At 47.4% G+C, this 288,358-nt stretch overlaps 3 protein-coding genes and 2 long non-coding RNA genes across 12 annotated transcripts; 1 reads left to right on the top strand and 4 right to left on the bottom strand.

The window, feature by feature from the left end:
* Window positions 1-120,431: 120,431 nt before the first annotated feature.
* Window positions 120,432-176,082, bottom strand: LOC128312619 (uncharacterized). The gene is made up of 2 exons (XR_008292120.1): window positions 171,963-176,082; window positions 120,432-120,545 (listed from the first exon to the last, which is right to left on the bottom strand). It is a non-coding gene; the product is annotated as an uncharacterized LOC128312619 (long non-coding RNA).
* On the top strand, window positions 126,084-137,233 carry LOC128312618 (uncharacterized). Its single transcript, XR_008292119.1, has 3 exons — window positions 126,084-126,246; window positions 128,578-129,170; window positions 136,356-137,233. It is a non-coding gene; the product is annotated as an uncharacterized LOC128312618 (long non-coding RNA).
* A 12,298-nt stretch (window positions 176,083-188,380) lies between the features above and the next one.
* Window positions 188,381-262,886, bottom strand: BUB3 (BUB3 mitotic checkpoint protein). Of its 7 annotated transcripts, none has more exons than XM_053206789.1 (8): window positions 262,745-262,886; window positions 262,094-262,288; window positions 261,447-261,516; window positions 259,456-259,607; window positions 256,678-256,836; window positions 254,825-255,002; window positions 254,329-254,545; window positions 188,381-188,618 (listed from the first exon to the last, which is right to left on the bottom strand). In XM_053206789.1, exons 2-8 carry the CDS (start codon window positions 262,286-262,288, stop codon window positions 188,396-188,398), a joined length of 1,194 nt encoding a protein of 397 aa, XP_053062764.1. In that variant the 5' UTR covers window positions 262,745-262,886; the 3' UTR covers window positions 188,381-188,395. The 7 variants fall into 7 exon arrangements, with proteins under 7 accessions (XP_053062764.1, XP_053062761.1, XP_053062762.1 ...); XM_053206786.1 differs by having other exon boundaries at window positions 262,692-262,832; XM_053206787.1 differs by lacking the exon at window positions 188,381-188,618 and adding an exon at window positions 241,497-244,800 and having other exon boundaries at window positions 262,692-262,830.
* Window positions 262,887-266,543: 3,657 nt separating this feature from the next.
* On the bottom strand, window positions 266,544-274,915 carry HMX2 (H6 family homeobox 2). 2 transcript variants are annotated; one of them, XM_027063311.2, is made up of 3 exons: window positions 274,785-274,915; window positions 268,539-268,807; window positions 266,544-267,594 (listed from the first exon to the last, which is right to left on the bottom strand). In XM_027063311.2, exons 2-3 carry the CDS (start codon window positions 268,804-268,806, stop codon window positions 267,041-267,043), a joined length of 822 nt encoding a protein of 273 aa, XP_026919112.1. In that variant the 5' UTR covers window position 268,807; window positions 274,785-274,915; the 3' UTR covers window positions 266,544-267,040. The 2 variants fall into 2 exon arrangements, with proteins under 2 accessions (XP_026919112.1, XP_053062766.1); XM_053206791.1 differs by lacking the exon at window positions 274,785-274,915 and having other exon boundaries at window positions 268,539-271,992.
* A 2,770-nt stretch (window positions 274,916-277,685) lies between these two features.
* On the bottom strand, window positions 277,686-281,324 carry HMX3 (H6 family homeobox 3). The gene is made up of 2 exons (XM_027062026.2): window positions 280,581-281,324; window positions 277,686-279,953 (listed from the first exon to the last, which is right to left on the bottom strand). The coding sequence occupies exons 1-2, from the start codon at window positions 280,978-280,980 to the stop codon at window positions 279,280-279,282; spliced, it is 1,074 nt and encodes a 357-aa protein (XP_026917827.1). The 5' UTR covers window positions 280,981-281,324; the 3' UTR covers window positions 277,686-279,279.
* Between the last annotated feature and the right edge of the window lie 7,034 nt (window positions 281,325-288,358).

The raw sequence follows: 288,358 nt of genomic DNA, 5'->3' as shown, positions 1-288,358 counted from the left end.
AAACGGCCTCACGTGGGGAGGCAAGCTGGATGAGAAGAGTTCAGTGTGCGGAGAAGCCACGCAGGTGCTGTTCCCGGGCTGAGGAGGGCTTGGGCAGAGGGGTGGCTGCCGTTCCTAGGGCAGCACGACCTGCGCCAGTGCCCCAGGGTGACGGGCAACTCGCTGGAAGGGACCCAGGCCGGGGTTTGCAAAGTTGGTTCACCCAGGGTCTGGGGGCCCCCTTTCTCCTCGTAATGAGGGGGTCCCCTTACTGCGGTCAGGACACAGGGCCCAGTGGGACCTCCCCGACTGATGGGTCAGCAGGTGGGTGGGACTGGGACAGGGAGAGTTGGGGACAGAGAGAGACTGGAAAAAGTTGGGGGTCCTGGGAGTCCTGCACCCTTGTGGTGCCCAGCATGCTCCTGCCTGCCCAGCCCGTCCCCTCCCGGCCACCCACCCTACAAAGGAGACCTCGATTACTAGCCACACCCACGCCACCCGTGCCACCCGTGTTAGGGAGTCACAGAGTCAGAATGCCAACCTGGCTATTGTGTTCCCAACCTGCTCTGCCTGCTCCCTCACTGATGCGCAGCCTGAGGGTGGCAGTCCTCCCGGCCAAGGTCATAAGAGCCCAATCTTCAGTACCCCTTCCCATCTACCCTCATCCCTGCTCCTGGACATGGTGGGGCCTTGGGCCACTAGCCTGAACAGACCCAAAAACAGGACGGTCACACAGAAGTGCCCGCCCCCCGCCCAGCCCCCCCTTCCGCCTCCTCCTTGGGAAAAGAGGTGGGTCAAAGCCCGTGACTCCCAGCAGCAGTCAGTGCTGAAAGAGAGGGAAATACGTATTTCTTTCCACAATGTCATCGCTGGCCACCAGCTGAAGCCCTGAAGCTCAAGGCTGGATTTTAGTGTCCTTGTTTTTATGAGTCTCTGCCTGATCTGTGAATTAAAACACTGCTACTGATCAGAAGGCGGGCCCTGGAAAGGTAAGGAGGGCATGTGACAGTCAATGCTGCTTCCAGGTCACTGAACCCTGGGTGATTTTGGCCTCTGAAGGATCTGTGCCCAGCCTCACCACGTCCAGTCCAACTTGGGCACGGCGACAAGTGTACTTTTCCTAAGAGACATCCCCCCATTACCCAGCAGTGATCAAAAGTCCTTACCCTGGCTCTCCAGATGCCCACCCCCCCCCTCACTGGACACACACACACTCTGGCACAGAAATTTCCCTCCCTCCCCGTCACCTTCTCACGACGCCCCATCCTGCACCTGTGTCAGTCTCCGCCCCGATCAGTCTGGCCACCTTGCTCTCTCTTGGTCCTCCTCCCTCCCCCCACTCCAACTGGCCAGCCTCCCCGTTGCCTGTCTGAACCCCACACACTCTTCTCTGACCACTCCAGTCACGCCCCCGACTTCCTTAAACACACCGGTGACATCTGACCCTTCCCTTCCTCCCTCTGGCCCTGCAACCAGTCACAGGCTCATTCTGCAGGCACCTGCTATAGACGGCCTTCTTTGAGCCTCTCACCTGCCTCATCCATCAGACTTGTGTCCTTGATCTCTGAAGGCAGGGATTGCTTCACGTGTTGCTCTGTGACTGTCACAGGTGTTGTGGGCGATTGCAGCTTTCAGTTTTTCTGAATGCCCTCCAAGACAGAAAAGTCATCTTTCCCCTCTGAACTCACACAGTATTCTATGCCTCCCTTAGGGCACACGGTATGCTTTCAAGAATAAATGCATGTAAAGTGCTTGCTCGATAAGGTTTAGTTATTGTTATTATTCCTCTTCCCTTACTACAGCCAATCATAAAAATATTTCAGTTCCTCTACTCAACAGGCATTCATTCATTATTTTAAAAATATCTTTGCAGTACCTACTGCACAGGACTCAGAACTCCTGCAGGCGATATTGCTGTCCGAGCGATCTTTGCACATCTCGCAGCAGCAAGCACACCGGTGATAAGTAGCAAGTGTTTAATAATGGTCTGGGGGGCGTGTGAATCAATAGATACATCTGACTTCCCACCTACTGTATGCACGACGTGCACATGGTTTGTAACCCAAATAAATTTCGGAGATCCAAGTGGTTCAGTCTCAGAATTGTCACACCCGACAACCAGAAGCCATTCTAACCCTTATTTAAATTTCTCACCTAACATTAAAGGGAATCCACGTTATTATTCATAGCCATGCTTTTTCACAGGCACTGCCTTTCAGGCTCCCCAGATGTCCCCAAGCTTTGCATGCCCTTCCTCTTTGCCCCCGATTTCCACCCTGACCAAGCACTTCTTTTTCCTTCTCTCTTTATTTCCTTTGGATTGATTCTTTTTTCTTCCCCCCTGCCAAGCAGGTGCTGCTAAACTTGTCCTCGGAAAGGAAAAATTGATGGCCCGAGGATTCTGTTTTATTTCCTTTAGAATCATAAGGCTGTGAACATGGCAGGAGATCAAAATGTTGATGTTTGCAACCCCTGGTACTTGAAATCTCCAGCCAGCAAGGTTCGATCCTATTGAAGATCTCAACTTTTTTTTTTTTTTTAATGAAATGCAAGTTGTGGATATTTTTAAGTCTCTCTAAAGGAACGTGATGAGGGCCTGTGACCAAATAGATAGGATGACGTCATTTGTGAAAGTAAATCTTTTCTTTTTTTTTAACGTTTATTTATTTTTGAGACAGAGAGAGACAGAACATGAACAGGGGAGGGTCAGAGAGAGGGAGACACAGAATCTGAAACAGGCTCCAGGCTCTGAGCTGTCAGCACAGAGCCTGACGCGGGGCTTGAACTCATGAACCACAAGATCATGACCTGAGCCGAAGTCAGACGCTTAACTGACTGAGCCACCCAGGCGCCCGGAAAGTAAATCTTTTCAAAACAAAGAAACAAAATGATTTCTAATTAAAAAAAAACAGCAACGGCCTGTTTGGTCAATGCTGCTTGGTCAATGTATTTCCAGAATGCTGCTGATTGTGTCTCAGGGCGGCTTGATTAATTTGCACAGCCCAAGATGACCTGTACTGGGAAATTAGGGTGATGTCTCCGTGGGCCAGTGGTAGAGAAAGGTAGGGAGTGAAGAGTCCTGGGCATGAAAGGGAATGTATTCTATGGACGGTTTGGTTATCTGCAAGGTAATCTTATTTCACCCTTAGGTTTTGCTACTCGGGCATTCTACAAGAATTTCTTTTCTTTTTCTTTTAACTTTTTACCACTTGAAGAACCTTTAGGGGCACATGGGTGGCTCCGTTTGTTAAGCGTCCGACTTCAGCTCAGGTCATGATCTCACGGTTCGTGAGTCTGAGCCCCGCGTTGGGCTCTGTGCTGACAGCTCGGAGCCTGGAGCCTGCTTTCGATTCTGTGTCTCCCTCTTTCTCTGCCCCTGCCCTGCTCATGCTCTGTCTCTCTCTGTTTCTCAAAAAAAAAAAAAAAAAAAAATGAATAAACATTAAAAAATTTTTTTGAAAAACTTTAAAAATTGTAACATATTGAGTACTGTTGAGAGACAAAGAGATTGAAGCTCCTTGGAATCAGCGACTTTTGTCTGTCTTGTTTGCCACGAGTTCCCATCTACAACACACCCTGGCAAATGCGTACAGGCATGGAGAAAACTGGCTCCAGCTTAGCGAAATGTCTAAAGATTTACAAAGTCTTCAATTGAAGGCAAACGAACCAAAAAAAAAGTTAGAATTTTCCAATCATCAAATTCTGTAATAAATGAGAAGAAATAGGAAAGATAAGGAAGATTTTTCAAATTACATACATATATTTTTTAAACGCTTATTTATTTTTGAGAGAGAAAGAGAGAGAGAGACAGAGAGAAACAAAGAAGGGGAGGGGCAGAAAGAGGGGGACACAGGATCCAAAGTGGGCTCCACACTGAAAGCAGAGAGCCTGAAGCGGCATTCAAACTCACAAACCATGAGATCATGACCTGAGCCAAAGTCGGAGGCTCAACCGACTGAGCCGTCCAGTCACCCCCCAATTATATTTTTTAAAATTATGTTATTATTGATTCAAAACCATTGAAAGAAGAGGATGTAAGGAAAGGCTTAGTAATAGCAAATGCTGTCTAACATTTGTGGGCCGGGTACTGTTCTCAATGACGAACATGTATCAACTCAGTTAACCCTCCTCAGAACGCTATGAGCTGGGGACGGTTATTGCCATCACTTCAGTAGGTGGAGAAATGATGGCACACGGAGTTTCAGACACTGGGCCAAGATCGCACAGCCAATAAATGGGGGCGCTGGGATTCGCACTCAGGATCCGCTCCCCAGTCTGGACTCCCGACCGCTGACAGCGTGGGCTCCCTGAACCAAGATCAGCACCTCAACTCTACAGCTCGCTAAGTATTTGAGCAGAAATATTCCAGAGGAAATTCAGACGTTACGTGGGAGGAAAAGGTTCCAACCAAATTACTTTTCTGGTTTCTTTCAACCCTGAGATGCACGCCGCTAAGAAAGATGGTGTCTGATTTCTCTAGCACATTGTATCTAAATTCACTTTTCCCTTCACTGCACCCAATATGCTTGGGTTTACATGAGTGAGTGCATAAAACTGGCTAATACATTTGGGGTGGGGGAAAGGGTGATTCACCCAGACGAGTATCTGCGGATACTGAAATTGGCCAGGTAGCTGCCAAGCTTCCCAATTAACAGAGACCCCAGAAGTCAGCCCAGGAGGAGCCCCCGACGCCCCGAGAGAATGCCGCCCCGCACAACTAAGAGCAGGTCTGGTAAAGCAAAACAACACATGAAGGAAGCCCCCCAAAGTCCACACAAACTCACTTGGCCCGGTGACTTAGGAGGTCTAGGGGTTCCTAGATGTTTTTCCTTGGGTTCCTCGGCCCACCCCATAAAACTTTTCAAGCTGCGTTTGTGTTAAACCGTTCCTGATATGCCCCAATAAGTGTGCTTTCGACACATTGTTAACATAAGGCCAGATCTGTAATACAGCATGGACAATTAAGCGCACAATTTTTGTATAAATGCAAAATCCCTCACTGTGAATTATTTAATTAATGCTCTCCAGTTCATTTAATAGAGCTCTTTCAGAGACCATTTCACTCACAGAAAACTAATTTCATTCTCCGGGTTGATTTAATTAGATTGTATGATATATGGGATTGCTAATTCAGCGGCTCCGAACGCAGTGCCTGGGCCCGGTGCCCCTATTGTCGGCAATCTGTCAGCCCCATTTTTAACAGTATTGAAAAATTCAAGCTTTATTATTGCTCGCTCACTCTTTCTCTCCCATCAGGAGGAAAGTAATGAGCTTTTCTTCTTACGAGAGCCGGCAGAGAGCACGGGACCCTCAGCGCTCCAGGCAGGAGGCAGTATTAACAGGCCTGATTCATGAGTTAAGTTTCCAACTGCTCGTGGCTATTAGCACTCAGTCCTTTGGCTGTCATTTAGTTAAAAAGACTCTTCGGTTAATTCACTCTTTTAATGAGACTGTGCTATTCAACTAATGTATTTTACTGTATGAAAGGTCACACCAGGAACCAAAACAGATTGGAGGGAATGTAGCAAGAAGCCTGGCTGTCAAGAAACAATTCAAGCCTCCGAGGCATTTAGCAGCCCTGCGTCTGTAATAAGCTACGGAACGGATGGGCCAGCATTCACCTCCAGAGTGGAGCGCCATAAATCAAGGCTAAAGAGAAGGCAGATTAATCAGAGGCTCAGACAAAAAGAGCACGTGTTTCATTACCCATATAATCACTAACATGATTGCCAGACAAGCGAAGGAACTGGATGCGGGACTGGAAAAATATAGTTCGAGAGAGCGCTGGAACTCAGTTCTGTTTAGCTGCAAGCACTAAATCTTTTCATTAAGGCGCGTTGACTCCATTTCCCGCGTCGCGGCCGCCGGTGGGGCACAGGACAGGGGCATCGGGGGCGCCGAGGTTTGGATGGGCGCGCATGGTGGCCGAGGGAAGGCTGTGCCGGGAGGGTGGGGGTGCCCGGCAGCGGGGTGCCTCCGGGTCCGAGCGGGGCGGGGGTTGACAAAGGGGTCTGGCCCTGCGGGGCGGCGTCAGACCCGGGTGGGGGGAGGCTGTGGCCCCTCCTCCTGGAAGCTCGTGGATGAGGATAAAGGACCAGACTCATGGCCCTCGCGCAGCTCTCCCTTTCTGTCGGTTCGCCCATACGTGCACGCACACTCGCACACACTTACACGCTTTTGAGGTGGTGGGGTGTGTGGGGGGTGGTGATGCCTCTTCCCACCGCTGCGGTCTCCTCTCAGCCCACGGGGAAGGCTCCGCCCTGATGTCAGGCCCCGCCCCCGCCCCGCCCCCCCAAGGCCTCCAGACCATCTTAACTCGGGGCGGGGTGCAAATGAGGTGACTGGACACTGTGACCCATGGGGCTCCAGCAAAGGCACTTCTCGGCGACGGTCCGCAGATGGAGTGCACGGTTTGCAGAGTGGGCAGGCCACGGGGCAGCTGCCCTCCCTCGGCCCCAGGACCCCTTCCCTCCTGGGACCTCGCTTGTTCACCGAACTCCCGTCCTCGGGAAGCTGAGCGACCGACGCCTGGGCTGCGTGGGGAGCGGGGGCGAGAGAATTTTCTTTACAGCTCGACTCTTCCTGCAACCGAGCGCGTCGGGCCAACGCCAGAAAGCCCTGGCTCCCCGGGACAGGGAAACCGTATGCTTAATTACGAAGCATCTGTTGCCGAGAACACCCCCTCGCTTTGGCGGGGCCTACCTCGCCGTATGAATTTTAAAATCTGTCAGCAAGGGATCACAAAAGCTCTGGGAGCAAAGAGCTACTCATGTTAACCTCTGAACCAGATAATCTAACAGTAATCCATTCAGAACTAATCAAACATTTACAGAACCGCACCGGCATCCCGGCAAACAATTCGTCATCGTCACTCGCTCATTACCCCCTCCAACATCTCAATCTACCTATGCAAATGAGGCGAGGGAGCTGACATCGGGACCATGTACAGAAATTATAAACAAATATTCATCCATTATGCTGCTGAAATTTAACAGCTGAAGTACTAACAGTAGCTGAACTTCAAGCCCTGAGTATCAATTATTTATGGACCTAAGCCTGACAGGACTGTGTAGGTGAATTAGCTGCGTGTGTCAAGCTTCGTTATAAATCCCAACCTACTGTAAAACTCATTTTCATAGAATGTATGTACAAGGCTGACAATATATCAACAGCATGGCATTAATAATTTACAAGAATAGGACCGTAAGGGAACACCTTGGAAACTGCGCTCTGCTCCGTAGTTGGTATTACAAATAAAAAAGTCAAATAAAATGAATTTCCCATAAACAGAGAATCAAAGAAAGCATTTTCTCCATAATTTTATTTTCAATTTTCAAAACCCTACCGGTTGATACTTTCCTGCTTAGGTACCGTAAGGATCGCCGTGAGTTGTCTTAATTCTTTCCCCCCGCCCCCCACCTTCCTCCACCAAGGAAAGGGCAGGGAAATTTCCGATCTGGTGATGAACGGGAGGTTTTCTGCTCTTTCTTTTATTTTTATAATAGAATGAGTGCAAGACGGAAGGGGAGCTGGAGCACGCCTCATGTTTGCCGTCGTGAGATCGTGTGCTACGGTTTGCCAGTGAAAGCAGATAATAAAACGAAGTGCTACGCAGTGATAAAGATACTTAATTGAGACAGTGTTTCTCAGGAAAATGTTAGGATTTTCCTAACTGTCCCTCTCTATTCTGAAATGCAGATGTGCCACGAGTTGCGAAATCTCAGCAGCTAGCTCGATCTGCAGGGTGCAAATATTGTCCTGCGGGCTGCAGACGGGACTGCAGCAGATTCTCCTGGGTGGGGCTGGGTGTGCAGGCAGGGAGAGAGCGGTCTCGAACCTCTGCCCTCTTGACTGAAACATTCCAAGGCATGGCCCGTCCCCCACCCCACCTCGCTTTCCTCTCACTAATCCCCAGCCTTAACCTTCGCAATCATTTTTAGGCAAGTGATGCTGAACTACGGGGCCTCTTTGTCACTGCTAATGACTTCTCCCTGTCCGTCTTCTCGTGACTCAGGATATTTATGGCTCTGTTGCCACATTTGTCATTTCTGGCCGGTGAGAAGGCATCTCTCAGCACCAGGGGAACTTCAGAGCACATTCCGCATTCCTGGATCCCCTCCAGACGCCAAGCTCCAGCCTCCTTCGAAGGAGGGGACGGAAAGCATTTCCTTCCCTCCCGTGTCGTCCACTCTTCCAGGTCAGGTGCACCCTCTTGTCTCTCTGCTGGCAGAGCGGTCTGCTTTCCTTCCCAAGGTGGGGCCCCTGCTGAGGGTCAGATGGGTCACGGTGCTCAGGGCGAGCATTAGGCACCTGGCAGGGAGCCGATGCATCCCCTGCCTCACTCTCCCCATCCAGGGGCCAAACAGTCAAGACACAAGGGCCGGAGGCCCTGGAGCTCCTCTCATTCGCGCGAGGCCAAGTCAAAACTAAACACTTCTGCCAGTTCCCGGCCCAAAGAACAGGCCCCGCTCCGAAAGCTCCTGGCCACAGACTTGTCATCTGGGTGTCGACCTTGGAGTCCAGGCTCGTGCCATGACAGGTGGAACTTTCCGCAGGAGACAGACAAGCACCTCCCTGGCGGGGCCCGTCCTCTCTAACGCTTGCTGATGCCGATACTTTTCCTTCTCTGCAACCTTTCGGGGCCTCGTTAAGCTTTCCAAGTTCTTCCAAGTGGCCTTTAGTAGAGGGAGTCCTGGCAAGGAAGCACTTTTTTAAATGCTATGTGAAATTGCGCTCGGCAAAGTACCTGCTTAGACACCGTGCGTGGGCCGTGGCAATTCTCATTTGCGGACGCTCGTTCTGCTGTGCAGGAAGACAGCGACCACGTTCTTTCTTCTGAATCCTGATGCAGGACATGGAAGGAAAGCACTTTTTTTTTTTCCCCCATGGGTCCTGGATGGGCACAAGCTGCCCCGCTACCAGTCTGTCCCTCCCAAAAACAATTTACTGTGTCCAAGGCGAAAGAAGTCCCCCTGTCGCTTTACAACTGAACTTCCTGGGTCCAGAGAGGCAGAACCATGAGGAGGCAGTGGTGGGGCTGGGTTGGAGCTGGATCGTTCTGCCTCTTTGAACAATTACCGTAGAAAGCTAATAGATTAGGATGTGTGGGGAAGGCTGGCCGTTGTTCAGATGGTGCGGAGAGTAGCCTCGAATGCTGCCGGTGTTTATGAAATGCTAAAATATTTACACTCTTTTTACTTCAGTCAGGGGGAAATCATTGGGATCTCTTTACAAGGGGAAAGAATTAAGGGAGCTGACATTTCCAGAAGAAACACCGCCCGTGCACACAACTGGAATTTCAATGAGAACCTGCCGAAAGGTCTGACAACACGGGCTTTCACTCCGAGGTGTGGCTGACCCAGAAGTCGCACCAACCTCGGGGCGCACAGGAAAGACAAGAGCCCGGACTCTTTGGGGTCAGGGGAAGTTGGTTTTATTTGTGCTTTAGGGGCTTAAATGTTTTGAGAATTTAAAAAAGAGCATTTCTTTCTTTTCTGCTTATGACTCCCTTCGGATTGTACCTTTCTTCCCTTCCACGCTTCATGCAGCACAAGGGAAGGAGAGGTGTCGGCTTATTCTCAAGAACAGCTAAAATCATCACAGGACTTATGGACGCTGTGTTCTACGAAGGAGAAGAGTATATATTTTGGTCTTGAAAGTTATCGCTTCAATTACTTGGTAATTTCTTAAGCAACCTCAGGGTGGGCTTTTAAGAGGTGGGTTTGAGGGAGGCCTACAGAGACTCTCTCTCCGAATATTACCATTTAAACCCGTTAGGGTGGAAGCAGGATTAGGGTGGAATCCTTTCTATGTTTGCCCTGCCCAGGAGGCTCCGGGGACAAGCGTGGATATCAGGGCACCTGGCCCCAGGCTTGTCCCTCCCTGTTTCTCTAATTTCAAAAAAAACATCAGAAGGATGTTCAGAGGAGCACTATTCACCATAGTCAAAAGGTAGAAAGAGCCCAAATGTCCATCAACTGATGGATGGATAAAGAGAATGTGGCAAATCCACATGGTGGAATATTAGTTGGCCGTAGAAAGGGAAAGACACCTGTTACAATATGGGTGAGCCCTGAAAACATGATGCTGAGGGCAAGAGCCATCACGAAAGGTGAAACGTCCAGAAGGCAAATCCATAGACACAGAACACGGATTGGTGGTTTCCAGGGGTGGGAAGTGGGAACTGAATGGAAAGGGGGCTTCATGGGCATGGAGTTTTATTCAGAGGTGATGACAATATCTTATAACTAGACAGAGGGAGTGATTGCACAACACAGTGAAGGTACCACATACCGTTGAATCATTCACACTAAAATGGTTACCTTTGTTATGTGAATTTCGCCTCAAAAAGAAAAGACATTCAAGTATCGGCAGTTGTGTTCATTTCAAGTGGGTGGAGAGACCGTGGCGCACGGTCAGGTCCTCCCGGCGATCATTCAAAGGCTATCACTCCACAGATGAAACTTGTGCCATCAGCCTGGGCTGAATGTGAGCCACCAAACCGGGCGTGACTGCCCAGGGGACACGAGGGTTCCCTGGCTAAACATCTTTACCCAAAGGCTATATCTCTACGCACCCATTGGTAGCTTTGTGGGGCATTTTGACATGAGAATAGTGTTGCTCTGAATGGTCTTCTGATGTGCTCTGTGTGTTGGTTTAGCTCTTTAGGGGTCAAGGAACAGACACTCTCAGATGACCTTGAGGGATATGGATAAGGATACACCTGGCCTTGGGGACGATGAAAATAGGAAGGGCACTACCAGGCTTCATAGAGACGGTGTGCAGCTTGGGAACAGAAGGTGGTTCAGGACACATCTAAACTCGAGCCACTGGCAACCTGCTTTCCTCAAAGACAACATCGCTCCCTCCTGCCATGAGGGCAACTCAGCCCAGTGACACCCTCCTTTCCTGGCACCCTCTACCCCTTGAACAGTACTCCTCTCAACCGTGGGATTACTGCTTGCTGGGGGGCTTTGGCGTCTCGTGCCTTCCCGCCCTCCTGGCTCCTGCTGTCTGCCGTCCCTCTGTCTCTGTTCTCTAGAACGAACTAGTAGCCCGCCATTCTCTGTGAGTCTGGAATTCCGGTTCCCCAGGGTAGGCTCCGACGTGTTCATCAAGCACGACCGTCTTTATTGGGGAAAGTTGTCACGTCAGGGAACTAAGCAGGGCCCGCCCATATACTGCGTGCCCGGCGAGTTTAGCTGCAGTCATTGTGGCTGAAATCCTGTGCTCGGCTCACCAGATGACCCTCAAGAGGGCTGGCCCCTATTGGCCTTCCGTCTTCTGATGACTCCTCTCAGGCAGCCTCTCCCTCAGCCCTGCCTCAGTTTCACACTGCCTCGTTCAAATCCTGGCTTCCCCACCCATACAAGCTGTGTGACACTGGCCAGTTTCTCACCATCTCTGTGCCTCCAGCTCCTCATTCGTAAAATGGAGATGACAATGGAACCCGTGGCATAGGGTGATAGAGAGGATTAGTCATCATGCGTAAAGTGCTCTGAACAGTGCCTGGCCCCCGGTGAGAGCTCCGTGCTATCTATCATTATTTGGTCAACTGTAATCTCAGAAGGTAAGTTAGGCAAGTAAAGAATGGAGATAGTATTCCCAAGGGGATCAGGACACACAGAGCCAGGAGACAAGAGGGGCGATGTGGCAATGTGTGGACGGACAAGAGGTTTCCAGGAGTGCTCTCTGTGCCCACACAGTACCGGAAGGCCCCGGCCGGAAAGGGCAAAGAAAGAGTTGACCATAATTGTCGAATCATAACAGAGGCCTCAGCTAAGCCCATGAGCTCTCTGGGGTTGAGATGGCTCTGTGGACTTGTCCCAAATGCAGCTAAGGGACTTGGGCCCTTGAACCAGTCATGGGGGGGGGGGCACAAAACCTCAGGGCATGTAGGCCAACACTCTTTCTCAGGGGAGAACTCAGCAATGAGCTGTCAGGAGCTGGGGTGGGGGAGGCAGGAAATGAAAGCCTTGGCCGGAGAGGGGGATCTGGATGGTCCACCCCAGTGTCACTACACCTCTACCTAGATCAGGGCCCAGCAGGCGCTTTCTGAAAGGTGCTTGTATAACCACTTGAAGTCAGCTGGGGTGGTGGCTACAGCAGTGTGCTACTTAGCATCTAAATGCCTCAGTCTCCTCAACTGGGAAATGGGCATACTACCCCGTACCTTCTGGTGTGAGAACTCAGGGCACATCACCCAGCATCTGGAGCATACGTTCTAGGCCCCCACCCCGCGCCCAGCCATCCCGACCTCAAGTTCTCCTGTAACTAGCTCCGTGTCCTGCAGCCGGGGACTCTTTCTGCAGCAAACACACGAGTCCCCATTTTGTTACAGAGCGTGGAACTGAGTTTTGGCCGTCTGCAGGGAAGCCTTGCGTTCCAAGGGCAGCCCCAGGAACCAGCACGCTGCCACAGAGGCTCCGCTCTCCCCAGGAGCTCCGGGCCTCCTAGGGATGCCCAGCCTCTTCGGCGCTTGGCTCCTGCAGGGTCTCAAATGCCTTAGGGTGCACTCCGTCCCCAGTCACGGCCACCCAACATACTTAGCTAATAAACAGAGCTACTGATTCTACCCACGCGCTGATAACCTAAGCGTTCTGAACCCACACCATCTGCTGACAATGAAATTTACAAACCATGTCAAACTCACCTACAGTCGGCAGCCGAGACGAGGTGTGTGATGTTTGGACGGGTGCGTCCATATGGCTGATAAGCCTTACTTTCTCTCTCCCACCTCCCCCCTCTGACGGTGCAGACAATGTGTTAGAGGGAAGGAAATCTGCTTTCTGGAGCTTTGGATGGCAGATCCCCACCCCATCCCTACGGGGAGGAAGCTGGCATTCGGTGATGTCCAAAAGCATGTAGGGCAAAGGCACCCCTCCTTTATTCGGGGAACGTTGCGGGGTTCTGGACTAGGACTAGGAAACAGCTGGAGAAGAACGGGGAGCGAGCTTATTTTAATATTGTTGTTGTGAGCAATACCCATGAACTGAGCACCTACTTTGTGCCCTAAATCCTGGGCATACCTGCCATCGCTCGAAGAGGAGGAGACCGGCCTCTCCGCTTCCTCACGTAGTTGAGCAGCTGAAGGGCAGACACCCCCACTCCCAGCAGCTCAGTGGGCTTGGCTCACCAGCTCCTGTCAAGACATGGGAACATCTCATTATTCACCGGCCTGGCCTTTGTCTCCTCTAGCCCAGGTGAGATGGGCACTTCCCAGGTGAGAACACCAAGGCCGAGGGGGTGGGCAGCCTTCCCGAGGCCACGCACAAGCTACTTCGCAGAATCAGAATTTAAAGCCACAACTCCCTTATTTGAAGTCCAGGCCCTTTCCACTATACTTTGCTGCCTCAAGAAGGGAGTGTTAAGTCCCAAGGAAGGCTGGGAACTGGGTCAAGTTCACGGGATTTGAATAACGGGAAAGTGGCCTCAGTGCTGATACTAAGGGAGAAAATGCAGACGAGGTGGGGGACAGGATGACAAAGTCGAGGCTCCGGTTTCCACTAACCTTTGCCCTTGAAACCAAAGGCTCGTCCCCACCTTGCTTATCCCTACCTACACGACATCTTCCAAGAAAGTCCCGTGGAGAAGAATAGCGTTGGCCCTGCCACTGACCCGGTGGGTGTCCCAGTCTCTGCGTCCTCATGGTCAAATGAGGCATCAGGGAAGATTCTGTCCTCTGACACTGGGGAGCTCCATGATTACAAACTCCTGATCATATCATGACATCGTTTCTGAGAGTGTAAACCATTCTATGCAGTCAGTTATTCTCTTACTCGTTTAATAACCACTGATTACACAACTACTTGTGGCCGACGGTCTACTAGGCCCTGGAGATACAAAGAGAATTAAAGTAACGTTTTCCCCTCCTGGAACTCAAACTCCAAATGGAAATAGAGATATAGACATGGATGCTCCCATATTGGGGAAACAGAGATTTAAAAAATCCAATTTTCAATTCCCTTCAGAAATAAACAGATCAGGGGCACCTGGCTGGCTCAGTCAACAGAGCATGTGACTCTTGATCTCCAGGTTGTGAGTTCAAGCCCCATGTTGGGAGTGGAGCCTACTTAAAAAAAAAAAAAAAGGGATAGAAAGAAACAAACCAAAGAATTGACCACTGGTATCAGCCTTGGCAGAAGCAGTAGCATTCAAAAAATATTCCATCTGCTTCCACATTTCCAGCCACCTTTGCAGTTGGTGGGAGGAGTCAGGTGAGTGGTTCCAGCCAATGCGTCACCTCTGGGCTGAAGTCTAGAAGAGCCAAGAGGTGACTCTCTGTTTCCGCTTCCACAGCAACCACACATTGCTGATGACGGCGCCTTGGTCACCTCAGGTCCTTGAGTGACTGTGTGGAACAGAGGCCTTTGACGATCCACAAAAGACAGCGAAGACAGAAATAGAAATGAATCTCTGTCATGTTCAAGCGACAGGGATTTGGGGGTCATTTGCGATAGCACTTTGTCCAGTTCATGGTAATAGAGTTCGATTAGAAGCCTAACCACATCCTGGACAGGAACGGATTCTTTTCCATAAAAGGATACAACACGGTTTGACTGAACTGTTTTTCTATACCCTCTCTCCAGAATCTCACTTAGACTTCAAATGTTAACATTGGTCAGTGCCTAGGCCAATTTCCATTTCCTACGATTTGGAATTCACACCATTTTTCACGAATTTGTTTCCCAAATGCTAGAGAAGCACACTTCAGACAGAAAGCATTCTAGCATATAATTAAGAAGCTGAGAAAATCGTGGCTTAGAAACATCTACATTTAGGAAAGCAACAAAAGATCGTGGAAACACAGAGGCTGTGTGCTGGCCTGTTGCCATGGTGAACGCGAGGTCTGAAACGGTTCTAGGGGATGTGACGGCAGTGGCAGCCACGGCTAGTGAAGTGTCCGTCTGCTAGCTGGGTCCCACCGCTGACCAGGACGATCGAGAGCCTCACCCAGCGGGCGGGGGGGGGGGGGGGGGCGGAAATTACTGCAGGAATCTGAAATAAAGGAGTAGCGAACTAGTCCGCGTGAGTTACTAGCTAGAAGACCTGGATGAATAACCACTTCAGCTCTTCCAAGACCAGGATCCAGGATCCAGACGGGGTTGTTTCTCTGCAGCGTGGGGAAGATACTTCTATATCTCTGCTTCCTCATTAGTGAAAGACACCACCACACCCACCATCCCCACGGGCTTGGCTCACTGGCTCTGGTTAAGAGATCCAACCATTGTGTGATTCAGTGGTTGGGTAGGAGCAAGGGAAGCAGAAGCAGGGTGAGGAGCGATAGGAAACAAGGAATGCGCAGGTGGAATTCAGTCAAACGTAGTGGGTTTTGGTTTTTTTATCCCTCTCGCAAGTACTTGTAAGAATGAATCTAGCTCACCGGTTACGAAATAGCAGCTACCTGAATGCATTCAATCCCATTAGAACAATTTTACTAAATGCCTACTGTATGCTAGGAACAGGGCTAGACACTGGGGATGGAGAAACTGTCAAGAGACACTGATCCCGACCTTAGGGAACGTAAGGACTCATTTAGTAAGCACCGGCTGTATGCCTAGCCTCCCTACTAAACCAGAGGGGATTTAAATAGTAATAGCACTTCCTCTGACTCTCAGGGGAGTTACAATGCATGAGAACCTTCAGGAGGCAGCTAAAGAAGAGAAATACGCTGGGTTATTGACAACTCGTGTTGACGGTCACTCCAGTCTTGAGGCTCAGAGGCAGAGCCTAAAGCATAAGCACCGTGGTATCTGGCCTCTCCCCGTCATCCTTGTGGAGGATTCTAGCACTCCACCCAAACCTGGACAGTACTTGGTGGCTCGTTGACCCATCTTGTAGGGAGCGTTTTCCCTCCACGTCGCATTGTTAAGCTGCGTACGGATGACGCGGCCTCTTGGAAAACCCTGCCCTTTGATGTCCTTCAGCCTTCTTTTCCAGCAAAGAAATCCCCCTTCTTAGTTTCACGGCACTTCAGCCCCCACTCCACACCCAAAGGTGCCAACAGGGTCCTGTTCAGTCCTGATATAATTAACCCTGGAAATCGTCCTTTGGCTTAGTCTTTTGGATGACCCCTGGAGAAAGACCATCCATTGAACACATTGACTGAATTGCTATCGAGAGCCTCAAGAACATTCGCACTTTTGATCTAGAAATTTCACTTGTGGGAATAGCCCAAGGAAATGATTCCAAATACAGTGAAAAGTGGTCTGCACAAAGATGCTGATTGCAGCATTATTTATGCTAAGGAACGATTCAGAAACAGCTTAAATTCCCACAGTGAGGGGGATAGTTAAGTCAACTGTGGGTAGCCCATATATTAGGATATCATTTTAGCCATTAACATGGTGCTTGCAAAGAAAAAGTTTTAATAACCTGGTGAAATGTTTCTGTAATAATGCCTAGGAGGAAAAAAGTCAGGACACACTATGGTATATGGGGTTTTAGCTCAACAGGAAACTGAAGAGAAGGAAGGAAATAAACGAAAATGTTAAGTGTTATCTCTGAAAGGGAGGATGATGGGAGATTTTCATTCTCTTTGCGTTTCTTTCCTGTCCTTGATAAGTTTTCTATAATGAGCATGCATTGGCTTTAAAATCAGAAAGCTATCATTTTTAAAGGAAGTGATAAAACCAGCCCCCCAGTCCTGGGGAGCCAGGCGGGTGGGGTCTGGTGGGCCTAGCTCAGCTCTTCAAAGGTGGGAGAGACCCTAGCCTTTGCAAAATATCACCGAGATTCCTTCAGCCATTAAATACATTTCATAATTGCAATTGCTTGCTCTAAATTGCCTGTTTATTCTGTTAATGACTTTTTTTGTGTGAACCACAGTTTACAAATAAGGCATTTCCTAGAATCTGCTTGCAATTAGGGAATTGTTCTGGCCTCCTAATGAAAGGTAAACACCATTAATAACGCCTGTCCTAGCTTATACTCCTGTTGGTTTTGTGTCATTTACTTTGGGAACAGATAATAACAACCCTTTACAGAAAGCATTTAGCCCACAGATTGTTCCTATGCGTTGTTTGCCAATCTCGTGGCAGGGAGAAGGCACTAGTAAGACAAAACAAAGACAGAGAGTTTTCCCTCCTCCTTCAGATTGGTTTTCATAAAGAGTGGTCTCCTGATGATTGTCTCCGCTAATTTAGCTATTTGTATACTCACATCGACCTCCCAGCTCCCAAGTTAAAGCCCAGCTCCTCAGACCAGGACCCACTGGCCAGAGTTGTTTTCAATTGAGGTATACAAACACCTAGTCTGGCCAGAAGCAGGGAGAATGCTGCACGTTCTAGAGAGGAAAGATCTGATTAGGAACAAAGTAAAAGTTCAGATGATTAGATCAAATGATCCAAGAAAAATGAAAGCATCTGTCCATATAAAGGCTTGTACATGAATGCTTTCGGCAGCTTTATTTGTAATAGCCCCAAACTGGATACAAACCAAATGCCTACATGTAGGGGACTGGATACACAAATTGTGGAATACCCACACAATGGAATATTACTCAGCAAGAGGAAGAAATGAATTATTCACACACACTACCATCTGGATAAATCTCAAAACAGATTATGCTGAATGAAAGAAGCCAGACGGAAAAGAGTATGTATTGTATAGCTCCCTTTATTTAAAATTCTAGAAAACGCAAGCGACTCTGTAGTGACAGAAAGCAGAGGAGTAACTGGCGGTGGTGAGGTAGAAGGGGGAATAGTGATGTTCGTTATCTTGATGGCAGTGACGGATTTACAAGTGTGGGCATATGTCAAAACTTACACTTCAGACTTCCCCGTGTCCAAAACTTATACTTTTCTGGGATGTTTACTGCATGTTGATCAGACTTCAATAACACTCTTTAAAAAACCTAATAAACCACATATCAGTTTTCTTGTAAAATTAATAACAATTTTAATAATAGCAAAAATCTCCTGCCATTACTAAATAAATTTATTTTTTTATTTATTTTTATTTTTTAACGTTTCTTTATTGTTGAGAGAAGGAGAGGGCAACAGAGCATGAGCAGGGGAGGGGCAGAGAGAGAGAAGGAGACACAGAAGCCGAAGAAGGCTCCGGGCTCTGAGCTGTCAGCACAGAGCCCATCGTGGGGCTCAAACCCATGAACCGTGAGATCATGACCTGAGCCTAAGTCGGACGCTCAACCAACTGAGTCACCCAGGTGCCCCTAAATAAACTTTATTTTTTAATTTAAAAAGTAAATAAAATAGAAAGTGATGAGGAAAAAAACCCAAATGTTCTTGCATATAGGATGAGTCATTTAATTATTATTCTGGCCAGGTGGCAAGTTCACGTACCTTCTGTGTATACTATGTCAAGTTCCACATATGTCAAGAATTTCATCATGCAATATGTAAGGCAGAGATTCTGAGGGAAGAGAGGACATTGTGCGGTATGAGAAATGTTTAGAGCCTATAAAACGTCACCCGAAATAGCAGGAAATGATGACAAGAGATTAATAAAATGAAAACTTGAGGCCAGAGGATCAGAACGATGTTACAAGCATGTTCCCATGCCTATCGTAATGCTAATTCAGAAGTCTGGGAGATTGTTCCCGAAGCTGAACACTACATAGAACGAAAGGGTTGTTTCCAAACTCTATCATAAGACACAGGTAATTCCTCCCATTCGAGGTCCGCTCAGAGCTGTGCGACCTCACCATGAGAGCCAGCCCCCGCCCCCACCACCCTCAGTGTGGATCCAGGCACGGGGGTCTCCTCCCCTGCTCCAGCCCACCATGCCCTCCCTGGACATGCACTGACCGGAACCTGGAACATCGCCATACACCCAGCACACTCAGACTCGTCCTCAGGAAACCTTCTTCATTCCCAGCTTAGGCCAGTCCCCCAGGTCTACACCCCTCTAGCATCCTTGCTTCTCCTTCATTTCATGTGGCCGAATCCCCTGAAGATCTCTGTGTGACTCATGAGTCGCTTCCCCCTGGAACGGAGACACCGTGACAGCAGGGCTTCCTTCATTTGTGGCTCCTCAGTGCTAAGCGCAGTGCCTGGCACAGGAGGTGCACTCAAAAAACTATGGGATGAAAGGGAAAAGAACCTTCCCCTCAAGCCTCCCAGAAGGGCTGGTGAGGAAGACAGGGGCTTCAGAGGCATGACCTAACCTAGACATATAAAAAGGAACATCAGGAAAACTGGCGACCTGCTAAGGACCTATTGATGGGGGAAATTCTTAGGTCCCTTTGTGCAGAGACGGAGATGACTGTGCTAGAACATCCTAGCACCTCTGGAATTTCCCTTCTGGCCCCACCCAACAGAACACATTCACAGACGTGGATCACGAGGATGTGATACCACAACTGGTGATCTTGCAAACGAGCACCACCACTTGCTAAGCCACTGGTGGGCGACACGAACTCTCAAGAGCTAAAACAGCAACAACAATCGTAAGGAAGCCAATAGCATGGTGGTTGAGAGAGCCCAGGCTTTGGAGCCATACATTTGTGTCTGAATCCCACTCCACAGTTCACGAGTTGTGTGTCTGTATTTGTGACACGAACAGCTATAGGCACAGTAAAGGTTTATTTCCTTAATCCAACCGGTCCCCAGAAGAGAGGTCTCCACACCGCAACACCACAATCCTGCTTCTAGCACCTTATGGCACCGCCATCTGCCAGGGCCCCCTCCTCATCCACTGACGCACTGAATTCAGTCAACTGATATGTACAGAGAGCGTGTGAAGAGTGCACAGAGTTCCTAACGCTTTCTTAAACTTTAATTCCAGGAGAGTTAACCTACGGTGTTATGTTAGTTTCAGGCATACAGTGTGGCAATTCAACAATTCTATACCTTACTCAGTTCTCACGCCAAGTGCACTCTTAACCCCCTTCACCTATTTCACCCCTCCCCTCCCACCTCTGCTCTGCTAACCATCAGTTTATTCTCTGTAGTTAAGAGTCTGGTTTTTTGGTTTGTCTCTTTTTTGTTGTTGCTCATTTGTTTTGTTTCTTACATTTCACCTATTAGTGAAATCATGGTATTTGTCTTTCTCCGACTTATTTCTCTTAGCATTATACCCTCTAATTCCACCCATGTTGTTGAAATGGTAAGATTTCTTTCTTTTTTATGGCGAATAGTAGTCCAGTGTGTGTGTGTGTGTGTGTGTGTGTGTGTGTGTGTGTGTGTGTACTATATCGTCTTTAGCCATTCATCTATCGATGGACACTTGGGCTGCTTCCATAATTTGGCTATTTAAATAATGCCACATTACACATAGGCATACATATATCCCTTAAATTAGTGTTTTTGTAGTCTTTGGGTAACTACCCAGTAATGGAAATACTGGATCATATGGTAATTCTATTTTTAATTTTTTGAGGAACCTCCATACTGTTTTCCACAGTGGCTGAACAAGTTTCCATTCCCACCAACAGTGTTAAGAGGGTTCTCCTTTCTCCACATCCTTGCCAATGCTTCTCGTGTTTTTTATTTTAGCCATTCTGACTGGTAAGAGGTGGTATCTCATTGTGGTTTTGATTTGCATTTCCCTGGTGATGAGTGATGTTGTGCATCTTTTCAAGTGTCTGTTAGCCATCTGGATGTCTTCTTTGGAGAAGTTTCTGTTTGTGTCTTCTGTCCATATAAATTCTTTATATATTTTGGATACTAACCCATTATTGGATACATCATTTGCGAATATCTTCTTCCATTCGGTGGGTTGTCTTTCACTTTTGTTGATTGTTTCCTTTGTTGGGCAGAAGCTTTTGATTTTGATTGGTCCCAATGGCTTATTGTTGCTTTTTTGCTTTTGTTTCCCTTGCCTCAGGAGACATATCTAGAAAGATGTTGCTATGCCTCATATCAGAGAAGTTACTGCCTGTACTCTCTTTGGGGATTCTTATGGTTTAGGGTCTCACATTTAAGTCCTTAATCCGTTTTGAGTTTATTTTTGTGTATGGTGTAAGGAAGTGGTCCAGTTTCACTCTTTCACATTTAGCTGCCCCAATGCCATTTGTTGAAGAGACTGTCTTTTTCCCATTGCATATTCTTGTTGAAGATTAATTGACCATATAATTGTGGGTTTGGTTCTGGGTTCTCTAATCTGTTCTATTGATCTATGTGTCCATTTTTGTGCCAGTACCATGGTGTTTTGATTACTACGGATTTGTAGTGTCTCTTGAAATCTGGGCTCGTGATACCTCCAGTTTTGTTCTTTTCTTTCAAGATTTCTTTGGTTATTTGGGGTCTTTTATGGTTCCCTACAAATTTTAGGATTATTTGTTCTACTTCCTTGAAAAATGCTGTTGGTATTTAGATAGGGATTGCCTTAAATCTGTAGATTGCTTTGGGGTGTTATGGACATTTTAACGGTATTTGTTCTTCTCATCCATGTGCGTGGAATGTGCTTCCATTTTTTGTGTCTCGTCTTCAATTTCTTTTCATCAGTGTTTTATAGTTTTCAGAGTACAGGTCTTTCACCTTGGTTAAGTTTAATCCTGGGTATTTTATTATTTTTGGTGCAATTGTAAATGTTATTGTTTTCTTAATCTCTCTTTCTGCTGTTACCTTATTAGTGTATAGAAATGCAACAGATTTCTGTACATTGATTTTGTACCCTGCGATCTTACTAAATTTATTTATCAATTCTACTAGGTTGTATCTCTCTTATTTCGAATGATAGCCTTGCTGGGTAGAGTATTCTTGGCTGCAGGTTTCTTCTTTTCAGCACTTTAAATAGATCTACTCAGTAAAGATGTTCTAGTTATGACTACCAGTGGTCAGTTCAGAGGAAAGTATGAGGCACACACAGCACAGAAAAGGGATTAATCCACTTTGGCAATCGGCACTCTCCTATTGGCCTACAGAAGAATCTGACTCAGCATCCTGGGGCACATCCCAAAATGGAAAGAGAGGTTTGAGAACTTGCAGAGCCCTGAGCCCAGCTGTGAATCATTAGCAGTGTGCTGCTGAGAAGGTACATCGAAGCGTCACATCTTCGTCTGAAAAATGGGGCAAAAATAAATGCCCCCTACCTCGCTCAAGAGGATGTTTGGAGTCTGAAACGACATATAAAACTTTTACCCTGGGAGCACAGCCTGTGAGAAGCGAAGGACTCCGCTAGAAGATATTTTGCCCCAGGTCAGGTTGTAAAAGTCTGTGCCAGGCTGTGATCACCTAGAACCAAAGACTCGCTCTCAGAACTAAATAATAAACATTTAGATAATAACAAGTTTTCTTCAATTAAGCTGGACACTGAGTTGGCTTGCACCGAGGAGCTATGATGTTATGAATATCTTCAAACCACAGAATATCACCATGGTGAGATGCCCCTGCAGGGAGAAGCAGAAAGCTCAGCACAAGGGGAAGGGAATGGCGAGGGAACATTAGATTCGCTCGCCCAGCTCAGATGGGCTCCACGGCAAACCTACCCTCGAGATGGAGGCAGAATCAATCTACTTCTCTCTCTGTTTCCACCACCTTCCTCCCTCTTCCTCTAAATGGCAAAGAGTTGAAGTCACATAAATTAAAGTACAGTTACTCACCGTACTTAAATATTTATGGGAGTGGTTGTTTTATTTGGATTCCTTTTACAGGGAGGGAATTCATAAACAGATGTTTGTGCCATCCCGATGCAGAGGGATAATCCGTGAAATTCCCACACTTCCCCTGGCAGCGGGTTGAGAAACTCCCTACAGGTTGAATAACTAATCAAAGAAAACAGATTTTCATCTGCAAGGCAAAGGCATGTAGCAGCAGTAGATTAGGTAAATGCCAACTCTGGAAGCACCTGGACGACTCTGAAGACCTCCCGTGTCTGCTTATGCCATCCCTGAGTAGCATCCCAACATCTGGCTGCATCTGGTGCCTCTTTAGCCATGAGCTAAATTCTCAAAGGGTTTCCTTGGGCCGTAGCTAAACCCACTATCCCCACCATTTGCAATCTTTTTTTTTTCCCCAGGGCCTTTGAAGTGCATTCTTTCAGGCACCTTTGAATGGGATTAAAACCAGGCCGTTGGCAGTGCCCTTCAAACTCCACCTTGGCTTCTGCTCCGTGGTGAAGCCCACAGGTGAGGGCATCTCTATCATCTCAGCTGGCCGTTTCCCTTCAGCTAAAAGCAGTGCGGTGGTTTTCACGGTTGCAATCTTGACTTTGGGTGAAATGGACAGCTAGCACGTGTGTCCGCCGTTTCTGAGTGATCAGTTATGGATCTTATGATGAGAGATATTGAGGACTCAAGAATTCACGATGGGGGTGATCGGAAGGCGATGGGGCATCACCTCCTAGCTGCACCAGAAGTGGCTGGGATGGCACTGAGGTTAGTGCCCAGCTCCCTCCCTCCAACCACACTCTGCTGGTGACCTTGACTGCAGGTTCCACTGCTCCCCAGACCAGTGAGGCTCTCAGAGGCAGGCAGCGGGCACATCACCTTGCTACCATCGCAACAGTGATAGTAAAATCAGAAATGAGACAGAACTGTTTGTTAAGTGTGTTTTGTATCCAAGTTCAGTATTTTCCCTGAACGTGCTGCTGATCAATTTCTGAGGACTCGAGAACCCTTACGGCTCACAGGTCTAACAAGGCTATACATGGATTGAGTCAAATCAGGAAGACCCAGGGGTCCAGCGCATGACTCCAGCTGGCCAGAAATCGGAGGGCAAAGAGATGAGAGACGAGGGGACACCCGAGAAAATACAAGTCTCCTTCTGGTGACATTAGAGAGGGTGTGGACTACAGGTGAAAAATGGTCTAAAGCAGTAACAGACACTGTCAGAGAGGACACACTACCGGACAGAAGTCGGGACAGACGGCACCAAGGAAAGGCTGCTTAAGCGAGGCCCACCTGAGCAGGCACCTCTGACCGCCTCCAAACCCCCCAGCCATGGGCACCGGAGTCGTGAGCCACTGGAGATGAAAGGGAGGAGCAAATGTCTGCTCAGGAGGAAAAAAAAAAAAAATCAATGGCTACAGGCAAGAGAATCTATTTTGTAGGCTAAGGTCACCCTGAAACTCCAGAGGCTTAAATACCACACACGCACGTGAGCTCTGGCGTATGTATTTATCACGCATTTCTTGTTAACTGAAGACCTTAGAACTTTGAGGTGAAGAGTACTCTTCTGGTGTTTCCAGGAACGTTCCCAAGAATGCTGGAGAATGGGAAGCATCCCCAGGAATTACACAATGAAATAGATTCTCGGGGGGGGGGGGCGAGATTTTGAAAAACATGCGAGTGGGGGCCTGTCTTTGCAGCCAAAGGCAGAAGGGGGCAGAGGGAGGACCTAGAGCTTCCAGCCGGAAGCCAAGAACAGCCTGAGTGGAGCATGACACCTAATGATAAATTAGGCTGATGTGGGGGGACAGGGGATAAGCTATTTGGCTCTAGGAAACAGTAACGGACTACTTTGCGAAAACGAACGTAGAGTAAGATAAAATATGGAACTGTAAGAAGGAAAAACCCTGAGATGCCGTAGGATTCCGTAAGGGAGTGAAGAGGTTTCAAGACATGGCATTGCCCACCCTGCACCCCCTCTGCTGGCCCCTTCCGTCCCCACCCCTCCACCTCTTCGGAAGCTGGAGTCGCCGTAGGTGCGCAATAAGCCCCACTTCGTCCAGCCGAGGACTGAAAGGGCTGCGCCCCAAACCCAGCCACGGAGCCCCGGGCACTGATCTTTCCACTAATCACATTCACTTCCAGAGGCAAGCTTGCAGATAACAAGTGGACTCAATGCCTTACAGAAGGTTTCGCCTTGGGCCGCACAGGTGGCTCAGTGGGTTAAGTGTCCAACTTCGCCTCAGGTCTTGATCTCATGGGTTCGTGAGTTCAAGCCTGGCATTGGGCTCTGCACTGGAGGTGTGGAGCCTGCTTGGGATTCTCTCTCTCCCTCTCTCTCTGCGCCTCTCCACTTGTGCTCTCTCTCTCTAAATAAACTTGAGGGGCACCTGGGTGGTTCAGTCGATTGGGTATCCAACTTCAGCTCAGGTCATGATCTCTGCAGTTCGTGGGTTCAAGCCCCATGTCAGGCCCTGTGCTGACAGCTCAGAGCCTGGAACCTGCTTCAGATTCTGTGTCTCCCTCTCTCTCTACCCCTCTCCCGCTTGGGCTCTGTCTCTCTCTCTCTCTCTCTCAAAAATAAATAAACATTAAATAAATAAACAAAAAATTGTTTTTAAGTTTTGCCACAAGACTTGCTTTAAAAGTCAATTGTCCTAAGTATTTATAGCATGATTTAGCACCTTAAAAACTCATGAACACCCCTGTTCATGATAGGGTTGCCTGGGTGGCTCAGTCGGTTAAGTGGCCGACTTCATCTCAGGTCATGATCTCACGGTCCGTGAGTTCGAGCCCCGCGTCGGGCTCTGTGCTGACAGCTCGGAGCCTGGAGCCTGCTTCAGATTCTGTGTCTCCCTCTCTCTTTGCCCCTCCCCCGTTCATGCTCTGTCTCTCTCTGTCTCAAAAATAAATAAACGTTAAAAAAAAGTTTAACAACAATGATAGCAAAGTCAGAAATCAGACAGAACTGCTTTTTAAGTGTATGTTGTATCCAAGTTCAATATTTTTCCTGCACATGCTGCTGATCAATTTCTGAGGACTTGAGAACTCTTAAGAGATAGATAGATAGGTAGATAGATATAGATGATAGAGATATAGAGATATATAGATATAGATATAGATATAGATAGATATAGATATAGATATATCACGGTCCCTTTGCAGAAAACAAAGATCAGTTTCATCCAAAACTTGTCTAAGGCAAACTTAAAAATCACGCAGTAGAGCGTCTTGGTATTTCACCTCTATTTCCAATGTTAAGAGTCAGAGATTCCTGGATCCCAAGCCAGGCCAGCTGAATCAGAATCTGCAGGGATGGGACCCAGGAATATATACTCTTTCCCTGGATGATTCAGGTGCAGTCTGATGCTCACTCAGCGACCACTGTTTGTGCCTATACCATGGAGAGCTCCCGAGTGACAGCAGCTTCGTGTCGGTGGTGTTATATAGCAGGTTGCCCTGAGAGAGGAATACCCCACTGGCCCAACCATGCAGGCAGCAATAATTCGTTATGATGATGGCAGAGAGGGAGAGAAAAATCACCCCAGCTCCCCAGTGGCCAGTGTAGTGGGTGCCTGTGTACCTTATTCAAGAATGCTGCACCCCCTTGAAACAGCATTTATGCATCCAGGTTCTCTCTGAGAAGACCAAAGACCAAATGCGGGGCATAGACAGCGTCTGCTCCAGAGCTACGTCTTTGGTTTCAGAAGCCTTCTCCCCCACCCTCTCCCCAGGCACACGGACGGAGACCCCCTCCCAGAGCCCCCAGATTGCTGAGGTTATGGGGGGGCACGCCGCATTTTACTTTAGATCCTGATTGTCCTCTCTCCTCTCCTCAAATTAAAAATTGATCTCAAAGGAGCACAGGTATTGGCTTAACTTGTTCTGAATTACTCTAATCTCAAGTGACTCTTTGTCACTCATCCTTTTACAGGAAGCAAGTAAGATACCTATTATCCTGTTATCTCCTCCCAGAAAAGAACATTCTAACGGGAACTCACTGTTCTGGTTCTCCAGCACCCTCAGCAGCCGGGCCTCAGAGCCCCTGCTGGGGATGTGACGGGGACTGAAGGTTTCCTTCTTCCCTTCTCTTACAGAAACACAGAGAGAGCCGGGTTCCTCGCCATTAGCCACAGCAAGGTAGCCCTGTGCCTGCCTCTCGGAGTAGAGGACCCTGGCTGTAGGAGTCAGGCCCGACCTGGATTCAGATCCTAGAACTGCCACTAGGCCCACGTGGAGAAGTCAGTCATCCGTTAGGCCTCTGGTTCATGTCCAGTAAAATGAAAACTAGGTTTATAGGATGTATACGGACAGATGGTGGTTTTGAAAGTGGCATAGTTATGTATTAAAAGGCTTTGGCTTATATTTTGATTAGGGGAACCAGATTAAAAAAAAAACACAGTTGCCCCATAAAATCTGAGTTTCAAATAAATATGAATTTTTCATTATAAGTTTGTCTCATGTAATATTTGGGACATACTTACACTAAAAACCAAAGTATCCCTTGCTTATCAAATATTCAAATTTAGCTGGGCTTCTTGTATTTTTATTTGCTAAATCTAGCAACCCGAATTTTATTGGAACATTTTGGAAACATGATTTAATTAGATTTCTAAACAGAGGAAAGAATGTGCTCACTTAAAAAAAAAAACAAACACGGGGCGCCTGGGTGGCTCAGTCGGTTGAGCGTCCGACTTCAGCTCAGGTCACGATCTCACGGTCTGGGAGTTCGAGCCCCGCGTCGGGCTCTGGGCTGATGGCTCAGAGCCTGGAGCCTGCTTCCGATTCTGTGTCTCCCTCTCTCTCTGCCCCTCCCCCGTTCATGCTCTGTCTCTCTCTGTCTCAAAAATAAAATAAACGTTAAAAAATTTTTTTTTAATAAATAAATAAAAACAAACAAACAAACCAAAATCAGCTTTATCAGAATATAATTACCAAACCTAATAATTCACATAATTCACTCATTTTCAGTATAGAATTTGTAACCATCACCACAGTTTAACTTGAAAACTCTTTCATCATCCCCAAAGAAACTCCACACCCATTGCAAAGACCCTCCGTTACCCCCGTTACGCGGCACCCCTGCCCTGACACCAACCGGCTTCCTGTCTCTGGACCCAGGCGGGGCAGTTCGTATAAATGGAGTCACACAACGCGGTGGCTCTTTCATAATGTTTTCACAGTTCATCCAGGGTGGCAGGTGTCAGTGCTTCATTACCATTCATCCGCCAAATTCCATTCCCTTGTACGGACAGATCACATTTACCCATTCATTAGCTGATGGGTATTTGGGCTGTTTCTACTGTTTGGCTATTATGAATAGTGCTGCTATGGACATTGATGTGTGAGTTTTCGCGAGGACGTAGGTTTCCATTTCATGCGTATATACCTAGGAGTGGAATCACAGGGTCACGAGGCGACTCCGTGTTTAATTCCTCGAGAAACTTCCAAACTGCTCTCCAAAGTAACTGTACCGTCTGCATTCCCACCAGCCGTGCATAGGATTGTAACTTGAATACGGCCTCTTCAACTCTTATTAGTGTCTCCTTTTTGGCTCTATCCTTCCTGTGGGTACGAAGAGTTTTTCTTATGGTGGTTTTGTTTGGTTTTTCTTTAATGACTAATGATTTTTAGCCTTATTTCACGTGTTTCTTGGCTATTTGTCTATCTTCTTTGGAGAAATGTTTATTCAGATCCTTGTCCATTTTTAAATCGGGCTGTTTATCTTCTTATTATTGAGTTGTAAGAGGTTTTCATGTAGTCTGGATACAAGTCCCTTACCAGATACATGATTTGCAAATATTTTTTCCCATGCTGTGGGTTGGCCTTTCACATCCTTGCTGGTAGCATTTTCAGCACAAAAGTTTTTAGTGTCCGTGAGGCAATTTGTCTATTTTTCCCTTTTGTTGCTCGTGCTTTACCTAGGAAGTCGTCTAAGCCCAAAGTCACTAAGATTTACTCCTTCGTTTCTGATGCCGACAGGTTGTTAAGACCTTTACTTACACTGGATTTAGAAACATTTTTGTTCCTAAACGCAGGTCTATCAGGTCCTAAAACTTGAGATCTTTTTTTCTGGATCTCGCTGCCATACCCCAACCAGTTTTAAAGATTTTTGGGGGGAAGAAGAGTAAGGATTGGAATAGAGTGGGGAAAGGGAAGTGTGTGTGTGACTTACAGGTAAAAATAGACGTTGGCATATAAAACAAAATGCTCCTCCAACTTACCACCCTCAAAAAGACTTGAGTGTCATTTCCAAATCAACCGCCTACCATAGAAACTAACCACAAAAAGCAATACTGACATGTCACATTTCCATCCTCCTTATGTGAGACCTTGCCCTGGAATTGGCTACACCAGGCATTGACAGAGAGGAAGAGGTGGGCGCTGGCTTCCCCGGGGCGAGGCTCAGGTGGGGAGTTTCTGGCCAATATCCAAGAGGGGGACGGAAGCGTAGAGATTCGCTGCACCAGAAACTGGGAGACTTGCGGACCAAACACCGGCGTAAGAAAGGCTGCCTCACACAGTGAGGACACGTGGAGGGAAGGAAGCCAAGACAGAGGGAGACTCCAGAGCCACGAAGCCAAGAGCTGGGGCCCGTGGAGACAGCATCAAGTGGAAATAGGATACAACTGGTTGTGGGAAGGGGAGAGCGGTTTGAGGCTTCCTGGGATATGGCCCACCGGAAATCTCAGTAAGTAGCAGGCACGGGGCGAGCAGAATAGGCATCATCAAAGCCGCTGCCCCTTGCAAACAGAACTTCTTTCAGGTAAGTTGCTGTGTCTCCTAAATGGTCTCCCGAAAGATCCAGTGTCATCTCACCTGTTCTGTAGATAGATTTTCAGCTATGAAAAACTACAGATTCGGATTTCTGTTCCAGCAATGTGGAAGATGACAGTATCCAAAGGACTGGCCTGTTGCTTTGGTTCCCTTGATAGACTTACAAGAAGTAAGGCCACTGTCCGAGGATCTTCTCATCCCCTCTCAGCAAATCAATAAACCTGAGCTAAGTATCCCCTGCAGTAAACAAATAAGATGGGGTTGTACCGAACACGGATGCCAACAATACCCTGTAGCTGAGATACTAAGCCTCAGAGTGACCACGTCTGTACAGCCCTTCTTAGCAGCCAGAAAGGAAGCTAATACAACACCTTTGTGGAAAAAAGCATCTCCTATTTAGATCTGTAGGAGTCCTACCAGTTAAGAGCATGCAAGCAAGAGATCACCAAACACATAAGGAAACAAATCATCGTGATTCATAGTTATTAGACACACCGAACGATAAACTTAGATGGTCAATAATTCAGATGTGAGAATTATTCAATAGGTAATATGAAATAACTATTCCCTGGCTGTTTAAGGAAAATAATATTAGAATTACCAAAATCAACAAGTAACAAAAGGCCATCAAAATAACTAAGTATATCCGAGAAATAACCCAATAGGACCTGAGGAATGAAATTACTGTTGGAATTGGAAATACAACAGGTGGAATAAACAACAAATGAGACACAACATAGACAGATCAGTGAACTGGAAGAAAGAACTGGAAAAAAAAATTGCACAGAATGTGTCGCAGGAGGCAAGGAGACTGAAGAAGTGATGGAAAGGTTAAGATTTGTGAAGGCCACAATTACAAGTCCTAAATCACATCTAAGCAAAATCCCAGAAGGAAAGAATACAGAAAACAGAAAAGGGAATTTCTTCAGAAGAAATGGATGAGAAATTTTCCAAACTGATGAAAGATTTGAATCCATAGAGCCAGCAAGTATCAACCCAAGATTTAAAAGCTAGATAGACAGACATAGATACATGGTCTCAAAACTGCAGAGAATCAAAGACATGAGGACAACACTAACAGCAGCCAGAGACAAAAGACAGACCATCCACAGAGAGACAATTCGACTGACAGCAGAATTTTCCATGGGGCAGTAGAAACCAGGTTGACCACATGGAATCATCCCATTTCAGTGCTGTCAACCTAAAATTTGTACCCAACAAAGTTCTTTTTCAACAACATAGTTTGAAATAAAAAGCAACTTCATACAATTTTTTAAGTTTATTTATTTTGAGAGAGAGAGAGAGAGAGAGAGAGAGCGCGCGCACAGGTGGGGGGGGCAGAGAAAGAGAGGGAGAGAGAGAGAATCCCAAGCAGGCTCTGCACTCTCCACGTAGAGCTCCATGCGGGGCTCAAACTCACAATCGTGAGATCATGACCTGAGCCAAAGTCCAACGCTTAACCAACTGAGCCACCCAGGGGCCCCACACAACTTTATAAACAGAAATAGAAATTTCAAAAGAGACTTTGCCACCAACAAATCTAAAGGAACATCTTCCTTCACTAAGGAACACCTATGAGACACTCATGAGGATAAACAGAAGGTAAAGCTATGCTACAAGGAGGAATGGGGAGCCAATAAAATGGAAGAAAACACATGGGTAAATCCAAGCAAATTTCTGTTATAACAAAATACTGAACTAAAATACTGGAAAACCTCAGCACCTAAGTCAGAAGTGGGGTGAGTATGTGTATTTGGGCTAAAAAGTTTTCAAACGACTTGTATATTTCATTAAAGATTTAAAAAAAAAAACAACACAGTACATGGTAAACTAGGATTGTCCCAAGAAAATACCTGTTTTCCCACATAAATATTAATAGCAGCCTCTTCACCTCAAGTGTCCTGGTTTGATGAATAGCTTATATTATCCCATCAATGACCCAACAATCATACTCGTGTATACACTCCCTAGAGAAGCTCTCGTAAGCGCACAGAGAGACGTGCACGAAAACGTTCAACATTCTGTTGTCTAGCGGGACCTTGCAAACTGTTCGTTCTTCTTCCTACAAAAGGGGATGGTGGAAGCCAGCAAAAGATGGGAAGCCTTACCTGCCGTGAGCTGAAAAGTGACCCCACCTTGCTTTCGTCCCAGCTGCACCCCCTCCTGGCACTGAGCCCAGGGCCAAGTTACCGGCCCCCTCTAGATCTCAGTTTCCTGGAAGATTCGGGGAATGATAATTTCTACCAAACAGGGTTGTGGAAAGGCCCATCAGCCTTCATAACAGAAACGAACACTGACTGAACACTTACTATAGCCAGGCACTCTGCTAAGGGCTTTCTGTCTACGGCTCATTTAATCTTTACGATGACCTCTAAGGTGGGTATTATCATTCTTCCCATTTTACAGGTAAGATGCCTGAGGTTTCGCGACATTGAACAACTGGTACAAGGTCACCGAATTAGCAAATCACGGGGCCAACACTAAACACCTGACACTACCCCAGGACTCCTTACCACTGCTGCACCCTGTCGCTGACTCCCTGGAACCATCGCTATGTGCCCACTTCTCCACGTGGGCCCTCACGCACGGCCCGGCGCGCTGTGTGGCCCTGTTCTTGAGTGATGGTGACCATGGTGGTGTCATTGTTCTGTCAGATGGCCGGAGGCAGCAGATGACAAAGGGCCTGGAGAGCCTCTAGGGTGAAAGGTGCAGACCGCTATCGTGCACGGAGAAGACGGGTGAAGCAGGAGGGTGGCCTGTGGTCTGCTGTGTCACCCCACAGAGGCTGTCACACGAAAACACCAGTGTATCCCCTCCAGCCGGTTGCTGGTGACCATCCACATTTCAGTTGTGCCCGGAGACACCTCCAAAAGGTTTTGCTCATCTCGGCATAGCGCCAAGGTCACGGACAGGTTCCCTCATTTTGCAGAAATATGTACAAACCAGAAGGAAGAGACAAGAGACTTTCTTCAGTTTGTGTTTCCTCAGACGTGATTTCCTGCTCAACTTCAGACAGAGAAATAAACAAGAGAAGCAGGTGAGGGTCCAGGACAAAATTCTACGCTTTTGGCCAGAGCCACAGAGCAAATGTCTGAGGGCTCCCGAATTAATCTCCTAAACCTTTGTCCCTGCCTGCCCGGGGGCCTTATTTCTCTTTGGTTTCTTCCAGGTTGGCAAGCCAAAGTTACAAAAGAAATGGGCTGTTGTTTTCGCAGAGGAGAAAACGGTTTCCTCCTGAGGCAAAGGGGCCGTGTCTACCTGGTCCCCCGTAACACCCAAGGCACATACGCAAACTCCCAAGCTGGACCCAACTCAGTCGGTGTGGGTGTGCTAAGTGGCCACCACGCGCGAGGCGTGTGCTAGGAACTGAAGATCCACTGCTGAGCAAATCACACACGGGCCCTGCCCCCCCTGTGCTTCCCATCCAGAGAGGGAAAGCAGTGTTACTCAAATCCCAAAAAAACCACTCACCCCCAATTGTAATATATGATAAATAAGAAGGGAAAAGCACAGTCATGGGAGGAGGTGGCAGAGGGAAGTGATGGGCTCACGGAGGGCTGGACAGATTTCTCTGACCTTGGAGCTGAGAGAAGAAGGACAAGTGAAGGGGTAAAGGTTGCTGGGGGTGGATGTTGGGGCCAGAAGAGTGTTCCATTAACGGAAACTGCATGCGCAAAGGCCCTGAGGCAGGAGGGGACACGCATGCGCAAGGAGCAGACTGCCCAAGGAACTGTATCAGAAACAGAAGTTGGACAGGCCACAGCAGCCAGCCTGAGCACAGCACTGGTCTACGTCAGCCACTCTGCTCATGGTTCACTGTCTGCCCAGCACACCTGCTGCTTAGAACTCCATGCATATCCCTTCTTGTCCCTTCCACTCCTCTGGGTAAGTTCCCTGTTCTCTCATTTGCAAATGTTCTCTCCCTCCTCTGAGTCCCCACCAGGGAAAGGCCCAGCATAAGCCCACGGGCGTGCTGAGCTGCTCTCCCGTATGACCCTGTGTCGGGGACATGCCAAGACAAAGGAGCTTGGTGCCTGACCCTAGTGGAAGAGACCAACACGGAACAACTGTGGGCAGGATGATTTGTGCTGACTTAGAGGTAAGGTGTTCTGGGTCCACAGGGGAGGCACCAAATACTCCTCGAGCCCCCATTATATCCCAGACGCTGTTCTAGGTATGAAGGCAGCAGCAGACAAATGAATAAACGTGGCCCCTGACTTCATGGGGCTGGTGTTTACGGGGGGACAGAAATAAACGTGTAGAATGTCAGGTGTTAATAAGAGATTGAGAGGAAAACAAAGCAGGTTAGAGAAATTGGGGAGTGTCAGGGGAGTGTGGAGGAATGGGCTTATTAACAGAGTGCTTAGAGCAGTCCTCTGATAAAACATCAACAGAGCAAAAATCTGGTACAAGTGGAGGAGTAAATCCTGAGAACATCTGGGGAAAGCATAGTCTAGGCAGAGGGAAAAGCAAGTGCAAAGGCCCTGAGGCAGGCCCGTATTTGGCTTGATTGCAGAGCAGCAGGGCGGGCCAGTGCATCTGGAATGAAGTGACCAAGGGGGAGGGGGAGGACCTGAGGAGAGGTAATGTGGGGTGTTTCATGGTGGCACCCAGATTTAATTTGTGGAGGTGACTGAGTGATGACATGGAGAGATCAGTGCCACTGAAAGAAGGGTTTCTTCCCTGCAGCCCCTAGAGGAGGGGGCAGGCCACGCCCCACAGGGCCACGTGGGAAGGAGTGAAGGGAAAGCACAGACATAAATCTTTACCGTGGTTTCCAGGGGAAGGCAGGGCAGGGCAAGTGGCTTGGGACTGGCTAGTTTGACCCATTTCTGCTGGCTCCGGGCGACAGGGGTGGTCTCTACCTGCCTGTATCTGACCTTGGGGTGACTTAGGGCAGGGGAGACATTGGTGCCATGGGGTGGTATGTGAGTCAGTTACAGGAGATGGCTGGGATGGGAGTTTGGGATTGGTTGGTTCGCGTGTGAACGGTGAGCTGTTTGTTTGCTTTCTCTAGGGATTAGCTAACCCATGGGTTAGTCGCCAGCAACATCCTCGGGAGGTCAAAGCATCATCAAACACGGAAAACAAAAAAAATGACGAATACAAGGGGCCAGATCACACAGGACCTGGAAGGTCATTGGAAGGATTTGGGATTCCCTGCAAAGGATATGGGGCTTTAGGATGGATAGGTGTGCCTGGGAGTAACTGGGAAAGCGCCAGAGAGCAGCGGCCCTGGGGGCGGAGTCCAGAGAAGAGGGGTAGCAGGAGTTGTAGGTAGGGAGAACGATGAGCAAAGCCGCAAAGCCTCAGAGGTGCGACGCTTCAACAGGAAGAGGAGGGGCCGAGGTGATCAGGCTCAGAGTTTGCAGTTGGGGAAGAGGCCGGACGTGCAGGCAGGAGCCAGGTCATAGAGGACTGTGTTCAGGGCTGAACCAGGAGCTCTTAGGCCCCCAGATCAGCTATCGGAGGACCCGAGGCTCGCAAACACCTCATCAGAGCTCTCTATGTTATTAGGTTTCTTTTATACAGTGGATTTGGACGTGCACTATGTAGAGTCAGGATTCAAATGCACGGGTGAATGTTTAGCCAGTTCTCTGGGAGAAGAGATCCTGGATTATTAGTGTTTGCCACTCGCTGTGGCATAAATAGTCCCACCATGGCTGATTTCAAGCTACCAACCTGAGATCACTGAGGGTGGGGTTGGTAGGACATCATTATAGGACTGTTTCCACCAGGCACATAGGAAACACATTGATAACTTCAAGGGCATGAGTCGGGGTTAGTCCAGGCTGAGGGCCAAATCTAGGACCGCCTGGTTTGCAAATAAAGTTTTATTGAAATACAGATATGTCCATTCATCTATGTAGCCTCTAAGGCTGCTATTACCGTAATACAACAGAGCTGAGTAGTCGGGACAGAGACCATATAACCAGCAAGGCCTAAAATATTCACTATCTGGGTTTTTACCGAAACATATTGCTGGCCTCTGGCACAGATACTAATAAAATATAAAATAATTGGGCAATAGTGAGTTTTAAATTCTTTTTTAACATTTATTCATTTTTGGGAGGGAGAGAGACAGAGCATGAGCGGGGGAGGGGCAGAGAGCGAGGGAGACACAGAATCCGAGACAGGCTCCAGGCTCCCAGCTGTCAGCACAGGGCCCGACACGGGGCTCGAACTCATGGACTGCGAGATCGTGACCTGAGCTGAAGTCGGATGCTTAACCAACCGAGCTACCCACGCACCCGAGGCAATCATGAGTTTTAAACATTTATTATCTTTGTTTTTTATAGATTTATTTACTTGTAAGTCTCTCCCTTAATTTTTAAATACCGGTTGTGTCTAAAACTGGCTGAAAATTTTTCTGAAAATTTAAGTTAGCTTTGGCAAGTTGGTACAGTCAGTCCCCCTCCGACTTACCACTGAATTATGTCTGTTTCCAAACTGTACTCTTCTCTTGACAGATTGTGTCTGGGAAGGAAGGATGGTAGAAAAGAAGGAAGGAAGGAAGGAAGGAAGGAAGGAAGGAAGGAAGGAAGGAAGGAAGAGAAGGAAGGGAGAGAGGGAGGAAAGAAGGAAGGAAGGAAGGAAGGAAGGAAGGAAGGAAGGAAGGAAGGAAGGGAGAGAAGGGAGGGAGGGAGGAAAGAAGGAAGGAAGGGAGGATGGAAGGAAGGGAGGGAGGAAAGACTGGTCAAACTGGAGAGAAGGGCCTTGGGCTTGCCTGTTGGGAAAATGTTGCACATTGGTGTGAGGCCCCAAGTCCAGTAAAAGCAGAGCCTTCAAAAAAGGCCTAGGACAGGAAGAAGGAAGCCCGCAGACCTATTTAAGTGGCCGAAGGGAGAAAGGGAGTCATCAGATCTGAGAGAGCAGCTCAAGAGGGACCCTTCATGGCACAATCAGACCTAATTCACAAGAGCAGAGCTGAGATTGACACTCCACAAAAGGTCTGTGTCCACTTCAGTGGAAGGCCTGTGGGTCCCATTATCAATAGAAAGGAAAGTCTAATTAACAGACGCTGTTTTGCCCCTGGCCGAATGCAGAGAAGTCTAAGTCAGTTCCTTAAAAAGCCGAGGACGCGGAGGCGGACAGCGTCTCGTGTTTGGCACTTGGCAGATTTTCTTCAGGAGAATCCTTCACACCTAATGCGAAATCATTTGGAGTGAAAGCCACGTGGGCCAAAAGCATCAGATCTAAGAGGATGCAACTTGAACATGTCTTTAGCAAGAGATGCGTCGCAGATAAAGACACCCAGGCTCGGCTACACACACACGCTCACACACATATACACACACACACACGCACACACGCTCACACTGCAGGTTAAGCTGAGCCGGCCTTTTACCCCCAAGCTCCCGGAGCTGCTCACCCTCGGTCCCCCTAAAACTGCACCCACCACGGTGCAAGACACACAGGCCAGAAGTTTAACGCGTGCAAGTCTATGAAAGGGGAGATGGGGCCTAGAGGTGAAGGCAGGAGCGATTTGCAGACCGCGAGCGCTCCGGAAGGCCACGCTCAGAGCTCTTCTCCAAGATGGTTTCATGTGGCTTTTCTGGCCTGGCCCAGCCAAGCAGCTCCAACAAACAGGAGACCTTCGCCTTTTTTTTTTTTTTTTTTTTTTGGCCAGGATGCTTTCCCTTCACCCTTGCCCTGCTCTCTCCTGTTCTAGAAAGGCTGCTTTCTGGCCTCAAGGTTGAACGTGCACCGCCCTTTGGCTGAGACCCCCCGTGGCTGCTCAGGCCCAGAAGAAATGCGCATGGCCTTGCCTTCAGGAGACACCCCTGGAGCCCCCGAGGTGCCATCCTGTCAGCCCCGCCAGCCTAGCTCCAGGCACTAAGGACGTCACACCCGCTAAGCGCACGTGGCCGCCAGCTCCGGGCCGGAGCTCTTGTCCTCACGATCCTGTGGACGGAGCAGGTGTGGACCGTCCTGGCTTCTCCACGAGACACCGAGAGACAGGGAGACTGGCCCCAGGTCCCTTCATCGGGCACGAGTAAAACCGGGCCCAGAATCCAGGTCTCCTGTCCTGCAGGCCTTCCAGAAACCGAGCCCTGCCCCCCCCAGCTGCTACGAGGGAATCTAGGCTCTCCTGTTGCTCCTGGGATCCACTCACAACAGAAGTTACCAGCACAAACTTTCCAAACAACACAGACGGCAGAGGGATTGTTCTTTTGGGGGGGGGGGGGGGGCGGGGAGAGGAAAGAGAAACTTTATACATAATAATTTTTGATATCGAATGAGAAATGTAGGTGATGCACAGAGGCCAGAGCCGGGCACGTTTAATTTAAGCCGTGGCAGCAAGGGGCAGCTTCCGCGGCAGCCGTAATAAATTACATACAAGTGCCACAGAACAATAACAAAAACCGTGGGCCATCTATTTCAGTCCCATTTACAAGAAATCAATATCAATACTTAATGCAATACTGGAGAAAAATGAGCAGAGATACAGAAAGCATAATAAACCAGAAATGAGAGGCTCGCGTGTTGCACTTGGGAAGAAAAAACTAACTGTCTATATTTTCATGTTGAGGGATATTTCACTGCAACCATGTGCTGAAGGTATGAGGGTTTTCCAGGACTGAGTTTAAAATAACCTCTTTATTAAATTAAGAAAGTTCTTTAAAGTGCGGATTACCAGCTGGGTAAAACTCCTACATATGGAAAGAGGCATTTCATCTCTCCCAGTGCGCTGGGCATCTTTCGTCGAATTTTTTCCCTGTAATAGCCTGAGTTTTATGACGCTATTTTCTGCAGTGTTTATGCGGTAATTAACAGTCCAGCTTTGTGTTGGAGGCAGATCGGAAGAACTAATCCCTACTTGTTCTTGGCATGAAACCTGAGAGGTTCGGGCAGCCTGGTCAAGTGCGGGTGGAGAAGTCCCACAACAGGCTCAAGGAGCGCATGTGTGCACGCACAACACAGCCAAAACCTCTACCCGGAATATGGGACACCCATCCCTGTTCTCCGCCCCCCCCCCCCCACCTGTGACAAGGAGGCACCTGCCATCTCGCTTTGGACATCTGTGGCCGTTCAGCTTGACTGGAATTAAAGCCATCAGACCCCTGTGCACCCCAGCAGCAGGCCCAGATGGGGAAGCGTCTGTGTGCCCAGAGGTGGCCAGGAGCCAAAGCGTCCAAGCCAGCCCAAGGCAGAAGAGGACTGCCCAGCTATGAGCAACGGTTGACCAACCGGGGGCCACTGAGAGGGGTGTGAATACAAAAAGTGTTTTCCTTCTCCGGACACCACACCCAACAGGTGTGGAATGGCAAAGTCCCTTCCCTGGGAGCAGCGTATCCTATAAGGGCCTGCGGGGAAGATTCTCAAACTTTCAGGTTATGTCAGTTATTAGCGTTGCTCCAATTCCCATCTCATACCCAACTTGGAGCTACCTCCTTGCCCTTCACCGGCCAGGCTTATGGCTTAAGGGACTCAGGGAGGAACGGGTCTGTTCTGTTACTCCCTCCCTTCTCTCTTTGGAGAAGGGCATGTATCCTGTCCAGGGCATCTCCACCCCCTTCCCCAGTAGCTCTCCTCCAAGAGGCCATGCTGGGATGCAAACCCAGGGGTGCCCGGCTCCAAGGCCAATGCTCCTACACCCTGCTCTTCCTCCTCCATGCAGCCCCAACCCCAGGCAACTTAGTTAACCTCTCTGGGCCTGGGGTTACACAGCTAGTTAGTGTCAGAGCTCAGATCTGAATTCAGAATCCACTTTATGCATCATTATGCTCTAGCCCTGGGCCCTGAAGGATGCGGGGCGGTGGGGGGGGGGGGGGCAGGGGGCTCCGCAGGTGGGTGGGGGTTGTCAGGGAAGAGGCCATTAGGAGACAATCCGAGGCGTCATGTGTCTTACATGCCACTGGGTATTTTCCTACGCACAGTGGAGGTCACTGGAGAGCGACACAGGGAGGTTTGAACATGGGAAAGACATCCTGATGGCCGGTCTGGAGGATGGGGAGGAGGAGGGAAGGCTAGAAGTGGGGGATGGAGCAGGAGGCTGTCAGAAGGGTGCAGGTGAGGGAGAGCGTGTCCACAAGAGGCGCTCGGGGAGAGGGAGTGAGAGGGCTCGGTGCTCAAAGGAACATGGAGGGAGCGAGGGAGGGGCACCTGAGCCACACGTCTGTGTGTGTGATCGTCACTAACCAAGCTGGAGGGGCGGGGGGCAATCTTGACGAAAACGTGATGGGTGTCACTGAAAACATGACTTAAAAGAGCCTATGGGTGGCCCTGGTGGAAGTGTCCGGGATGGCTGGGCTAGAGATGCGACCTGAGGTCTCCCGTGTGGCACGCAGGCGGAAGTCCCCACGTGAATGGACCGGGACGCGGGCAGAAGGCCCACCTCACCACGAGTCTGCAAGGCCAGGGCCTTCTCCCCAGTGCCAGCTGATCTGCCACGCCGAGAAGGCTCTCCAAGCCCTCATTCTGTGCCTTGCGTGTGGACTCTGGGGGAGTCCCCAGGTTGGAAGAGGAGGGAGAGGTCGCGTGTGGGCCTCCTGACCCCCAGCCCGTGACCTCTGCCCTTCACAATGAGCCAGGCTTTGCTTGTTCATTTGATTTCATCTGCAATCCTCTGTGTACTTGGAGCACAAAGTAATTGTCTCAAGCAACTAAAAACACTGAAAATAGTACCATGAGCCAAAGAAACTGGGTACCCAGCCTCCCGTGCCTCCTTGTTCTGGCTTATGCTTCTTTCGGGGGCACCTGCTGCATTCATTCATTCATTCGTTCATTCACTCGGTCAGCAGCCCTTCCCAGCTGGAGGTATGGAAGGTGTGAAAAGATGCTGTTGCTTCCACTTGGAAACAGAAGCACAGCCCAGCCGGCACCTAGCCAAGCCTTGGAGAATGAGAAGAAAGAGTGTCCCTTACAGAGGGACCGAGGGAGCCAAGTCTGGGGGCAACCAACCAACGGCGGGCCTGACAATTGTGAGCGGTCATGATGGATTTGCACAAAATGAGATGACCATATCCATGACTGCCATTCACTCCGATACACTCCCTTAAAGGCCACTTCAGGCAACACCTCCTCCAGGATGTCTTCCTGCCAGGCAGAATCAAACGCTCCCTTCTCTCCGTCTTCGCAACCTTGTTCATGCAGGGATCTCTTCACATGTCTGGCAGGGGCAGGGAGATGGGCTTACCCCTGCTTCTTCAACCCCCAGCTCCTGTCGGGCACAGACCATGTCATTCTCTTTGGCATCCTTAGACCCTAACTCAGGCCTGAAACAGAGCAGTACACGGCCAGACATCACAGCCGTGACCTCGTGGGCTTGTCTGGAGGGTGACAGGAAGCCAGCTTTGTAAAGGGTTTAGCAGGGGGCCCAGCCGCAGGAAGTAGGCAATACATCCCAGTTAAACTTTTTTCTGAGTCACAAATAAATTATATGCGTATGTGTGCATATATATGTTTCTACCTCCCCTCTTACAGGCAGGGGTTTCAAAGCTGCGCTGGATAGAAAGGAGCAGTAGAACCAAAGATTATTCTCTGCTCCCCTTTACCCCCAAACCCAAGGAAAGGCTCACAAGAGTGACCAGGGAGAGGAAGATAATTTTCAAGTATTCCTCCTTTTGCACTTTTACTGTCAAATGACAATGCCACACCTTTTTGAAATGCCCTAAGCAAGTGCACAGTGCCCTTTCTGCAGAAGATAACGTTGGGGGCAAGGCGGGGGGATGTGCGTGCATGAGTGTGTGTGTCTGTTCTTAAAAAAATTAAGCGGCCAAAAGCAGGGGGCTTTGAAAGTGAACTAATTCTCTGCTAGAAAAACTGAGCTGTAAAAATCTAGTGATTAGGAAGCCTAGACTCTGCCGCAGCCCCAAGATGCTTCAGGCCCCAAAGCTAGGGGAGTAAGAAACGTAACGGGTGCTAATGTAAGCGAACCTAGTTTCTAGGTTGAGCTCCCATTTCCCTGAAACTTATTTTCAGCCAGTTCGGCACTGGTTTAGTTAGCTCCAGCTTGGGGCTGGGCTGGGCTTACGTGCGGCTGAGAATCTGTCGGGCCCCTGTCGTCTCCCCCATGAGGACAGCACTGTCCTCAGTCCATGCTGGTCTTGTTCCTGAACCACTCCCATTGGTCCTCGGAGGACCCTTCCTGCGCCCCGGCCTCTCACTTCATTACAGGTCTCTCCCCTGCTTCCCTGCTGAAGCTTCTCTTCAGCACCCAGAGCCAGCTGGTCGCTCCTGTGCTTCTGGGGCCACTCAAACTCCCTGGGCCTGGACACGCCATGCCCGGCCATTTCTGCCCCTCAGCTCTGGCACCAAGATAAGCAAAGGGCTGTTCTGGGGCCGGACCCCGGTGTGGGGGATGGGAGGTACTCTCAGGCACCAATTCTGGGGAGGGGTCCGCTTACCCTTCCCTCCCGACGAGTGCCAAAGCCCTCCCCCTCACTTTTCCACTCGATCCCCCCCAAAGGTCCAGCCACGGGGGAGGGAAAACTGGCTTTGGATGATCTTTCACAGACGCTCAGACCTAGGCTGCTGGAAATCCAGAGCTAATGATCTGACTGTGTGCTCCTGCTGCCTGTACTGGGGGATGGGATGAGGGAAGCAGAAGACGCCAGGGATGTGTGGTTATATCACAAAACACCACACCCCTCCAGGCGACATGATGAGCCGGATGGTGCCTCCCATCCTCCTGGTCTGTCTCCACCTGTCTTGTCTCCACCCAGCTAAAGCCAGGGCCTCCTGGAGAGTGGGCGAGGTTCTTTTCCCGAGGTTTGTGTCCCCACAGGCCACGGTCCCAGGACCACTCAGTCTTCCCGTATAGTCTCCACCAGAACTGAACCAGTTCTTCTCAGTGGATTTGACTTGCATCCGTATCTACCATCTTGTCCAGGAAGTTCCCGTGGGGGAGAACTAACGACAGCCCCCTCCCACCAGCATTGTCACCATCAGGGACTGGCTGCAGGCCTTCGTGTTACTCTGCATCAGCGGCAGACTGTGGCCGTGGAACGCCACAGTCAGGACACGAAGACGGGGTCGGGTGCTGCGGGGAGACATTGCCTGTCCTGAACATCTGCTACATCTGACACCGCGGAAAATCTCATTTTTTCTTATTCTTCTTTGTTACAAAGTCCAGGCAGTAGAAAGAATTTTCTTACACCCAAAAACCAAATAATCCAGTGAAGAAATGGGCAAAAGACATGAACAGACGCTTCTCCAAAGAAGACATCCAGATTGCCAACTGACACGTGAAAAATTGCCAACATCACTCATCAACAGGGAAACTCAAATCAAAACCACAATGAGATTCCACCTCACCCCTGTCAGAATGGCTAACATTAACAACTCAGGCAACAACAGATGTTGGCGAGGATGCAGAGAAAGAGGATCTCTTTGCACTGCTGGCGGGAATGCAAACTGGTGCAGCCACTCTGGAAAACAGTATGGAGGTTCCTTAAAAAGCTAAAAATAGAACCACCCTACAACCCAGCAGTTGCATTACTAGGCATTGATCCAAAGGATACAGGTGTGCTGTTTCGAAGGGACACGTGCACCCCCATGTTTTTAGCAGCACTATCGACAATAGCCAAAGGATGGAAAGAGCCCAAATGTCCATCGATGGATGAATGGATAAAGAAGATGTGGTATATATATGCAATGGAGTATTACTCGGCAATCAAAAAGAATGAAATCTTGCCATTTGCAACTACGTGGTTGGAACTGGAGGGTATTATGCTGAGTGAAATTAGTCAGAGAAAGACAAATATCATATGATTTCACTCATATGAGGACTTTAAGAGACAAAACACATGAACATAAGGGAAGGGAAGCAAAAATAAAAACAGGGAGGGGGACAAAATGTAAGAGACTCTTAAATATGGAGAACAAACAGAGGGTTACTGGAGGGGTTGTGGGGGGGGGGGATGGGCTCAATGGGTAAGGGGCATTAAGGAATCTACTTCTGGAATCATTATTGCAATATATGCTAACTAATTTGGATGTAAGTTTAAAAAATAAAGGTAAAAAAAAAAAAAGAATTTTCTTCCCTGGGCACCTGGGTGGCTTAGTTGAGTTAAGCATCTGCCTCTTGATTTCAGCTCAGGTCATGATCTCACGGTTCGTGGGATCGAGCCCCGTGACAGCCTCTGTGCTGACGGTGTGGAGCCTGCTTGGGATCATCACCCTCTCTCACTGCCCCTCTCCCCAATTGCTCGTGCATGCAATCTCTTTCTCAAAATAAACATTCAAAAAAAAAAAAAAAAAAGACTTTTCTTCCCTACGCCCACCTCCCCACCTCACTCCCAGGTGGGCCAGATTTAGTTAGGGTTTATTCTTTCCTTAGTGCCCACAGGATGTGCTGGGGTGTAGGTTTTAGGGTTTCAATCTCTGAAAAGAATAGAGCTTGTCAGGAAGTCCTCTGAGGCCACCCTAAACAAACCTTGTTTTTGAGTAGCCCAAGGGCACTTCTCTGGTCACCTCTGAGGGCCAGGGTACGAGAGACCCTGGGCCCCAGAGAGAGATGAGGATACAGAAGGAGCACAGCCACCCAGGAACCTTCCAGTAGAACCCAGGCACGGGGCTCACTGGGTGGTGACCAGAATGGCCTCATTTCCCTTTCCTTGGGTCTCTTCTTATGCCCTAGAATCTTGACACGATCCCCAGGAAGAGAAGGTGCCTGCGGTGACCAGTAGGGATATTCTTGCCAAGGGGGCAAGTTGAGACCAGGCAGGATTTGATGTAGAAACACAAAGAAATGAAACATTCCTTCCATCTCAAGTACTGGGGAGTGGTTTCTGTCTTACAAGTATTATCCGGTCTCTAGGATTTTTCCCCTGTTTACAAGAAATGAAGAAAAAGAAATCAAGGCTCAGGGAAGATCAGTAACATCCCAAGTTCACGGAGCCCGTGTATATCAGAGGCCAATGTCAGACGCAGGTTTGTCTGACTGCAGAGAACACACTCCCCCAGCTTCCTCGCAAAGCCAGGAGCCACTGACTAGCACAAGGCTGTTCAGAGGCAGAGCGTCTGGGCAGGTGTTGGGTCTAGAGACAGGCATCCGTCTCTCCAAGGAACACACTGATCTCAGGGATTCTTCCAGATCTGGGGGGGAGAGGCCTTGCCTGCCATTATAGCCACCACCTGTGACATGAGAATGGCAGGCAGGATCTGTCCCCTCCCAAAGGTTTGGAGAATGGCATGAAAAAATGTGTGTTACTCTACATGGAAAACCCGGCAGACTCCACCAAAAGTCTGCTAGAACTGATACATGAATTCAGCAAAGTTGCAGGAAACAAAATCAATGTACAGAAATCAGTTGCATTCTTATACACTAACAATGAAGCAACAGAAAGACAAATAAAGAAACTGATCCCATTCACAGTTGCACCAAGAAGCATCAAATACCTAGGAATAAACCTAACCAAAGATGTAAAAGATCTGTATGCTGAAAACTATAGAAAGCTTTTGAAGGAAATTAAAGAAGATACAAAGAAATGGAAAAACATTCCATGCTCATGGATTAGAAGAATAAATATTGTTAAAATGTCAATACTACCCAAAGCAATCTACACATTCCACACAATCCCAATCGAAATTGCATCAGCATTTTTCTCAAAGGCAGAACAAGCAATCCTAAGATTTTGGAGCCACAAAAGACCCCAAATAGCCAAAGTAATATGGAAGAAGAAAACCAACGCTGAAGGCATCACAACCCCAGACTTTAAGCTCTACTACAAAGCTGTAACCATCAAGACAATATGGAATTGGCACAAAAACAGACACATAGACCACAACAGACACATAGAATAGAGACCCCAGAATTGGACCCACAAATGTATGGCCAACTCATCTTTGACAAAGCAGATTAAGAGTATCCAATGGAAAAAAGACAGTCTCTTTAGCAAATGGTGCTGGGAGAAGTGGACCTCAACACGCAGAAGAATGAAACTAGACCACTTTCTTACACCATTCACAAAAATAAACTCAAAATGGATGAAGGACCTGAATGTAAGACAGGAAACCATCAAAAACGTAGAGGAGAAAGCAGGAAAAAACCTCTCTGACCTCAGCCACAGCAATTTCTTACTCGGCACATCTCCAAAGGCAAGGGAATTAAAAGCAAAAATGAACTATTGGGACCTCATCAAGATAAAAAGCTTCTGAGCTGCAAAGGAAACAATCAACAAAACTAAAAGGCAACCGACGGAATGGGAAAAGATATCTGCAAATGACATATCGGATAAAGGGCTAGTATACAAATCTATAAAGAACTCACCAAATTCCACACCCGAAAAACAAATAATCCAGTGAAGAAATGGGCAGAAGGCATGGATAGACACTTCTCTAAAGAAGACATCCAGGAGGCCAAAAGACACATGAAAAGATGCTCAACGTCGCTCCTCATCAGGGAAATACAAATCAAAACCTCACTGAGATACCACCTCACGCCAGTCAGAGTGGCTAAAATGAACAAATCAGAGGACTATAGATGCTGGAGAAAATGTGGAGAGACAGGAACCCTCTTGCTCTGTTGGTGGGAATGCAAACTGGTGCAGCCACTCTGGAAAACAGTGTGGGGGGTCCTCAAAAAATTAATAGATCTACCCTATGACCCAGCAATAGCACTGCTAGGAATCTATCCGAGGGATACAGGAGTGCTGATGCATAGGGGCACTTGAACCCCAATGTTTATAGCGGCACTTTCAACAACAGTCAAATCATGGAAAGAGCCTAAATGTCCATCAACTGATGAATGGATAAAGAAGATGTGTTTTATATATACAATGGAATACTACGTGGCAATGAGAAAGAATGAAATCTGGCCATTTGTAGCAATGTGGATGGAACTGGAGAGTGTTATGCTAACTGAAATAAGTCAGACAGAGAAAGAAGATACCGTATGTTTTCAGTCGTACGTGGATCCTGAGAAATTTAACAAAGAACCATGGGGGAGGGGAAGGGGGGAAAAAGTTACAGAGAGGGAGGGAGGCAAACCATAAGAGACTTAAATACTGAGGGTTGATGGGGGGTGGGGAAGAGGAGAAAGTGGGTGATAGGCATCGAGGAAGGCACCTGTTGGGATGAGCACTGGGTGTTGTATGGAAACCGATCTGACAATAAATTATATTTAATATAAAAAACACTTTTTAAATCTCAAGTGCTTGTGGTAGGCTGTATAAGCACCCCACCCCCCACCCCGCACTGCTCCCAGCAAAAATATCTTCATCCAGTCTCTGGAACATGTGAAAGCTGTCCTAGATGGACAAAAAAGACAGACAGAGAGAGAGAGAGAGAGAGAGAAGACAAGGAAAAGGATTTCTAGAGATGTGATTAAATTAAGGATATGGAGATGGGAGATCATCCCAGATTCTTCCGTGGTCCCCAAATGCAATCACACATAACCTTAGACGAAGGAGGTGCAGGAGGATCCTACACAGAGACTCACAGAGGACAAAGCCGTGTGACCACAGGGGCAGAGACCGGAGTGACGTGGCCACAAGCCAAGAGACACTGGCAGTCAGCAGAAGCTGGAAGGTGCACAAAGTAGATCCGTCCTGGGAACCTCCAGAGGGAGCCCAGCCGTGTCCACACCTTGATGTAGGTCCATGAGACCAGTTTGGGTATTCTGGCCTCCAAGACTGTGTGCGAATAAGTTCCTGTTGTTTTAAGTCACCAAGCTTGTGGTCCTTGGTTCCAGGGACCCAGGGACGCCGATATGGCACTACATGCCAAAAAAAGAAGTCACGTTCCCTGAAAAAAGGAAGTTCTGAGGTGGTCACACAGAAAAAAGCAAGCCGGTCAGCCCACACTGCACAAGGATTGTGTTGGGAAACTGAACATTCCCTGGCCACAGGATTTCAGGGGTCATTGGGTAATTGCTCGAACTTTTCATCTCCTCTTCCTAAACAGCCCCACCGAAACCAGGCCTGTGCTCACCCTCACACACAGCTCGTACAGGTACAAAATAGCACACCCTCTCAAGAGGGGAGTCTGGCAACAGCTACCATTTGCCTGTGTCTAGCCATGGCCCTTCTGACGTGTGCCCTGGTGATAGGACACGTATAGGCACCTCGGTGAATACGCTCTCGAACATCCGCACGACAGAGCACTCCACAGCCATCAAAAGGAATGGGGGAAATCTCCGTGGAAAATACGGCATGACTTCCAGAGTTTTTCTTAAAGAAAAGCAAGATGCAAAGCAATATTTTGCTATATATATTATACTTTTACATAGATGGCGTATTACCTTTTATATAAGATAGAAGGTAAAATTTAAACACATATACGGGTGCCTGCACATATGTGCTTATTTTTTAAGAAGGTACACGGGCATGAATAATCAAAAACTAATGAAAATGTCTACCTGTCATGGTTTGCCGTAAGAGACTCTTAAATACTGAGAACAAATTGAGGGTTGATGGGGGGTAGGGGAGAGGGGAAAGTGGGCACCTGTTGGGATGAGCACTGGGTGTTGAATGGAAACCAATTTGACAATAAACTATAGTTAATATTAAACAAACAAACAAATAAATAAGAAAATGCCTATCTATAGAACATCAGTGGGAATGAGTGGAAGGAAGGGGGTTGGGAGTGAGGTTTCTTTGAGTACTCCTCTTTTCTTTATATAGTTTTGACTTTTGAACCACGTTTATGTTTTACATATTTAAAAAATTAAGTCAAAAAGGATGAGCCTTAAAATATAAAACAAACACAACGAATGAACCTAAGTGACTATCAAACTGGTGACACAACCGCAGTCTTCAGCCCCCGATTGAACCCAGAATCAAGAATGATCTCAAGTAGTTTTTAAACTCACTTCTCTGATTCTACACTCTTGGCGTGATCCAGCCTCAGGCCCAGAAGAGCTATGAAGAAATCTTCCAGTTTAACTCGGTGAGTGTGTTAGTGGTGGTCCTTCTTGGAGTAATTCTGACAGTATTCTGGGTGCCTTGAGGGTAGAGCATATTTGCAACGAGACTGATGTTGGTGAAAAGCACAGCTGTCCCTGTGTGAAGGGAGGTGCAGATATGCGAAGAGGGACGGCGTCAGTATGTCCATTGATTGGCAAAAATACAGAATGCCATAAGGGCCCTGATTCTTGACTCTTCCGTGAGTCCATGCCCTTTGCCATGTGACTTTGCAATTCCTCCCAATAAAGAGGTAGAGGACACTTCCCTGACCTTGACTCTGGTTTGACCACGTACCTTGCTTTGGCCAATCAAGTGTTGGAGGCCATGATGTGGCCAAGGGCCGGACCAGTGTCTGTGTAATCGGGCTTGCCCTTTTATGCTCTGCCACCACCACGAGAAGAACATGCCCAGACTAGCCCACCGACCCTGGGAGGACGAGAGGCCCGTGAAGCAGAGCTGAACACCCAGCAGAGCCCAGCCCAGACAGTCTGATCCCCAGCAGGTCCCCAGATACATGCACGAGCCCGGCCGACATCAGCTGATCCCCTGCCCATCCAAAGATCCACGAGAATAAATGACTGTCCTCTTACGCCACTGAGTTTTGGGTGGTTTGTGAAGCAGCATTTGCAAGAGCAAAGTTGATGAATGCGGTCAGAGGGTTGGTGGGTGCGGCAGCAGGAATAAAGGGACAGGACGGGCACAGTGTGGGGCCATCCCCCTTCTCTCTGACAAACACACCTGAAAGACCAGCACCTGCTACTAATGCGTCCGTACAAGAATTACCTTCGTCAGTTGACCGCCAGGGCTAAGGCAGAACCCAGAGAACACTGTGAGCTCTGCAGCTGTGGATTCACAAGACGTAACTCAAATTTGTAAGGATTACACTCACTCTGAGTTAAAAAAAAAATAAATAAATAAATAAATAAATAAATAAAGGGGCACCTGGGTGGCTCAGTGTTAAGCCTCCGACTTCGGCTCAGATCATGATCTCAATGACTGGGTGTTCAAGCCCCCATCGGGCCCTGTGCTGACAGCTCGGAGCCTGGCTCCTGCTTCATGTTCTGTATCTCCCTCTCTCTCTGCCTCTCCCCTCTCACGCTCTCTCTCTCTCTCAAAAAATAAATAAACATTAAAAAAATAAATAAATAATAGGGGTGCCTGGGTGACTCCATCGGTTAAGCGTCCGACTTTGGCTCAGGTCATGATCTCGCGGTCCATGGGTTCGAGCCCCGCATCGGGCTCTGTGCTGACAGCTCGGAGCCTAAAGCCTGCTTCGGATTCTGTGTCTCCCTCTCTCTCTCTGCCCCTCCCCTGCTCCTGCTCTGTCTCTCTCCATCTCTCAAAAATGAATAAATGTTAAAAAAAATTTTTTTAATAAATAAGTCAATAAATAATTAAAAAAAGAATAAAATTAAGATCATCACATTTTAGAGTTGACCATACCCTTATGGGTTATTTAGTCCGATCCCTCATTTTAAATAGAAATTGAGGCCCCGAGAACACCAAAAAAGACAGCCAGCATGTAATGGACCAGGGCAGAATGTGAATCTCCTCACTGTCTCTTCCCACCCTGCTGGGCTGCCCCCAAAGGCCACAGACCCTTTTGACCATAAAGGGGAGACTCTTCTGTAAAACAGCCCAAGATCAAACCCAGAGCCTCCAAGCCCCCTGCCCGTTTCATCTTTAAGTGGGCCAGGCTCCGCGTCCACCTTTCCCCACCTGCCTTCACCACGGAGCCTCGGCCAGCAGAGGGGTGCCTCCTCTCTGAGACCACATCATGATCTGAAGGCGCTCAGGCCAGAGGCTGACCCCAAGGATGTCGTCAGGAGGGAGTGGCCGACTGACTGGGCTCTCTATGTCTTCTAGTTGTGTCTTTGTGGAGTTTATGGAAATCTGTCCTGTCCCACCTGGGCAGAGAGTCAAGATGCAGATGATACGACAAGAAGAAATAACATCGAGAAGAGAGAGTGAATTAAGAACCACCTTAGTAGGTGCCGCGAGCTCATAGATGGAAGTAGGACTCTCTCAGGAGGCCTCGAAGTGGCCTGGGGAGGAGCCAGCTGGACTGAGCATCCAAGGTGACAAGGACTAGCGTCGTCATCACCTGGGGACCCCACGTGGGCTACTTACCGTCTCTGAGACTGACCAGGAAACCTTCCCTCTCTACCTCTCACAAGCCAGCGGGGTGGTTCCAATGATGGTGATGCTTCGCCATTGTCTAAGGAGAAGGTGACAACTGTCCTCTGTCCCAGGAGAGCTCGGCCCCTCTGCGCTCCGCGAACACAAGCGGATTTCAGCGGACAATTACCCCACTCTTCCTCTGCAGGTGGTTCGGCCCGATCATTCTTCGTTCATTCAAGCATTCAACCGCTGCCCTTTGGCCTCCGGGATCCCTCCGCTTCCCTCGCCACCAGATACTTGCAGCCATCAGCAGCAGCAGCAGCAGCAGCAGCCCCGTGGGGCCTGCCCTCCGGGACGCCCCCACCCTGCGAACAGGCCTCCCGAACACGCCCCGCTCTTCGAACCACAGAACACGTCTTCAACACAACCAGCCAGGCTCTGTGATCTGGACACCGGCCCTCACCAGCCTCCCCGTCTTGTTCTTCTCTCGCCTCTCCTCAGACCGACTGTGCTGGGCTCTACCCTCTCCTTTCTTCAGAGATGCCCGATTCGTGTCTAAGGGCTGCTGTAACAAGGTACCGCAACCGAGGAGGCTTAAAACAACAGAAACTAATTCTTACACGGTTCTGGAGGCCAAAAGTCCGACTTCAGGGGTCAGCAGAGCCATGCTCCCTCTAGGGGAAAGCGATGTTCTTCCCTCTGCTGCCCATCTTCCCACCTACCTTCTCCCTATCCCTCTGCCCCACCTGCAGACTCAGATCCGACCTCGCCTGCTCCAGGAAGCCTCCCCGGATCTATGAGGTCAGTTTCTGTTAGACTCGCGGCTCCTTTCTGCAGGCCCCATCCCCATTGTGCGTATATACTTGGGGGGGGGGAGGATTTGATTAATGCCTGCCTCCCCCATTAGACAGCACGCTCCATGAGGACAGGTCAAGCTGCTTTGCCCGTCACCGTGGCCCCAGCACCTGGAACAAAGCAAGTACTCGGCACACTCAACCTGGTGACTTAATGAATGAAGCCACCAGTGAGAATACTGTGTGCCAGGCTGCAGGCCTCCGGGATGCCAAGATAGGGGAGGCAGGGTCTCCTGGTCTCTCGGCTCAGTGGGGAAAGTGGGGGGGGGGGGGTGGAAATCACTGAAAGAGAAGGAGTCGTTCACCAGCAGCCAGGGATGAGCCGGGTCAGCAGGACTGGGAGGAGCCACAGACCAACTGCTGGGAGTCCCTCAGTCTGTGACTTAGAGAGAACAGTGGAAAGAAGGGTTCTCCAGGCAGAGGGAGCAGCCTCCACAGAGGCACAGAGGTGAGAAAGCTCTGCACACGTGGAGAACCACGAGAGCCAGTCCTTGCCCGAAGGGACCAGCCAGGGCCCAGTTAGGGGCAACTGCCCCAAAGCCCGGGACTTTTTATTTATTTGTTTATTTATTTATTTATTTATTTATTTACTTACTTACTTATTTACTTATTTATTTTTATTTTAGAGATAGAGAGCACAGTGGAGGACAGGGGCAGGGAAGAAGGAGAGAGAGAGAGAGAGAGAGAGAGAGAGAGAGAGAGAGAGAGAGAATCTCAAGCAGGCTCCACACTCAGCATAAAGCCTGAAGTGGGGCTTGATCCCACGGCCCTGGGATCATGACCTGAGCCAAAATCAAGAGTCGGACGCTCAACCTACTGAGCCCCCCGGGTCCCCAGCCTGGGACATTCTAAACAGATCTCTGAAAAAGTATGGCCAATGCCCTATAGCAAACTGGGAAGAAAAAAGACGGCGGCAGGCAAGTCCCCTTCCCCTGCTGGCCTGGCTCCTTGTTCCTCCTGTGGCCGGGACTGACACAGCAAGGCCTGACACCCATAGAACACACCTGAGAACACAGGCCACCTCTCCTTCCCTTTCCAAAGTCCCGAGAATTCCTAGCCTGGCTTCCACAACCACGCTCCAGCGATGATGCTCTGGTGTGATTCAGTTTTTGTTACTTCCTGAGCGTGACTAATCCAATTTGTCCCTTCCCTGCCACGAACACGGAGTCCTTCCCACTCTCCTCTACACCGCAAGAGCGGCCTATTGTGCAGCAAGAAATCCATGCTGATCAATTCGGGGCAGGCTGCATACAGAAGGCAAATAACACGAATATGAGTTGGGATAAGTATGATTAATCCTGTGGCCGGCAGAGCCCCGATTCCCATCATGCCCTTGGGCGGCTCCGAGGTGACAGGGCTAAGGACAGCACTTCGGATGGCCGCAGCACCCAGCCATTCATTACTGTGATGTCCCCATCACTGCGCCTCCTGATGAGATTATTGATCCCAGGAAATAATTATATGAAATGCATTGTGGTAAGCGCGGGCCATTGTCTTTGTAAGTATTTATTGGCGAGGGATGTAAGCTTTTCGTCATTTTACTAGAGCCTCACCTTTATGAATTAATTGATGGCACCTTTTCAAGCTGACAATTGGTGCTTTCACTGGGAGAAGAGCAGAGGAGAGGGGAGGAAAAAAAACTGAAAGAAGGAGCAAAAGCCAACATGCCGGAAAGGCCTGGAAAACCGGGAAGTCTAGTACCCAGTAGATGGTGCTGTAATCAAATTCTAAAACCTGTTACACCAGATGTTCAGAAAAGTGTTCGAGCAAGTGAGGGGAATGGAAATCTGGTCGGAATTAAAGACGCACTGTTAAATGGATTCAGCCATTTCCCCCACTTTAGAGAAAGACGTGGCCGTGGCGGTGATGGCGGGGATGATGATGATGATGGTGACGATGACGACAGTGGTGCTGATGGTGGGGACAGAAGCAAGGCTTCCTTCCAGAAATCACAGACTGGGAGGGTTTCTGCCTCCAAACAAGTCAAAGCAAGGGCATGGGGGGTGATAACTGTCCTGTACTTGCCCCCCCCCCCCCCACCCACACGCACACTGGTCCCATGGAAATCCCAGGGAAATCGGCTAAGGAAATCCACACTGAATTTTGAAGTGACACCTATGGGTATCATTCGTTTTACCCTTCGTTTTACCCCAATGAGAGCCAATGTCATTCAAAGACATTTTCCCCACCTAAGGAAATCTGTCTACAGACACTTGTCCTTGGACATTTGGACCGTTGGACCGGATGACGCGTCGAGTGAGGTGGGGAACTGAGCGTACGGATGCGTGGCCTCCTGTGATAAGAGTCTGCTGCCTGCCTGGCTCGCTCCAGAACTTTCCTGCTCGTTTGAATCCAGCCCCTCAGAGTGGCTGAGGTCCCCCAGGTAGAGGCGAGATGTGATCATGCAGACACCTGATTAAAGCCCTCTGTTCTGTGATGGCTGGTGGAGGGACCCAGGAGGGCAGATACCCCACAGCTGGGGGGGCACACGTGAGCTGGGAGCTGTGCCGCGGCTGTGCACACCCACCGGTGAGCTGCCCCAGGGCCGTGTGCGGGGTTCCCTGAACCTCCCGAACCGCTGCCTCCCCAGGGCTTTGCCAGGCCTTTAGTACGCTCCTTCCCCCACTCCAGGGCTCCAGGCTCATGGCTAGCTAGGTGACAAATCCCCCCACATTCCCAAGAAAGGGTCTGCATTTTACAAGGCATTCCAAACATACCTGGTGGACTTGCTGGGGTAAAGGTTGAGGCCAGGCACCTATACTGGTGAGCAGGGACAGTGATAGGCTGGACACAGACAGGGGTCTGAAGCTTCGCTAGGAAGGGAGATTCCAGGATGCTGGAACCGTGTGTGTTTCCACGGAAGACAGCTGCTCGGTTGACCCTGGTCCCATCTCATGGACAGAATTGGGGCAAGGAGGGCTGAGAGGGGCCTTTGTGGATGTGGTAAACCTTGAGCTTGAGTTTGACCTTGAAGGACCCAGTAGAATGTGACTGAGTACGAGGAGCGGGAGGGCCCGGGAGGGGGTTCAGGTAGGCGTGGAGAAAGAGCAGTCAGGAGGTGGGAGGCACAGGGAGTGCTGAGTATTGGGGTCCTGCTTAAAGACACAGGGAGGAGCTCAGAGCAGAGAGCCCATGGGACAGGGGCCTAGGCAGGAAGGGCCACCTCCCCAGCCCTGAATTCCTCACCGGGAACAAACTGGCAGGGCCCTGTGGGCTCGGCACCGTGTGCTTTCCATGGGCCACCGTGCTGCTGGTGTCACACATTTGTTATAAAGCTCGTGGACTGCCTCGGGGAAAGCACCAGGATTCAGACAGCGTAAGGAAACACTCTCAGTCTTACCTTCTCATGTGGGCCCTCTCTACACTGTCTCCTGCTCAGCGCGGCCCGGTAGAATTAAGCAGTCAGCCAGCATGTGGCATAGCCCCAGCTTTACCACCGTCTCCAGTAGCTGTTGTCAGAAGCAATTACCAACCAAGAGTTCCTCATCAACGAGGCCCCAATAAATGAATCTTTTCTTCTAACCGAGAAAATGAACCAGAGGTTCTGAGCCAGAGGAAGAACTCTATGAACCAGTCTCAGTATGACAGTTGCATGGAAACACCCAAATCTCAAAGCCAGCCAAAATGGAATCCATTCTTTACTAAACTCAAGTGGCCAGTAGCCTTAGATGCAGCATCCTGATCTTGGCTTCTGCCCCAGCTCCGGGGCACAAGACCTTCAAGAACCTTTGTCAATGTGGTCCTGTTGTGAGGGCCATGACATGAGCCACATCAGTTGGCATCTCTTGACCAGCACTGGCCAAGAAGGAGATAGGGAAGGATTAGGCCCTCCGGACGCCTCTGGGCTAGAGTGAGCAACCACACATGTGATGGGTAATTTTATGCGTCTACTTGCCTGGGCCACAGGGTGCCCAGATGAAACATTATTTCTGGTCTGTCTGTGAGGCTGTTTCCCAATGAGATTAGCATTCGAGTCAGTGGACCCAGCAGAGTAGATGTCTCTTCTCAAGGTGGGCGGGCATCAGGCAATCTGTTGAGAGCCTAAACAGAACAAAAGGCAGAAGAAGGCAGGATGTGGTCCCCTCCTGCCTGCGGAGCTGGGACATAGGTCTTCTCCTGCCCTTGGAATGAATTTACACCGCCAGCCCCTCTGCCTCTCAGGCCTTAGACTCAGACTGAATCCCGCCACTGGCTTTCCTGGGTCTCCAGCTTACAGGTGGCAGATCGTGGGACTTCTCAGCCTCTACAATCACATGCTCCAATTCCTCAAATTATTCTCCTATTCCATATGTTTCTCTGGACAACCCTGACTACTAGGCCACAGAACAAACACCTCTGTGATACAGCCACCAGTCTGCGCTGCCGAATCAACCAAAGATAGACCCTGCAGACAGTTTCATCCGAACCACAGAACTGTCCTTTTACCCACTTCTCAACGAAACCATGAAAAATCTCCCAGGGACCACCCTGCCTCTGGGGGACCGAGTACCGTGGGAACCGAGAAGATGCTGACCCCTCTTGCAGGAGTCAGGGGTCTGTTGGGTCTCCGTAGTTTGAAGGCAGTCAGTAGGCTTATCTCCTCTCTGCTCTGCCCTTTGAGGTGCGTGGGCCTCACCCCCCGCAGATGGTGGGGTGGGAGGGTGAGGGGCAGGGAAGGTGGGCTGGAGGGAGAGAGGCTCCGCCCCCTGTGCTTTTGCTTCCCGACACCCAACACTTGGTAAAGGGGTTCATTGCCATCAAGTAAATATGTAGACTATCGCCTAAACGTTTGGGCATTTATGGATTCAGAGAACACTGCTGTGAAGTCAGAAAACTTTTTCATAAATCACATTCCCCTGCATAACCCTTCTCATGTTCCCAGACTATTGACCCACAGATCTCTTTCCTTGGGCTACAGAATTTCATTTAATCCACAGTGGGTTCCTGCTAATGAAGGATTTCAGCAGGCTGATACTTTCGCAAGTTCTAAATGCACATTTGCACTGTTGAGGGGAAGTTGCCTGAAATCATCACCACGCCTGACGACTAGATTTTTAATGCTCATTTGTTATGAATCTTCCACTTAGATGGTGTGCCCCGAACCACTCACTAAGGATGAGAATCGTGTGTTTTGTTTTCCTTTATATTTTTCTGGAGGCACCCAAGGACCACGTGGTGTGGCCTCTGGCAATGTGGTGTGGAGATTATAGGCTGGTTCTCAACCCCTGACAAACGCTCTGGTCCCTCCACTGTTCTGAGCCTCAGCCCTATGTTTCCAAACTTGTAGGTAAACTGCAGACCTAGTCTGTGTCACGCGCATGGTAGGCATCCCAGACATCTTTCCTGGATGAATGCATGAATGCATGAGTGAAGAGAAAGTCACCCGTAAACTATGAAGTACTTTCCGGATGGGGGAAGAGCGACAAACCACGGTTGTTCAATTTCATGATCTAGTGTGCAAGAAAGCTTCCCGAGCAATGATCTAGCACCGAGAACCATGGAAAACATGACTTTACCCTTCTGCTCACATCACAGACAGTTTTTGAGGGCCACCTGCGGGGAATTCTGGGAACAGAGTAGTGAACAAGAGAGACAGAGTTCCTGATCTCGAGGAACATAGCCTGGCAGGGAACCAGGGTGTAAACATGTAATTGCCAGATGAGCATTTACTTATACATGTGAGACACATGTGCCAAGGAGGAAAAGGAGAGGGACCTGTGAGAGCAAACAGTGGGGCCTGCCCAGCTTAGGGGTCGGATGTCTCTGACGGAGAGACACGGGAGCTGAGACCTAGGAGGACAACAGTTGGAGAGATGAGGGCAAAGTGGGAGTAGAAAGGTGTTCCAGGTCCCAAGGAAGGAAAGGAAATCAGACCCAGATAACTGGAGGAGAAGGGAGGGGATAAGCAAGAGCCCAACCATGGACATAGCCAACGAAGGTCCCCTAACTATGTGCCAGAGATGGGACTTTGTGAAGGCAGAGTGGGGGAAGAGAGGAAGACGGCGGTCTCCGGACAGAGGCAGGGGAACACCCTGGAATCTTGGCGGGCCACTTGGCGGGCCCCTCTGTACCAAGAGGTCCAAAGCCAGAATGAATCAAGATTCCCTCTCCCAGCATGACTCTGGGTCAGGGTTGGCCAATGAGCTTGCCCTGCAAGATCGAGAAGGCAGAAAGGAGAAAAGAGCCATCATTGGTCTCCAGCGGCGGCTACAGGCAGATACACAGAGATCAAATCTACAGGCCAAAGTCCTGTCACCCACTCTGGAGGTGCAGGCAGAAGGGGTGGGAAGAGGCAGCCCACAATGAGCTCTGAAGACCCAGGATGGGCAGTTTCCAGGAGAGACCTTGTACATTTCCTGCTAAGGAGCTATTTCCCAGCCCTTCGGAAGGCTGTGCGAATGTCAAATCTCTTACGTAAAAAAAATTTTTTTTCACATGGGATACCTAAGAGGACCCTCCTAAACCTGGAGTTCCTCCTGCCCTTAGAGGAAATGGCCCCAGTAAAGTAGCTCACACCAAGATACTGGCATCTGATAACAAGTCTGATGCTACTCCCCGGCCAGGATGTTTTCATTTTAAAAGTTTGCTTGAAGAGGTCAGCTGGTAACCCAAACAGATCTGTAGGTAGGTAGGGGGGCATCTTCAGGCAAGTATTCCAGAAGTCACTGCCAGTAGGCAAACGCAGCTGTTAGCGTGCGTAGCATAAACGCATTCAGTAACTCTGTAGGAACCTGTTCAGCCAGTTCCAGACAAAAATATTCTCACTTGATCTGCCCGCTGCTGGTACTAAGACCTTTGTGAGACCCAAGGAAAGGAAGAGGAAGAGCCCAGGCTAATTGATTCCTCTCATTTCACTTCGAAGCCAAGGTGAATTTTGAATCCTCCTTCAAAAATGGGTGCAGGAGAGCTTCAAATACTTTTGCAGTTGTGACGGAGGCGAGGTGAAGGCTGGTTGTCTTCCAGTGTCCCAGACTTCACTCGGAGCAGACCCCCATCCTGCTGGCCACAAGGAGGGGGACTCATCATCACCGCTAAAGCAGACTGAACCTGGGCTCTTCCAGACAAAAGCAAAAACCAAAACCAAAACCCAGAGCCCGGGAGGCCAGATTCCATTCTAAGACCTTCCTTAACTTTCTACGTCAATTCTGCCTGTTAATTTCCAAATCTAGAAAACAAGCAGATTTTGAGAAAGCAAACGTGACTTACAAAAACAGAAGTTTATCCTTCAAAATCTTCCAGGTTAAGGGCCGCCTGGCTGGCTCCTGTGAAGCGCATCCGACTTTTGATCTCAGGGTCCTGAGTTTGAGCCCCATGTTGGGCATAGAGGTTACTTAAAAATAAAATCCTTAAAAAAAATCTTACAGGCTAAATACTAGATAATTCTCTCCTTTGAAGAATCATCACCTCTTTTCTTTCCATAAACTACCCTGCTCTTACCCCTCAGCCCTTGTGGTAAATAAATTTGCTTCCTCTACTTTGTTTTTATGAATATGATTTTCTCGTTTTGGTCTAAAATCCTTAATGTATACGTAACTTGTGTACAAATTTATATCCTGACATTCTAAAGTAGAGACTGATTTAAAAAGCATAAGCAAGACAAAAATACCAGGAAGGAAAAGACACAAAGGGAGAGAGGACCGAAGGGTAGATGAATAGAATCATACAGATGGAACCTTGGCACAGGGGGAGGGGAAGAACGATGGCGGAAACGTCTGGACCCCCTTAACTAGCAAGCTGAGGCCAATGGTAATTCTGGGCTCTCATTTCAAATAGGCACCATTTGAGAAATGTTCTGTTCTGAAACATGGGAAAATGAGAAATTATAGACCCTATCTAACAAATCAAAAATAAATGAAGTAACAACATAAAGGTAGATTTACCGTTATTTATAATTTACCATTTTTACCTTGTTTTCAATTGTCTCTCGTCCTCTTCATTTGAGGAGCCCATTACATTTTATTATGCTAAACCCTATCTTCTGTCACATAAATTACAGTTAAAGATCTTAATATTAAAGCCTCTTAGCTCTGAGATCATATTTCAAGCTTTGTTCAAACCAGACGTTAATGCTAGAATTGAACACAGAACACTTTGTCATCATTACCTATGATCTCAAAAGTATAATACAATTTTTGCTATATATGGCACAAAAATGCCTCTTGGTATAACACTGAATTATGGAGATATATTGATTTCTGCAGTATTTTGACAAAACAATAAAACTAAACCTGTTAGCTCCTAAACAGATACCCAGACATCCACCCAGCCATGATAGCCAACGCCATGAAGATAAAGGTCTCATTTAGCCCGGTTAAAATAGGAAACTACTCAAGCCCATGTCTATCCAGGCAGTTTTGCTGCTCATAGTTTTACGGTCCTTTTCTCTCCTCTGGGGCGGAAGAGGAGAGTCAAGAGAGAGCCAGTTTTGCCATCGGGTTGGCTCAGATGGGAATCCCAAACCAGCCCTCACTCACCATTTGGGGGATCTCGGGCCCCTAACCTAACCTCTGTGATAGCAGCCTCCCTGTAGGTAAGCAAGGACAGTGTCAGCCTCACGGGGATTATTGAGAGGAAGAAATGGGTTGATACACACACAACGCACCTATCCTACCCTCGGCCCCGGTATACAGTAGGTTCTTGATAAATGGCAGCTCTCATGATTCTTCCTGAGAGAACATTGCATGGGCGGAGTATACCTCTTGCCCACATGCTGCTGTGAACGAGTCAGAAGACCTGGCCAGGTTTTCATCCTACCTTTATCACCATCACCCTCTGTGATCCTTGACAAATCATGTTGATTTTCCAAGTTTCCACTTCCTCATCCCCAACACAGGGATAATCACACCTGCCCGGCCGACCTCAGAGGTTGTTTGGGTAGAAACCGCCATAAGAGATGTAACGATGCTTTGCAAGGGGGAAAATGCTACACACACGGAAAGGATTATTACCGCACATCAGTCTTAAGGTTTGAAACCGTAAGCACCCTCCAAGTGCTGTGTCGTTCCAAATCAGGCATTTGGCCAGCACAGAAAGAGAACTGCCCAAGGAATAAATCAACCTGTCCTTTTCCCCCTAGCAATGCTGATGATAATCGCCCTGCAACCACACAACTAACTCACTCCCCAGTAATGACAAGAATAATGCTGCCACCCCAGTAGCTCCCATTTATTAGGCTCCCACTATGAGCCAAGCACCAATACCATTCTCACAGGAAATGGCTATCCATTTTATTCTCACAAATACTAGGATCTGTATTTTACAGATAAGGAAACTGAGGCTCAGAAAGGTAGAGCCTTGCCCAGTGTCAGGGCTGCTGGGTGGAAGGCCAGGACTGGAACTTGGGTCTGGCTGATTCTAAGTCTGGGGCTCTCTCCACCAGACCCATCCAGGATGCTCCTGGTCATGTCTGCCCAGGTGGTGGCCGGCAGCCGAGGTCATCGGACAGAAAACACTATCTCTGAGCCGTACTCACCCCACCCAGCCATCTCAACAGCTTCCCTGAACCAGGGAGAGTTTATTCCTCCAATGCCCAGATCCACTTTCAACCTTGAAATGGCCCCACAGCATGAGCCCATGGAAAATTTAGAGCCTAGGAAAACACATCTGACTTGGACAGGATTCTTGGTTATGAGTTATGTGGGGGAAGGAGGAGGGCTTTGGAGCAGGAAAGGCCAGGGTTGACTCTTACCCGGCTGCGTAATCAGGAGCAGGGCCCCCACCTTCTCTGACCCCCAGATTCCTCCTCTGTAAAGTAGCAAATGACCAGAGATATAAATAGCAATAACTCCTCCCTGATCACTGTGCAGTGAAATGAGGTCATAGATATGAAACGGCTCTGTGAACAGTCAAACTCGGCCCCAGGGTCTCATCACCTCGTTCCACGTGGGGTCCGGAGTCCCACCCTGGTGCAGTCACTGCAATCACATTCATAGGCCCATCCCAAGGCCAGGTTCACCCGCAGAGGAGTGCAAGCTCTCCCAACAACGGCACCACAGTCAACATGAGCTTAGTGTATGACCTTGCCGGGCCACGTGCCCTCCATCTCTCTCTGTCCTCCCCTTTGCTGCTGGAAAGATGGGTGCGAAATGCAAACAGATGCGTCTCTCTCTCTCTCTCTCTCTCTCTCTCTCACACACACACACACACACACACACACACACACACACACACATTCCAAAACTTCAGTGCCCTCACACTGTTCTCAGGACCAAAACAAACTCTCAGCACTGCCCACCAGGCCCCAGGAGCATGTGCTCCTGCAGTCAGACACAACACATCCTGCTTCTTCCATGCATCGCCCCTTTGCCTAGTTACCCGTTTACTAGTTACTAGTTACTAGTTTACTAGTTACTAGTTACTAGTTTACCCGTTAACTAGTTGCCTAGTTACTCGTTTTCCTGCAAATCTCGACTCAGTCAGGATGCCTTTGTGTCTTCACGGTAAGCCTCCCCCAAATATATGTGACACTAGGGACTTCGATTTCCTAGTTCCTGGTAGAGGAGTCATTTTAAGTCACTGTGATTCTCCCCTGTCTACCTACTTATGTTCTAGATAACAAATTCCATACAGGCAGGAGACATGTCTATTTGGCTACCACGATGTAACCCTAGGGCTTAAGACAGTGACTGGCATGCAGGAAGTTCTCGAAATAAATGTCAAATTGGTTGGTGTATGGTTGGAAACCAACGTCCTTTCCCTGCCCTCTTTACCTGGACGCCTGGGCCTTTTAATTCAATTGAAAAATATTGATGAACCTAAACCCACCTCACATACCATACGCAAAATTAATCTGAAAAGAACCACAGACCTGAATGTACGAGCTGAAACTAAGATAAGTCTACAAGGAAGCATAAGAGAAAAATCTTCATGATCTCAAGGTAGGCGACTATTTATTAGGACATGGAAAGGATTAACTCTAAAGAATAAAATCATAAGTTGGACTTTCTCAAGACCAAAAACTTCTTCTCTTCAAAAGAAACCATTGTTTTTAATCAAATAACTTTAAGATTTTATTTTTAAGTAACATCTACATCAAATGCGAGGCTCAAACTTATAACCTCAAGATCGAAAGCCAGCCAGGTACCCCTAAAAGAAACCAATTTAGAAATGAAAAGATATGGAGGCACCTGGGTGGCTCAGTTGGTTAAGCGTCCAACTCTTGATTTCAGTTCAAGTCACGATCTCACAGTTGGTGGGTTTGAGCCCCACATCAGGCTCTGAACTGACAGCACAGAGCCTGCTTGGGATCTATTTCTCTTCCTCTCTCTTTGTCCCTCCCCCACCAACACTCTCTCTCAAAATAAATAAATAAACATTTAAAAATAAATAAATAAAATAAAAATGAAAAGATAGGGTCACCTGCATGGCTCAGTCAGGCTTCCCGCTCTTGATTTCAGCTCAGGTCATGATCTCACAGTTCATGGGGTCAAGCCCTGTGTCAGGCTCCACGCTGATAGCACAGACCCTGTATGGGATCCTCTCTGTCCCTCATTCCCTGCCCCTCCCCCCCGCTTGCACATGCATATGCCCACTCTCTCTAAATAAATAAACTAATTTTTAAAAAATAAAAATGAAAGCGAAAAGATAAGCCACAGGTTGAGAGAAAATATTTTGATGCATAAATCTAACAAAGGTATTATATCCAGAATACATAAAGAACTCTTATAACTCAGTAACAAGACAAATCAACCAGTAAATAAAATGGGCAAAAATCTTGAACAGGCACTTTGCAAAAGAAGATACATGAATGGCCAATAAGCACATGAAGAGATGTGCAAAACCATTAGTTGTCAGCAACATGCAAATTAAAACCACATAAGACACCACTTTTCACCACTAGATTGACTAAAACAAAAAACCTATAATATCAAGTGTTGACAAAGATGTGAAGCAACGGGAACATTCATCCACTGTTGGTGTGGCTCTAAAAATTTCAAAGTGACAGGGGCACCTGGGTGGCTCAGCGGGTTAGGTGTCCGGCTTTGGCTCAGGTCATGATGTCACAGTTTGTGAGTTCGAGCCCTGCATCAGGCTCTGGGAGGACAGCTCGGAGTCTGGAGCCTGCTTCAGATTCTGTGTCTCCCTCTCTCTCTGCCCCTCCCCCGCTCACGCTGTCTCTCTCTCTCTCTCTGTCTCAAAAATAAATAAACATTATAAAAAATTTTTAATTTCAAAATGACACAATCACTTTAGAAAACCAGTTGGCAGCATTTTTTACAGTTAATCCTTACACTTATGTCCCAGGCGTTTACCCAAGAGGAAGTAAAATATACGTCCACACAAAGACTTGTGTAAGAACGTTTGTAGCTACTTTATTCATAAAAACAAAAACCGGAAATAACCAAAAGAACAATAATCAACGAAAGAACTGATTAACGGTAGTATATCTATATGATGGAAACTATTACACAATAAAACTATCTGAAGTGTTGAGCAAAAACGTAAATAAATCTCCAAAACATTCTACTGCACAAAAGAAGTTGGACATGAAACAGTACAAAATACAGTAAAACCTTGGATGGCGAGTAACTTGTTCTGCGTGTGTTCTGTAAGACGAGCAAACATTTCTAATAAATTTTAACTGGATAAATGAGCGATACCTTGCAATACGAGTAGTACGTGACCCTGACTGTCACATGATCACAACTAAGGCAATGGTTCTTGAAATTTGCTTTGACAGACAAGTGCTTTGGATTACAAGCGTGCCTCCAGAATGAATTATGCTCACAAGCCAAGGTTTTGCTGTATATGATTTCATTTGTATGACATTCACTGAAGAAGAGGCAAAACTAATCTATGCTAATAGAAATCAGCTCAGTGGTTGAGTGGGACAGGAAGTGGGTGATGGAAATATTCACCAAGGGACTGGTTACATGACTGTATGTATGGGTTTGGGTTCCTCCAAACCCATCAAAGTTTACATTTAAGATCTGGGCTCTTACTCTCTGTAGATTATGCCTCAATAAAGCCTTCACTCTGCCACAAGCCCTGCTCTGAGTCCTGGGGAAAGGAGGCGAGAGAGCTGGCCACTCTCTCACCTTCCACTGGCCAAACTTTCCCCAGACGAGAAAATGGACATTTTTTAAGGAACTGATGCATGCACGGGTTGTGTTTTTTAAAGAGTACATGACTAAGCTGTCTCCTGCCTCCTGTCTCCTCCCCTCCTATCCATTTTCCACGAGAAAACTGGATGATCTTTTGAAATCACCACCCTACACATGTCCCTACCTGCCTAAAAAAATCTCCTCAACCCTCACTCCCATAAGAACTAGGTTTACGTGGCTGTATTAGTTTCCTGGGACTGTGGTAACAAATTACTACAAACTGGATGGCTTACCACAGAAATTCCTTCTGTCACAGTTCTGGAAGGCAGAAGTCCCAAATCGAGGTGTCAGCAGAGCCAGGCTCTCTCTGAAAGCTCTACGGGAGGACCCTCCCTTGCCTCTTCCAGCCTCTGGTGGTTCCAGGTGTTCCTTGGCTTTTGGTTGCATTGCTCTGATCTTGGCTTGTCTTCACACAGCCCCTCGTCTTCTCCATGTGTCTCTTTCACAGACAGGCACCATTGCATTTGAGGCTCATGCGGAGAATTCAGAACGATGGCCTCTTGATTCTTAACTTAATTACATCTGCAGAGACCTATCTTCCTACTCAGGTCACCTTCACAGGTTCCAAGGATTAGGACACGGCCATGTCTTTGGGGGACGCGGAGGGCACCACTGAACACTACGCTGGCCCACGGCCACTGTTTTAGCACCCCGACTTTTCTTTTAGTTTATACTGAAATGTGAGACGTGTCCTACAGGAGCACATTGCAAGTGTTCAACATTTTCGCTGAGAGAGTGCACCTGGCACCCAGCACCCAGATTGAGACTTAGAACTTTACCAGCCCCCAGAAGCCCCCTTGTGCCCCCTTCCCAAGGGGATGTCCCCTCCTGACTTCTAAGAGCACAGACTAGTTTTTGCCCACTCTTGTCTTTTATAGAAATAAAATGGTACCCTATGCTATCTTTGGAGTCAGGCTTCGTCTTGCAATTCATCCCCAGTGCTGCACGTAGCTGTAGACTATGCATTCCCGTTGCATACAGTATTCCACCATTGGGAAAACCACAACATATTTATCCATTCTCCAGGAAATGGGCATTGGGGGGCAGTCTGGTCTGGGGGTATTTTGAAGAAGGCTGCTTTGAACACCCACCCTCCTATACGTTCCTTGGTGCACGTGTGCACACAGTGCCATTCGGGGCATGACCGGGAGTGGGCTTGCTGGGCACGGAGCGTGTTCAGCTTTAGAAAATGTAGCTGAACCACGTTCCCAAGTGGTGATATCAGCTACGCTTGAACCAGCGGCCCCTGAGGATTTCTCCCACCCACCACCAGCACTTGGGATTGCCCACCTTTCAAATTTCAACCCTGCTGGAGGGCCTCGTAAATCTTGCTTTCTGCCGCTTGTTTGGTCATTCTTTTTAGGGTGTCTTTTGATAACATTAGGTTTGCTGTGGACTGAATGTTTTTGTCGCCCCCGCCCCCACCCTCCCAGATTCACATGTTGAAGCCCCGGCCCGGATGTGATGTATCTGGAGGCTGGGCCTTTGGGAGGTAATCAGCTCACAAGAGGAGCTCTCATGAGTGGGTTTAGGGCCCCTGTAAAGAGAGACACGGGAGAGAGAGCTTCACCCCCTGCCATGTGAGGACACAGTGAGAAGGCAGCTGTCTGTGAAGGGGATGCAGGCTCTCGCCAGACGCCAGACCTGCCAGCACCTTGCTTTAGACTTCCACCTTCCAGAACTGTGAGAAACAAATGTCTGTTTATGGGGCCCAGTCCGTGGTGTTTGTTATAGCAGCCAAGCTGACCGAGATCACGTCTTTGCCTTAAAATTTTCAATGTGTCAATTTCTCCCTTTTGATCAGTGACGCTTTTTTGTCCTGTTAGGGAGTCTTTGCCTGCCCCCAAGACGCCTGCCTCCTGCTCAGTCCTGTGGCTGCCCACCATGCCCCTCAGTGCTCCAGGACCTCAGAACTTTTCCATGGATGCCTCAAGCTTTTCATGGCTCTGTGCCTTAGCTTTAAGTGCTCCCTCGCGCCTTCTCTGATGGGAAAACCCCCCTTTTGGCCCTTTAAGACCTGTTTAGATGTAACCTCTCTGGGGCTGCCTTCGCTCACCCGGTCCATTCATCGTCCTGTACCAGCCACTGTCTGAGCAGCGACCTGATCCTCTCTGGGCCCTGACCCTCCAGGCTTCCCGCTCTCTGTGGTATATAATCTGTCCTTTGCACATCTGCCCCTTGTACTCCAGCCACCACTCTTCAAATGCAGTGACCAAGCCTGACTTCTCCCGTGTGTCCACGTCCCGCATAAATCCTGGAATGTAAGAGTGGTCACTGGATTTGCTGAAACGAAACACACAAATATCACGTATCGCTTTGGGTGTTATTTCATTAGAACCGTTAGGGAGTCTAGCCTCGTCGTTAAGATTTTCAGGAGCTCTGAGCCTGTTTCCCCACCTGTAAAATGGCTAATAATAGAACCTGTCCTCATGGGACTGTTGTCAGAACACCATAAGAGAAGAGCTGTAAAATGCTCAGCCCTGTACCAAACACGTAGTAAGCAGTCAGTAAAAACTGTGATTATCCACCCCCCCCTCCAAAAAAAGAGCAGATCATAGACCCATGATCGGTCCCTGGATACCAAGGATGCCAAGACAGAGTTAAGCAGGAGGAAACATTTGCACATCTTCACATAAAGCGCCTTGAAGATGAGCACAGTGATCCCGCCCCCCCCCACCCCCCCCCCCCCCGCTTCCCGCTGGTTCTGGACAAACAAAGGGGCTGGAACAACGAGGAAAGCTACAATTTTCACACCTGTATCAGGCACATCACCTATGGAGGTCCCAGGAAAGCAAATTGGGTTTATGTTGCAAATAGGAAATGATGACACTAATTATGTTACATTGTGCTGGCCCGAGATGCTTCCCTGAGCACTTCGCCTTCCATTATCTTGTTTGATCACACTATGAAAGAGAAGAGACTTCCATCTCAGGTGTGCAGAGCTGTATTCTAGATTTGAGACCACCTCTGCTCCCCATCGTGGTCTTTCTGTTTGTTTTCGGGATTGGGAGAGACTCACTCATGAGGCGTTACTTATTTCAAGTGAAACCTTCCCAGGATGCAGCGGGTCTGGGGCCCAGGGCCCCAGACTGGGAGAGCAGGGTCACTGGGAAGTCACCGTGTCCTTGTGCTCTCTGGAGCTGGGACAGGGTTGTGATGTCGGAAGGCATTCCCTCCTTCCACAGAGCTGGTTGGGTCTCACTAACAGTGGGCTCCCGTCATTCAAATTGGTTGCACCTCTCTGAGTTGCAAGGGGGGTCTCACTATTATGAGTAGAGTCCCTGAATTATACCCGGACGAGCGACTGGGGTCTAACTGCACCTTGGACATGACACAAATCATCCTAACCTGACACAGACCATTTCCCTGCCAAGTATATAGGATGTTCTGCCAGATCCAGTTGGCAGTGGGGGAGTCGCCTCCTTCAAAATACCCAACAGGATGTTCCCGCCATCCTGGGTTTCATTTTGGTGTTTGAAGGGAGTTCCCCTCTTCATTTAGAGGGAGGTTTCCTTAAAAACTTTTTTTTTTCCTTCAATGTGTGTCCTTTTTTCCATTACAACTGGAGAGAAGGGTCATGAGCTTTTCCCTGATGAAGGTATAAATATTAGATTCCAGAGGTGGAATCGTTCACCTCCCACTTTGCAGAATCCCCTTGGGTAAATTCTCACCCAGAGCTGCAGTGACCTTACTCTCTTACGTGCTTGTTTGCAAAAAAGCTCCCAAGGAGTAGTGTAGACCTTCTCATTTCAAACGCTGCTACTCTTCTTAGGGTGAACTTGACCAACCACATCTCAGGCCTGCTCAGCGGGGGACTCCGCAGCTACCTCTCTCTCAATTTCCCGTTTTTGTGGACAATCCAGGAAATTTAGACCTTTTCCGATTTGGGAGAACAAAACATGTACCAATATACGAAGCACTTTTCTAGGGGAACACCACCTCCCCACACTTCATCTCTCAAGAAGTATTTTTCATTCAAGAGATTTTTGAACGATAGGCTTTCCCAATCTCTCTCTCTCTCTCTCTCTCTCTCTCTCTCTCTCTACTCTCTCTTTCTCTCTTTTCTCTCTCTCCTCTCTCTCTCTTTCTCTCTCTCTCTCTCCTCTCTCTTTCTCTCTTTTCTCTCTCTCCTCTCTCTCTCTTTCTCTCTTCTCTCTCTCTCCTCTCTCTCTCTTTCTCTCTTCTCTCTCTCTCTCTCTCTCTCTCTCCCTTTCATTTCCAACTGTCCACATGGCCTCTGAGAACAGCTCTTCCGGAAACGTCTCCAGCAGGGCCCTCCTGGAGACTGTTTGTTCCTATTACCTTTACCATGCTAAATGGTGCTTTTTCATTTTGTTCACTTATAGGGCTACTCTTTTATCTGAGGCATGTTTATTAACTGGTAGCTGTTAATTATATAAGAAGATAATTTCATGTAAATGTTGGATTTAAAAGCAGCCTATCTAGCATGCTTACTGTTTAACAAGAAAGCTTTGGGATTTGTTTTTTGTTGTTCCTATGTGAGTAAAGCAATTAATTGATTCAGTTGATTGAATGAAAAATGCATCGTAATTGCTTTACCCCATCAAGCAGCTACTAGAACGATTTAATGCTGGCAGAGGGACAACGGCCTCCATGATACACCATCTCTGCTTACTGTCCTAATGAGCCACAGGAGTTGGGGCCCTTGGTTAACAAAGGGACACTCAGATGGGGTCCGGGTGGTCCTTTCTCTGAGAGCAGAGAGAACAGCCCCAGTGACTTGCATTATTTGGGACCAAAAGAAAAGAAAGAAGACAAAAATCCACTTTTGTCTCAATTAATCCGGGCAGTTGCCTCCCCTCCCCTTTAGTTCTGGGTGGCTGGCTTTGTGGGGTCTAGAGCACAGGGACTGGAGTGTGTTCCAGCCTCTGGCTTTGTGTCTGCATGGAACTGTGTTCCTTTCAGGAAGACATGAGGTTCTTCCCATGGGAGAAGGATGTGGGTGGCTCCCAGGTATGCCTTCTACGAGGTTTTCAAGCAGGGGCTTAAGAAAGATTAAGGGTGGGGACGAGGATCTTGACAGACCCATCTATTCCATCCAAGGACCACATATCTGATTCGCCCCCAAGCTCCCTGTGCCCAGCATGGGCGCCTGGCTCGTCACATAGGCTCTGGTTGAAATGGAGTGAACAAAACCCACCGACACAGACCCTCTGGTGCTCTCAGTGCAGGTTAAGCTCAGGACAAACCACGAGCACAGCCCGATCCGAGCCCTGCGTCCAGGACCATTGAAATTGAACCCCCACCCTCCGTACATGGCTTCATCTGGCATTGAGAACCAGCCCTAATAGGTTCTCCCAATAGAAAGGAAACTCCGTATTGGGCACCTACCACAATGTGCTTGATCTGAATTGTCTCGTAGGCGTGGATTTGTATTTGACAATAAACTCACAAGGAAGATTTTATCATTGGCATTTGTGGAAGGAGAAACTGAGGCACAGAGAAATGGCCGGCTTGCCAATGAACACATTGGTGGGGAGTGATAGAGCTGAAGTGTGAGCCCAACTCTCCTGCTCCAAAGGCCAAGTCCTCTCCATATAAAGGACCAGTAGAGCATCAGACACATGGAGAGGAAAGTGCTCCTTCGTTATTCGCTCTCACTGTCTCATTAGGTCTCAATTGTTGTCTTTGTAGTTCCACGGCACTAACTGCCTCCATCTGACCAAAGGAGCCTACGGTTTCATCTAAGATGTGCGTATCCAGCCACAAGTTGCTGATACTCCGCGTACAGCTGCAGATTTCCAGGTGGACCCCAGTGTTTCCCTTTGTCTCCTTTTCCTTTTTTGTAATGGGTGTTCAAGCCGGCTGACTCAAACCCACTCCTACGTGCAGTGAGAGAATGATATTGGGGCCACCAAACTGGGACTTCTTCCACTCTAATGGCCTTCGGGCCTCTGTCTTTAGGCTTAGAAAGCCTAAAGAAACATTCAAATCACAGTTGTGGATGAACCAATGGACTAAACACACACACACACACACACAACCTGTAAGGATGAACTTGAAGAAAACTGACCCCCAAATTAAAACAGAAGAGAAAAAGCATGTGCTGTGCACTGTGGAGCTTCCCACATTGAGCAGTGACATGCCATCATAAAAGGCGACACCCGCTCATGGCTCACAGGCAGGAGGATCAAGACCCAGAGCCATCCCCTTGCTTTGCTATAACTCGTTCCACACCAAACAATGGCGACAACAACAATAATGCACCAAAATTCACTTTGGGTAAATTAATACAGACCAGCCTTGAATTTTTTTTTTTTTTTCTCAGCTGCCAACATGAATTATTTAGTGTTTCTAAAATTAGGGGGCATTTCTAACGCCTGTGGTAATGACCTTCCAGATGAACATCCATCACCGTTGAAGACATTTGGCCAACTGGGTGCCATTATAGTGACCATACGTCACCTAGGCCCAGCTCTCCTGGGCCCGCTGTGCTGCTTGTTAGGATGACATGGGCCCTGGTGTAGACCCTGCTACTCCTGGCCGCGTGCATGTCCCAGCCAGTGCTTCCTGTCATTGCCAGAGACACACATGACTCTTGTTGTGAGGCAGGGGCCTGGCAGGCAGGCCCCTGCTTGTCAGGTCCGGATGCCTCTATTTTCCGCAGGAGAGAAGGTGGAAGGGGATGGAAGAGCTCTGAGCAAGGCCCCCGTTTCCAGGTCAGACAGTAACTGTGTCACTTCAATGACGGAGGCTCAGCCACCGATGACGTGAGCCACATTACGATCAGCCAATGTTAATGAATTTTAAAAGCCTTTCACGAATAAACATTTGGGGGATGCTATGTTCTCTATTCCCCTCTTGAAGACTCACACTTCTCCTTAGCACTGTAAAGGCTCTGAGAAGTGCTGCAGTAAAGAAACTCGTTCAACAACTTACTCAATCCACCTTTTCCCACTTCCATCACTGCCAAATATTTCTCAAGAACCCTCTCGTAAGTCCCATTAAGCTGCCACCTCCCAATGACCACAACTTGGGAAATGCTAAACAGGATGGCAGCTTTGGTCCTTTCCCACACCGATGCTCTCGAATCTTTGGAGCCCTGTCACGTGTCTCTTCCAACAGCGTCCTGCGACATCGCTCAACTAAAAGGACTTGCTGTTTTTGGAGATTTGCCTCCTAGTTTTACTTAGAACTCCTTTGTTCTCAAGTGAGGGCAACCTTCCTCTGACCACCATGCAAATAGAAGGAATTTATCGAGGGACAGGAGTACTGGGTTGAGGTGGCCCAAAATCCAAGGTGAGCTAAAGAATTGGTACGTTGAGGATTGGAATCTGCAACCCAGTTGTGTGGGGGTAAACAAATGGGGCTGAATGGAGGGACCTTCTTGACCTCTGGGTACATGGCCACCGGGAGCCCCAGCTGAGCCAGCCCCACGTAAAGAGAGAGATTCTTCTTTCTATCGTCTCTATAGCAGCCTTGGGACAGGACCCTGGAGCCCCCAGCTTGAGCCCCCACACGTCCACTACAGGATTCATCACACGTGTCAGGTGGGTACACTACTACCACTCGCGGGTCACACACTCGCCCCCATATCAGGAGGTCACACGCTTGCCCCCCGTGGCCGGGGGTGGGTGGGCACAAGTGCACTGAGGCTCAAAACCCCACGGCAGCTGCACGGAGCAGAGAAGCGGTCCCCAAAGGAAAAGAGACCACTCCCACAAAGCAACGGGGAGATGCCAGGCATGCACCACCAGTGACCTCCCCTCTCAAGCAGGAAACATCCAGCAATGAAGCCCTTGCGATGGCTTACCACCTCCACCTGTCTCAGCCTTTCTTCAAGCTAGATGGCAAGAGTCTTAAATTGGAACGAATGAGCCTATGTAATGGATCCTGTCCTTAAAAGTCTACAAACATCTGTTGGTTTGCTTCCAGATATAGTACACTCCCGTGTGAAAGGGAAAACGAGAGTGTGGGACTGATTAACTAGGACACCAGATCGGGAGCCACCAGTCTACCCTAAGGGGTCCTTCTTCAGACGCTTCCATTGGTGAGTGTTTCTGTCTCGGACCCAGGAGGATTTACGATCAAATTAGCCATTCAGTGACACAGCACGGGACCCCGGAAATCATCGGGGCTGTTTGTGTCAGTGCAGAAGGTGGTTCAATACTCAATTATTGCTTTTCCTGGGGTTTTGTCCATATCATGCCAAAACAGCTAGTTTAAAAGTGAAAAATCAGGCTCATCAAGCAAAAGCACCGTCTCCCGAGTGCCAGTCTGCTATGATCGAGGGTTTTCAACCAGCGCCAGGCTGCTTCGGCCTCGTGGTACGAAGAGCTACCGAGCTTGTAAAGGAAAGATGAGGATATTCGGGTGGAAAAGTCTGGACTACCATTAATGTGGTAAACGAGGGGGAAAGAATCTATTCGTGCTTAAGTTCTCATTATTCCTTACAAAAGCCTTGGTGTCGCACATCAGCCTGGTAGCTTATTTGCGTCCCACAGGGCCTGGGAGGCAATCCACCTTGCCAAGAGTGGAGCTATTAACGGGGCCAGGTGTTGCTGGAGGACAGGGGCACGCATCCACCGCACCCCTGCACAGACAGGGTGTGCGCACTGTGGGACGGTGTGCTTTGTGGGTATTTGCAGATGGACGTTCGTAACAACATGACACCCGCAGGGCTGGGGCACAGGGACATGGGGAGAAGTGACATTTGGGCTGAGGCTTGAAGGATTCTGAGGATTATCCAGGAGCAGGGGGCTGGGGTCAGAGGAGAGAGGAACAGCATGGGGGAGCCTGCAGGAACCTGACCATCAGTAAGGAGTCGTGACCATGGGAATCCAGACTGCTCCCCACACGGGGCCTGGGCCAGCGAGGGCCTTGTCCTGGCCGCCGCCGAGGGAGCGGACAGGGCAGGTCCAGTTGCAAGAGTGACGCCTGTGACGAAGACGGAGGCACCCACAGCTCGGCACTGACCCTTGTCCCCCATCCCCAGTGAACGGACCGCCTTCTCCAATTCTTTCTGCGTCACCTTGAAGGCAGGTCTGGCCTCTTCAGACTCTCGTCCCACTCAAGGGGGAAGAGAGACACCGGACTTGCGGTGACTGTGGCCAGTTTGTGTCCATGTCCCTTTTATTCAAAAAATTAATGATCTGCTACCCTATGACCCAGCAATAGCACTGCTAGGAATTTACCCAAGGGATTCGGGAGTGCTGATGCATCGGGGCACTTGTACCCCAGTGTTTAGAGCAGCACTCTCAACAATAGCCAAATTGTGGAAAGAGCCTAAATGTCCATCAACTGATGAATGGATAAAGAAATTCTGGTTGATATACACAACGGAGTACTACGTGGCCATGAGAAAGAACGAAATATGGCCCTTTGTAGCCACGTGGACGGAACTGGAGAGTGTGAGGCTAAGTGAAATAAGCCATACAGAGAAAGACAGATACCATATGGTTTCGCTCTTATGCGGATCCTGAGAAACTTAACAGAAGACCATGGGGGAGGGGAAGGAGAAAAAAAAAAAAAAAAAAAGAGGTTAGAGAGGGAGGGAACCAAACCATAAGAGACTCTTAAAAACTGAGAATAAACTGAGGGTTGATGGGGGGTGGGTGATGGGTATTGAGGAGGGCACCTTTTGGGATGGGCACTGGGTGTTGTACGGAAACCAATCTGACAATAAATTTCATATACTGAAGAAAAAAAAAAAGAGCGAAAGCAAATTTGTAATCACATGCGTGTTCTCAGCTTATATTTGTTTTTCTCCAAAATAAAAATCCCTCAGAGATTGGTCAAAAAAAAAAATTAATGATCTGTACTCAAGTTGGTGAGATGGGACACGGCAGTTACACTTTCAAAAACTATGTGCAGGGGCACCCAGGTGGCTCAGCGGGTTAAACGGCTCTCACGGTTTGTGAGTTCGAGCCCCAGCTCGGGCTCTCTGCTGTCAGCACAGAGCCCGCTTCAGATCCTCTGCTCACCTCTCACTCTGCACAGCCCCCCACCATTCTCAAAAACAAATAAACATTAAAAGAAATTTTTTTAACTATGTGCATAACAAGACCTTCTATGCTTTTGATCAGGGTGGGATAATCCATCTGCCCAAACTGAACTAATATATATTTCAGCTCCCAACTTTTTTGTAAGTAACGATTTCCATTAACGCATATTCCTTTATTGCCAGGAAATGTGGGCTGGCCACCGGGGATTGAGAGACTACTGGAGATGTCCGGAATTGTTCCCATCCCCTCTTCCTCTCCCAGCTCGGTTCAGCCTCCCTGGTTCTCTATATATCTGAGACCCGCAGGCCAGGAGCCGCTGTCTGAGGCCCGGGTGGTGCTCGGGACGGGCAGGGTGACCACGAATACCCCGCACCAGCACTCACACATAAAGTGCCTTGCTTGCCCCCTTGCCTGCCTCCTTGACCTCCTGGGAACCCCTCAGGGACGGGAACTCTCACAGAGGAGCTGGTATTCAGTAGGCGCTCAAAAAATACGTTTGTGAAGAGAATGAGCTGGGAAGCGCTCCCCGAAAGTGGGGGCCAAGCTGGACCTGTTGTTTGGGCTTCTCCCCCTACATACCCGATACACCCGCACGGGCCTCACTGCATCATGGGGCTGAACCCTTGTTGCGGGGTGAAGGCTCCCAATGTCTGACTTTCAAGTAAGACCCAGGCAGGATGACTTTACGTCCCCTCTTGCTAGAAAGATGCCACATGACTCAGAGATGGTCTCTGGCTTTGTGGCCTGGTGTCCGTGCAGCAACGGCCGCTCCTCGCTGGGCAGCCAATAATAGTCCGTTAGAAATCACCACCAAGGTCAGTATCGGGTCGCGGGGAAAACCACCTTGTCCCTCCACCAAAATGGTGCCATCACTCATGACAGTCACAGAGGGAATCTAATTTTAGAAAATGGATCTTCTAAAGCCATTAATTAGAGAGCATCAGGCACTGTAATTACCCAGGTCAGGATTTTCACAACTCAGGCCTAACTAACCATATTATTAAATAACGAGCATACAGTTGGGATGTTATATTTTGCATGTTTAGAAGAGGCATGTGTCAGAAGCCCTAGAATGTTAGTTCCATGTTCTACTGCTCAGGCGGTAAAAGGGATATCGCTGCGTCACCGGCTGGCACTTGTTTGTTTTTGTGTCCCCAGCCCAATTACCCTTTAATTAAAAACTTCCCTAAGAAATGGAGCTGCCATGTCACTGGAGAGGTTCCCAGAGACACCAGGGGATATGATTGCGACTGTGTAGAGACAGGGTTCAGAGAGGGGCTGGCTCCCCGTGGCTCCCAGCATAGGGCTTGTCCTGGGCAGAACAGGCCTAAGAAGGCATGGATAAGCAGCAGATGTCAAGTATATTCTGGAAGGCACAAGTGGCTCGTTTGGGAAGCTTTGGAAAAGGCCAGTTCATTCTGAAACCTCGACCCAGAATGAAAGAAGAGGATGGTTCCACAAGGATCTGGAAGAAGACAGGGGGAAAAGTCGCCAGCCTTTGGCTTAATTCCTCAATTGGGCCGTAATCCTTCCTGTCTCGGTGCACCCCCACACATTCTGGTCCCTGTCCTTGGAACGCTTTCCCCCTGTGGCCGCCTTTACCGGCTCACCCCTCATTGGCCGCTTCTCCTTCAGATCCCACCTCAAACCTCACCTCCTCGGGGAAGCCTGCCCAGATGCCCCCTGCACCTGCCGAGTCCAGCTCCTGATCCACTCTTGGGGCATCTGTCCTCCTTGCCCTCATGACTAGGTGCAGAAATGTGTTTGGTTGTGTGACTCGTGTTTAATCGATGGCTGCCTCCCCTGTGGCAAGCAAGCACGATGTGGGGGTGAATCATTCCATTTCCACCCCTTGCTGTGCCCCAGGGCCCAGCACATGCCTCACACACAGCGGGCACTCAGTATTTGCTGAACAAATATAATAGATACACTGAGGGAGAGGCTCAGCAGGCTAGGCTGGATGGGCCGGTTTCATTGTGACCAATGATCTCTCCTGCTCTGCCGTGCACTTTATGATATTCCTGCCCTTTCGTCAAGTAGCTGCACACCCTAAGTGGCCGAGCGTGTGACGAGCCAAGGACAATGTAGAGAGAGGAGCGTGGGAAGGGAAGGGGAGAACGCCAGGTCCCAATTCCCCAATCCCAGCAAGCACCGTGGGGACGACCAAAGGCAGCTTCGGTCAGAGAAGAGGCACCACCCGAGGCCTCCTACGCCCATTCGTGAGTTCGGTACACTCTCACCCAGCATACTCTGCATGGCAGGCATCATGGGTACAGCAGGAAGCCGAACCGGAAGCCCCGCCCTCATGGAACGTGCTAGCGAGGAGAGTCGGCCAAGGACCATGTAAGCAGGTAGAACGTACAGGAAGCCAGATGGTGATCGCCTCATGGAGGATAAAGAAAGATGGACAGAAGGGTTGCTGTTGCGGGCAAGTGATCAGAAGAGCCTCTCAGATCAATTGACAATTGAAGCGTTGCAGCCACGGGCAGCAGAAAGCCCAAAGGTAGTGGCTTCTTCCTCACCCAACTTACTCAGTGGCATTTAAAGAACAGAGAGTAGTGACCACCTGGCACCCAAGATCCTTCTGGAATATTTGTGGCTTGTATTCACAGCCGGTTCATTAGGTGAGGCCAAGGGAGTGGACCACTGGGATGGGCCTAGAGTTCGGAGGACACGCTCATGTAGAGTTGATCTGCTCTGGCAGCTTCGGGGTGGTGCCAGCTGGATGCTCCGTGGGGCCTTTAGAAGGTGAGTAGGGGAGGGGATGGGAGGCACAGTGACCCAGTGTCTGCTTCCAGAGCTTTCCCCAAATGCATCACTGAGGATTTTCAGAGGATGCTTCCAGTCCCAACAAGAGCATTGCTAAAAGGCTCTTAGGCAGAGGGGAAAGATGAACAGCAAATATTTTTGAAACATCCAGAACTACAAATGGATGACGGTCCGAACCAAGCCAGCCGTGGGCCGCACATACACGGAGGGAACTGCTGACTCACTCCCTGAGCCTCCCTCCCATCTCCATCCATCAGCCTTCCGGCTTCCTGAGCTTCCTAACTGGGAGCCAAGGAAGGAGCCTTTATTCAGTGGAACTGTATGATCTGAGCCTCGATGACTGGTCCCGCTATAACGCATCACACCAGCAGGGCCGCCAGTCGGAAATGGTCACTTCTGCTGTGTTTTTGAGATCTGTGAACATTAAATTCACTGAGTTCATGTTTGAATATGGCTCCTCCCGCCAGTCCTGATCTTACCTTTATGATAAGCCACTGGCGGCTCTAGCCTAGAGCCTGGGGTCTCTGCTGCCCCTCCCCTCCCAGTCTCCAAGATGAAAGGCGGGGTGACCCGCTTTCCGACCAGGAAGCGGACGCAGACACTATAATGCAGCAGGTTCCCCTGGTTCCCAGGATCATGGCCTCCCGTGGCCCCTGCCTGGGCTCCCCTTTCTGGCATCAGGGCATCCCGATGAGACACCTGCGAGCTGAGGGTCACAGGCATACCGCAAGAAGGAGGCCAAACGTCTCACTCACTAGAGCTATAGCCTCTGTGCTCAGGAACTCATCAACCTGCCAGCCTTGCCCTTGCCTGGCTCCCTGCCCCACACCCACTGCCCACTTTGTCCCGAAAACTCTTCCTGACTCTTGCACTGTGGCAGACCCAAAGCTGTGTGTGCAAAAGCATATGTCACTTGTGTTCTCATCCACATCATCTGCCAACACCTCGAACCTTCCGTGGCAGCCCTCTCTGCCTTCCCACTTTCTCGATGCCCTTCCACCTCCACACTAAACACAGTTGTTACCAAGGAGTAAAGCAAACAAACAACAACAACAACAACAGCAAACCAAGCAGTAAAAACAATCAGAACAAAACCCCAAAGTCCAAAGCAACATATTATCCACGCTTCTTTTTTTAATGTTTATTTAAATAGAGAGGGAGAGAGAGAGAGCATGTGGAGCCGGGGGGGGGGGGGGGGGGAGAAGCAAAGAGAGGGAGAGAAGAATCCCAAGCAGGCTCCACGCTGTCGGCACAGAGCCCAATGCAAGGCTCGATCTCACGAACCATGAGATCATGACCTAAGCTGAGATCAGGAGTCAGACACTTAACTGCCTGAGCCACCCAGGCGCCCCTCCATGCTTCTTTTTAATATATCTACTTCCAAAAGATGTTAAGGTTCGCACATTCATTTCATTTCCCATTGACTTTCTGGGACATTGTAACACGTAGGCTTCCACCCTGTAAAGCACATGTTTATATTAAATGGTATTGAGGAGAAGGCCAGTTACAAGAGGTCCTCAAAGTCCATTCGCATTGCTAATTGGTTTACCATAATTTTGCAAAATTGTAATCTTTTAGAATAAAGACATTTGGTGCCCACAGAAGCCAGATTGCCACAATTACTAGCAACATGCAGACTTGTCCAGAGACTGGCAGTCTCAGCGGTGTTGACAAACTATGGCTCTAGACTTACCACCCTTGCCTTGCGACGCCTGGAGCATGGGGTATGAGCGTGAGTGGTGATGGCAGCGGAAGGCGTGGGTAAACCTCAGATTATCTGAAGCTGTCTCTGACTCACACTTCTGCCCAGCGTTAAAACACCTCTTTCCTTTTGTACCTTAGACACAGATAGAAACAAATCTTTCCAAACCAGGAGCTAGCTGATAAAGGAAAGCCCGGATTCTCGTCACCTGTCGGTGACGGCTGGCGGGGGGGTCAGGTGCGGAAGTCTTGGCACTTAGGAAGTGCTCGACCGGTTGCGGCTGAAATGATGATGGCTGAGATAAGGACAATTCTGACGCCAACAGAAGTAATCCAGGCGCTAATCCTCAGGAGGGGAGGGGCTGTTGACACATCCACGTGGGTGACGGGGGAGAGGGTGAAGCATGGTTCCCTTGGCATTGCTCCCCTGCCTGCAACAGGCTGGCTGCGCTGGGCACAGGAAGCACCACGGGATCCGCGCCGAAGGGCGACTTGCAGTTACACCTACTGGCCCAGCTCCTACTGAAACTTGGAAGCAGGAAGTGATGGGACTTCAGAGAGGTGCCATTTCCCGCCACTGCAGCAAACGGGAAAGGGGACTCGTGGGCGCATGGGGACATATGACCTAACCCTTTGCCCTTTCCAAAGAGCCTCACTCAAGACCTCCCCCCACCATCAGCAAGGCACATTATTGTCACCAATCCCCAAGAGGTGAAGGGATTTGGCTGAAGTGACAGAGCACGTAGGAGGGCTGGGATTCAAACTCAAAGTCCTGGGTTTCTTTTGCCAGGCAGCATAGAAATAGGTTGCCTTTAAAAATAAAACTTTTTTAATGTTTATTTATTTTTGAGAGAGACAGAGAGAGACAGAGAGAGAGAGAGTGCAAACTGGGGTGGGGGGGGGGGGGAGGCAGAGAAAGAGGGAGACACAGAATCTGAATCAGGCTCCAGGCTCTGTGCTGTCGGCACGGAGCCCAACATGGGCCTTGAACTCACGAGCTGTGAGACCATGACCTGAGCCAAAGTCAGACACACCCAACCGACTGAGCCACCCAGGCGGCCCCCTTTCTTTTTTAAATTTTTTTTAACGTTTATTTATTTTTAAGAGAAAGAGAGACAGAGTGTGAGCAGGGGAGGGGCGGAGGGAGAAGGAGAAATAGGTTGCCTCTAAAATTGGGTTTTCTTGCTATTTGATGAATGTTTTTTTTATAGAAGGAGGATCAGATTGACTCAGTTCAAGCGGTGGGAATAATGACAGAGTCATCTTGTGGCCATTCGCAAAGCAGCTGGATGCCCACCTGCCTCTGGCAGCCAGTTAGGGGTGAGTGCCCAGGAAAACCAGAGAGCGGGAGCCAGAATTCCAAGCAGCGAAGTGGAGACAGTGAAGTCTGGGGAGAGGAGAGGCCTGCCGGAGTGGAGAGCTTCAGCAATGACCCAAGTACTCGTTTGCTCAGAGGGAGTCAATGGAAAGATCTGGGGAGCCTTTTACATAAGCGGTATTCATCAGACGCCTCCCCGGGCCCAGAGGTGCAGAGGGTACTGGGGTTACCGGTGTACCATTGTTACAAACAACAGATGTGATCAGAACAAAGGTGTGGCACAGAAGAGACCCAAAGGATGGGTGTGGAAGAGATGATAGCCATAGGACCACAACTACTACTAACAAAAGTTAAATTAAAAAAAAAAAAAAATAGACTGATACTTACATCTACAAGGTGTGTGTTATGATTGTGCCCATTTTACAGATTAGGAAAAGTCTGCCTGAGGTCCCAAAGCTGAGATCTGGGGGAGCCAGGATTGAAATCCATGTAGTTTGGCTCAAGGATCCGGCCTTACCTCTACTGTGAGCCCAATCCCTACCGTGGCCTAGAAAATGTCTGAGAACATAGAGAACAGGGACCCTCTCCACAGTCTCTCTGTTCCTAATGACCCCATATCCCCAACCTAGAGGTTACTTGAAGCTCCGAGCCTTAAAGGGCCTTGAGCCTTGGGCCCAACCCTCCCTGGGATGACCTGGGAGGTCCGCCATTTCTGACAGCAACACAGGGCTTCCCCCGGACTCTCCATCAGCCTTTCCCACCCAGAAAGGGAGAGAAGGGCCCTCCCCCCGCCCCCCACCCCCCGCCCCCCCAGAGTGTTGTCAGCCCTGACTTAGCCTCCTCAGATCTCCCTGAGAGGCAGGCAAAGCACCCCTTCTTCCGGTTTCTCCCTTCCGGGGCCCCCCTGCCAGCTCCCCCAAGTCATGCCATCCATCTCAGCTGGGTGTCTCCAACGGAGCAGAGCACAGCTTGCCTGTAGCCGCTGATGCCCACATGTTATTCTTTGCCTTTATCTTGTTAGCATAATGTGCAGCTTCATTAACCAGCCAGATGAATCATTTAGTAATTGGAGCTAATGAATTTAATTTTCCCCTTTCTATTTTTTATAATAAAACAAAGTCATCATTTGCCGATAGGTCAAGGAAGGCTCCGAGTTGCTGTTTTGAGTCCGTGTTAGGCCAAGAGTACAAAATGGCAGACGGCAATGGAGTAAACCCTCCCACGGATCCCGCCGCTGTTTTTTAGAGTTTCTCGGGCACTGGACCCAACTGGATCGGTTTCCCAGTTCTGCAGAGAAGGCAACCAAAGGCCGGAACGAGAACTTGCTTTGCTTTTTACTATGAGATATCACCGTGACGGTAGCATAGGTGAGTATGAAGAACCAGACTAGCCAACAATGTGTAATATTACCAAGGGAACTTCCGGGATCCTGCACGAAGGGCTGCAAACAGAGAATCAATCTGGCTTAGATTTTTCCCCCAAGAACTCCTCCCGCCTCCCGCAGTCAAGTGACCTGGGGTGGTAACATACACCCCCCCCCCCCCCCACCTTGTCACTACCCGGTTACTGAAAAACCTGAAGCCCAGTGACGCCGCAGGACTTGAAACATCAACACCGGAAGGAAGGCTAATTAGAGGGGCTCCCGCCCGCCGCACCGCATAGCTGAAATGCACCGTTGAAGGCTCCTTGTGACTTGACTACCTGGTGCCTCATCCCTGATTAACAGAGCCTGGCTGCAAACTAAAATGCAGTTAATTTATTGTAAGTTTTATTAGGCATATAAAAGGGAAGCAGGAATGAGTAGCCTTTCGTTGCTGGAGATACATTTCATCCCTGACTCAGAGCAGATTCCTCGTAGATTAAGCTTGTTAATTTCCCTACCGCCAACATTCTTCTCTGCATTGCTCAAGCAAAAGCCACAGGTTCTTGTCTGAAATGGATGGGATGAAAGGGGCCAGCCCCCCCCCCCCCCACAACAGTTACATTAACCACTTTGTCCTTTTAATTCATCTAATTACATGCAAGGAGAAAGCTGCTGCCTTAGAGGCTCCACTCCTCCCAGAGCCCAACGCTGCTGGGCCATTGCTTTGGGGTTTTTTTTGTTGTTGTCTTATTAGGGGTGCTTTTGTTCAGAGAGATGGTTAAAGCCATTTTCAGCAGCCAGCGAGATGAAGCAGTTTCAATAAGGATACAATGTACTTGTTTAAATTACCTTTCAAAATGCCCAAAACCATTAAGGGGGAGGCGCTGCAAATAAAGTTGGATTTTTGTTATAATGTTTTACCCTAATAACAGCTTTTATTTTATTATAATCCATTAGTTGACAATATTATTCTATAGATTATTAGGCAGCAATTTTGTTATTTTATCACTCTTTCGGCGCTCACTCACCGGGCCAGGATCCACAAATCTCAGTATAATGTGCTTTCAATTTTGTTAAAATCTCTATTTAACTGGTTTGGCTGCGGAACATCTTGGCAAATGTGTTTTTAATTTCGTTCTAATTAACTTAACAGTTGACAGAACTCGGCGGTGGCGTGATAGTGTCCCCTTTTTTCCAGGGTCCCTGCAGCTCCATTCCTGGGGTCCGTTTTCTTCTCGCTCTGGTCCTAACAAGCAAGATGTCTGAGGTAACACCAAGGAATGGGGTATTTCGTCTCTGTCAAAAGTACATGTAATTTTTAAAAAACCAATTAAAAAAAAAAAATCTGCCTTTCCTCTTTATCTGTAAAAAGAAGGTCATTGGTTCTGTGGGGTTTCAAAAACGGCTTGTTTCTATAGATGTGTGTCCTAAAAGGTGAAATGAAGGCAAAGCAAGACCAGAGGGGGGTTTTTGTTGCCCATACGGAAGCCGGCTCTTTCCCAAACAGGTGCTACTCTCGTGCACGTAGTGGAGAAAAACCCGAAACGCTCTGCTTTTGGGGGATCTGCCCTGGGAAGAGCAGCTTTAAGAGAACTTAGCCTTGCTCTCTAAACGATTCTAAATTCTCTCTCTCTCTTCTCTGGGGAAGTTGGCTCTGGCAACCACTCTTGAGGTGTCATCTGCTTCCTTGCTTCTAGAATCCTGCAAACATCTCAGAACAGGCTTCTCCCCAACCCCAAGAGTGTCAGCAGGGTTGGTCCTAGACCACAAGGCAACTAATTTTTGTTGTTGTTGTTGTTGTTGTTGTTGTTGTTAACTGTCCTGATGTGAAGGTAAAGCAAATCTCTGTAAAAGGAATCCAACCTTGCCGACGCCTTTCCTTAGACAAAGACATGGGCATCCGGGAGTCTGCATGGAAACCTTTGATGATTTGAAGCCAGGTTATTGAGTGGATTGGGCACCAGCATCTCCTATCAGCTCTCTTCCTTATTCTCTCTCTCTCCTTACCTTGCTCGGCCGACACAAATTTTGCCCGTAACTGGAAATTCCCTGATCCTGAAAGGGCGGGCCTACGCCGGCCGACTCCATCTTGTTCTGTGTCCTTCACCTCGACCACACCTCCTCCCCTTGAGTAACCCCCCCCCCCCTCACCTGCCTAACAGGACTCGACCCTTCCCCAGGACCCTTCCCCAGCCAGTCGGCTGAGGCCATAGCCATTACCTCACCAACTGCCCCCAGGCCCCAATAAAACCTTTGTCCTTTTGAAACTCGCTCTCTTTCCCTGGTATCTCACCGCTGCGTCGGTGCAGGTAGGGGATTGAGCTCGAGCTAGCTCGAATAAAGGCTCTTTGCTTTTGCATCGGACTCGGCTCCCTAGTGGTCTTTGGGGATCACGAATTCTGGGCATAACAATCCCACATTTGTACTACTCGTTATGCTTCTGTTCAATTATTAAGAATGTCAGTCCTACCAGGACCCTCGGAGATGAATCACTACAACATCCTCCTCACATTAATGACAAAAACTCATGGCTCGGGGGACGTGGGGCTTGCCAAGATACCAGCCAGCAAGAAGCAGACCGAGACCACACAAAGGTCTTCTGACTCCCAGCCCATGCTCTTTCTTGAAAATTTCCTTAAAGAAGATTCTAGGGTCTCAAAAAAAAAAAAAAAAAAAAAAAAAATCTGAATCATCTTTTCTAGTGTTTAAACCTGAATTTTGAGTTTTCATTTTTATTCAAAACAAGAATATTGTTACACAATTGTAAACAACGGCATCAGCCATTAGACGAAAACAAAGCATTTGGTGTGTATATTTTCGAATAGTACTACCTGGGGCGCCTGGGTGGCTCAGTCGTTTAAGCATCCGACTTTGGCTCAGGTCATTATGTCACCGTTTGTAAGTTCAAGCCCTGCATCAGGTTCTAGGCTGACAGCTCAGAGCCTGGAACCTGCTTTGGATTCTGTGCCTCCCTGTCTCTCTGTCTCTCTCTCTCTCAAAAATAAACATTAAAAAAAATTAAAATGGCACTATCCTTCAAGCAAACAAAACATAAATGCCCAGACCAGTGACTTTGAAGCAGGAGCAATTTTCTCCCCCAGAGGACATTTGCAAGGTTGGGGGACATTTTTGGTTGTCACAACTGGGAGTGTCCTACTGGCGTCCCCGGGGTTGAGGCCAGGGGTGCTGATAAACAGCCTACAGTACACAGCGCAGCACCTGTCCCCTGCCGCCACCACCAGCAGGACAAAGAACGATCCAGCCCAAAATGTCAGTCATGCTGAAGGGGACAAGCCCTGCCCTCCACCTTACCCTCAGAGAGTTTACATCTTACTCGCAGAGAAGAGAGACCGGCTACCTTGCAAGGGACAATGGGCTGGGCCAAGTCACCACTGCCCCAGGGTTCACGATGAAGGCAAGACTTGAACCAACGTTACACTGACATCCTTCATTCGTGTTCATCCTCCCTGGAAAGCAATCTGCTTTTACCCACATTCCCCACCTCAGCCACATAACTTTAGTAATTGCCCTGATTCCCTCTGGCCTGTTTCTTCTTCTATTCAATGGAGTCCAATAGGGCGGTAGTGACATAAGCCACATGGAACACCTATAACACAGTAGGCAGCGGATGAATCCGAGCATCGCGGCCCTGATCAGGAGGATGCCCCCAGTGCTCTGGCCAGGGTGGGGAGGGTGTAAGTCTCGTGCTCCGGCAGGTTTCTATCACAACAGCAAGAATGTGTCCACTCAGACTTTGGGAACGTCATCCAGTCGCCCCCGTATGGGAAGAAGCTCACAGACCCGGGAGAATTCGGTGGGGAGAGGCGGAGAGGGAGCATGAGAAGACAGACCAAGGAAAAGAAGATGTGCTTTGTCAGGATGGGTGTCCCGCCTCCCTGTTCCTCCTACTCCCCAACCCAAAGTGGCACCAATGGGGGACTCAGGTAAGAACCAGCTGAGGGGTGGCAGGGAGCCCGAGCATCGACTGTGCTCAAACAAGGTGGCACTTCATGCTTCCTTCCAAGTCCCGCACGGGGAACCCTGTCGTTAGATACAGAGAACCACAGACAATACCTGGAACCCTACTTCTCCCAATCAGAATCTGAACCTGCCACCAGTAAATATCTGTGGAGCTCCTGAAATGCTCAACAATACTCCAATACTCTTCCCTTTCATTTTCTTTGCATGACATCTACGTATTCACTGCAGGGTAGGGGGGTGTGAGCAGGAATAATTTCAGAGAGATGCTTCATTAAAAAAAAAAAAAAAAAACCAAACAAACTCATTCTCAAATTAATGCCAAAGAGAAGTAAAATGTTTTTCCAGTACTTCATCCCCAAAACTGCTCTCTGGTTTGTGAACATCCGTCAATAACATACATTTCCGGGGCTCCAAATGGCCCAGATTTTAACATCCAGCTTAGTTAAACCACTAGAGTTTAACTACCGTGCTGCGTCTTATGGAAACAGCACTAGAATGAAAAGGGGCATTTGAATTCTTCGCTCAAGGCAATGCGTTTCTTCTGGATGGTCACACTGTCATGGGTGGTTCTCGTCGCCGCGTGGCCTCACAAGGTACGGCCTTTCCCCCACTGACGTCATTTTTGATAGCTTCTCCACCGGGCCTCCATTTTCCCAGGCCAGAATTAAGTTTTGCCGGGGACATTGTCGCAGGGCCGGTGTTTGACCGTCGAGCACCATGTGTGGCCATGAGAAAGGAAAGAAAAATCAATAGGGTTTCATTAAAACAGCAGGCAATCAGGGCCCAGCCCTGGCTTAATTACAGTTTCAGTAGCATTTGCTTTAATTGGAAAGAATAAAAGAAGTGAAGTGGAGTGCATGAAGAAATTAGCATATCTGTCACTGTTGTCACATTGGAACACTGCTGGCTCTTTCCTATCTCTGAAGCTGCACCGAACCCTGAAACAAAAATCGGCAATGGCAATTAGCAAATCCTCAGCCTCTACCTTTGTGAAATTCTAATTAAAGTCTTTTATAATCTTTGGGAGGCATTTCTTAAAACCTGCTAGATTTGCAACATGCCTGTTAATTATGCCAGCGTGGTGATGCGGCCGGGAGAATCACAGTCCTCTGGGGCTGTATATTTAAGGCGGTTCTGAGCCGGCTTCCGCAGCCCAGAAAACTTGCAGAGAGCCTCGTTCTTGCTTAGATGGTGGGTCCCAAAGGCAGCTTCTGGAGTTCTGTTTGCTTACTGGACTTCCCAACAGTTGCAGACACAGTAAACGTCAGAGCTGTGAGATCCTTAGGCACCAAAGAGTGCAAACCTGCCTATGCCCCCATTTTGCAGATACAGAAACTGAGGTCCAAGATTCCCAGGCTACAATAGGGTAGAGAGAGGACTTCTTATCAGGCCTGTTTTTGTTTTTGTTTTGCAAATTCTAGTCTCCTATCTACTCTCTCACAATATTTCATTGGATGAAGTTTCCCATTGAAAGAAAATATTTTCTTCCGTATCGTGGAACACAGATTGTATTTTCCCATGTCCCAACCAGCGTGTTGTGTTTAAGACAAAGAGGCTCCTCCTTTGGAATGGTTAATGGGTTATAATCAGTCTGTGATTCCGAGTTTGGTTAGGATGTGGCCAACGAAAGGCTTCCAAGATCACAGCCACTGGAGACGGCACGGAGACTGTAGAAGCAGAGCTGGCCTTCCCACTGGCTTGGATTCTGGAAAAACATGTCAAACGCCTAACAAATCTCACAAATCACACAGAGATCACAGAGGTGGCTAATAAGAGCTTCCATTTTGTGACAGCCCATTTCATGCTGAGTGGTCCCATGGAGGTTCTGTTGTCCCCACTTTAAAGATAAGACTGAGGCACAAAGAGGTAAAGTTTATTTGTTATTGGCCAAATAAGCCACAAGCTGGGCTTTAAACTCAAGTTCATTTCCAAGGGGCTTCTCCACCAGCTACATGGCCCTCCCAAGGCAAAAGACCAATTCTGGGGGTGAAGTGAGGCCTGCAGGTCTACGAGCTCAGGCTCTTGTGGTGAACGCCTGGCCCGCAGAGGCCGCACAGCCTTGCTGGTGAGGCCCCGGGCCCAGGAGGGGTCCTTCCGAAAACGTACCCAGACCAGATGCTTCCTCCCATACCAGTAAGGGCGGGCACTGCTCTTTGGTCACAAACCCCAGAACAGCAGCTCATTGTACCAGTGAAAAGACAGTGCCGTGTGGCCGGGGCGCGGGGCCGCCTCCGAGGTCAGAGGGAAGTGGCGGGGGGGGACAGTAGGGAGACCTCCATGCAGAAAATTACAGGGAGGAAACAATTCTTTGTCCCTTCACAAAGTGGCCATTGGGAAGCGCGTGACTGGCTTCTCACCAGAGCGTGGCAGGGTCCTGTCCGGGGTCAGTCCTCAGGGGCACGGCAGTGTCTTCCAGAGCACTGGGTGTGAGCTGAGCCAGAAAGCACTTAAACTCCAGCTGGTGCAAGCTGCTTCTGCTCTAGCCTCCATTTCCTCATCTGTGGAATATACCTGTCCCCCTCCATGAGCTCATGGACCCCTATCCCCTCAGTGACCAGGCCTCAGACGAAGGGAGGCCCTAAAGAGGACAGAAACAAAGCCACCACAAGCCACAGCTGACCAGTAGAGAATGCCCGTGGGCAGGGGGGCGCGGAGGCACTCAGAAATGGGGACAAGGCTGGCAGAGGCAAATGTCCCCTCTCCCCGAGGGGCCATCCAGAGCCAAGAGTGGGCACGTGGACAGTCATCCCGGCCAAAACGGTGGCTTGAAGAGTGAATGGAGCCAACGCGCTTCACGCCCCTGCTCTACGGCAGGCATTGTGCTGACTCCCTACGGGTCAACTTCCAAGTCCCCACCCCCACCCTGCGCTGTGTTAGGAGGCAGGCACCAGGGTCAGCCTCCCTCCACAGAGGAGGCTGTGGAAGGTGAAGGTGAGCGAGTCCCCCAGGTGCCATGGTTGGTAAGTGGCTGAGCTGAACGCAGGCAGGCGAGTGGGCCCGGACCCGACTCTCAATCCCAACTCCTCGGTGTCCACACCACAGCCTCTGCCCGCAGCCGTGTGGCTCTGGCTTTCAGCCGGTTGGTGTAGGAACCGGCTGACACCTTGATGGGAAACGTGAAAGGTCAAAGGGCCTTAAGGCAGGGGCCCCACACTGTCGGAGACGCCCGCGACGTCGCCTGCCCTTTGCCCCTGTGCTCCCCTCTATGTTGTTTCCTTTGTTTTTCCTAAGAGACCGTAGGCACGGATGCCCGGCTCTGGAAAGGCAGCAGAGCTCGGCGATGAAGCCCAGCCTTTGGATCCAGTCCACAGCCTGGATTCAAATCTGAATCCTACAGCCTCACAGGATGGCAGGCAAGTGACCTCACCCTGGTGTCCCAGGGGTTCCTCAGCGGTAAGGCGGGGACAGCAGTACTCAGTTTCCCTGGCGGTCTGCGGAATTCAGCGAGGGGGATGCGTGGGCAGGGCTCGCGATGGGGCCGCTGAGACTCAGACCCCTGTCTTTCTTAGCACGGGGTGCCCCGGGTTGCACCAACAGTGCCTGGCAGAGGGCTCCCACGGGCGACAAAAGAAACACCGCGCTCCCAATCAGGGGTGGCACGAGTGCCACAGCCCTGCCACTCCACGACCTGCGCCATCTGGACGTCAGCTTCCCATCTTTAAAACACGGAGGCGGAGCTGATCGATGCCACGGTCTCTCCCACACCGCGACTCACTCGGGATGGGAGAATCACAGGCCACACGAACCCACGGTGAGGAAGGGTCCCCTCCGTGTTGGGCTGCTTGTCGCCTTGTTCACACCCTGCTCCTAAAGCACGGGTGGACCCACCTCGGAGGGCTGCCTGGTGGCCTTTCCAGCCAGAGGCGGAGGGTCTTTGAGAGGAGACTCATCTTGGCGCAAGTGAAGTGCAGCCACCACCATTAACTGGGACAAACACCCCCGCGCGTGGCTCGGCCGAGGCGCACATTCACAGGGCTGGTAATTAGAGGGGAAATATCCTTCAGGCAGCTTAGCTGCAGAAAACCATTTTCATTGAAAATATACATTTTGTAATTGTAAATGGAAAGATTACCTGTAATAGCGGTAACAGACCCATTTCCTAATAAGATGAACACCATAGCTGATGAGTGAAGCATCTGTATATAGCTACATACACCATTTCTGTGCTGCAGGCTGCCAATTTGTTTCAGCAGCGAAAAGCGTGATTTAGTGTTTGTAGCATTACCATCTGTTGTCGTTATTACAGAAATTATATATAAACCAGTTAGTAAACACTTTGCCGAGTTGTCTGTTGTTTTGATAATCACCCATAATAACATCTAGCATCAATATGGTCTTTAAACCCGATTTGGGAGTTAATGGAATAAGAGGAGGCAGTCTGTATATGCACCGGGGTAATGTCATTAGGAATGTTTGTGAAGAACAAATTAAATCAGTTGTAAATTGTGCTCTCAAGTCAGCCAGAAAACCAGTCTTGTTCAGGAGAAGGGATTTATATTTTAACCTCGTGCAGAAAATGCACTTACGCAGATTAAAATAAAATAGGGACTTTGCCGATGGATGGAAATAGTAATTGCCAGCGCCTTAATGGCTTCCTGTTGGCTGTGTCATGCAGTGGGCACAGCTATTTTAAAAGTTAACCGGCACTCGGGGTCATACTTTGACTGATTCAGTCATTAAACTAGGCTAGGCATGTCACTAAATGGCTGATTATTCAAATGATGAGCCTGCTCCATGGGTCCCCGGTGTCGTCTTTCGAACATGGGGATTTTCAGGGAAAGTTCTCATAAAATCAACACGAGATAGACTCAAGTACCAGTCAATGGTAGCACTAGGCTGGGGCCTGGCCCAGGTGGGGCGGCAGAGGGACGCCGCCGGCTTTCTCAGGCAGGAGGGGGCGGGCGGACAGCCACAGCGGCTCAACTTGGTTGCTTGGACGCTCCCGGGTTCCTGGGGAAGACTCTTAGTTATGGATGCGCCCAAAGGAGGGCCATATGGAGACAAAGAAATGCCAGGGGGGTCTGTGACTCCACTGGCAGACCATTATCAATGTTCTAGCTCACCAGCTTACACACCAGGAGGCAGTGGGAGGGGTGGGAGTGGGGCGGGATCGCAGGTCAGCCCCCAGAGCCCCTGCTCTTTCTGGATCCACAGTACTTCTCACTGAGCACGTTCAAGACCTTTCTCTTGTACATCCTCATAATATCCCCGAAAAACATTTTACTAATACCCCCATCTTATAGGTAAGAAGATTGAGGCTTAGGGGGAGTCAGGCTTTCCAAGTGAGATCACATAGCTGGCAAGAGGCCCATTTGGGGTCAGAACACTGGTGTCAGTGAGGCTGGAATTATTTCCATGGCACTGAGCTGTTGAGCTGGTGGGACCCAAAGTGGACATTTTCCTAGGCACTGAGAAGTCCAGAACATCCCCGTATGGGGTTGGGGGCAGTGGTGGCAGGAAAGATGGCAAGACCAGCCCTAGAGTCCAATCTGGTGACTGGGGAGCTAGTCTGACTGGCAGCTGCCGAATATGGCTTCATGGCGAGCTGGGGAAGGGACAGGAGGAAGTCCTCTGTCGAGTGCTAGCCCCAGCATGGAGACGGACAGGAGTTGGAGATGGTAACCCAGGCCATAGGAAGGGCTGAGCCATCCAAAGGACTGGCCAGATGCCAAGGCTCTGGCCACATCTGGCTAGGAGCACAGAGCGTAATGCAATGTTTTTTGAAGAGCAGACACCCTTGGGGAGCCTGGTGGCTCAGCTGGTGAAGCGTCCGACTTTGGCTCAGGTCATGAACTTGAGGTTCCCAAGTTCAAGCCCCACGTCAGGCTCTGCACTGACACCTCGGAGCCTGCTTGGCATTCTCTCCCTCCCGCTCTCTCTGGCCCTCTCTCTCACTGCCTCTCTCTCTCTCTCTCTCTCTCCCTCAAAAATAGACATTTAAAAACAGAGCAGACACCCTTAAGATAACCAACCATCCTTAAGATGATTTTCAACGGTCCACATTAGAAACTCATTTTTACTCTGTAAAAAATGGTTATTAGCTAAAATACAAACAGCACATCCGTACTACAGAATAAATTTGGTTCTAAAGAAAATTTCTTAAAAAGGAACCTAAGTACAAACACCGAGACTATTTTAAAAATATTACGTAGGCAGTCGTACAGATGATATATAGACATGGCAACAGCCATAAGGAGAATGATTCAGGTTTGGCCTCTGGAGTCAGGAAGACCTGGATTCAAAGTCCCGAGTGGTCTGGGGTCAGTGTTGGCCCCTCCCAGTTTATTTCATGGTGTATAACACAGGGCCGATGGGGACAGCAACAGCCATCAGAATAGCCATCACACAAACAAAAGGGCCCAGTCCTTTCTTCCAAGGAGTGCCCCAGAGATGTCAGCTCCCCACTCAACGTCCTGCGTTAGGGGACATTTGCTCAACAGTTGCTGAATCCGAACACACCGGGAGGCAAAGCCCACGGGGCCACCCTCCTGTTGCCAATAAGAGAAGTGCTCACCCCAAGGGGATGAGACACGGCCCCTGGATGCTCTGGCCCAAGCCTGGGTGTTTTAGGTTTTTGTTTGTCGTAACAAATGCGATAAATAAATCACAACCAGGCTCCGAGGGGAGACTCCATCACTGCCATCTTCACGTTCTAGACAAAGAAGCTGAGGCTACCCACTGGCCCACAGTCGCACAGACAGCTAAGACCTTTCCAGAGCCGGAACAGCCAAGCGGTCTGACCCCAGATGAAGCACCACTGTGGAGAGGCAAACTATGACCCGAGGGCCAGATCCTGCCGGCTGTCTATTTTGTAATGGCTGATTGGGTATGAATAGTTTTGACATCTGTAAATAAATAGTTGGGGAAGAATTCAAAGGAGGATATTTTGTGACATGTAAAAATGATACGAAATTCCAATTTCCATGTCCATAAATACAGTTTTATTGGCACCCAGCCACGCTCCCTCACTTAGGTATGGTCTCTGTCTGCTTTTGGGCTAAAACGGCAGAGCAGAGTGGCGACGGAGGCCACACGACTCGCAAAGCTTGAAATATCTCCCACCTGGCCCTTTACAGAGAAAGTGTGCCGACACCACCCTCCAGCCCCCGCCTCCCCACTGCACTCTACCCCCTTAGCAGTTCTGCAAACTAAGTGAAGAAGGGAGAAAGGAAGGGCTTTTGTCTCCAGAGCATCATCGTGGGACAATGAACGATGGGGGGACTAACAGGAGTAGAGAAAGAGAGCAAGAGAGGAAAAAAGAACCATCCTTGCCGACAAACCGGGCAAGGTGGCTGTGGACATGCGGCTCCTCCAACCGCGATCACGAAGGTAAAAGGAAGAAGAAGTTCTCAGCCTCAGGAATAAACCTCACTCCCCCGCAGCTGGGCTCAGGGCGATAATGACCGGGGTGGAAATCCACACCCAAGGGACACCAGGAAGGAGAATCAGTGAGACCAGGGCACCACAGAAATACTCTAGGTGCTTGAATATTGTTCATAAATTCGTGTAATTATTTTAATTAAAAATCTTTAAAATATTAATGGGGGAGGGGGATCCAAAGCAGAGTTAATTAGAGCAGCTCCACTCACCGCATGTACTTAAGACTCCGTCAGCTTTTCCATTAGGAACTGCTGCTTTTCAGGGGGGTTATAATTCAACCGAAGAAATTGGCCACAGGCTGAAGCTTGACGTGCAAGTTTGCAGGGTGGGAATTAATTGTTTAACTGATTTGAATATGCAAGGCCTGTATGTGGAGAGGGGGAAAAAAATCGTATGTTGTCATCCCGGCGAGGGTCAGCCTGCAGACGGCTGCCTTTTTTGTAGCTCGCCGGTTGTCACTGCCCCTATTAAAACCCCACCAGCCATCATTACAGTTCAAAAATATACACCTATGTGCGCTTTGCCCCGAAAGGCTCTAAGTACCTTACTTAGCTCTTAAATTCATACCTAAGTTTCCCCTCGAATGAGCTTCATTAATCTGGAAAGGAGAGGCTCTTGCCTGTTCAGGTGAATGTGTTTTAAAATAAGCCTTTTCATTCTTGGTAGCTTCACCATACAACCAGCGGCAATCGCAGGCTTCCCTTCCCTTGGCTGAAATCCGATCATTAAACCAACTTCACTATTAGGGGGAATATCTGGGTGGAAAATGCATTTTATCCCTGAAGAATATGCCATATTAGTGAGAAAATTACTCTAAATGGGAACAAAGCCGACAACTGCTGCTTGCAGACTAATGGCCTAGTGTATATATTGTACCCAAAAAGTATGTCATCACCCAGCTGTTGAGCAAATCACCGGCGTGAGATTCTGGTTGGCAGAAATGGGCCATTAGAGCTGTCGGAAAGGTTTTAGGGATTTGGGTGGGTGTCTCCCTCCTCCTTCTACTTAAAACCAACAGACTCGGTATCACCAGCCTAAGCCTAAATCCAGGGGAACCCGATGCCGAGAGGCCGCGGCCATGACCTCCAGCAGGTAGCCACGGCATCCTGTTCTTCCTTCTGCTGGGATTATTCAGCAGCCATTTAACGCAGAACTGCATCCTGTGAACAGCAGAGCGTTGTTCGCCTCAACCTATTTAGGGACTTGGAGGGAGCCTTGGAGCCCCACAGACAACCCGGGACGGGGCCCCGGCCCTTGTTTAAGACAGAAAAACTGTATCACGGCAGTGCACCGTAAATGCGATGAATGGCGAGGAGGAAGGACGGAGGACCAGGCCCCTAAGAAGTCTTCAAGATCAAAATATGAACGCTGTCGTCAGAAAAAAAAAAAAAAAAAAAAAAAAAACATGTTTGTTTCATTTTCAATCCTGATACTATCTTCCTCAGGAGAACAGATTCGAATTTAGGGCCATGTTCCTGTTCCTATTAAAGAGGAAAGTGGTATCCCTTTTAATAAAGTCCAGGAACGCTCATTAGGGGAATGCATTTTCCATCCGCCTACACACAAAGTGGAAGTCATGTTGGTGACTCAGAACAGTCACACGGAGGCGCCCGGTGCTCCGCGTCTCTTGAGGGAGGGTCTGCAAAGGGTGAGGATTTCAGTCATCTGTGGCATTCAAGAAACAAAACAAATGGACAAAGGAAAAAGAGAGACAAACCAAAAAAACCCGGCTCTTAACTACAGAGAACCGATGGTTACCATAGGGAAGGGGGGGGGGGGGTGTGTGAAATAGATAAAGGAGATTAAGAGCACACTTATCACCATGAGCACCGAGGAATGTATAGAATTGTTGGATCGCTACACTGTATACCTGAAACTAATATAACAATGTGTGCTAACTCTACTGGAATCAAGATTATAAAAAAGCAAAAAAGAACATTCATGGCCCAGAATTGGGATTGGTCATGCCCATGAACCACAGGATAGTTTTTTTCTTAATGTGTATTTATTTTTGAGACAGAGACAGAGCGCAAGTGGGGGAGGGGCCGAGAGAGAGGGAGACCCAGAATCCGAAGCCGGCTCCAGGCTCCCAGCTGTCAGCACAGAGCCCGACGCGGGGCTCGAACCCACGAACTGTGAGATCATGACCTGAGCCGAAGTCGGACGCTTAACCTACTGAGCACCCAGGCGCCCCCTAGGATAGTTTCTTATAGCCTGAAATACCACGCTTTAACTAAAAATGCAGACAAGTGAACTTGGACCAAAGCCTGGGCGCCGAGAATTGCCACCCTGCATAGTACAGGGGAGTATAGCTACTACCCAAAGTACTCATTGTGGCCCCTCAAACAGGAGCGAATGGAACCTCCAAGAAAGTACCATTTCTGTTCTTCCTTCTACCTATATGCAGCCCTGGGTACCAGAAACAAGCATTCTGCCTAAATCTGCCCTGAAAATACAGTTATATATCGGACTCTTCAAGTTCAAAGCCTCACACCCTTTTCAGTCACGTAAAGGACATATCCATCCTGTTGGAAGAGCTGAACTCTCACGTGTCTTAAGAAACCCTTAGATAAGAACCATATTTGTGATCACGTGGTACTCAAGCAAACAGCAAATTTGTGGTAATTACTCAACCCCTACTTATTGAGCTACAACTATGAGCCAGACACTGTTCTAGGCATAGCAAAGGCTCAAAAAGCATTTAGAAGAGGAAGATCCTACAGGAGAAGATAATTAGTAACGCAAAGTAATATTTCATATGATGTTCAGGCTGGAAGAAAGCATGGCAGTCATGTGGCCCAATGTGCCCATTTTACAGATGAGGAATTTGATCTAAACTGAAACAGCTCACCTGGCTTGTGGCTGAATCAGAGTCGCATCTGTTTCATCCCTCATATATTTATTATATAAAACGAATATAATTATTACTGTGGGTCATGCATTGCATTCGGTTTCCATATAGTCTTTGAAACAACCCTACAAGGTAGGGGGTATTCTTCTCCCAATTTACAGGTGAAGAAACAGGCTCAGACGGTTGTCATTTGTCCAAGGGCACAGAGCCCCACGGATTCCAACTCAGCCCCGTCTGTTTCCAGAGCTGTATTTCTCATCCATTAGGCTCTGCAGAATAAAAGCATGAAGTGTGTTCCATGCCCCCTATCTGCTTGGGAAATGCCAGTTCATCCTTCAAGACCACTGAACTCAGGTGCCTGGGTGACTCAGTCGGTTAAGCGTCCAACTTCGACTCAGGTCATGATCTCACAGTTCACAGGTTCGTGGCCACAGTCGGTACACACATCTACCCTACAACCAGATTTTAACACTGTCGGGATGGCTCTTCCCTAGCTCATCGCTTGAGCACCTGATGCGTCTGGCTCTGACCTTGAGTGGCATTTCCAAGTGCCCCTTTGTTATCCTGACTCCAGTGAGTTCCCAGGAAGTGTCGGGGAGGGAGGGGGGAGCGCTTCACAAGCAGGAAATAGGATCCTTCCACTTAATGAAACCCAACCTGTAACAAAAGCAATTTAATGCCATAACTTTGATCTGTTGAATGATTAAAGAGACAGAATTTTAGAAAAACAAATGATTCTTGATTTTTGAGAAAACTAAATGCTATTGTTCTCAGTAGCGATAAATCATCTCCCAAAAATTCCAGCAGATTTTGAGTAAATACTGACATGCGTACTTTCATCAATGATGGGAACATCGAAAGCTCCTCAGAATATAAAATCCTAATACTGTCTCACCGGTTTGTTCAAATATTGAAATACAATAAAGATTTGTATAAACTACCAGAAGTATAACTGATTCCTTTTTTTTTTTTTTTTTTTTTTTTTTGATAATTCAGAGCACGGTTCCAAACTTATTCCTCCAGTTCACCACTGCTAACCCCACAAAATCCTAGATCTGGAATTTTTGTTAAAGCTCTTGTTCACTGAATGCCTACTCATGCCATCCTTGGTTTTCTTCATTTAATGAACACTGACGTGATCACCCAAAGGCCTGAGAAGAAAGGACCCACAACAGATGCAGAGCCTGGGTTCAAGCCAAATAGCCTGTCCAGGTATACACAGCCTGACGGTGGTGGTCTCAGGATCCTAATCCAGGTCTCTCTATACACCTTCAAATCCAGCTCTGTCTCCTTAGAATATGCTAGACTTCGGGGTGAACCCTTACGTATCCTGACATATCCTGGGATACTAATTTTTTTCTACGGGGGGCGGGAGTGTTGTTTTGTTTTCATAAATTTTCATCAGCTTGCTTGCCTGTCTCTTTTGCTCGTCACTTCTTGTGCTTGCTTCTCCCGTCTTTCTTCGGGTACCAAAGAATTTTCTGGCTTTTGAGACGCTGGGTGAACAGACTGAGGCCACAGCCGAGACGTGAAATGTGGTAAAGCCAATGGCAGCTCCGTGTGCTCATGGTGAACTTCCTAAGATTTCACTTTTCTACCAAATAACTGAGACAAACCCACCCCTCCTGACCTGGCAAGCCCACCGAGGACCCACAGTGTTGGCGTGACAAGAAACGAACTGCCCATGCATGAGGGAAAAGGGTCCGCCACAGCAGGAATTTTTAAAAAATGCAAATTGGAAAAACTGAAAATACAACCTTTTGCCTTGTCGGATGAGCTTTTAAAATCTCACACCAGAAAGGACTACATGCTGAGGAGGATGCGGTAAACTTTGATACTTTGCTTGTGGAAAATAAAACACCTCTTTTAGAAAACAATTTAGTGATACGTATAGGAGCCTTAAAAACGCTCACCCCTTGAATTAATAATGCTTTCGGGGTCTCTAACCCAACCAAATAATTTAAAATTTAAAAACTATTTACCACATTGTCTAGTGAGATAGTATTTATAGCAACATATGTACACAAAACATCAAATAACCTCAAGCCACAAGAATACAGAATGGTTAAGTAATGTGTGCTATATAAACATTAAAACCAGAATAGGGTTAAATACTAGGCAACTATGAAAATAGTTACTGGGGGCACCTGGGTGGCTCAGTCAGTTGAGCCAATGGCTCTTGATTTGAGCTCAAGTCACGAACTCACAGTTACTTGAGTCCGAGCCTGTATCGGGCGCCATCAGCTCAGAGCCTGCTTGAGATTGTCCCTCTCTCTCTGCCTCTCCCCTGCTCACACTCTGTCTCTCTCGAAAGAAAGAAAGAAACTGTAAAAAAAAAAAAAAGTTATTGTAAAATTGTGTGATGCAATTTAAAAAAATTTTTTATACGCTTATTTATTTTTGACAGTGAGAGAGAGAGCACAAGCAGGGGAGGAGCAGAGACAGAGGGAGACACGGAATCCGAAGCAGGCTCCAGGCTCCGAGCTGTCAGCACAGAGCCCGACGCGGGGCTCGAACTCATGAACCATGAGCTCATGACCCAAGCCGAAGTCGGACGCTCAACCCACTGAGCCACCCAGGTACCCCTGTGTGATTCAATTTTTAAATTACAGGTATTTATTATAAATACACGCCTATAAGAGAAAAAAGTAAAAAGAAATACATTAAAATCCTAATAGTGACATTCCATAAGAAATTGTATTTTTACTTCTTATACTGCTATTTCCTTCTTTTACCTTTTTATATTTTTTCTAATAAAGAAGTAAGTCTTTAATACTATGTTTACAAAGCACTTATGACAACATAGCCATAGGTGGTACGTTATTATGTGGTGGGAAAGAAAACAGAAGGATAAAAAGAATATGAATTCGATTTTTGCGTTCAAAAAAAGAAAGGCATCAAAATATTACAGTGGAGGGTATAATGAGTAATTCTACTTTGTCTGTTTTTCCATATTTTCAAATTCTTATACAAGTTTTCATAATTATTTTTAAAATCTTTACTGTTTTGAAAAGTGGCTTTATTGATCACTGTCGGCCATAAAACGGAAACTCAAACTGCCAGATGCCCATCCCTGAGGAGGGCTCTGATATGGTGCCTTCTCCCTTTGTTTAAAAACAAGACAAATCAGGGGCGCCTGAGTGGCTCAGTCCATTAAGCACCTGGCTCTTGATTTCGGCTCAGGTCCTGGTCTCGCAGTTGGTGAGTTTGGGCCCCACATCAGGCTCCACGCTGACAGTACAGAGGCTGCTTGGGATTCTGTGTCTCCCTCTCCCTCTGCCCCTCCCCTACTCTCTCTCTCTCTCTTGCTCTCTCAAAATGAACATTAAAAAAATCTAAGACAAACCAACCAAGTGGTGTTAAGGAACGTTATCGAAGTGTTAGAGATACGCCGTCACAAACTGAGCCTTTGTCCTTGACTTAATCAGAAAATTGGAGAGCTGAATGGAAAGGGAGTAGCTTTTAACCACGTGCCCTGTGTCTGGGACCCTCTCAACTCCACTCTCATGCTGACACCCCTGCAGGAGACCCTGGCAGGGCCACCAGGCTGGGGTCACTGCGGCGTGTGCCCATCGGCTGCCACGCTGACTGGCCCTGTGCATGAGAGCTGAGCCAACAGGGCATCAAATCCCCTTTCCTCTCTTCAGGAGACACAGGATTTCCATCCCAAAGGAGATCTTCCCAAAGGAAGATGCCATGAAGCTGCGATCCACGTGACCAAGGTCTCCTGCCTGGGACAGCGTGGGCATTTCAGTGCTGGGCACGCTCTTCATGGATGGGGATTCACACAGGGAGGGAAGAAAGGTGGTAACCTTAGCAGGAAAAGACGAATGAACATACAGGGGGACAAAATAAACAACATAAAGCAAAAACATTAAGGAAAGAAAATAATTCCCTATTTCTCACGGTGCCTGGGTGGCTCAGTCGGCTAAGCGTCCGACTTCAGCCCAGGTCATGATCTCACGGTTCGTGAGTTCGAGCCCCGCGTCGGGCTCTGTGCTGACAGTTCAGAGCCTGGAACCTGCTTCGGATTCTGTGTCTCCCTCTCTTTCTGCCCCTTCCCCACTCATGCTCAGTCTCTCTCTCTCTCTCTCAAAAATAAATTTAAAAAATTTAAATTAAAAAAAAAAATTACCCATTTCTCACTTTAGCAGGAGAATGAATCGTGTCTCTACTCGGCCCCAAATCCATCCTTCTCCCCACCTGGGTCCCTCAGCCAGCAAACTGAATCGCTGAACTCCCGACCTGAAGGCAACCTTATTGACTGGAGTTTATGCTGAGGAGCTATATCCAGAGGTCAATATGACATCACTGTGTCTAACGCTGCCCAGCTCTATCTTGCTTAAAAAAATTCTTCTGATTGCAGCAGATCAAAGTCATCTCTGAATCAAGGCTATGGCATATCTTGAGTGGCGGAGAGTGTGAACACTGAGGCTCCACTCGACACCCCCTATCACGCGCGCGCGCGCGCGCACACACACACACACACACACACACAGTCTGATGACTGGGAGTTGTTACCTGGGCTCTCGAAACTTCAAAATTGTCATTCACAAAGGGGGTCCCTCCCTCCAGGGACTAGCTTGAGAACTGGAGGCTCTCAGGCCCCATAGAGCACGCAGCAGGAGGGCGCCTGGTACGTGGGCAGCCCTCGACAACCACTGGCTGGTATCAAGGAATCCCAGTTCCGGATAGCTGCATTAGGGCATCCAAGAGAAGGTGGTCACTAGCCCACAGGCTCATCGTCACACTCTTGAAGGCCTGACTTCTCAGCACCTTAGGTGAGAGGCCAGGACAAACCAGCAGCCAAATAACTTAGCACCCAAACCAGAAACAGTAGGAAGAGTGCAACAGCACTGTTAACGCAAGGCAGAGACAACCAGAGTGAAACGGGACCATCGCAGACAGACACACAGTGCGTTCACCCTGAAAACAGCAGTTCCTGCATGCCGGAGAATGTTCTGGAAATGCTGCACTTAAAATGGCTTTTAAGTTTCGCACTGAGGGATTGAGAGTTAACCACTTACCCTCCCTCTCAGAGCAAGAGCCCAGGTGACGTGGGATACAGAAGACACAGGGGTGTCTTCATGTGTTCATTGAGGTATAATTTACATATAGTGAAATCACCTACGTTAAGGGTACTGTTACAAGAGTTTTGAAATGTGTGCACACCCAAATAACCAGCATGAAGATCAAAATGTGGGACATTTTCATCACTCCAAAAAGTTTCCTCATGTCATTTCGTGGTCGGTCCCCACACCCAGTCCCAGCCCTAGGCAACAACTGCTGTGTTGTCTGTCACTATATTGTGAATAGGCTGTCTGCCTATTACAGAAGTTTATATAAAATGGAATCATACATCACGTTCTCTTTTGTGTCTGGTTGGTTTTGCTCAGAATCACCCGTGTTGCTTGGATCCATAGGTCATTTCTTTTTATGGCTGGAAGTATTCCTTTGTGTGGCTACAGCACAATTGGTGTGTCTATTCATCTTTGACGGATATTTGAGGCTATTATGAATAAAGCTTCCATTAATATTCTTGTACGTGTCTTCTTGCATACAGAAATGTTTTTGTTTCTTGTGCTTAAGTACCTAAGAGTGGAATTTGGGACCATATGACAACATACGTTTAATTGGTGAAGGAACTTTCAACATGGTTTATAAGGTGACTCTTCCATTGTTTACTCCCACCAGGAATGTGTGAGAGTTCCAGCTGCTTCCACATGCTTACCACTACTGTCATTGTCAGTCTGTTTAATTTTAGCCACTCTAGTGAATGAGTAGGGTGTCTCATGATTTCAATGTGCATTTTCCTGCTGGCTATTGATGTTGAGCTTCTTACGTACTTATTGGCCATCCATAAATCTTCCTTTGTCAAATGTCTTTTCAAATATTTAAAAAATTAAGTTGTTTGTCTTCTCATTATTGAGCTAGAAGAGTTCTTTGTATATTTTAAGTACAAGGTCTTTTTCAAATATATATATTGCAAATATTTTCCGTCTGGGACTTGTCTATTCATTTTCTTAATGGTGTCTTTCAAAGAACACAAGTTTTAAATGTTAATGAGGTTCAACGTATCATTTCTTTTGTTTATAGTTTGTGGGGTTTTTTTGTGGTCTACAAAGCTTTGCCTACTTCCAAATCACAAAGATCTTCTCATATTTTTTTTTCCTAGAAGTTTTAGAGTTTTAGCCCTTACATTTAGGTCCATAATTCTTCTTGAGTTAATATCTGTTCTGATAGGAGTCAGGATCAAAGGTCATTTTTTTTTTCCCCACAAGGATATCAAGTTCTCCAACACCACTTGTTGAAAAAGCCTTTCTTTACCCCACCGAATTATTTTGGCATCCTTGTCAAATATGAGTTGTCCATAGATATGTGGGTATATTTCTGGACTCTTTATTCTGTTCCACTGAACTATATTTCTACACTTAGAAAAATAGCATAGTTACTTGTTAACTATAGGCTTATAGTAAGTTTTAAAATGAAATAACATAAGTTCTCCAAGTTTGGGGTTTTTCCCTGATTATTTTTAGCTTGTCAATTTCAACAACAACAACAAAAAAGCCTAAGATATTTGACCATGATTCCACTGAATCAACAGATTTATTTATTTGGGGAAAATTGACACTGTAATTCAATATTGAGTTTTCCTATCCATGAGTATGGTATACCTCTTCATTTATTTAGGTTTTTTTTTTTTTTTTTTAATGTTTAATTTTGAGAAAGAGAGTGTGAGCGAGGGAGAGACAGAGAGAGAGGGAGACAAGAGAATCTGAAGCAGGCTCCGGGCTCTGTGCTGACAGTACAGAGCCCGACGCAGGGCTCGAACCCACGAACGACAAGATAAGATCATGACCTGGGCAGAAGTCAGATGCTTAACCAACTGAGCCACCCAGGTGCCCCCATTTATTTAGTTTCTTTAATTTCTCAGTAATGTTCTGAGGTTGTCAGTAAATAAGTCTTATATGTATTTCATATTTGTCCGTAAGTATTTAGTGTTTTTATGCCATGAAAAGGGTATTTTTATTTAATTTTTCAAATGTTCATTGTTAGTGTGTAAAACTTTTATTGATTTTTAAAAAAATTTTTTTTTCAACGTTTTATTTATTTTTGAGACAGAGAGAGACAGAGCATGAACGGGGGAGGGGCAGAGAGAGAGGGAGACACAGAATCGGAAACAGGCTCCAGGCTCTGAGCCATCAGCCCAGAGCCTGACGCGGGGCTCAAACTCACGGACCGCGAGATCGTGACCTGGCTGAAGTCGGACACTTAACCGACTGCGCCACCCAGGCGCCCCCTTTTTTTTTTTTTTTCAACGTTTTATTTATTTTTGAGACAGAGAGAGACAGAGCATATTGATTTGTTTTTTAACAATGACCTGTGTCTACATTTTACTATTAGTTTTAGTAGACTTTTTTATCCATTTGTTAGGATTTTCTGCATAATAATCACATTAATGAAGATGGTTTTACTTCTTCCTTTACACTCTGATGCTTTTTATTTCTTTTTCTTGTCTTCTTGTACTAAGATCTCCGATTACAATGTTGAATAGGAGTGGTGAGAGCAAACATCCCTGTTTTTCCTAATCTTACCAGAAAAGTATCCAGTCTTTTACCATTATGTATGATATTCAGTGTAGGTTTGTCATAAATACCTTTTAACAAATTTAAGACATTTTCTTCTGTTCCTAGTTAGCTTTGAGGGTTTTTTTTAATCATACATGGGTGTTGCCTCCTTTTCGAATATTTTTTCAACATATAGCGAAATAATCATATGGTTTTTCTACTTTATTCTGCCAAAATGGTGATTTACATTGATTGATTTTTATTTTTTATTTTTGTCTCCAAGCTTTTACTTAAATTCCAGTTAGTCAACATACAGCATAATATTGGTCTCAGGTGTAGAATTTAGTGATTCATCACTTCCATACAACAGCAGTCCTCATCACAAGTGCTCTTCTTAATACCCTATCACCTATTTAATCCATCCCCCCCGCCCACCTCTCTTCCAGTAACTATCAGTTTGTTCTCTACAGTTAAGAGTCTGTTTCTTGGTTTGTCTCTCTTCCCCCTGCCATTCCATGTTTGTTTTGTTTCTTAAATTCTGCACATGAGTGAAATCATACGGTATGTGTCTTTCTCTGACTGACTTATTTCTCTTAGTATAATACTCTCTAGCTCCATCCATGTCATTGCCAATGGCAAGATTTCATTTGGAGAGACCCACCCCTAGAAGACCAGCTCAAGCCCTTGGCCACACCATGTACACTGGTTGATTTTTAATTTTAAACTAGCCTTATATTCCTGATATAAACCCCATTTGATCATGGTGTATTATCCTTTTTTTGTATTGCTGAATTCATTTTGCTGATATTTTGTAAGTATTTTTGCATCTATATTTATGAAATTTATTGAAGTATAGTTTTGGTTTGTTTTTTTTGTACTGTCTTTTTCTGGTTTTGAATTAGGGTAACACCGACCTGATGAGGGATCAATTTGGATAGTTGAGAGTGGTAAGGGCAGAAATAAGTTCAGGAAAAGAAGATGAGATGAGCATATTTGTAAAATGAGACAACCAACTGAATGGCCACATATGAGTAAAAATTTTACTGGTTTGGGGCACCTGGGTGGCTCAGTCAGTTAAATGCCTGACTGGCTCAGGTGATGATCTCACAATTTGTGAATTCAAGCCCCCCCATCAGGCTCTGTGCTAGTCTGCTTTGGATTCTGTGTCTCCCTCTCTCTCTGAGCCTCTCCTGCTCATGTACTGTCCCTTAGAATAAACATTAGAAAAAAAAAAAAACTTTACTGGTTTTAGTTACAAGTTTGAGTTCAAAAATCAGATTGTTTTTACTTAAAAACAAACAAACTAAACTACATCCAGAAAAAGAGAGGCAATAATTCCCCCCTCCTCTAAGACAGTGGAGTCTCTCCAAGGTCCAGAGTTCTGTACAACGCATTTGAAGACAAATCGAATTGAATGCCAACATACCACAATCAGGATGATAAGCTGTCTTGAAATTATGGAAGGATTCAAAATGTTTCCCATGGTGAAGGGCAAGAGAGTGGGGAAGAAGGACACACTGGCTGTCTTCAGGAAAAGGACAGACTGGCTGTCTTCAGGTTTGTGAAGGGCTGTCACAAGGGAAAGGAATTAAACTTGTTTCCTATGGCCCTAGAGGGTAGACCAAGGGACAATGGGTGGGTATTGGGTTTCAGCTCACCATAATGATTTGTAACAACTACAGCAACCTCAAAATTCAGTTTTAGACATAGTAGGTTTCCCTCCACTGCCTGTGATCAGGGAGAGGTTGTACAGTCACCGAGAAAAGGGTGGTCAAAGATACTGTACAGGGGATTTGAATCTGCTTTTGCTAAATCCTTCACATGGTGCCCCTGCCCTGCTCCACTGTGCCTGCCAATTGCCCCTCGAACAAAAGCTTTTCTGTGTAGCTTCTACACTGTTTTCCAAAGAAAGAAATGGCCAAAATCCTTATGGCTGTGGTTGCCAACACCAAGACTACTGCTTGATAAATCTGGGGTAAATTTTTTAAAAAGGAAAAATTTAATATTTTCTTAATAAAACCAAATTTCCTCAATTAAAGGATTCTCCTTTATTCCAAGAATATACCCTTACTACTTTTTTGTATTAAAATGCGTTTTTTTCTTTTATGCAAAGGTGGCGATAGTGTATGATCTTGTTTTTATGTCTTCACCCAGCAAAATTAAAAATTGGCAACTCTATCTCAAAACTTCTCTCTCTCTCTTTTTACAGTGATTGCTTTGTGAATTGCAAAAGTCTATAGCAGCCCACCCAGCCCAGTCACCATAACGACCTTGTCCTTGGATCAACCATATTTATCCAGGCTAGATTTTCTTAAAGTGTGCTCTGTGGGGCGATGAGGAGTTAGGGCAGTTTATGTCTAGGTTTTAGCATGTCTGTGAAATACTTAAAACTGGAAATAGTTTACATAGTTTTTATCAGGATCTCATAGATGACCACTCTCTGATTTAGTCCAAGGATACTAAAGTTAGCTTTTGAAAATGGATGGTTGAGTGACTGGGCCATAAAGGACCTCTACCCTAGCCCTACAATTTCATGCCTCTGTTTTCAAGATCCCATGCACGGAAGGTTCTCTGGGCACGGATAATCGTCTAAGCTCACTTACAGGGCCTTTCACAGCCAGAAAATATTCATGAAGTCACCGAGAAGCCAAAGGTATAGAAAAAATTCATGCCAGATCCCCCTAACATCACCATTTTACTTTCTACTATCCCTGAACACGCTAAACTCCAAAGAACTCTCTTAAGTTTCTAAAGCAAATGAGCTCATTTCAAAATAGAAGTTCTTGAAGGCTTCACTTATTAGGTCACAATTATTCTTACTCTACAAAAATATTAAAAGATGATGTCATCAGCATGCAAATATTTGAGTTGCCAACTCATGGTCTGCTTAAATTTTTCTTCTATGGAATACACTCAGACCCAGTTTGAAAATAGGCTTTCAGCCCCTGCAGTATAGATAAATACAGCCAGTCGTGGGGAAGAAGCTTTCACGATGAGAATGCGCTAGATATCCTGGCCGGTTGTACTCTGAGACTACAGAGCAGTCCAGAAGCTATACAATGTGGCTTTTGTTCAAGTGGCAATTAGCAGAAATTATAGAACAGGGCAGTGTCATTGTGCAAAGGATTCAGCCAAAGTAGACACAGACCAGTTTTCATTAGACTAGCCAAAAGCTGGAGAACCCTCTTTTAAAAAATTAAACAAGCTCTCAGCCTATTTGCTCCAGTTATAACGATGCTGAGAAGTGTGCTTCCTCTCGCTTACAGATAGTACCTGGAGGACACTCTGGGGGGGAGCTCTCTAAGTGTTGGGTCTTTGATTGACAAATGTATTCAAGGGGAAATTGCTGGTGTGATTTTATTCATTATTAGGGAAATGAAGGAGCTGAATTGTGCTGTCTTGTAGCTCCTGTGCCAGTTATAATGGTATCTCTGGTTATTTTTTTTTTTAAATCAGACATTAGAATATGAGGATCCATTTTGGTCCCTATGTGGTAGGAGGGAGAGGGTCTGCAGGAGGAGATCAGAGTAATTAAAGGATAAGGAAGGGGTTTTGTGCATGGCAAGCCACAGGATCTCTGACTTGACAGGTAGCTCAAGGCTCATCTGGTCTACCAGTTGGCCTTACTTCAGCCTTTCTCATGGTCATTAAGAAAGAAGTCAGTTCCTTCTTCCGAGAAGCATCCCTTCGTGCCCTTGCAGAGAATGACTATGCCCAACCGCCCCCGGTCGGTTTTGACATGTTTCTGGACTCCCAGACCCTTCACCGTCCCCTTCATTTTCTCCTGGATGCTCCTTTCTCTCATCCCAAGATAAGGAAACTTAACCTTGAAAAAGGAAAATCCAGAAGCCTCTGATAACCACTGTCAAGGTTTTCAAGATTCAACACTAGGAGAATGTTCTGGACTCTTCCAACTTCACAAAGGAGATTCAGCAAGACATTGTGGTAAACAATTCTCGCTGTGTCTTATAATAAGCTCTCAGTTCCATAGGACTTCAGGAGAGGTAGCTTCTTCCTAGTTGTCTCACGTGCTAGGTAGTGTTTGTGAGGCATTGCCAAAAGCCCACAAACCCAGGGGTTGAGAGCCCGGGCATAAGAGCCAGCTGTGCCCACACTTTCCTGAGTGACTTTAGGGATGGCATCCTGTGCCCCCGAGCCAGTCCCATTTCTGGGGTCCCGGAGGAGCTAGACTCCTGGGGTTCCCAATGGATCAGGACAACAGCAGAATTATTGTTAACAGGGCTCAAGAACCCCTACACTATGGAGTCTTATCAAGAGATGAAATGAAAGAATAGCTATGTGCTCAGGAAAAACTTGGTGTTCAAAGGGCATTCTTGGACTGGAAATGGACCCACAGGACAAGATGTCTCTCAAGGTCCTGAAGCTCCTTGCAGCTTAAATACTCCATACAAAGGGAAGTCCTAATGTGATGAAATGATTTCTCCAGGTCTACTCTGCCTCTAGATGAGAATCTGGAGAACTCACTACATGGTTGAAACCTTCCCACTTTGGCATGATGGTTTCTTTTTTCAAAATAAAATTTAAAAAATACATAAATAAAATTTAAAAATTAAAAGTCAAATGTAAAATCTTAACCCATAAAGGTATGTTATCATGGTGATTCTTACAAAGTGTGCCCAGGGGAAGTCCTACATATCTTGTCAGATCGAGTTCCTTTTGTCTCAACTTTTAAATTTTTTTTAATTTTTTAAAAATTTTAAAAAATTTTTAATTTTTTTGCAAGCTATTTATTTTTTTTAATATGAAATTTATTGTCAAATTGGTTTCCATACAACACCCAGGGCTCATCCCAACAGGTGCCCTCCTCAATGCCCATCACCCACTTTCCCCTCCCTCCCACCCCCCATCAATCCTCAGTGTATTCTTAGTTTTTAAGAGTCTCTTATGGTTTGCCTCCCTCCCTCTCTAACTTTTTTGTTTTTTCCCCTTCCCCTCCCCCATGGTCTTCTGTTAAGTTTCTCAGGATCTACATAAGAGAGAAAACATATGGTATCTGTCTTTCTCTGCCTGACTTATTTCACTTAGCATAATACCCTCCAGTTCCATCCACGTTGCTACAAAAGGCCGTATTTGATTCTTTCTCATTGCCACGTAGTATTGCATTGTATATATAAACCACAACTTCTTTATCCATTCATCAGTTGATGGAAAATTTAGGCTCTTTCCCTAATTTGGTTATTGTTGAAGGTGCTGTTGAAGGTGATGCATTGAGGTACAAGCGCCCCTATGCATCAGCACTCCTGTATCCCTTGGGTAAATTCCTAGCAGTGCTACTGCTGGGTCATAGGGTAGATCTATTTTTATTTTTTATTTTATTTTTTTAAATATGAAATTTATTGTCAAATTGCTTTCCATACAACACCCAGTGCTCATCCCAACAGGTGCCCTCCTCAATACCCATCACCCACCCTCTCCTCCCTCCCACCCTCCATCAACCCTCAGTTTGTTCTCAGTTTTTAAGAGTCTCTTATGGTTTGGCCCCCTCCCTCTATAACCTCTTTTTTTTTTCCTTCCCTTCCCTCATGGTCTTCTATTAAGTTTCTCAGGATCCACATAAGAATGAAAACATATGGTATCTGTCTTTCTCTGTATGACTTATTTCGCTTAGCATAACACTCTCCAGTTCCATCCACGTTGCTGCAAAAGAACGTCCACACTGTTTTCCAGAGCGGCTATACCAGTTTGCATTCCCACCAACAGTGCAAGAGGGTTCCCGTCTCTCCACATTTTCTCCAGCATCTATAGTCTCCTGATTTGTTCATTTTAGCCACTCTGACCGGCATAAGGTCTTATCTCAGTGTGGTTTTGATTTGTATTTCCCTGATGAGGAGTGACATTGAGCATCTTTTCATGTGTCTGTTGGCCATCTGGATGTCTTCTTTAGAGAAGTGTCTATTCATGTCTTCTAACCATTTCTTCACTGGATTATTTGTTTCTCGGGTGTGGAGTTTGGTGAGTTCTTTATAGATTTTGGATACTAACCCTTTATCTGATATGTCGTTTGCAAATATCTTCTCCCATTCCGTCGGTTGCCTTTAAGTTTTGTTGATTGTTTCCTTCACTGTGCAGAAGCTTTTTATTTTGATGAGGTCCCAATAGTTCATTTTTGCTTTTGTTTCCCTTGTCTTTGGAGACGTGTTGAGTAAGAAGTTGCTGCGGCCAAGATCAAAGAGGTTTTTGCCTGCTTTCTCCTGGAGGATTTTGATGGCCTCCTGTCTTACATTGAGGTCTTTCATCCATTTTGAGTTTATTTTTGCGTCTGGTGTAAGAAAGTGGTCCAGGTTCATTCTTCTGCATGCCGCTGTCCAGTTTTCCCAGCACCACTTGCCGAAGAGACTGTCTTTATTTCCATTGGATATTCTTTCCTACTTTGTCAAAGATTAGTTGGCTGTACGTTTGTGGGTCCATTTCTGGGTTCTCTATTCCGTCCCATTGATCTGAGTGTCTGTTTTTGTGCCATGTCTCAACTTTTTTAGATGATTTATTACAATGGCAAAGTCTTAAAACCAAACCAAATTAACTACCTACATAGCTGTGTGACCTCAAGCAAGTTAGTTGAGCCTCTGAGTCTTAATTTTCCCCACCTGTAAGATGAGTGTAAGAGTCTGGGCCTCACAGAAGTGTGGTAAAAATTAAATGAGATGCCCCTTGTGAAGTATTTAACAGGCCTTCCTCCCATATCGGGCATGATTGCTTTGGAATAAATTTGATCATTTTTACTAAACCAAATTTTACACTTTGAGTCTTCAGATTACATGGCAACGGAGTCTTCTGGAGGAGGTTCGAACCTGATAGAGGAATCCAGCCTCATTCTCATAGTTCAAAGTGAGGAATTACACTCTCACAATGGCACAACTATGCCCCCGGGAAAAACTTCCAACTCAGAACTCTCCTGTCAAACTTTCAAGCACCGCTTTTTATCCTCTAGTGAGACACCTTTCCCCTCATCTCATCTCAGCTGGGAGCTCATTCTGGGTGAAATCCTACCTCCTTCATCATCCGTTCCCTGGAGCCTGGCCCCGAGCAGCTGTAGAAGTAAATCAGTCTTGCCTTCCCTGGTCACCCAAGGTCAACTCCCCTTCAGGAGAAAAAGGGAAACAGGGATTATGTGACATGGGTTGGAGATTGTACCCACTTTAGGCCAGGCTCTTCCCTCCGTCAGCCCCTGAATATCTTCATGTACCTGAGAGCATATCTAGTAAGAACATCCCAGGCAAGGGAATCAACTTGTGCAAAGGCCCTGCCTCGAAGAGGAAGGTGATGCCTTCCATCACTAGAGAGTCTAAGGGTCCAACGTGCGATCTGAACTCAAGGTTCTGGTCTCATGCTCTCTCTTCTTGAGTTTTACTGCCTCCTCAGAATGGAAAAGTTGGCTTGTTTTGCACCACCCAAGTCCTCAGGAATGAGGCAACCCATCCCTGAAGTGATGCACTGTTTCCAAACATTAAGCATGCATGCAAATAAATGCAAATGCATTACACATTACAAAGAGCCAAGATACGCACAGCAGGGAAGTCTTCCTAGCATGGCGTATCTCTGTTGTGCTTCACAAGGATGGTTATATTTAATTACAGCTTTCTACCTTAAATCAGAGAGTCCACTGCCTGGAAGTGTTTGCCGGGACTACTTCAAGAAATTCAATCTATGTGTGAAACACAAATAGGCTTTCACCTCCTGGAGCCGGTAATCAAGGCTAATGCTCTTGACTTCACAGCTCTTCATTTCTATGGCCCTGGGAATAAAAGTGTCAACATTCGAAATACCATTTGAATTTTTTCCCTTTTCGTGTCCAGGCGAAAGATACATTTGGGAGGAGGTTTCCGAGCCAGAGTCTTGGGTTCTAACACCAGCTGTGCTGCCGGCAGGCAGGAGACCTAGAAAGCCACTTAACCTCTCTCTCTCTCTCTCTCTCTCTCTGAGCTTCTTCATCTCTAAAATAAGGATAATAGACATTTTATTTCTCTTCTCCAGCCTTGGAAGATGAAGCCTTCTCCCTCCTGCCTGGTCCCCCAGTCCAACTCCCCTCTGCACAAGAAGAGAGAAAGAAATAAGGCTCGTGCTGCGTGGATCACGGTGCGGTGGTGGCCATAGTGGGGACCAAAGACAAAGCGTGCAGAGTCGGTCTAGAATGGCGCCCGGAGACAAAGGAAGCATTGGGCACAAGAAAGTCTTTGCTGTCACCAGCTCTGTGGCTGTTAATCATGCGTGTGGCCCCTGGCCTCAGCCTTGCTTTGCCTCCGCAGGTTTGTACACCAGGATGCATTTGCATAGCTGCCCGCAAGCTGCAGCATCAGTCCCAGGCATTCTCCAGCTGGAGAAAATTCTTGCCTTTGGTGCAGAGTCGTGGTAATGATTCAGACACTACTCTACCCTAAACAGATTGCAAATGGTCCCTCAATGGAAAAGAGGATACACCATAAAATGTAATGTTTCCTTAAGGGTTTGGGGGATTTTCTTTCTTATAGTCAATCATGTTTTTAAGCATTTAGGAAACAAATAGAACGCATCTTTTTTTTTTTTTTTTTTTTAAATCATGACCAAGTAAGTTCCCCTCCAGATGGAAAAATTCTAGGTTTTTAAATTAAGACCATCATGTCTGCCTATTTTTCAATGTTTCATTGGGTTTTAGGGCTGCAAAGGGCCTTGTGAACCACCCCCATGCAATATCTTGACTCAGATGCAAAGAGCAGGACTCCGAAGGAGGACCTGACCTATTTAAGGTCACACAGCAGGTCAGGGACAAAGGTGAGATGATCCACAGGTTTCCAGATCCACAACCTACCCTGCCTCATTCCTTACTGTGCTGCCAGGAAAAATGCCATGGAATTGAGAATGAAATTAGGTTTCTTTCTGAATGCTAGGGTACCACCTATAATTGGTGAGCTGGATTTTTAGTATATTTGCAATGGTCTGACTCAGTAGGTGACCTATGTGTCAGGTTGAAATTCATTCAGGGAGAGGTGCTGGTGAATCCCAAAGCCCTCTGTCCCCTGAAACAGGAGTCCCAAGACGCCAGCATGACCCCAATCCGAGCAGAGAGACCAAACATTTGAAGCAACGTAGAGAGCTGTCTGATGCAGAAAGTCGGGCGTGGACTACACTTACGCTAAAAAAATATTTGTTGCTTACTGGAAATTCAAATTTAACTGGGCATCCTATATTTTATCTGGTAAATCCAACCAAATGGACAGGGTTTAAAGACACAATATTCAAATATCAGTCTCAATGGAAAGCCACAAAGCTCCAACCACAGGTGTCATCTCCTAACCAAACTGTTCCTCATGTAGGCAACTCCATGTAATGTGTTTCGGGGTGATTCTTGACAGAAACTAAATTAATTAATTAATTAATTAGTTAATTAAATTATTTAATTAAGGCTACAGAGTCTCCAAAGTGACAGAAAGAGTCCGGCTAACATAAAACATAAGAATCCATTAAGGAACTTAAATTTCAGATTTCTCTCTCAAGACCACGGACAATCATTTCTAGATCATGTACCACATGTAAAAGAATCTCTCCAGGCACCCAGGTGGCTCAGTCAGTTGAGTGTCCAAGTCTTAATTTTGGCTCACATCTTGATCTCAGGGTCATGGGATCAAGCCCCACATCAGGTTCGTGCTGAGCATGAAGCCTGCTTAAGATTCTCTCTCCCTCTCTCTCTGCTCCTACCTCACTCACGCATGCTCACTTGCTCTCTAAAAAATTAAAAAAATAAAAATCTCTGCTCTTCCTTTTCTCACTTCAGCCTCACGAAGGACATGTCTACACTTGCTCTCCATATTTCTTCATTTCCCATTCAATCCTCAAAATGCTGCAATCTTGTTTCTACCCTTATCATACAACTGAAACCCTTCTTTCTAAGGTATACAATGACGTGTATAACAGGTCACAGTAGATACTCATCAGCTGTAGTATTCATGGTCGATAAAGTCACCGTGAACATTGAATTAACAAATACTAAACCACTGCCCCATGGGAAATAGAGTTGCGTCCCTAATAGCCTCTGGGCACATTTTCTCTCTTTCTTTTTTTAATGTTTATTCGTTTAGAGAGAAAGAGAGAGAGCACATGCTTGCGTGCATGTTAGTGGTGGAGGGGCAGAGAGGGAGAGAGAAAATCCCAAGCAATCTCCACACTCAGCATGGAGCCCAACACAGGGCTCGATCTCACAATCCTGGGATCATGACCTGATCATGAAATCAAGAGTCAGACACTTAACTGACTGAGCTACCCAGGCACCCCTGGGCACAGTTTCAAAAATCAGTAAATAGACAACTTTATTTTATGTGTGTTTCTGTTTAAAGACATTTTATTTATTTATTTTTTAAGGTTTACTTTTGAGAGAGAGAGAGCGTAAGCAGGGGAGGGGCAGAGAGAGAGAGAGAGGGACAGAGGATCCGAAGCCGGCTCCACACTGACAGCAGAGAGCCCGACACGGGACTTGAACCCACAAACCACAAGACCACAACCCAGGCCAAAGTCAGACGCTCAACCGACTGAGCCACTAAGGCGCCCCCAAAAGACATATTATTTAATATACATTGTTTATTCATTAACTCCGAACTCACGGCCAACAGCACTGTAACTGACGCCTGAATGAAACTTATCTAATGTAAGGCACATGACAGCCTTCTTACTCTTGGGGGTACTACACAGCACTTCCCTACATCTGGGCGCTGTTTTAAGATCACCAACAAAAAGCACCAAAATGTGAAAAACATGGTGGCACTAAAGAGACTACAAAGGACACATGTTACAAATGACCATCCCCTCTGCCAAGCCCAGCGGCCGTCGTGGGAGTAGCACCAGCATTCCACATCCCCAACACCAGCTTCTCCGGCCACAGAGCTCCCAGTCCACCCCAGCAGATCCCAGAACCCAGGCCACTGGCCCTGTGACTTCCCCTACATCACCCCTGTTAGCCAAAACAAAGGAAAGACATGGATGAAGCTCAAGGAAAGAGACACAGGCAATCACGAGTAAGAATGTCAGTGCCTGGGGCGCTTGGGTGGCTCCATCGGTTGAGCGTCCGACTTCGGCTCAGGTCATGATCTCACAGCTCGTAAGATCGAGCCCTGTGTCGGGCTCTGTGCTGACCGCTCAGAGCCTGGAGCCTGCTTGAGATTCTGTGTGTGTGTCTCTCTCTGCCCCTAACCCCTGTGGTTGGTATGGACAAAAGAAAACTTACATACTCTGTCCAAGGTCACACGTGATAGCTGAGCATCAGACCGGATTCCACGTTATGGTCGTCTGATTCCTAAGCCTTTCTCCAGATCAGGGCTTGGCCAGCTGTGACAGGTGGCCCAAACCCACGCCCGCTCATCTGTGTGTTGTCTATGACTGCTTCTGAGCTACAACGGCAGAGCTGAGTAGATGCAACAGAGAATGTACGGCCTGCAAAACTTAAAATATTTACCGTCTGGCTCTTTGCAGAAAAAGCTTGCCGATCCCTGCTTTGGATCACTGTGGGACACTGCCTCTTGGCGATGAAAGCATACGGAAAGGACACTGGGGGGAATTCAACACGCCACAACTAATCCCCAAGTAGGTATCAGTCTCCGCGTTTACAAATGAGGAATCTCAACAACCGTCGTGGTCATGTAAGTACCTGCCAAGGTCCTTACCTTACCTGCCATTTCTGAGTGACAGAGCCAGGAGTTGCAATCACCTGGAATTGCTCCAGAGCTAACCCTCAGGCCACCAAGACCTAGAGATGAGACCAGTGTGGGTTGGGGGCCTCAAGACTGCCACTTCTCCTCTATCTTAATGCATTCAAGACAGATCTACAACGCAGGGCAGAGAGACAAATCTCTGCCTTGTACATCAATTGCTCATAAAAGAACGCCACCATTCACAAATGCTGATTTTGATTAAAATAATCAAGATGATTTCCTACTTCCAAAATACTGACAAAATAGCTTTTTTATCTGTGTAGACAAAAAACTAACCGAGGATTATTTAAATCAAGATTATGTACAACACGCATCCCAATTACCACACGATTACCTAGCTAAAAAGTGGATATTAGTGAATGCTGTTCTCTGCTGGCAGTCAAATCCAAATTAATAGCATTCTAGGCTGATCTGGATCACAGATAAAATTAAATTAATGTGACTCCAAGCCAGCCCTATTTATAAGCAAAGCCCAACTACAAAGGGAAAAGAAACATTTTAAGATGCAAAAATATGCCTCTGCACACAAGCCAAACATGGGTTTTTAATTAAAGCACCAAGGTTGTTTTGTTTTTGTTTTTTTTTTCCTACCGATTGTTCCTTTTGGATATTAGTTAGCTGTGTCAGGGCCAGCCTGGAAACTGGGGCCGGGATTCTGAGGAGAGCGGAAGGTCAAAAAGCAATAGGGATTGATTTTCCTGGAGTTCAACCAGAAGAGCCAGAGGAGATGGGAGTTTGAGCTCCCACCTTCCAAAGACCCCCCGCTGTGAACCGAGATGAAAGAACTCCAAGGGGAAGAGAGAAAGAATGGGAGACTTTTATTTGGGGGCAAGTGACCTGACTTCTAGGCTTGTCTTCTTTCTCCAGGACCCACCGCATCCTGGAGTGAGCAGGAGACAGAAATGATCTCCTGGCCCTACAGTCCTCTGATGCAGAAAGACTCACGGCTCACAGGCCCTCGGAGCACTCTGCACTCTACAGCTTGTAAGGACACTGGCATGGACTTCTTCTCACCAGGCTAATGGTTGACAGGAGGCGGGGATGTGGGTGGCAGCGGGACCACGCTCTGTGGTCGCCCTGGAGGTTCCAGTCCGTGACCTGGCACGGTGGCATCCCTTGGTTGACAGGGTGACGACCTGGAGCGCCACCTAAGATGACAGAGCAGGACCCAGCACTGCATTTGTTGACAGCCAGATTTGCGCCCTGGTCTCGGTTTCCACCTCTGTAAAATGGAAACGCCTGTCTCACAACATGGCGGCCTGGGGGACAGGGTCCAGCAGGGCGAAGTCTCTAGATCCACGGTAGTTCAACACCAAACACATTCTCAGAATGTCGGTATTGGAAGAGCCTTTTGAAGCCCACCCCCCACCTCTGTTCTGATCAAGGAAACCGGCTCAGGAACTCACCCAAAGCCACCCTGAAACCTTAGGCAGAATGAGAACAGAACCCAGAACGGCTGACTCCCAGCCACCGCTCATTTCAGCCCGTCTTACCTCCTTCACCTCCCTCTCCTCGACGCCCATCGATTCCTGCCGTCACTCCATGTCTAGACGGGCCTGTAGGGCTTCTTGATCCATTATAATTATGGCTGCCCTGCGGGCCACACGAACCCCTGCTCCACCTTCAAGAGCTTAACAAATATTTACTGAGCACCCTTGGGCCCCCAGAGATTTGCACTGGAAAAGACTAAAAACAAAACCAGAACTAATTCAACCAAGAAAACAACTCCCAACCTGACTGTGACCACTGTGCATGAAGAGACACATCATGAGCCCCATTTTTTTAAATTTTCTTAATGTTTTTGTTTCAGAGAGAGAGAGAGAGAGAGAGAGAGAGAGCGCGCGCGCGCGCGCACAAGCGGGGGAGGGGCAAAGAGAGAGGGAGACAAAGAATCTGAAGCCGCTCCAGGTTCCGAGTTATCAGCACAGAGCCCGACGTGGGGCTTGAACCTACAAACCGCGAGATCATGACCTGAGCCAGTGTCAAAGGCTTAACCGACTGACCCACCCAGGCGCTCGAGCCCCATTTTTAGATGAAGAAAGTGAGATTTAGAGAGAGTCCATCTCTCTCTGGCTTCTCTCTGGCTGTGTCACTCGCCATTGCTGTGTCTCTGGATGGCAAAATGCCCACCACACCCTCCCACCCACACCCTCTTCCCCAGGGGCAGGAAGCGTTCTTATCTCCGTTTCTTGGTATCCCAGACTGCCCGGCATGGTGACAGGATACACAGGGGAAGCCCTACTTGGCTCCTAGCGCCCCAAGGCCCTGTGGCCCCGAGCAGCAAAGGCGCTTCATTACCCACCGATGCACACGCACTCCCAGGACAGGTCTGCAAACCTCTCTTGAGGACCACACTGAGCTATCAGTTCTTTAAGAATGTCTGGTAAGTTTCTTGACCCAGGTCTTGGGGAAGAATAATTCCAGGGCATTGCTGTCAGGATCCTTGGGAAGAGATCCTTCCTGAGGACCCCTCAGCCCAGCCCTAGGCATCTCCCCAGCCTGCGTCAAGCCTGCTTCATTCTTCCTTGAGCATCTGTAATTCTTAAACTGAGCCCTGAAGGCGGCAAAGAGATCTCTGTCTTCCCAGCTCTGCAGCCTGTGTCTACCCCCTTGGATGGGCCTTCTCCCTGACCCAGAGAGACTGAGGGCAGCTAGCATACGTGGAGCACATCTGGCAGCTGGTACGTTCTTCTCTGCAAGGCACTGCTATACGGCAGTGCCCCCGGCCCGAAACAGAAACATTCTTTTCAGCTCTCGTTCCTGACATCTCTTTGGCAGGCGGAGCTGGCTTCATTGTGTGCAAGGGATCACGCCTTCCGCGTGATCTGGAAAAAAAGCCATAACCTCTGAGGCTCGGTTTCTGCATCTGTAAGATGGAGACAATAATCCCACCCCACACGCCCCCCAGGACTGTTAGAGGGATTGCAAGCAATTGTATGCATAAAGCAGCTCTAGGATGCGGTCATGATGATGCTGATGTTGATGCTGACGGTGGTGATGGTGACGATGCAATGGTGATGGTTTTGATACCATGTGCAATTATGGTTACGTCCAGATAGATACAAGGCCTAGGAAGGGGAGAGTCACAGGACTGACCCCTTGGACTAGGCATAGACCCCTGTGTTCCTGGGAGGAGGTCCTTGGAAAGCAAAGAAGGGGATTCTTGAAGCAGGAGCCATGAGCATTGAGTTACTTCATTTAAACTGGAAAAGTAACAAAACCTTGTTCTGAAGTCCCCGCCGGTGCGGCAAGGCCTTTAACATGGCCACATCCCTCTCCACACCACAGGATTAGGCAAGGACCCAATATGTGCAGAATAAACGGACATTGTTTGTATCAATGGCAGAGCAAACCCTCAGTCTGCTCTGGAAGACATGCGAGGGTCAAGGTTGGCCTCTAGGGTTGAGGGTGAACTTCGTGGGATTATGAGGTTACAAGGAACTGCCCCTCAAGGTTTGCAATGCTCCCTGGACAATATCTGGGCCAATCTCAGGTCTGCCTTTTTTTTTTAATTTTTAAAATATTTATTTATTTTGGAGAGAGAGAGTGTGAGCAGGGGATGGTCAGAGAGAGAGAGACACACAGAATCCGAAACAGGTCCAGGCTCCGAGCTGTCAGGACAGAGCCTGGCGCGGGGCTTGAACTCATGGACCACAAGATCATGACCTGAGCCAAAGTTGCACAATTAACTGACTGAACCACCCAGGTACCCCTCAGGTCTGACTTTTCCGGTCTAAGCAGGGATTCATGCAAGGTTCTGACTCGGAGGCATGTGCTCTCACGGGTCTTCTGAATGGTCTCTAACCTGAAGCCTTGGGCCTTGCGTGCTGGGCTATGGAGGGCCAAGCCCATTCTCTGGTTGGAACTCAGCAGCCCGTATTTTTCAAGAGTTCTCCCTTACACCCTATGCCACCCCACCACACACTCACTAAAGATTGGGGAACACCATTCTGAACTATGAGCTGATGCCTAATCTAAGTATACTCCATACTCGGGCCGCCCTGAATCTCGTCTGCTCTTTTATCATTCCATAAAGTTGTTGACTTCCAAACATTTCCATGTGGTGTGGTTCCACTGCTTCCAGAAACACCGATTGCTTCTCCCACGAGGAAGCCTTCCTTGATAACCACCCCTATCCCTATCAATCCCTTTCCATGTGATTTCAAAGGGGCCTAAAAATTGATCAACTTAGATTGTAATTGCCTGTGGGCTTATAGATCCCCCTTCTAAAATGAGAGTCCCATGGGGAATGAAATCACTATTTTAGGTCCAAACACCTTGTACCGCATCTGGTTTGTAGTACGCAATCTATATGGACTGAGTACATGAGGAAATTTATCTTAATATTCCCCTAACAGCCAACACAGACCTTAAGGGCCCTCAGGCACTCCTCACTGTTTAGAAAACATTGCCTGAACTCAACACTGGCTCCTAGCTTAACTGAGTGGTCCTGGCTGAGAATACACAGCCCTTTTCTCCACCCTGAGGCCTTCTTCTGCTTCTTTTTTTTAAGTTTACGTATTTATTTTGAGAGAAAGAGAGAGAGAGAGAGAGAGAGAGAGGGAGAGAGACCTTGTGTGCACACATGTGCTAGTGAACAGGGGAAGGGCAGAGACAGAGGGAGAGAGAGAGAATCCCAAGCAGGCTCCTCGTTGTCAGTGCACAGCCCCCCTCGGGCTTGATTTCATGAACTGTGAGATCATGACCTGAGCCAAAATCAAGAGTCAGACACTTAACTGACTGAGCCATCCAGGCATCCCCACCCTGAGGACTTCTAACCAAAGATAAACAGCACATTCCTCTAAAAATAAACAGAAAGCCAGGAGACTTCTTGAAGTTACCTCCTGAACCTTGGTTGACTAAAGAATACAAGAGTTGAGATATTCTACAGGTAGGTGCTGACACTCATGAAAATTCTGGCCGATGTTCTTTTTCCCCCTAAACCACATGGCTGTGGCAGCTCTACCTTCTAGGGCTACAGGTCTCTCCCAGGGACAGAGGTTATGCATGGCTACCCAAGGATGTGGGTGGGCATCTTTGGTGTTCTTCTTGGTGGATCTTTTGTCTAAAATGAGAGAACAGTGGGTGAGAAGGATCTCTTCCATTCGGGTCACCACAAGACAGCCCTCCAAGGCATGGCCTCACACCTCTACTCTTTCTAGACTGTAGACAGACTAAAGGTCTGGTCTTCCAACGTCCAGAGCAAGAGATTTTAATTGGCTAAGTGTAGCTTTCAAAGCACACAGTAAATTCTTTCTTTCAGTGCTTGGAAGAGTCAAAAGAGAAAAGCCCTTTGGTTTTGACAACCTCATTCCTTTAACTGGCAATCCTATTTTCAAACTTCCTAGCCAATCTATCTGGTATCAGATTCTCTCCACACCCATCAAAAAAAAAAAAATGAACCTTAATGTTATATGATTTTTTTTAAGGCACGAACAAAAGACAAACTGAATATAGAAATATATATTTATATACTAAACTAAAAAAGCTGTAAAACAAATAGAAATCCCTGAATGCCAAGTTAGCATGCAATCTTTTTCCAGTCTGACACCCAAAGACTAGGTTGGCCTTTGTGATTGATTAGGGGGGAGTTTGTAGTTGCTTTCGATTTGAGGGTTTTGCTTTTGCTCGCTTGCTTGCTTATTTGGGGTTTCGTTTGTTTGCTCACTTGATTTTTGGTTTGCTTATTTGTTGTTTTGCTTTTCATTTTTGCAATCATCTTTCTGGAAAAAAAGTCTTCTTCTGTCATCTCCTGTGGCAGGATCAGGGGCGGCTTCTACGTCTTTTAGGGGAAAACATAACCAAGATGTAGCAATGAATGATTTAGACAAAGAAGGACCGTTCCCGCTTTTCAAGAATCTGTGGCTGGCCTAAACTTTTCAACAAGACATTACTGATTGAGGACTGAAGTCAATATGCCCAAACTTCTCAGCCACTGGCCAAGCACATGAAAATGGGAGACATTTCACAGGTTTTCATGAGCCCTGCCTCTCACAACTGCCATCCACCAACAACTTTAAGAACAAACTTAACTTTTCTAAACAAAAATAATTTCATCATTTTGTGTGGCATTAACACCCTGCTACTTCGATATGTTGTCTATATTTTTCTTGTTGACATCCAACCAATTCAGAGCTAAAAATCCATCCTCCAGTTTTTCTGTGGGTCGTAAATCATAAAAAGGTTATATTTTATGAAAGCTGAAGCTCAGAAGTAAACAGCATATTTATATCCAAAGAGTTTCATCCATTAAGCAGCTGTGACAGGGCCCTGTGGGCCAGAATCTAGTTTTCTTACTTAAAAAGCTTAGTTCTTTTGTAGACTCCTGCAGGGACCTATAACAGTTGGAATTGGGTTTTTTATGCCTTTGAGGCCTCCGAATGAATGTTACACTTTTCCATTATTTTCTTTTTTCTTTTGAGAAAACTAGGCTACCTGCTTATTGCCTAAAACCCACACCCCATGATTGTACTGTCGTAAAATCTGTCTTCTGCCCTCTCCTCCCACATCGTACTGACATCCCCAAACTTTTTGTTTAGGGTCTGTGTCCAGCGAGGTTATGCTGCATTTATTGAGATGGGGGAGGGCTCCCTGTGATGATCTGGGCTGATGGATGGCACTCCTGAATAAAACTTCGGCCCAGGGGCCACCTGACAGCCTTGACCTCCCCTACCTTACAAAAAATAAAAATAAAAGAGCTTAAATCTTAATCTCTCCCTTGTTCTAGCTTGAGAATGCCTGAAAGTCTCCTGACTATTTCACAAGATGGTACATGGCTGAAATAAAAAGGCATAAGTTCGAACCTTGCATTTCACACTACTGCCCACTATTACAAGGTGAGTGTACCTGCCCCTTGGGCTATTAAAAGATGACGCCTCCGCCCTGTCTGCAAATGGTGTCGTTTGTGGCCATGAATCTGGATCCAGGTCTATGCAGACACGGATGTAGATTTCACAGCGCTATTACATCAGGCAAGTAAGTATAGGTTCAGAGTCCGCCAAATGATCACCCTGAAACTGGCCCAATAATCACTAACAATTAAGAAAATGAAGTATCTGAGCCTCAGTCCTCTTTTTACCCACTTCGAACATATATTTGTTCTTTTGATGTCCTGTGTGAATAGGGGTGCTTTATCTGACTGCTGATGGGCTAAACAATGCTTCTGAGTCGTAATATAGAACTCAATTTGCTGGGCCTATCATCTGAAAGGGCCTGGACAATTTATCGAACACTGCAGATGAAAGAAAGAGAGGGGGGAAAAAATGTTAAAACTGACCACTTCTAAAATGAAGAAAATAGGGCAGCAAAGGGTATTGTAATATACTTTAATCTTCCTTAATGTAGAAAAATATGAAATGCCATTAAATCTTCCTTTGAAATGAATGTGGTCGCATGGCTTGAGCACCCAAATCTAGTTAATGAATCTATTGTTAAGGCAAATAAACAGGAAGGAAGCCGTGAAGGAGCGATCTGTGCATTATACGACTAATTCAGAAGATGAAAGGCAGAAAAATTAAAGTTAAATTCACATAAATATTAGAGCAAAGGAAAATAGTTGCAGATGTAAAATAGGGAAGCCTGCACCTCCCTTTGGTTGGTGTTGGGAACAAGCAGATACTTCCCGCTCAAGAGCGAAGTCGGGGAAGATGAAAGTGTTTCAAGGGCCCCGATAATTAACATTTTAAAAGGTTTTTCTTAATAAAAAATGGTCTGACAATAATAGAATTTAATCATCTTATTTGAAAAATTAAACTGATTGCAAGCGTTCGTTTGTGTGCAAGTGGCGTTTACAGAATTTGGATGACCTTATCCAATCAGATCTCCACTTTAATCACTTTTAATGGAGCCGATATACAAAAAGAAAGCTGGATGCAATCGAGATTCAAAGGCCAGTGATTTGGGGGAGATTAGCAGTCCTCCACAAAGGCCCACGGCGACCTGCGCAACCTTTTCCTTTGTTGCCGCCGGGATGTTACCAATGGAACTCAAGCCATGTGGCTGAGGCTGCTGGGGAGATGGACTTTTTCAGGGAGTCTCACGGGTGTCCCCACGCACCACCCATGTGGAAAAATGGCCCCGTGGGCATAGCATCATCTCTGTGAAATAAGAATACTCCCGTCAAACTAACATAGCGCGGGGAATTCATCTCGGCTAAACTTAATCTAAAAAGGATGCGAGGGCGTAATACCTATGAACTTTTAAAGCATCCTAAATGATCATTTATTCCAAGATCAGAGTATATGAAGTCCTGTCTACAGGCATTGTTTAATGTGATCTTCACATCAGAGCCCCTTTTTTGCAGGAATCAGATACCCACTCTCTCCTTTCTCTGCTTTGGACATTGAGGGGGGAAAACAGAGACACCCCCTACCACCTGGCACTATATGTTTACGTAAACAGTGGAGATCAACTTATATCCCAGAGTCCCAACTCCATATTCTCAGACAGAACACAAGGCCCAGCTTGGCTCTAAGGTCCCCTGTGATCGGATCCGTGGCCAAGGAACAGATCACAGCATAAATATGGCTGCAAGGACATATGGGAGATGGGGAGGGGCAATTCTCAGAGAAGCAGAGAACGGGCCTGGAAGACACCCCAAGACACCTTTTGCACAGACGCAGAACACAAAAATTAAGAGCATGAACGGGGAGGCCAGATTGCCTTAGTTGTATGACCTTGGGCACAAGGTCCTGTGTGTCTCTGTTTCCTCACCTGTAAACTGGGGTAAAATTGCCTATCTCATAGGGAGGGTCAGTGCAAGAATTACATGAATTAATACAGGAGACACTTTGAGAACCGCGTCTGACATGTAGTACTGGAGAGTATCCCCTAAACTGGTGACTATTATCACCACTGTGGTTGTTTGCCCCATGTTTTTCCAGGCGAGAAAACTGAACTTCAGAAAGGTTAAGTGCCTGGCTCACCATTGTAAGAAGTGGCCTCTGACCTCAACGTTCTTCAAGCTACTACTGGTCTGCTCATCCTCCAGCAGGCTTGGACTGGTCTCACGCTATTCATTTGTTCCTCAACCAATGTTCTCTGGTGCCATCACAGCCATACCTTACCTTGCTTAGTGGAGCGGAGGCAGAAGGGGGGCCGTGGGATGGCGTCCCACCTGCAGGGGACTAGCCCGCTCATCAAAACCAAGGCCGTGAGGTGCACCAGACCCACCCGCCCAGAGAGCCCTTTGGCTCTGGTCACCCACCATAATGGACTTTCCAGAGTCTCTTCCAGCCTCACTCACTCCTCTGCCTGGGAGTTACGTAAGCACACTTCATTTCTCCACCATAGTACGCTTGCAGCGATGTAAAGCCACTACATGAGTCCTGGCACTTAGCAGTCACTCAATAAGGGGTAGCCACTACTATTCCAGAGGGAAAAGCGGACAATGATGGAACACCTACAGGCTCCTACAGACATACACAGGCCCTCCCTTGGAGCCAGCACTGAGACTACCACAGCAAGCTTTGGCGTGCCCCAAGAAGAGCTTCTTGATGTCAAGATGACCAACAATTTTGCATTGGGCACTGGCCACCCCAACTGCACAACACAGCCTTGTTGTCCAGAAAGCCATGGACGAGGGCAGGCCACCCCAAGTTTTAAGTGTTGCTCTAGCCTGGGGCTCTTCTGAATACTCAGAGGGTCTTGAATACTTGAATCAAATTCATCTTTTACTGTACATATTCTTTTATCAGAGTCACATGCCTTTCAGAAATTGAGCACAGTGGAGATAGTCGAATGTATTAACAAATGTGGCAACTTGTTTCTGAGCACATCTCAGAATAAATATTCTCCTGTATTACTCTTTAATTGATGAGTATCCTCTAATTTTAAGGTAATCTATTTTTTTTAATTACCATTTGCAAGAGGATTTACTCACTGCCATGAAAAAAAAAAACAGAATCTAACTTGAATTGGAGCTGAGGCTGTTAGAAGCTGTGAAGGTAACTCACAGGCCCAAATTCAAAACAGTTTTATGGTTCTTATTGATCAATTTTAAAATATTGTTCATTTGAACTTCCAAAATAAATTTATACTGCTAAAATGCCCTTTTTAGCTGCTACATATGTTAGGGCTCCAAATTATATTCGTAGAAAGACTAAAAGTCTCCTAACAAATCGCCAACAACAATAATTTTTTAGGGTAAGTGTGTGCCAAATAGAGCACAGAACATTTTTCAGGGTTGTTTTTTTTTTTGTTTTTACTATTTTTAGTAATTTTAATATTGGTTATCTGATGCTAACACTTAACTGAGCATTCTATATTTTACCTGGCAAGCCTACCCACAACCCAAACCAACTGACTCACCACACTGGGGTACTTTTTGTTCTGGTTGCTTTGATTTGTTGGTCTGTGTTGTTAATGCTATTTGGGATTTTGTTTGTTTTTAACTGGCTTGCCTGCCAAATCTCTAAGACTGGGAAATCCTCAATTTCCTCACATGAAGGAGACGAACCATAGTCATCACTCCCCCAACCTTGCCAATGGTGACAGTATCACTAGATGACAAGAGGGAAGAATCCAAAAAGTGGAACCACTAAGCAGGTGAATCTCTGAACAAAGTCGGATGGAAAGAGCAAAGGCTTTCTAGGGGGAAAGTCCTTTCCTTGGGACATGACAGTTTCCGTTCAAAGGACTACGCTATATATATATATATATATATATATATATATATATATATATATATAGACAGAAAATTAAATACTTACTATGGAAACAGCTCCATTAAATTAAAAAGAAAGCCATCAGCATTCCAGTAGAAAAATGACGCCTCATTCACTGCAACGTACCGGGGTCCACTACCTACTGGCTGTGTCCCAGGGAGGACCCTCATCCTCTCCGAGCCTTGGTCCCCCTTATCCCACGTGGACCACAGTGTCTATGAATGGGGTTAATACGAGGACTAAATGAATAATGCATCCCATAAACACTCAGTGCTGGCCCTGTTCCCTAATTTAATAAGGCTGTACTTAATCATCTCAGAAGAAAAAATGTATGTAAGTAAGCAAAACACAAAGAGAAAAATTCGACTTTACTAGAAATAAAGTAAAAATACAATTACAATGACGCATCGTACTTTACTTATGAAATTAGCAAAGGGTTTTCAGGATTCTAATGACATTATTTAAAAGAGCAAAAAAATGTTCATAAATATTCAACAAATGAAGAATGGCTAAACCGTAAGAGAACGGTTAAACATGCAAAGAATGATTAAGCTACGGAATTTTTAAACAAAAGAGAATGGTTATTACATAAATTATGGAATTCCTTATGTTGTACATTCTATGAGGTCATGTTGAATGACGTATTGTGAGGTTGAAGAATATCTAATGATATGAAAAATGTCCATACTATATCACATAAAAACCAGTTTCAAAATGTTATTATGCACAGTACGATCATATCTGGATCGGTGAATATGAACACAAGTACAGCAGAGACTGAAAGAAAGTACGTCAAATGTTAATGGGAATTATCTCCAGGTAAGGGAGTGGTTGTGGGTGACATTTATTTTTTTCTTTGTGCATGTTCTGTTTTCCACATTTTCTGCAATAATGACCATATTATATGTTTGTAACAAAAAATTTTTGGTTAAAAACATTCAATACTGAAATCCTGGGAAGTAAATATTGTTTAGGAGGAGATTATAGGATGTTCAGTGTATGTGTGTATAACAATCTCCTTCCCCCTCCTCCTCCTCCCCCTGCCCTTCCCCCCCTTGTCCTCTTCTCTCTTTCTCTCCCTCCCTCTCAGGGGGAATGGGGGGCTCCAGTCTCTGCCAATACACCGTATTCAGTGAGGGCATACAAAAAAAGTCTTGTGTGATGGGAGAGTGGTTATGAACTCTTGACTTTCTATTTTGAAACATCCCACAATGAACATCGTAGGGGCACCCTAACCATTAGAATTGCACCTTCAGCCCTTGCAGACAGCCACCTTTCATCCCAAGAACTGGGGGCTGCCCTTAGAAAAGGGGAACCCGGGGCGCCTGGGTGGCTCAGTCAGTTAAGCGTCCGACTTCGGTTCAGGTCATGATCTCACAGTCTGTGAGTTCGGGCCCCGCGTCGGGCGCTGTGCTGACAGCTCGGAGCCTGGAGCCTGCTTCGGATTCTGTCCCTTCTCCTGTCTCTGCCCCTCCCACGCTCATGCTCTGTCTCTCCCTCTCTGTCTCTCAATAATAAATAAACTTTAAAAAAAAATTGTTTTTAAAAAAAGAAAAGGGGAACCCATCCTAGTTTTAGAAACACCAACAAAGTTTCAAGTTGGACCCTTCCAGGCCATTTTCTCTAAACCTATACCAATCTCCAGTAACTATATTCTGCACTCATTTTCCAAAACAAAACGTGTCAAGCACCAAAACCCAGGATGCAATCATGGAGCCCTCAGTCAGAGGGGAATGCTAATACCAGCTTACAGTACCCCGAGGTGCAGTTAAGATTGCTGTTTTAATGGAGATGCACACATTGTACGATGAGTACCAGGGAAGAAGGGAAAGATGCCCAAGAGTCTGGGAAGGCTTCACAAGGGGGAAGTCTGGGAACGACTGGAATTTGCCAAGCAGGGAAAAACATTTCAGACAAAAGGAACAGCATTCTCAAAGCACCAAACCCCAAGGGTGTGGCAGATCTGACACCCTGTGGGTGTTTAATGTGGGGATGGGAGAGATTCGGTTGGGTCAGCCCATACAGAGGCCTGAATGTTCTACAAGGAGCTCCCGCTTTATCCCAGCCATGCTAGGGAGGACATCGTCCCAGAACCAGCTCTCCACATGAGCACTCGATCATCCCCTTCCCTGCCTCTTTGCCCTCAGGGGGAAATCTACCTCAAAGCCCCAGTTTCCAGATGGTCACTGCAAACAGGTTTGTCCAAACACCAGGCCATGAAGGCTTCTGAGTAACAGCCATCCTCCCACCCACCAGGAGAGCCATCCTTCCCAAACTCTGGTCCATAGGATGCTCCCCATCTTTTTAGACCCACCCGCGCCCCCATCCCCGGCCCCAGAGGAGATGCTTGTCTGGACAGTGGCTGAGGGTCACCTGCAGCCCGAGGTCTCTGGTGGACTGGGAGTGGCCTCTCACCACAATGCTGACATCAGGGGGCGGCTGGGGAGGCCTGTCCACCCACCGTCCTCACCCAGGACAAGGCGTGCCTTCGGCTATTTACAGCAACCCCGAGACAGCAAAACAAAGCCCTACCATTAACTTCTCGCCTGCACCGGCCCTGCTTTCTTTAAATCCAATTGCAATCTTCGAAGCCCGACACCGCCTGAAACAAAAGCCTCACTGATGCCTGGAAGATGGCTTTGGTGAAAGTACAGCTCATTTCAGAAAATCAAAGCAAAGAAAAATATTGAATACAATTCAGAGGCATAATGCATTATTATGGGCTTTTATGGATTTTATGTATAATTTCATGTAAAGTTAAGAGGCTGAAGCGATCTCTTACATTCAGCTGTATTATCAGCCCAGCACCAAACAATGTTCCACATCTTATTATGTTCACAGTTGACACACTATTAGAGAAATGTGCAGCTGTCTTACTCTGCTATTCATTTCCTCATTACTATTTTATAAATATATGATTAACAGTTATTGCAGCTGCCTAATTCACATTTATTGCAAATGCAACCCCACAAATGAATGCTCAAAGCAAAGAGATGTGGTTTTAGAGTAATTTAAATTTTACAGTTCCATTTACCCTGCCTTTTAATTTACTGCATAATGACCCCATTAGAATAAAGCACATCTGGAGGTTCTTTGGGGAACATTTAATTTTCTGTGGCTTCAGTACTAACAGAACCTTCTACCATAAAGCCCACAGATGCCTTAAAGACTGTACAAATTTCCACATTTTATGCCAAGATGCCGGTTAATTGTACAGACGAGACAACTACAGCAGGAGCGCGAGGAAACGCTTCCCAGCGCAGAAAAGTGAAGATACTGACCCAAGACTTACTCCGGGTAAAGTTTGCGTATCCAAAACCTGAAAGCAGCTCACCTACTTTTTGATGTCCATTTAGCCCTGTTCCTTTTCGGGAAAGAGGCCACCTCGGGCTGTGCGTTCTCCGGGGGTCTCTCTTGCCTTTTACATACAACCTTCTCCTGAACCCCTGTATGGCCCTTACTGTGTACAAGGGAAAACAAGGCAGTTTGCAGAGCTCCGGAAACCACGAGTGGCAAGTGTGGTAGCTGGGCCTGGCTTCGCCCTCTCCAGCAAGGCTACAGATGCCTCCAGATTCCAGCGGGCCACGTCAACGGAATCATCTGGAGTATTCGAAATTGATTTGAATATTCAATACAGATCATCGCAGCAGAACTCATGGATGAGAAATAATGTGAATCCATCGCCATCGATTAGCTAATTTATGTTCTACAACTAATTGAAGCACAAATCTCATTAGCCACAGGTCAGTAAGGCTTGGAGAGAAAAAGACAATCATTTTGGTAGCCTAGTTGGCTGTAAAGACACAATTAGAAGCCCACCGGCTTTCCAGGCTTTCCTGCCCCTCCTCCCAGATCTCAAGCCGATCATGAAGGGAAAGAAAGGGAGGGCTTCCCCATGGTTTGGCCAGTCACCGCAAAAGAGATCTCCGTATGCCACGATCTGAGCTGCTTCCTTTATCTAATGCAATAATAGCAAACATGACTTTATTGCTTCCAACATACATACAGAAGGCCCATAAGCTATTTGGAGTCACCACACACACTAGGAGCACGATGTTCTCTGTTACCTTTTCCATCTTTTAAGCACTGGGAAAATGTTAAGTATTTGGCGGCAGGGGTCAGGCAGTGGCCAAGGCTTTCTGTATCCTGATGTTCCACACATTTAAAAATCTATCTTTGGAAAGCACAGAGAAGCCATGCGTTATCAAGTTAGGTTTTGCATTTAAAGTGTACCTGCTGTAAGCCAGAGATTGGCTTTGTTCCTTGAGCCCTGCTCAGATCAGTTTGGGGCGGACATTTTTAACGAAACTTCAATACGGAAGACAGCAGGAAAAGGACGGAGGGAGGGGCCAGGATCCTGTGTTAACTTCACAGGAAGAAGCACAATCCCTGACGAGTGATCAGATTCAGATTTCTAGCAGTAAGCTCCCCCTGCTACTCTGTGCTGGTGATTTCATTAGGATGGCATTTCAGAAAGTCACACGGCTTCAGCAGTGTTGGCGTGAGCAGAAAACCAAGGCTCCCAGAAGACTAGCCTTCTGCTGGTCATGTGGGCCCTCTACCTCTTTTGTCCCAAAAGACAATAGATCATACTGGGACTTTGCTAAATGACCAGGAACAGAACCCACACTGAGCACCCCAAATTCCAAGTGTTCTCCCGGTCATTGCCATGTCACAACCGGGTCCGTAAGAGGCCTTGGTATCAGCCGGTCAGGGCATCGTTCAGGAGTGTGAACCCCTATTCAGTTGAAACAATGGAGTAGTCACACTTCTTCACGTCCCTTATACCGCAGAGCAGGGGATTTTTAACACACCCAGAAGGAAAGATCACAGAGGGCTGGGAGCCCCGGAAACAGTCATATCATCACCCCCGACGGGGGCCTGATCCTCATTTCACAGGGCGAACAGCCTTCACTCTAAAACTGCCCTAAAATTGAAAGAATGCTCTACCTTTTCATTGTTTTATTTGAGTTCATTGAAAAGTCTCTAGAACTGTGGATATTTCAAAAGGCTAACTAGCCCCCTCCCACTGTCTTTGTCCTCAAAACCACTGGGTCCCCGGCCCTATAGAACATAGAATGTTCCTGTCGTCCCTTCCTACGGCTCCACATCCCTATAGACAGGTCAACTCACAGACACTCTCCTATCACAGCAGCTTTATTTTTTGTGCCGAGAAGTTCAATAACAGGAAACACTGTACCACACTAATACCACACACTAAGTGGGCAGAGAGATCCCAAGAGACCCTGGTTGGCACAACAGGTCCCCTCACCAGAAACTCCAGGCTCTGTTCTTTTCATACGTCAACATGCTGGAGGCGCACCTGCTTCCACATTTAGTTCCCCCGCCCCCCTTTCCCAGGACATCACCAAAGCTGTTAGACCTTGGAAGGAAGCTGCAGTTCCTTTCGAGCTTGGCTCCCACGAGAGCTCCCCTCCTTTCATCCACCCGCACCAGTAGGGCCTCCTTGGTGACACCGCACAGGCACCCCTTCACTCCTCAGCTTCCAGGGAACCAACCTGGGACTGTGGCTGCAGCCAGTCAAGTCCTAGCCACCCCCTCCCCCAGTAAAGATACTCCATTTGTATCTCTACCCCCATTAGACACACGGAAGAACACACAAAACACGTATGTAAGTATGGAGCGTAATTATAACACGCATGTCATGAATCCAGCACTGGCCTGGAAAAACAGAACATTACCTACAATAGTAATGTCACCTATTTGCTCGATCCTAACTCACCCCCTTGCCTCTTCCAAAGAGATCTGAACTGGGGGGCCTGGGGGCCTCAGTGAAATGGTTGACTCTTGGTTTCAGCTCAGGTCATGATCTCACAGTTCATGAGACCAAGCCCCACATCGGGCTCCACACGGACAGCACTGAGAGCCTACTTGGGATCCTCTCCCTCTCTCGACTCCCCTCCTGCGTGCACACATGTGCACACACGCATGCACATGCACAGTTTTCTGCTCTCTCCCTCTCTCTCTCCCTCAAAATCAATTAACTAAACTTTTAAAAGAGAGAGCTCTGAATTGTGCGTTCACCATTTCACCCTCTAGACAATAAATCGTCTCTTAGTGTTGATTGGCTTTTTAGTTTCATAAAAAATGGCATTTTACTCTATGTGGCCTTCCACAGGTTGCTTTTGAAACAGTGCTATGTTCCTAATATTCACACAGGTGTCTGTGCGTAGCTATGCCCCATCCATTTTCACTTATGTGTGACACACCCTAGGGTCTTTCACCATTCTCTTATCAATGGACATGAGGGTGGTTCCCAGGGTTTTGCTTTTACCCATGGTGCTGCCGTGCAAGTCCTCACGGCACGTCCCCCTGTACGAACGAACAAGGGTTTCTCTGAGGTATCCACCAAGGAGTGGGATTTAGGGGATGCACGTGTATAGCTTTACAAGACCTTGCCAACATATTTTCCAAGTGGTTTTCCAACTTACTCTCTCACCAGCGAGATCTATATGAGTCTCCAGTCTCCACATCCTCACCCGTGAGTGGCTCTGTCAGGCTTAACTTTGATCAACCTGGCAAGTATAAAATGCTAGACCTTTGTGGGTCTTGTGGGTTTTGGTATATTGTGTGTTGGTGCCTAAATACAGTTGTATCTTTGTTATTTAAAGCCGATGAGTAATACTTAGGAAAAAAATCAGAAAAGAAAGAAAACTTCAGGGACTGGTCGTGTGAAACGAGTGGGATTAATTGTAGAAGGTCACTGGTGGTTTGGTAACGCTTTTTTCCCCCCAAATTTTTGAGATTGTGTAAGTTTAAGGGGTACGATAAACATCGTGAAATGATTAGCACAATAAGGTTAGTTAACACGTCCAGCAGCTCACATAATTCCCTTATAGCTTTCATTTGCATTTTCCTAATTACAACGGAGATTGAGCATCTTTTCATGTCAACTGGCCAATCCTATTTACTCTTCCATAAAAGGTCCACTCATGTCTTTCGCCCATGTTTCTTTGGGGTTGTTTTTTTTTTCTTATAGATTATTTTCCATTTGTCTATATTCCAAATGCCAATCTTTTCTTATATGTTACCTAAGTTTTTGTTGAAAGAAGTTCTGAAGTTTAATGTGGTCTAACTTACCCATACATTGTGCTTTGCTTAAGAGACCCTGTCCTACCATGAAGTTATAAAGTGGTCCCCTCTATTTTCTCTTCTAAATATTCAAGTTTTGCCTTTCATATTTTTTAATGTTTATTTATTTGTTTTGAGAGAGAGAGAGAGAGAGAGAGAGTGAGCAGGGGACAGATGGAGAGAGAGAGGGAGAGAGAGAGAGAACCCCAAGCAGGCTTCACGTTCAGCACAGAGCCTGACACAGGGCTCAATCCCATGATCGTGAGATCACGACCTGAGCCAACCTCAAGAATTGGATGCTCAACCAACTGAGCCACCCAGGTGCCCCTGCCTTTCATATTTAATCTACCTGGGATCAATTTTTGCATACGGTGTGAGGTAGGGATCCCATTCAATTTCTCCTACCCTGTTAACTGGCATTCCCAGCACTTTTTACTGAATAGTCCATGATATCCACCAATGGTCCATAGTGCTATTTATGCATGCTCTGCTTCTAGGCTCTTTTTCAGTTTCCTTGGAGTGTTGTCTTTTGTTGGACCAGGACTGCACTATCACAATGACTGCAGCTTTCTAATAACTCCTGTTGTTGGAAAGGGAAGGCATCCTCCCCACCTCATGACCTCATGCACGTATAACTTTTATTTGGCAATTTTCAGTTTGGCAGACCCATTTTCCAGGAGCAAAAGGAGGAGGAGGAGGAGGAGGAGGAAGAAGAAAAATAAAAGAAGAACAATAGCTGATTTCCACATGCCAACTGTTGTGCTAAGAATCTAAGTCACAATAACCCTGCAAAGTAGAGATTTATTTATTTACCTTTATTTTATAAATTAAAAAATTAAAGCTCAAAACGGTTAAATGACTTGCCAAATGCACACACGAAATGCAGCAAAGTTATAAATCTTAATTCAAGTCTTTTGGATTCTCAAGCCAATGCTCTTTCAGTATCATTGGGGAAGCCTGGATTCCTGGAACCATGTTTAGAATCTCCTTTGCAGATGCCATTGGACTTCCACAGACCTCTTCTCTGCCCTGCTTGGAAACTGCAGCTGGGTGTCTGAGGCTGGGCCTTAGCTTAAGGGTTTTATGATGGGACTTGGGGCCTACGAATCCCTGCCCCTGACACATATTCTCCCCGGAACGTGCTATCAGCCTGGCTAACTATCCTTTGCTGGACATTTCTCTTTAATTGTGAAGCATTTTCTGCTCAACCTGGATTGTGGAGGGAACAGGAGGAGGCAAAGTGGGAGCTAGTCCACATAAGATTCAACTTGCTGCTTATAGCTTTTGCCAAGCAACTCAAGAAAATGCCCGTGAGGGAACGGGTGCTGTCCTTTGCAAATGAGAACGGCTGAGCTCTCTGCTCACATAATAAACCCAACTGGCCTGGTGGATTCACTGGCGTTAATTACATGGTTGAGTTTAAATATATTTTATGGACGAAAGCAATGATAGACGGGTTCTTCATACAAAAGATTTCAGCTCATTTGAGATTTAACCATTTTTAAATTTAATAATTAAAAAAAAAGCCACAATTGTAAAGGTCAGATCTAATTCCACCGCCTATTATGAGCTGCCAAACCCAAGGCTGCAACTCAGAGCCAGCTGAGGATGACTCAGGACTGGGGGAAGAGACAGCTGTACCAGAAAGGGCAGGCCTCCGTGTGCGACCGAGGGTTTGCGCAAAGATGGCTGGGTCAATTAGGGCTGGTCTCATTTCCTGCCTGTAAAAGACTAATTTACTTTTCCAGTTTTATCACCGTGTTTTCCCTTTCAGTGCTCAGCTACTGTCCCGATTTCCTTTGCCAACGGCCGTGTCCATATCTGTGAATTTATCTTTAAGCAGCGTGATGAGGCCTGACATTACATTTCAAAACCAATCAAAAATACAGTGGAAGACTGCCTGTAGCAGGTTAATATGGGAACACATGTGGACACTGAGCCATTGGGGAAAACCAGTCCAAGAGTCAGAAAGAGATACCAGGAGATGGGACTGCGAAACCCACCCCTCCAGAAGCACTTCCCACAGGCTCTTCTGTTTCTGTTGTCTTAGAGAGATGAGAAACAGTGGCCCAGAGAAATCAAGCCACTGTTCGGATCACACAGCTAGTAGGAACAGGTCCAGAAGCCTCACCCCCAACCCAGCACTTCACTGCACTCACCTACAGATCCTGGTTACTGGGCAGGGTGAGTGTTCTGCAGAGGAGGAAGGAGGGACTTCCATGCCCCAGGTCTTAGCCCCCAAAGCCCAAGCTCAATGGTACCACACTCCACTCCCTGCCTCAAGTGGACACTTGCATTAAAAATGCAACCCGGCTCTGTCCACTAGACTGGGCAGAAGGCTCCAATAAGAGACATTCTGAAATCATCTGGTCAAGAATCCAAATTCTCCTAAAGCTCACTTAAGCAAAACTGTGTAAATATCGCGCATGATGAAACGAAATCCACTGAAACATATCACCACCCAGATTTTCTTTGGAATTGTTGCCACAACCTCCCAGCCTCTAGTCTTGCCCCTAGTTTGAGGGATTAATTCTCCATTCTGCAGCCAGAATAATGTTTCTAAAATGCAAATCTGATCATCTCTCCCGGCCCCCTGCTACACGGCTTTGGGACGAAAATCTAACTTCCTTAGCCTGGCACACAGGACACTCCAGAATGTGGCCTCCATTGCCGCTCCCCTCTCCAGGGCCCAGCCATGCTCGAGTGTCCTCTCAAAGTGCCGGGTCTTAGCACAGGCTGAGCCCTCACCCTGGAATGTTCTTCCTGTGGCTGTCCCTAGCAAAGCCCTGCCGACTACTTAGCGAGTGCTTAGTAGTCTCTATTACTTAGCCTCTACTCACTTAGTTTCTACTAAGTACTTCAACCATATCATCTACTTTCGTTCTGAACAGCCCCAAGTAGATATCTACAAAGATGAAAAAAGCTGAGGTCCAGAGAGGCCAGGTGATTTATCCACTGTCCTATAACCATTTGAGGCCAAGCAGGGCTGTCGCCCGGCCCTCCCTATCCACCCTCTACGCCTACGCCGGGAGCTGGATAGGGGCCGGGCTCTCTGCACCCCATACATAGCTTTCTGTGCCGTGTTGTACTCTCTGATTGACCACCACAAAGTAGCCGCCCCGAAAGCAGGGTCTCGGTTTCATTTGTCTTTGTGTCCCCAGCTCCTGGCCAACACCTAGCACATCACAGGCACTCGATTAATATGTGCAAAAAGAATGAATGAACCATTGGGCAAGATGCTTACTTGTAAATGGATCTGTTCTATAACAGCCACAAAGGAACGCTGCAAAGCTGCGTACTGTGTAGTTATTCCAGAAAATACCACTGGTGCAAAAGGCGTGTAGGGCCAGACCCACTCAACACTTCAGCAATGGCCTAAGAGTTGGGGGCATCTTCCTTTGGCCCCCAGCTCCTCCCCTACCGCCACCCCGCGTGCTCCTGGGTTAGTTGCCAGTGTCATCGGCTGTATCATCAGAGCCCAGGTTTGAATATCCTATTAAACATATTATTAGAAAGATAAATCGGTTGCCCAATTTAATGTTTTTGAGGCACATGCATGTAAATTGCATTTATCCAGATGTTTAGCAGGTCCATGCCAAACCATTTAAAACATAAAGCAGTAAGTTCCTTAAGCCTAATTTTCAGCTTCCCCAAGATCAGTCCTCAGCAGATGGCTGGGCAGATGAATGCTGGAGAAAAATTAAGGGCTGTCTGTATCTTTCAAATTGACATGAAGCGCACTTGGGCTCTGCTAGAAACTAAGAATGACCACAAAATGTAATTATGATTGTAATGAGAATGGGTTAAGCTTAAACTATTTCTCATTTTCATTGCAGTCACTGCCACAAGATGGAGTGGAGATTAATGCCAGGCCATTTCCTGTGCTTGTTATACTCTTTGTCATTAGAATAAAACATCATAATTTGAGCATCTCATGGATACTGAGAAGGACGGCCGCGGAGGGGTGGCCACGCCGAGCACTGGCCAAACCCTAATAGTGTGGCTCTCTTTGACTGGGCCGCTGCAGCCATCGGCAGACGTACTGCTTATGAAGGGCTTTGCGACCTGCGAAGCGCTCTCCAAGAGCGAGAAAGGAAGACAACGAGATCGGAGTTCACCTCCCAGATCAACACTCCTGACTGTGCGAACTGGGTCAAGACAGCTAGGCGAGCCTGCCTCCCCATCTGTAGAAAAGAGGCTAAAACCACTCACCACATTAGGGCTCTTGTAAAGGAGATGGTGAAGATGAGGTGCCTGGAATGGGGCCTGACGTAGATTCATTGCCCCATAAATGGTGGCTATAATTGTGGGTGATGGTCATTGCCTATGTCATCATCTTCCTCATCATTAAATGTAGATTCATTAATATTCCGACGAGGCAAGTAACAACACTAAGGACTGCTCACTCCAGGCAGTTTTCCGTCACAGGATTTTTTGTGTGAACAGAGTCTTACCTAGAGGTCCTGCCCGTTTCACAGTCAACTGCAGAACTGCTTTGGTTCAAGAGGGAACGGGACGCCTGAGCGGCTCAGACAGTTAAGTGTCCAACTTCGGCTCAGGTCACAATCTCACAGTCCGTGAGTTTGAGCCCCGCATCGGGCTCTGTGCTGACAACTCAGGGCCCGGAGCCTGCTTCAGATTCTGTGTCTCCCTCTCTCTCTGCTCCTCCCCCTGCTTGCACTCTGCCTCTCTCTCTAAAATAAATAAACATTTCAAAAAATCCTCTTTTTAAAAAGAGGGAATGGGGGCCTTAGGGCTGATCACGCGACCCCTGTCCCTGGCAGCTCCTGAGGGAGCAACTCTGCAGAGTCCAAGTGCTAAGTGAAAACATTTATGGATCGGGGCTCTTGCAGCCCCAATCTGCTGCCTGCCTCCTGGAACGCCTCCTCATCTTTTGTGGGTCTCCTCCAGGGTTGCCTCCATTTGACACCTTCCCAGACCCCCAAGCAGAGTTGCTCTCTGTCCCACGTGGGTTGAATTGCCATTGAGCAGCTGGGAGGAAGAAACCTGGCAGCCACCTATTTTCGCAAAGTTGTATGACAAGCATTACCAATTCCCGAAGATTCTCCTCACCCTGAAAAGAAACCCCGGGCCAGTTAGGGGTCACTCCCCACCTCGTCCTCTTCCACCAGCACCTGGCAACCACTGATCTCCTTTCTACCTCTACGGACTTGCCTATTCCAGATAGTTCATATCAATGGAATCATACAATATGTGGCCTTTGGTAACTAACTTCTTTGATTTAGCGTAATGTTTGCAAGGTTGATCCAAGTGGTAGCAGGTATCAGCATGTTCGTTGCTTTTTATTACCAAATAACAGTCCGTTGTACGGATATACCATTATTTTGTTTGTCGCTCCGTCAGTTGGTGGATATGTGAGTGGTTTCCACTATTTGGCCATTATGCATAATGTTGCTATGACCATTCACGAACACACATTTACGCGGATGTACGCTTTCAATTCTCTTGGGTACGCACCCAAGGGGGAGTTGCTGGATCTCTATGGTCAACATCTGAGAAACCGTCAAATTGTTTTCCAGAGAGGCTGCATCATTTTATACTCTCGTCAACGGTGTACACGAGTTCCAATTGGTCCAAACCCTTGTCAGCACTTCTTATTTTCTGCTGTTTTTTTTTTTTTTTTTTTTTTTTTTTTTTTTTTTTTTTAGAGCGGCCATCCTAGCAGGCGCGAGGTGGTATCTCATTGTGGTTCGGGTTTGAATTTCTCTAATGATTAGTGAGGTCGAGCGTCTTTCCATGTGTTTGTTGGCCATTTGTATATCTTCTTTTGGGGCAATACCTGTTTTTCTGCAAAAGAAGCCAGCTGGGATTTTTATTTCGATTATGTTTAATCTACAGATCAATTTGGAGGGTATTGTCATCTTAACAACATTAAGTCTTGTGACCCACGAACACAGGTGTCCTTCCATTAACTTAAGTCCTTAATGTCTTCCAATGATATTTGTAGTGTTTAGTATACACAACTTACAATTCTTTTGTTGAATTTATTCCTAAGAATTTTATAATTTTTGACGCTATAAGTAGGTGGACTTATTTTCTTAATTTCACTTTTGGATTGCTCATTGCTGGTGGACATAAAGACAATTTTGTGGATTCCTTATCATTCTCTATATGCGAGATTATGTCATCTTCAGATAGAGATATTTTTACTCCTTCTCTTCCTATTTGGATACCCTTTGTTTCTTTTTCTTGCATAATTGTTCTCATTGCACTTGAAATCTGTCCCTTCCAGCTGAACCATGAGATCCTTGAGACAGAGACTTTGTCTTATTTATCTTGTCATATCCCCAGGCTTGGTACAGGACCTAATCAATAATAAATGTCTGATAAATGGATATAAGGACATAAGAGTAAGAATCTCACTTTAAAATATGAAGTTTTTAAAAGATTTTCTCACCAAACATCACATGCTTTTTAATATAATATGAAGAACCAAACACCACATATGAAGTATTCTTGGCCAAAATAAGTTAATTAGAGCTAATTCTAGCTTATAGGAAATACAGGGCATAAAGGCACAAGTGAAATGACATCACAAGGAAGCGGGCAAAATCAGAATGTAGAACATTCTATAGAACAACTGATCAACTTCTCTGACAAGTCAATGGTTTGTGGAAAAATGGTATGTGGAAGAGAGTATTCTAGAATAATAGTGATTCTATTATTTGCTTGAAAATGTACACCAAGCCAAGTAGTATGTATGTATATGTGCACATATACGTGTACATACATGTGTACATCTTCCTATCCATTTCTCAGTTGATGAAAATTTGGGCTTTTTCCATAATTTGGCTATGGTTGATAGCAGTTATAAACATTGGGGTGCGTGTGCCCCTTTGAATCCACATTTTTGTAACCTTTGGATAAATACCTACTAGCGCAATCAAAAAGAGTGAAGTCTTGCCATTTGCAACAACGTGTGTGGAACTAGAATGTATTATGCTAAATGAAATGAATCAGTCAGAGAAAGACAAATATCACATGGTTTCACTCATAGGTGTAATTTAAGAAACACTACAGATGAACACAGGGTAAGGGAGGGGAAAATAAGATAAAAACAGAGAGGGAGACAAACCGTAAGAGACTCTTAAATGCAGAGAGCAAACTGAGGGTTGCTGGAGGGGAGGTAGGTGGGGAGATGGGCTAAAGGGCATTAAGGAGGGCACTTGCTGGGATGAGAGCTGGGTGTCATATGCAAGTGATGAATCCCTGGGTTCTACTCCTAAAACTACAACTACTACACCATAGTTACTACCTACATTACTAACTACACCATATGTTAACTAACTTGAATTTAAATAAATAAATTAAAGTGTGTGTGTGTGTGTGTGTGTGTGTGTGTGTGTGTGTGTGTGACCCTTTAGCTATCCTGGGTCACCCTTAAAGGCTGACCCTTTCCTGTCAGGACCCTCCCTGTGGAAAGACTGTGCTTCCCAGACCATTGAGAGCAGGATGAACAAACAAGAAATAAGAGGAAGCAACCTGGTAACTCCCCAGCTGAAGCTTGAAAAGCCTTTGCATGTTCCTCCACCTCTTTCCCAAGAAATGGGCTATTTCTTCAAACTGGGTCTGAGGGCACAGAGCCAAAGTCAATCGATGTGGGGTGTGGAACATGAACCGAAAAAGAAACCTTTGTGGGTAAAAGCCACTGAGATTTGGAGGTCACTTGTTGTGACCCATCCTAAGCTGTCCTAAGCTAACATAACAATCTCCATAAGATATTAACATGAAACATTAGTGATACATGAACAATGCCCATAATTTGTTGAAGTGCATATTTAAGATGGAAGGAATAAAATGGCCATGGTAGGCAAAATTCTAAGATGGCCCCAAGATTCATACTCCCTGGTGTACCCACTCTGAATAATCCTCTCCCTCTGACTGAGGGTAAGACCTGTGAATATGATGGGATATCATTGCCCATGTCAGGTTACTGAGCAGATGACTTCAAGTTAATCAAAAGGGAATCATCCTTGGTGGGCCTGACCTAATCAGATGAGCCTTTAGAAGAGGGTAAAGTGTCAGACATATTTCCCTGTTGGCCTCAAAGGAGAAGCAAATCGCTGCCTAGGGAGAGGATGGCCTATAGGAGCTGAGGGCCTCAGTCCTACAAACCACAAGGAAATGAATTCTGCCAACAACCACACGAGCTTGGCTGCGGCCTCTGAGCCTCAGATGAGCCCCTCTTCCCCCCCCCCCACCCCCCCCCACCCCCGCCGCCCTGCTCAACATCGGGATTGCAGCTCTGTGAAACTTGAGCAGAAGAACCAGCTAAACTGTGCCCAAGGTCCTGAACCACAGAAATCGTGAAATAACAAATGCGGGGTGCTTAAGCAGCTAAATCCATGGTAATTAGGAATACAGCAACCCAAAACAAACATAATGTCTGTGACTTGTTTTAAAATAAGCCAGCAAAAAATGTGGGGGAAAGGCAAAGCAAACGTGACAAAATCTGGTTAATACTTGACTCTGAGTGATGAGTAGTTCGCTATTATATTCTGCCTACTTCTCTGAAAATGAAAAATTTTAAAGGATCCTCATCAGGCTGTAATCTCCTTAGGTCAGGGGCAAAGACGATTCCATTCATCACTGTGTCTCTGGCAACTATCGTTGGCACCTGGCACGCCGTGGACCAATGACTGTTAGATCAGCTCATTGACAGGATGCTGTGTTACAGCTTATGAACTCACAACATCCTCTTGCACTTGGCATGACTAACACCATTTTACAGATGTAAGAACTGAGGCCTGGGGGGGTTGACGACTCAACTCATGTGGCGCGTAAGTGATGAAATGAGTATTCGGGTCTTTCGATTCCTGATGCAGCATCCACCGGCCTCGCTTTGAATCGCAGTGTCTGCCATCCGGGTCTTCTCTGGGATTGAAATAGCTGCTGTTTCATTCTGGTTTATCAGGAGAATTTACGCACACCACCACAGTCATATTGAGACATCCGTTAGAAAACCCAGGCAGGCAGGTTAAATGTTAATTTCCTTTCTACTGTACCATTGTCTAACCTCCTTCCATGAATCAACGTGAGTAGAGGGTTCTTCACTTACTGACATAAAACAAATTGAACAAATTATGTTACTTAGCCGAGGAAGAACTGGTCACGCCATTGATTCTGGTCCAGCCTGAGCCAAGCTCTTCCTCCTTATTAACATTCACTTGCAAATGAGGTGTGGACCCTTTAACAGAAGGTTGCATTGATCTCATTAGCATATCTGGCTGCGCGGCGGCGGCTCATCGGTGGTCTTGTTTGTAGGCGCAGCTTCTAGGTAGCACACCTGCCTGGTGCCCGCTTCTTAGCAGGCTATGAATCACAATCATAACCAGGCCATGAATCAGAGCTGTAGGTGAAAGCCATTTCTAACGATGATATCAGTACCTTCAGAGTGCACAGAGGACTCAGAGTGAGCACGAGCCTTCCCAGATGTTAAATAACTAGCGCAAGCTGCTACATATTTCTTTTTCTTGAAAAAGGCTGATTGCAGAGAGAGGGAATTTTAAGCTCTCATCCTCCAGGGCCGTTTTGGCTTCTATTGGAAAGACCTTTGGGGACAATGCGGGAGCCCCGTCTCTGAGCCCAAGTCCCGCACAGCCGCCCTTCGGTTGGATATTGCTGAAGGGACGATAGCTAACCGCATGGAGTGTATGTGAAAAGCCCCAAGGCCCTCCTGGGGAGGCTGGAGGGCCGGACAAGGTCTCCCGGGCTCAGAGCAGGGGCTGGGGAATCAAAGGCCCCCAGGGAGGGCTGCGCTTTTCCCTGCATTCTCTCTGTAACTTGGACCCCTTGTTGGCCTCCCTAAAACTGATTTGCTGATTTCTGCAAAATGAGGCTGATAATAATCAGTATTATGAACCCCATTTTACAGATGGGGAAACTGAGGCTCACGGAGTGAGCGGTAAGTGATAGAGCCAAGCCTGGGGGCTCAGATCTGCCTGTCTCTCCAAAGCCCACAGATTTTTCTCCATGTGACACTGGGTCTCTGGAGCATCCTGTCACTGGAGGAATGGGTTTCCGCAGAGGAGTCAGGGAGCTAACAAATGACATTTGCAGTTCCCATCGCTAACTTGCTCCCTCGGCCTTTTACAACTCTGCATGACCTGAGGAGCAATCAAAGGAGAGGAACTTAAAAGCCACTTTAAATTTCAGACCAATTCAATTTTGGAATATCACTCGTGAGGTGTAGCTTCTAGACGAAATTTCTAAATGACTAATACTCTTCTTTGTCCATTTCAGGGGAAAATGAATGTTGCTGCTAACATTTGACATCAATCGCCAAATCACATGTTGTCACATCATTACTCAGCTCCGTGACAAAGGCAGAGGAAAGAGACTGCGGCTGTAATGGTGCTGTTGGGCGAGGAACCCATTCGGGGGCCCTGGCGAGGAAGGAATAGGGAACAGAATGAAATCTGGCTAAAGACGCTCTGCATGATGGGTCACGTTGAGGAGGAAACCGAATAAGAACCTGATGCCTTATCAGGATGACTATACATTTCATGTATAATTGCATAAATTTCTGTGTTTTAATTTGGCTCTAGTGTGCCTTTGATGGACCTGTCACTGAAGGTAACTGGCCACCAAGACAGAAAGGTGAGGTGCCCATCGCTTAAGTTACAGGGCAGGCTAAGTCCCATCACCTGCAACCTCAAAATCAGGCCGCCCCTCCTTCTGTTCACATGCCCATGAGGAATGGTTTTTCTTCTGCCAGGGGAAAGGCGACGAAGCCTCTGAACCCAACCCGAGGCCAGTGCTACAGGGCCAGGTGTGTGGAGGTCGGCAAGTAGGACAGAATTGGTGCTGTCCTGCCTCAGAGACACCTCTGGCATCTTCTTACGCCGAGAGGATAGGTAAGAGGCTGCAAAGAGCCTTCGAGGCCCGTGTGAGAGTGGAGGGCCAGTGGTTTCTGTTGGCTTCCATACACCCCATTTTGCCTGAAAGTAGCGTATTTACGTTGGACCCATTTCTCCATCGTGACCCAATGTTGAGATGATCTTGTTGGTAGGTCGTAGGCAACTTTGGCCAGGGGAGAGTAGACATACCGAGGATGACAAGAGTCACAAAAGCAAGCAGCCGATACTTCATTCCTTCTTTGCGGTCTAAAGAAAAACACACGAAGAGGTGCCGGGGTGACTCAGTCGGTGAAGCGTCCGACTCTTAGTTTTGGCTCAGGTCAGGATCTCACGGTTCGTGAGTTCGAGCCCTGCTTTGCGCTCTGCACTGGCTGCACGGAGCCTGCTTAGGATTTTCCTCTCTCCCTCTCTCTCTGCCCTTCCCCTGCTCGCACACACACACTCTCTCTCTCAAGATAAATAAACATTAAAAACATTAAAAGTAAAGAAGAACACTAAGGACCCAGAGCTTTGGGGCCCTCGATGAACTTAGTTCTTGCCGTCTGCCTGGACCTGGGCTTCCTTGGTGAAGCAGTTTGGTTTGTCCCCATGGCTCCCCCTTTGCTATTGATTTAAGACCTGTTCTATGTTATTGGCAGGCAGGGGTAGTATTAACAGAGATCAGGGAATGATTTTTTTTTTACATGAATTCTCATAGACATATTGTCCTTTTATAAGCCCTCTTCCCAAAGGCTGCGTTTTCCTGGGATGCAGCCTTGACAGAGAACATGGAGCCCCAGTAATGAGCAGCTGCAGTGAGAAGGAAGGGGGGGGGGGCCCACAAAGGCAGCAAAACCTGTGAAGGGAGAAGTGACAGTCCCCGGAGCGCATGAGGGAGGTTTGGGGCAAGGGGTGGGAAGGTCAAATAAAAATTGCTGAAGCCTCAGGTCTGGCAAAATGATGGTCGCGTTCACAGAACAGGCACCCGTGGTAGGGGTGAAGACGACAGCGTGGACGTGATCCTGGTGCACACCCTGGGAGGGACCCGGGCTTGAGAGAAAGGAGCAGGCGGGAGCTGTGGCTGCACCAGTTCCACAGACAGCGGCGGTATCAGAAGCGCTGTGATCATGCCAACTCGCCAAGGCGGACACGCACATGTAAATATTTGGAACCATTCCTAAATCTGCATAAAGGCCGGGAATGTAAATTACCCACAGAAGCGAATGGAAATGTGACCAGGACCCTTAGCCAAGGGGGACCTCTTTGGGGTTGACGGCTTCTTGTCAAAATAGACATGGCCCCTTCTTCATCATGGTAATTGGGCGGACTCCTCTCCTCTCGGCTCTAGAATCCCGGCATGAGTTGCTTATTTTCCTAAAAGCCCCAAATTCAAATATGTAGGTTTGTGTTTGCCTGTAATTAGCATGATGTATCTATTCAGAGTAACTACAACATCCCTTCCTGGTAATGAAAAGTGATTAATTACCAATTACGGCAAGTATCCAATTTCGTGCAGTTTACCACTGGTCTGTACCACTGAATTGCTAGCGTTCTAATTGCAGACATTACAAGTTCTAGGTAATTATTGCTGAAAGATCAGTAATATTAAAAGTATTGGTTGCAGCTATTATTACATTTGCTCTAAATGCAACCAAGATTCGAATTTATGTCTGAGCTCCCAGCCATGTCATCAGGCTAGATCTGTGACTGGTTTGGAACAACTGGTTTTTATTTGCCTTTCTCAGAGCCTATTACAACAAGTATTAGCAGCTCTGGGCTCCCTATTTTGTAAAGCTTCCATTAAGTGAAACAAGCTAAAAAATCACCAGTAGGTGCCTTTAGCAAAGTAGGGAGGTAATTATCTCATTTACAGATAACTACGTGCATTTCATTTTTCAAAGCACAAAGAGAAAACTAGGTCTAAATGACACTTTTTCGTACTCATTAAATTCACTAGAGAAATATCAAATTAGGAGTTCTCAGTACAAATGCCATCATGAACTCTGACAGCAGCTATCAACAGCAGGGACATTTCGGGGAAATGTCTTCACGCCCGAAGTGGAAATCAAGGAAGAGTCTTGAGAGCTTGAAAAAGGTTTGTTGTTGTTGTTGTTGTTTGCTCTGTCTTGTTTTTTAATGTGTGTTTTTTGTTTTTTTAGTTTAGTGTTTCATTCCCATCATCCAAACCCCTGAGCTATACTTCTAAATGACTGGCTTATCTGTGAGCATGCCAGGCACACACAGTTCAGAAAACTGGAGAGTCCACGCAAGCCAGGTGGCCCTGGGCAGCCAAGGGAGGCCAGCGTCACCAGGACAGATGACTTAGCTGTGCACTAAGCATACAGACAGAGGGAGATCAAAGAGACAGCTAAATACCATTCAGCTAACATGGTGGTCAACACAAAGAAGGATGTGGCCAACTCCACGGAGAGGGAGAATCCAGAATTCACAGAGGAGGGGGGGTGCATTAGCTGGGTCTTGAAGGATGAATAGGAGTTCATCATCTGCATGGAGAAGGTTAAGGAAGGGCACCCTAGGGAGGGTTCATACCCAGAGGGCACTGAGGCTTCATTGTGCTCTTGGAATGAGAGAAGATATCTGGAGGGAAGTGTCCAGTTTAGGAGATCATTGTAAGTACAATGATTTTAAGTAGAACTGTTTCAGAAAGCCTCGTAGCCTGGCCCCTATTGTTGATAACAACAAAAAGCAGTAAACTATAAAAACGCTCGTCACGAAAGAGGTGACTGAATAAACAAGGGTACATACCAATAGTGGGATCAAACATAGAACAACTAAAATGCTTGGAGAAGTATTTTAAAAGCAAGAAACAAAATGATACAGACAGATTGTCTCAAATATGTAACATCACATGCACAGGAGGCAGAAAGGATTCCACGCGCTAGCAGAGGCTGGCCCTGGATTGAAGGGAAGGGTTTTTCTCTTCTCCCCTCTCCATATATTTCGTTTTTCAATAACTAACTTGTAGCTGTGATTTTTAAAAAGGTGAAAAAATCTGCACGATAAGTAAGCCCTAGGTAGAGCATAGAATTCAGAAGGAACACAAGAAATTCATACATTTTTCTCCACATTTCAATGTCCCACCCCTGACAAATTTACTTTAGAAAAGTAGGCCAGTATCTGAAGGCACTACAAATCTAGAAACAAGGTTTTATAACTTACTGAGTATCTACTGAGATTCCATAATCACAAAGATTGGGGAACAAATTTTTTTTCTGACTCATTGGAGCTGAATTTTGGCCCCCATCTTCCATACCTCATCACCACCCTTGTCCAAAGGGCTTGGAAGGACACCATTTTGGGACAACCTAGTAACAGCAATGGGAGACAGTACCCTTGAAATAATGCAGCACTCCACCGTGAGGACATCCCTCCCAAAGGGTCCAAGAGCTTCTGGCTGTCATCCTGACGACCACGGAGGTGGAGCACTATTGACACTTTAAGCATCCTAGAGCCCTACACAAAGAGGCGCATTGTTTTGTATTATGTATTCATTGGGGTCCCGTCCACTATGTATGGGGTTTCCTTTTAGCACGCTGTATACAGCAGGCAGGACTGCTGTGCGGAAAAGCAGGCCTGTAAAACCCAACTGACTGATAATGATTCATCACCATTTTTAGGGTCCGTTGCACAAACTATTTTGACAGTTGAAGCTCATAAATTAACGAGCAAGCCCAAAGTGACAGAATGAAGAAGATGTTGTGGCCACTTCAATTTAACCACCGGGTGATCACTCAGAAACTCGGGGCACAGGAGGTGCAGAAGGCTGCCTCCCTCTTTTGTCCCTGCTGAGCTAGAAGATAAATGTCTGAAACTAAGGACCCCGGGCACTCAATAATAAAAACCTTTTAGAGAGGAGAGCCTTGCACTAGTTAAAAGAAACCTGTTCCATTTTTCTGGGGGGAAGAATGGAAGTAAGGTTTCCTGATGGCAGACATCAAGCCCTTTTATTGAGACTAACAAGTTCAAATCCGTGAAAGAAGGGGACGAGAGGAAGAAAAAAGGAGAAAGGGAGAAGAGAGAAGGAAGAAAGGAAACAAAACTCGCAGAACCGCAACTTAGAGCCGTGGGAGAAACTTGAGAAATTAAAGCAAATGAGCACTCGGAACATGCATTCAGAGACGGCACACACCTTCTAAAGTGTTAACAAGACGAATAAGAAAATCTCTAGCTCCAAGTCCCCAGCAAGCTATTACAGGCCTTCACAGCACTGTGTTTGCTCAAAACAAACAGCGGCTGCCATGTTTTAATCTCTAGAGAGAAGGAAACTCGGAGGTGAGTGTGATGCTTAGATCCCAAAAGGATTTTAGATGTATACATATATGTCATGGAACACAGCGCCCCCAAAATGGACTTTGGTTCACATCCAAGTCATGCTGGCCAAAGACAAGCGATGGTTTAAGAGACTGCTCTTCCCAGAGGGGCGGTGAACGGTAGAATCAATTAGAAATAGTCACAAGTTAGATAGGAACACCCATTTCATAATGAGGAAAATGTACTCCTTCTCCTTCTCCTTAGGAAAGTAATTCCCAGTGGGGGGGGGGGGGAGGGAGTAGTGAATTGGATTGCTCAGGTACCAATGGCACCCTTTCAGCTGAGTAGACATCACCCCGTATTTCAGTCCGAGCAACTTTTAAATTACTTGGGAGAATTCATGGAATGTTTTTCAGTTTGACAGCTGTCAGGCCAAAAAGCATGCTGCTATGTAGGAAGCAAACCCTCCAAAGATTTATTTTTTTAATGGATTGGAAATTAAAAGAACTTTAACATGCCCTTTCGAGAGCCAGCCTGGGGATCGGACTATGCTACAAGGAGACCTTTCCTTACAAGTGCTGAGAATTGGGGCTGACAGGGCAGGTCAGAGGCACTCAGATCGTGTCTCCACGAAGCCAAAACAAGTGTCTGAAAGGGAAAGATACAATCAAGCCACTGGGCTATTTTGTCTACACAATACTGAAATGCCAGTTTGGCCCTATATCTTCCACCAACCCTGACGTCAAAGAAAGAGAACCAGAAAGGACCACCGAGAGATAATCCAGTACAAAGGAGGAGGCCAAGGCATAGAATGGGGTAGGGGAGGACTTGCCCAGAATCCATGACCAAGGAAGGGACAGTTGAACAGGGTCAGATCCTGGGTACCAATAATCTCAGAAGGATTCCTCAAACCTATAGGCAGGGACCCCAAGTTTGGCATTTTCATGGAGAAGGGGGGTGCTATTGAGTTGTCAGATTTAGCAAATAAAAATTCATCTGGTTAAATTTTAAGTCAGATAAACAACAAATACTTTTTTTTTTTTAGTATGGGTATGTCCCATATGGTATTTGAGACATACTAAAAAAAAATGTATTTGTTGAGTATCTGAAATTCAAATTTAACAGGGCATCCTGAATTTTATCTGGCAACCCTATGAGGGGACATATCTTGGGGACAGGGACATCTCACCTCCCCATCCTACAGCAAGCGAAACCATAGCAGTCACGGAGCAGGCCCTAGGTGGATGAATGTCCGTGACCTGACCTGGTAGATAAAGTCAGTGGGCTCAGATGGCAGCCTAACAGATCTAGTTTGGAGCCAAAGAAGAACAACCTGCTAAAAACGCAAAATTCCTTAAGTTCTAGAAGGCTTTGATGGAAGGCAGGAAGCAATAGTATGTGAAGAAGTCATGTGAGCTGGGCACTTTCTACAAAGCTTCCCACTTAATCTTCCTCTCCATCCCTCAAGTCGCCTTCCACGGTTTACAGATAAGCACCTTGCTGAGTAGTGGGAACAGGGCTGCTCCCAGACCACGTTAACGACAGCAGCCGGCCCCTCGGGAACATCACTGCCCGTGCCAGGCACTGTTCCAGGCACTGTGTCCATTTATCCTGGTTACTCTTCTCAACAGCCCTGTCATTTGAATAGATTGGTCTCATTGTCCAACGTAGAAACTGCAGCACAGAACAGTGAAGACACTCGCGCAGAGCCACACAGCCAGGACTTACCCAGCCGTCAGATCCGTGATGTCCCTGCTACAAGCCTCCATCACGCAGCCCTGTGGCCTCCACCACCGCTCAGCATCCTGAGACCCCGCTTGGTCTTTGCAGTTCATGCAAACACAGCCACGCCCCGGCCACGGCTCCGAGCAGAATGCAAAACCAAAATCCGCTGCCCTAGCTGAAGGCTCCTGCCTCCAGGCCAGCCCCGCCTGCTCCTCTCTTCCCTGCCCTTGTAAGACAGTGACAACTGTCCTCGATTAGAAGCCAGCTGTGAGGCAAAAGCCCTGGGGGAGAGCCGGGGTGTGGTGGTGTTAAGGCTGCAAAATACTACCTCCCAACAGCAGAACATAATCTCTCTTTTTCCTGTCTTCCGCCCTGAAAATGAAGACTCATGTTCGTGGAGATTTTGACCTAACTGCAATAAATCATAATGTCCACTTGATGGGCATTACCCTTTAATTATTTTGTTCCTAGAACAAATAAACCATTCTCCTATAGGAGCAAAAAGAAAGTGCTTCGTGCCTCTGATGTCTGCAAATCATTTCTGCCAAACTTGACTTCTGCTTGTATTTAGAAATGCCTGGCTAAGAAATCACAGTTAGCAAGAATGCCCGCAGGCCTCATTAATTCCCAGTGATAATTCAGCCGAAAACAGCAGACACTCCTTGAGGACCCACGTACCAAGCACCCTGCCTGAACCTGGCAGCGAACAGGGGCTCAGCCCAGGGCCCTGGACGAGTACCATTTGCAGAGGGCACGACAGGGCTCCCGGAAATGATTCTTGGCCTCGGCTTCCAAAAGCGCGGGAGTTCATGGCTAAACTCTGCGGTCAGATGGCTGCGTTCACAGTCTGGTGCTCCCATCACCAGGTCGCGTAGGTGAGTTTCTCGCCTCCCCTAAAGCACTATCTCTCATTCCACCCTTATAACACGGATCGAGTGGCCAATAAATGTTAACCAAGAAATCAATCAAGAAATAATCCTTTTTCTGGCCTGTACCTTCCATCGTGCTATGAATTCGAATCCCTATCCAAAGATGAAAAATCAGAGCTTACAAGTGACCCAACGGAAACAATCCAACCTTAACCAAAAACTTTATTCCGCGGAATTAAAGCTATTGTGTAAAGGAGCAAGACCTATAAAAATAGCACTAGACAGACCTATGAGAACATTTCTTATATGACATCAGAAAATATACCCATTTCTGCATAAAAAATGATCACTAAGAGATTATAATGTATTTGTGTTGCTTTGTAATACGTTCTTTTCATTAAATGCAGTAAGGGGATGCCACCCTGTCCACCCCAGGTCTGGATCAAAGACCTAAGATCTGAGGCAGATCTAAGACCGGCCACTCACAGCGGTGCTCCTGCCCTGGGGTGGAGCCAATGAGAGCGCGGCCCCAGAACTTAGAGTCGCCTTAACGCCCCCTCCCCAGGGTCACCCACGCCCACCTGATACCCCTTCCCTGAGGGCTGGGTGTGGAGCCCACTCCATAGTCCATCCCCCCGAGTGACACCACAGATGAACGCCACAGGTATCAGAACACCTGTCACACAGCTGGAGCCCCCGCTAACCTGCCCTTCCTGGCCAGGAGATCCCAGGGACAGAACCTTCCTTCCCCCTCCTCAAGTGCTCACCTGCCTCATTTGTAGAATTGGACCGTCCACCAGATGTCTGTGTTAGTTTCACTTATACCAAAGAAATCTAGTCCAGAAGGCTGAAATCAGAGCGTCAGCAGGACGGTGCTCCCTCTGGAGGCTCTAAGAAGTCCATTTCTTGCCTCTTCCTGCCTCTGTGGCCCCTGGCCTTCCTTGGCTTATGGCCACATCACTCCAATCTCTGCCTGTTTTCTTTCTTTTTTTTTTTTTTTAATTTTATTATTTTTATTTTTTTTTCAATATATGAAATTTATTGTCAAATTGGTTTCCATACAACACCCAGTGCTCATCCCAAAAGGTGCCCTCCTCAATACCCATCACCCACCCTCCCCTCCCTCCCACTCCCCATCAACCCCGTTTGTTCTCAGTTTTTAAGAGTCTCTTATGCTTTGGCTCTCTCCCACTCTAACCTCCTTTTTTTTTTTTTCCTTCCCCTCCCCCATGGGTTTCTGTTAAGTTTCTCAAGATCCACATAAGAGTGAAACCATATGGTATCTGTCTTTCTCTGTATGGCTTATTTCACTTAGCATCACACTCTCCAGTTCCATCCACGTTGCTACAAAAGGCCATATTTCATTCTTTCTCATTGCCACGTAGTATTCCATTGTGTATATAAACCACAATTTCTTTATCCATTCATCAGTTGATGGACATTTAGGCTCTTTCCATAATTTGGCTATTGTTGAGAGTGCTGCTCTAAACACTGGGGTACAAGTGCCCCTATGCATCAGTACTCCTGTATCCCTTGGGTAAATTCCTAGCAGTGCTATTGCTGGGTCATAGGGTAGGTCTATTTTTAATTTTCTGAGGAACCTCCACACTGCTTTCCAGAGCGGCTGCACCAATTTGCATTCCCACCTCTCTGCCTGTTTTCACATTGCCTTCTGCTCTCCTCTGTCCCCTCCCATAAAGACACTTGTGATTGCATGGAGGGCCCGCCCAGATAACCCAGGATAATCTCTTCCCATCTCAAGGTCCTTATCTGTATCTGGAAAGCCCCCTTTTCACCCCCCACTTGTTTGGATGGCTACCATCAAGAAGACAAGAGAATAAATGTTGGCGAGGGTGTGGAGCAAATGGAATCCTTCCTTGTGCACTATTAGTGGGAATGTAACTTAGTACAGAAACTATGGAAAATAGTATGGAGGTTCCTCAAAAAAATGAAAATAAAACTATCACATGATCCAGCTATCCCATTTCTGGGTATCCATCTAGAGAAAATGAAATCACTGTCCCAAAGAGACATCTGTACCTCCATGTTCATTCCAGCACTATTTACAATAGCCAAGAAGTGGAAGGCAACCTAAGTGTCCATCCATGGATAAAAGGATAAAGAAAACGTGGTCTATTTAAACAATGGAATACTACTCAGCCAGAAAAAAAGTGAAGGAACTCCTATCGTTCGTGCCAACACGGATGGACCCTGAGGGCATTACGCTAAGTCAGAGAAAGACAAATACTGTACAATCTCGCTTATGTGAGGACTCTTAAAAAAACAAAGAGAAACAGAGAACGGATTGGTGGTCGCCAGAGGATAGTGGTGGGAGAAATGAGGGAAGGCGGTCAAAAGGTACAGACTTCCCATTTCTAACTTCTGGGGATGTCACGTACAACATGGTGACTATAGCTGACAAATATTGTGTATTTGAAAGTTGCTAAGAGTAGATCTTAAAAGTTCTTACCACAGGGGGAAAATTTTTGTACCGTTTGAGGTGATGGATGTTAACTACATTTATAGCAATCATATCACAATATATACATCTATCAAATCATTATGTTGTACACTTAAACTTATACAATGCTATATCTCAATGAAAATGGGGGGCGGGGGTGAGGGGGGAGAAAGAGAGAGACCCTCTTGCCTTGACAAGTAAATTCACAGGTTCCAGCGATGAGGACACTGTATCTTTAGGGGGCGCTATTCAGCCTACTACAGTGTCTGTCCTCTCAGGGTCCCAAGGAGGGGAGATGTCTCCTCTTCCTCTGATTAGCCGCCTCTGCGTTCATGGTTCCCCTGTGATGCCGTGTAAAGCAAAACTTCCCCAAGTGATCGCTAACCACGTGGATGCTGGCACAGTCACAACCCCCAGCTCGGACACCCACAACACGGCTGTCCAGAACTCCAGAAGCAGGCTGCAACCCCCACCCCACCTGCCAGAGAGTTGAGAGGAATCCAGTGGACCCTTAGACCCCAGAGGAAAGCAGATGCCTCCTTTTGCCTTAAGCGGTGAGCTGTCTCATCGACACCACCTTATGGACCCTCAGAGGTCCTCCTGAGAAGGCGGGAGCTGTTCTTACCTACATTTTACAGACAAGGAGCCTGGCCTAACAAGCTGAACTAGGTTGCCCCAGAGTCTGGACTAGAACCCGAATGCTAGAGAAGGGGACCAAAGGGGTGCTGTCTTCGGAGAAGGGATGTTCTGAAGCTCTGAAGAAAACCCTCCCCTCTCCTCCCCCCCCAGTGTTTCTCTCTGGGAAGGATTTCGCCTCTGGAATGTTTCCCAAACTTTGGCTTGACAAATCATTCCAGAAAGAAGAAACCCTGTTCAGAAGCCAAAAAGGGGCCAGATGAGGAAACAGATACTTCTATGGTCCTCCCTGCACCAATTCCACCCCTCCTGGCCTGGGGGGCCAGGGGCTCATGAGTCTCCTTAACGGAGCCAGGGAGCCTTCCCAGCCTCCTGGCCTTGCCCCTGCCACCCTCTTTGAAGGACCCAAAACCTGTGTGAGGCTGGTCCCCAGGGAGAAGGATGGACCCCTTCTTCTCCTTCTCTAAGAACCTGCACTTGGAGCCAGCCCACCCTGAACCCCTCCCCCGCCCAGAAGGGGCATGAGAAACCCTTCAAGCTCATCTCACAGAAGGACCTCACCCCTTAGCCCAACTTGGGCTGGCTTCTCAATGGGAAGGAAGTGAACTGTGTGTTGGATCGGGAGGGGTGGGGTGTCCTGGAACTAACTGAAAGCTAATTTCAATTTTTTTTTAATTACTCAAAGCCAGTGTGTTGTTCCTAGTAGTCTAACGGATTTCCGTCTTCCACCTTTCAGGTTTGACTCTTTAAACTTAACCTCCAGTCCTCCCCCAACCAGAGGCTCCTTGCAGTGTCCCCAGGCTCTGGGCCTGACTGCAGATTCTACAATCCACATCCTCACACCTCTCCTGCTCCCTCCCACCCACCAGCCCCTTCCCTGCCGGCAGCCAGCCACGTAATTGCCAAAGGAAAGGCAGCTTGTTTGCCGCCTCATCCAGGAATGATTAAAGGTAGAAGTTTTTCAGGCATTAGCGACAGAAAGAGTATAGTTAAAGCTGCTTTAAAAAGGGAGAGGCGTATAAAGACATGGTACTCAAAGCACTATTAAAAGCATCATGCTTGTTAAAACCAGTAAAAAGGCTGGGAATAGGCGAGGGAAAGGCAGCTTCCTCTCCAATTACGGCGAGGGGCACACACCTTGAAGGTCTCTTTGAATTGTGGCCGCCAGCCCCTGCGCCCCCCCTTCCCCTGCCGCCCCCTCGCCCCCCTCCGCAGGGCCATTCATCGGTACATTAGGGAGGAGGCAGAGGGTGACAATGCTCCCCCAAGTTCACTTCCCGCTTGTTACAGGCGACCCATTTAGAGCTGAATGACTATGTTCAGAGACAGCTCTAAATGACACCCTCCACCTCTTCACGAAGCCACTTGGTTTTGTCTTTTTTTTTTTTTTTTTTTGTATCCTGGAGATATAATTGATAAACCGAACGCCCGTCCACCTTAAAGCAGGGCGCCTCCCTCGCCACCTGGTTAAAATTCCTCCTCCTTTTCCCACCTCCCTACATCCATTTTGCTCTGTGCTGTTTAAACAATACTTCATCAAATGCAGCCTGGAGCAAATAAGAAAGCTCAGTAGAGTAAATAAAAAGTCAAAAAAAAAATCACCGGCTGGAGGGTAAGTACTTTTATTCCTGTACTTTCATTGCCTGGGGAATTATTATTCCATTGCCCTATCTGGGAGGGAGGGAGGGCCGAGGAGGGCTGTGTTATTCACAAAATGGATTGCTTCTCTCCCTTTTCACTCCTCTGGCTCTCGAGAGCCCACTGATTACAACCAAGTGTGGCCATCCATTCCGTCTTATTGACAAAGGTCCTTAATTACCGCGGAGCAGTAATACCTGCTATTAAATTCTGCTAAACAGAGGCCACAAATTAGCTGTGGATCTCAGGCACCTTTTGTGTGTAATTACGGGCAGTGGGATTGACGGGGAGGCCAGATAACTGACCCCAGCCAGAGCAGTGGGGAAACCTTTGTTTATCACCTGCGGTGGGGGCCAAAATGTGAAATTAAAAGCTCTCCATCAGCTGAAGGCCTTCAGAAGGCCCAGGGGAAGAAGAAGAAGAAGGGGGAAAAAAAAAAAAAAAAAAAAAAGCAACAGGCCGAGCAAACTGTGCTTCCCGGTATTTATAAGCATTTTGCTTGACTGCAATTTATACTGACAGCTGATTAACCAAAAGCTCTGCTAATTCTGTAGGTTTCAGTGATGCAAAGTCCAAACTGGCAAGAATTTAGGCCACGTTTTAAGGTATATTCTATATTTCACAAAGGCCTTTAACCTGCACTTAAGAGCCTGTTTAATGCAATTGCGAACCATAAACACCTGTCACTTACATTCTGAACTTTTCACATTGCTCCTTCTGGAGACCCTGGATTAATGAAAACCATTCCAAAAATGGTAGCTCTCATCTGCAGCCAGCCCGATTTATAAATTCAATCCTGCTGCCTACTTGGTGTTTCATTGAAGGCAATTACTTTGGGGGAAATTTCATTTAAATATATTCAACTTTCCTTTCCATTAAGGTAGAGGTAGGGTTAGCTGCCCTGAGCTTGCAGCTCACAGTGAGTGGTCAGGCTGCAATAACTTAACACAAAACACTTAACATCAAGATAATTAAATCTCATTAAGGTTTTAATCACTCTGAATGGAGGCTATTAAAATTCATGGAGTTCGTGGCACACTACAGACAATGGGCCCTGGGCCCTGAATGAGTCTGGAAAGTCCATGTCTAGGTAGACATGTCTCAGGAAACAAGGAACTGAGGGCAGTGAAGATTTTCCTCCAACAACCGATAGGCAATAGCCAGTTCTTGGACAGAGGGGCCAGGAGCCCCTCAAAGATGGGGTGCCCCAAACCCAGCCAAGTATTTAACTGGCTCTGTCCCCCCACTAGCCCTCCATACCTCTTGTTGGTGCCCAATGTCCCTGCCACTCATGCAATCCCGGAGATCTTTAGATGGATGTCACTTGGTCCCATGCCTGCCTTGCACAGGTGAGGTAGAATTTGAAGCCAAAGGTAATAAACACCTCCTTGCTCTGGTCTGAACTCAAACACTGCCTCCTCTGGGAAGCCTTTGCTGACTCTAGGCCAACTTAGATGTTCTCACTCTCAGCACAGAGGAGAGAAGGCTCCTCTAAAGTCATTATCTTATTACCCAGTAATTATTTGTTTCCCATAACATTTTTCCCATAACACACTGAATCCCATGGAGGAAGAGACAATGTCTTTCTCATATTTGGGCTTCTAGTCTATGTAACTATGGGTGTTTAATAATGACAGATGGATAGATGGACAGCAGATGGATGAATGGATGGATGGACAGATGATGAATGGACAGGTGGATAGACGTTTGGATGGATGGATGGATAGACAGATGAACAGATGTTTGGATGGGATGGATGGATGTTTGGATGGGCTAGATGGCCAGATGGATGACTGGATGGACAGATGGATGGCTGGATGGACAAACAGATGCACAGTTGGATGAATGGACAGGTATGAATGCATGTTTGGATGGATGGATGGATGGATGGATGGACGGACAGATGGGTGATTGGGAAGATATATTAATGGTTGAATAGACAAATGGATGGATGGATAGATAGATAAATGAATGGGAAGCTAAACAGTTGAATACAAATGACCTGGGGTCACAATGAAGCAAAGTCCAGGCCTCTTGACTCCATTCCTTCTTTCCCTCTGCCTATTGTTCTTTCTTTCACACATATAGCTCAGCTCAATCTCTTTCCTTGGACTGAAGTAACCTTGGATTGCTCTTCCTATTCATACCAGGTCCTCAGATCCATTCCAGAGGCACTCCCATAGGTTCTTCTTTCCATCATGATAATGGATTTTCACTCATTCCTTCACACACTCTCATTGCTTCATTCATCGACTCAGAAACTCTTCTGATAGGAAGGGTGCCCTTTGTGGAAGATCCAGAGGTCCCAGTCTCTGCCCTGATATTTCAGTCTAGGGAACTAACCTAAACATCATGGCAGAAGAGGCCAGAGTGAGGGTAATAACTTGGCTAGTAACAGGATGAAATCTACCCCCTTTCCTTCCACAGCAGGATGGAGCCCCACCAGATCCTCTGGTCCAATTTCTTCCATGCAAAATGGTGACTAACTGAAAATGCCCCCTTCTGAATCTATTCTTTCATTCATTCATCTCACCAACGAATCTCCTCTTACCGGGCAAGATGCCTCCTCCAACATGTATACCAAGCAACAATTGGAGAAAGTTTACCATTCAACATGGAAAATGCTGAAAAAGAGGTAAAAATATGGAGGGCATGCACTGGGACCCAGGAGAGCAACGTTTGAGGATAGATAGGAATTTGCTAGACAGAGATGGAAAGACAAGTAGAGGGCCACATCAAGCTGGAAAAGCTAAGTGAGTTTGCACAAAGCCATACAGCCATCACAGGATAAAGCTCAAAACCAGTGGACCAGGAGCCCTGGCAGAGCTGTCCTTGGCCCCCTGTGTGGTCCCACAAGTCAAGGGTTAATTGCATGGTCTCTGATGGGAAGGGTGTCACAGGCCCAAGGAAGAACTATAGGCAAAAGCTGGAAGAAATAGAAGAGCTTGGGCATCTTGGCTGCCAGATGGGGAGGGTGGAAGAGAAGAAGGCCGTCAGGTCCTCTTCAGGGGGCCCTGAATGCCAGGCCTGGGGATTGGACTTGATTCTCACCAAAGAGCTTTTCAGCAGGGGAGTGATATGATCAGGTCTCTGTTCAGAAAACTTGGGAGTTTTCATTTCAGCCTGTTCATTTAGCATGATGGAGAGAAATCAAAGGCAAGAAACCAGGTAGGAGTTAACAAGGCTAGAGAAGATTTCCAAAAACGCTTCTTCAAAGGAAGGGTTAAACCACTCCATACCTAATAAGACACACCCTGACAGGTTCAAGGGGACAAGGCAGCAACAGGAAACACCAAAACTTTTTCTCTTTATAAAATGAGTCACCTGTGAACTGTCACTCTTGTCAGCACACAAGCTGAGATAATCTCCTACCAGAGCAGATATCAACATACTTTATTCCATTCTTCACCATCTGGGCTACTTCCAACCTAAAGTGATTTCTGGAACAAAACCACAGCCAACAGAGACCAGCAGGGAGATATATCTGGGGTCGAAGAAGAGAGACCAAAGCCCCACCCCTTTGAAAGGGGAAAGATCAGCTCTAGATCCTTTTGGATGTTATCAGAAGGCACTGATTACATTGCGGGTAGGCAACTAGGAATCTGAAAGGAAATTCAACAGTGTTGACTAAATGATTTTTCCCAATTATCCCATTACAGATAATCCTGGTCTCTCTTCCCTTCAGGATCTATTCCTCCCAGAGGCCTATCTGGTACAGTATGTTTTGGGGTGTGTTTGGAGTCTGAAGTCTGGAATGAGGCCCAGAAGATAAGGTGGTGATTGTCTCTTCTCTGCTCAGGCCTACATGGCACAAATGTGCGGCCCATGACCCAGACGCCTCACATCTGGGACTGAGACAGCTCCTTCAAATGATCACTTCACGCCCAGTTTCCATTTTTCCCTCCCCACTTTGGTATGACTTCTGGAAATCTGCATGGAGTTTCTTCCAGCAACATAGACACGTGAGATTCTAAAGAACCCCCTCCCATCTGTTATGCATAGAAGTGTATACGGAAAATGTAATGCATAGATAAGCTCTAAAGAAATAAATGGAATCTTCCCAGGTGCCAGAATTAAAGAGGGCCTTCAAAACCAGATTGGCAAAACAGAGACGCTGAAAACTTGGTGCCCAAGAGGGCATCAGATCGCGAGGCAGGCTCCACAGCTCAGAGCTGAGGACAGAACACCCAGATGAAGCCAGGAGTCCCAGACTGAGACCCAACATAATAGAGGAGCCCCCAAGGACTGCCCCCTCCATCAAAATGGGACTAGAAAATTCCTGTGTTAGGAAACCTCAAAAGTGAATGGCATCTGGATAGGGTGAAAAGTCCCCCCTTCCTCCAAGAAATAAAAACCCCAACATGCCATGGGTGGGGGTTCCAAACGTGTTCTGTCCACATGTATAGGAACCTCAAGATAAAAATAAATGTTGGGACCATTCCCTGTAGCTAAAGCAACACCACCATCTACTCTTGATGCTGCTAATGCTGTAGGGAAGCAGGCTCATATATTACAGGCGGTTACAGGGATGCACACCAGGATAAGCTCAGTATTAGGAAATGTAGCGCTAACAAATCTACCCTGCCATCTACCCTGCAGCCCAGCAATCCCATTTCTAAATCTCGATCCCAAAGACATAACGGCAAAAATGCAAAGCAATGTAACCACAAGGCTGTAAATTTCAGCAACGGTTATCATAGCTAAATGGTGCAAAGAACCCAAAGCCCAACACTTAGAGTAGCGTGGCAGTGCAGGAGCACGCACGCTAAAAAAGCACGCATCTTGGGGCGCGGGGTGGCTCGGTCGGTTAAGCATCCAACTCTTGGGTTTCAGCTCAGGTCACGATTTCACGGTTCGTGGGTTTGAGGCCCGTGTCGGGCTCTGTGCTGAGTATGGAGCCCGTTTGGGATTCTCTCTCTCCTTCTCTCTCTGCCCCTCCCCCACTCACGCACACACTCTGCCTCTCTCAAAATAAATACGTTTAAGAAAATAAAAACAAAATAAAGTATGCATCTTTTGTCTAAGAAAAGAGAAAGTGTGTGTCTGCTCATATTTTTAAAAGGAAACAATTGAAGGATAGGCTCAAAAAACTAAGGAAAATGGTTCCTTTTCATTCGGAAAGAAGAAACAAAATGGTGTGGGGAAAGAGTGAAGATTTCTGAGGGTATATCTAGTATTTATAGTGCTGGCATTACTATTTTGAAACCACTATAGATATATGCTAGAATAAAACAATTCAGGTAACCTACCAGAACTAAGATTTTCATCATGAAAGATATACACGTGTAATATCAAACAAGTGAAAACACTGTGACACAAGTTTTGAATTTAAAATATCAGTATGGGGGCACCTGGGGGGGCTCAGTCGGTTGAGTGTCCGACTCTTGATTTCAGCTCAGGTCATGATCTCACAGTTCATGGGATCGAGCCCCAAGTCGGGCTCTGCACTGACAGCATGGAGCCTGCTTGGGACTGTCTCTCTCTCCCTCTCTCCCTCTGCCTCTCTCTCTCTCTGTCTCTCAAAAATACATACATACATAAATACATATATACATACATAAACTTAAAAATAAAATACCAGTATGAATTTATATTTTTTCTCTTTTAAAAACATCAACGTTTTAGCTCTGTTTACTGAAAAGCCTAGAAACCATGACAATCCACTAGCAATGAGCACACCAACTACCCAGATTGTGGTCTCTAAGCGCCAAATCCCAAATGAACCAATTCTCTCTGAAAAAAATGGTTGATTTCAGGAATGAACAGTGGGATATTGTGATTTATAATAAGAAATATATATTGTCTTCATCCCCATTCCTGACACTGAGCTCCTAAAACTCTTAGGATTGCCTAAGTGATGAGAACAATAAAGGTGAAATGAGTGTGTTTTGTTATTCTTAACAAACCGCTTTCAGCCACGCTGGAGCATATGTACATGAGGTGAGTTTTGGAAAGCACCTGGAAGACCACAGGATGATGGCTACTTGCCAGGGGACCGACTACGTGATTAGAGTGTCGGAATTTTCAGCCTCACCTCTGGGGAAGGGATAGGGGCTGGAGGTTGAATTAATACCCAACAGCCAATGATTTAACAGATAATAATGCGCATGTAATGAAGCCTCTACAGAAATCCTTAAAGTACAGTGTTCAGTGAGCTTCTGGGTTGACAAACACACGGAGGTGCAGGGAGGGTGGTGTGCCCAGACAGGACATGGAAGCTCTGCACCCCTTTCCCTGGACCTTGCCCAGGGTATCTCTCCCATCTGGCTGTTCCTGAATTGTATGTATGTATGTATGTATGTATGTATGTATGTATGTATTTGCTTATTTATTTATTTTGAGGGGGGTGGTTAGGGGTAGAGGGAGAGGGAGAGTAAGAATCCCAAGTAGGCTCTGTGCCCTTAGCTCAGAACCCAACTCAGGGCTCAATCCCACGAACTGTGAGATCATGACCTGAGTGGAAATCAAGAGTTGGACGCTCAACCAACTGAGCCACCCAGGCGCCCCCTGAAGAGTATCCCTTCTAATAGTTTCCTTGAGTTCTTTGAGCCATTCTGGCAAATGCTAAACCTGAGGAGGGGTCATGGGAACCTCAAGTTCAGAGCAAGAAGCACAGTTGGTGTCTGGGGAGGGGGGGGGGGCAGGGGCCGTCTTGCGGGACCAAGCCTTTAACCTGTGGAATCTGGTGCTGTCTCCAGGCAGAGAGTGTCAGAACTGAGTTACAGTTAGGACTCCCAGGTGGAGAACAGAGAGCTGATACCCAACAATGAAATATTTAGACTAGAGAAGTGAGAAAAGGGGGGGTAGGGGGGCAGGAGTTTTTTCCTTCAGGCAGGAAATGTACAAGGTTAGTCTGGGATACCTTTTTGTTGTACTAGCAATAAAAGAAGTCATAGAAGAACACTGGAGTTGTGTCAAAGGGCACAAGAACTAACTTGAGCTATGAGAAAAAGTTGGTTTAACAACAAAAAAAAAACCAGGGGCACGTGGGTGGCTCATTGGTTTGAGCGCCTGACTCTTGATTTCGGCCCAGGACACGATCCCAGGGTCGTGAGATCGAGCCCCGTGTCAGGCTCCAGGCCGACCCCTGTGGAGCCTGCTTAAGATTCCCTCTCTCCCTCTTCCTCTACCCATGCCCCCACTCACACTATCTCTTGCTCTCAAAAACAACAAATAAAACAAAACAAAAAAACCCCTCATTTTCACCTTTGTGGGATAGTGGCCCATCGCTTCATTATTCTGAAAGCTGATACGTAAATAGAAAGTATTGGAAAATCATTCTGCAGACTGTAATGAAATAACAGAGCTAGACAAATATCACCAGTGAACAACAAAAGCTATGAGCGAATGCACACTTGTTGATGGCCGTAGCATTCACAGTTGCCAAAAGCAACCCAAGTGTCCATCTACAGATAAATGGGTAAACAAAACGTGACCTGTCTGTACAGTGGAATATTCTTCAGCCTTAAAAAGGGAGGAAATTCTGACCCAGGCTACAACATGGGTGGACCTTGGGGATGTTAGGCTGAAGGAAATAAGCCAGTCACAGAAGTACAAATACTATAGGATTCCGCTTATATGGGGTGCCCGGAATAGACAGATTCACGGGGACAGAGAGTGGGCTAGTAGGTTCCTAGGGGTCTGGGGGAGGAGAGATGGGGAATCATTGTGTAATGAGTACAGAGTTTCAGTTTGGGATGATGAAAGAGTTCCGGAAATGGATTGTGGCAGTGGATGTACAACGTTGTGAATATGCTTGGTGCCACAGAACAGTACGTGCTAAATGGTAACTTTTCTGTTATGTCTATGTTCCCATAAGTTTCTAAAAAGTGTTAGGTGAAAAGTTTTGTGGAAGACTTCATGATGAAGGATTCAGCTGACACCCTGTGAACCTTGATCTTAGTATCCACAGAGGGGGTCGCCAGACATTCCTGCACTTCTCGACATGATGCAATCAGTACACAGCGACATCTCTGAGGTGTTCTTACCCAAACGTCCCGAATTTAAAGTAGCCACTGAATTTAAACACTTGTTTATAACACCTCAGGGAGTAGAAGAACAAATTATAGGAAACCAAGCAAAAACCTACCAGCAAAATCCAGACCATAGGGCATTTTATATTTTCTCCAAAATATAGATGTGATACGTGAACCTTATGTGATTACTTATTCAAACAAACCATCTGTAAAAAGAGATTTTTCTGACAACTGGTGAAAGTTATAAATGGAAGGGGTAGGTAATCATATTAACAAAGTATTGCTAATGTTGTTTGCTGTGATAAGGACATCGTGGTTATATTAAGGGAAGTCCTTGTAAGCTGAAGTATTTCTAGGTAGCAAGACATGATAGCTGGGATCTGCTGTATTTCATAATAATAATAACAATCATAGCAATAACAATAATAATGATAGAGTTAGATGACACAGCATTGCCAAAATGCTCACTGTTACTTCTGGCTGTGTGTAACGTTTCATAACCTCATGTTGTTTAGAACAAAGGTAAGGAGGGGTGCCTGGGTGGCTCAGTTGGTTAAGCGCCCAACTCTTGATTTCGGCGCAAGTCATGATCTCACGGTCGTGAGATCGAACCCTGCATCTGGCTCTGAGCTGACAGCATGGAGCCTGCTTGGGACCCTCTCTCTGCTACTCCCCTGCATGCTCTCTCTCTCGCTCTCAAAATAAATCTTAAAGAAAGGAAAGATAAGGATACTGAGAAACTTTATTATCTGTTAATATAAATGTGCATGTTAAAATGTTAAGGGTGGCCACCAACCAAAGAGAAATGACATATATCTTTGCCAAATCTCGATTAATTCAATGAAGAGTAGTTAGGAAAAGTATTCAGCAGTAAAGCCAGGTAGCCCAGGATCTCCAGTAAGGGACTGGGATGGGATTATTCTATATATAAACTGTGATACAACAATCAACTTGACTTGGAACTTGAAACATTCCACACACCCAATTCATAAAGAATTGAGCTGGCCCTTTCTCTGATGGTGCCTCTTTGGCCTCAGGCCAGGAGATGCCCCTGAAATCATGGATGAGGGGCTTGTGCTCACACTGGAATCAGCCTTTCGTGATCAGTCACTAATGGGCACCTGCCAGCCATCACTGCCCGCAGCTCTGGCCAGGCTTGGCAGAATCACGGTCATGTAGGCTCTCCCGCAACCAAAGCGCTGGGCCCTTATGGGCTGTACCTATGGCAAGTCTATAGCACCGGCCCTACTGTCACCACTGCACAGATGAGAAAATGAGGCGAAGCCAAATGAGAGACAGCATTTGCCCCTGCTGACACACCTAAGAGGTGGTGGGGTAGAATTCATCTACTTGAACAGTCAAAAGAGCCATAATGGAAGTTGACAAGCCCATGTCTTGAGAAACCCAACCCCGAGCTTAGTAATGAGAAATTAGAGAGACAAGACCATAGGAGCTTCTCCCATCTGTGGCCACACAAGCCTGTGCTGGGTAGGAATGGTGCTTTACTGGTGCAAATCACAAAAACAGTAAGGATGCATGGCATAGGGTGCAGTTTGAATTTATCAGACCCAAACCGGAGAGTGTTTTGTTGTTTTTCTTGTTCCCACTGACCCCCACAGAGATGGGGAAACTTTAAATCCCAGACATATGCTAAGAGCCTAAATAGATGGTTCAATTCTCAGAAGATGGGATAAAAAAAAAAGTAATATTATTATTTTATTACCAAAAACAAATAACAGACAAATAAAGTAAACATAACAATTCTGGATAATTATCTGTTTAAGAAGTTATAGACAAAATTCTTCTATTGGAAAGAAGAGTAGCTTCAGGCACTGAGCCTAGGAAACGTCTGGGGCTTGAGAACTTTTAGGGTCACGAACCATCCCAAATTTCCCTGAGAGTCACTGAGTTCCGGGAAACCAAAGATGAGTCGGTCATCCTACTGGTCGCCTTGAATTCAAGTGCACAACACGGCTAATTCTGTCCGACAACCTGGAGCATTTGATGTGGATACGATCCATACTTAGGAATGAAACTAAAACCCACCTCCACAAGACCCACTTGGCTGCCTCTGCAACAAGAACTCTGGGATAAATGATATTTTTAAAGAACAATAAAAAGGTCACTCTTGAAATTGCGGTCTTTCTCAAAAACTGTGGGTCAGAGCCTCCGGCATCCCTGGGGACTATTTTTAATGGAGGAACACTTCTGGAATTCAAGTCAGGCTTAACGTACCCACTTTCACTTTGCTTCCCTGATCATGCTCATTATGAAAAGAAAAATTTTACCGAAGGACAGGCAACTTAAATCCCTATAATCATAGGTCTGTCCCATGAATTAAGACCAAGCCTGGGCAAATGTGCTGAGTGAGAAGAACAATTACCAAGTTCATGGCTCCAGGTTCTGTTTACCCTGATATTGTCCCGGACAATCATTTATTTCTTGCTGCCTTCTAAGTTTTATTAAGCTGTTCAGAAAAGTTTCAGCCATGCTTTATGGCCATGTGAACTGCCCGTGTATCCATTTCACAACTTGATTCATTCTGATTAAATTGTTCAACTGTTAATGAGTTTTAGATCGCAATATGGAGAGGCAAACAATTCAGAACATTAAGGCAGTAAAATATCTTAATATTTCACAAGTTCTTGCCGAAAACATAAAACAAAAGGCTCGTTTCTGGAAGGAGAGACTGTAATAATTACCCTCTGTAAAAATAAATGCGCTTGGCTCCCTATACATTATCCAAGCATCTGTGTAAGCACACTCACATGTAGAGAGCCAGATGGTACCTGGAAATCTCATAAATATCCTTAGAAATTCTGATATTTTCAAGCCAGTCGCAACAGACAAGATAACGGTTTTGACATATTATTCCAAAGCATATCTGAGGCTAGACAAAAAATTGATTCTTACTCGCCTTACTTCATCGTCTAATGAGTTTTGCAATCTGGAGGCAATGGTGCAGGGTGAGGTGGTGAAAGATCTCAGGTGCTGAGGGCTTCAGAGATGGATGGAAATTATGAATCAGGTCACCAAATACTGTTTCTCAAACAGTTCAACACCTCCACTTCTCCCTCTTCCCACCTCCTGCAGGCTCCTGGCCCACTGTCTGTTTTTCATGCAATGCAGCGTTTGTCTTGAGAGTGATTGAGTAAAGATTCGCCAGCCTTAACCTTTGAACATTTTTCCTTGGAAATGCCCCCTTCCGGTGAACCCTCTGGAAGTATAAGCTTATGGCGAGTAGAGGCCACCAAATTTCTGAGAGTTGTGAGGCCTTGCGTGGGTCGCTTAAGCTCTAGAAATTCAATCACTTCATTTGTATCACGGGGATTAAAACATATTATCATCCTAAAGGCGAAAAGTTGAAATTGGTGATCCTCAGTTCCTTCCAGCTTCAGACACCATGCCTGTAATATACACACGCCATGCTGGTAATATACACAGGACTTCTTTTCAAAGCAACCTTTCACTTGAGCAGCTGTTCAAACTTAGGAAGAGAGGAGGAGTTAGCATTTGACCACACAGACTCGAGAGGCCTTTGCGCATGTTTCTTAAAGGAAAGGCATTTCGGAACCTGGAAAAGTCGTGCCTTGCAATTGCAGCCTGTGAGGGGCAGTGGGGCAACTCTGGTGCCAGCAAGGCCAGTGATGCTATGTTGCAGATGGGAAAACTGAGGCCAGAGAAAGCAAATGACCGGCCCATATCTGGGACCAGCCAAAGCAGGAGCGGCGATAAAGGAAAGCTGCTAAGGGATGGAACTCACAGCCCAGATACCTGGCCAGAGCTTTCCAGCACTCTGCTTCATCCATTCCCAGCTGATGGGGGGGGGGGGGGGGATTTATTAGCAGCATTTTACAGATGAGAAATATTAATGGATTATTTCCTTTGGGCCATATCCTAGGAAAATGCAGAACTGAGACTGGAACTCAGATTTTCTGGCTCCAAAGACCATGTTTACTCCTCTATTCCATGTTGTCTTGTAGAGGAAAACTTGCATATGAATCTGTGCTAAGAAGAGTATGGAGACAAGACTGTGCACAGATCAAGACATCTTGGTACCTTCAAGTTTTATTTCCATCACTGCCATCATTTGGAGCTGGTGGGACCCTACCCCTGCATTTTCTGCTCTAAAGAATCCCCTATTCCATCCCAAAAGGAAAAAGCCCTAATTGACATGAGTTTTTAAATTAAATTAATATAAATCGATTTTGCTTTAAGAATTTGAAAGGACTGGGAAGCACCCTCCGTCTGCCCATAGCGGCTTTGGCAGTGGTGATCTACCACGGTGAAAGGCGAGGCAGTTATGGGGGTAATTTCTATGGAATGAGCTGCCAGGCCGCAATATCCAAAATGGGACCTGAGTTATTGGGATCCGCCTTCCCGCATCAAAATAGCAAGTGTCCCCTTTACTATGTTCTCCACCGTCCCTCCATCAGCCGCAGCCTTAGATATGGGACAACTGTATTTCGTCACAAGTCCTCTTTGAAACATCTTAATTGTCTCTAGAAAGAACCGCGAGTGCTTTTTGAAATCGTGCTAACTCCCAGATACCCGACAAGAGCAGAACAGCACAACCTCTCACAGCATCTGTCCTGCTCTGAATTCCTGAGCATTCTTGGTCTTCACCTTCAAGTGGCCCATCTTGGCCTACACTCAGGGCACGCCATGCCCAACCACAGAATTCTCCTGGAGACCATCCAAGATGGCGGCCAGGGTGCCCTCAGAGATACCACAGAGACCAGGCTTGCAAGAGAAAAATCTTAGTTAGGAAAATATTAATAACAACAAACCAACCCATGGGCTGTATATAATTGTAGATACCCATTTCATTATAAATAAATGGAAAAAGTAAGACGGTTATGAGAAATGTTCCCTTCATGTAGGGTTTGTATGCTCCTGGAAGTCTTTTTTTTTTTTTCCTTCTCATTTTAGTAAAGACCAAGATATCTCAATAGCAACATAAACACCATATTGTCTACTAGTTACTATAGCAACTGCTATCCATGTAATTTGCTCATGCCTAAATTAAAGCTGCCTGGGGTAGCTTTAACTTGCATCTCTCACATATGACTTTTCGATGGTGTTTTTCTTTAGTGAGAATTGTGTCTCTTCAATTGTAGGCAGCCTGCTATACCACTCTACCTGACCTGGAGCCAACTTTTGCCATTACCTGACTTTGTATACCCTGTGACTTTTAGGTATTCATCAAAGAGGGAACATGCTTTCCTGATGGTATACGTGTCTATATGGCACATACCTAGTATATGTGTATATATAGTATATCACTCCATGAGAGTAGAGGAGGGGGGATGAAGGAGAAACAAATTTTCCATCTGAAAAGAACATAAGCATCTGCCCAGCAATAACCTTCACTGCTCTTCAACTCGGCAATTCTTTCCTACCTCCTCATTCAACACATTGCAAAAGGGCGTGAAGGAACAAGGACCCACTAAAGAAAAAGGCACAATGGCTACTCCCCTCTTCTCCGGCATCCTTCCTTTAGCCCTACCAAATAAACAAGTTGAGAAGTTCTTCAATTATTTGTGACTGGGGGCAATGTGGTGAATTCATGGTCCTAAATGCTAGCACTGGATAAATGAGTCCCTTGTTGAGACGGTTCTGGATGAGCCAGTAGCCAAGTCTTATCAGCTCTGTTATATATGCTTGTTTGTGCCCACTCTGGCATGAGCTGGGAGAGGAGCGTTGTCATGAAGAAATCCATAAATACACCTGCCTTTACATAACATTGCATTTCAAACTTAAGATTTATTGTGCTTTTCTTAAAGAACTCAAAATTTTCAGTGGCCCTATCAAGATATGCAACAAGTTGCTCGAAAACCACATTGGCACAAAGATGCTCACAATTACTCAACGAATTTTCGACCAGTAAACAGGCACCAGGAGTTAAACCAAGAGGGACTCCTTAGAAGAACTGAGAGGGTCACTGTCCAACATGGTAATCCTCAGGGCAGACAGTGGGAAAGTCTCTAAATGGCTGTTTGCGGGGTTTTCAAAGGGCTCTAGGTTCCGGTGTGGGGAACCTTCTCTATTTTAAAGGTGTGGGAACGGTGTGGGAAACCTTTAGTATTTCATAAGTGCTCCTGAAGCATTTCCAGGGTCATTGATTTACGCGTAGCATTTCTTTCAATAGGATCCTCTTTGCAAATATTATTTCACATCTTCCTTTTTCTCCGGCAAAGCGTTATCTAAATCCGAGCGCATTCTGTGTCAGCCACTTGCAGCAGCATGGCAGCTTGGAAACAGTCAGAAAAGCACCGCGTGCCTCCTGCTACAGTGAGCCTATTTGCCAGTTTAATCCTCCAGACTTCAGCCATTTCCCATTTGGTCCTTCACATCATCTCGGGCTAATCCGTCAAACATTTTAGACAGCCAAGCCAATCTCCGATCGCTGAGGACTTTGCCACAAGCACTATGTCTGTTAATAAGATTTTCATTTGGAAAGATGCCAGGGCGCCCATGTTTTCTATCGTATATAAATACTAAGACTGAATAGCTTCAGGTTTTGTTTAATGTTAACGTCAACTATTAAAAAAAAAGCAAAAAAGTCCTCAAGTGCTTGGCCCGACTGTGAAATGCCCCACTGACAGCCATTTGCAAGGGTAATGTTGTGGGAACAAACATCCATCTTGGCAATGGCTTCATTAGCCCCGTCTAGCTGACCTCTCCACGTAATGTTGTCAAATGTGACGGGCATCAGATTATTGGGGATATGGAGATCAATAAATATGCAACACCGGCGCTTAGAATGCTTCTGGCATCGGAGCCATACAAAATGCCATCTAACATGGCTCAGACTCGCTGTCATCCGTCACCCCAGCTAGTAAACAGACAAGCTTAAGGGGAAGGCTATCCGTAATGGTAAAATATATGGGTGAAGATGAATTAGACAGGGAGCATGCAGTCAGGGTTCTGATGCATGACGGTTCCAAATGAAAAACACCAGGCAAACGCTCTGGAGCAACAGCCTGCCTTCTTGGGGAAATCGATGCAAATCCTTGCCGCGTGGTCAAAAGCTGCTCTGTGGTCCTGCTTCTGCGTTTTCGACGTCAGCTACCGAGGAAGTTCTGTCTGCACCTGGGATGCTCGCCAAAAACTTGGGAGTACCTCAAGTATACCAGAGACAGCCAGACCACCCACTCCTGGAAAATTCCCGTGTGTGTCAACCACACCATCTCTTTCCCTGTGATCTCCACTCGAGGCCCCCACAATGCCTCCAGGGTCCAGTTACTCTAGCCTCAAATGCCTGCACTTTGGGGTCCCCAGAAGAGCAACCTGGTTAACTGCTAAAAGAAAATTCGACCCCAGCTGGTGGTCCTCAAGTTGCCCAGATAATCAGACCTTTGGAAACCACCTCTGATGACAAGTTCTCGGCCAGGCCACTCCATCTAAGGCCTCTGCGTGCTGCCAGGAGCCAGATGCCGTTGCCCGCTCTCTGCACGTATCACTGCCCGGAGAGCCAAGCCTCGGGCCCTTGCTCTGCCCGCAACAGTGTTTTCCAGATTCCCCAGGACAGGGCACCCCTGTTCATTAACCCTCCTCCCCCTCCAAAAAGTACTTGAGTCCAGCCAAGTACCCCTGGAAATTAAAGAAAAGCGAATTCTCGGAACGGCAAGCACAGAGGATGTAAGCCATACTTGGGCCTATACGGAGACACCCTGTGCCAGAACAAACACGTTCCCCAAACCCGATTCATGTGGGTGACCAACGATGACCAACATGCATCCATCCCTCCAGGTTTTAAGAAATGTCACTCATCTCCACGGAAAAGAGAACAAACAAGAAACATAAAGGTATTTTTGAAGTATACTGTTACGAAGGTACTTGGCTAGTAATCTGCAGCCTAGGTACACACGATACCTTTTAGCACGGCTGTTTATCTCCCAGGGAGAATGCTGCCGTACTTACGATAAAGGCTCTGTTGGACCTCTTCATCAATAGCAAACCTTTAAGCACAGCACATCTCATAAATAGGAGTTCCACTAACACAGACTTCAAAAGGCTAGAACTTGATAATTCAAAAATAGAGCTATATTAAGTGTTCCAGCAGTCCATCCATAAAAGCCGTCGTATATTCTAAATGCCAGAGTCCTCTGAGCAACATGACAGGTCTATTAGAATAATAGCAGGGGGAAAGCATAATTACAAGTAATCATTGGCTGGAAAGGAGCTAGTTGTTTTTGTAGAGCAAAATGCCGCTCTGAGTCCCGCGGAAAATGCAGCCTGAGCAGCAGTGGCGAGGGCAGATAACCATCGAAAATAACCATGGCGAAAGCCCAGCACTATTTATTTCTATTTATTAAGAACTCTTTGTATACCTTAATGTTTTCCTGGTGAAATCATCTTAATTTGAGCCCCCCATTTTCTTTGGATAAGATTATTATGTAATTGCTACTTACCAGCCACTATTTTCTCTACATTTGTTGGTCAAACAGTTAGGGTGTCTGTCTTTTCCAGCCTGACAGATCATTCCGTCAAGCAGGAGCTTCTGGTTGGCTCCATGGAGCCATATTGAATATACACCATGAGCCAAGAAAAAACAAAGAAAGCTTGGCAACGCATTAACGTTTTCATCCCTAAAGTAATGACTCTAACTGCGAGAGCACAGGGCTGTTGCCTCATTAGAAAGGATGAGGCATGCGTGGACTGTTTCCTTACGGATGGGACTGGATGGGACTGCATCTCATACCAGGAACTTCATCCGTCTGGCAGCTCATGTGGACCTTCCTCCTTAGTTAGAAGGATCCCCTACCCTTTGTCAAGCACTTTAAAGCTTCCAGAATGCAAGGAGGATAACAGACCCCATCTGAGCCTTGTCGAGCTCAGAAGGGAGTCAGGGCAGGGGCATTAGCCCCACCTTGCCGATGTGCAAGTTGACGCTCAGGAGGGGAAGGGACTCCCCAGAGGTCGCACCGTTGACGATCTTCCCACTCTGTCATCCCGCCCCCAAAATAAGCTTCCTTTACACCTGATTCTCCATCTCACTTACTTTGTGGGACGTGCCAGCGAAGGCGAAAGCCACCTGCTTGGCACTGTGGTGCAGGTGCCGATCGGGTCGCGACACACTGAAATGGGCCACATGCCCGGCCTCCGGACGCCAGGAAGACAGCGCGGAGGCTCACAACGGACGTGGATGGCAGCTGTGCTCTCTGCACAAAAAGAGACACAATCGGGTCAGATTCGCCTGGGTCTTGGCATCTTTCGCTTACCTAACATTTACTGATTCATGGACAGGGCACCAGAAGTGGAGGGAGGGGGGCAGGGAAGGGGAGTAGGGAGTGGAGGGAGAGACTGAAATCTAATTTGCAGCCCCGTGATGAGAAAAATGCACCCCTGGTGACCTCTAATAGCAGGTAGAGTCGATGTGGACCACGTGGGGACACACAGTGGGGAGCCGGTGACGTGTACAGGAAGGCACTTGGGACTCCAGCTCTTTCAACGACTTTCTAACCATCAGGATCTGGGCCATCAACTTAACCCTATTGAGCCTTGGTGTCCTCATCTGGAAAATGGGAGTGACCATACCACCCGCCTCACAGGGCCGTTGTACAAGCAGGAGGTGACCCAGGTCACACACCCAGCGTAGCGCACGCCACACGGGAAGCGCTCATTGCGTGGCCTTTCATTTGATGTGCCAAAGAAAGCCAGAGGAGGGAGTGACCCACAGTTCCTGGTTCTTGGGCCTCCTGGAGGCTGTGGGAGCCTACCTGGCCCTTGGAGGGTAGGAGGCATTTTCCCAAAAAGTTATCAGCCCAGGCCTTGTCATGGTGGTCCAGAAACTCAGCTGGCCTCCTGCCAGGGGTCCTTTTTTAATAAAACCAGGACAGAAGACCCTGTTGGAGCTCGGGGCGATTGGTACATTTGCTTCTCACATAGACTCCAAGTGATATTGTGGGAGGCAGGACTTAAAAGTCTTTGGGATTCAGTGGCACATTTTAGCATTGCTTATCAAATTACAATACACACGCCTTCCTCCCACTCAAAGCATTCGTGTTTCAAATTAACTTGGTCTTGAGATAGCAACACCAGGATATTATCAGAGCTTGCTCTGAAATCTCAAGCCAGCGGATATACCTAAAATTCAGGTTATTAAGGGATTTCAGCTGGTCCAGAACTACATCTTCACCCTCTCTGGTGGAAAAGAGTTCCCATAATGCTCAGCAAGACCGTATCATACAACCACGGGCATGCCGCAGAGATAAGACATCGGGAAAGAGGATGATGATGGTGGTGATGGTGGTGGTGGTGGTGATGTGACAGTGACTATAATGGCCAGGCACATGGGGGAGAAGGTTAAGCTCAAGGTTGGTCGGTCTTGAACAAAGGGTACAATTGGGAAAGAAGGCTCACATCAGTGTGACTCATAAACGCTGGACCTGAACTAAGTCAACTGGTTTACTTCAGAGTCCTGAGACCTGACACAAGGCACTTGCCTTCAGCTTCTGTAGGATGAGGGGTTCAGGCTAGACTAGCTGTGCATCTGCAAATTCAGAAGCCTCCCAAAAGGTTTTACTCTGGAGGAGATTATCAACCCCCGAAATAACCACCTTAAGCATACCTTGGGCTTGGAAAACACACACCCAGAAGTTAACCCAAGAAAGCACGAATCTGTAACAATGTCATAAATGCACACGCCTCCTGTTTCACTGAACCCCATGCGTGTCCCTGCCACTCGTTGCACGGAGACTAGCACGTCCCCTGGCCCTCCCCTCCTTGGCCCCACTATTGGGTTTGTAGGATGATTTCTGAAATCACCTCTTGAAGGAAAGCCTCATTACCCAGTGACATGTTGTAATCCCAGCCAATGCTTCCAGAAAAGTTTCAATGTCCATTACATTAGCTAGCCTTAAAATGGAATACAAATCCATTTTAATCAATATGTTGTAATAAATAGATATTAAGGCGCCATAGCACTAATGCACAGGTAGACTAATTAAAGCGCCCACATGTGCAGAGCTCACATACCTCAATTTTCTCTACAAAATCCTTATTGAACCACTACTTTAAAAAAAATAATTGCATTTGCAATTAGAAACACTGAAGTTACATTATCGATTTTCTGCTAAAAACCTTTTTAGTAAACAAGCACAAACTACATTCATTAAATGTAAGTGCTTGGAGCTATGGTGTGAAATTCAATTCAGCCATTATCATGAATTACGCTGATTATTGCTGTAATTATTTTCTCTTGGATACAACTGCATTTCTGTCCCTTGCTAGTTCTGTTGGACATATAACCATGTTCATTTTATAGCTAATAATACTCAACTGTAGTCCCGGCAATTACTATCACTTATACAAATCATTAAGTTAAGCTACGGGTACCTAGTAAGATTCAAAAAAATTAAGTAGAACATCCTTTTTTACCCTTGAAATAACTAATAGCATTAGAGAACAAGGAAAATTACAGATGTTAACTGATTGACGTTGCAAGCTTTAATCACCTGTACTTGACTTGTCAGAAATGTCTGCTGTCCTAAGTACACATTTTGAGAAGAAATTCACCAATAGAGGTTTTGAGGCGGGGCGGGGGGGGGCAGTTTTTTGCTTTTGGTTTTGGTTTTTAGAAATGAAGAGTCGATGGACTGGATTCTGTGTCTGCAGCATTCTCAGGGAGGCAAAAAGCCAAGATCATCCGGCATGTTGTAAGAAAATAGATTCTATACTTTAATCAGAGAAAAAAAAACCCAACAACCTTACATTTTATGCGCTTGTTTGCTCAAGACTCTTATTAACTAACCAGATTTTAAGAGAGAAAACTCACCTTTACTTTTTTTTTTTCCAGAGGCAGCTGCAGCTTTATACAGTCTTAAAAGTGAACCCTCTAGGGGAAGAAGGTATTTTCAAAGGAGACCTCCCTTTCTCCCCTGGGGAGAGGGCATCGCACAGATGGGGCAAGATGCCATGCATCTGGGCAATATTCCCTCAAAGCAGATGTGGTCTCTGAGGGTTCTGAGGAGGAACACCCTCAGTAGGAATACTGGCAGGGTAGAAAGAGGGAGGGAAGGGATGGGGGAGTAGACTGTGACGTTTTCAAATTCGCGTGTACATGCATGTAAACGGAGATGGAAACAGCATAGGCTGTTGCCACAAGAGGGTTTGCAGACTGGGATCTACCCACGCTCGCCAGCCTGTAAGGCTCTTGTCCCATTTACCAAGGCCACGCTCCAGAAACCTCTAGAGGTTATAGCAGAAATCCTTCCTCCCATTAAGTTTAAGAGCCCTTTGGAAAGCGAGATTTCTGGGTCTCCTTGCTCAGCAGCCCTCAGGCTCCTTATCATCCGCCTGTATTTTTTTACTGCGCTCATCCCCGGGCACTGGAGGGCCCACCACTGGGCGAGGCCCGGAGACAAGATGTAAATGAAACAGAGACCCCCAGGTGGGAGACTTCACCCCTGGGTAGAAATGGGAGTCACCTTCTGGGGAACTTCACCATTTTCTCAGTAAGCAAATTTGCAGGAGAACACGCCATGTACCTTGTTCATTTTCTAAAATGTGGAGGAGAGAGGGAGGTGGCTTATAGAAATCCATAAACAAAATTTTAACGAATAAGAGTGAAGTTAAGGGGAAGTGGTGGGGATTGGAATCCAGAGGTGGGGTTCATACTCCTGGGTGAGCACCATAGGGTCCTACAAGTTGCTAAAAGCCAGCCACAATGTTGGCCCAGAGCTTCCTAGTGGCCAAAGCAAAATGGAAAGCACAACCTTACAGACATAAGACTCACTGTTTCCAAACGAAGACATATATTTAGAAGTAAGTAAAAATCTGAAAAGTCTGAAAAGAAAAACAGAAAAAAAAGTCTGAAAGGAAAAATGTAAACAAAACCCGATGTAAGATTCAGAAGCCAAGAATTAAAGGCATCTTTTTAGAAGCCAGATATTACTTCTTTCCTAATTTTGCTTGGTTGTTTCATGTAATATAAACCTCTGAAGTGCATCAGTGGAAATTCCGATGCTATTTTTAACGATAAGGAGGATAAAAAGAAAGAAAATAGGACAAAATAGTGTTGTTGGCACATCTTAAAGGCTGAGCTTTAGTGTGAGTTCACAACATTACAGCAGATTTAAATAACTCAGAATTAACTGATTTATGCCATCATTTTGGACTAACTGGAATTTTTCCAAAGCAGATAAACGAATTTTCTGACCATTGTTGGTCATTTAAAGTATTAATTGGTATTACACGTTCAGTACAGAGAAGTCATTTCACATTCTTAAACATTTTTAAGAATATTTTTTTAAAGAATATTTCTTGCAGGGCTCCTGTGTGGCTCAGTTAAGTGTCTGACTCTTGATTTCTGTTCAGGTCATGATCTCACAGTTTGTTGAGATTAAGCCCCACGTCAGGTTCTGTGCTGTCAGCTCACAGCCTGCTTGGGATCCTCTCTCTCTGCCTCTCTCTCTCTGTCTCTCTCTCAAAAGAAATAAATAAACATTAAAAAAATATTTCTTGCTTCTTCTGCTATTTGAGAAACTACCTGCAATAACTGAATATAATTTTTAAATAATCAGAAGTCAGATTTTTCAGCACCCTCCTTTTATCAATTTTAAATGAATGGGCATTCTTTAATTAATGGGATTGAGAGCAATGATATACATATATCAAAGGAAGCAGTGGAAGGAAGAGACAGGCACCACTCGAACACAGGCAGGGGCGTGCACGCGTATCTTGCACCCCCAGGGAAAAAGGGATTTTTTTTTTTTTAAATACTACCAATTTGGCTCTATCCGGTTATCTGTCTGGCTTTGGGTGTCTCCTGGGGAACCACACTGAAGATTTCAATAGGTGGGCTTGAAAATTCAGAGCGGCAAAAATTAAATTCCTGGAGAGAGTCAAGAAGAACTTACTCATAAAGAGCCTTTTCCGCAGGAGCTCGGAAGCATGTAATATGACCTTCAAAGTAAAAACGGTTTGTTGCATTAGTTCTGCTCAGCTGACCATGAATACTAATTGCAGGAAGAATTGACTGTGCCCAATACCTGGGGGCAGGAACACACAAAAGTGGCTGGGCGAGGCAAACAATGAAGAAGGTAAAAAACCAGTATCCACACTCCTATTCAACTCCACGTGATCTGCACCCACACTCGAAATTACAATGAAGCCAGTATCTGCCTCTGCACCCCCCCCCCCCCCCCCCGTGACTAGAGGAAAGAAGAGAGGCAGGCCGCAGAGGGACTGGGTTTGGGGGGATAAAAAATCATGCATGCTTTTGCTCCTGTATCTCTTGTTCAGACTTTCTTCTTTTACCCCCCGTTCTCTATTTGCTGTGAGGAGGAATTGTTGCAATTCCCACACAGGGTCAGGAGCTTGACTACTGCTGGCAGAGTTTTTTGGCACAGTTTATCTCCACATGAGAGACAACTGGTTGGTGGAAAGAAGCCTCGGGGTAAGATGGGCTTGAATATGAATTTCAGCACTGTAATTTAAATTGACACTGTAATTTACATCTGGAACCTGAGCCAGTCACTAAACCTCCCTGGGCCTCAGTTTCCTCATCTGTAACATGGAGACAAGAACGCCCAAGTCACAGAATTCTGAAGACAAGAAGAGAAGATGTGTTTACGGTGTCTGGCACATAGTAAGTCTTGAACAGACACTACCTTCTGAATATTTCCCACAGAAATATTCTGTGGAATATTCTGGCAACATCCCTGCCCCTTCCTGGAAAGAAGAGCCTCCAATCCACCCCCAGCCACAGCTGACTGGCCAAATTAGAACAGACTCAACCAACTAGATTCCGGCTTCCTGGAAGGTGGAATTGGGCTTGAGGTCCTTAAGGAGTCCTTGTAGGAGAGGGAGCTGGGGGGGGGGGGGGAGGGGGGGGGAACGCTGCCTTGTGTTCCACAATAATGTGGAAAAAACCTGGCCATGCGCTGGAATCAGTTCATATGTGCTAGCTCACGAGAGCTGATTATTAAATCATCAGGAATTTTGCAAGCAAAATTTGCTAACATGACCGCTATTAAAAATTAAATTATGGGGGCTCCTGGGTGGCTCGGTCAGTTGCACGTCCAACTCTCAATCTTGGCTCAGGTCATGATCTCGCAGTTCATGAGATCAAGCCCTGAGTCGGGCTCTGTGCTGACCGTGCAGAGCCTGCTTGGGATTCTCTCTCTCTCTCTCTCTCTCTCTCTCTCTCTCTCTCTCTGCCCCTCTCCCACTCACTCAAAATAAACTTTAAAAAATTAAATTACGTAAACGTACGATTAATAAGCCATATTAAAAACAAAGGTAGTACTCAAAAAAACTCATCACTTCCTAATTACTTGACCTTATTATTACTTTACATTTGATTAGTATCTGTGCTCCCGAGAGCCTGATGGAAACGCTGTGCATTTCCAAATGCTGTTGGACACCTTTGCCCAACACCGCCTTCGTGGGGGTGGCTGCGGATCAGCCGTGGTGGAAAGATTTGCGTAATGGGAACTGGCAAACGCTCCGAATCCAGGCTTTGTCCCCCCCCAGAAAGCGGGTCGGTGGACATCAACCGGAACAGTGGAAACAAACTTGTACACAGAGGGAAAACGGTGAGGCAGCGGCTCCGTGGGGAAGTGAGACAGCAGATGCGGAGTGAAGGCGGCAAGCTCTCCTATTCCAGGGCAACTCCTTCCCAGGGATCCTGCAGCACCGTTCTCGGGTTCTAGAAAAGCAGCCCTTCGTGCTCACAGAGAATCCTTTGTGAGGCTGAAACTCGCTCAGGTTGGTTTCTGCATCCCAGTCTTAACCAATGAACAAGACATAAAATCAACGAGAACACTGCCCTCTCTTTTGGGGTCATTTTAATCTGTCCTTGGCTAAGCATAATAATAAAGCCCTAATCACTAGTCAACCACTGTTGAGATTTTTTTTTTTTTTTAAATCTCTGTATAATACACCACATATCCTGGAGATATTCTTGCTATTTCTTCCTCATCGCCGAGAACAATCGTGCGAGAGTCTTGCTGGCTGGATCCCACAAGCCCTCTCTGACTTCCCAGCAGGACTTGGTGCTGCTCACACAGACATTTATGTGACTACTCCAAGCGGTGCGTTAACTATTGTGACACCACACCAATGATCCAATTAGGCCCTAAATGTTTACTTAAGAGAAAGCTCTGTTCCTCAAAGAAAGATTGGGTGGCTGGGGGGACATCTGAACGTCTGGCATGCTGGGGGATCCAAGAGCTTGCTTTTTCACAGATCAGGTGGGCCAATTACATTTCCCAGGAAGAAACAAAACACACACACACACACGCACATGCACACACACAAAGAAAGAAAGAAAAAACGCTTTTAATCTTCAATGTTTCCTTCAAAGAAGCAGGGGCATCAACAGCTTGCTTGTTTCTTCGTCTCTGCCTCCCCCACCCCAACTTTCCCCCTTTGCTAAATTTTTGCTCGCTTTTCATAATGGTTCCTTCAAGAACGAAGTCTGCAGCCTTTCAAACCTGTTGGTTTTCAAGATATTGAAATGGCAGGTGCCCCCTAAATGGAAAAGAAATGGTGATGGCAGGAGCCCGTGCAGAGTGGTTCTCCTCATTGAGCATGGCGGGCGGGCTGTCTTGTGCCCGCACAAGGTAAACTTGAATACAAACAGCTCATGAAGGACACACAGAGATTGAAAAACGCATCGCCGCCTCTCACACATACCACACGCTCCTACCATTAACTAATGCCTTCTGAAGCAGGCAGAGGTAGGAATTGCTAAAAATGTACATCTCGGCAGCAAATTCAAGTTCAACTTTCTATCTCATCAAAATCCTAAATACGTTCAAATTCCCATTTGCTCATACGCCTGAATTAAGATTTGGAAAACAAGCTATTTAACCTGCCGTTTGACCTATTCAGTCGTCTGAAAACAGGTGCGCCACCACGGAAATCATACATAAGTATTTGGATTAATAGATGACAATCCATTTCTCAAGAGTCATTAGGGTGACCACAGTTAAAGGCAGCTCTGCTAAAGCTCACTTTCTCCCCCTGCAAGCTTATTATTACTCATGTACGATTTCTATCCAGCTACAAGTTAGGGTTTTTCTTTATGACGAGGGTCAGTAAACCGCAGCCTCAGGCCAAATCCAGACTTGCCACCTAGTTTTGTATGTCCTACGAGCTCAGAACGGGTTCTAGTTTTTGCCTTTTTTAAAAGTTTTCTAACTACCAAAAGAGTTTCCGAGGACATATGGAAATCACATGAAATTCAATTCTCAGTATCCCTAAGCAATGTTTTATTGAAACACGATCCCATTCCCATTCGTTTATGCGTTATCTGTGGCTGCGTTCACACTTCAGTGGTAGAGTTGAGGAGTTGAGACAGAGATCGTATGGCCTGCCAAACCTAAAACACGGGTCATCTGCCCTTTGCAGAAAAAAGGTTGCCAGCCCCCGCTTCAGGACACAGAGACTGGCCTGCACAAACCAAATTTGCACTCAAAGGGCCGATGACACCGTGAAAGCATTACATAGCTTTTCCGCATTTCTTTCTTTTCCCAGGCTAGAATTGTTTCTGAATGGAGGGACAGAGGTAACTTTTTGTGTGAGGAGTCTTGAAACAGTGCCAGTGCACAGAGGGTACGAAATAAATACTCTCATGTGGCCCTCGCTCCCTGCCTTCCTTCACAAGGCCTCACCCGCACTTGTGTTTTGCTCATGTATTTTCGTGCTTGTCCTGAGCCAGCACTTCTGGTCATGAAGCCTGTCCCGACCCAAGATCTGATCGCTCTCAGCTTGGCAAAAGGACCTTGTCATGAGCCGGGCAAATATCACTGTAGAGATACCAACTAGTGTTTCTTTGAAACCTCACGTGGATCACAGAAGATTTGGGGGAAAAAAACCCCAAAACACTCTGATTTTTATTGAGTGTAAGTATGTATGGTAACACACTTATTGGTCAGATTTTGACCAAATAAACCTCTGGAGTTGGGTAAACTTCTAAAGAGCTGACAAATGTTGAGCCCAGATACCTGCAGTAGTGAGAGGGAGCAGCTGATCCATAAGAACTGGGAAGTTTTTTGAACTCGAGGCTTTTCTGAAGCCCACGGGATTTGCTGAGAATGACAACATTCCCACACTGGGAATGAGAACTCCTGAGCACAAATGTATACAACAATGACAGACGGCAGACGGTGGTCTTCTGTGGCCTTAGGAAAATCACTTCGCTTCTCTGAGCCTCAGAGTCCCTGGATGTAAAATGGGGTAATGATGGTCCCCACCTCTTAGGGTTTCCTTGAGGATGAAAGGTAGTCACTCATACCCGTTAAACCCCAGAGCAGTGTCTGGCATAGAAGAAGCACTTAGTAAGTGTTGGCTGTCGTCACTGGAGTTGTTAGCGTTAATCTGAGGTCCAGGGATGAGCCCGCGTTACTGGGTCTGTCGTCCAGCGTGGCTCCCGTGCTAGACATAAAAAGATCGAGAGTGGAGCAAGGTTCATCTCAGCATCCCCAGTGCCTGGGACACCAGGGGACCCATTAATGTCTGGCGAACAAACGTAGGGGTGGTCAGAAAGTGTGTAACTGAACCGCAATAGATTTGTCTCCACCAGTAAGCCAGCAGGTAGTAGGGGTGAACTTCCTGCGCCCAAGCAGAAACGGAGAGTTCACGGCCTTACCTGCAAAGGGCAGAGATGAATACACCTGACAAACATTGGTGAAGAGGGACGGCCACTCCCTCCATTTCCTAGATACACCGCGTCACAGCTGCTATCCCTGTGGGGGGCATTCAACTCCCGGGCCGGACATCAAGTCAGACCTTGAGTGACCACTAGCTAGGGAGCGTACCAAGCTCACAGTAACCCTGCAAGGTAAGAACTTGCATCAGCCCTGGTTTGCCAAGTGAGGAGACCGAAGCACAGAGAGAGCCAGTAACTTGCTTGCGGTCACACAGTTAATAAGTGGCCGAGGAAGGCTTCAAACTTGGAAGAGCCTGGCTTGAGAGCCCAAGACCTTGAAGATTACGTTATATGTGGCCACTTGTACAGCAGGTGCCTGGGGAGCTGGGTCATGTCTTAGTCATCGCTGTATGATCAGAGGCTGGCCCAGCAGGATCAGAGTATATTCACCTTCAGCCTAAAATGGGATCAGTTTCCCCCACCTCCACGCCCGTCTGCTGCCCACCACACCAACCCCAGGTTCATGTGAGAGAGACAGCCCCCAGGCTCCAACACTACCCCCCACATCGCCTCATGTCTCGGCAAGCGTCTCTGAAAACAATTTGGCACAATATCCTGACCAGCCCTCGCTGGCGAGGACGGCGGGCATATCTGTCACCAACGAAAAAGCTGTATTTATGTCTTGGCAAAATCCATTCATTTCCTTTAAGTACCGGGAATGCTCCAGGGAGTGTCACAGAGCCACCCAATGCAGCCGGTTCTCAGCTTTGCAGCTGAGTCTCTGACTTGGCAGACAGATGTGGAAACTCACTGGTAATCCCAACAGCCAGGACAGGCAGATAAATCCCAAGTGGCCCGTCGGAGGACCAAGGGTATAAGTTCTAGCGGTTGAGATCAGTGGAACTCAGACTCCCAAGGTCCCCCTGGAGGCCCTCTTTAGCTCTCCTTGGTAATCATGACTCCAACAATGCAGAAATGTTGGGGGTTTCACGGCTTCACCCCCTGGGTGTCTCACGCAAAGGAGCCCAACAGACCTCTTCCTTCCACGCGGACAGCCACTGTTTCCCAATCTGGCCACTGTTTCCACACTCCACATTTGGCCTTTCCTCCACACCCCGATCGTGCTGCTCACTCACTTAGAAGGTTCTTTGCTCTCTTCCTTCTCTTTTCTTGGGTGTTTCATGGCAGCACCTTTCCTAGACATCTGTTCGTATCCTCGATCAAAGGTCACCTCCTATGAGAAGCCTTCCTAGATTCCCAGAAACCTTACTGGAATTACTTTCTCAGATCATGGAGTGTATACCTCTATTATAGCAGATATCAGTCCATTCTGTAATTGTTGATTTACCTGCCCCTCCTCCCATCTGTGAGTCCAGCACCATAGCCCCAGAACCCAGGTTGGAGCCTGAAGCTGGGGGGGGGGGGGGGGGGGCGTGCAACAAGTACATGCTGAGTGCGTTAATGTCCACAGCCTCCCTGAACCTCACATGCATGAGGCTCCTTTATAAGCACTCACCATTCTCTTAAACGGCAGATGTGAATGTGTGCTGCCTCTTGGACTGGACCACAAATTCCTCAGAGAAACGATCAGGTCTTTCTTTTTCTTTTTCTTTTCCAATGTTTATTTATTTTTGAGAGAGGGTCAGAGTGCGAGTAGGGGAAGGGCAGAGGGAGAGGGAGACGCAGAATCCGAAACAGGCTCCAGGCTCTGAGCTGGCAGCGCAGAGCCCCACGCGGGGGCTCGAACTCACGGACCGCGAGATCATGACCTGAGCCAAAGTCAGAAACTCAACCAGCCGCCCCGAGAAACGATCATGTCTTATAAAACGCCAGCCGCTGCCCCCACTACAGTGGCTGCACATACTATGTGCTCAGTGCAGTAGGCAACTCTATGCAAATTACAGTCTTTAAACCAAGATTTTAAGTTATCACAGCAAGTAAACTGAACTTCCTACTTAAGCACCAGGCTTTAGCTGGTTGGTGTTTTATTAGAGTGCTCTTTTTTTAAATATTTTTTTTTTTAACGTTTATTTATTTTTGAGACAGAGAGAGACAGAGCATGAACGGGGGAGGGTCAGAGAGAGAAGGAGACACAGAATCTGAAACAGGCTCCAGGCTCTGAGCAGTCAGCACAGAGCCCGACGCGGGGCTCGAACTCACGGACCGTGAGATCATGACCTGAGCCAAAGTCGGACGCTTAACCGACCAAGCCACCCAGGCGCCCCATTATTAGAGTGTTCTTAGGGTCACAGGGGATGGAGGTGGTTCCCAGGAAGCAGGAAAGTACAGAGCACTCACCCTGATCCGTGCAGCAAGTCAGGGGTGGGGGTCTGGCCAAAAAAAAAAAGAAAAAAGAAACAGAACAATTTTCCAAGGTTATTTTTTACCCATTCGATTATGCTGCCTGTTAAGAAAACATTGATCCCCGACAGACTGTTTAATTAATGACCTTTCTGTTAACTACCTTTGTTTCTCCTCAAACCACAGAGCCCTGAGGAATAGAAAGTGTTCGCTCTAAACCGTCTCTTTTGGAAACAAAAAGGATGCATTTCTTTGGAAATGTGCCTCCTTTGGAAAACTGGACCACGCTGATGGCAGTTGGGGTAAAGCACACGGACGGTTAAACTCCACCTCAAGGACACCAAAGGACTCCAGGCTGTGTGTCAGAATATGACACTCTGTCAGAAATCACTGCCAGATCTTCAGAATCTGAAGAAGTGTTGGCTTTTGGCTTCCATGGACAGTAGCAAGGAGAGAGGAGGTCGTCATGCCCGCGTGACCCTAAACCCGCATCGTGTGGTGGGCCAGCGCTGTGCAGAGACTGTGGCGGAGGCTGGGTGGGCCGACCGCCCACCACGCATCCTCCGGGTTAGAGAGGCAAGTGGCACGAAACAGGCTCTCTGAAAAGAAACGAACAGAAATGGCCTGATTTACAGATTCCCATGGTGTAAATAACTCCACTGTGCCAATTCACGCTGTCCACGTGGAGCCCCGGACTCGGAGCTGGGCAGGGGCGCCCAGGATTGGTTCACACAAGCCAGTGTGAGCTGCGATGAGCCAGTACCAGCTGGGGGTGGGCGGACATGAGTGGCTCCTGACCCCACTAGATGCGTCCTGCAGCCTGACAAGGACTCTGAGCATGACAGAAGTCCCTTGAGAAAACATCAGACCCACACTTGGAGCAGCAGGGGCCCAGGGAGGTCTGTGGAAGGCAACTGAGTCCTGAAGGCCAAACAGGAGGTAATCAAGGAAAGAAAAGGAAGGCGGTGAGGAAGGGCATTCCAGGCAAAGGGAACAGCATAGACGAAGACCATGCGCAGAGGTAACAGAGAGCATCCATGTGGATTTCTCCACCAGTCGGGAGGCACGAGAGAGAAGACCGGAGGAGAAGCAGCTTGCAAGGTGAAGACGAGCTCCCCTCATCTTGGGACGGGTGAGGATAGCGGCGCCACCCGGACATTCAGGCGGAAATGTCTAGAAGGCATCTGGGTCTACGTGTGGAGAACTCAAGAGAGGGACCCGAGCTGCAAGCACACAGGGGTGATTTAAGCGCCAGAGGAGAGCCACGGTGGCAGGGCAGGTGTGGAAGTGAGAAGAAAAGAGCAGAGGAGACACCCTGCAGAGCCAAGTGACAGAAAGAGAATGTGCATGTTGCTAAGGACCCATTTGGTTGGCAGCAACACAACAGTCAACTCAAACAATGAAGGAAAATCCATGAGGCTGAAAGAAATCCACGAGGCGCCAAGGCTTGACGAAGGGACTGAGCCAGGTCTGCGGCGACCCCTTTCCTTTCCATCACTCAGCTCGGCTTTCCTCAGTGTTGTTCACCCAAAGGCTGGCTCCTGGAGCTACATCTTGCCTCAACAAAGAGAGAGCATCTCCGCCCCAGTGCAAGCCCTGAGTCCTTCCATTTGAACGGGCTTGGATGGACGCCGACGCGTGAACCAGTCGCCCTGGCCGGCGGCACGGGAGGTGCTGATCGGCTTAACCTAGGTCATGGGCCCCACCCTTCAGGACTTGGGGTGGTATCGGCCTCTCCTGAATTTTAGGACTCCAAGGAAACTAGAGCTGGGAGAGAAAGGCAACTTGATGCTCAGGGGCACAGAAAAGAGATCAGACTTCTAGATCCTAGAGGCCAGGGGAGAGAGGGGAAGGGGGAGGAAGGGGTCCAAAGGAGGTACGAACTTCCAGTTGTAAGATAAATATAAGTACCAGGGATGCACTGTATAACATGACGGCATGCCCAGCTGGGTGGTACATAGGAAAGTTAAGAGGGGAGATCCCAGGGTGCCTGGGTAGCTCAGTGGGTTAAGCATCTGACTCTTGATTTCAGCTGAATCTCACAGTTCAAGGGTTCAAGCCCTATGTCGGGCTCTGCACTGACAGTGCAGGGCCTGCTTGGGATTCTCTCTCTCCCTCTCAAAATAAGTAAATAAACTTTAAAGAAAGAGAGTGGATCCCAAGAATTCTCATCACAAGGAGAATTTTTTTTTCTTTTCTTTTTATTGTATCTGTATGAGATGATGGATGTTAACTAAATGTATTGTGGTGATCATTTCACAAACATGTATCAATCAAACCATCGTACTGGATGCCTTACGTATGCAATGAGGCATGTTCATTATTTCTCAATAAAAGTAGGGGGGAAGTTATTAAAAATGCACAGGGAGCCCCCAACAAATGTCCATTGTCAGTGAACTAGCAGAAAGGTGGTTGGGATAGAAGACCCAAGGCCTAGGAAGAGAACCAGCCGAGAACAAAAAGTTCAGAAACCAGGGAGGAAAGGGTTTCAGGGAGAAAAGTTGTTACAAGGGCTCTGTGCCACCGAGAGGTCAAATAAGGAATAGGGATTAGAAGGTCTCCTGGGTCTGCTGATGAGGAAGGTAAGAACCTGCTTGCCAATCAGCAAATACTTCTCAAGACCCAACCCTTGCCAAACCCTGTACTAAATCCTGGGACAGAGTGGTGACCAAGTCTAGAGTCTGGTGGGGAGGCAGACACGAACACATAGGTAAGCACGATCATCGAGGTGACGTGAAACATTTAGCAAGGACACCTAACACAGACTGGAGGACGCAGGAGAGAGTTACCAGAAAAAAAAGTAGCAGGTCAACTAACATGTGAAGGATAGTAGGAGTTGGGCGGGCAGAGGACAGAGAGTAGAGGGGTGGACTGGGAGTCAGGCTCGAGGCAGAAAAAGAGCGTGTGCAAAAAGCTCAGAGACGAGAGGAAGGGTGTTATTGATAAGGAGCTGCATGAAGCTAGGTATGGCTGGTACACAGAGGATGGGTCAACCGTGCCCCCATCCAACGCCCTGGATGGAAGAGACCAGAGCCTTTGGCACATCTCCAGAGGCCCGGCCCACCCAGGCCATAAATTACCTCTCCTCGTGTAGAGTTTCAAGTCAACCTGTGGTGCCAGTTGTCCCAGGGATCTCAAGGGAGGAGATGCAAGGCATTTGACGGTAACCTCCCCAGAGACAGGGGTCATCCTCTCTTTCGTCCATTGTCACATCCCTGGCACCTAGGAGGGTGCCAGAGACACAGTAGGCTCTCAGCAAAATAAAATAAAATAAAATAAAATAAAATAAAATAAAATAAAATAAAAATAGTGGGGTGAATAAAGGAAGCAAACAAGGAAGGAAGGATACCATTGACTTCCCTGCCTGGGTCACCCTTGCGGTCACCCTATCAAAAACAATAAATAACACAGGTTAGTGAACATACCTGGTGATCACGTTATTCCTAAAAGGTCCTAAGTTACCCTTGAGATCCTGTGTGGACTCTTTCATTTTGTTGTAAGTGTGGCCTTCGTTTGCCTGTCTCCCTTCATGACGAGGCCTCAGAGCAGGCAAGGATGGGGGTGGGAGAGGACGGAGATCTCATCTCCAAGCTCCACGTGATGCCTGCTATCTCCACGTGCTTTTTTCCACCTAATAAGAGTATTGTATCTTGAAATGGAGCTGGTCAGGATCTTTCCACCTTCCCTTTCAATGAGGCTGTAGTTTAATTAAAAGTAGAATAACATTTACATATATAATCATCACACCTCAACAAGAGGCAACTAAAAGCTTCTTGTGAATGCACACGCTACCACCTGGGCATAGGTTTCGAGAAACATCCCTGAAGATCGGCTGGTTTTCTGTTTTCGGTGATATCGGTAGGCTATATCACTACAAAACTTTGACGAATTCGCGTATGTGTCGGAGGATGAAAGGAGGTTATTTTCTAGTGTTGGTTTCTCGTATCTGCAACAAAATCGATCAGGATCCTCTGTATCGTAATCATTTATGCGCACACAAATGTTTAGCGTTCTTCAGGCTCTTCCAGGCAGCACTCTTCTGTTTGATCCCTAGAACAACTCAGCCAGGTGCGGAATGGGGAGGCATCGCCCCTCAACTCTCAGTGAGGAAAAGAGAGGCCCTGCAAGGCAAGGTGACCCATCCAAGGTTAACGGGGTGACCAAGGGCCAATTCTTACTCCAGTGCCCTTTCTACCACTTTGTGTCATAAGACAATACATCCTATAGTTTTCTGGAATCATTGTTTGCCAAAAGTTAGGTACAGAGTGATGTTCTTAGTGAAGAAACCTTAAGAGATGTGTGTATAAGATATTCATTACAGGACTTCAGGGAATGTTGGAAGGACCATGGCTTAGAGAATGGGCTCTTGAGTAAGGCTGCCTGGGTTCAAATTCAGGCTTTGCCACGAATTGCCTGCGTGAACCATGGACCAGTTACTTCATATCCCTATCCCTGGGGTTGCCTCCATTCCCTCAGGCTTCCAAGTCCTCCTGGATCCTGACTCCAATGCCCGCTTCCAGGGTGGCTAAAGCGATTTAAGCTAAGCCTATCAACTCGGTCCATCCCCCAGGCCGTGTCATTGATTCAGTCATGGCCATGTGACCCACGCTAGTCCAATCAGAGTGAGCCCCAGGATCTGGAGGGAATGCTGGGACAGAGACACCCCGCTGGGTGTGAAGAAGGAAGCACAGAATCCTGGGAGTCGCAGGCAGTCGTCTTGGGCTCTGGAAAAGAATCCACCCAGGAAGAAAGTGGCCCCTGTAGAAGGCAGAGCAGACACAGAAAAAAAGTGGGAGCCTAACAACACTGTTCACTGGCTGACTCAAACCTGCTATTAATTCTGGACCTTTCGGTTACTTGAAATAATAAATTAGTATGTGAGCCAATTTGGGTTGCGTTACAAGTGACCAAAAGCATCCTGACTGATTTACGTAGTCTCCAATGTAAAATAGCAATAAGTAATATTCATTCACCCTCACTAGTTTGTTGTGAGGCACAAATAAGGTAACACACAAGAATCCTCTGCACGGCCCCGTCCGTGGCGAGCCCTCTACTCCACCCACGGACAGCAGGAAACGTCTCGTCACCTTTTCCTCGCTGTGACATCTGGTTCTCTGTGCCAAAAAAGCCAAGCCTTTCCAATATAAATAGCACACGTAAGCCGAGGGCCCCAGACAGACTACACTTACCCACATTTGTACGCGTGGGCTCATTTAGGATGTGTTACTTTAAAATCGTGTCATATTAGAAACTGCCGTGGCAGGAGGGCAGGGCTATTTTGTCACAATCACATTGCTCGTCGTTTCCAGGCATTTGGTGATTTTACTACCTTTCCCCCCGTATCCCCTGGGTTGGTGTCCTTAACCTATTATGTAATGATATTTCAGGGTCTGGGAGATGAATTGCTCTCTGCGTAAAATACGGCAGTGGATCTATACCCCTAAGCTCTGATAATTAGTTTTTAATGTAACTACAATTCTTTCGAGGAGATGTTTTTGCGCTCTAAAATCTTCTTAAAAGCATCCCTTAGGCTGAAATTAAGTTGGCAGGAGTGTCATGGAGGCCCGTGGCGAGGGGTGAGTCGCGCTCAGGTTGCCAGCCAACCTGACATGATGCATGGGCCTTGGGCAGAGAGGGGCCGGCCCTCCTCTCGCCTCCGCGGCCAGGCCTGCTCCAGCCCGCAGCCGCCAAGGCAAAGGGCGAGAATGCACTTCATCACCCAACATGACACCCAAGTAATGGTTACAAATGGCTTTTCGAGAAGGGGGAGGCGGAGCAGGGGGGCGGCTTAGAAAGAGGATGGAAGTGAGCTGGGGGCGGGGTGGGGAGGTGGGCACCTACCAAGGCCTCCTTTTTCTCTGCATCGGAGAGCTCCTCTCTGTCTAAACGATTGTGGATTTCTCTTCTATTCGGTCAACGAATATTTATTTCAGTCAAGGCATTTAAAATTCATCAGGGACACAGCTGAGCTGTTCCTTAGGAGGAAATGCCAGATTCCTCCTACAAATGCTTAAGAGCTGCCGTGGCTTTCCAGCCACTTCTTCCCCTCCTGGGCGAGCGGAAGCCCTCTCTCGCTTTGCCCCAGTATTCTCCAAATTCGGGTTTTTTGTTCTCTGCCAAGACCAACTGGCCGTTCTTTCTATACGCAGGATCACATACAGACCCAGGGGTCCCGTAGCTGGGACATCATGTGTCACACTATTGCTGTTAGCAGCTCTGCAGGTAGTTCACCCATGATATGTTCAGTTGGCTGCATAGACGAAAGCGAGCAGGAACTGGCATGAACATCAAGACCCAGAGGGGACGGGGTACCAGAGAAGGCTAAATTCTCTGTGAATTCCAAAGAAACTCCAAGTCCCCAAATGCCCAGCAAATCTGTGAAAACATTTCCTTGCCCTTTGCCTAAAGCTACTTGTAGAAAAAAAAAAAAATGCAAGGTGGTTTGAAAATAATACAAACTAGGGCACTTTTAGATCTTCAGACACTCACAGAGGCCCTTTCTCTCGGCAGGTCAGGGGATGCTTAGCCCTGACAGCTCTTGTCAAGATGGGCTGTGACTGTCCAGTCGAGGAGCCTGATGAGGGCAGGAGCCGCAGGACCACGGAGGCTTAGTCCGTCCTCGTGGGGTGAGGTCCCCACGACCGTGGACAGATTCCTAAGAGAACTGGCCAGTCTTCCCTCTTCCTTGTCATTTTCTTCATGCCTCGGGCAGAAGGCCGCTCGCCAGATAGTGAACACTGAGGCTCAGGAAGGAGCCCCTGGGCTTCCCCTCCACACCGGCCCGGTCCTGGCTCTGTCCCCTGCCTTGTCCTCTGGCCTGCTTGGGGCAGCCACTCTCACCCCTCCCCTCCAGGGGAAGCCAGACAGGAGCACAACAGCCCTTCGAGCATGCTCCAGTTTCAACACATGACAGCAGCAGGGAGAACACAGACTCTGGGCTGTGGCCAAATCTGCACCAGAAGGACTGACTGTCCACCATCTTTTCTCTGAATGGATGGCTCGGGGCACCTGGGTAGCTCAATCCGTTAAGCGTCCGACTTCGGCTCAGGTCACGATCTCACAGTTGGCAAGTTCGAGCCCCGCGTCGGGCTCTGTGCTCAGAGCCTGGAGCCTGTTTCAGATTCTGAGTCTCCCTCTCTCTCTGCCCCTCCCCCCCCCCACCACGCTCTGTCTCTCTCTCCTTCAAAAATAAACAAACATCAAAAAAAATTAAAAAAAAAAAAAGAATTGATAACTCTACACTAGTCACAGAATCATGAACCTAGAGTCCTAGACTAGCGGTTCTTACGCCTGGTGGCTTTAGAATCACTTGGGGAACTTTCAAACATCCCAATGTTCAGGCCACACGCTGAACAATTGATTCAAAAGTCCCAAGGATGGCCCCACGACATGCAGCGCTATTTTTCTTTTTTAAGTCCTCCAGATGATTCCAAGGGAAAGTTCAAAATTGAGAACCACTGGCTTAAAGCCAACGTCTCTGAGAAGAGTTCAGCATCAGTTCAGGACATATGGGAAGCTCTGAAGAAGTCACTTTTTTTATTTTATATATATATAAATTTGTTGTCAAATTGGTTTCCATACAACACCCAGTGCTCATCCCAACAGGTGCCCTCCTCAATGCCCATCACCCAGCCTCGCCTCCCTCCCACCCCCCATCAACCCTCAGTTTGTTCTCAGTATTCAAGAGTCTCTTATGGTTTGCCTCCTTCCCTCTCTGTAATTTTTCCCCCTTCCCCTCCCCGCTGCTTGTGATCAAATTGTTCCCAAAGAGAAGGGGAAAAAATTCACCACCACAACAAAAATCTACTGCACCCACAGGGGGCTGTGAGAGAAACTAAAAGAGAAAAACTCCAGCAAAAGACGGGCACCTAGGTGGCTCAGTCAGTTAAGTGACCGACTCTTGATATCAGCTCAGGTCGCGATCTCATGGTTTACGGGATTGACCCCAAGTCAGGCTCTGCGCTGACAGCACAGAGCCTGCTTGGGATTCTCCCTCCCTCTCTGCCCCTCCCCTGCTTGCAAAGGAGAAAAACATGCACATAATATGTAAACTATGTCCTGAACTTATAAGAATCACTCCCAGGTCACCAAACAGACAATGGTGGTACTTATGAACCTGTTAGGGACCTTCTGTTGACTCCCGAGTGGGACAGAACGATGGACTTCATCTAGTCCATCAGTTGAGGCCCGTGCCATGTAACCCCACCCATGGGAGAACTCCCCTCCAAAAGAAGATACCATGGGTGGGTTTGGCTCTATTTGGAGTCTAAAGCAGGAAAGGAATATAGTTGCATCACTTGGGGAAGATGGATAATATGACCCTTTTCCATCTCAAAAGAAAAGGTGATTTTCAAAAAAAGGAAACAGCAGAGTATTCATGGTTAATAAGAAACCGGGGTTGTACAAAGGCTCGGGATCATTCAAATTGGTTCAAGCCTTTAAGTGCAAATACATTCATCAGGACAGAAAGAGAACTTGTGGGTTTATTCTGAGAACGACTGTCAGTATTCACTGGAAAACAGGTTGAGATAGCATCGCCACTTTCAAATAAGTCGTACCCTGGAAACTCTGGGTTGATGAATTTGAATTTACAGCTTCCTAAAATTCTTATATGGATTAATTAATAAACAGCTGGCCCGTCCAAATAGAGCGGGGGGGAAGCACTCACCGTCAGGAATCAACATGGAGTCACTCCAGAATTCACTCTAAACAAAAATGTTTTGTGCGGGGTTGCTGAGACAAATAGATCAGGAAAAAATACAGAAATGGTACTGTGGTGTCACCAAGGCTACCTCCCTGGTAGCCTTGTGAACAAGGACACGGCATGTGCCTTGAGGATAATATCTGTACCTGGGATGAGGTGAACCCCCAAAGCCACAACCCTGCTACCTGGTCAGTCCCCACCTCAAAAGACTGCTGCTAAATGTGGGAAGGCTCAAGTACCTGGGCCCATCCTAGTCATGGGGTGTCATCCTTCTCTCCCTTGTCTATCTAACTATCTACCTGAGGCAACTTACTTTAGAAGGTATGTGAGATAAGGTTATTAAAAACAGAATCAGAAAATCAAAACCACGACAAGGAAGAAGAAATGAATATGCCAACCAGAAATGTTTCTAAGAGTGACGATTAACTTTGACCCTGAGCTTCCCAGCAGCCAAGGCAAGAAGCGAAGCACAATTGGTTTCATTTGTGCCCACAGAAAGGTGATCCACTTTTATCTTGGTACCAGATGTTGAGAAGAATCTGGCAGTTGAAACCTCACACAGGGAATACAGAGTTTATCACAACAATGTCTTCAGTGAGGGTACCAGCAGTCACCGAGCCAACTCAGTATGGGACAGTTTGCAGGAAGTTTAATAAAAGACTACTTACAAAAGATTACTTACAAAGGGGCGGGGGTGGGGGGGTGCACGGAAGCCACGAGGAGTAGTGAACACTCCAGGGCCTGGTAGCAGTGAGGCTTGACCCCCTGGGCTGGAGGCAACTATAGAGGAATGCACCAGCCCAAGGCAACCTTGCAGAAATGGAGCTCACTCTCCTCCTGGCCTCCAGTCTCCTGCCAGGGCTCTCACGGAGCCCAACCGGAAGCCAGAAGGAGTCCCTCTGAGGCAGTCCGCACAGGCAGCCTCCTGGGGGTGAGGCAACTGGGACAAATGATTTCACAGAAAGTGCAAACAAGATTTGATAGCATTGCTTTTCAAATGAGAAAAGTGAGAAATGGATTTCCAACATAATTCAGAGAGGCCATTCTACAAGACCATATGCTAATGTGATGTGGGCAAGTCACTTGGTGATGATACAACATGATACAAAAAGTAGAATTTAGAATTCCCAGACTGTTGAAGGACCATGTGTCCTTCGTACTATATGCTAAAATTGATACTTCCTGTTGTGGGGTGGGGGATGGTACTGGTCATTGAGGAGCACCTGCTGGGATGATGTGTTCAGTTGGTGGCTGAAGATAGGTCTGTAAGCTTTAAGTGCCAAGGCAACAACTGGCAGGGTTCAGGAAACCTCTTTCAGAAAAAAGAGATTGGGGAGCCTGGGTGGCTCAGTCGGTGAAGCGTCCGACTTCAGCTCAGGTCATGATCTCACAGTCTGTGAGTTCGAGCCCCGCGTTGGGCTGTGTGCTGACAGCTCGGAGCCTGGAGCCTGCTTTGGATTCTGTGTCTCCCTCTCTTTTCCTGCCCCTCCGCGCTCACGCGCGCTCTCTCTCTCTCTCTCTCTCTCTCTCAAAAACAAATAAACATCAAAAGAAAAATTTTTTTAATTTAAATTTAAAAAAGAGATTGTCTGGACTTCTGTGTCATTCGAGAGATGGAACAAGGGCCAGTGGTTTCAAGGTAGAAACAGATCAACTGCAGCTCCATAAAGGGAGAACCTTCTAAGGTTCTTTTGGGTCACCAAACTAAGGAATAGGCCTTCTGAAAAATACAGATGGCCTCACAGCCTTCAAGTAGAGGCTGGAAGGAGACGACAATGGGATGAAGACAGTGGCCTGTGCTTGAGTGTTGACTTTTTCCCAAGCTCCTTGCTACACACTTGACAGGCATATATTCTTTTAATCTTCTAAGGATGCACTGATCTCCCCAATTTCAGAAGAGAACACCAAGGATTATGGCTGGTAAGTGACAGAGTCAAGGTTCTGTCCTGCTCATCCGACTGCAGAGCTCACGTGTTCAACCAGGCTGCCCGTTCGTTCCCTCCTGCACAGAAGGGATTCCCACTTTCCATGGAAGCTTACACTAATCATCCCTCCTTAGTTCCTTCTGACTCCTGAACAGAATATAATTTTTTTTAAGTTTATTCATTTATTTTGAGAGAGAGAAAGAGAGGGAATGTGCACGAGCAGAGGAGGGGCAGAGAGCGAGGGAGACAGAGAATCCCAAGTAGGCTCTGAGCGGTCAGCACAGAGCCTGACTTGGGGCTCGATCTAATGAACTATGAGATCAAGAGATGCTCAACTGACTCAGCCAGCCAGGTGCCCCTGAACTCAATATAATTGTGCTACAATTCAGGGATCATCTTGAGGGCATAAGGGCGAGATCCTTACGGGAAGAGCTGATGTGGGTACAGGTGAAAGAGGAAGGACATTCTAGGTAAGGAACCAGGGACAGCAGAGGCAGAGCCACAACAAGGACCAGAGAGAAAAACCGCAGCGGCAGGAGGACTAATTTTGAGCCAGGGCACAGTAGGCCTTAACTTTGGAACAGGTGGCCGGGGCGAGACTATAGAGAGCACTGAATGCCAAGTCAGGATTTTAGATTTTATTGGTGGATAAAAGAAAATCGTTGTAAGTTTTAGGGCAGAAGAGTGCCAGATAAAAGCACCATTTTAGAAAGATTAGGCTGGCAGTGGAGTGGAGGATAGGTTACAACAAAGATACTTGGGAAGGGGGAAGGCCATTTAGGAAGTAATGGAACAGTCTACCAATAAGGTGTGAAGGCAAGATAAGAAAGGAGTCAACAATAAGTACTCAGCATCATATCTTGGTTGCATTTCAAGCTAGGGATTCGCCTCAGGGCTAAGAACAAGACTGCATATCTGTGCTGATCTCTGTGGTTAAGGAGGTGAGCTAGCTTTGCTATAGTTAGCACATGCACCCCTTCTTGGGGCAGCTGGTCAATTAAATAAAGTGGACCTGATCATCTTCTGTAGTAGATGCCCTTGGGATATCCTGATAAAGCCCAGTGAACCACACCTTCTAGTGTCCAAGTCTTAGCCCCCTCCCCTTAAATCTGGGCTGAGCCTGCAAGCATTCTAACCTATGAAATGCAGAGGTGACATCATGCCCGTTCTGAGCCTAAGCCTACAGACGGCTTGGAAGTTTCTGCTTTTTGCCTCTCGGGAGGCCGCCTGTATCACCATGTGAGAAGTCTGGCTCGGCCATCCTGCTAGAGACACCAAGTGGAAAGGCCACATGGGGAGGTGCTGGGGACAGAGAAGCCCTGAGGCCCCCTGGAGGAGGAAGGAACCCAGATGCCAGGGAAGCTGGCACAGCACCAGAGCCTGCCTTTCTAGCTGAGCCACCAGCTATGAGTAAAGAAGCCGCTATGGCCATTCCAGCCCCGGTGGAAATTGAGTAGAAGACAGACAGGCTGACTCTCCTGTACTCTGTCCAAATTCTCAATCCACAGAACCATGAAGAGCGACTAAGTGGTTGTCCTTTCAACCTGCTAAGTTTGGGGGTAGTTTCCTGCACGGCAATAGGTAACTGAAACAAAAGCCTCCCAAGCTGCTTCTGTGAGAGCTACTTCTCTCAACCCAAGAGGAAGGGCCCCAGCACAGCCTTGTTGGTAACACTTAACTCCATCTCTCGCCACACGTGATTGGTCGTGGGATGAAATCTAGCATTAAAGCTGGGAGAGACCAGTCTTGGTCCCTGAGACCAGCAGGAATGGAGGCAGATCAAGTCTCAGAGTTGTGGGACAGCCATCTGCAGCCACGAGGAGACAGTGAGAGCAAAGTTGAAAAGGTGGTGGCCTCTCTGCACATGACAGTTTCCAGTTCCTGCTTCTCCTCCCTCACAAGGCCCCGCAGTAGTTCGTGGGACAGAATCACTGGGTTGTGAAACACAATCCTACCTTTAGCCACTCTAGTGTGTAGTGAGCTGCTCTGACTAGCAACCAAGAAAACAAATCTTAAAACTAAGCCATCCTCCCATCCACCCCTTCCTCACAAAAGCAGCCAGCTGTTCTCCTCAATTGCACCTGTTTGCACCAAACACAGCTCAATTGGGTTTTAAGGGTAGAGAAAGGGACCGATCCATAGGCCACGGAGACCACCCCGCCTAGACCACCCTGAGAGGTTCTCCAATCAGAACCAGAATAGGACCGCCTCAACCTGGAAATAGCCATTTCTTAGTCATGTCAGAGAATCCAGCAGCTCTAAGAAAGCAGCCACTTGGCCCTGTACTTCAAAGATGCTCCAGAAACACGTAAGCAGACAGAGCAGAAGACTGTCATGACAGATGTGATCATAAAGTTCCCACCAAGTGGAACTTCAAGCAAATTAAACTTATCCAACCTGGCACAGAGGTGGAAGGTCGAGACCCATTCTTCACGCCAGTCTCATCACTGGCAGCTTAATGGAATTTACTCGTTACTCTCAGCTTTCACCCGGCAGCTTCGTCCCCTGATTTGTTCTCAGGCAGTCAAGCCATGACCACAGGATCTGGGCAATTTGGTTAAACTGCCTGGACATTGCGAAGCGTGTCCTGATGTGTGACAAACGGGGAGAGACATCCGCGTGATAAAGGTTTACTGTGCTCTAGGGTGTCTTTCCACTCTGAATGCCTGACGCTTCTGAAGAAATGACTGAAAGTTGATTTACTCATGAACTTTTGTTTGTTTCCATTCAGACCTTCTCCTCCAGGGAAGGATGTTAGTAGCAAGAGCAGACGATATCAACGTCTCTTTCTCCCTATCCTATGCCTTGGTCATCCTGGAAGAGAGAGTTATCATGTGGCTGTTTCAAAAGCTGGAAACATGTACTTGATTGGTGATTAAATGACCTGCATTTATTTTTTTTTTAATTTTTTAAAATGTTTATTATTTTTTTTAATGCTTATTTATTTTTGAGAGAGACAGAGATAGAATGTGAGTGAGTTGGGGCAGAGAGAGAGGGAGGCACAGAATCCGAAGCAGGCTCCAGGCTCCAGCCAGCAGCACAGAGCCCGACGCGGGGCTCGAACTCACGAGCTGTGAGATCATGACCTGAGCGAAGTCGGACGCTCAACCGACTGAGCCCCCCAGGCACCCCAAATGACCTGCATTTAAAGCAGCCTTGAGTCTCTCAATAGAACACCTCCTTCCTACAACTACTTTGTGTATAGAACCCCACAATTCCCAAAGTTCTTTCACATATGAGTGTCTTTGATGATGATAGCTAACACTTGGAGAGTAGACCCTCTTCAAATGCTTTTCATCCACGAGGGCATTTCGGCCTTACAGAAGCCTTATTAGGTAGGGATGTGATCATCCCAATGTGCAGATGAGAAAACTGAGGCTCAGGGTAGTTATTTGCCCTCAAGGCCATACGACTAGGAAATGGCAGAGACAGCCTGCAGGTTTCCCCAACTCTGGAACCTCCTTCTTGAGCTGTTCTCTATCTACAGGTGGATGCTTCAGTTGAAGGATGGCAGGGAGACATCTGACCTCGCTGATGATAAGCTGGGAACCTCTCAGACCTTCTCTGCCGCTCCATCCTGCAGCACTTGCCCCATGGCTGGCCTATCCTGGGGGACTGGCAGGAGGAGGAAAGGGGGATTGGAGGTTACAGAGGAGCAGGGGACAAAATCCGTGTCCCCATCCTGCTCCTCACCCCAGAGCACACTCTGAGCTTGAAACCTCTTCCGTAGGAAGGTGGAAAAGCCAAGAGGCACACCTGAGATTCTCTCTAATATACAAATAACTCCTGCCCTGTGCCCCATCTGAGGTCACAAAAGACTCTCTCCTCTGCTTTCCCAGCCCCTATGCCTCAGGAATTGGTCTACACTTGTGTTTCTCCATCAGGGTGATTTTGACCCCAGAGAGGGCATTTGACGATATCAGGGACATTTTTAGTTGTCACATCAGGGGAGTGGTGCTACTGGCACCTAGTAGGTAAAGGCCAAGGATAATGTTAAACATTCTACAATGCACAGGACAGCCCCCACAGCAAAGAATTATCTGGTTCAAACCATCAATAGTGCCATGATGGAGAAAGACATCCCTACACCAATCTAGATCCCATTGGACCCTCCTCAACAGCTTCCAGGGCGTCCACGGCTCAAGTAGAAGCCCTTTAGTAGACTGCCCAATCAGGGGCACAGAAGTGGATTAAGGGGGACACCCCTCATGTCAGACCCAGGAGTGGAATGGGACGATGGGTGGAACCATCTAAGACCAAGGGCCGGAAGAGGCAGCTCCAGCCCATTTCCACTGTGGAGAGAAAGAATTAGCATCACTGATATCTTCATGGATGGCAGAGACTGTGCTCTGTGTTCCTTTCATCTCCTTTAATCTTCATAAAGAGGATTATCTCTGAGGCAGATTATATTTTGAGTTCCATTTTCCAGATGATCAAGCCAAGACCTAGAGATCTAGAAGTAACCACATGAGGCCAAAGCACTTGTCCAAGGTGGTGCAGCTACGGGGATGACTTCACAGGCATCTCGCCTGTTTCTCCCAGACAGGACAGCTGTCTAAATGTTTGGCTCCCAGTGGGAACAAATGAGGACACTTTAACTTGCCCTTTTTTTAAAAAAAAAAAAAAAAAAGCACCTGCCGGATCAACTACTGCTCACACCTCCTGACGGCTAGGTCACTCTCCTCTCCTCTTTTGCTCCTACATTCACATGCAGTCCCTTGGCAAGTGCAGCCAGTTCAGCTTTCAAGACAGATGTGGAGTCTCCCCGCTCCCACGATCCCCACTTGCATCATCCTGGCCCCAGCCGCCATCTTTCCCCCCCGGGAAGTCCTGATTCCACCCTTCGCCTGTCTCACACCCAGTCCTTTTGCCACAAGGCAGTCCAGACGGAGTCTTCTAAAACTGCAGTCAGGTCTTGCCACACCTCTTCTCAAAGCCTTCCAGTGCCCCCCCCCGCCCCGCTCCCCGCCCAAGGCCAACTGGGGAGCCTAGACATCCACCCTCACCAGGCTCTAACAGGGCATCCCAATACCCACCCCGGACAGTATCAAAGGAAGCCAGGTGGGAGCTGGAGCTTTCATCTTTCCCCACGCCCAGAAGGCACCTCCACATGTGTCGGTGAAGAGCACATCGGGATTCTAGACTTCACCCCAACCCGAGTGTGAGAAAGCACCCTTTGACCCCTCACAGAGGTGGTATCAGAGGACGCAACAAGACCACCTCCATCCCAACACACACGCGCACACACACACACACACACACACACACACACACACACAGTGGAGTCCATGTAGAGAGCAGAAACAAGGCATGAATGCCCATCCCAGCAAGTGTGATATATCAGCAGAGCCCTAGTGGGACAGGGAACTCCCACCCCTACCCAGCAATAATGAGAAGCCCCCCACTTTGGGTATCAGTGAAGGCTAAGTGGAGAACCTGGCCTTTCACCTCCATCTAGCAGTGACAAGGAAGCCCCCCTTTTATCCACTGGAGGGGTGTTAGAGGAAGCCTGCTAAAGCACAAGTTTTAAGTAATATACAGAGTCTATAACATAATACCCGAAATACCTAGGGTTTTTTTTTTTTTGAATGTTTTTATTTATTTTTGAAGGAGAGAGAGACAGAGCATGAGCAGGGGAGGAGCAGAGAGAGAGGGAGACACAGAATCTGAAGCAGGCTCCAGGCTCGGAGCCGTCAGCACAGAGCCCGATGCGGGGCTCGAACCCACCAACTGCGAGATCATGACCTGAGCCGAAGTCAGACGCTTAACCGACGGATCCACCCAGGCGCTCCTCGAAATACCTAGGTTTCAATCAAAATCACTCATCATACCAAGAACCAGGAAGATCTCAAACTAAATGAGAAACAGACAATTGATGCGAACACCAAAATGACACGGATGTTAAAATTATCGAACACAAACTTTAATGCAGTCATAATCAAAATGCTCCAATGAGCAATTAGAAACACACTGGAAATAAAGGAAAAAATAGGAAGTCTCAGCAAAGAAATAGAAAATATCATCAAAGAAATAAAAGCCATAAACAAGAACCAAAAGGAAATTTTCGATGTAAAAAAAATACAATAACCAAAATTAAAATTCAATGGATGGGCTCATCAGCAGAATAGAGAAGACAGGGAAAAGAATCTGTGAACTGGAAGAGAGAATAACACAAATTATTCAAACTGATCAGAGTGAAAAAAAAAAAAAAAGACTAAAATAATGAACAAAATCGCAGAGACCTGTGGAACCATAACAAAAGATCAAAAATTTGTGTCACTGGAGTCCCAGGCGGAGAGGAAAAAGTGGATGGAGCTTAAAAAATACTTAACAAAAATAATGGTTGAAAACTTCCCAAATTTGGCAAGATACATAAGCCTAGAGATTCAAAAAGCTGAGTAAACTCCAAACAATTTTGATAAATTCAAAAAAAAATCTATTTCAAGATACGTCAGAGTCAAACTTATAAGAAATAAGACAAAGAAAGTCTTGAAAATAGCCAGAGAAAACAACGCACTTATCAACACTTATAGGGAAAAAAACAATTCAAATTACCACAGATTTGTCATCAGAAACCATGAAAGCCAGAAAGAATTGGCACATTTTATAATACTGAAAGGAAAGAATCGTCACTCCAGATTTCTATATCCAGTGAAAAATATCCTTCAGAAATGAAGTGGAAATCAAGCATTCTCAGATGAGGAAAAACGAAGACAATTTGACACAATTTAAAGTCCTACCTTAAAAGAAGGACTAAACAGGGGCGCCTGGGGGGCTCAGTTGGTTAAGTGTCTGACTTTGGCTCAGGTCACGGTCTCAAGGCTGGCAAGTTCAAGCCCCACATCGGGCTCGGTGCTGACAGCTCGGAGCCTGGAGCCTGCTTCTGATTCTGTGTCTCCCTCTCTCTCTGCACCTCCCCTGCTTGCATTCTGTCTCTCTCTCTCTCTCCCCAAAATAAATAAACGTTAAAAAAATACATTAGGGGCACCTGTGTGGCTCAGTCATTTGAGCATACAACACTCGCTCAGAGCACGCTCTCACAGTTCGTGGGTTCGAGCCCCCTGTCGGGCTCTGTGCTGATAGTTCAGAGCCTGGAGCCTGCTTCAGATTCTGTGCCTCCCTCTTTCTCTGTCAGATAAGCTCTCTACACTTGAATTAATAAATGGTGACACCTCTAGACTTCGGAAATTTCTGTATATAATGTAACATCTAGAGCAACTGCTTAAAATAAAAGCTATACAAAGAGGTACCCTCAAAAGCACTATAGAGAAACCAAAATGGAATTCTAAAATATGTTCAAACAAACCACAAAGTGGCAGGCTTAAACTTAACATAGCAATAATTACATCAATGTAAATGCTCTAAACCCACCAATAAAAAGACAGAGATTGGTAAAGTGCATAGGAAAAAAAAAAATGACCCAACTATATGCTATCTACAAAAATTTCGTTTTGAATTTAGTACATATATATGAAAACAAAAGGATGGACAAATATATACCATCCAGGCATTAATCCAAAAAAAAAAAGGAGAGTGGCTATATTAATATTAGAAAAATTAGATTTTTCAGGAAAAAAAAATTGCCAGGGACAGAGAGAGAGATTACATAATGATAAGAGGGCCAATCTACCATGCAAACATAGCAATCTTAAAAACTAAATAGACACCATACAACCCTGCAATTGTATTCCTGAGTGTTTATCCCATAGAAATAAAAGCTCAGAGGCAGCTGGGTGGCTCAGTCGGTTAAGTGTCCAACTCTTGGTTTGGGCTCAGGTCATGACCTCATGGCTTGTGAATTCGAGCCCTGCATCAGGCTCTGTTAGCACAGAGCCTGGGAGTCTCTCTCTCCCTCTCTCTCTGCCTGTCCCCCATTTCTGCACATGCTCATTCTCTCTCTGTCTCTCTCTCTCTCTCTCAAAATAAATAAATTTTAAAAAAAGAAGTGAAAGCTTATGCATCACAAAAACCTGTACATGACTGTTCACAGCAGCCTTATTTGTAATAGCCAAAAACTGGAAACATTCAAAATGTCACTCAATAGGCAAAGAAACTGTCATACATTCATACTATGGCATACTACTCAGCAAAAAAAGGAATGAACCATCGATATGCACAGTTGAAAGGGCATTGTGCAGAGTGAAAAAAGCCAATCTCAGAAGTCACATAAAGCATAATTCCATTTGTAGAGAATTCATGAAACAAAACTGGAGACAGAGAGACATCAGTTTAGTGGTTACCAGGGGTTAGGAATGGGGGAGGGGAGAGAGACAGGGAGAACAGGATGAATAGGTGTGACTATAAACGGGGAGATATTTGTGGCGATGGAATAGTTTTGTATCTAGATTGCGGTGGTGTCTATAGAAGTGCTCCCTTGTGATAAGAGAGCATAGAGCTTTATACACACACTGTACTAATGGCATTTCCCAGTTTTTATATTATATTGTAATTATGCAGGATATAATCATTGGGATAAACTGGGTGAAGGTATGTGGGACCTTTCTGTATGACCTTTAAAACGTTTATGAATTTATAATTTCAATATTAAAAAAGTTCACAAACAAGTGACCTCGGTGAAGCAGTCTCCCCAAAAGCCTGCCCTCAAATCCACAGCCCTGTCCCCATACCGCCAACCTCCTGCCAGCCTCCGACACGGGACTGGGTCTTCTTTTTGGCATCTTCTCAAACAGTACCTCACTCGCAACCGACTCTCAGTAGATGTCTGTTGAGGACCAAAGGAGGGTATGATTTGCAACCTTAGTTCCATGACAGAATGAACTGAACCCAATGGGAGAAGAATCTCACTACGTAAGGCAAGAAAAGTAGAGTGAATCCCAAGTCACCCAGACTAACTGGCTTTTTTTCTGGCCTGGCTGGATCCACTTTAGCTGCTCAGAGACACATTAGTTCGCCCAATGCCTGCATCTCTAAACCGCCAGCTGTTGTGTCCCACTCATTAGAAAAAACATGCATGTGGGAATCACCAACGGATGATAAAAGTACTGTTACCAGAGTATGATGGGGAAACAGGATATTTACAAGTCTCGGATTATGTACTGATTACAAAGGAGAAAGGAATTCTTTGTCAGTGGCCGATGTCAACTAAGCAATCCAAGTCAACAGCACCTGTAGTGGAACAAAGCGACATCATACGGCACCCGAGAGGATGTTCTGAAAAGACAGTATCTGTGGTTTACTGCCAAAAACACATAACCTGAGTTTATAAGGAAACGTCAGACAAATCCAAATTGGCGGACATTCTACAAAATGCAACTGGCCTATATTCTCCACAAATGTCAAGGTCATAAAAGGCAAAGAAAGGTTAAAGAACCATTCGAATTGAAGGAGATTAAGAAAGATAGGACAATGCATGTCATGTACGATCCTTGATTGGATCGTGGATCCAAGCGGGGAGAAGGGCTCCGGATACTTGCCGTAAAAGGTATTACTGGGAGCAGCGCCTGGGTGGCTCATTTGGTTGAGCACCTGACCCTTGATTTCGGCTCAGGTCATGATCTCTCGGTTCGTGGGCTCGAGCCCCATGTCGGGCTCTGTGCTGACATTAAGGAGCCTGCTTGGGATTCTCTCTCTCACTCTCTTTCTGCTCCTCCCCTGCTCTCTTGCTCTCTCTCTCTCAAAATAAATAAAATGAACTTTTTTAAAAAAGGCATTATTGGGAAACCGTAGTAATTTGAATATGGACTGTGGATTAGATAACGGCATGCATGTTATCAGTGTTCCGTCTCCCGATGTATACAACTATGGTTGTACAAGGGAATGTCCTTGTTCTCAGGGTACACACTGAGAAACTGTAGAAATAAAGCCAATGTGGCAAAATGGTACTGGCTGGTGTATCTAGGAGTTCTTTTCTAGAAACTTTAAATTATTTCAAAATAAGCGTTTTGTAAAACACACACGTGGACATTTATAAGCCGAGAGGCAAGACAATTTTAGGACAGGCTTTGAGCTGCAGCATCCTGCAGCTGATCAAAAACAGAAGACGAAGAAGAAGAAGGCTTCTTTAGATTTCCTCAAGGTATTCAAATGCATGCCCGCCCCTCTTTGCACCCCCCCCCACCCCCCCCCCCCCCGCCAGAGCCAGCGTGCTCCTGGGAGCAGGGAAGGAGGAGGCCTAGGAAGGCCCTGAGGCAGTGAGATAGACACAGCCCCTGCCTTAGCCGTGGCAATTTGATCAAAATGGTCTCAGGATGCTCTCTCTCACCTCTCCTCACAACGCCATGATAGCCCTATTTGGCTCAAGACAACTCATAGATTTTGCTCATTACTTTTCCTGTTGAACTCCGTGGTCCACAGCGGAGATTATTTGCAAATAAAGCCCGTGGTTTCAAGAGGGTTTTATGAGGCAATCAACCAGACAGGAATGCCGTCTCCCGTGTCAAATCAGCCTCTGACTATCATTTTTTATTATTTTTTTAATATTGCTCTCCCCCCCCCCCAATAAAGTTGTTTCTATTCATCTCACTTTAGCATCGCCCAGGCAAATCTCCCTTAAATTAGCAGAGGCCTGCAGCACCCTGCATGGAGAAGGGAAGGGGGAAAAAAAAAAACAGACAGACAGACTGTCTGCTGCAAAACTATTTAATTTGAGCTGGTTGCCCTTCTGAGAAATGATGTCCACACCAGATAAGGAGACGGCCAGTTTAAATTGTTCTATCAGAACCAAGTTGCCTGTTTTTGAAGCTCATTCCAGACAATTGGAAACTGTTCTCTTCTCCTTTTTTTTTTTTTATGAGGCAATTGCCCAACTTGAAGTCTGTTTGTGATTGAACTACAGGCCACAATAATTTATACAGTAAAAGCCTCTGTCTAGATCAAATTGTCTATTTGCTAGGTAACTATGCTGGGTAAATATTCCCTCTGTTTTATCTTTATGCATCCTGTCAAGCTACCACTCCCTGGGGAATATTTTACACACGGGTACACAGGCAACTTGCTACTTATTACATTTAATGTGGTTTGTCTTTTCGAAGATGAGAATATTAAGTGTTATATCCTCCTTCCATAGAACCAGCTTGCCCTGTGAATGTGCGTTTGTTGCCCTAATGGGTCTCTTCCTGTTCTAATTAATATGACAACGTAGTATTGTCATCGACCAATATTTATGGAGCAGCCCTCTAAGGCTTGGGGTCTGTGCTGGGGGCTTTAATTAAAAGGTCCTATCTCATTCTAGGGATCAATGAAACCGAGATACTCACACAGCTGTGCAAGGGCAGCTGTCCAAGGAGCTGGGCTGCAGCATTGTTCGCTATGGCAAAACAATGGAGCTGACTAAATAGATTATTATACAGCCATTAAAGAAGCAGACTGATGAATAGAACTGAAATGATATACTGGGGTGAGGGGGGTTGAAAAAAGTAAACTGAAAAACATTGCTGACAAAATGATCTCATTGTCAGGGGAAAACAATCTCAGTATATGCAGTGTGTGTACCTGTAGGTGTGCATGAAGCTCATGTTGACCTTTTTTAAGTCTATAATAATATCCACCAAACTGCTAACAATAAGAACCCTTGGGGCGCCTGGGTGGCTCAGTCAGTTAAGCACCCAACCATGATCTCACGGTTTGTGCGTTCGAGCCCCGCATTGGGCTCTGTGCCGACAGCTCAGAGCCTGGAGCCTGCGTCGGATTCTATGTCTCCCTCTCTTTCTGCGCCTCCCCCACTTGCTTTCTCTCTCTCTCTCTCTCTCTCTCTCTTAAAAATGGATAAAGCATTTAAAAAATTTTTTAAAAAACGAATAGTAACCCTTGATGAGTGGGACTAGAGCAGGACACAAGGAGACACTTATACTTCGTTTCGTACACTTGTATATCATTTGAACTTTCTACAAACAATATGAAACTATTGTAAATAAGAAAAACAAAAGAATTTTAAAAGACAGTGTTCATTCAACAGTCATGGATTGCATGCCTCGGACATGCTAGGCACCGTGCTATCTTTATAACCACAGAAACGAACAGCACAGAAATGAAAAGAATTAGATAGAAAACTTAGTCTTCACAAAGAAACAAAAACTCTTCAAGTTAGCGGTTTCACTTTATTTTAAGATGCCTCCTAGCAACATTAATAGAACTCTAAGAGCTGAGAGATAATGGCGTTTCTCTAAAACAGAGCACACTGTGGGACCCCCTGAACATTCAGGACGGGGCAACCGTCAACACCTAATGATAAAAATGATGCAACAGTGACACCTCCCTGCATCCAGGGGTCGCTGTTGTTTCCAATTCTTCAATGGACACAGACTGCCAAGAGATAAGGGCTCCCTGAAAGGCTCAAGAGAGGCAGAGGATCCTAACAATGGGAAGTGGAAGAGAAATCTGGAGAAAAAATAGTAATGATGCAATTCTCTCAAAGGACTGAGGACTTCAAACTCTCAGTTATATAACAGATATGGAATTCAGGACACATTATATTCTGAAAACACCGTCCTGTGCAGACCATAAAAACCATCAAATTTCAGGAATCAATAGCAACTGTGTGGAGCAGATGGGGGGGGGGGGGGAGGCAAAAAGCCTGATCACAACCTTGAGTGTGCCCTGGACTATCATACAGAGGAGATCCCCAAAGCATCTGAGGGCACCAAGCCATCAACCTAAAGAGCAGTGGAAACACAAGGGCCTCTCAGGGTTTGTTTTCTTTTGTTTTGTTTTGTTTGTTGGAGAGGGGTAAGTTAAAGACACATAATGCCTGAAATCCACACAATAATGAGTGGTATAAAGTGAATATGGTAGAACCTCATATACAAATTTAACTTAGGAGCCTACTCTAGAACCTGACCCTCTGGGAAGATAAAGTTCTCCTGGACATCTTGAGACCAGGGACCAAGGGCTCTAGAGGGGTGGCATTTTCTGTTATGGCTCCACTGATCAGCCAACCTGGAAAGGCAAGAAGCAAGCAGCCCTGGTCTTCTCTGTAACACTGTAACAAACCACCGCATGTGGAATTAAGCAAGTTTTAGATTCAAAACAAGCATTTACTGAGCGTGTATTATGTGTTGAACACTATGCATGGTGCTTTCACATTTCTCACCTCCTTGAGTCCTCAAAACTCAGTAATACTTTAATGTGTATCAGAGGTGATGATCAGAGAGGGTGATGCTGAATTAAATTAGTGTGAATCCTGCAGACAAGCAAGAGCCCTTTAGAACACCCAATTCCTATTTACCACCTGAGATTTCATGGAGTTTTGTTTGTCTTTTGTTTTCTCAGTTTGTTTGTTTTTTGTTTTTTGTTTTATTTTTGGGGTTTGTTTGTTTGTTTTTGAGAGAGAGAGAGAGCACAGCAGGAAAGGGGCAGAGAAAGAGAGTGAGAATCCTAAAAAGCCTCCACGGGCTTTTTTTTTTTTTTTTTTTTTTTTGATCAAATCGACCCAGGGCTCCATCCCACAACCTTGAGATCATGCATGACCTGAGCCAAAATTGAGAGTCAGACGCCCAACTGACTGAGCCACCCAGACACCCCTCAGGTGATCTGAAATGCAGAACACTGAATACTCAAACATCTGAATATACATTCCCTTTCAGTCCTTCCTTTGGTCCACTCCATGTTCTCAGTATTTAGTGACTATGAGCATTATTGTACAGGATTATTTTCAAGAATGCTTCTCTTTTGGGGGGTGGGGAGCGATGAACTAACACCCAGCCTCCTCCCGTGTCCTGGGAAGCAGTCGACTCCTCCCCACACAAAAGATAAGGGAGCCAGAGCCTCCCTCCCCCCAGCCCTCTGGCAGCCTGATCAGTCGGTCAGACACCTCCACCCAGAGCTTTGAACTAAAACAAATGGGACAATACAAGAGAAAGTCAGAGTCCAGATGTGGTGGTAGCAATGGTGGTTATGTGGTGGAAACAGCAAGGTTACGGCCAAATGATTACGATGAAACACAGCTGCTCCACACCCCAACTTCTTAGACTAGCATAACGCTGATATGAAAACCTGATACAGACAGTGCAGTGAAGGAAAAATGCATCCCAATCTTTCTCATTCACATCGATATAGAAGTCCCAAATGACATATTAACATGCTAAGTCCAGAAATACATGAAAAGAATGTCATGACAGAGTTGAATTTTTAATAGGAATTCAAGGTTGGTGTAACTTTAGACAACCGGTGAATGGATTTTACCACATTCACAGACTAAAAAAGAAACATTGATTTTTTCCATAGATACAGAAGAAGCACTTGATGACATGTATTGTCCCTCAGGGTGCCTGACTGGCTCAGTCAGTGGAGCGTGTGTGACTCTTGATCTCAGGGTTGCGAGTTCAAGCCCCACATTGGGTATAGAGATTACTTTAAAAAAATAAAATCTTGAAGAAAAAGTATTGGGGCTTCTGGGTGGCTCAGTCAGTTAAGCATCTGACTCCCGACTTCGGCTCAGGTCATGATCGCAGGGTCTCAGGATCGAGACCTGCATCGGGCTCCACTCGGCATGGACTCTGCTTGGGATTCTCTCTCCCTCTCCCTCTGCCCCTCCCCTGCTCGTGTGTGTGTGCACACTCTCTCTCTCTCTCTCTCTCAAAAAAAAAATTATTGTTCCTTCTAGATGGAAAAAAAAAAGTGGCAGTAAACAGGGAGCTTCCTCAAGCTGATAAAGGATATGTACATTCTCCAAATATTATACTTAATGGTGAAATGATGAAAGTTTCCTCTTTAAGGTCACAACGAAGATAATAATGTCTCTTATCACCCTTCTAGTCAACATTTTAACAGAGGTCCTAGCCAGTGCCAGAAGGCAAATAAACAAATAAATAGAGTAAGGAACAGAAAGAAAGATATATAACTGTCACTATCTGTTATTGATGGTATTATTATTTACATAAAAAAAATCTTTAAAAATCCTTAAATGAATTATTATGATTTACAAGGGAATTTGGCAAGTTTCCTCGATTTTAAAAAATCAAAACGTAAAAAAAAATAATTGTATTTCTGTATAGAACACAAATAATAAAAACATTTTAATGATACAATTTTCAATAGCGTCAAAACAGCAAGCACTTATAAACGTATCTAGCAAAAGATACTCAAGTCCTACAGAAAGCTGTGTAACTATGAAAGAAGTTAAAGAAGACTTAAGTAAAGGGAAAGACACATCATGCTCATGTATTGGGAGACCCAATCTTGCAAATATCAATTCTCCCCTGAAATAATCGAGCGATTCAAAGTAGTCCAAAATCTCAGGGCGCCTGGGTGGCTCAGTCGGTTGAGTGTCCGACTACGGCTGAGGTCACGATCTCGCAGTTCGTGGTTTTGAGCCCCATGTTGGGCTCTGCGCTAACAGCTCAGAGGCCTGGAGCCTGCTTCGGATTCTGTGTCTACCTCTCTCTCTCTCTGTCCCTTTCCAACTTGTGCTCACTTTCTCTCTCCCTCCCTCCCTCCCTCTCTCAAAAATAAACATTTTTTTCAAAAAGCAAAATCTCAACAGACCCTTTTTTGTAAATTGAAAGATGACTCAAAAATTTACATAGGAAAGCAAAGGGCCAACATCAGCCAAGAAACTCTTGAGAACAAGTCGGTGGGGCGGGGGGGGGGGGGGGGGGGGGGGGGCGGGGGGCGGCGAGTACGGGGGGGGAGGTCACTATCCTGCCAGATATTAAAAGCAGAAAATAAAACTTACTAGGCAGCTGTCAATGCAGTGCTGTACTGGCTTAAGGAGAAAGAAACAGACCAAGGGAACAGAAGATAAAATCAAGAAAGAAATCCATACATATATGGACACTCGATCTACTTGGTTTATTGTAAGGTAGCTGCAAAGCAATGGAGAAGGACAATAAACACAGGTGGGACAATCTGGCATCCTTATGAAAAAAATTGTAATGGGACCTCTACTTCACACCACACTCAAAAATCAACTCTAGGCAGATTATAGACCTACATGCAAAAGGCAGAATATCTTTGTGGGAAAAATTATAAAATAAGACAAAATATTAACCATAAAGGAAGATGCTGGTAACACTGCCTACATTAAAAACTTCTGGGGGCGCCTGGGTGGCGCAGTCGGTTAAGCGTCCGACTTCAGCTCAGGTCACGATCTCGCGGTCCGGGAGTTCGAGCCCCGCGTCGGGCTCTGGGCGGATGGCTCGGAGCCTGGAGCCTGTTTCCGATTCTGTGTCTCCCTCTCTCTCTGCCCCTCCCCCGTTCATGCTCTGTCTCTCTCTGTCCCAAAAATAAATAAACGTTGAAAACTTCTGTTTATCAGAACATGCTACTACGAAAACAAGGAGGCCCCAGGGCAGAAAAAAAGGTGAAACACATAAAACCAAAAAAGGACTCATACCCAGAATATGTAAAGAAGGCTCGGAAATCAGTTTGATAAACTCAAACAATCCAATGGGTTTGTTTTTTTTTTTTTAAGTTTATTTTTATTTACTTTGAAAGAGAGCAAGTGGGAGACGGACAGAGAGAGAGAGAAAAGACCGAACACCGAGCAGGCTCTACACTGCCAGCGCAGGGCCCAGTGCAGGGCTCAAATTCCCGAACTGTGAGATTGTGACCTGGGCCAAAGAGTTGAACGCTTCACCGACTGAGCCACCCGGGCGCCCCTCCGATGGTTTTTAAAGGACAAAGAATTGGAATCGACATCTTCCAAAGAGGAAATCCAAATGCTCACCAACGTACAAAAAGGCAATTAACCACTTTTGTAATCAAGAAATTCAAATTAAAGCCAAAATGAACAACCCCTACATACCTACTACATAGGCCAAGGCTGCTAAGAGTTTTTGCTTTACTATGAAGGAGGGGGCCTGGGTTCCAGGCAGCAGGCCACCCTCACCCTTTGTCGTCAGTTCTGACAGTGATTGCCCCCACATGACTTACAAAGAGTCCTAAGATAAGAAACTCATCCTTAGTATGAATGATCCTCCAGGGCCATCTTCTGTAGGCATTCTATTTAAGCTGATTTCCTACTCAAGTCACTAAGTCTCAGGATTAGAAGTACCACGCATAAAATCCTTTTTTCCCCCTAATTCTTCTTTGAAGCAATCCACCCCAGCACCCTGGCCCCCTCAAACCTCTTTCTCCCTATTAGTCCCGGACTTTGTTCAGGCTACCGTGAAACTGCATCTTTCAGACCTTGATCGTAAAGGTCACCCGCGACAAGTACTAAGCCATTTAGTGCTGTGGGCCGATGTACGCGGTGTCTCACGGCACATTTTCCAACACAGCCTCCGCCTGGGCACCGAGGACCCTGCCTTTTCTCTCACGCTTGCTCCAGGGACCAAGGCAGGCCTGTGGCTTCAGGGAAGCAGGACGCGGCCTGGCCTCCCCTCCTCACATCAGTGGCTTCGTTTTTCCTCCTACTCTGGGCACTTGATTTTCAGATAAAGTACCCATCTCCCACGGCCAAGAAGAGGTCAAATTAAAAATGGTGCTCTCTTTAGCAACTACAAAAAGTTCTCATTTTCTCATCGAGTAAAGTTCCCTAATGGCTGGTATATGAGCCCAATTTCTAACCGGTCCTGAATTGGACCATTTCCCTCTTAGTGACTCGGGCTCCCTGAGGGGCAGATTGCCACGGGAGCCGCGGGTGCTGGGAGGAAGCAGCGGGAATCGTCATTTCTCCTTTCTAGCCTTGTTGCCTTTGGTGTTTTAATTCATTTCAAGTCCTAAACCTTGTAAGAGAACTGAAGAATCACCAGGGTCCTTAGACTGCCCCTATTTGAATCAGATGCAGCAGCCCATATTTACTTAAGGAAAACCAGTTCCTTTCCAGGCTGGTCTAGAGATGACAAAGGGTAAAACCAGAGGGGGAGGGGTTCATGCTGTATAAACGACCTAAAAATATCACTGTCCATGAGGCTCTTAAACCAGGGCCTCTGTACTTACAGTTTTTAAAAGGCTCTGGAAATCCACCCCACCCACACGACAGCCTTTGTACTGAGATGCATTCTGCCTCTGGACCAACGAGTCCCCCAGATGAGGTTTCTGGGCCCCCCACTCTGGCCAGTGCATGCCATGCCTGGCCGTGCCTTTTCCTACCCAGTCTAAAGCCACGAACACATGACTCAAGAGCCTGTGTTCTCTAAGCAACAGCTCCAAGTCAACCAAGAAGCATCTGGAACACATAAGAAGCCTTAATTATAGGATTTTAATTTAGGGCATTAAGGCAGCTGCATGTGACCTCGCACTCCTGGCTCCTAAATCCAAGTCTCAGGACTCTTGGCTGTAGCCAATGCCGTCACCACTGGCCTGGCATCTCCTGACATCCGCTCAGGCCGCTGGATCAACACCACCCTTCTTCACACACTCCAGAATATCTGACGCCCACTCTGCACGGGCAGTGGGATGAAGCGGACATCCTGGGCACTCACCTTTAGAGCTGCTTCCACTCACATCTTGCGGGGCAGGCACTAGGCTCCCTTCAGCCAAGGAGAGCTTTACCCCGTCCCTGAATCCTGGAGAAATCTGAAGTGACAGACTCTGATGTTAGACTCACCTGTGTGTCGCTTTTAACTGGGAACGACAGGCCCCACGTTTTGAAGACCCACGGGCAGCAAGCACTTGCGATGTGCTTCCTGCAAGTGATTTTTAGCTCTTCCTCGTGCGAAAAATGAGGAACCCGAGGCTCAGAGGGGTCAAGTCACTGTGCATGGCCTTCGGTAGTGGGAGCGGGTGTTCTCTGAGGCCATTCCACTTTGCCCATCAGGACCCCCTTGTGGCCACAGCACAGGTCTCAACCCCACAGGGGGACAGAGGGGCCATCTGAGTTTTTCCAGCACAACCCGGCTCGGCAGCCTCTGACCTGGCTCTGACCTACTTGGCAACCTTCTGTGGCTCCCTATCACCCACACCACACACCATCCGTGCCCCTCAGCCTGACACTTCCTGGACCCTACAACTTGCTCCTGGAGCTTCACGGTCCAGGTTAAGCAGCACAAGCCCCCACATGCCGTGCTCTTGCTCGCCTCCACGCCTGGGCTTGTGCCACCCCGTCCACCAGACTCTTCCTTCCCCCCCTTCTCTGGGCTATTATTCAGGCAACCCCTCCTCCAGGAAGCCCTCTCAGATTCCCCACCCCCACCCCCGCCCTTAGCCACTTGTCTCCCACACCCCACCAAAGTCCTTATCCGCTATTTAGTAGCAGTCTGGCTGTGTGTGTCTCACCTGGAAGCCCTGGAGTATGGGGACTACATCTGGTCACACCTATGTGGGACCCCAGCACCGCCCTCAGGTGTTATAGGCTGGGCCAAGCCTGCTCTGGGATCGCCTGGCGTCCAGGCTGGAGAGGTCACTGGCCCAAAACAAGCCACAGGCATCAGCTCTACTGAGGTCCCAAGTTCCTGCCCCTGGAGCTGCACACAGACGCCACACTCAGAGGCACAGAATGGTCGCCTCTCCTGGAGCCAGGAACAAAGGAACGACACGTGGGCATCACCCTCAGCAGAGATGGCTGCTCCGAGCCCAGCTCCCCGCACCAAGCTGGTTGCCATGGCATGTTTTAATTAAGTGTAAGGATTTTGTGTCTTGATAACAGAAAACATATCTCCCTTCTGTTTGTCTCCCTCTCCCGTCCCTCTGGAACTGAGATAGGGTATAGAGCTCAAAGCTGGTTCTTAGCAGTGAGGTAGAGGAGGGGAGGTCCCCTGGGCAGAGAGCCCTGGGGACATGGGCTGTCCTTCTGACATGCCCTGGGATCAGTCTTCCCTGTCAAGAGACCCCTCCTCCAAGCTGTCTCCATGATGGGCTAAGGGGATGGTTCGGTGCTGGACAAGCTGATCCGCTGACGCCTGTCGGTAGTCTCTGCTTCCATCAGGGATCAAGACAAGCCCACAGTAGGGCACAGAAACAGAACGGGAAAATCAGAAATCGGAAGCCACTTCTGCCAACAGCCAACATGTGGCTGGTGGTGCCGGGTGCAGGCCGGAGGTCTGGTGGAGGTCAGTCCACTCCTTAGCCTTCCGGTCACAAGCCCCAAGGTGCTTTCAGCCTGAGGCCCACAGGCATTTATAGTAAAGCACCTGCACAATGAGCCTTCCCATCAGGGCAGAGCCACACTTCATTTGCATTTTCATCTGAACTGAGCAGAGAGGAAGGTAAGCAGACTGGCTGGCCCATTTCACAGATGTGGGATCTCGGGTCAAGGAAGTTAGGGACCCTGGGAATTTGTGTCAGGATTTGAATCTGGGTTTCTTTGACTCCAAAGACCCAGGTATTCCCTCTCCCCTATGCTGCCGATTCACCATTCCTTGGATGCCCGCTGTGTTCCAGGCACTCACCCAGACATAGGTGGACAGAACCACGCACTGGGCCTTTGGCAATTAGAGGCAGAAATGGATGAGGACACCAGTCCCAGCCGCATGGCCTAGGCCGGTACTACCTGATGCAATAAAATGCCAACCGCATGTGTAATTTTAAAATTTCCAGTAGCCACATTAACAAATGAGAAGAAACAGGTGACATTAATTTTAATAAGAAATGTCTTTAGCACGCTATCCAAAATATCATGTCAACATTTAATGAGATCATTTACATTCTCTTTTTCGTATTAAGTCTTAGAACCCCAGAGTGTGTTTTGCACTTACAGCTCATCTTAATTCAGACGCCCAAGATTCCCACACTCCTAACCCTTCCCATGTTCTCACTTCCTAGCTCTTTTCCATACAGGGCCTACTTTTATCCTCACAGTAGGGCAGCTGGGGAGACACAGTTGCTCTCTGAAGCCACGTAGAACTGCCAGCCACCAAGCTGGTCCCCAGTGATCCTTACCTCTGGGCATTTGCATCCTTATGCGGTCCCCTCTATCTGAAAGAGGGCTGTCCTGTGAAACCAACAGCGTATCTTAAAATGTAGAGTGTGACCTCTGAGGCTGGTCCTGGAAGTCAATGCTTTCACCCTGTTCTCTCTTGGATAGCTCACTCTCAAGAGAAGCCGGCCACCATATTGTGAGGACACTCAGGCAGCCCCATGGAGAGGTCCCCGTAGTGAGGAGCGGACACCTCCTGCCAACAGCCAGCACCAACTTGCCGGGCAGGCAAGCAAAGTCACCTCGGAGGTAAATCCTCCAGCCCCAGTGCAGCCTTGAGACAACTGGACAAGCCACCAACAGCTTGGCTGTGGCTCCTGAGGGACCTTCAGCCTGAACCATCCAACCAAGCCACTCCTAGATCCCTGGTCCACAGGCTGTTTGAAATCATCGTTTTATGTTTGAAGCCACTGACTTTTGGGGTGATGTGTTATCTGGCAATAGATAATTAATACACCAAGACATCAAGGACACCTACACAAGCTGACCTTCCTCAGAAATCATGAAACTGAGCAAACCCAACTCAGTATTGGAGAACCCCAACTGTGATCCAGGCCCCAAGGACCCCAGACAGGCGGCCCTCACGAACCATATGGGCCTTCCCCAACTTCTCTGTCTCTAGCTGACACTCCTTCATACACCGGGCATCACACTGCTTTGGGACAGATTCCTTCTCTCTCTCACCCTCACGGAATCGTGATTTGGCCCACCTTAAGGCCCAGTTAAGGCCAGGAGTGCCAGAGGCAAAGGCTGAGCAAGCAGGACAGGTGCATCTCACCACCGAGGCCTCCAAGTGATAAAAGAGTAACCTTCACCTTGGCAAACTGCTGCTGCCTCTTGCCAATCCCTCTCCTGCTGATGACTTCCGCCGGATTGCTACCAGCAAAACCAAGCCTCCCTCTTAAACTCGACTGGTCTGCCTCCAGTTCGGATACGGCAGGTGTTGAGCGGCAGCCCTCCTGGAGCATGCCATGGAAACCCCAGGGAGATGGGGCACACGTGTGTGACACGGGAGGGCGCCCACCCCCACCCTCATATTCCCTCTGCTTTAGAGGGACCCCGAGTCTTTACTGGTACAGGCTCCACCCTTCATTCCCCATTCCCGTAACATGGCCCTAATGGCCCTAACCCTTCTCCCCCACTGTGTGTCGTAACCCCCCTCACTTCCTGCTTTCAGCCCCAACACCATGGTCCCTTGTAGCTGACCCAAGGGAGCTCAGGCTTCCCTTCCCCATTAGTCTCCTTTCTAGTCCTTCATCACTTCCTCAGGGAAGCTCCCCCAGTGGCCTTTTCTAGCCCCTCATTCTATCACGCATCTGTTATTGAGAGGAGCTTTTGCCTCCTCAGCGCAGCTCAGCTACACATCTCCTTCGTGCGGGACTCTTTGTTTCACCTCCTTCACAGCCCAAGAGCCCCAGGAGGGCCTGGAACTGTATGCGATTTTGTTCGCCAAAGCACCCAGGCCAGTCCCTGGGACATAGCAACTGCTCAACAAACATTTCTTAAATAAATGAGTGAATTACGGATTCTAGACCCTAGCACCGGAAAGTAAATATCCTCAAACTCTTCTCCCAGCATGATTTCTAGATGTATCAGGCCCTCCCTCTAAGCCTCAGTCTCCCCATCTTTTAAGGGGGTTATTAATTCCCTCCGGGCCTGCTGAACAGTGTGATTTTGAGACTCACGCAAGTTAACGGGGGCTCTGCAGTGTGGTGCTTAAGGACATGGACTTTCATCTCTGAAGGACGAGGGTTTGAATCCCTACGACTGGCTGTGGTGACTCTGCAGCTCCTTTAGTATTTGCACCCACAAATGTAAGATATTCCCAGTTTTCCTTATGCGTTGGTGCATCTCTTAATGCTTCATGAGTTCTTTTGGCAACACAGCTTTGTGACACTGTAATTTTGTGCCCTGTCTAGCACTAACAACTAAAACACGGGGTTTTTTTTTTCCTTTAGAGAGTACTTTCACATTTCATCTCCCAGTGAGGATCATCACCCCCACTTCTCAGATGAAGAAACTGAGGCTCAGAGATGTAAACTGACTTGCCCGAGGTCACTCAACTGGGAAATGTCATAGTCACAACTCAGGTCACCCTGCAAATTGAAGACGGTAAGGGGTCTGTCAAGTGCATGGCATGATGCCTCACACACAGAAGCATTCAATAAATGACAGACACCAGCCGCTGCCCGAGGAAGAGCCCAGGAAGGCAAAGGTGGTGGCTCTATACCCACCACCCATCCCCAAGCATTGAGTCCGGAGTGTTCAGAAGATATTGGTCACTGACACATACTCTGTCTCTGTCTCTCTCCATTTACCTTCACTTAAGGGCCCAACCCCTGTCCCTGCAGGTCAATCCCGTGCCCCAGAGAAGCATGCCACAGGCCCATTCACCAGCCACCTGCAGCTGTCCTGACCTGCAGACAGACTTTGCAGCACTGTGAGGCTCCTGCCTGCCTCGGCTCACCAAGGGAAGGCAGCGGGCTACACCAATGAAGAGGAGTCCCTCCTCTGCGCCTTGGTCACTGCCTCGGGACAGCTCGGGATCTCTAGCAGATCCAGAGGGGCTCTCTGTGCCGGGGAACTAGAACCTTCAGGTTCTGTCCAGGCCTTTTGCCTTCAGAGAGGCCTTTTGCTACAGAGAGAGGGTTTTGTGGGCTGGACACTGTGTCTTCTGGAACCCCCGGCCACCATTTTCACGCAGGACCCCCAACTGGCACCCCAAGGCCTCATCTGAAGGGCAGGTGTTGTTGGATGGCTTGGTGTCCTCATGAGTTTCGTGGAGGACTAAAACAACTCATTGTAAATCCGAACTGCCCGGTTCCTCAGACACAGCACTTGGTATATTCAACCTGCTCATTGGGGACCCCGTCCCACACCATGCCCACACCTCTGCCCAGAGAACAGTTCATTACTTGTCACAGCGGGTCATATGGAGACAAACTTATATTCCATTCTTCAGTCAGAATTAACCAAGAAAGGCATCAGAAGGCCGCCACCTTCACCTACATCATGCCCTCCACTTCCCTAATGCTCTGGTCACTGGAATGTGAGCACTCGGCTTCAGAGATTTCCTGACTATTCACTTAAGAGCAGGACCGTGGTCAGCATCATCATGGAGGAAAGGTAAAGGACTGCGTCGCTCCTAGGCCTTTCCTTTCCTTTCCTTCTTCCCCGGCTTGGAATGAAAGTCTTCGTTAAGCCAAGGTGCCTGTGTTATTTATGGGAAGAATGAGATTATTTGCCTAGTGGTTAAAAGTGCTATCTAAAAATGGGGCACCTGGGTGGCTTAGCCGGTGGAGAGTCAACTCTTGATTTTCACTCAGGTCATGATCTCACGATTGTGAAACTACACAGGGCATGGAGCCTGCTTAAGATATTCTCTCTCTCTCTCCCTCTCCCTCTCTCTCTCTCTCCCCCCCCCCCCCGAGCGTCTCCCCCTACCCTGCTCACACATGTGAGTGTGCTCTCTCTCTCAAAAAAAAAAAAAAAAAAGCGCAGTCTAAAACAACAAGTGTTGGCAAGGATAAAGAGAAAGTGAGGCCTCGTACATTGCCGGCAGGGTTGGAACAGTTTGGCGGTCCCTCAAAAAGTCAAACAGAATTATCTTATGACCAGCAATCCCATCCCTAGGGATGTGTCCAAAAGAATTGAAAGTAGGTACTCGGGGCGCCTGGGTGGCTCAGTCGGTTGAGCGGCCGACTTCGGCTCAGATCACGATCTCGCGGTCCGTGAGTTCGAGCCCCGCGTCGGGATCTGTGCTGACTGCTCAGAGCCTGGAGCCTGTTTCGGATTCTGTGTCTCCCTCTCTCTCTGACCCTCCCCCGTTCATGCTCTATCTCTCTCTGTCTCAAAAATAAATAAATGTTAAAAAAATTTTTAAAAAAAAGAAAAAAAATGAAAGTAGGTTCTCAAAGAGATACATGCACATCCGCATTCTTGATAGCTCTATTTGCAATAGCCAAAAAGTAGATACAACCCAAACAACCCCATCTGTCCACTGATTAATGAATCAGTCCACGGATTAATGTCCACTGATTAATGATTAACCAAACGGTGGTCTATCCATACAATGGAATATCATTCAGCCATAAAAAGGAATGAATTTCGGAAACCTGCTACGGTAGGGATGAAACTTAAAAACACGCTAAGGGAAAGCAGCCAGATACAGCAGGACACACACTGTATGATTCCACTTAGATGCCATACGGAGAACCAGCAAATTCATAAAGCCAGGAAGGAGAAAGGAGGTGGCCAGGGGCTGGGGGAAGGAGGAGAGGGGAGTTAGTGTTTAATGACTACAGTTTCAGTAGGGGATGATGAAAAAGTTCTGGAAATGGAGAGGGTGATGGTTGCACAACACGGTGGGTATGCGTAATGCCACAGAACTGTACGCTTCAAAATGGTTAAAATGGGGGCACCCGGGTGGCTCAGTCGGTTGAGGGTCCGACTTCAGCTCAGGTCATGATCTCGCGGTGAGTTCAAGCCCCGCGTCTGGCTCTGGGCTGATGGCTCAGAGCCTGGAGCCTGCTTCCGATTCTGTGTCTCCTCTCTCTGCCCCTTCCCCGTTCACACTCTTCCTCTCTCTGAACGCTAAAAAAAAATTTTTTTTTAAAAAAGGTTAAAATGGATCGGGGCACGTGGGTGGCTCAGTCAGTTGGGCGTCTGAATTCGGCTCAGGTCATGATCTCCCCATTGGTGGGTTCAAGCCCCACGTTGGGCTCTGTGTTGACAGCTCGGAGCGTGGAGCCTGCTTCGGATTCTGTGTCTCCCTCTGTCTTTCTGCCCCTCCCGCGTTTGCAACTCACTCTCTCTCTCATTTAAAAAAAAAAAAAAAAAGGTTACAATGGGGGATCTGGGTGGCTCAATCGGTTAAGTGGCCAGCTAAGGCTCGGGTCGTGATCTCACGGCTCATGAGTTCAAGCCCTGCACCGGGCTCTCTGCTGTCCTAGAAGAAATCCATGCTTTGGATCCTCTGTCTCCCTCGCTCTCTGCCCTTCCCGCACTAGCACGCATGCACACACTTTCTCTCTCGCTCTCAAAAATAAATAAACATTTATAAAAAAATGGTTAAAAAGGTGAAAAAAAGTGCTGTCTGTAATTAGAAGGTCCTTTCCTTTCAAGGTTTGGTTTCATTGTTTATTCACCAGCCACTCATTGGGAATCAGCCTCAGGGCGACCCCTGCTCCGCTGGGCTAGGCACGGCTCAGGTGTGCAGAATGCAGCGCGCGGTAAAGTGTTCGGTCTCCTTAACGAGCTCATCTTCACGCAGATTCTGGGTACAGACGCTTAAATCACAACGCTAGTGCAGCGAGATCACAAAGATGCGTCTGAGGGTCAAAATCAAGGTTCAGGGAAGAAGGAAGCTGCAATGTGGTCACCCAGCTCCTGCCGGCAAGTTCTCCCAGGTCTGGGGACAGAGGCTCAGAGGGGCTCAAAAAGAACTCTGGACCGAGGTCTCTCTGCTGCCTCATTCTGGAGAAACTCCAGCTCATGTTCACTCCAGTGAGATCTGGAAGCTGCAGATGGGGGAGAAGACAATCTCTAATAGAAATCCCTGGCATTGGCCTTGGGCTTGAGAATTTATAAGGCATTCACGGGCATGCTCTCATTTAATCCCCTCAAGAATCTTATGAAGTGAAATATCTTATCGCCACTTCACAGATGAAGAGTTGAGGCTCAGAGAGGCAAAATAATTGCCTCAGATTTCCAGAGAGAGTGCAGAACCGGCTACATAATTTTCCGGGCCAGGGCATCGTGAAACCGCACAGTCCCTTGTTCAAAAGTTATTAAGGCCGCGCCTGGGTGGCTCAGTAAAGTGTCCGACCCTTGACTTCGGCTCGGGTCATGATCTCAGTTTGTGAGTTCGAGTCCCACATCAGGACTCTGTGCTGACAGTGCAGAGCCTGCTTGGGATTCTCTCTCTCCCTGTCTGCCCCTCCCCTGCTAGTGCTCTGCTCTCTCTCTCTAAATAAATACACAAACTTTTTTAAAAAAGAAATGGGATTTAAAAAATTATTAAGAATTTCAAGATGGAGAGAACAGAACACTAAACTGAACTTGGGCCCTTTGTCAATGTGGGAGCAGGTCACATGCCCATGATGTCAGCCCTGGGACTTAGGGACTGAGCCGGGACTGCTGGGGGCATGTTCCAGCACCCACAGCTGCCTCTCCTGCCCCCTGAACACAGCTGCCCTCTGGTCCGCCGTCTGCAGCCTCCAGAATGGGGAAGGATCCTCTGAAGCGAGACAATGACTGAAGGCCTCGACAAGCCGGGTCACAGACTCCAGCCCCTTGTCGCTGATCACATTAGCTCAATTCAATTGTGATTCTCTCCAATTACAATCCTTTCCTAGGAACAAGAGGCCCAAACTGAATTAGGAGGGGGAAACAGTCCATACTTTCATTCAGGAAAAAAAAAAAAAAAAAAAACAACTGGAATAAACGCAAAATGAGATTTCACTCCGCGGGTCCTGGATTTGGGAGCCAGAGGACCCAGGGTTGTGTCTTGCCCCTGCCACTTCCAACCTGCATACGACTTAGAGCCAAGATTTCTCTCCGAGCCTCGGTTTCCTTATCTGTGAAATGGGAATAAAAATAACCTTCTTTTTAAAAAAGAAACTTCTATGAAGATTAAATTAGGTGATACGGTGGTAATCTTCTGGAGGACGCTGGCAGAAACCGCATCCTCCTGTTTAATTTCAGGGAATTTCATGGTCCCCTGAAGTACAGGCTCAGCATTGCTGGAAGCGCCTGGGAGTCGAGTAAACAACTGCTAAAGAACATGAAGACACAATAGAAATTACGATGTTTTTTGTTGTTGCTGTTATTTTGAGGGATTTCCAAACACTATAATATGAATGCACCGAATTAGAAAAGCTTTGTTGAAATATTCAGACTTTTGAACAAATAAGCCAGAGGACCTATGCATTACTTTACTCTGCACTAGCATAAATATTTCATAAATTACATGCAATTATTAACAACATCAACACTAGCAAATTAATTACTGTCAATTCATATTAATAAAATTGCATTTTGTGATAAATAAAGTTAGTTTACTGGGCCTCATCAGTCTCAGAGGTATTTACATTTGTCAATTGTCCTCTACTTCAGGCTAAAACAAAAGTAATCAAATAACTAATTATTGTACTAAATGTAGCTCCGCTTACACATCAATGAAAATTCACATTATTTATAACCCTTAGGACTGCATATTCAAATCTGTGTTGATTCCTCTGCTAAGAAGAACTTTCCAACCCTCTCCGCTGTTACCTGCTCCCTCAGCCTCCACTGTTGGCTACCTGAGGCCCAAGAGGAGGGCACCTGAACCTTGGTGAAGATGTTTCAGGGAACAAAGAGTCCATGGAGGCTGCGGTGAACAAAAGAACTCAGGCAAAGGTTACAGAATCTTTCAGAATGTCCCCGTCACCAGTGGCCAGCTGCTCTATTTCTTGAATTCAGTGCCACATAGGCCTCCTCTACCATCTTTCATTCTTACAGAGAGAAAACTTCCTTCTCCTTTAATAACGGCTCCTGGGTTGTGGCTTGAGATTGCAACGCCAATTTTGTCTCCGCGTAGATTTCAAAACTTGCCAAGAGTCGGCTCGCCAGAGTAAAATAAAAATAACAGCAACGAAAACCATCTACACAGCCCAGCACAGCAGAGTTGAAACCACACCGTCTTGATTTCATCTCATGCTCACTCACAATTCCGCGTGTAAGCAGTTCCATTTCAGAAGTGGAAAAACTGAGGCGGCACGAGCTCAGGAGCCTGCCCTACTGGCCTCCCCTCCCCCTGAGATGTCCACTGAGCATCCCTGAGGTTCCTTCAAGGTAGCAACAAGCAACTAGAAGCCTGCGTCCGGCCAGGCCGGACGCTGGCTTCTTCCCTCGGGATGCTCAGACCTGCCTGGGCAGACGCGGGACCTGAGATCTGGCCAGTCCCACACATGGCCAAGAGGCATCGCGTACCTTCAGTATCGAACCGTAAGTTTTAAAAATGTGTCGGCACAAGTGCCAACAGACACATAAAAAAGATGCTCAACATCTCTACTGATGAGGGGAAAGTGCAAATCAAAATCACAATGAGATACACCCCCTCACACCTGTTAGAATGGCCGTCATCAAAAAGATTAAGAGACGACAAGTGTTGGTGAGGACACAGAGAAAAGGGAACCCTCATGCGCGGTCTGTCGGTAGGAATGCAACCCGGTGCCGCCACTGTGGAGGGTCCTCAAAACATTAAAAAGAGAACGACCGTACGATCCGGCAATCCCACTTCTGGTCATACACGCAGAGGAAATGAGATCAGGACCTCAAAGGGACATCCGCAGCCCCAGGCTCACTGCGGCACGATTCGTAACAGCCAACACACAGAAACAACCTAAGTGTCTGTCAACTGATGAAGGGATAAAGATGTGGTGCAAATACACGTTGGAACGTTACTCAGCCACGGAAAGGAGGAAATCCTGCCATTTGCAACAACATGGAAGGAGCTCGAGGGCATGATGCTAAGGAAAATCAGCCAGAGAAAGACAAATACTGCACGATCTCACCTACACGTGGAATTGAAAAATGCCAAACTCGGGGCGCCTGGGTGGCTCTTAATTTCGGCTCAGGTCATGATCCCAGGGCCATGTCAGGCTCCGTCTTGAGCGTGCTTGAGATGCTCTCTGTCTCTCTCTCTCTCCCTCTGCCCCTTTCCCCCGCTCGTGCTCTCTCTCAAATGAACAGATAAAGATTTAAAAACCAAACTCCTAGAAACAGAGAGTAGAACGGTGGTTCCCAGGGTTTGAGTGTGGGGAAAATGGAGAGAGAGATATTGGTCAAAGCGTACAGACTTTGAGCTTAAGTAAGTTTTGGGATGAAATGTACCACATGGTGGCTATAGTTAATACTGTGTTATTTACTTGAAAGTTGCTGAGAGTAGATCTTAAATGTTTTCAGTACAAAAAAAGAAATGCTAATTATGTGAGGTGATGGGAGGTGTTACCTAATGCTAAGGTGGGCATCATTTCGTAATCTATAAATGTATAAAATCAACACGTTGTATACCTTAAACTTATATATGTTATGTGGCAATTATATCTCAATAAAGCTAAAACAGACTAAAAATTAAATTAAAAAAACTAAAATGTGTCAAGACCATTTTCCCCTAGAGGGAAATTCTTTTCTAAGATTTATATGGATGTTTGGGTTTACAGATACCAGAAATATGTCAAACTATTCACAAAATCAGCCTCATCAGCAGATTTTCTGCCTAAATGCAGGATTATCAAAATGTGACTCAGAGCCCATATTAGTTTCCTATTGCTGCTATCACAAATTACCATGAACTTGGTGGCTTCAAACAACAGAAATTTATTTTCACAGTTCTGGAGGCCAGAAGTTTAAGGCCACAGTCAAGGTGTTGGTAGGGCTGTGCATCCTCCAAAGCCCCTGGGGGAGCATCCTTGCTTCATCCAGGTTCCAGTGACCCCAGGCGTTCGTTGGCTTGTGGCTGCCTCACTCCAATCTCTGCCTCCGCCTTCCCTCTGTGTGTGCCTCCGTGTCCAAATTGCCCTCTTCTTATAAGGACGCCAGTTACACTGGATTTTAGAGTCCACCGTAAACCAATATGGCCACATCTTAACTCGACTACACCTACACCTGACCCTACTTCCAAACACGGTCACGTTCACGGGTTCTGGTTGGGCATCGATTTGGTGGGGACATATCCAACCCAGTATAGAGTGCACTTCATAATGTAACACAGCGGCATCTGACCCCACAGAACACAGGCACCTGCCAGTGCCAGAGGCATGCCCCTCGCGATTTCCCAGGCGAGGCACCAGACCCATCCAATGAGCACAAGGCAAACACATGCCCAGGATCCATCTTGGCAGTTCTGACTCAGGAGGTCAAGGAAGGACCCAGAAGTCTATGTTTAAGAGCTGTCCATGAGATGGGTAGCAGCCAGGTTTGAGAATCTCTCTTGTAGAAAAACCAGCAATTGTAATAATGACAAGGGCAGCTCACACTCAGGGAGCCTTTCCTGTGTGCCATGTTCGAAGCTAAATGCCTTACCTGCCCCACTCCATCCTCCCACAAGTGCTCCAATGAGAGATGTGGTCAGGTCAATTGTGTGAAATTGACAGTGCAGAGGGGCTCTGTGACTCACCCAACACCACATGCTAAGTGTGAACCTGGCCGGAAGCCTGTGTTTGATCATTTCACCATGTACCCAGCCATGGGACCAGCAGTGAGGCCCAAGAACCATCATAGGGGAGTCTCAGTGCCAAGGGAGTTCAGAAAAGGGAACTCCGTTGGCAAGACAGCTCATGCTCCAGACAGGCCTGGGGGCAGTGTTGGGGTTCCTAAAGTGATTCCGTTTCACTTTAGTCCTTGCTCCCACAGCACCTCCAATGGAGCCACCGTGCTAGCACTGAGTCAGGGAAAGTAAGGACAGGAGTGACAGAGAGAGGGCCCCTCCCACCAGGGTAGTCAACAAAGGCACGTCTGAAATTGGCCACCACAGACAAGTAGGACTGGCACACACTGGGCGCTCCATAAATATCTGATGAATACGTGAACGAGAGTATGAATGAGTTAATGGCACAAGAAGAAAGTAAAGGATGCTAGATAGAGGAACCCATAGAGACAGAAGCACAAGGACTGGTGAGCTTGGGGTGAGTGAAGGGAACAGGGGCTGGAATGTAGCATTCAAACATCCAAGCATCTACACATCGAAGCCAACAGTACAAGGTGAGATCGTAATATTAACAACGATAATAGCAGCTCACATAACTCAGCAGTTAAATCCCAGGCTCTGTCCTAAGTACTTCAGATGTATGATCTCATTTTATCCTGTTAGGTATCACTACGATACCCATTTTGCAGATGAGGACACTGAGGCTCAGAGAAGTTAAGCAATTTGCTCACAATCACAGAGCTTGTAAATGTTAGATCGAGACCCTTGTCCACCTAACTCCAAAGCCCACCATCTGGTCCACACTGGGACGTGGAGTGTAGACTGTTCTGGGGTCAACAGGTAGCTCTTGTGGGTTCTAAGTTGCAAAAGCACATGCCTGAGGAGGATCCATCAGGAAGCAGCACGGGAGCCTCCTCAGTGATCCCAAGGGCAAGAGTGAAGTAAGCAACACAAATATCCTAAAACAGAATTACCCCAAACAGCAGTTTCTTAAAATAAAAACTCCAGATGGGAGGTTTTTATTGCAGGCTGATTGCACAAGCAAGAAAGACTCATCATTTTGGTAAACATCCCCATTCCCAAAACATGCAGGAGGCAGCCCACATCAGACAGGCTCCTTCTATTTATCTGAAAAAGATAATGTTGTTTTCAGTGCACTGCTGTTGATTTCAGACATGCAAACAAAGAGTCTGGTCACTCTTATGAAGAAGAAAATACTGGGACACCGGTCAAAAGCCACAGGGACACATTCCTGTTGCAGGTAAACAACGCTGAAGGATCCTGGGTTCCCCGGCAGGTAAACTTGTCCTGTGTGGACTCTCATAAGGCTGCATCCCTCTGCTTTCCAGGACCACAGTTTACCATGCACCAGACAGGTCCTGCCGGGACACTGGGAACCAGGCTCACTGTCAAGGTCTGGTGACGGAGCAGAGGACAGCCACAACACACACACACACACACACACACACACACAGACATGCACCCTCCAATGTAGGCTGCTTTGGAATGACCCCAGCGCATGATCCTTTCACTAAAGTGATTTGAAGACCTTCTGAGTTTCTAAACACTTGGCGGTCATCTGCTGGAACCCGTGCACTTTCCAGGGGAGGAAACTGAGGTTCAAATAGTTGTCTTGCCCAAACCACACAGCTAGGTAAGGGTGGCCAGGGTCTGCCCTAAACCTCGAGTCCCTTGACTCCCAATCCTAGCTCTCTTTTCTTCTTTGCAGCCCATTCTACTGCTGCGTTCTAAGATATGTTTCTTCTTCAGAAACAAAAACCAAAACAGCGGCAGACACACACACACACACACACACACACACACGGACGTGCACGCACGCACACACTTTCCTTAAAATTTAGTAGAAAATCATTGAATCCAGGAAACCGAAGTTCAACATGACATTGTACTTAATTAATGATGCTCTCTTCATATTTTTCTCTCTTCAAATTTGCCTTTTAACAACAGCAAGAGTTAAGTCGAGTGACTGTATTAACTCTGAATTTCTTGCCTTTCAATAGTTGGTGTCACCACCTTCATGTGATTCAAATTTAGTTGCTTTGCATCTAATTGAAGCATTGCACAAAAAAAGGTAATTTGACATCCAAAGAAGGAGTGAGGGGAGAGAAAAGAGGGGACATATTACTTAACTTTGTGGTGATAATTACCCGAACACAAAGACGCTTACAAGAACATTCTACATTGGGTATCAGCCAGAAAAATTAAATCTATGTTGCTGCTTCCATCCATCTGAATACTAGGAATTGGCAGAAAAACATCCATTCTATGAATAATAGCCTCTACAGTCCCAGAGGACGGCAGTACATGAATTATATTTAAAAAAATAAAAAGGAAGAAAGAAAGAAAGAAAAGAAAAGCAAAAGAAAAATAGTCTCGAGCTTTTTCCAAAATGGTGCTAATGCGCCACTGAAACTTAATTTTATAATTTACTGGCAGTCAAGATGGCAGGAAATAAAATAATTTGCTATATTCTGCACAACAAACCCTGCTTTTCCTGGGAAGGGGTAATTATCCCCATGGAAAAAAAAAAAAAAGAGAAAAACTACGCCATCTCATATTAGGCTAAAGTCTCATCAAGAAGAGAAAAAGTGCCTCATTACACGTAATTACCAGGGAATTAGAAACATCATTTAACTAAATGAGCGAATAATGCTCAGGATATTGAAGAAACTTGCCTGCACTTCTGCAAAGCACTCTAAGTCCCATTACAAAAATTGCCCCTCTTTAATGGAATAATTTTAGGCCTTGTCTGCCTTGCTTTAAAAATAAAGAGGCTCCGAGAGGCAGAAAGAGGCCAAAGCTGCCATAAACAACTGTTGAAAGGGACTGAAGAGAAGGCGCTGTCTCTCCTGGAGACCGAGACTCAGAATGACTCATAATCTACCGTAATCATGAAAATTAAACCAGAGCGCTCAAAAAAAGGATTACCCCCTTTTTAATTGTGCTTCCTCCAGACCGCGACGTACTTGTGAGTGTGTATTAAGGGATGACGGATGAAAGATCTTCGGTTCGGGTACAGCTTCCCCGCTCCAATACAAAAGCAGTTACAGCCATTCCATGTTCTCTTAAAAAACAGAAAATTATAACATACCTGCAGATTGATGTCATTGTGGCTTAATACAGTGATTTTTCTAGGCTTTCAAAAGCCTCCAGGCTTGGGTTGGGGTCCCCTCCCCCTTTGCTGTTCACTTTTAATATTTGTCAAATTTTAGCATCGAAGCAGTGAATTTAGCGCAACTACAGCCCCCCGCCCCCCCCCCCATCCCCGCCGCCACTGCAATAACACCCGTTATTCACACAGGAACCAGGAGAGGAGGGGGCACTGATCCCACTGCTTTGTCAGTTTCTTGACTTTAGAGCAAGCACAATCAGAAAGGAATTGGTACCGGTCAGATTCTTAGCAAATGGTCAGAAGAAGGAACTGGAAGAAGCCACTTTAAAGAAGAAACAGGAGTCAGGGCAGACTGCAGGATCATCCTGAGCGTCCTGCCCCAAGACCCATCCAGGGGCCATCCCCAACCTTGAGCGAGAACAAGTCCCCTTCCCTGGGAGAGGCACAGCCAGAGCAACAAAAGGTGCCATTCCCTTTGCCATGGACTTCCAGCCATTGGCAACTGCAACCCCCATTTCAGGGGTGAGGAAGCTAAACCCAGCCCAAGGCTACAGGGCTCCCTGTTCGGGTCCTTTGTGTCCAAGTCCAGGTTCTTACACATAAACCAGTTGCCTTTCAGTAGGGCAGGAACGCTGTTCCTGCTTACACACCATGTCTGAATTCCCTGTTGCCTCAGAGATCCTGTGGTCCACACGCATCCCTTCCTGGTGAACGACCTCAGAAGAGAACCGACAGAGGGCCAGCACTGTGGGTGTGCCCTTCACAAGCGCCTGCCCTTGGAAAGCTTGCAGATGGCGAGCAAGGGAGGCAGGGGTGTGCTAGGGTGGGAAAGACCCAAGGCTGCTCTTCCCTCTACCTCCCAGAGCCCTTGGATATGGCCCTCTGGACCACTTTCAAGTTCTGGGTCCTGTACCCAAGAAATCAAAAAGTAATGAAAGGCAACTGGTTGGGGATAAGAAGAGTTTTGTACAGATAAAGCCCTGGAAAGAGAACCCACTTTGGGGGATGACAGAGGGCAAAATGCCCTGGGCTTCTTTAGTCCCCTCATTTAATTCCAACATGGAGCTTGGCACTACTGAAGTTTCCAGATGAGAGGAAACAAGAGAGAAGTTGGCCTCCCGTCCCAAGCCAATGGAGCAAAAGTCAAGGGGCACAGTGGTGACGGCTACTGCTTCTCTCGTTTAAGGAACAAGAGTCTGGTTAACTGATTTACCCACTAGGATCACACGGCTAATGAGGGTGGACCCAGAATCAGAACACAGATCCGTCCACCTGCTTCCAAAATCCTTCCCCTGGGCCACACCACACCATCTTCTCCAACGAGAACCGCCAAGGAGTATTAATAATACCACTCACTGTGGCAGAGGACTTCCAGATGTCTTTCGAAGGGCTTTCACACCTACGACCTCCAGTGAAGCAAGCCAGGACAGCACAATATCCACGTCACACCAAACCACAGGATGATCTGGAGAAAGTCATCTTGCCAGCAGGAACCAAGACAAGTGACACTTCCTCCTGACCTGGTGGTCCTATCGGTAGTGGTGGTAAAAGGAATTCCAAGAGGAGATAACACCTGGCTTAAGATCTGTAAATCCAACTCCTTGGTTCAGCTCATCAACCAAAATTAACTCTCTCAAGGCAGACAATACCAGGAGACTGTAAACGTCTGAACCACCACTTTTCTTTTTCTAACTGCTTCCAGTCAGTTCATCTATCGGGCGCAATCAAAGCAAAATGTTTCAAGCACATGAGCTAGCTGACTTGTCAAGAGGACACATGCTGATTACCCTCTGCTCCAGACATCCCAGAAATGATGGCTACATTATAAGACTCTAAAACATTTTGACTCTAAAACAAGAAATCCACATTCCTGTGGACGTGGACAACTGATCTCTGGGGCTGTGGCAGGGAGTTCAGTATCTGCTGGGTAAAAGGGGACTGCTGGCCAGCAAGAAGGAAGTGTCAAGAGAGAAAAACCCACGGTAACAACAAAGGACCAAAACTAAAGACCTGTACTCAGAACTCTGATGGGGGAAATCCTGTCACAATGTGTACATATATCAAATCATCTCATCATACGCTTTAAAATTTTTTTTTTTTCTTCAACGTTTTTATTTATTTTGGGGACAGAGAGAGACAGAGCATGAACGGGGGAGGGGCAGAGAGAGAGGGAGACACAGAATCGGAAACAGGCTCCAGGCTCCGAGCCATCAGCCCAGAGCCCGACGCGGGGCTCGAACTCATGGACCGCGAGATCGTGACCTGGCTGAAGTCGGACGCTTAACCGACTGCGCCACCCAGGCGCCCCTCATCATACGCTTTAAATATCTTACAATTTTATTTGCCAATTATACCTCAATAGAGCTGGGGGAAAACAGGAAGCCTAAAAGACAAAAGTTTAAGTCGGCCATCAAAATCAAATTGAAACATACATTTACACCAGATGACATTATTCTATAGCTCCATCAACCAAAGACTTTATTTAGGTCTAAAATGTCCAAGGAGGTAAAGGAAGGCATGAGTTCATTAAAAACACTTCAAGACGGGGCGCCTGGGTGGCTCAGCTGGTTAAGTGTCCGACTCTTGGTTTCAGCTCAGGTCATGATCTCACAATTGGGGAGTTTAAGCCCCACATCAGACTCTGTGCTGACAGTGGGGAGCCTGCTTGGGATTCTCTGTCTCCCTCTTTCTCTGCCCCTTCCCTTCCCCTCAAAAATAAACATTTAAAAAAAATTCCAAGAAATTATGTAACAAAAATAGGCAACATGTAAAACAAGAAGGGGCAGATATTTTAAAAAAAATAGAAACCCTAGAAATCAAAAACATTTGCTGGGTGGAATAAATTCTCCACTAAATACAAAGACAAAATTAGGATATTGGAAGAGAGTTCTGAGGAGCTCACCCAGGACATAGCATGGAGAGAAAACACAACATCCATCACGCACAAGTGCCAGAACAAGGGGATATAACGAATTTGGGCAAGCAACAGTCACAAACGTAAATGCTAAAAATCTTCAAGAATTTTAAATGTGCACACCTTGAGTACTAAGCAGGGATATATGTAAAGATAAATTACAGTGAAACCACAGAATATAAACAGATGATCTTAACAGCTTCAGGATTGTGACGGTTAATTTTCTGTGTCAAATTGGCTGGGCATGGTAGCCAGATACCTGGCCAAACATTTTCTGGATGTTTCTGTGAAGGTGTTTTTGGACGAGATTTACATTTAAATTGGTCGACATTCAGTAAAGCGGATTACCCTCCATAAAGTGGGTGGACCTCACCCAATCAGTAGAAGGGCTGACTAGAACAAAAGGTTGACCTTCCCCAAGCAAGAGAGGATTCTAGGAGCAGACCTCCTGCAGATTTCATGTGCAACATCAGCACTTTCGGGCTCACCAGAAGACTGCCTTTGGATTTGAAGTGCACTCTCCTGAGCGTCCAGCCTGCCGGCCCCCCCTTATCGGATTTTAGACTCACAAACCTCCACAAGCACATGAGCCAATTCCTTAAAATAAATCTCTTTACTTATACATATACACTTACTCTGTTTTTCTGGAGAACCCTGACTAACATACAGAAGAAAAAAAGATAATTCTATAAAGAAACAGTACTAAGACTCATAGCAGGCCTCTCAACAGGAAAGTACACATGCTAACACAAAGCAGGCTAAGGGAAAAGTAACTGTCAACTTAGAATTTTATACACAGCTAAACCACACTTCAAGAGCAAGAACAAAATACAGACATTATGTATGAAACATTATCAAATACAGACTTTCTCTAGAACACAAAGATATACTCGTTCTCACTATGGGCAAGAATTTTTTAAAAAGTTAATACACACTATTAACTGCTGAACTATAAAAACAAAATAACTAACTTTGATATTTTAAAACTGAATAAAACCAAAACTTAAACATCAGTTATAAGATAGTGGAAAGGAGTGTTCAGTGAACAGGTAATATGGGTGAGACCACTGTTGTTGGGAGGCAGCAGCATAACTATAGAGTTTTATACTTATTTATGAGCGTTTAAACTTTCGGGGTACCTATCAATCCATGGCCTTCACACTGGAAGTGAGGTGGGAGGGCGAGAGGAATACGAAAAACTTTATCAATCCAACAAAGAGCAGAGAAAGAGGAAAGAAAAAACAAGCATGGTAAATAAAAATAATCAATCAAATAATAGAAACTGTGGGAATGAACTCATATAAATGCAATCATAATTTCAATCTTTTAATTGACGAGCTTAATCTATGATTATATAAACATCTAAATGGATTAAGCTCATCAATTAAAAGCCTGAAATTATAAGATTGCATTTGTAGTTTTTTAACATTTTTAAATTTTTTTTAATGTTTTATTTATTTTTGAGAGAGAGACAAAGTGTGAGTGGGGAAGGGGCAGCGAGAGAGGAGAGAAGATGACACAGAATCCAAAGCAGGCTCCAGGCTCCGAGCTGTCAGCACAGGGCCCGACGTGGGGCTTGAACTCACAAACTGTGAGATCATGACCTGAGCCGAAGTCTGATGCTTAACTGACGGGAGCCACCCAGGTACCCCTGTATTTGCATTTTTGATTTATTCAGTTTATGATGCTTACAATGGACATACATAAAACCCACAAGGCTGAAAATACTGAAATATAAATATATATCCCATGCAAATGCTAGCCAAAATAAGCCCACAGAATAATCTTACATCAGATAATGCTTAAAGGAGAAAAAAATGTATTCACAGGGATGAAGAGCCATGCTTTATAATAATCAAAGGGAAAAAATCCACCTAGAAAATATAAGAATTATAAACTTGTACATATATAATAACAAAGCCTCAAAATAATGTAATTCGTAAAACGTATAAAAATATATAAAGAAAAAAATTACACAAAAGCAAAAACAGAATTACAAGCAGAACCTGACAAATCAACTTAGTGGGAGAGCTTAACACATCAGAAAATTGATAGCTAAAGTGGTTCAAAATTTAATAAGAACATAACAAATTCGAACAACAAAATTAACAATCTAATAAATATAAAAACTGAACTCTGCACCTGACAAACAGAACATTCTTTGCAGATGTACATGAGTCATTTATAAAACCAATTTGTGTCACAGTGGAAAACATAACAAATCACAAAACCTGGTATCATTCAGACCACTCTCCTTGACTACACTGTCATTAACTAATAAATCAACAAATAGCCCACATGTTTGGAATTTAAAACATACATCTAAATAAGTCATGACTAGAAGAGGAAGTCTCAGTGGAAGTTATAAAGTATGTGGAACAAAAAACTATGAAACAACTCCTTTCAAAACTGGTGAGATCTAGCCAAGATTGTACTTAACAGTAAATAGAATACAGCTTTATGTTAATTTATTTTACAATCAGAAAGACTGCTTATTAGTGAGCTCTGTGTTCAACTCAAGGAGCAAGAAGGAGGACCAGGGAGAAAACCTACAGAAGATAGAAGAAAGGAGAAATTAATGGAAGAGGAGAGCAGCAGCGGGCAGGAGCAACGAAACCAAAAATGTTCTTTGGTGAGAGGCAGGAATGAAACAGAGAATCTCCAATCAGGACCGGTCAATAAAAGTCACAACCAATATGAGGAATAATAAAATAGGCAGTAAAGATTTTTTACAAATCCTAAGAGAAGGCTGCAAATGATAAATGTGGAAATGTACACGAAACAAAGTGCGTGTGTATATATAACCAAAACTGACACAAGAAGAAACAGAAAACTGAAGAAATCAAACTGAATTGCTAATCAAGTCTCCCCACCATCCCGAACACTTAAAACCGACAAGGTCCAGATGATTTTCTAGGCAGCTTTCACCAAATCTTTAAGGACCACGTAATCCTTATTTTACATTGTTTCAGAGACTAGAAAAACGGAAAGCTAGCCACTTTGTTTTTCAGGACGAACAACAAACTGCATGGTACAACTGGACAAGATCCATGCGGAAAAGGAATCCCAGAGCACACAGAAACAGCACATTCTAGAATGGAGAGAAAGCACTGCCACCCAGCAGCACCAGAGCACCCCAACTCCAGGCCAGAGAGGCTACACCCTACCAGCTTCGAGAAAACTTCAAGTAGAAATCCGGCAAGAGTGAAAATTCTTTTTTTTCCTCCTGTTCAATCTAGAAGCTGTGTTTTCTTGCTCTTCAGTACAACGGGGTGAATTCAGGTGGTTGTGAAATCAGCCAACCTCTACTCAGACACTACCTCTGGTCTCATGCACACCCAAAGGGCCTTTTTCATTTTCTAACAGCCAGCGTTGATTCAGACTGTGCGCTGGACACTCAACAAAGACTTGTGTGTGGGGTGTGATTGTGGTAAAACACACATAAAATTTACTATTTTAGCCATCTGTAAGCATACAGGGCAGTGGCAGTAAGTACATTTTCCCGTAGTTGTGCAATCATCACCAGCATCTCCAGAACTCTTTTCATCTTCCCAAATTCAGCTTCCGTTAAACAACAGATCCCAAATTCCCCCTCCACCCAGCCCAGGCAACTGCCATTCTACTTTCTGTCTCTGTGTATCTGACCAGTCAAGGTGCTTCACATTAAGTAGAGTCACAGAGTACTTGTCCTTCTGTGCCTGGTATATTTCTCTTAGGATAAGTCTTCAAGCTTCATCCATGTTAAGCAATGTCAGAACCTCCTTCCTTTTCGAGACTGAATAGTATTCCATTGTGTGAACTGACCACATTCTGCTTATCCTTTCACCCACTGATGGACGCTTAGCTGCTTCCACCTTCTGGCTGCTGTGAACATAAGTGTACAAATGTGTCTTCAAGTCTCTGCTCCCAACTCTTTTGGGTGGATACCCAGAAATCAGTTTGCCAGACCACGTGATGATGCCAGATTTCATTTTTTGAGGAACGAACCATACTGTTTTTCGCAGAGGCTGCACACTGTCCATTCTACTAGTAGTGCACGAGGGCTCCGACTTCTCCGCATCCTCATCAACACTTGTTATTTTCTGGGTCTTTTATAACTGCCATTCTACGGGGTGCGCAGCAGCATCACACTGCGGTCAGAGAGATTTTAATTGCAACAGACAGCACGGCAGGCATCTGTGGAAGAGGGCTGCTGCTCCCCCAGTAACAGCTCAGACTTTAGAGCTCAATTTGTTTAAAAAAGACTGGGGAATAGGGCAGGGGTTGGGGGGAGGGCTGTAGTTATAAAATGCACTCCCTGAAATAAAAGTCCTTGTGGATCAGAAAGACTACTAGATTATTGAGTCCCATGAGAGTCTAACACTACAGAATGATACTCCCGTAGACCATAAACAAACGAATGAATGAGTGAATGAATGAATGGAATTTACTTTTGGCTTTGTTGGTCAAAGATCACCTTCAAAACATATATATTCTGGGAATGCAAGCTGGTGCAGCCACTCTGGAAAACAGTACAGAGGTTCCTCGAAAAACTAAAAATAGAACCACCCGACGCAATTGCACTACTAGGCATTTATCCACGGGATACAGGTGTGCTGTTTCGAAGGGACACATGCACCCCCATGTTTATAGCAGCACTATCGACAATAGCCAAAGTATGGAAAGAGCCAAAAATGTCCATCGATGGATGAATGGATAAAGAAGATGTGGTATCTATATACAATGGAGAATTACTCGGCGATCAAAAAGAATGAAATCTTGCCATTTGCAACTACGTGGATGGAACTGGAGGGCATTATTATGCTAAGTGAAATTAGCCAGTCATAGAAAGTCAAAGATCATATGATTTCACTCATATGAGGACTTTAAGAGACAAAAGAGATGAACATAAGGGAAAAGAAACAAAACTAATATAAAAACAGGGAGGGGGACAAAGCATAAGAGACTACAAATATGGAGACCAAACTGAGGGTTACTAGAGGGGAGGTGGGAGAGGGGATGGGCTAAATGGGTCAGGGGCATTAAGGAATCTACTCCTGAAATCATTGTTGCACTATACGCTAACTAATTTGGAGGTAAATTAAAAAAAATAAAATAAAAAAACAAAAACAAAAAGCGTATACATTCAATCTAATAGCCAGTGTAACATAATATTATCATTATCATATGTTACGTAACAAATTAGCATATATAGCAAATACAGTTCTCACTATATTTCAGGCACCAGGCTAGGTAATTTTCCTACATTTTCATTTCATTCTCCTAACGACCACCTTTGCGGATGAGGCAGCTGAAGCCTGGGACCTAGGAAACTTACCCAGGATCACACAGCTAGTCATTTGCAAAGCCAGGATTTGAGCCACAGGCAGTCTGTTTAGAGTTTCCGAGTCCGTAAGTCATAAGGCTTCAAGATCTTTTTCTACTGTTCCAATTTTCTCTCTTGTACAATTTAAGTTGAAGCTCTGCTTTGCTCACCAAGTTAGCTCCCACGCACTTCAGAAAACGGGAGCTCCTCTGAAGAGGAAGGACTTCGATCCGCCACACTGCAGTTCTCACATGACCTGGCTGCGCCTCCCAGTTATTGACAACGCTCTTTCCTCAGTGGAGACTGTGGATGGCAGGCACCCAACCGCTTCCCTTTGGATTGTGGCACACGTTAAATGCTGAAGGCTCAGGACTGGACTACCTTACAAACTCACAGGACAGCTGGATAGGGTCTGAAGCTCCAAAAATAAAGCTCCCAATTCTGAAACGTAATAGCAGACATCTGGCAATCAATAGTCAACCGATTCATAACTACACTGCGGGACAGGAAAAAAGGCCTACATGTGGCCTGTGGAACTTCATCCCAGAGACCCCAACAAGAAAACCAAGAAATGCAACAGCAGACACAGCCTAGATGCCACTGCAAAAAAATACACCTAGACCCAATGTCTCAACGGAAGCCAGATCTCCATTCCTCAGGGGCTCCATGGTTCTGCTCCTCAACGTACATCTCTGCCTCTTTCTCCCCAACTCACTTGCCCGCCTGCACGTGCACCAGAAGGGGCTTTTTCCCAGCCATCAAACGAACAAGAGGCTCCAGCCAGCTTCAGAGCCCACCACCAACTGGCCCGGTCTGGTTAGGGCCCCAGGAATGAATTCCAGTTGACCGGACTCCTCTTCCCTGAGCAGGACAATGGAAGTCTACGGTCGCCACCCTATCTCCAATCAGAAAATCTGATGCTCTTAGGTCAAGTATCCTTCTCAAGCCCATTTACCTGTGCCAGGGAGGAGGGGGAGGCGGTGCATATAGTTCTGCGCCTTTAGACACCATCCTAAGGAAGGGGACTTGGTCCAGGACTGAAAGAGCAACTGTGCAGAAGATATGTTGGGGAGGTGATAATTTGGGAGACTTTTTCTAACAATGATTATGACTATATATTTAAATTGGTACGTATCCCCATACTGCTTATCTACCTATACTTCCGATATCTCTAGGCTTAAGAAAAAAATACCTAATTCGTGCCTCCTTCCTCTTAGCCTCAGGCCACTTTGCTGGCTCAGGTGTCTGCCCCTGCCCCACCCCAGTAAACTGTAAGCTCCTTGAAGACAATGATTATATGTGATCCATATAATTGACTAATAATAGTTACATATCAATAAGGCTGGAAAAAATAACAGCAGTTGACAATGTGTACTATCAATATGCCATATACGGGTGCGAATCACTTTACACCCATTAGCTCATCTAATCCCTAGGCTGTTATCACCACATAGATTAAGGACACACAACTCAAGTTATTTAGCAACCATAGTTACTCATAGTTAGTGAGTCCTAGCATCTGCATTCAAACCTGACAGGTCTACTGCACAGCCCATCCTTCTAAACCCAATGCTATGTCCAAGGCAGGTCATTCAGCAGTGTGAAGATCGGGGATGGATGGATAGACGGATGAATGCATGCATGGATGGATAGATGGATGGATGAATAAGCAGGAGGGTGGGTGGATGAAAATGTTAGGAAAACAAAAACAGCGACCCACAAAGGGAATACTTTGGTGGCCAGTGGGCTTAGCAGCATTAAGGCATGTTCCCGAGTGAGGTTAAGGCCATGGGTTTGCTGTATTCCTAGTCTTGCTAAAACCTAAAATCCCCACCACTGGTCCTAAAAGCGTAAGAGGTCATATGAGAAGGAAAGGATGAAGGATAGACATAAACATGTGAGTGTCTATTCTCTTTTATGAGCTTTCACAAATCCAAACTTGTCTGGATCAGCATGAACCCACCTTCACAAATGGTAGGGAGTCAGAAGGGTCATCTTCATATAAAAAAGGACATCTCATTATGTCCCAGAGACCATGGAAGCAAGGCAAAAAGGTTTTAGCACTTTTGTCCACCACTAAACACTTGCCCTTAACAACTTTAAAAGCAAGAGGCTTTGAAAGAATGAGAGCCCTTTCGAAAAAAAGATTTCACACTTGCTTCTAATTCTCTTACTTCTTGTGTTAGTCAGGGTTCAGGCGGAGAGCAGAGACCCCACGAGAAAATGGAACGGGACTTTCTTGTAGGAATCTGACTGTATACATACAGTTAGGAGAGGAGCTGGGAGAGGGGTATGAAGATCCAAACAGGTGCTGGAAGATCAGCAGTCACCTGTCAATCAGAGAGGGCAGGCATGTCCAGCTACAAAAGGACCACAAAGGGGAGCTGGACAAAGGCCTCTGCGTAGCTGCTGTCCTGTGGGTCTGCAGCCACACAACTGGCGGTGGGTCTTAGGCTCTAGCTGGGCATCAGGGCTTCGGGGCTTCGGGTCAAGAAGAAACGCTGGATGCAGATGAGAAGACGGCAAGGATAAGCAGGGCACCCATTACACACTTCTGCAGCCATCCATCTCTGCACCTGACAGCCAACAAACCTTGAAGAATAATGGCCATGTTTCTGGTCTGTGTATATTCCTCTTTGGGCCAACTTTAACCCGGAACCATACAGGCAAGGGGATGCTGGGAAACGTAGTTCTCAGCTTAAGCAAGGCAACCCAGCCTAGTCCACCAGACTCCTTTAATTAAATATAGAATACTTAACGTTATTATTCATATCTTTGGGGAGACTGTACATTTTAATCATAATTACGTGATAAATATTTCATGGTATATATCTTTGTCATATAATTAGGAATAAAAAATGTAATCTCAAAAAGATTCTAAATAATTCAACTGGCTGAGGATGTGATTAAAGCCATGATTGAAATATGGTCAGAGGTAACTCAAGGTCTTCAAGCATGATCTCCCAAGAAACATGTCACAACTAGGTGTTTTACAAAGGGCATTGAAATGGAAATGACGCAAAAGGAAAATATCCGGGTGCTTTAAGTGTGGGGTAAGAACCTAAAGAACATATCCAGCTCATGTTATAATCTGGCAAGAAATAATCTAGTCAGTTTTATGAAATCAATATCCATTCTTCTCTGGCCATTGTTGAGGCAGGGGCATTCATTTTACTCATTCATTTTGAAGATTATCTTCTTTTTTTTTCAAACCCCTTGAGGTTAGGGGCTGTGCTGTTACTTCTAAAGGCCCTCACAGCACCCAGTACCAGGACGACTGGCATTTAGAAGACATGTCTTGACAAATTTCAATCTAATTCCGTATTTACTGCGTCCTACTTCACGCAAAGCACTATGTTTGGTGATGGGGAGCTGTGAACCAGTGGGGTTCCTGACCTCTAGGGGCTCATTAGCCAGTACAAGAGACAAGAGACTACTCGTGCACAAAATATACTCTGAGACAGAAATAAACTGGACTTTGAAAAGTACAATGAAACATGCTTTGGGGAATACGGGAAGAGGTGAGATCAATGTGATGTGAGAAATCTGGGAAGGCTTCTTACAGGAGGTGGCAGGAGCAAGGCCTTGAAGATTAAAACTTCAAAAAAGGTTATACATGTGTATGAGAGACAGACTGGCAGAGAGACGAGAGGGAGAGGAGGTAAGGAGGGAGGAGGGAGACTGAAGAACCTGTTTGGGGGTAATTTGGGGCCTGACTTATCAGTGGATCACCTAAAACATTCTCCATGTGTCTCCCTTAACCTACAGCCAAATGAGTGCCCATGGCTTCCCCCACTAGATCCCAAACATAGTAATAAACACTTCTATCAAGTGTTACACCCTGGGTTTAAAGAACTCATGCCCTATGGAGGAAACTAGAAACTCTTAGATGGGTCAAGCAAACTCTTGTACCATCCAACGACACCCACCCTTTCGGGCAGTCATTCATGCAGCATACATGTATTTACTGAGCACCTACTCTAGTCCAGGCACTATAGAAAAAATAAAAATCAAGACACAGTCCTCGTCCCAAAAGAACTCACTACCTAGCAATCTGGAACATAGTATGGGTCAATAAATATATAGAAAATGAATGAGTGAGTGAATGAACAAATGAATGAAAGGGAAATAATACACGTCATCATCAACCATTTAGATAGAGAGAAACAAAATGGTGTAGTGGGTTAAGTGCTCAGGCTCCAGAGTGAGGCCAGGTATGAATCCTGGTCCTACAGACAGTAGCTGTATGACCCGGAGGATGTTAATTTCTTGTTGACTTGGGGGGTTATTAATATCATCCTCAGGGCGCTTGGGTGGCTAAGTCGGTTGAGCGTCCTACTTCAGCTCAGGTCATGATGTCTCGATTCATGAGTTCAAGCCCCATGTCAGGCTCTGTGCTGTCAGTGCAGAGCCCACTTTGGATCCTCTGCGCCCCCCTCTCTCAAAAATAAACATTTAAAAATATATATTTGTTTCTCAACTTTTTTTTTTTTTTTTTTTTGGGGACAGAGAGAGACAGAGCATGAACGGGGGAGGGGCAGAGAGAGAGGGAGACACAGAATCGGACGCAGGCTCCAGGCTCCGAGCCATCAGCCCAGAGCCCAACGCGGGGCTCGAACTCCCGGACCGCGAGATCGTGACCTGGCTGAAGTCGGACGCTTAACCGATTGCGCCACCCAGGCGCCCCATAAAAATATATATTTGTTAAAAAAAAATAGTAATAACAACATCATCCTCATTGATTTGAGAAGTAACACTATGCAAGGAAAAAAATGATCCAGTGTCATTTAGGAAAGATGGATAAAATCATTTAAGGGCTCTGAGCAGGTAGAGGTAAATCATTTCGGTTTTTAACTTTCAAGCTACTCAAACATTTAAGAAACATTACAAGTCCGTATTTGTAGAAGCTGAGAACCCCTGCCTTCCAAAGGCAAAGGGACAGCGTGTTAGGCCATGCCAGCATGGAGAGGAGCCTGAGAGAGCCAGAGAAAAAGCTACAGCCTCAGGTGCCCCCGGCACCCGAGGGCACCCAGCTGAGTGGGCCAGAAGCATGTTCTGTTCTATGTGAGCCATGCAGAGAAGCAGGGATGAGAGTACCTCCTAAGCGATTGCCTGGAAGAATCCTTCCACGATGCATGTTGTTTTTTGTGTTTTCGTGCACTGAAGATAAAATGTGCTATTTCACGGTTCCCTCAAATAGCCCAGTTATTTCATGGCATCACATATGCCAGACTGGATCCAACACTTGGTTTCATGGGCATACACTGGGCTGACTGTCCATTGCCACCCACCAGCGCCTGGACCAAATGGCACAGTGGGGTCTTGAGCACCTATTTCAGAAATCCACCAATGGCCTTACTTTCCTAAGCCAACTTTTACACAACTGCCGCTTTTTGTTTTTAATCTTATTTTGAGAGAGAGCACGAACGAGCAGGGGAGGGGCAGAGAGAGGGGGAGAGAAATCCCAAGCAGGCCACGCTGTCAGCGCAGACCGTGACATGGGGCTCAATCTCATGAACCGTGAGATCATGACCTGAGCTGAAATCAAGAGTCACATAACCGACTGAGCCACGCAGGTGCCCCACAAATGCGTTTTATGATCTGCCCGTGGATTGAAGGGAAGGGAAAAAGAGAAGTAAGAGAGGAACAGAGGGAGAAAAAAAGAAAAGTGGAGGACTGTGACCCCTGAATTACAGATCTGCAAGATTAGCCCTAAGCAGTAGCCAAGAGACCTTGAATCCTGTGCTATGAATCATTCAGCCTGGCACAGGCTTCTGATCTCTGAGGATGAGGAGGCTCTTGTGAAAGACCCGTTATTTTCCGGCAAGCACTTGGCAGTAATGGATAGTTCCATGAGAAAAATGGCCACGACTTCATGTTTTCTGTAAGGCCCTCAACATTCAGTAAGAGGCCAGGCCTTCAGAAGCTTTTCAGATCTCTGTTCTCCAGATGTCCAAGGCTTTGGGTACCCCTCGCTCAGCAAGTTCTGACAGAGGTTGAAGGCGGCTTGTTTCAAACTGATTTCTTCAGTTTCTAGTTCCTGACCTTTGTATTTCTGGAGGGCTAAGAAAAACAAAGAGGAATCCCCTTCTGCCAAAAGTAATGACAATCCCACCCGCAAATATTATAGGCATAGGCTCTGGTACATGGTCGCCCCTTCCAACGCATCCACTTCTCTCTTGCCAGGTTCGTCTCCCAAGTTGCCAAAACAGAACCTTTTACAGGCATTTTTGTCTCTTTAACTCCAAATCTACAATTAGGTGCTCAAGGCAACAAGAATTAAAAATAACTCTCCCTAATTTTATTTTTTCTTCTCCGCTAAGAAGCTCTAGTCAAGGAAAAACCCTTAAAAAATGAAGTCAACCAAGAAATTTGCTGAGAGAGATCTAAACACTGTCCAAAAGGAAATAGAAATCATCTTCCCTTCTGGTTTTTACCTTTTCTAAAATAGTCACTTGGTGGCCAAATTAAAATTTTGCTTACAGAGCCCAATTTAAATTTCAGGTTAGTCCTACTGTTTCCCAATGAATCCCAAGAAGTCTCTGCAAGTTTCCCAAGGTTAGTCCCCACTCACCAGCTGAGAGGTCTGGGGTAAATCAAACTGTTTCACTATTTTCACCCAAAAAGTGTTTCTTTAGAAATATTAAACATGCCCAGCCTCAGTAACAGAGATGGCTACCAAGTGTTTCCAGGCAGTAGCCCTGTTTGATGCACAGATCAAATTATTACTACTATTACCAATAATGTGTTAATCGCCATGAAGAATCCACCTTTCAAGAGTTCAGTATATTTCCTCTGATCTCATTTGCTTTTTCTCCTGTTGACTTACCACAAATTCTCTGTGAGTCCAACTGAGTGATATTTCTCTTCTTCTTCAACAGTTTCAGATCTGAGTCAAAAGTAAACTTCCGGGGGTGCCTGGGTGGCCCAGTTGGTTAAGCGTCCCACTAGTGATCTCGGCTCAGGTCATTTCACGGTTTGTGAGTTCGAGTCCCACATCCAGCTCTGCATTGAGAGCACAGAGCCTGCTTGGGATTCTCTCTTCCTCTCTGCCCCTCCCTCGCTCGCATGCACACATGTGTGTATTCTAAGTAAATAGACATTTTTTTAAAAAATAAAAGTAAGAGCACCTGGGTGGCTCAGTTGGGCAGCCAACTTCAACTTCGGCTCAGGTCACGATCTCACGATTCAGGAGTTCGAGCCCCACATCTGGCTGGTTGCTGTCAACGCCAAGCCTGCTTCAGATCCTCTGTCCCCCCTCTCTCTTTACCCCTCCCCCATGTGCGCTCTCTCTCCCTCTCCCTCTCTCTCAAAATTAAATAAACCTTTAGCAGCGCCTGAGTGGTTCAGTCGGTCAAGCCTCCAACTTTGGCTCAGGACATGATCTTGCAGTTTGTGAGTTCAAACCCTGTCTTGGGCTCTGTGCTAACATCTCAGAGCCTGGAGCCACTTCAGATTCTGCATCTCCCTCTCTCTCTGCCCCTCCCCCGCTCGCTCGCTCTCAAAAATAAACAAAAAAACATTCAAAACAATTTTTAATAAAAAATTTTTTTAAATAATAAACCTTTAAAAAATGAAATAAAAATAAAGCAAATCCTGGATAATGATGGACAGCACAAGCACAGGATGTTTTGAAACAGTACATATTACTGCAAAGCAAAGATGAAGTCCAGCATTGACCAGTACGCGTGCTTGTGACAAGCAGAAAGCCGAGCCGCCAAGGAAGGACCGAGCTCTCAACGAGCAGTACCCATTCTAGGCTTCCGCTAGGAGCTGAGGTCAACGTTCACCTGCTGGACTAGAGCAACAAAGGGCAACGTGCTGAGAGCCTACGTGTTAACACACTTGTCCTCCACGTGTAGGACCAGCTACGTCAGTCACATCCGGGAGGCTGTGCTTCTCCATGATATCGCCAGCAATCCGGGTGAACTAAGAGTGAACCTGGCCACAGAGCTCCTTCCACATCCGAAGCCTGAAGGTGCACACTGCCATTATTCTGACCAAGGGTATTTCTGTAAATGGAGAATGCTAATAACTGACTGCCATGTTAAGCTGTGAAATAATGAAAGAATTGAGTGATTTTTGTCAGGTGATTCAATAAGAATGTTAGGCCTTACCGGCTGAGGGGATATGGCTAATAAAACACCAAAGACAAATCGTCTGGGCTCTTTAAGAATACATGGCTGGTACTAAGAAAATCTTCGAGAGCCAAGTATTTTGAGAATTATAAAGTGATGTTATAACAAGGTCAGGAGTCTAGGTACATAGGTTTTAAATTACTGCAATAGCCTGTAACAGAGTCCTATAAACGGGATGAAAGGTACTTCATTACAACATTGGAAAAGCAAAGTTCGGTGCTTCTGAGACCAGTAGGTATAATTTGTACGGCGTCTTCGGGTGTGTTGGCTAGGATGGTCAGAGGTCAAAGAATACTTCTTGGGAAATTAGCTAATGAAATAAACCACTGGAAATGAGCCTTCACGTACTCTGGTCCAACGCCCTGCTACATTAAAGCGAAGGAAGGCAAAACATCTCTCTTGCCATGTCTCTATTCAAGTCAGGGGATTCAGAAAGTCATTCCCCCAGCGGTGTATTCAAGGAAAGCAAAACAACAAAATAAAACCAATTGCTTTTCATTGAAAATAAGTTCTGAAAGCCAGCTGCCAAACCCTGAGTTACACTAAACGGCCAAGCTAACTTGTGTTGTATTCTCTCAATGACCACTCTCTCCAGTCAGTCACAGCACAGTCTAGTCTTTACCTGCAGATTTCTTTCCATCGGGATACAAAATTCTTCCCAGCTAAGAAGCCAACGCCCCACAACCCCACAAGTTCTGTGGGTATCCTTCGAAAACGAAAGCATTGTTGCAACGCGCCTCTTCTCAGGAAAAGTGCCCTTGTGCTACCAGCCCGACGGGCACTTGGGGACAGCGGGCTAAGCAGCTTTCGTTCCTCCTTGTGCTAGTTCCAAAGCAATATGGCCAGTCAGGTGCCATTGCTTTAAGGAAAGTGCTAGAAATAGGCCTAACAGCTTAAATAAGTTCTTTCCCAGGTGAAAGATGGTGGCTGATCTCACTCATAGGAGAAAGTGGGCACTTAGCTCAGGCACTCCACTGTATAACCTGGCTCAGCTGTTTCCCTACGAATGATCCTGTCTTTGTCCCTTTCCTTCTACATAGTAACCACTTGATGTAGAATAGGGTTGGGCCCATTCCGGGATAGAAACAGTATACCATCTCTGCACCTTTTAAAAACAGGAGCATTACCACAGGAGCATGAAGGCATAAGTGAGTACACTTCGGAAAAATGGAAAATGGGAATGCAGTGAGAGAGAGCTACAGATGAGGCCTCAAGTGTGTGCAAAGCTTTATTTTAAAGATAAGCAAGGGGCGCCTGGGTGGCACAGTCGGTGAAGCGTCTGACTTCAGCCAGGTCACGATCTCGCGGTCCGTGAGTTCGAGCCCTGCGTCAGGCTCTGGGCTGATGGCTCAGAGCCTGGAGCCTGTTTCCGATTCTGTGTCTCTCTCTCTCTCTGCCCCTCCCCCGTTCATGCTCTGTCTCTCTCTGTCCCAAAAATAAAAATAAATGTTGAAAAAAAAATTAAAAAAAAAATAAAGATAAGCAATTAAGTAAATATGGCAATATTAACATGGCAAAATCTGGATGGTTCTGAGTATTTCTGAAGGCTTGAAAAAGCTTGTCAATGTTTTTAAAAAGATACATATACTGACAAACTTAAGAACTAGGAATCTTGCTCAACGTCACTCATCATCAGGGAAATACAAATCAAGGCCACACTGAGATACCACCTCACGCCGGTCAGAATGACTAAAATGAACAACTCAGGAGACTACAGATGCTGGAGAGGATGTGGAGAAACAGGAACCCTCTTGCACTGTTGGTGGGAATGCAAACTGGTGCATCCGCTCTGGAAAACAGTGTGGGGGGGTCTTCAAAAAATTAAAAATAGAATCACCCTATGACCCAGCAATAGCACTGCTAGGAATTTACCCAAGGGATACAGGAGTGCTGATGCATAGGGGCACGTGTACCCCAATGTTTACAGCAGCACTTTCAACAATCGCCAAATTATGGAAAGAGCCTAAATGTCCATCAACTGACGAATGGGTAAAGAAGATGTGGTTTATATATACAATGGAATACTCCTTGGCAGTGGGAAAGAATGAAATCTGGCCATTTGCAGCAACGTGGATGGAACTGGAAAGTATTATGCTAAGTAAAATAAGTCATCAGAGAAAGACAGATATCGTATGTTTTCACTCATATGTGGATCTTGAGAAACTTAACAGACCATGGGGGGGGGGGGAGGGAAGGGGAGAAAATAGTTACAAACAGAGAGGGAGGGAGGCAAACCATAAGAGACTCTTAAATACAGAGAACTGAGGGTTGATGGGGGGGGTGGGGGAGAGGGGAAACTGAGGGATGGGTATTGAGGGGGGCACTTGTTGGGATGAGCACTGGGTGTTGTATGTAACCGATGAACCACGGGAATCTACCCCCAAAATCAAGAGCACGCTGTACACACTGTATGTTACCCAATTTGACAATAAACTATATTTTAAAAAATAATAAAAAATAAAAAACTAAAAGCAAAACCAATATAAAATCCTTACTATGCACACACACACACACACACACACACACACACACACGAACTAGGAATCTTATAGATAACCTGAGAACTACATTAGTATATTAAAATGAAAAAACAAAAACTTAAAAGTCAATTATTAAGACGTGAGAGCCATGAATTGAATATTTTTTATCCAAGGAGAGCAAGGATTTACTATTCATGGACACTGTCAGGCAAACTTTCTGCTATATACTCATTTGTAACTCCATGAATTAGGTGTTTTCTCCATTTTCTGGCTCAGAGATTACCTGACCACAGGGGCACCTGGGTGGCTCAGTCCGCCGAGGGTCCGACTTTGGCTCAGGTCATGATCTCACAGTTCCTGAGCCCAGCCCAGAGCCTGGAGCCTGCTTCAGATTCTGTGTGTCTCTCTCTGCCCCTCCCCACCTCATGCTCAGTCTCTCTCAAAAATGAACAAACATTTAAAAAAAAAAAAAAAAAGGAAAAGAAAGGAAGAAATTGACCTGACCACTGTTACTCAAGGGGTCAAGCAGAAAAGTGAGGATTCAGTCAGGTTCGAAGGCTGGACTCAAGCTGTCTCATCACACTTCCCAAAAAAAAAACAAGCAGGCACAATTCTGGAGGAATAACAGGCCAAACAGGTGAGGGGGCTCTAAGACTACAGGAGCTCGCAACACTCTTTCCTCTTTAAAGTACTAACCAGAAAGTTCTTGAACAGGGGCTCTCTGTCCACACTGCTCTTCCTGGTGCCCAGGCTGTTACAGTGTCTGCGTTATTAATGAGTTCAGGTTTAAGAGCAATCACCAAACCTAACTGCCCTCTTCACTAACAGGATAGATGTGAGGACCAAAGGTCAGCCAAGTGCTTGAAAGCAAAACTTGGTCACACTATATGGTGTCACAGCACTTGCCAGCCAGAATTGCCTGCGTGCTCATCACTGCCCGCCACAATCCCTGCCCCAGACTGGAAACCTAGCAAGAGCAGGTACTTTATCCTACTTCCCACCGGAGCCTCGACACATAGCAGTGCCTGGCATACAGCAGGCATTAAATATTTGTCCAATATTCCTACTAGGTGGCAATTAAAAATAAGGCAAGAAACAAACTACGAGAAAATTTCCCCCATTTAAGTGTATAAAGCAGGGTTCTTCTATATGACCCAAGTTTTATCAAATGATATATACCAAAGGCCCCCCCCCCACCCCTCCCCCACCGTATCGCTCAGGAGCATCTTAGATGTAGGTAAAGTAGGCACCTGCAGCCTCTCTGGAAAAGCCGAAAGAGTGAGGCCATGTGAGAAGCAGCTCATTTACCAACTGTCACCAGCCATTTGGAACACCTGTCCAATATGACACTTGGGGGTGCAGATTTGAAATCTGTGTCTTGAGTTCGCCAGGGCCAGACTCCTCTCGGCCACCGCCGTAAGATCGCTCGCACCCAGGCTTCAAATGCTCTAGGGGCTGACCAGCCACCGACGACTTCAAAGCACGCCTAGGACGCCTCCTCAAAGTAAATGTCACAAAGACGCATGGCACGTACCATAAATCAAACCATCTCAAAGAAAATCTCCAAACACGTTCACCCAGGCATTTTCATTTGATGTGGTTAACAAAAACGCTTATTTACAGGAAGATGTGCACAGAAAATTCTGAAGGATGGATATTCTGAGTAACCAAACTGTCATCTCCTATTGTAGGACCAGTTGATAGTACAATTCGTTTTTTGTATGCAGTTATCCAAATTTGTCTACCATAAACGTTAATTCTGTACCAGTTGTCAAGTGCTTATTGAATTAACAAAGCTAAAGATCACACGTCCAGCGCACTGGACACCAAAGGGCTATTCCAAAATTACACTGAAAATTATTCTGAAAAAAGAGATCACCCCGATCATTCAACAACACCGAAGTGGTGCAGTGCTCATGTGCCAGAGCATACAAAACCGTGTGCTCCCCATTTCTGATGGAACGTAACAGGTGAGGTAAGGTGCAGACATACAAAACAGGTACAATGCCAGGCAGCATATGCTAAAGGTATAGAGACAGGAGGTGCTTCCCGCAAGCTTCGAGGAATATACTCTCGCGAGCTGCAGTGACGAGGGTTTCATGGAAAAAGGGATCTCGAACAGGACCTTACAGAAGGATTCAAATGAAAACTCAAAGAGCAATTCAGAAAAGGGAAAAGTCTGAGCAACACTGTGAAACCTGGCAGTCAGCACGTGTATCTGAGTAACAGTAAAGCAAACAGCCCAGCACTGAGTACAAAATCCTGATCTTTTTTCTGGGGAACGGTAAAATGTACAGTGTTGGGGGGACAGGGAAGGGGGTGTGGGAACACGGGACGAGGGGAAAGAACAGAGGCTCAGGGGCAAAGAAATTTGGGAAAACTAGGTTTAACAAAGTTAACAGGCACGTCTTCGTTGTTGGAGTTCTCCAAGCTCTTAACAAGAGCTTCCGCCCCTGGAGAAGAAATCTAGTCGTATTTGACCACACAATCCTTTTTCACTGAAGAGATTAATGGACAGCAAAACACCTTGGGAAACACATTTAACAGATAACAAACGCAGAACAATAAAGGGCTTGAATGCCAAAGGCCAAGTGTGTAGTCTGGCCTCGGTCCTTCCAACAGGGCCAGGATTTTCCCCAGAACAGAGGAGGAACTGATGTACCCCTAAGTTTCTACACAGAACTCAGAAGCAGGTGTGGCTGCCACATCTCCATCCACTTGTCAGAGTCCCCAGCGGTCAGCCCCCTTCTTCTGCGAGCACCGGGACAGTCAGCAGTGGCTTCCTGGTGATCTGCGGGCCTCGGACACACACCTTCCCATAAAGTGACGCAGGGACGTCTATGAGCAACAGGGAGCACTTGACAATCCCAAGCACAGCATGAGAAAAAAAGCAAGTGTGTTTAAAATCTTGAGTGGTATAGAGCAGCTTTTTCAAATTAGAGGTGGCAAGGCATTTGTTACACACACAGTTCAAGGGGCCGTAACCAGCATTTCTTTAGAAAAGGAAAAAAGACAAGCAGATGCGTCCCAGGCACAAAGGGCAAGTTTATGAAACGTGTGTCTGTTACACATACTGTATCGACCTCTGTGTTCTGGACTGCGGTTCAAATAGATTTCTCCTGGGATCACAGCTAAAAGGTCTGAAAGTCACTGCTCCACAAGACGGGAGAACTTAGGACAGAGACCGAAGGCTGCTGCATGCCCCCAGATGGGCGGAAGACCCTTTTAAGACAGTGGGAGAGCAGCACAAAGAATCATCGGAACTGGGGCACCTGGGTGGCTCAGTCGGTTGAGCGCCCGACACCTGACTGTGTGCGGCTCAGGCCACGATCTCCCAGTTCGTGGGATCGAGCCCCAGGTCAAGCTCTGTGCAGAGCCTGCTGGGGATTCTCTCGCTCCTTCTCTCTCTGCCCCTCCCCAGCTTGTGTACACACACTCTCTTTTCTCAAAATGAACAAATACACTTTAAAAAAAAAAAAAAAAAGAGAAACGTAAAAACCATGACGAGACCGTGGAGAAGGGAAATCACTGAAAACACTAAGGAATTACACTGGGTCATTTGGGGGGGGAAGCAGCTGTCATCATAAGCAGGCAAACCGCGAAGTGGCTAACGGTCCACAGGGGAGGCAAGGAGACACATTCAGGCTGAGACGAGTTTCAGGAGAGAGGAGAGGACATCCACACAGAAGTACCAAAAAAAGCTCTCCCACACCACCTACTTGAAACAGGTCCCAAACGTTGCTTTAATTTCAGTCACCTCTGACAATACCGTATTAATTCTCTTTCAGTTACACAATGGTTTAAATTTCTGCTCTGTCCGCGACCAAGTGGTTATGACTCTAAAAAGCACATCATCACACTAAAGAACCAATACCGTCAGTTAGTCTCTGGCTGTTACATTATTGACCATCCCAAGGGCTTCACTTTGATTTAGCATCTGATGGAGAAGTACAGCCGGGTCTGTCATCTGGCTCTGCGTGCGCGCGTACGGGGACCACGCCAGCCCAGGGATGTATGGGCCACATGTGCCCTCCCGCACCAGCACCAGGAGAGCGCCACGCCAAAGGGCGCCCGTCAGCCGTGCACGGTCCGTGCCCCCCCCCCTGTGATGCAGCCCAGTCGGCTCAGGGGCCCCGCCGATCCAGAAGAGGGCACCAGGGAAATGGCACAACTCCAACAGATCACTTTAGCCAGGACTGAATCCCCAACGTACACCAGAATAGGCATAATTAAACGAGGCAGTGTGGACTTAAAGGTACAATGTCATCCCCACCAGGCCCTTGATGGAGGGAGTTTTGCTTTACAGAAGCCTTTTTATGAAGTAAATTACATTAATTACCAACGTTTAAAAACATCCAACATTTAAGGGTTCTGAATCTCTGATTTATTAGGCAGCACGGAAATAACAGGTTTAGATTATTTTACAAAAAAGAGCTCAAGCTGCTCATAAACAACCACGGGGCTTGCTGGGGTGGGGACAATTCTTCAGACCACCGCACAAGGACACAAAGACTCCTCACCCTACACAAAGTCAGCATGAAAGGGCACACAGACAAGTTGTTTTAAGACAGAAAACTGGGAAATCCACATACTAAATAAGGTGTCCACAATGACTATAACGCATCCCTTAGGGGATAAGTATGCATTTGTAGGAAGCAAAACAAAGCTTTCCACAGAGAAACCACTTTCACGAGATGATTACGTGGACCTGCAATGAAGAAAATACATTTCAAAAGATGGGTTCAGACTTGCACTAAGTTTCCACTGAAACACTTAAAAATAAGACCTTTCTCTGTTATCAAAAGAATTTTTTTAAAAACACGTCATGGATCAATTTCAGTAGACGTCCAAGTCCCATTCAAAAACGTACATGTGCAAAGAATACATATGAAACACCAAAAGTTTGACAACAGAAATACTATCTGGAACCAGCTAGAACAGGCCAAGCCAAGTTCGTGTTCTGCTTCAGGGCATTACATTAAAGTGAATCTCATTCTCACTATAATTTTTTTTCTTTTTAACCTTAATCACCAGCGGCTGGGCAACTGAAATGGACATGAGAACTATATAAATGTCAGAGAAATATGTAAACCTCATTAATGTTTCCAAAAATTCATTTAGAGATAGAAACAGGTCCAAATAGATGCCTGTCTAAATGTACTGCAATTACGTTACAATTATTTTTCCAAATACACAGATATGCTCTGTCTTTTCTCAGCTCATTACTGACTCAAACAATTTGCCCTTCTGGGATCAATTGTTTGCTAATAAATAATTGTTTACAGTCACAAAATGAAGTTAGGAGGTTTTCTTATTAGTTTTCCTTCTGCACCCTAATAAGATTGAAAACTAGCTGATTCCCAGGAGTCTAACCTTAACCTCGCTTTGTTGAACAGCCCAGGAAACGATGAACCATCTGCTTCGGAAAATAATGGACGGCCAAGAGGAAATACTGTTTAATTGTAGATTAACCTCCTCATGAGGCAGTCTGAAGCAGCTTTAGAATTAGCAACTACAACCAGCAAAAGAAACAAATGGCTCAAGAGCCTTTTCCTCCACCATTTAAGGTCCAGAAAGAATGCAAAGGGGTTTTTATTACCTGTGTTTATTTACAAACATGTTATTTCCACAGTGGAAACAAAAATTATCAAGGTCAAAACTGACTCTCAAAAGTGCAATCACTGCCCTCCAATTTTGTTTGCCCGAATACCTTTAATGCAGCAAACCATCAACCGTCTCATGCACTTAAGAGTGTTCGGTTTAAAAGAAAAAAAAAAAAATCAATAAAAACCACTTTTCCATTATTTTCAGGTTCTTATAATATTAAGATTAATATATTTCCCTGGTTTCTTTGTTATTAGTAATAAATCCACCATTAGGCAGTACGAATTGTTTTATTATCATCAACATGGCACTTAAGTAAATGAAATCTTGTCAAGTACATGGTGACCTACAAGTTCAAAAGAAAAAAAAGAACAGCATGAGATCAAAATGGCCGGCCAGGACAAGAAACACAAAAGTGAGAGATTAAATGCAAACACAGCCCTTTATCCAACAGGCTTCACATACTAAGTCTTTTCTAAAGTCAAATCTGTAAAAATATGCATCATATGAAATATTTAACACTCTGCCCCTTCTCTGGGACTCAACCAATTTAGCGAGGGTGTTAAACCATTTTAACTCAGAACGTAGAAGAATCTTGAAAACATCCAGTCATTCTATATTTACTGAGGCCTGGGTAGAGAGGGACAGAGAACAGGGACAAAGACCCGCGGGGGCAGGTGTTTTACGGTTTAAAAGCGCCTAAGTATCAGTTTTCCCTTAGGCCTGGTACAGGTAAGTAAGTAAAGAGCTCGGCCCTGCTGGTACCAAAAAAAATGTCAATTGTTCCTCTCTGTCAACAGTTACAACCAAGAGCCAAAGACAGCTATGAAAATTTCAAAACTACGGAAATCTGCTATTCCAGGCAAGGCCATATCATTCCGGGTTTCCAGTAAGACCTGAAGGTCATTCACTTTGTGTAAATATTAAAGGAACAACCTCGCTGGAGAGGAAAGATTTTTGGTGGTTCAAATTCTCAAATATCTTAAACAGATTCGCTAAAATTAATTATTCTTGAATTCCTCAATTTTGAAGCAGTGTCCTAGTAATAACTCCAGAGATTCAAATAATAGTGCCTATTCAAGAAGAATGAGAGTTTGACATTCTTCTCTACCAAACAACTGGGCACAATTTTATCCATCAGACGTCTATCAACCTACGGATATTGAAAGCTTGGGAGAACAAGATAAAATCAACTCCAACCCTACAGTCAGCTGTAATATCGAGCAGGCATCAACAATGCTATTCGTGAATTTAGAAAAATTAATAAATCCTGGGTTGAATGCAAGAAAAGGCTCAAATACAGGTGAAGCATACTCACTTGGGTTTTGTTTCGGCATCTGTCACTTGGCGAATGAAGATACCATCTTCAGGATGTTCCGTGTCATCCATTTCATACATATACGATGATGCTATTGCGAGCGTGGTCCCATCATTACTGAAGGCAAGCGATGCAATGCTGGTGGGGTACCGATGGAACTGGCACAATCGCTTTTTGTTAAACGGATCCCAAATGTTGACAAATCCATCAGAGCCGCCTAGAAGTCATTTCAAAAGAGGTAAAAGGATTCTTAAAAAGCAGACACAGGGGGAAAAAAAAAAAAAAAAAAAACAGGACCTTTAACGGTTAATTTTTAAGATCACATGAGTTACATTTTCCCCACAGAGGATCACATAAAATTTCTGCTCCCTAAATATCAGAAAAAGCAAGCACAATTCTTTTTTTAAACCCTGCCTAAGTATAAATGCCTCATGTTCAATTACAGCAAAATCTGTTATCTCAGTGATACGACGCAGGTTCACCTGCCATCCCGTACCTGTAGCAAATGTATTATGGATGTTGTGAAAGGAAATGGCATTGACCGGGTAAATCTGCTCAATGTTATTCTCCTTTAGTCTGTGACACTTGAAGGCATACTTCTTCTTCTGCACTTCAGGGCTCGGGTCCAAGTACTCAACTGCCACTCGACCTTCGATGGAGCTTAATACATAACCCTGCCAAGAGGGAAGCAAAGAAGGACAAAACTGGTGACTCCAGCTTCCCAAAACAAAGCACTGATTCCCAAATTCAACCTGTGCTAAAGACGGTTATTTCAGAAATGAAAGATAAGTACAGCCAGGTTTTAACCAGGTGTAGGTTTTAAGCTGTACTAACAAAGCTATGACCATTCCAGAACTTAGAGAACATGAATACCTGTTCTATAGAAAAAGAACAATAAAGCTATCACATCTAGTAACTTTTTAAAATATAGACAAGAATCCTAAAGGGCTTCAGTATCATTTATTCGTCCTGTCCAGAGGGGGCTCAAATGGGGCTCAAATGTGTTCCATCAGTTGGATATAATTTGCTATGCCCTGGGCCTCTCTACCTCCAACAACTGTAAGAAGGGGGATTCCTCCAGTGGGGGGATCAAAGATCCAAATGAGCTAGAATGCCAGCCTTCCATCTCAGTCATCCTGCCCCTTGCATTGAACTACAGCAAGCTGAGCTCACACATAAACGACACAGATTTTCAACAATGTTCAAAAGTGGGTTACCATTTCAAACCTTTTCTCACCTTTCCTTGAAATGACAGTATGTCAAAGAAACTGAAACATAAGATAAATAAGGAGTCTGTATTTTTTTTTTTTAATTCTTCAAGGTATGAAAACAAATTATTCCTGAAGAACTACTTAGGGAGAAAAAAAAAAAATCAGTGAAATCTGAAACTTCCATGACCCACTAGAGATGGCCTAACAAAGTTTTAGATGTGACCTAAAAATGAGATTGATAAATGCAAGGATATTTTAATCACATGCTTAGATCTAGAAAAGTTTCACATAACTGCCATTCCTTATCTTCAATGGAAATTTACAATTTCCTGAGAAAAAGAACAGGGATCACCATTTAAGGCACTAGCCTTTTGAGATAAAGGGCCAAAAGAATAACCAGCATAACTGCATCCAGATCCTCAACCATGAAAGGACAGCAGAAGATTCCAAAGATAACTGCCGTTTTTAATGACTTTTCCTCTTGTAAAATTCTTACAGCAGCTGACCACACCACCAACTCTCCTTCAAACTTTCAGGATCTGAGGGGAGAAGGGGCTCAGTAATAAACAGGGCAGTCTTGTTTAGCAGTGATGACAAGGGAGGAGAACCTGTATATCAAGAGTAAGTCATTATGTAAAGAGCATGGCCTCTCTAACTTCAGTGGCTTTTTTTTTTTTTTTTTTTAAATCCAAGTGCGGCTGTCAGACCTGCTAAAGAACTCCATTCGTGTTAGGGTTACAAAGAGGCCAAAAAAAAAAAAAAAGAGAGAAGAGCCAATTCCATAATCCTGAGTTTCCAGACCTAAGTCTGAATTCATGGGTTTGGTGAATGGAAATGTCTGCAAAACCCTCTTGGATTACCGTATACCTGTCAAGCATCCTGGACCAAGGAATCAGAAGACCTCTGTTCCAACCATGGTAGATGATTTGATTTCTCTGAACGTCAAGATCTTCTCTGAAACTGGGTTAACACACTACTCTGTAACACAAGGCTGCTGAAAACGTAACAGCAAATTCTAAACCACTACTGATTACAAACAAAAGAGAAGCGAAGCTTTAAAAGGCAATGACCAGTGAGATCCTCTTATTTTCAAACTGAAGGAAGGTTGGGGGGGGGGGGGGGGGGGACAGGTGCGCACCTGCTTGTTGGGAAAAGCCCGTATGCAGCGGGTCTGGTACTTGAGGCTGGACTCCCGGCGCTGCTGTACGTAGCCCATGTTCCGCAAGTCCCACACCAACACCCTGCGGCCTGCAGTGCCCACAATCAGCCGGTCTCCAGACACTGAGAGGGTATACACCTTTCAAGAAAGACCAAAACTCACTAAAATCCACCTATTTGCCAGAAAATGATATTTGGTCCCCCAAAAGTCCACTAATCATAAAACCATAAAAAAGTTAGCCGATCAGGTTCTCAAACACCGGAATTAAATTCTAAATATTACAGCTTTACAAACCAAGTAATTTGCACAAAATCTTCAACCCAGTATATTCTTAGTACTTAGCGAAGTATTGTATTATGTACATTCTAACTCTGCAAAAACACTTTGGAAGATTTAATTCTCTTGGTGATAAATTATTTAACAATTTTTCCAGTCTTCTTGTTTCATTTAGTGACAATATAAAACCGTAAAAACTACTCGAAAAGGAAACAATAAAGCCATAAAACAATTCAAGAAACCTCTCCACGGGCATCTAACTTTTCATAAGAGAATCATTTTCAAAGTTATTTTTCTATGACCACCTTTTGAAAAAAGATTTCATGTTTGACTCTAAAAATCTTGATTTTTCTCAGCTGTCACACTGAATAAAATTAGGCCTTTCTAAGAAGAATGAAGAAGCCATCGTCAATTAGCTGCTTAGTTGCTTTTTGTGGCATATGAACTCAAAAGACGAGGACAGTGGTCTGGCATGTGACAAAGCACATTCTTGTGCCCTGATGTCATACTAAACACTCAAGACAAAGTTCATCATTAGTGAAAATTTAAAAAGCATTTTCTCCCCTAAAAGCATCTATCCCCCACCCCCATCATGCCCTTTTTGCAGTATTACAACGACTTTCGCAAAAAATTCCTTTATAACAAGTTACAGAATTTCCTGCAAGCAAGCATTTCAAGTGGTTTATTTTCAAACATGCTATTTGGGGGACCAAACAGATAGCAAACTGATGAAAAAGGCGGCACAATGTATTTTCCTGATCACGTTAAATAATTTTTTTAAAGCTAGACTTTAGATATATAATTGTACTCTGCTTATTACTTTCAACTAATAAGCAACTCTAATTGAACCTGATTTAGTATTTTAAAACCTGAAGAAACACTATTAAAAAATGAAGAGAACCCAGGCCCTGCAATGTAAGACACCTCTTTAACGTTCAGTGGTTAAAACACAAGGTTAGTAGCCACCAGTGTGTTAACTGCATACCACCAACCAAAAATACCAAGTTAGGTTTAACAATTAACAATCAAATCATCTCCACAATCTGGCCTTCAAATTCAACCAACTAATCTAAGGGAAATTACGAGGAATTAGAAAGATTCCAAACAGTAGATTTAGTTAAGCACATTTAAATAAGAAAGATGTAAAGCTTTACCAGTTTCCTCACAAAACACATTTGCAGAAAACCAGAAATTAACCTAAGACATGTGAAACGCCAAACTTAAACAACACAGAATCCAGAAAGAGATCGATTTATACTAGCACGATCAGATTGGGAATTTTATCTTAAATCTTTACTATACAGGTGACACACAAGCTTCTAATAGGGCTTTCTATCCCCACTGATCGTAAATCAAGTGAAACCACTGTCAGGCCACTGACTAGGTCTATACATTTATCAAAGAAAGTATTAAAAAAAGTGACATAATGAACCTTGCTGAACCAATAAGCAGCTTGATTCAGTGTGGCTGTCCATTATACGATATTCTGTCTGCAATTTATCACAGCTCTTAACATGTTACATACAACCATAAATCAAAACTAGAAACAATGCAATTATTTTATTCTGAACAAAGGTCTTGCCAGGAGTAGATTCGACTGTGATGTGACAAAAATAATGGCTCTTTGGATGCACTACAGTATATAATGATGGCTAGCAGGGGCTGTGAATAGTATATTTACACTAAGGAAATAGATTCAAGTGAAGGATACCTTTAAACTGCTAAAACAATCGATCTTTAAAATCAACTACCACCTGATAAAGGCTGATGAGGATACAGCAAGAATGCTCAATTACTTTCACTGTCCAGATGAAAAGGTTAGAATAATACACAGAGTTTCAGTTTTAAAAAGCTTCCCTCAGTACAGCCTTCAAACTACATCTATCAATAATAAAAATAAATACACAAATGGCAAAAACCAAGGAATGCAGGACGCCTTTCTCACCTCAAGTGATAACCCATTTCACCCTCTTAACAGTCCGCTCAAATGAAACCTCGGGTCCTAAGTGAAAATGAGTGACACTCCATCCTACTCCCTGGTTTGGGCATGTCAAACCCAATTTAAGGCAATCCAACGGTCTCTGCTAAATGACTTCTCTGAAAAGGCACGGAGTTGCTTCTCAGTCCTGGGATTTAAAGCATTAATAATACACAGCAGTGGGTTTATTTACTAGTGCCATCTAGCACAAAGAGGACAACAGAAAAAAAAAAAAAAAGTTAACCCACACACCAAAATTCATTTCCTTTTGCTCAAAACATCTGTGTTGTAAAACAGACTCAATTAAGTATTCTATATGCCCAGCATGGGGTTTGAACTCACGACCCTGAGATTAAGAGTCGCCTGCTCTACTCACTGAGCCAGCCAGGCGCTCCTCATCAACTGGTAGTTAACCTTCAAGTTCAACACCATCTTCAGCAAACGTGTACCAAGTCAAATCACCCGTGAGACTAAAATTCCTGTTATGAATGGAAAGAGCCTACCTTTTCAGGCTGAGAGAAGGTCCCTGCATTACAAGGAGTTCTGGGATCCCACAATTTAACCGTCTGATCCCAGCTCCCTGTAACCATCACATTCACTTCTGGACAGTATTCAACACATCTGATAGGGGCATCATGGGTTCCAACAAGATTTTCTACAGTGGAGGGGAGAAAGAGAGAAAAAAAAAAAAAAAAATCACCCACCTTTACTACCTCTCCTGAACAAAGATTCCTCAAGTGAATAGAAGGAAACATTCATTAAACTGTAATGAATCCGCTTCCACCAACTCGATGAAAACGTCCGCACACAGAAAAATGTCTCCATGACTACAGTCATCCATTCCTCTGTTCACCTTACAATGCATAGTTTGATTCACTGGCATGACACATACCAAAGGCTGACTTGAATTTCACATTGCATTAAATGGGTGGCATAGCTGTTATTTTCCTCACTTGATCCTAGATTCCTTAAAAATCAGAAACCTTGTCAAACTCTACAGTTCTGACTTTATCTACTGCAGGTTCTGGTACATGGAGGTACTCAAATATCTGCTGAATGAATGAATGAATGAATGAATGAGTAGAAAACTCTGGTCTTCTGGAACTGGATAAAACTTGCTGCATTAGATTAATATTTGTAAGAAACTTATTTACGTGGTAACACTATCATCTGAAAGCTAGGGGATAAGGAAGGCAGAGAGTCTCAGGATGAGTCCCCTGGCTTTCAAATGGTGGATCAAGTTTCCAATACACAATTTCCTTCCTTTCAATTTCAATTCTTCACCCAATCTCATTCATTCATTCAACTAACATCTGCTAAATGTCCAGTATGTGCCAAAATCTATACCACATGCTAAGAACACAACAAAGATTATGTGGTCCTGATCCTCAAACAGAAAAACCACCTATTTAAAAACATATCACTGACACACACAAAAAAATTCCTCATGAAGTTCGGCAATGACCTCCTGCAAATAAACAGCTAATTCCCTTAATTATAGTCTCCATATGAAAAATCTTTGTATTTCAGTGTGTTTTTTCTCCGAAGTTTTCCAACAAAGAGGACCCAAACCTGCAAGCTAACTTACCGTGTGGAATAAGCTGTTAACAAACAAAACCAAACACCTGCAGTTCTAAGTTACATGACAAGGGGACTTTCATGAAATATCCTCTTCTGAGTTGTTTGGGGTTTTTTGACTCAATATTGTGCCCATCCTCTTTCCATCCTCCCACTGTCCAGCTCACCCTCATGTAGTCATATCTTTGTACCTCGCCAACTGCTTCAAGTACAACTCTACCTAACAGATGCATATACAAAAAAGACATTTTTTTAATGCTCCAAGAGCTCTGTGCATTTAAGTTCCATTGCACTTCTGCTCTGCTCCGAAGTTACCATAAAAAACTAAGTAAGTCATTTCCTATCTGCACCTTAATTAATTTCTTAATTTATTCAGTTAATTTCTTAAATTAACTATAAGAAAACTATTACTCATTCACTAAATGCAACTCAGGCATATTCTAGGCTAAATAATCACACAAGTGGAATTAATATAGAAGCTGGAGATGACTGGCTATTTTTACCTCTAGTTTTTAAAAACCTATTTTCCTTCAGTCTGAACCAAAATAGCTTCAGAACAAAGAACACTCAAACATCACCACTTTCCTGGAAAATCCCAATGTACAGGAGACTACTGTGGAATCCAGTCCACTTCTGAGGACAGGTTAAAGTCATATCCTTAAGGGCAACTTCATGTAAAGACTTAGAATGGAGACCCTAATGGAACTCAATTTACTGAGAAAGTAAATGCATGGTATTTTGTGATCAGTAACTTACGGTTATCATTTTTTAAAAAGTCCTAAATTTAAGCCACTTTTACTTGTACCTAAACAACTTGGGAACTAAGCATTCAGAAGCCACTTTTCCTAAATAAACATTTACACTTTAGTACCTGAGCTGAGAAAACAATAAACTGGTAGAAATGTGGCCATATTACCTTGATCCGTGTTCAAATCATGCATTTTCAATTGATGGTCTAACCCCCCACTCCAAGCATGCGTTGGATCCTACAAAATAAAAGTTTCAAGACATTTAAAAGTTATAGACATTTACACAGTGTTTCAAAATTCCGGTTCCTACAGCCATCTGTTCACTTTATGTTCAGGATGTGAGCTCTCTCTCTTACACACACACACACACACACACACACACAAAACCCCAAGCGCACAAAAGAAAGCAAAAACTACATCAGCAAACTAAGGAGAACTGTTTCAGCTCATTGGCTGAGAGGAAAACAGGCATTTCATTTCTATCTCCTAGTGGAAAAAAAAAAAATCTTCCTTTTTATAAGGCAACCAAATTTTACCGTCTGGTGGCAAATTTCAAATACAAGTGTCATGTATCCAAAAAGTTTGCAGGGTTACTCCACTGGAAAGGAGACCGAGTTTCCGACTTCTACATAACCCCAACGCCAAAAGTTAAAGTAAAAAACGGTATTTGGCTCAAGACGGGTGTTTAGGAAAACGTTAAGAGCTACCCGAATGCCTACGGACAAAAGCTTCTACCCAATGCTGTTAGAAGGACGCTATGAACACAGGATCCCCGAAAACAAAGAGGGCAGGTGCGCGAACTGAGAACACGTACGTAGAAGGCACAGTCCAGGACGGCGCCGGTGTGCTGGTACTTGAGCCGCATGGAGTTGGCCGGCACATCGTAGAGGCGCACCGACGTGTCCCAGGAGGAGACCAGCAGGAACTGGGACGTGTTGGGGCTGAACTTCACCGAGGAGATGCCGTCCTCGGGTGGCTGGTTCAGTTTGAACTCGTTAGAACCGGTCATCTACGGAACAAGCGACCAGTCAGTCCCCAAAGGTCCAGGACGGGGTGCTGGGCTGGCCGAGCACTGGGGAGAGGGGGGTCACGGTGAAGGGGTGCCTTCCCGGCAAGGGGCTGTCTCACCGGGGAGGGAACTAGCGAACGTAGGCTACCGGGCGTCTGCGCCTGCGCGGAGCGTGCGCGCCCACCGCGGTCGGGATTCACCCGCTCCTCCCCCGCCGCCCCCGCTCAGCGCCCCAACCGGCCCGACCCCTACCGGCGCACCCCTAACTCCAGCCCCCAGCATAGCCCGCCGCGGGCTCCCGCAACCCGGCCCCTCCGCCGGGCCTAGCGCCCCAGACGCTCCGAAAATAAAGAGCGATGGAAGCGAAACGAGCTCCCTGCGGACGGCTCTGGCAGCTCCGGACCTGGGGAGTCCCCGACGGGTCCGTCCCTGCGCCCAGTGGCCTCGCCCCGCTACCTTGGGCTCCCTTCAGAAGCAACTTGGCCGCCGCTCGCGGACGCGCCACCTCCTCGCTTCCCTCCGAGCACTCGCGGGCTGGGCGAAAGAGGCGGAGAGGAAGCTCCAGCGCATGGCTGCAATTGGCTAATTTCAAACGCCAACGTCTCATTCGAGGCCGCCAATTGGTCTGCTCCGAGGCCCGGCGTCGGTCAACCCAGTCATCTTGTTCCGGCTCAAAGGCAAACCACGGTTTTTCCGATCACGTGGTCTCCCTTTATCACAAGGCTGAGCCCCCGGCCCGTGAGGAAGGAGTGGAAACTACAATTCCCAAAGAGCATCGCGCCAAGGCTGAGCTCACGCTCTCTCCCGCCCGTGTGCGGCACGCTGGGAAATGTAGTTTCCCTGGGGCCGACGCCCTGCCGGTTTTCTGGATATTAAGTGGGATAGATGCTCTTTCCAGTTTGACCCTTAGGGCCCCCCCCACCGACTCGGTCTCTCAGACAAAAAAAAAATCCCATTTTGGTCAATACATCTATAGAAATAAATTATTCTCCCTTTCACTGGACATGCATATAGCCATGAAATTAACCAAGAATTGGAGTGGAGAAGGAAATATTTGCCCTAAGCATTTGCATTATTTTGCCCTGATTTGTTCTCATTTTCCTGGAGTTTCCACCTGTGAACGAGGGTCTCACATTTCCCATTGTCTTAAGATCTATCGATATCACAGAAATTCACCCTTATTTATACAAGGCTTTATCCCTCCATTCCATCTTTTTTGCAAACAATTATTGAGCAGGCCTGGTGAGGGACTCTGGGAAGATGCATCAGTCACACAGTTCTTGTTCTTGGGGGACTCTGTCCAGAAGGGTGGACAGACTGGAAAACAAACAATTACTCTGCAGTGCATTAAAGTTCAAAAGCCTCTTTTAGACATATGTTTCAGCAGAGTCCAAAAACGACAGCTACAATGACAGCTTCTCCCCATCCACCTCCACCCCAAAAACTCCCTAGAGTTTCTGTTTCTAGACTCCTCCAGAAATAGGAGAATCAAGAAGGTTGCTTCTGTAACTGACATAATATCCATGGAAGAAAAGTAATTCTTAATTTATACCTAGAATGCTGTGACTCGATTACTCTTGAATATCAAAAACTCACTGGCAATATTTACTTTAATCCATACTGCAACCGCTTTTTCACTGCCTTTTATGACACACACAAAAAAACTTACTTTCTTGTGTGATTTTCTATGAAGTGGAAGGAAATTGTTGGAGTTAAAGTGTTTAACTTTTAAGGTACACCAATAGAGAAAAAAATGTTGTTGGCCTTTACACATTCACATACCCTATTCAGGTGCACTTCTTTTTATGATTCTCAGCACAATAAACACACTCACAGTAACCACCCTTCTGCCCACTGTGCTGATATTACTCCTAAAAGAACAGATTCTTGCCCTCCCTCCTCACCAGTCCTCATACTTGGTTCTCTTTCTATTCTCTCTCAACAAGTTAATGGTGAGGTTAAGAATTTTAAAATGCAGTGCCTTGCCCCCATTCTAACTTTGGCTAAATAATTTTATCTCCAAATAATTCTATTTGGTTCCCTCTTCCAGTTGTTTATTTAATTCTATTAGAGTTTCGAGATTCTGAACATGAATTATCTGCTAATAAAATCTAAGTGTATTTCATTATACAGTGTGTGTATGATTCAGGTCCCTCTGGGCAGGCAGTTGCAGCTGAACTCTATTTGAGTTTTAAGAACCGTCAATCTTTTAAATCCAGTTTACAGCCTGAAAGGAGGCTGATGATTTTGCTGATTATTCAAATGAATTGATAGTCTCGAGATAGGAGATCTGGCCACAATGGAGTCTTGAACATTTTAAATCCAAATTCAAGTCGTGTGTGTGTGTGTGTATTAACAATCAGTTACCTGTAAGAGAGAGGAATTCCTAGAAACTAATTACACTGTTGGATCACCTTGGACTGCTAATTTCTGGATTAGTAAAAAGATTGAAATATCCACTATACGACAAACTTGAAAAGTGTCATCCTTGATATTTTAAGGGCAAAATCACTGCCATTAAGAGCCTAGAGTGGCTAGAGAAAGCCACTTCCTATAACAGTAGTAAGCATAAGGAGGATATAGTGAGCCAATGCTGTTAAAACCATCATTGCTTGACGAACACATAATCTATTGAAATGCAGACAATAATGATATGGATGGAATATTCCTATACAAGTAGTTCCTGGAGAAAATGGGTTTTTCTCCATGGAATATTCAAATAACAACTTTAAAGGAAAAGAAGAATTTAAAGGGGGTCATCTGGAAAGAAAAACTTCATGGAAATAAAATATGTGGACCAAATAAATTAGAAGAAAACGGATCCAGTGTGTCTTTTGTTTTCCCTCTCTGACTATACAATAGTCAGCAGAGTTCTCAGCAAGTTCTAGGGCTCAGTAAATATTTACTGTATTTAACTAAGCTGAAATGAAATAAGCGGACTAGAACAAACTTAGAATAGGCGGATGTATTCTTGGATAACATCCTTCTGACGTCATCTTCAAAGAGATTGTAATTTTCATGAGAGCTTAGGTGAGAGGAAAACAATGACCTCAAAATGTGGACAAGAGACCCAGCACTTCAGGCAGAATACTGCGGGTCACATAGACGGTTAATAGGTATCCTATATTTTCATAAAACGCTGATGAATTTCGATGCCTCTCGGCTCAGAGACCAGTCTATCACGCAAATGTTTCCCTTCCAGAGGGTGAGGTCCTACTTCCGCGTTGCGCACTTCCAGCACCCTTGCACCGACTAAGAGGACCTCAGGACCAGAGGCTGGAGGCCCGGGGAGTTCTCCCCACGTGACACCGAGCCACCCTCCTCCTCTAAGGTCCAGCCATCTTTTCCGACGTTTTACAAGGAGCAGGCGGCTGCGGTCAAACATTGCAAAACTCTGCGATTTACATGCCGCTCGCGCTGCTATTCTCCGGGCGCCTCGCCCTCCCATCCCGTGGCGCAAAAGCCTGTGGGCGTGCAGGCGGCGCGCCGCGATCCCTTTCAGCGCGACCCGCCAAGTGCTCGCCCTTGGCCCCGCCGTTCAGCCACGCACAATGAAAACTATAAACAACAACAATTTTTGAAAGTGCGGGGAAGCGCCTCTGCCTCCCGCGCTTTCTTTGCCGAGTCTCCAGCCTCAGATCCCTGCTCAGCCGAATCGTCTCTTTTCGGCGCCCGGTTCCCGCGCCGCGAGGGACGCTCAAGTGTGCCACCGGCTTCGGAACTGTGAGCGGCTGCAAGCCTGTCGCGCCAGGCTAAGGGACGAGCAAAGCGGGCTCTTTACCTGGTTCAGGCAGCGCCACCCCACCTGACCTTCGCCCTCGGAAGGAGGCTCGCGGCACAGGTTGCACGACGTCGCAGGGCGCCCTGTTGCGGACCAGCCCAAGGCGCTCCTAGTGCTGGGTAGATACTGGGTCCCGGGAGGCAGCGCTTCAACAGTGAGGCTCCCGGCCTTTGTCCCTCTCCGCGCGGGCTCCGGAGCTGGATTCCCGTCCAGGTGCACCGTGGCCTGAGCCAGGACTCTGGGCATCAAGGGAGTGGAAGGGGGTGCAGCTCCAGCCCACGTGCCGCCGCGGCGGCGCCAAGGTCGCCACCTTTAACCCCTGACCCCGGTCCCACCCTCCACGTGAGGAGAGCCGGCCTCTGCTGTCTCACGCTTCCACCAAAAACGAAGAAAAGCCGCGCGTCAGCACGCTGGGCAATCAATCTCACCAAAGTTGGCAACGATGCTTAAAATGTTTTATTTTTTTTTTTCCTCTTTAAAAATATTTACAGATCTGAAATCTCCCCCTTTCGCCCCTACCCATCCTCGGGACGAGGGAAACGAAAAGGGGCGTTGAGCTCATTGTCCAAAGCCCCCCGCTGGCTTGGCCGGCTGCGTGTGCATGTACCTACATACAGGTGTCTATATGGGGTGAGGAGTGTACCTGGCTTGGTTGGCGTTTTTCTGATATTTCTTTTCTACCGGTCACTGTCGATCTGGCCGAAACCCACTTTCCCACCACCACCCGAGGACATCCCCTCCGACATGGTTTTCAAAGCGTACTGGTTTTGGGGGGCGGGGGGTGGGGAGGCGAGAGCAGGCGATGTGGCTGGAGAAAAGGCCGATAAATACCCGAAACGCTCGAAACGAAAAGTAGGGCAGAGGCCATAAATAAGAGATAACGAATACACATGGTGTATTTCTTAATATTTCCGGCCGCAGCCCGCCCCGCGCCGGGGCCCCGGGGAGCGCGGCGCGGGGCCGGCGGCCGCTCAGTAGTCGAGCTTGTTGTAGAGGTTGTAGAGAGGTAAGGCCGAGAGGTTGCCGCCGGGGTAGTAGAGCGGCGCCGGGAAGGCGAGCGAGCGCGGCACCGGCACCCGCAGCAGCGAGCTGTCCCGGAACACCAGCGGCATCCCCACCAGAGTCTGCGCCGACGCGTGCGCCATGTTGGCCGCCTCCAGCTCGGCCGAGAGCTGCCGCTTCCACTTGTTGCGGCGGTTCTGGAACCAAGTCTTGACCTGGGTCTCGGTGAGCTGCAGGCTGGAGGCGAGGCAGGCGCGCTCCGAGCTGCTCAGGTAGCGCTTCATGTCGAAGGTGGACTCGAGCTGGTACACCTGGCTGCGCGAGAAGACCGTGCGCGTCTTCTTCTTGGCGGCGCCCGCCTGCCGCTCGGCGCCGCCGTCCCGCGGCCGCTCGGGCCCTGGCGACGGCGAGCCCGCGGGCAGGAGCCTCTCTTTCTCTTCCTTAAAGTCCGGGTGCGAAGGAGAGAGGAAAGGCGTGCGCTCCGAGCTCGCCGGCCCCGCGCCTCCGCTGCCCTTGGGGGTACCTGGGGAGTGAGAACAGACAGGAGGGCATGGAGTTGGGGAGCCTCAGAAAGCCCCAGCTCTGGCCAGGACCCGGGGTGGGAGGGCGGGGGTGGTGATGGGGGCGGGGGGGTGCGGCCGGCCGTTGGCTGCAGCCTTGGTCCCAACCCCTTTCTCTTCTCCCTCTCGCCGGAACCCGAAGCCCAGCACCCTGGCCTTGGAAAGCAGCGGGAGAGGGATCCAGCCGCTTCGAGTCTGGGGTCTCGGTGCCCCCAGCTTCATGAAAGGACGTGTGGCAACAGGGGGAGGAGGTCTGGACGGTGGGGGGGGGGGGGGAGGGGGACATTAGCATCATTTTAAAAGGTGATTTTGCCTTGTAATAACTGAGCTGGCAGAGTTCCCCGAGCTTTATAGTATGGCATCATTTCACAGGCCGTTTGTTCGGAAATCACGCTAAGGACTAACGCGGAGCTCCCCTCCGTCAGATGTTGTAAAGAGGAACCGTCTCTGAAAGGCACCATTGTCAATCATCTTGGAGTGGTAATCAGGCCCAGGGTGGGGGGCGGGGAGGGAGGGAGAGGAGAAAAAAGACGCTGGAAGAGATTGCGGTAGAGACAGACGGACCGCTGGCACCCGACTTCCAGACCTCTTGCTCGGAGAGTATCCGACCGATGTACGAGGGGGATATTGAGGGCAGAGCCGTGTGTGCGGCCGGCCCTGTACCCAGCCCGCTGTGCTACACTCTCCCTCCAACCCAACCTTCTCCAAGACCGCGCCGCGCGAGGTCTGTGTTCCCAGTCACCTCCCGGGCCCCCTCCGGGAGGAGGAGACAACAACGCGCGCGTCCCCTCCCCTCCTCCCTCGACCCTGGGCGGCCGGGGCTCTGGCCAGAGGGGGCCTGGACCCCGGCACAGCTTCCCGCCCCTAGAGCTTGCTCGCGGCCGACCCGGCGGCGTGAGATCCTTACCCAGGCAAGGAAAGGGGATGGGGGGGTGATGCTTGGAGCCCGGCTCCTTGGGGCCGTGCGGGTCTGGGCAGAAGCAGGCAGGTGCCTTCCAGCCGTCGTCCGGCTCCTCCTCCTCCGAGGACACGGACAGGCTGCGCTTCCTGGCCGGCCAGCCGGCGGGCTCCCGTGGCACCTCGGAGGGGCCCCCGCCCAGGATGGACTGAATGGTGAAGCTGGAGACGCCGCCGGCCGCCGGACACCCCTTGCCTGCATCTTCCTTGCTGCCCATCCTGGGTTCATAAGAAATCGGAGGAAACCAAGAACTCCCTTTAGAGACGATCTGGGTGGAAGGTGGTGCAGGCAGGCAGGCGGGGGGAGGGGCGGGGAGGGGAGCCAGGGGGAGGGGGCGGCGAAGCTGGTGAGGCGTCCCCTTTGCGCGGGGGACACGCGGGCACAGGATGGCTGCGCGGGGATCCTTGCCCGCCCGACTCTGGGTGCGCCCGCCCAGCCCCGGCGCGAATGCCCCTTCCTTGCCCGCCAGCTCGCGGGGTCTCCGCCAGCGCGGAGGTGGCGCGGCCTCATTTGCATAGAGGTTACCCCGACGCGGCCAATCGCAGCGCCGCCGAGCGGCCCCGGAAATTTTCAAAAAGCCCAGGCCCGGCACGCAGCGACTGTGCGCCCCGGAGCGCGCCGAGAACCCGGCGGGCATCAGCTGTGTGCATCCAGGGACAGCCGGGCGGAGAGCAGCATAGATTCCAGCCCCAGGTTCCTGGCCGCTGTGGCGACTCTGACCGCTCGGACTCCGGCCCTCTTGAGGGGCAGGGGCAGCGCGGGGCTCCGAGCTGGAGCGGCCCGACGCCTCCCTCAGGCGACGGTCCTCGCACCGCCGGAGGAGCTGGTACAGGCTGCTCCAAGATCCTCCCTACCCTCCCACCCCTCCGGCCCCGGACCGGCAGGCAGAGCCGGCGCCCCGCAGACCACTGCGCCCGGCGCGGGAGGGAGGGGGGGGTTAAGAGCATGCGCTTCCGAACTGATGCCCTCCCTGGGACCCTAACTGGCAGGCCCGGGGCAGACAACTTCTGACCATCCCAGCCTACAGGTCCCACCCCTGTCGCAGGCCCAACAGGGCTGCAAGATCCTTGGGGGTGTGAAAGAGAGACCTAGATCTTGTGGCGACACATCCTGGTTCACGTCCCAGCCCCACCATTTACAGACTGCGAACCAGGATGAGTCAGAGCCTCACTGCCCTCCCTGGCGGAATGAACTTCTCATCAGCATCTCCCCCTTTCTCCTGTTTTGAGGATGTCCTTAGATAGGGATGGAAAGCTGCAGAAAGCCCAGGAGACCTAGGAGCTCATAGTAGGGACTCAGTAAACTTTTGCTGAATAGCCCACAGCCCACTCTCTATTTCACAAGTTTCTGGGTTTGTTTGTTTGTTTGTTTGTTTGTTTGGCAAATATTGCAGGTCACAGAATTGCTGCAGAGATAGAGGCGCTTTGATGCTGGGAAAAGGAGAAAGAGGTGAGAACGGGTCCTGATTTTAGAATTCAGCAAACTCCATTCAAATCTCATCTGGGTGACCTTGAACATGACACTAAAACCTTCTGAGCCTGGATTTCCTCCTTTCCTAAACTTGGGGGAAGAAATGCCTACCTGGAAGAAGTTATAGTTAGGTCTGCATGGCCAACTCCGAGGCGGCGAGGGGTAAGTGCTCAATAAACCGTGGTTCCTTCCCTCCTCCTGGCGACCTCTGAGCCCTGGTTCTTGCCCCTTTAATTCCCTATCAGCTGTTATTGGACCTCGAAGCAGCCAGGCGCAGGCAAAACATTACAGGGGCACAGTTGTCTACACAAGCTGAGAGGAAAGGAAGGTGAAGTAAGGCCCCGAGGCACTCAGGCAACACCAGCTCGGTTTGCGACCCCAGGACCGCTCCACCAAGAGCTCTTGGGAGCCCCCTGCCCCTAAGATATTCCCCCAAATGCCACCAAGGTGATAGAAGACTCTGGAATCAGTCCCCACAAATGTCCAGACGCTGCACCATGACGGTGCAGTTCCCTCCTCGCCCGCAACGCGCGGGGTTATTGAGTAAAGCGCTTATAATATCATTAGCCTCCGTGAGTTACCGACTGCAGCCCTACCCGTGGCAGAACCTCTCGCTACTTAACTCCTCGAAGGGCTCGTTAATGGGCTAATTGATTAGGAGTCGGCGGAGCAGCCGATCAGGGGCAGACGAGGGGGTGGAGGCTAGGGGCTGTGCGCCACGGCCCGGGAGGCCGGCGAGGGGCAGGTGCCGGCCTCCGTCACCGCATTAACCTCTTCAGGGCTCGGCGGCGGGGTCGAGACACATTACAAATGGTCAGCTTTAATCATGGTGTCAGCTCATTAACCCGGAAGGACCCGGCGCTGAAATACAATTTGTGCGTCCTCTGCGCGGCCGCGGCACAAGCTCTAGGGCCACGTCGCAGCCTGTCCCGCGCGCTCCCGCATGGCTGAGGGACAGAGAGGAGGTTCCTGGAAAGACACAGCCGACTCTCAGCCGCCTGCGGCCTTTCTGCCTCCTCAAACACCCTGAGTGGGCGTTATCTCCTGGCCTTAGCCAAGGCTACCCTAAGGGAAATTGGCCAGCCCGGGGAGTAGAACCCACCACTCTCTGGGGAAGAAAGCAGAGTTGGGGGGGGGGGGCGGGTGTTGATTGGACCCTTCCAAATTAGTAAATACCTGGTGCCAGCAACCTGGAACACGCCGGGAGCCTCCCATCATTCTTCACGTTAATCCTCATAGCCAACCTGTGGTGCAGATCTTTAACCCCATTGTACAGGCGGTGAAACTGAGGCTCCCGGGGGAAAAAGTGACCAGCCCAGGCAGGGTAACCAAGATTGAAGCTCAAGGTTGTTCCACTGCCAATACCAGGCCCTTGGGAGGGGGCGAGGGGTGGAGCAGACGTTGGTATGGAGTCCGTGAGGACCTCAGCTATCTTCCGAGCACGGGGTCAAGGGCCCACGGGGTTGGCCTCTGCCAGGGCAGGGACCCTAAGAGGTGGCGGCAGGGCTCTGGGGTAGGCTTCAGAGATGCAACTCCAAGACCGGAAGCAGCGAGGGACTGAGCTCAGGTGGGGAGGGGTGTGAGCTGACCCATGCAGCCTGGTTTGAGGACTCAAAACTAGGAAACCACGAAGCCCCACGACCCCACAACTTTGCCCCCACCTCCACCCCCACCCCAGGCTAATTTGGGAGGTCAAAAGGAGCCATCTGGCCTCGTACTCTGCTTGCACCCTACTTTCTCTCGCATTGACCGTCTGGTCTACACAGAGGTGCGCTACAACTGAGTCCTTCGTAGCTTCTATCACCTGCACACCCCGCACTTCTTCACGCGCACGCACTGAGCTGTATGCACGCGCTTGCATAAACGGTTACGCGTTCACACGCATTGAGGCAGCAAACGTTCTCTGAGCTCTGACTAGTGCGCGCGCACACACGCGCACGCGTACACTCACTCTCCACTTAGCCAAGGAAATGATGGTGGCAGCAGGACGGAGGCCGGGAGGCCGTGGCGGAGACCAGCGGACTCCCAGCTCTGCTACCCGAAGGACTCTCCTCTGGGCTCTCCTCTGCTATTCTGAACGGGTCACCTGCGTTGTCTTCCGCCCCCCCACCCCGTTCACTGACCGCAGTCACACCGTAGGGGCCGGAAGGCCAAGACTAAATCTTCCCACCATCCCTTTGGGGCATCCAGGGGTCCCCGAGACATCACCCAGAGCTCAAAGACCCAGACGCCCTCTCCTGGGCCCAGCACAGCTGTAAAACACACTCCCAGGAACCCTTAGCTCCAGGAACCAGCACCCACAGACACCCATTCTCTCTGCCCTCGAGTGTAGCAATCGTTCAACTCCGCACCACCTCCCACCCCACCCCTCGGAGTCTCGGGATAGCTCCGCCCCTCCCTGCTCCATTCAGATTAACCGCGGAAACTCTGGGCTCTGGCCCCTCCTCATTTTGGGGATCGCTCCCTCCCTAGGAATTAGATACAACCGGGTTCCAAGGAATGATAAACTTTCCGAGATTGAAGTTTAGGTCTCGAGATTATGCCACTGCTCAATATTAAAGCGGCCCAGAGCAAACTTGCCGAGCCTAATAAAAATTGATCCTCTCTGCTCTGCAGCAGTTGGGAAATAGGCTGGCTGAGCCGAGTAATAGTGGAAGAAGGCTCCCTCCGAAATGACAGATGAAGTCATAAACAAGTTTGATCTTGGAATCAAGCTTCGATAAATATTAAACACAGTCTGCCCCCCCACCTTTACGGGACTGGATTATGATATATGGCGCGTCCAAACTTTAAAATAAGGAAATACCAGAGAAAATGATCTCAATAAATTTTCTAAGTATAAACGTTGATTATGTTTCGATTTTCATTCAAGGACCTCTGCTGTTCGTTCTTTGGTGCAAATGACATCTCGCAATAGGCTTTTGGGGAAAAGGGCTCCCTATTTGAAAAAGAGAGCCCCAGAGGTGTACAATTTATGTAATCTGCGGCTGGAAAATGAATTGTGTAATTTATTGGAAAACAGAAAGTCATGAAGATTGGATCAGCATAGCCGAGCCCCGACACCGCCCCCCCCCCACATCCATCAAGTTCCAATTAACAGCCTAACCAGAGAGCTTTAATGGGTTTCCAATCTAGTGGCCTGATAGACTCATCAATTCCTCTGGGAGAAATTAAGAAAATCGACCTCCCCTTGGCGACGCAGTGTCATTCCTTTCTGCAACTATATGTCAAATTAAAAACACAATTAAAATTTAAACTGTTTCAATCAAAGGGTGCCCTGCAACCTATGTTTCACTTAATAGAACTTTGATGAAAATCTGATGCGTGCACTCCATCACCACGGGGGGCGAGGGCGGCGAAGGAGCTCAGGAGAGAAGGGGATTCTTTCTATTTCTTTAAGACATTTGCGCTCGGGTGAGGCACACCAGGTGACTCCACCTGACCGCTCCTAAGTGATGGGCACAACACGCTCTCCGGGGCACTCGCTCGGTCGCTCTACACCTCAACCCCAGCTCTTTTTCCTCTTCTTCCACCGCAGCCAGAAGGAATCCTTCTGGAACCCCGGTGACCCAGATTTGGGGCAGTTTCTCCCGGCAGATTCGTCTGGAGCAGCAGCCAAGGAAGGGTTTGGGCAAGTACAATCCGTGTGCACCTCCTGGGAACTCTCCAACGAGGCACGCAGCCTCCAGCTATCCCTTGCCTCAGGTCTCCGAAACTGCCCAACGCTTGCATGAAGGTCTACCGGATCGTTGAGGCACGACAAGGGTGGGAAGAAATCCCAGGCGGTTAAATGGACCCCGGGGACAGCTAGGACTGCGCTGCCGTCTGAGACCAGATTCTCCAGAAGCTGCCGCTCCCCACCCGAGCAGCCTTTTAGGGTACTTCCACAGGAGGGGCTCACACTCCGGGACAAGCGCACCCAAATCTCAACTCGAGATCCGGGTCCGAGAACCAGGCAGGGCTCCAAAGTACAGCCGGCCTAGCTATCTTTTGCGACCTTTTCCTCTCTTTCGTCACCCATCCAACCCCCAGCTGTTTATAGATCAAAGGGTCAACATCCGCCCGGCACACCTCGACCGGGGCACGTGCACCCTGGCGCGCACACTTCCAGAGGCGTACGCCGGGACGCACGGATCGCTCGCACCCAGGAGCCTGGGAGAGCGGGCAGGCAGGGCGAGGTGGTGGGCAGACAGTGGGCGAGAAGCCTGGAGGAGGAGCCTGGCGGATTGCCTCCTCGGGGCCACGTGTCCGCGCCCTGGCAGGAGTAGTCCCCCGAGCTTGAGCTTGCCCAGCTGCGCTCCGGATCCCAAGAGGGGATTTCTATGGAGCTCAGGGTTCTTGCACCCTGACTCCATCTTGGCGACCCAGTGGAGGCATCTTTTCCTAGCTGCTTTGCAGAGTCTGGTTTCAGATAGCTAAGGGGAGAGGCCCTCTGGATGGGTCACTGGGCCGCGGGGCGTGGAAAACCGAGAGAGGTGGGGCAAAATGGAGTCTCGGAGGCGGGCAGTTAAGTCTGCACCCCGCAGCGCCCCTCGAGGGAAGTTGAGGTGCCCCGCGCACACGCAAGGGCGCGTCGCGCCGGCTTGGGAAGCCCAACAACGCGAGGCCTCGCCAAAGCTCCCAAAGGCCAAAGGCTGCGCAGCCCTCGGACCCCGCTCCCATCGCCCAGGCCCTAGCTGGCCCAGCGTGCGCCCGCCCGCAGAAGAGAAAGCACATCTCACCGACCTTGCCTTCTCTTCCTTTCTTCGGGCTCTACCCTCCAGACGCGCGCTCTGGGAGCGAGGAGAGGACAGCGCTCTGGGGTTCTCGCGGCGGGGCCTCCGGCTCTGGCGTGCCGGGAGCCTGCCAGGAGGACGTCCCGGCTCAGAATGAGAGCCCAGTGGCGGGTGGGGGGGCAGTTTATATCTGTCCCGCTATTGTTTGATGTACACACACCCGCTCTATTTACTACCAAATAAAAGAAATACATCTGTGTTGCCAACAGAAACAGCTCGCGCGCTGGCTGTGCCGTCTCCCAGGGCCCGGAGGCGATCGAGGGCGCTCAGAGTGGCAGAGCCCCACATTGTGGGGACCTCGGCTCCGAGTTCGGTCCCAGCCCAAAGGAGTATGGGAGTCCGTGGTGGGTGTTGGCAGCCTCCGCTAGTTTGTCCCAGATGGGAGAGGAGGAATGCACGAGGCATTCCTGCTGGAAGGATTTCAGGCTTGCCTTACTTAGCAAGGGATTCTACCCAGCTTGCCTTACTTAGCCTGAGGCCGTAGAGAAAACCAGCTGCCCAGGGTCCCCTCAAACAAGGTGTGCCTGACTTTGTGTGTTAGTGATAGCTGTGATGATGAACACATATGTGGGTGGGTGTACCGCAAGCACCTGGGTATGGTGTTCATTAGGGTCTATCTAATGTGTTCATGTGTGGGGCGAGTGTTTATATCACACGGGAGTGTCCCCTATGTGTGGTTTGCTGGTGTGTCTATTTGGGTGATGCAGAAAGACAGTGTCATTGGCACTGATTTGAGGACTGACAGGGAGTGCAGATAGGGAAGGGTCTGAACTTAGGGTAGGTGGAGAGAAGGCTAGGTTCTGCGATGGGGGGGGGGGGGGGAGGGATCGAATGGATAAAATCCAGAGTGTTGGTTCAGTGTCCTAGGGTAGGGGACAGGGGCTGCCCTGGCATCCTGCAATGGAATGTCCTGGAGGAATTGGGTAGATGCACGGTGGCTCCTTCAGACACCCCCCCACCCCCCCACCCTCCCCACCCCCCCGCTGAGGAGTTCTCTGAGGAGAACGCTGAGGGGCATTCTTTGTAGGGGAAGATGACCCCAACAAGCTCTTGGGGTGTGACAGTCCCACCAAGAGCTTTCTTGGACTCTGGGGACACTAAGGCCTCAGAAAGCCCTGCAGTAGAGCCGAGGATGCTTCCTGTGTAGAGCGATGCATGGTGCCCCCACACTCTGGCACAATTCTTTCTCTTGCATTGTGAGAAATACCACCACTCCGACTTGACAGGAGGGAGGTGGAAGTTTCCCACCTGGGCCAGCTTCAGGCTCACACAGCGGCCAGTCCCTGGAGGTGGCCAGATGACCCTTCTCCCTTAGGGCAGGCACGGTGGCTGAGGGGGGGGGGGTAGGGGGCGGGAACACGTGGGTGCAGGGCAGCAGAGCTCCCCCGATAGGAGGGCGAGAGAGAGACGGGGAGAGCAGGACAAAGGATAAACGCTGCATGTGGGGAACCAGTTATTTCTCGACTTTGTAAAGACTGGGTCAGTCAAGAACCGTTTTCTAGAATCCAAACACAAATAAAGAAGTATATTCTTGGCATTCGATAGCATCGTGTTCTGGCTGTAAAAATCTAAGGATGTGTTTGCTATTGCAACATTATTTTTAATGAGCTGTTATTGGCCCGTCCCACAGTTAGTATTGCCAACAGTAAAAGGCATCACTGTGTTTTCAGGTAACACAAGGAACAACATATTTTGACCCTGAATTTCTGTTTATTTTTCATTTACGACACATGCCCTCGTTTTTATTCCAAACCACAGGGAAATAAAGGGAGATCTATCTTCACTGAGGTTCAGGCTAAAATTGTGCCATAAATACGCATGCCAGTTTATTTGGGGGCAGTTTCCCATCAATAGAAAACGACACCCAACATTTCAGCCACAGCAGACTCAACTGTGTGGATTGGGTTTGAAGAACCCAGCAAAGCGCTGGGAGAGGGAATGCGAGCGCGTGCAGGCGCTCCCCAGCGGACGCGCCGGGCGGTGTGCTCTTCGGCATCTTGACCGTCTACAGGTTCTTCATCTCCCCCTTCTGGCTCCCCAGCTTCAGACTTGCCCTGCCTGGAGTCGGGCGTACGGACCCCACGCTCTAAGGCAGGCAGCCGCGCGGTCGGCGAGGAGCGCGCAGGCACCTGCTTCCGCCCGCAGACACGCGCTGCGCTGGGGCTCCCCGCGCGCCGCGCCTCCGCTGGCCGCCCACCGAGCGCGTGGGAACCGCCAGCGCTGCGCTTTCTGGCATGGGCCGGGGTGGGGGCAGAAGACCAGAGAGGCCGCCGCTGAGGTGTCGGGCGCCCGTGGACAGAAAAGGGTCTGGCCGGGAGGAGACAAGGTCCTTTCAGTGGCCGCGGCCACAGTTGGGTGGTCTCTGTTCCCCGACCGGGACCGCGCGCATACCCGAGCCGCCCCGAGAGCCGCAGCTCCTCAAGGCTGGCGGAGGCCTCCCTGTCCGGGAGCTGGCAGCCGCCTTCTCTAGGGCCCTCCCGCGATCCGGCCTCTCCCAGCTGGACTTCGCGACCCGCCTCCGGCCACAGCTAAATTCTAAGTCCACTCCCTTCTTTCCTCCGACCCCGGCCCCCGCCCCTGGCTGCAACCGAGCCCACCGCGTTGCAGGCCCGCTGACGAATGCCTAGGAATGTCCTGCCCAGAATCTCGGGGCTTCTGAAGGGACCGTGGCCTGGGAACGGAACACGAGGCTGTAGCACAGCGTTCAGAAATTTATCAGCCATCTCGGAGCTGGCGGCGGCCGCTTCGCTCAATTTCTCAAACTAGATAAGCCTAGGTCCTCGCCCCGCGTTACCCTCTGAGCGCAGGGCTCTGCAGGCTTCGAAAAACACTGGGGAGAGCGCAGCCCTGGTCGGGAACAAAGCCGCCTCTGTCTCTGCCGCCTCCTGGATTACGGGGATGTGCGTCCAGCTCGGACTCCGCGAGCGCAGAGGCAGCCAGAGAGCGAGGCAGAAAAGGCTTCCAGAGACACCTGCCCTGCGGAAAATCGTCCGAAGTTTACACACTCTAGCGACACGAAACGCTTCGCTTTTCTTTTCTTTTTAATTAATTCGATTTCACGACAACAGTAAATGTAACAATATTTTGTGGGCTTTTTTTCTCTTTTTCTTAAAAAGGGACTGAACCCGGGTAGTGGCGAGGGAGATGGGGGGCAGGGCGGGGAGAACACCAAGCTATCGCAGAACAACAGGTGTAGCCGACAAAAAGAAAACAGATTGGGGGGCAGAGCCAGGAGCCCTGTGGAATTGAGGGTGAACTTTACAAGAAATCTGTACATATATCAAATAAGTTAAAATTCTCCTAAGTTGATTGTCCTTCACTTAAAGCGCTCCAGTATGCGTATCTCACTCCTTTGAGCATTGCTACCTATCTCTGTTTCTTTCCTCCCCTCCCTTTCCCCTTCTTAATTTTCTCCTAAACCAATGACCAAGATTACACAGTGAAAACGTCTGCTTCTCTCCCTGGAGAAAGAGGCAGGGCTCTCAGGAAATTTTGTACAATATTGCACAGCTCGAAAGTACAACAGTTACAGCAGAACAAAAAGGTAGGGGGAGAGGCTAAAAGACAGATTTTTTTTTTTAAATATTGGATGGACTTTCTGGAAACAGGGCACAAAGCAATACTAGTAATAATAATAATTTACCAACAAATGAAATCCCCAAAATAAATGCTACTAATAAATAAGACCACTCACACCGGGCCAGATGTGGAGCTGTTTCAACAATCAGAAGTCTGCTTGAGGCCTGTCTTATCTTTTCCCTTTAAACATTTAGAGAATCGTTCAGTCACGAAGCGGGACAGATAAAGAGGTCACCTGTGACACACCTCTGCCGGAAAAGTGGCCTGAGTCGGGGTTCCTCCCAGAGGCTGCCCAGATTCTGAAAATTAGGGAGGCTAACTGGAGGTGGAGAGGAAGAACCACACCCAGAAATCCAGGAATAAAAGTACCACAAGTTGAATTCTCTCTCTCTCTCTCTCTCTCTCTCTCTCTCTCTTTCTCTCTGTCTGGACTTCTGAAAATAGTTCTATTAAAAAAAAAAAAGGAATAAGCTAAGGGGGTTACGTTTCTGGGGCTTATTTCTCTAAAAATAAAACCAAAAAACCACAGCGCAATGCAAATTTGGGGAGTAGTACTGCACCTTTTACGTCTTTCAGCCAGCCGAAATCTTCGACCCGGGAATTTTGTCTTTTTCCTGCTCTTTCTTAATATAACCAAAACCAAAAGTAAGAGGAGAAGCGCCTCAAATCCATTAGGGGTGAATTGCACGAAAATGCATTGCAAATACTTACAAAACGCTACCGATTGGGGGAGGGGAGGCCGGGGCCGCGCGCCCAAGCCCCGGTTCCCGAAGGCCGCTGGACGTCTCGGCGCCCTCGGCCCGGCCCAGTCTCCTCCGGGATCTGGGAAGGCGGCCGGGCGCTCCCTCCCCCTCCCCTGTCGGGCCTCAGACTGGCCTTAGCAGCGGCACGGACGAGACCACCGGGTGCGAGTAGTATACGGGATGCGGGAAGGTGAGCAGCGGCTGGCTGACGGGCACCGGGGCCCCCGCGGCCGCGGCCGCCGCGCCGTCGGCCGCCGAGTTCTCGTGGTAGAGGATGGGCACCCGCACGATGCGCTGCGCCGCCGCGTGGCTCAGGTTTGCCGCCTCCAGCTCGGCCGCCAGCTGCCGCTTCCACTTGTTGCGGCGGTTCTGGAACCAGATCTTGACCTGCGTCTCGGTGAGGTGCAGCGACGCGGCCAGGCCGGCGCGCTCCGAGCTGCTCAGGTAGCGCTTCATGTCGAAGGTGGACTCGAGCTGGAAGACCTGGCTGCGCGAGAAGACCGTGCGCGTCTTCTTTTTGCGGCACGCGGGCTTCTTCTCGGGGCTCTCGGCGCCCTTCTTCCAGTCCTCCGCGCCCGGCGTCGCTGCCGCCGCCCCCACGCTCGCCCCGGCCGCTCCCGGAGCGGCCTCGCCTTCCTTCTTGCCTTCCTCCGAGTCGCTCTCCTCCAAAATGATCTCGTCCGGGCTCTTGGAGTCTAGCTCCTTGTGGTCGGGGTCGGCCTTGAGCAGTGGCTCCGGGGAGTCGCGATCGGTTCCCGAGGCGGGGGAGGAGTCTCGCAGGAGGGCCTTCTCCGAAGCTGGGGAGAGACAGACAGACGGACGCGCACACACGCACACCGAAACAGCCTTCAGAGAGGCCTGGCGCCTGGGGGCCGCAGGCTCAATCCGCGGTAGCCTCTGGGCCCCAGGCCTCGAGGCCTCTCCGTTCCCATGGGCCTCCTTCCCGGCTGGGCCAGGGCAGGGGCTCCGCGCCCTGGGATCCCCTTCCTCCCGAGGGCAGGCGACAGACCCGGACAGACCCGGTGGCGGCGCAGCCACTTCCTTTCTTTCCCTCAGCTCCCCCGCCAGGGGCCCAGGGAGAGATTCTCCTCTGGCTTGGGCCCCACCGGCTCACTCCCTCCATCCAGGCCCTGTCCCCAGTCGCAGCCGGCTGAAGCCTCCGCGTTCATACCCCAGGCCACTTGTCCCGGGAAGCGCCGCGCCCCCGGCTCCAATTCCACCTCTTTTCTCACCAAGTGGGATCGGATTCCCTGGCAGCACAACAGAGCGCGCGGGCGGTAGGTGCAAGCCCGGGGCCGGAGGAAGTTGGCCAAACAGCGGGTTGGAGGGTGCAGGGGTCCCAGGGTTGCGGTGGGAGGCAGCGCGGGGCGGGGATGGTACTGGCGCGCAGGGAGGACAACGAAAGTTCAAAGAGAGGTCGGTACCTTCAGGTCTCGAGAGGTGGCCGCCGGCGGGGGTCAGGGTGTAGGGGTACCACCAGGCCGGGGAGCGCTCCAGGTAGTGCGCGGGCAGGGCAAACCTCTGCGCCGGGATCTCAAAGCGGGGGAAAGCCAGGTCGCCCACCTGCGAGAGCGCGAAGCCCGCGGCGCCCTCCAGAGCCCCCTTGGCCGCAGCGGCGGCGGCGGCGGCCGCGGCGGCGGCGGCGGAGGCCGGCGCGAAGAGCGTCCGTGGGGGCGGCTGCGGCTTAGGGGGTGGCCGGTGGTGGTCTCCGTTGAGCAGGTTCTTGATGGAGAACGGGGACTCCTTGGGCGCGGGAGGTGGGGGCGGCGGCGGCGGGGGCTGCGCGCTAGCCGTGCCAGGGGCGTCCGGCCCGGGCTCCGGCATGGTCCCCTCTCCTCCGGGTCCCGGGGAGGGAGGGATCGGGACGGGCGGGCGGCCGGGCGAGCAGGCGGGCGGCCGGAAATCAGACCATAAACGGAACTCAACTACGGGGCGCAAAGTCGGGGGCCGCCCCAGGCGCAAATCCAGCGGCGGGAGGGCGGGGTGAGGACCCGGCCGGGGCGGGCTCGCATGTGGGAGGGGTGCTGAGGGGCGGGGAGCGGCCCAGCCGCGGCACAGAGGGAGCGAGGCGGCTCGGCGGCGGCTGCAGCTCCCGGGGAGGAGGCGGCGGGAGCAGTCCCCGGCTCGGGGCTGCGTCAATCCGGCGCCGGATGCTAATGATGAAATCAAAATGTCATCCAAGTTAAATGCGGGGAGTATACGGCGATTGGGCGCGTACAATGGCAAATGGGATTAGGCAGGCGAAGGCGCAGCCGAGCCCGGGCCCCGCAGCCGCCTCCACCACCGCCCCCTCCTCGCCTTCGCTCGGATTTTGGCGCTTTGGCTTCGGGCTATAAGAGCCTGCCTGTTATTGGCTTTATATAGTCCAATTAGGCAGCAAATGAGGACAAGCCTATTAGCACAAAAGGATATTGGCTCCCGCTAAAGAGGCACTCGGAGCGCTCGGGCGAGCGCAGGAGGCGAGCGAGGGACGCAGAGCCGGCGGCGCCCCCCGGCCCGGAGCGCACTGACAGCCAAGGCGCCGGGAGCCCGAGCCTTCCTCTGCCCCCTGCAGTTCGGGGACCCGCTTCCAGCCGCCAGGCCTGCGGGAGGGGGAAGGGGCGGGCCCGGCCCGCCCGGGTCACCTCGGGGTTATCCGCGCTCGCAGCTGCGGATCCCCCCTCCCCCAGGGGCTTGACAGGGTCCCGCCGCCCCCACGCAGCTGGAGAGCCACGCAGCCCCGACCTGGGAGGCAGGACACGACCTCCCGCCCTCGGCAAAGTCAGCACTTTCCTACCCTTTGGGGTCCGGCGGCCTCAGCATACTTCCCAAAGCCTGCTAAGGGCGCGGCCCCGAAGAGGGGGATTTGGGTTCCCGTCTAATCGTTAGGGAAGGAATCAGGATGTAAGTCCTTGGACTGCATCAGCGGGCTCAGGAATCAGCGTGGCCTTGGCCTTTGGCCCTGGGAAACCGAAGAGTGAGCCTTTCCTCTGGAGCAGGAGTGGGTGTGAGTGTCTGTGCACCTGCGGGTGCGCGCAAAACGGGCCGACACCCGCGCGTCACTTGGTGGGGCTACTGGGGCAGCAGCGTCGCGGCACCGACGGCTACGCTCCCAAGGGCGCTCCTCTTCTCTGGCCCGGGGCCCAGAAGACAGCACTTTCTCCCGGGAAGTCTCCCCCGCCGGCGCTTAACAGCGGCAATGCGAACCGAAGGCACAGCGGCGCACCTTGCTCAGCCCTGGCCGTGGCAGCGGCACCGCAGCGTGTCCCCCAGGACCGCCGAGTCCCTAGAGAACCCTGCTGGGCCTCTGAGGGACAGCTGGGGGAAGATCACTCTACTCCATCGGTTTAAAAAGCAACTCCCCAGGTTGCACAAGAAGCCCATAAGGCAGGCATTTAAGACTCTAGATTTAAGCATCAAATAAAGTAGAATTGCTTGTGGGGTCCCTTCCCGAGAGACAGCTCTCTGGTCAGAGAAAGGCGGCGAAGTGGCCACCACTCCCCTCCAACCATCGTGAGCTTTCATGCACCCAAGGTGTTTTCATGGCCCCTTCGCTTCCCCATTGCCTTATTGGCAGATGCATTGGCCAGATGCAACCGCTTTGGTTCCGCTGTTGAGAACTGGGTTTGTATTATTATTTTCTGATCCGGGGCTTCAGACCCCGCACCGCCCCCCAAATCTCGATGGGCGCATTTAATGCTTCTTCTTTCAGCAAACATTCATCTACCGTAGTGAACCCAATTTTTGCTTTGGGAACCTGGAAGCATTGTAAATGGTACTTCCGTAAACAATCATTATTCTCATTATTATTACTCCCTTGAGTTGGTACAGAGCGTTAATGGAATGCAAAACGCCATACCGTCCAAAACCTGAGTTTGAAAGCAATCACCGCCCTGATTGCCCGCCAAGCAGGGTGGGTCTCACACTTGGGTTTTACAGAAGGAACAGGGCTCCCGGAGAGACTGGGTCAAGGTCACCCAACTGGCGCCGGACACCCAGAAGTCCCTTTTTCCCCAGCTGCAGAAAAAGCTCAGCGCAGCGCCTACGCAGGTTGGGTGGGCTGGGCTGGGATCGGCCCGCCAAGCGGCGGAGCCTGTGACAGAGAGGCCCCTGTGTGTCCTCGCGAGTGTCGTGGGAGCTCTCCTATCCGAAGCGAACGCGTGCAAAGTTGGCTAAAGTTCTGACTCGCGGAAGCCGCCTTTAAACTGAGACGAACAGAAAAGCTGCTCATCCCCCGGGGAAAAAAAGAAGCGACCGGCAGACATAGCTGAGAAGTTCTGGCGGGGGGGAGTGGGCTCTTGGCTGATGGCAACTTGAAGACTAGACCCAGATGGGAAGGGTTAGGGTTAGGCTGGCAGGAGAAGAGTCTGGACAGCCGCCCCCGCACTCAGTGAGGCCGCTACCGGAGCCTCATTCCCTCTAGTCTCCCAGGTTCTCCCGGTGTCTCCCTCCCAGGGGGCGCGCAGGTGCGCGGGTGTGTGTGTGTGTGTTCACCGGAAAGAGGAGTTTCTTGGGTATCAGCACCTTCGGCCCATACTCTGAATTTCAGGGATGCTGGGCTTGAACAGCCTGTTGCAGAGAGTAAATCTTTCTTTCCTTTCCGCTTCCAGAAAGCTCTTGGATGTGGGGCCGCTGGCGCGGACACAGCCCTTCACTCGCTCCCTGGCGAGGGGTGTGGCCTCTGCTTACTCGCGCACAGGACTCCATTCAATGGCAGGCGAACAGCGCCCTCTATGGGACATCCTCCAGGCCAAACGGCAGGCTCGGCGGGAGAAACCTCAGCCCCTGCGAAAAGGAAAAGCGTTTAAAAGCCATCGCTTGTCTAACCCTTCCGGGCCAAGGCTAGAGAACAAAAGCATCCCCACCCCCCCACCCCCGCCGGATTCCTGAAAAAGCAGAGAGTGTAATCGCCTGATCCTTACCCGGCCACCATAAGAAGTGGTCTCACCTTCATCCCACCCTCCTTCCCTCCTTTCCTGCCCCTGTTTTGGGGCCCATTTTCTGTTCCTGCTAGTAACTGATCGCTGAGGTGCCCATCCTGACTGCAGGCTAGATGTGACCCCCTGGGAGGGCCAGTGGTGTTCGGTAAGCGCTTGTGTTCGTATCTGAATGCCTGAGTTAATGAATGAATTCATAGTTCCCGTTTCAGAGGATTTGTCCAGTTGATTATAGTTCTTCCGGTAGCCTGATCATATCCAATAGCATTTTTCAAAAAGTTTAGTGAGAACCTGAGGTCCTTTGATGACACGTTTTACAACATCTAAAGAGCCCCAGCAATAGGACTATGAGAGGGGTCTTTCCCGGACTGATCAAAGGTGGGTGAACGTTTAGAACAGGGTCTCTGCAGCCCAGTGGGACAAGGGCAGAAGGGGCCTGGGGAATGCTAGTGATTAGCACCCAACTTTCACAAAAAAGAACGAGGCCTGGCAAAGGAGTGTTTAGAATGGTGTTCTCACCTGCCTCCCCCCACTCCCACCACACATACAAAGCACAGCTATATATATGCACACTTAGAAGTCAGTAAGTACTGAGCTCCCAAGGGGAACATTTCCATATTCTTCGAAACTTCACCTGCTTTCCTCCAAGGGTCCTCCTTGGAACAGTTTCCTAGGATAGCCCACCTGCTTACCCATGGAGTGGGGTGGGACCGCTCAGGCCTTGTGCCAAGGCGGCCAAGCTCACAGGCACGGAGTCTCCCCACAGAACGGGCACGGATCCTGCTGACCGCATGAGCACTTAGCTCTTCTGACCGGCAGGTCCTTGATTTGTAGGCAGAATGGATAATAGCTTGGAGTTATGATCCTGGGGAAACTGTGCCCCAGCCAGCATGTGCGTTGGCCCTCTTTCCTGGAAAGTTCCCTTATCTGTTCCAACACTGCCAGGAATGCTACCAAAGACCCCTCCCTTTGGCTCCTGATTGTGACTCTGAGACGCATCCTGAGTCAAAACAGAATTTCCTTATAGTGGCCGAAGGTCTAGCCCTTTCCTGAGAGTTAAGGGTGATAATTACTGGAGGTAATGTCTGCTAGCAGTTTTTGGGTGCCCCCTACATGCCAAGCACTGTAATCTGGTGAGGAAGATGCTGTTATTATCCCTGTTTGACAGACGAGGAAACTGAGGCACAGGGGGTGTGACAAAGGGAAGGTAGGCTCCGAGCATTGTTACAAGGACCGTGAAGGCATTCAGGAAGTGCTACGTAAGCTGTGTCTCTTACCGTTCTTATTCTTTATTCAGTTTTTCGGATGAGCCCGGAACGGGCCAGAAATCCATTCTTACAGGGTTTCTCCAAGAAAGCTAGCCGTCTTACAAGGGAAAGATGCCCCAGGAATTGTTGCCTTGCCCCAAGGAGGTCTTACTCACTATCAAGGAGCAAGCTAGCTCTCCCATCCCTGACGCCTGTTCTCTTCCTGGTTCCCTCTTTGTCTTCTCAAAAAAGCCTTTCTTCCCAAAAAGAATCTCTCACCTGTTCTCACTGGGGGAAAACAAATGCTTTTTTTTTTTTTTTTTTTTTTGCATTTTGCTCTCCCATATCTTACCATTTGTAAGTGTCCGGATACCCTCTGGGCTCTGGCTAATAATTTACTATGACTTTTTTTTAAGTTTTTTAAAAATGTATTTATATTGAGAGAGAGGGAGAGAGAGAGAGAATCCCAAGCAGGCTCCACACCATCGGCACAGAGCCCCATTCGGGGCTGAAACTCACCAACCGTGAGATCGCGACCTCGAGTCGGACGCTTAACCAACTGAGCCACCCAGGTGCCCCAATTTGCTCTGACCTCTGATGAGACTCTGAACTTCTCTGTGTCCCAGCCTCTCCATATGAAATACAATGGGGTGCACCAAAACCACTCTGTTAGGCAAGCAAGGCACCCGTCAAGTCTTGGAAGAAGATACTCTTTGTAGGGGCACCTGGGTGGCTCAGTCGCTTAAGATTGTGACTCCGGCTCAGGTCATGATCTCGCAGTTGGTGAGTTTGAGCCCTGCGTCGGGCTCTGTGCTGACGGCTCAGAGCCTGGAGCCTGCTTCAAAATCTGTGTCTCCCTCTCTCTCTGCCCCTTCCTTGCTCGCACTCTGTCTCTCTCTCTCTCCAAAATAAATAAACATTAATTAAAAAAAAAAAAAAAAAAAACGAGCTACTCATTGTAGAAAAGGCTTCACAAGCTGTTAGACTTCACCCCCGGGTCTTCACTCTAGGGTCCAGCCCTTTGAGAACTGTTGTGCTCTCCACCCCTCTGCTCAGGGGGGGCTTCTATCCCTGAAGTGCATTAAGCCCTACTGTGGACACAGACACTCTTCTTTGCTTTCTCATACACTGCTGAGACAGGCTGGGATTTCCAAAGCAAGGCTTTCTAGATATCAAGAATATCACCATAATGTATCCAATAAACCTTGAGCACCTAATATGTGCCAGACTCTGTTCTGGGCACTTGAGATGCCTCAGGGAAGGCATTGTATTGAGATGCCTCAGGGAAGGCTGAGTATTACTCAGCAGTCTTTATTACTGCCTCTCAGAAAACAAAACAAAAATTCGAAGTCTTGGGAAAGTGGACACCTTGCTTTCCTCTTCCTCGTGCAACACAAAGTTCCCCGCCCTCCCTGGGAGGCTTACATTCTGGCGGAGGGAGCAAGTAAATGATAAGGTATGTTAGGGGGTGATAAATATAATAGGTAAAACCTAAAGGGGGACAGAGCACTGAGGTTGGGGGGGTGTTATAACATCACATCAGGTGGTCAAGTGAGGCTGCATGAGAAGAAGATGAGGTTTAAGCAAAGACTTTGAGCAGGTGCATTAGGCTGAGTGTTCCAGGTAGAAGGAAGTGCTTAAGGGCTCAAGGCAGAAGGGTGTCTGGTGTGTCGAAGGAGCTATAAGGAGGTGCGACCAAAGGGAATGTAGCAGGAGAGATGGGAAAGGTGGGAGTGCAGCACACGGGACTCTGGAGACCTCGATAGGAATTTGTCTTTATTCTGAGCAAAACGGAGGATCACGGCAGAGTTGTAAGTTTTACAAAATCAGCTTTGTTTGAGGATAGTGTACTGCACAAAAGAAATGCACACAGTCTGCACCCCAGTGTTTGTAGCAGCACTATCAACAATAGCCAAAGTATGGCAAGAGCCCAAATGTCCATGGATGGATGAATGGATAAAGAAGATGTGGTGTATATATATATATATATATATATATATATATATATACACACACACACAATGGGGTATTACTTGGCAATCAAAAAGAATGAAATCTTGCCATTTGCAACTGGATGGAACTGGAGGGTATTATGCTAAGTGAAATTAGTCAATCAGAGAAAGACAAAAATCATAGGACTTCACTCATATGAGGACAAAACAGATGAACATGAGGGAAGGGAAACAAAAATAATATAAAAACAGGGAGGGGAACAAAACAGAAGAGACTCTTAAATATGGAGAACAAACAGAGGGTTACTGGAGGGGGTGTGGGAGGCGGGATGGGCTAAAGGGGTCAGGGGCACTGAGGAATCTACTCCTGAAATCATTGTTGCTCTATATGCTAACTGACTTGGATATAAATTTTAAAAAGAAATAAAAAAAAAAAAAAAGAAGTGTGCACATTCTGAGAGTATGGTTAGATGGGCTTTGACAAACTAATTCAGTCTGGTGGTATGCTATGGTCAGTGGAGGCTTCCTGGAGGAGGTGTTCAGCTAGAGTCTTGATGAGGACGTTATCAGGTAGAGCAGAGAGAAGGACAAAGAGACAGAGGAAACAGCCGGGATGTGGCCGTAGAGGTTGGAAAAGGGCTTCGCATGGTGGGGAGGATGCACAGGAGGCTAGAGGAACAAGCTGAAACCTGGCCAGAGAAGCTGTTTCCCTTGCGTGGGCCCTTGACTTCCTGCATCAAAATCAACAAGACTCCGCCAAACCCACCGAATCACATGGTGGTGGTGGTGGTGGTGGTGAGTCACGGGCTCAGGAATCTCTGCTGTTTCTGTCACCTGGGATCGGCAGACTTCTAGCCGTGTACTCGTCTGCTACGGCTGCTGGAACAGAGCGCAACAGAGTTGGGGCTTAAAATAATGGAAATCTCTTCTTTCACGGTTCTGGAGGCTATACATCTGAAGTCAGGGGGTTGGCAGGACCATGCTGTGAGGTTCTAGAGAAGAATCTGTTCTAGGGAAGGATGCCTCTCTCCTGGTGTCTGGTGGAATCTCGAAGTCCTGGTCATTCCTTGGCCTGTAGCTTTATCAC

The sequence above is a fragment of the Acinonyx jubatus genome, chromosome D2, assembly GCF_027475565.1.
Source record: "Acinonyx jubatus isolate Ajub_Pintada_27869175 chromosome D2, VMU_Ajub_asm_v1.0, whole genome shotgun sequence".
Taxonomy (NCBI): Eukaryota; Metazoa; Chordata; class Mammalia; order Carnivora; family Felidae; genus Acinonyx; species Acinonyx jubatus.
The sequence above is the reverse complement of the archived record's forward strand: the minus strand, read 5'-3'. Positions and strand labels throughout refer to the sequence as shown.

Coding starts and splice junctions, on each gene's coding strand:
- HMX3 (XM_027062026.2), bottom strand. CDS start 280,980: ATGCCGGAGCCCGGGCCGGACGCCCCTGGCACGGCTAGCGCGCAGCCC. Junction 279,954..280,580: donor CCACCTCTCGAGACCTGAAG/GTACCGACCTCT, acceptor GTCTCTCCCCAG/CTTCGGAGAAGGCCCTCCTG.
- HMX2 (XM_053206791.1), bottom strand. CDS start 269,226: ATGCCCGCCGGGTTCTCGGCGCGCTCCGGGGCGCACAGTCGCTGCGTG. Junction 267,595..268,538: donor CATCCCCTTTCCTTGCCTGG/GTAAGGATCTCA, acceptor CTCACTCCCCAG/GTACCCCCAAGGGCAGCGGA.
- BUB3 (XM_053206789.1), bottom strand. CDS start 262,288: ATGACCGGTTCTAACGAGTTCAAACTGAACCAGCCACCCGAGGACGGC. Junction 254,546..254,824: donor CCATAATACATTTGCTACAG/GTACGGGATGGC, acceptor AATGACTTCTAG/GCGGCTCTGATGGATTTGTC. Junction 188,619..254,328: donor GATGCCGAAACAAAACCCAA/GTGAGTATGCTT, acceptor TGCCTTCTACAG/GGGCCACTTTCTTCCTGGGT.